Consider the following 243,472-nt stretch of genomic DNA (forward strand, 5'->3'; position numbering starts at 1 on the left):
TATATAAGATATACAAAAACCCATGCATAGTTTACTGCTTTTCCATATTTGAATTATCTTTTCAACATACATATACTATGTATTTTGAACTACAGTTTTTGAACTACAGGAATAATGTCCTTATGTGTATTAGAAATCTAGTGGCACTGATGACGTCTTTAAACAATACGTGAACACACTACATATATATTAGTATCACTCTTTGACTCTAAGAATACCTAATTTGTCTTACTTGTATTTAAAAATTAATCCTCCTTATTCATTATATAAGAAATATATCTTAAAAATTCTTTCATTTCGAAGCTTATCATTTTATATCAATAGATACAGAAATCAGCAAAATCTGCTATATTGCACGATAACCTAAGCTACAGGAATAACAGGGTTAAAGATCAATATCTACAGAATCATCGAAACGTTGCGAGACTTTCTAAGCTCCTGGATAGAAATCTCAGGGAGTAATAGCAAAATGCAGCATATCAGGGTCGTAAATATACGCGGCGTGGCGCGGTCGCGAAACGAGGATCGGCGGAGAATTATTAAGCAACGTATGAAAATATTCAACAGCTGCTGCTTACGGTGAAATGGAAATCGCATGGATTTCTCAAGGTGGAAAGCGGCTCTAGCTAGCCTCGTCGGTAATATACAAACCTGAGTCTGCGGCGAATAATGGGGCAAACCGTGGATACGAGACAGGGTGGAGTAGACGGCAAAAGGGGGAGGAAGGTAGAAGATAAATAAGCCGCGTTGAAATAAAGCCGAGACTGGCTGCAATCTGACCGAAAGGTAAAGGGCCAAAGGGAAGTGGCGGTGTAATAAGGTGCATCGTGCAAGCAGAATAAAAAGATCATCAATTATCGCGCAAACTCGTGAAAGGTGGCCGCATGTTTTAGCCCGCGTAGCCTAGCCTGCGCGGAATATTATTCAGAGCATTAGGCGTGCTCTCGACCGCGAAGAATTTCCATAAACCCGCTATCTGGCATCTAAGACAGCGTAGACTCGCCTCTTCGTCTTTCTATTAACACTCTTTCCCCTTCTGTCTACGCAACTTTCTCCTGTACGTTTCTCTATCGTCGAAAAAAAGAAAAAGCAGACTTTTCCTTTCCTCTTTAATTTATTTTTCTATAGTAATAGCATGGAAACTCATATGTTTATTAATGAATTGTTTCGAATAGCTTCTATAGATTTTTTAATTTCCTCTCTATAAGTTTCGAGTAAGTTACGTGCAAATCGCGATGGATAATAGCGAATCGATACTGTATAACGATTGGGACAGATAGAGTTGAATATTACGACTAAGACTCAAAATTTGCTGCTTGTTTTTCGTGAAAACAGAAAAACAGAAATTCCTTTCATTAACGAATTTTGAATTCTTCATTAAATATCTCGTTATTTGATAGAAGTTCATAATAAAAATACTACGAACTTTTTGAAAAACCTGTCGTACATGAAGTTACGTTCGAACAAAGTTTGGATAATAGCGGCTCATCTATAACTTCGTATATTAAAATCTGAAAGGTAGTTGATATGAATGAAGCGCGGATAAGTTTGTATCGCACTTTTATTTTTTTGCCACTTGTCATTTTTCCTCTTCTACGTCGTTAGTAAAGAGAGGAAAAGATTGAACGTGAGTTTACAGACACACAGCTTAAGATCGCCTTAAACGTACACGAGTGTCATCTACGTTGGTTTCCGGTCCGCTTCCTTTTGAATACGCACTTACACGAATGTGTTTACCAGCGATGCACTGGGAATCACGTAATATGTGTGCGCTTTTATAGGCAAGCCGTAGCCGCTTTCAGGGCTTGCGAACCATGGTCAAACGTGCTTCACAGTGACGTTATTTAAACAGGATGTTGTGGGTAACAGGTGGTACAATTACGAAACTGATGTAACGAGAAGAAATCAGAAATTGGAATAAAATATATTTTGCAGAGGAATATGAGTCTGAACTCAGCAATTACGTTTGATTGATAAAAATGAGATAGGATGTAAGAAAATCATAAATATTAATCTAGCATATTGAAGGGAGAATAAAAACAGTTAAGTAAGGCTATGGTCTAATAATTTGTAATGATTAAGCTGTGGATTTTTATGTATTTATGATAATTATAAATATTTGAAGACATTCGTGAATGAAAATATATATATAAATGCAAACTATATGTATAGAATGTCAAAAATAAAATACGTATTACAATAATTAGAAGATCAAGTACGATTTTATTCAAATTCTTCTTCTTATCGGCGTATACAGAAATATGAATTTGCATAAACAATCACAGTTTAATCGTATTAAAACTTTTTATAGTTCTTTGTGAATGCTCTTATGGATTTAACAAGAATAAAAACAAATTTTAGTAAGTCAGAAAATATTAATGAAAATAATTCAATAATGGATACTAAATATAAAAATAAAAAAGGGACGTCCATTAGAATATATAGGCTAATTGATACTTTAATAAGTAAGTGGATTAACAGTTGTGTCTTAACTTCACAATTAAGCTTCTATTTTTCCTATAGCTATAACAGGACGCGTTAATTAACCACCTCTGTGCTTTATACGCAAACTCTTGTTTCTGGCGCTTTTTCAACCCTCATAGAGGGGCAAATAAAGAGAAGGGTTCTTAAACCACCTTTTTTTTGCAAAGAAAGCATGATAAACCGACTGCGGAAGCTGCCACGTGCTCTTCAAAAATCGATGCTTCTTTCGCTGTTACAGAGTGATCTAGGATAATTTAAAAAAACTGAAATATTCTCAACTCTCAGAATATTGTCAAAGCTTCAGTAACATTCATCTCGAAATAACCACAATATCTGCACAAAATATTCTGGTCACAGTAATTAATTGAATATAATCGTGAGGCTCTGTCAGCTTCGCAGCTGTTTTCGGAAAATCTGTCGATAATCGTTCCAGCTACGTGACCCGTTTGCGCGCGGCCACGCGTCTCTCCGGTGACAATGTGTCTCCATGTTCGGCCAGAACGGTTTGCACGTTGACAGCCTGTTATCCATAAGCATGTTGGCCTAACAGGCGAAGTAATTTCGTTTCGCACGGTTCGTATCGTCCCGCGACTAGACCGCTAATACCGTCAGCCGGCTGGTTATATTTTTAAGCAATTCGAATCTAAACCTGTTAAGCCGAAACCTCGCTTAATCGCTGTCCGATTTTCAGTTGTCCACGTCGAAAGAGGATAAAGGTAACGCGACATAGACAGCTCGATCACTCCATGATACGTATAATATATAATTTGACGGTGTCATCTTCATCGTGGTCACGCTTTGAAGTGTGATTTAATATATTTTCCAATGAAGCTCTCTTTGTATCAAATTCTACATTTTATTTTTATAGTATCAAATTATTTTTGTAGCCATTGTAAATGACAGAGAAATGAAAAATGATACTTTTTTTTTAAAGGAAGGGATAAATTTTATACAGAGCAAGATGAAAGAAAATTGTAAGTGTTAAAAAAATATCCGCATAATATTTTATAATTCTTTAATCTGCTTCTATAGGTAAACAATATGTACATCGTCTATTATTTCATTTTCTCATTTAGTCTTTTTTTTTTTAACACCTGCTATGTGTTTCAATTTGTAAAAATTAGAATTTCCTTTGTTACGTCTCGAATTAGATTTTAAAATGACACAATTTAGACAGTTTTAATTTGGATTGAATAAATAATTCAATATTTCATCTTAAAGTTTGATTCATTTTTATATTTTAATAGCTGATATTGTTCCAAGGAATAAAATATCCAAATTTAGCATCTTTCTGAATGACTTAAAATTTCCCAAAGTAATAGTGAATGAATTATCTGTAAAGCCTCCTCGTTCTAAAAGCAGAAACGAATGAACGAGATTAGTCGTAAAGCTACGACGAAGAACGAAACACAAAATAATAATAACGATTTAATGGTGGTGAAACAGAAATTCAACGTTTATTTTCTCCAATCGATATATTAAACTTTCATTTTCCTTGTCGCCAACTACAAATCACAAGTTCCAAACTCGTACATAGACATCCAGGTTGGAATTTATTACACATACTCACATGCAAACACGCACGATGGAACCTGGGGTATCTAGGATGCTTCGCGAATTTCGTTTCGGCCGAGCCGCTTAAGCGGTCCTCGAAAATTCAATGGCCCTCCTTCATTGCTCTGCTCGATATTCGCTTTGGAAGAACATTACATCACCATCTTCGATGGAACAAAGAAGAAGGGAAATGCAAATTTCGGGATCGAACACCTTAACCGACTCCCATTTGGCAATATGTTGGTATGCTAGGGATAGAGACGAGACGAGGGTAGGGGTTAGACAATTTATCCCTGGGGTATCCGGAGCAAGAGTTGCGATTCCGGACGAGAGATCGAAGGTCTTCGCCTTTCTCCGTTGCCCGATATTTTCGCAAACGAGGCGAAAAGGGATGTGCCACGAGCCATCGGCTGATATACTATGCAACGTTATTCCGGCTAAGGGTCGAACGCAACATTCAAATATGTATTTTAACGCGTCGACCCTCGGCAATGGTATAATCCGTTTACTTTATGAATTCTGCACGTGAAATCCTTCGTAACGCGTATACTCATCCGCCGCTACTGAAATTGAATTGTAGATCTAAGCGCGCATAAGCGACTTTCGGACAGAGTGAGCGAATTGCAGGGCAGTAGAGTGTTTTGTGGAAAAAATTTTGGTAATGGAGAAGAGGAGTGTCTGTGACAGCGTTATTTAATGGGTTGACGTACTTGATTCGTTTAACACGTTGACTACTCGTTGCTTAGTTCAGCGTGGTATACTGTAAATTTAACTTCTCGGAAGCCATGCTCATCAGCTTTTTGTAAGCGCTAATTTCATGACCGAGATACGTACGTAATTAATATCCAGTTTCAAAGAAATAAATGACTTCTTATTCGCGTAAATTCGTCTAAATTTATCATTTAAACGAATCTTTAAATTTTCTTCAACGTTTTTTATTATTATAAGTGGTATACCGTTATAGTATATTGTTTTGAAAATAGAGGCATTTTTTAATATTATATTCCACTTTTACACTAATCGGTGCAATCTAATTTATATTGAAAATTGATTGGTTAAAAAATATTCCAGCTTCAACTCCGCGAAATTTAGAGTTTGTATGCAAATATTATTTTGCAAAATGAAACATATTCTACGTACCAAATTGAAAAAGGGGAAAGATTTTTGCTCTTTTTTTAACGATGATATGATTGAAATCAATTTGAAATGTATTCCATTTAAATTTATTTTTTCATTTCCCTGTAAAGCAGAAATATATTAAAGCAAATCTCGCATACAGTAAACGATCTTAGAAACTCTAATTGAACTCTATTTTCTATGAGAATTAATAACTATGAAGCTTTCATCAAAAAAGGAAACAATATCAACTTAAACTGGTATTGTTTTTAGTTTTCCTATTAGCCATAGGTAATATTACAACGAATACTTCGCGTGCAAACTTTTCACTTGTATTATCGATACAAAAAATTTTTCCTCTTGTGTTATAATGACACAATTACTTTATGCGTTATGACGTGATAAAAGAATTAAAAAAAATATTGAAAATTCCACTTAATATCTCAGTAAGGAAATTAATTAATAAAAAAACTAATTGCTTTACTCTATATGTTATCTTCAAAATTACACGATTTTTCATGTAGCACGTAATTTTCGAATAATTTAAAACCATCGGGCAAAAATCATCAAATAAGCTCACTGTATTTTTAAAAGCAAAATAAATATTATTACAATAATAAGTAAAAGATGTTAGCATTTTTAAAAGAAAATTCGACATAAACCGCACTTTTAATTTAGAACCACATCTAATTAAAGCCAAAATCTAATGGAATAAAATAAATCTAAAAGGCTGACTTCAATCAAATGAAGCCAAAAAAAGATTCATCCAACAAATCAAACTCAGATTGGACAGCGAAAAACACAATCGCTGCGCGCGTGTAACGAAAATTTTCCATCAATTCGAACGTTAATTGAATTTCATAGTTCTCTGTAAAAAAAGGCAAATAGAAAGGTAGAGAGTGGAAATACAGAAGTAGTACAATTGTGTTAAAGATATTACTGGGGAAAAAATAATGGAAAGTCGTACGGTGGATCTTGCCAATGTTCCTCCACTTTAATTACTACAACCTCGTCTAAATATCAATTTGCCCGCAGGCGGATCACGCAGAAGAACAGGCTCGCGAGAGAAAACTATAGAAACACGCGGCAAAGGCCGTCAGTGTAAAATTAAATTAGCGAGCCTTCGGCAAACTGTGGAAACAGTGTTCGAGGTAAGAATAACAACTCGTGAAAGGCTTTTCACTGGTGCACTTTACATCGACCCTGTGTGAACTACGTATACCTGTAGCAATATGGATCCCGCTTCCGGATCTCTCGTATATCAGCTTTGCGATAATACGATCAAAGGATAACTGGGCGAAACATGTTGGTTCAAGAGACACCCCACTCCTGATGCAAAGAGCGCGGTATTAAAATCAAGATTACCTTTCTATTATATTCTCTTTCCCTCTTTCTTTCTTCCTTCTTTCCTTTCCTTCATTTCGTTCCTTTCTCTCGCTTCGTTCAAATAACCGTTTGCTTTGAGGGCAATTGTTTTGAAGAACAAATTAACACAGAAATGAGGTATTACGGTCTTAAAGTAATTAAGTCATTTTATGTAATATTTAATACTAACAAATATTTTTTCAAGGATCATTTTCCTGATGTTAATGGAGTGCAAAAGTTTCCACACAGATTGTGTATATTATCTAAAAATGATACCAATATTAAATACAAAAACATGATATATATAATATAAGGTAAAATTTTCTATTTGAAAATTTCTACCAAATTGCCAATGGCGACCGCGTTAATTCAACAGCCAAAAATTAATCCAACTTTGTTAATATAACGTCGATACGTGTACAGGCGCCTGCATACCTATATCATCGGTAGACTCACGTGGCAAAGTCAAACAAGCCGGTAGTTGAACGTCAATAGCCATGATCCGCTTCATTTCCTTGAGGAAATAATCGGCGAGAATGAGTGAAGGGTTTAATTGAGATTCAAGGATGGTCACGTATTTGCTATCGAGCACTTTAATGTTGCAAGGATCGTTTGTTTACGAGGTCTTCTATCGGTAAAGGAGGGCAGGCTTTGTTATCACAGCTTCTTTCGTTCCATAACCGTCCAAAGGGATTCGCAGCAATGATGTACGAGCTGGCTTATGGAGAAAAGCCCTTTTTTCCCCTCGTTACTTGAAAGTGCTCCGCCAACTTCCATAATAATTCTTTCCCAAATATCGTTATTGTAGCGAGCTAACGTTGCTTCTTGGATGTCGATCTCCGTAGCTTCACGAGCTTCAGAAATGAAATGAAATATGTAAGGGAATGAAAACAGAAAAATGTTTGTATGAGAAATCTCTGTTTATCCATTTGTCTGCTTTCTGTTTCTACATCTTATTACTTTCATGGGGTTTCATTGAGCTTGATATATTTATCATTAAACTGAACGTCTATGCACATTTACGTTTCTATGAACACGAGTAAAGAAATGGAAGCTAAACATTAATCTGTTTCGTCCATTATGTTTTATTTATTATTTTACTATTACATGTATTTTTGTATATTATTGCAATTATGAGGAATGGTACATTTTGGATGTTTTATATCTTTTTGTGTCTCAGTTTCTTATAAGTGTGTATAAGTCTGTAAATTAGTGATTATCATCTTCCGAAATAGAACAGTGTGTGTAAGTGTACTAAATATGATAATAATTGAAGCATTACGATGAAAATTAATGAGTATGTGTATGCATGTAACCATGTTTCTATCCCAATTAAAGTCAAAATTTAATTTACTAAAAGCATCTATATGTTAGTAATTATGAAAGAAAAACTATCCCATTTCCTTCATTTAAACATTTCATTTATTGCAATTTATCTATCAATTCATGTAAAGTACGTAAAGTACCTACGTAGTTTGATTACCATAGTAAATTCAAGCATCGATCATCAGAACGTGCAATAGAAATGAAATCGTCTTATACTGAAATTCTTAAATCTAAAGTTAAGACTAATAATGGTGGTTGTAACAATTTTCAATTACTACGAAGTTAAATGAATACTGCAGAAAAGTTTCGCGGTTTAATTTATGTATGAGCTTCGCAGGAAGTGTTGAACTTCATTCGCGATCAATCGCTGCTTCTCGAGTGAAGCTTGCCCGTGTCTGACCTCTGCCAGGTATTGTCTGAATCTACTGAACGTAGTTCTACGGATAATTCGTATATATAAATTTGTGAACTTTTGCTGGAATTGTCGAATTTTTATTAGTACCATCGTATGGTATCCTTCCCTATAAATAACAATCAACAAATTTTTAAACAAATTTAGAAACTATTAAATTTCTTCGATCAAATTAAATAATTTCCATACGAAAGATCTTGTCATATTTTTAATAGTTGAAATGAATGAAAATAGGAGTCACACTAACTGAAGATTCCTTCCGCTCAGTTACTCTTATTCAGCTTTATCATGTTTCACGATATGTTCTATTTTGAATATAATTCCTATGTTCACCATAGTCGGTATTTCAGAATTTGCGACGCGAGGTCTCATAAGATATCAGATATAGTTCTTATCTTATCTGCGATAGTAACAGTATTGACAAAGGACAGAATAAAAGTGATGTTAAATGAAACTTAGTACCTCACGGTCTGAAATACTAAGTTCGAGACAAATCAGAGTGTTTCTTATGCTCTCTAGTATTTATAACGTCGTGTTGATTGTAATTAGTCCGTATCAATGTGTTCCGTTTATTTAAACAAAAACTTAGTTAGCTCCATTAAATAAGCATCTGGTAATTAAATTCACTTATTTGAACGTGAACTACTATTATAAGAAACGAGAAATCGTAATTAATAAGGAGAATCAGTGTGATCTTACATGAACTTATATGAATTTATATTGCGTCACGTTCAAATAAAAGAGATCCTGTCGCATATTAAATATAAATTACAGATATTAAATAATTATCAGCTATTAAATAAAATAACGTAAGTAATTAAATTAATAATTGAAATAAAACAGTACTTTAATATAATTTTATACTAGAAAGTAAATCAGAGTTACGTATGTGAAAATATATTACACTTATACAAGTAATAATTAATTGTTGAACCGTGGTATATGCTTAGACTTAACTTGCAAAAACATTTAATTTAGTTTGAATTTAATTTGTAAAAACAATAAAAAATTATAATAATGATTATTATAATAAATTGCTTATGGCGTCCATTTGTAATAAAAATTAAAAATTTCTTAAATTTGATTGTGTTATAAAGGAAAATTATTTTCCATAGCATTGGCAAAGATTGTTACGATTAGAAGATCGTAACCTCGTGAAGAGTGTCATTGGATATATAAGGAACACACAACACGCGCACAGGCTCAGTTGTGCGTGAACTCTCATACCGCGAAGATCGAAGGTAAGAGTTTACTTGCTTAATAATAGTTTATTTATTAATTTGTAACAATTAAATTATTGATCCATAACATTTGCGCTATCAATTTAGTCATTGATTCATAACAATTAAACTATTAATTCATAACATTTAAGTCATTAATTTATAACGTTTAAACTAATAATTTATAACAATTATACCATAAATTTATAACATTTAAGTCATTAATTTATAACGTTTAAACTAATAATTTATAACAATTAAATCATCAATTTATAACATCCAAACTATTAATTTATAACATTTAAGTCGTTAATTTATAACAATGAAGCGATTAATTTGTGTCAATTAAACTATTAATATATAACAATTGGGCCACTAATTTATAAGAATTAAATTATTAATTTATAATATTTAAACTCTTAATTTATGACATTTAAGCTATTGATTTATAGTAATTAAACCATTAATTTATAACAATTAGCTGTTAAACATTTAAGTTAAAACATTTAAGTTATTAGTTTAAACAGTTGAGCTATTAATTTATAGCATTCGAAAGTGATTGTGTTATAATGGAAAAATCGGCTTTTATGACATCAGCAATAACAAGAACCATTAACTTTTGTTTGATCTTGTCGAGGATATATCACCTTGCATAATATACGCAGCATCGAACTCGCGTGCGAGGTAATATAAACTAGAAATATTATACAGCTCGAAAGAAGATATACTGTTAATACAAAACATTTATGCTATTAATTTAAAGCAATTCTATTGTTAATTTATAACATACCATTAATTTAAAACAGCTGTATCATTGATTTAGAACAGTTATACCAGTAATATATAACAATCTTTTCATTAATTTAAGATTATGATATCCTTAATTAAAAACAATATACTACTAATTAAAAATTACTATGTTTTTTATTTGTAACAAATGCCATCAAAAGCAATTGTGCCATCTGTTCCTAATAATGAAATTAATGATTTATTCCTTTTTATATAATTTTGCAATAAATCTAAAATGCAATCAAATCAAAGCCAACAAGATCTCCTCTTCCAATCTTGCGTGCCTACGGTTGGTAAGTAGTATGATTTAGTTTCTTTGATGGTAAGTTCAATGTTCGAATATGATTATTTCAGTTCACATACGAGCTTCCCCCTTCAATAAATAAATACAAACTTTTAATATATATTTGACAAATATCTCTAGCCTCGTATAAATCTAACAGGCTCATTTTACAATTTTATTTTTGTCTTCCTGAATTTTAAGTTATTGTCTCAACTTATATAGCATTCTCCAGTATTGAACATTCTTATCATTAGTAAAATTATTTAAAAATCAAGTATGACACAGTTAAGTATCCTTATCCTTAGCAATTTCCAATCTACTGTACCTTATTCTCTCAAGGGAATTCCCTTGAAGGAATAGGATACAGAATACAAATTGGATAGTAGTTTATAATTAATAATAAGATATAGTATATAAACACACTATTTTTGATAATACTTTTCACTCTTTTGCACACACGGGTAGAATCATATTAAAATCAGGAATACTACAAGCCGTCTAAATACCTTCAGATTCTAATTAATTAATTAATTTCAATACTCACTTCTTCTTTATCTTCTTCTCTACTTCTTTATCATCAAATAGTTTTATATCTTCTGTTTGGGATAACATAAAGAACTGTAAAATTAAACTAAATTACAACCATGTTTAAGGATGTATCCAATTCTTTCACCATAATTATGCACTGACTTTAAACAAACAATTATATATCTGCAACTAATTATTTTCCTAGATAAATTACTAAATAGTTAGAATAACTGAATAATGCCATTTATTTTTCGTATAGTATATTTTAAGATTCGAGTCTTAAGAGAATAAAAGTTCCTCTTTAATCTCTGTATTTGTTCAAAACTTTGCGGAAGCATTTCGTGAAAGTACAGAAATCAGTATCATAATAATATTATTATTTGATACTATATTTCTATGTGACATAGAAAAGTTATCAACTTACATGCAATTACGAAAATAAATTACCACAAAATTTACCCTAAGAAAATAAGACACGTTTCCCTATTATAGTTCTCCCATTTGCAATACCAACAAACAACGAAACTAAATATTTTAATCTTTTTCCAAAGATAAAATTAAAAAATTTCGTATACCATTTATAGATTTGAAAAAGTTGCGAAAATATTCTTCAAAGTGAAAGATGATTCTTCGCCTTTATCGTACAAATAACTCAAAACTAACATAAACCGTGAAACATACATAATTCAAAGACATCGATTGTACGATTGTCTAACATTTATTGCCCAAGTACACGATAGAATACATTTTATTTACACGGGATGGAGGATGGAGAGGAAAAGTGGCAATGTGATCACAAATGCAAAAACTAACACGACATCGTCTTACAGCTTAACATATTTACATGTCCCTGAGGCTTAGTCTACACGTTATCGTACACACGCTATTATTTTACAATATACCACGTATAATCCTATGCGTTGAAAGCAACGATCCATATCGCGTACAGATCACGTTAGCTCTCACACGTTCTATTATATATTACATACAACGAGAAATCGTTGAAAGCTGGGTTAGAAAGAACGATGTGATAATGCACAGTTTCGTCGTTTCTTTCATTATCCTTGATTTATTACTTTTTTCTTTAAGGCCGAAAGATGATCGCCAAACACGCGTTCAAGAAGCAACGTCAACGTTAAGAGTATGTGTACAGGCGGATTATGGGGTCAATTCGCTCTACTTACACTGATTTACCGTCATTCGAACATCGACTCGAGGAATGGAAGGAATGCGCGATGCACTGGTCGAGGTACGTCAAAATATTACCCGGATCATCGATGTGTATTGCTTTACCGAGCAAAGATCAAGTTACTTGAATTTAAAATGTCACAGGGGAAAATAAAGAATTTTGTAAGATATTTTCTAATGTGGATTGGCTAATTGTAATTAGTAGACTTTCTATATTCATGAAAAATTGAAATCTTAACAATATATATAAAATATCTAAAATAAAGTTATATTATTTATACTCCGAGACAAATTTCTGTTTATGTTATTTTTTTCAATGTTGTTCATAAAAATATGAATTTGTTTAAAGCAATCTGTGGTCTAGCAATCACAAGTGCCACTTCTCCGATTCCAAAATCCAAGATAAATCTGGATTTTAACCTTTTTGTAACAATTCCCTCTGAACTGAGAAGATTTCTTTCCTATACAAATATATTGCGAGTAGTTTCTAATAATACGAAAAATATGCACATGAACATTTAAAAACTTCGTATAATCAATTACGATATGTAATTTTAGTATAAGTAGGAGAAATAAAAATGATACAATTTTTTTTGGAATATCTCCAGGTTGATAGAAGGGAATGAGTTAATAAAAAGCTCTGACGATTTGATGTAACAATAACATATACATATATTTATGTGTTTTTGTTTCTATTGTTTCTTAAATTAAATTTTCTTAATTTAATCTTTTTCTAGTAAATATGTTAGGAAATAATCTATTGTTAATTAAAAATTTATATTTTTATAGACAAAATTTAATTGACATAATTTTTGTCTGTTTTGAATTTTTTTTGTAATTCCTAAATCACAATTCATAACATTCTAATTTTACAATATAATAAAATAGCAACTCTGGTTATGATTGAGATTTCTGTCGTCATAAATAATTAGACCAATTAAAGGAAGAGTAATCATGTACCAGCCTTCTTTTAATTTATATGCTCGAACATATGCATTGGAAACTCAATTTTTGCTCGGGTAAGCAGTACGTGCCTATAGTACATTAATCGATATTGTATCAGTATCGTACTATTTTGGATAATCGTATCGTTAACTATTGGGTACAGTACTTGTGAACGCATTCATGGAACGATGAAGCCGTTGGAAGGGAGTGAGGTCACAGTTACTCTCATAAACTCATTTGCATTTGTACCCATTACGAAAATGTAAGTGTAGGAATGTAGAGAACAAACAGTGTTTCTGAACTAGCTGGTCGAGTTTTGGAATTGTGTTTGTGGTTTATCTTTGAAGTGGACAAACTTCGCATGTATGTAACCATAGAAAGCCTTCGCTACCTGAAACGATTAATTTTAGAGCACGATAAAACTATGTTTTTATGGTTATTGCATAATACTTATTCTTGCAAAATTATGTTAGAAGTTATTCAAAAATTGTACTAAATATTTGAAAAATCTTTAATTCTTCGCGTGAAGGAAACATGAATAATTACAGTTTCAATAGATACTTATTGTAAATATTTATAATAGCTGAAAACAATATTGATTATTACTGAATTATTAAAAGTTATACCGCAAGTTTTAAATAAAATGCGAAATATTGAATCTTATTAATGTAAGTGGAATAAACCTTCCTACGTCAGCCATCTATTTCAGAACCACTTCATCATCACCACTCTGTTGTATGAATAAAATTTGATGTTTGAACTATGTCTGTTCTGATAACTAACAACTTATACCATGACACATGATATACATTTCTTTTTGAACATTAATAACATCTTTATAAAAATTTCAACAATGTTGTGTTCAATACTTTTATGTTGTTTATGATGGAATCAGAATCAGTCAAACAGTATGCAACACTTGAAATAAGTCTCTAACATAATTTAAAGCAACATAATTAAATAATTATATTATTTATTCTTCGAGTTCTCTGTATGTACATACTAATCTAAAATGAAATTTTATAAAAGAAATCAAACTTTATAAGGAAAAAAGAAATTAAATAAATAAATTACTTAAATAATCTCAAATATTTTACATTCTTAAATATTTTGTTTTGCTTAAAAATATGGCATGAACGACGCTAATGCGATACTATAATGCGACCAGAATATGGTTTTACGAATTTAGGAATGAATTTTACACTGTTGCGTGTTACAAATAATAGGCTTCGTTTATAATATAATCGAAAAAATTATTGTCGTAAAGCAAAGGCATGTCGCTACGTCACGAAACTGATATTTACATATACATATGTAGGTTAGGTACAAGCGTTACATATTCGCGAGAAACTACTCGCTTCGTGTCGGCGTTTTTTACAATGGAAACTTACAAAACGTTCGAAATATAAATTACATAAATACTTCGATCTTAAAATTAATAAATGCTATAATAAGAGTACGAACAATTTTATAAACAATTTTACATGTAATAGGTATATAAAAATCTATCAAAAGTAAATACAGGCGAAGACTTCATAAAAGCTTTTCTCCTAAAGACTTTGTATCACATAATATTTTTAAGCATTATTATAAATTATAATAGAACGTAGGAAAATATAATATGTTGAGTCCAATCAATTTAGGTATTTCAGGACAAATAACAGTATACGTAAATTAGAAATTTTGAAGATATCCTCTCGAAGCTTTGAACCAAGAATCGAATTTGTACGAAAGATTTGTCTTCAATACTTTCTTTTATTCTAACACAATTAATTGTTAACAATGTTTCATCGATACAGGTTTATTCAACCTAAACAAAATGTATACTCAGACTGTTACTAAATTCTGATAGAACATGGAAGAAGAAACAGAGCAAGCTCCGTTGTTTTAAACAAACGCAAAGTTTTGTTGAATAATTTGTCCGCCGGTAAAGCTATTTTTAATCCTTTAGCTGTGGCTAAACTGAAGTTTAATATAAAATCGAGAACGACATACTCGTAAGTCAATAGAAGGTTTTCCGCGAATAACATATTTTCATGACATTACTATTTTAATTATTGGCGGCAAAATAGTAATGGCAAAATGTTTGGATGTAATATGATTTTTTAAATTATCCAATTATCTTTCATACTAATGATAAACATAGCAAAAAGCTTCTATTATTCTGTAGGTTAAAATGGTTTATTAACATGATGGATAATTGACTGTTTAAATACTTTTCTGAACACTGCAGAATATACAGGTGCACTACTTCTACGCATATTTTCAGATTCGTTTTAAATTTGCCAATATAATCATGACAGTCGTGTCTCATTGCCGTGAAATTTAAAAATTCAAAATGTTTATAATATCTGCATAAAAGTTTTCTACAGTAAGCGTTCAAATACTTTTCTAAATCAGCGTAGATGATGAAAAAAAGAAAATATAAAAAGTCTTACCACCTTGAAAAATACGTGTATATATCTAGTACATCCAAACTTTTCGTCGATATTATACGTCTGTAATAAATCTGCAGCCGTTTCCTTATAGCGTATACGTATTTTTCCCGCAGCTAAAGGATTAACGAAAGAATAAAATCTTCTCCAAAAAAAAAGAAAAAAAATGTGAACTGTCCCAAGCGTCCACTACGTTCTGAAAAGTCCTGATGTTAGAATACGCTTTTTCCAACACGTTCCCATTCAAATCCGTGAGAATTCACTTAGACAAAAAGTCCAAGAAACATTTAACTGGCTGGTCCTCGATGCACCTCATACGATTACAATCTCAATCTGGTTGGTAGCTAGTATATTGTAAGTGACTAGCGTGACCCTGAAGACTCATCCGGACGCGAATTAATCAGTTTCAGGTGTAATAACGATCACAGAATGGTCTACGTCGACAAACCACCGGCTAAAATGGCAGTAATCGCGGCGATGCCAAGATTCGCAAATAAATGGCAGTGAAAGTGCGACGAGGCAGTGGCCGATTGAAAATCAACCTGTTCATCATCATTCTCGACGCCTTTCGGCATTGGCTCGTCCTTCATGCCTGTCGTGTTCCTTTCGTGACTGTGATCCATCTTCCAACTCTTCTTCGAATCTCGCCTGGTGTTCGGTCTACGCATCGTCGGCGATCTATCGATCCCTGGAAAAATATGAATTTACCGTGTTAAGAGCACGTTCTTGGCTATGACTCGGAATTTACGGCGTGCTTGCAGCCGTACTCCGATCAAATGGTCGCAGCTCTCGAAGAAATATCACTCGGCTTGTTCGAATCGAGTCGAGAGATCTTGTTTCGCGATTGGGAAACGATTTGTACTCCGAACCTATGATGAAGGGTTTTGGCTGCGCTTTTACGTCGAATCGCGAATTCAAATTTGCTATGCTTTATGGTATGGTGGGTACTGATGTTGTAAGGATCTGATTTTAATGTATTATTCGTGCATTCAAGAATATATGGATTCCACTTAGAAAGACGATATTGATCGCCGTATATTTTTTGTGTCCACATCATTCATTCATAACATCGTATTATGGCGTCCTGAATACCATTCAATTTTTGAGTGAAACGTTGTCGTATATAGTAAACGATTTATAAGTTAATTGCAATAATGCTTTAACACTGTATACCTTGTATATGTGATTTAACACTATTATATTTTATTGTAATTCTTTAATGTATTTCAGTACGAGATTCCACACGGTATTGATAATGCGATTATATCGTATTTCATTATTGTGTCCATTGAGGTTGCGTGATCGAGCAAATGAATTTTAATAACTGTTTGGGATTAATTTAATAGTAAATCATTATTGACTGCTAAAAGAAAACACTGTTGCAAATCGTTTTTCTTGAAATAACTGCAGATAATTTAAATGCAAAATTTGTCTTCATAAAATCCAAACATGAAAATCGAACAATTTAAATACCTGATAATTACACGTGTAATATTTATTCATTAATGTTCATTGACAATTGAATTTAATAAGAATTATATTTGATAAAACGATATCAAATACCGAAAATTCGAATTTACATTAATTTTCAATGCGAAAGGTAGAAATCAACAACCCCATTATGGATCTCGTTGCCAATGTTGCAAATGTAGATCTATGGACTGTCATACTCCTATCAGTTTCTCATAAATTCCCCATTATGTATGATACCGTGTTACTTGATCAGTGTTATGTTAGTGCGCCATTAGTTTAACGCAGCTCTGGCGAAGGTTTATCTATGGATTCAGTTCTATACATCTAACTTCATACTTAGAGCTTATTGTTCGGAACCTTTAAGGATTACAATTTGCAGCTTTGCGCTTCAGCAACTACAAGTTTTTGCGTTTTGAAGTTTATATTGTTATGGGAGCAAGTGGATTGTAAACAGTTATATCACGTTCTTAAACTTACTATTTTAAATTCCTCGAATATACAAATGTTACTAAAATAAACAGTCAAGACAATGACCAGATCAATTGTAAATAGCAATTTTGTACATTCACTTTATTTTTGTCATATTTTTCTAATTATTTATATGTATATTTATATATTTTTCATATTTTAAGATAATTCCAATAATGAAAAAGTTAGTTGCTTTACCTATAAATATATAGAAATAGAGCTTCTATGTACAAAATATTTTTTTAAATTATTTCATAGATAAATCATTTCATAGATTCTGCAATCGGAAATAATAAGATATTATACAACTTAATCAGTAGCTTAGTTAGAATAAGATTTGCATGTATTAAATAAAAGGCAAAATGAAATTTAAATAAAATTTAATTCTGAAGAGAAATCAGCATTCGCAAAGACCTGCTTCCATGACAAATATTTGTCCGTGGAACGAAATGCAACGGAATTTCACGATCTTCGAAGTCCAATTTACCGGGTTGATGAATAAAATAAAATTTCTTTACCGAAGGACTAAAACGTAACCTACTTGCTAAAAAGTTCAAGAGCAAATTGTTCGTAGGATGAGAAGTTGTAACACATTTAATTGAATATTGATTCTGTTTCTATTGTTTTAACGGAAAACGAGAATCGCTTAATTACTGTATTAACCGTATTTATCGTATTAACAATATATTAAAAATATATTTTGCTCGTCTGAAATATTCATTATAGGTGCCTTATATTTTAGAAAATAGGCGATGTTACGGCATAGGATTATTATTAATAACTAATTGCAATATGAACTGAACAAAATATTAGAATACAGAGACTCATTGAGAAATTAAACGAATTAATTTACTAGATGATGTAAAGAAACAATTTTGAATAACTTGAAAGTAGTCAGAATCGCGAAGAAAATAGTATATAACAATAGTCAATTTTACAATTCTTTTATCTGGGTCTGTAATGAAAATTTGAAAGATATATTTTGTACATTTATGTCAGTTATATACATACTGAAAGCTTCATTGAAATCGGTTGATGCAGGAAAGAATCTTTAGATTTATTATAGCTATAGGCTCAAACTTGTGAAAAATTGCGATTTCCACCACTTTCAATCGTTTGTACCTTATAGCAACGTTAAACGATTTCGATGACATTTTCAGTATGTAGGTATGTAACTGACATAAATCCAAAAATGTATTTTTTAAATGTTCAGTACAAGCTCAACTAAAAAAATTGTAAACTTGACTTATACTATTTTCTTGTAGATTCTGACCAATTTTTTCAAAATTTTTTTTAACCATTATCTAGTAAACTAACCCACCTAACTTTTCAAGAAAACTTAAATCGTCCGATCCAATTTATGAAAGTTACTCTGCTGTAAAAGGTGTTCAAATACTTTCGTGAGTTACTGTATATCGAAATAAAAATTACTGGTTTCACAATGATATACAAAAAAAGTATAAAAAATTGTTATTTGAAATACACATAGGGATGAATTATTAAAGCCTTTGGTTTCGAATACATCGTTTTATCTACCGGGTAAAAGTACATTGTTACGATGCGACAAAGACCACTAGGAAATACTTCGAGCGCATTTCATATCATACAGGTCGGCAAAGGAAGAATGTTTCACATCAATGTAGCATCGTAATCCTATTACACCACCACAGTATATCGATAAGCGCTTTTGATTGTGCCAGTCTACGGTAATCTTCCATCATATCTACTGATTTGATAAGCTCGTTTGAAATCCGTTTCATCGGTGTGATTGTTACGTATACCGAAGTAATGGCATTAAATAGTATCTTTAGTACTCACATTATGCCAACGCACGAAACAGGATACTGAGAACTAATCTCAAATCAATATCCTTTCCCACACCTTTTACAATTTTATTTTGCTTTCTGCATCTATGAGATGTTTAGTTTAATCGCATAGCATAAATGTTTATCTTAAATGGAAACACTTAAAATAATTTTTAGAAATTCATTAATAAAATATAAAATTTGATTAAACAGTCAGATCAATGCGTCAGTGTCAACATTACATGTTAAAGAATAATTTGACATCATAATTGCATACATTATAATGACATTATAATACGTACACAACTCAACACAGAATTATCAACAAATTATCAACATAAAACCGACAACAGAAACTCATTCTACTTTTCCATTTATTTATATTTATTATCCTATTACCCTATTATAACTAAGCAAACACTTCTTGAATAAATAATAAAACACGTATGTATACGACTCAACTGAACATTACCGTTAATCACTGTTTGCTCAAATAATTCAATGAAAAGGTACATGACTCAACTGAGGATACCAATAAACGTTATACCGAAACGCAAACGATGCCCAAATCGAAACCGAAGTGCTCGCCTATAACGCCAAGATCTAGCACAGTATACATAGTACATATAGCAACAACTTAACACCATAAACCGAAAGCACGATCTAAGCGAGGTTAAATCACTGGTGTCCGAGAATCCATTCACTTAATCAATAAACCAATCTACAGCTCGATGTCCATCGAGCGGGACAGCGCATCGTGCGTGTAACGGATAGTCGCAGCGCGATGGCAACGCGCGTTATCGCCGATCTGTCCATTAATAAAGATGAACGTGCGGAATCTCATCAGCGCCACGAAGTCTGGCCCGGAGGATTTAATGGTCGTCAAATTGTGCGCCGTGGAAAGCCGCTTTACGTGAAATCGCGCGCGCGTGACCACGTGCCACCAGTGAAAGCGCCAGCAGCTTTTCACAGATATCGAGCAATAACCCGGGAAAAATAATCGACGAACTGTGCACAAGAACCACGTATTGGAACGTCGCGTGCCGTAAAAGCCGAAGTGCACTTGTCAGTTGCACGCCTCGTCGAAAACGTCCACCGTGGCCCCAGCGACGATATTAATTTTCTCCGTGCGCGGAACCTCCACAAGCATGGCCCCGCGTTATTCGAAAATACACTTCTTCCAATTATTCCTTTAAACGGAGCTGGAAAGCGATAGCCCGGCTCCACTGTCATCTCTGTGGTTAAAGCTGCCGAAAAAGTCGATGCGTTCGACTGTGAAATAACCGACCGCGGGTCAGACGACGAAATTTCTTTCATCGGACAGTTGTAGCGTGAGGTAGGTTTGACAGTTTTGAGTATATGGTGTGGTTACAGATTCGGATGCGAGAATGGAATGGAAATCAGTGGGATAGTGGCTTAATGATTGACGGTGCATTGAATCTTCTTTTTTTTTTTTATATATATATAGAGTGCTTCGTTTGGTTTAGATTAATATTGGCGGAGTATTTTCATACTTCAGTAATATCGATGTGGATTATCTTCAAATGTATGGCTTTAATCGCTTTACCGATGTCATACAAATAAGAACGAGAATTAACTTCTATCGTTGAATCGTTTTATACTGATATATTAAATAAAAATGTACCACAAATGATGCAAACACTAATTATACTAGGCACGTGATTTTTAATAATTACCAACTTTAAAAAATAAGAAACAGGGAGAGATAAGACTTTATATTTTATGAAAGAATTATTGAAATGATTGTCCTACTTACAGTATAAGTATTTGTGTCCAACTACTGTGATGTATGAATTAATGCCTCTAGTACGTTACGTTTTTCTAAAGCTCTAAATGTGTTCGTCTTTAATTTGACTAATATTTTACATTATTATCGAGATCTTTAATGTTTCTGCCATGGTCCACAGCTTTAACATGACCTATAGATAGAAATCAGAAAGTATAAAATCAGGAGATATTTCACTCGACCAACCCGTATCTTAGCTACATATGTATGTATAAGTTCATAGGAGAACTTGGTTCTTGAAAACTAAGCCTCGGATAGAAGCATTTTATTCTAAACTTTTGATTTATGTTTGCGTATAGAATCGCCTTCTTTACATTTGTATAATGCTTTCAGCCACGGCCTATATATTTGTAACTACATATTTTCTGTTACTTTGCTTTACGATATTTTTCACTCATTCCTTAATCCAAAAACTCTCGAGTCTATTTTATAATACATTTATTATAATATGTACCATGTTATAATCAGAGGTAGAAAAGGAATTGCCTTCTAATTGAGTGATTCTATTACTGTTAATGTCTTCGAGGTTCTACTTCGCGTTCATACAGGGGAGAATCAATGAATGCTTATATTCTCGAATCGATAAAAGAGTGACGCTGCTAGGAAAAGTAAATTTTTGTGAAAGTCGATTTGAAGAAAATTATTAGTTGCTCGACTATTTAATAATGTGGATATTCTTTTCTCTGTTACAATTCACAAGCTATTAATCTAAATTTCGAAATTTCTAAAAAAGAATTTAAGCATTATCGTGTAATACCATTCTTGTTAAATACTATAATTTTTATAAATGCCATATAACACTTCCATTATAGTAAATATTTCATTTTTAAAGTTAATTTTTGCAATATCTTTAAATTTACAATTTTTACTTTTAAAGATTTTAAAGATATTTTACTTTTCTATCGAATCGAAGACACGAACTGTATGTTTTTCGATCAGTCCAGATAAATAGAGCTTTACTCCATAATATAGCTGGATTGTTGTGCTTCGCCACGTCCTAGGAATTTCGTCGATAGTGCGATAAGCCCTTTGCTCTGGAGTCCTGCAACACCTTGAGGTTGTTGGGTCGGTTTACCACCTATTTTATCATAATCGATAGAATATAACAGATATTGGGAAATTTTCGAGCAGCTGTCCATCTTATCTAAAGGCATTTGTAACAAGACAATATCCCTCATGAGTAAAACAGCTGAGACTCGAAATCCATATCATCGTGCATGTCTGAAATTCTTTCACTAGGAAGAAATTACTTGATTGTCTGTAGTTTGTAGTTGCGAACTCCGACGAACAATTCAGAAATGGATAGAACAGCAACCTCATATTATAATGTGCACGGCAATATGAACATCGAAATTACTGATATTACGTATTACATATCTCATATTACTTTATTTAAAAATGTTGAGGTCGAAGCTAAATCTTTTCTTTTTTAAAGGGGTTTTTTAGTCGTTTTACTTTACACATCAGTTTCTTAACAACTTTGTGAGAACGGCTTTTCTGTAATTAATCAAAAAGTTATTTTTGCAGCGGCTTACTATGAGGATTACGTTTTAAAACTTTGAAAATGAATATTTCTATTTTGGTAAGGCTCGACTTTCTAACAATTAAATTGTGTATAGTTAATATATTAAATAACGTATCATCAAAATTTCTAAGAAATTGCAAGAAAGTCGGTCTACGCTATACATACCTTAATCGATAGAATAGAAACCAGGTGAGTTGTTGGATATCTTCCTAACAATGTCTACCTAAAACTTTGAATGTAGAAATTTACACTCATCTTTTACATTATAATCTCAAATATCTGATTATTCCTCATATCACTATTAAAAATTCAGTTACTCGTATTTGCAACAAATTCTGTTAATATTTCTTAACTCTTTCAACTCTACGATCATCTAAACACATTCGATAAAATCATTTTCATTGATTAAAATTATGCGATTTAGTAAATTTACGATACCAAAATTTAGAATCATTAATGTTTCATAGAAGTTAAGAAGGCTCTTGGAATTCTTTTTTAGAATATTCTTTAATCAAAAATTTATCGAATTAAACGCAATTACAATCTATATGTACCTGTAGCATCGATTCCGAATTTTTAGCAAAGTTAATAGGAGATTCAGTATACCTCTAGAAAAAGTTTTCAGATCATTAGTACAAATCAGTTAAATTGTAAAATTATATTAGCTTTTCCAATATGTTTTGTATGTAAATGGTATGTAGATTATATGTAAATTATCATGTATCGTAGAGTTTGCAGTACTGTATTGAAATGTACGGTTGAATATCATGGCAATATATTTATTTCTATTTTTATTCACGAACAGAACTATCCTACAACTCCATCTTGCACCGAAACCGGAGGTAGTCAACAAATAAAATTTTCTTCAGAAATGTTTGCGTAGTAGATTGTCAATTAGATTTTGCATTTTGTCGAGAAGATCCTCCGTTTTGGTGCACGAATCTTGAAGGAACTTATGATTCTTAGACAAGTAATTTATGACGTACTTCGCAGAGTCTGAGGAAATTATTTTCACCACTTCGTAAGATTGCCAAGGAAACACAAGCATAAAATATATCTTGCTTTCATGTACTTTGCTCTCTTTTGTGACATACAAGGATAAAAAGGAAACGATAACAGAGAAGTAGCGAAATCTAACGAATGAAAATTATACGAAAAAAACATTTCTACATCACTTAATGGCGTTCCGAACGCTGAATCGATTTGTAATTAGCTCGTTGTACGTTTCATAGTGATTCGAATTCCAAGTTAAATCTTAATGTGCATACGTGGCGTCTGCTGCAATCGGAGATTCGTCTAAGTAAATATTAAATCGTACGGTGTTCGATAATCAAACTTGCTCTTTGTTTATATAGGTTTGCGTTGTTGAATTTAATTTCAACGCTGTAATTGCATTTGTTTCGACGGCAATTGTGCAGTCACGTTTGTCTGTAATTATAAACCATATTGTGCATCCGAATTTGCTTGAATGCACATAAGGGCTATATAACATACACTGTAATATTATTCTTTATTGTGTAGCCAATGCAATAAACGTGAATTCTAGCGTGAGAAAACGGAAAGGGTCAAAATGTAATATTTATCGTAATATTTTACAATATGTAATGTAAAATTATATATAACGTAAACGAGCAAAGATATTAACGATATTTTATTGAAACAACAGTAAAAGGTCTTCAATATAAAAATGTTTCTGTTTCAGATGATATTAAATATAATTAAAAAATTATGTAATTTCGGCAATGAGTCCGCGAAAACCTCAAACTCTATTAGGGTAATTTTTTGAAGTTCGTTATGATCGTAAACATTGAATTTTTAAATTTTCAATTTTCAAAATTCAATTAGCTAAAGAAACATGTATCTTTATGGAAATATTTTTTTGAACTTTATAAATTGCAATTTCTTTCCTTATGGGTTATTGGTATTTTAAAAATATGAGTTAATAATTGATGATTAATTGATGACTTGAAGAATCAATTAATTTGTAGGTTTATTTTCGTTACAAGTTTATTATTTGGAAATTAATTCGATATTGACATTTGCTAACATTGTTATCGTACATACACGTAGTAGACGTAAAACAAGCCTACGAGGTTATATTATAGTGTAGTCTAATGATAACGTTGGAACTTCAATGCAATTCGATTCTAAAATTGTTTGACTGTAGTACTTCTATACCCTAGTTCCAATTAACAAAGTAGAACTAGTGGTTTGACTAAGGAGTCAGGTATTCAAAAGACTAACAGAAAACCGAAACATGACTTTTTCTTATTTCAAATCGATGTTTGTACAATTTTTAACTACTACTGGTTAGACATACAAAGCAACACAGTTATTTAATAAAATCAAAATTGTGTAATATTAGCTGTTAAGAATTTACATTAAATGTCATGCATTTTGATGATAACATTAATAAACTTTTCGTTCAGAATTACCATGACCAAATCACGATAAATTTTTATAAAAATTGCAAATGTCTTCAAGCTAAACAATTCAGCTGCAATTAATTTGTTTTTACCCGAGTACATGATTAGCATTGAATCTTTAAAAAAACAAATCACATACTTCCATAAATTCATTTGTCGCGGGGAAATAACATGAAAAATCATGAATTTGAAAGTAGATTTTTTAAAATAATGTTTGTAACATCATCACTTCTCTTTTACATTTTAATTTATAGAATAATGTGACTTTTGAGTGATTTGTCTATATATTCCCTATATATATATTTGTGATATTTTATGTACTTCAGTTCAATGGATTATCTACATAATAATTTTGGAAAACTCGACAATTATAGTGATATTTCATCAAAAGTTGCCACTAAAATCCGTAATATGCTAAGGCATACTGCCATAACTAAATATATCTCGTTGAAACACGAATTAAACTCAAACTTAACTTATAATTCATGGTTTAATCTAGGCTCACCCTGCCAATATCTTATCTGACAAGTCAGATTAAACCCAGATCTGTACAATCTATCTAATTCTAATCTAACATTCCCAACATATCTGACACACGCAGAATGCTTTATGCCCATATATGTATATGTCTACCTACCTAATCCAATAATTACGCTATTAATCATCCCTCTCGAATCTATTTCTATTTCATTCCAAAAAGATCCTTATAATCTTAAACAATATCATTTGAATATTCTTCGAGGACACATAACAAATGTTAATAACAACCATTTAACCATTGTAGTTTCATATCAAATCAAACCTGATACTCCATTGTATTCCTTCTTCTTCGAAAGACATCTACATACAACAGATGACATATATTTTCTACTTTGTAATCTAACCTGACAGTACTACGTCATTTGGATCATTTTCAACGCAATCCTGTTCTTTCATATTTATACAATTCTCTAAATTCAAGGAAAATATGAAAGAAACATTGTTGATATATGTGATATCATGGTTGAATTTTCTGCTAGAATTTTCCCCCAAGTATTAAAAACTTTCTTTTCATCGAAGCAAAAGCAAGATTGCAATATAAAAATTTGGAGATTGCATGACAGAAAATATACTCGCTCACATACGTAAATATATTTTGGAAACTAATAAACGTAAAAGATCTGCGCGAGTCATAATCCATTCAACTTTCATCAAGGGTTAATTGCTGTCAGAGCAAAACCAATCACAGCTCGAATCCATCTTGAAAACACATTCATCCCTTTAATTTCCTCTTACTTCTACCATTTTTCCATCACCCTTCTTACCATTGTCTGGTAATTCGTTCTTCTCTCGCTCGAACGAGGTTTCCATCGAAATTAATCGACTTTAATGAAGCATATAACCTAGCCTGATCCGTTCTCCCCTGCTAATTATTGCCTTAACGTTATTAAGCACGAACGACACGGGGTTTAAGAAAAGAATCGAAAGAAGGGAAGGAGCTAGAGGTGCGTTTCAATAGAGCGTGAATTATTGAATTCACATGGTAGGGCCAATTACTCGAGGAAATCCTGGCGATGGTTGCACGTTGTGTCGCCCGTTTTATTTACAATTATCGATAATTAAGAACGTGCCAGAACCGAGTCGTTGCTCTTTCTCTCTCTCCTTCTCTTTCGATTCATCGTCATGGAATGGTGGTTTTCGTTAACTCCGTCCCCATTTCTCTTTCTCCGTTTCATTCCGCGTGCTCGTTCTCCTCTCTTTCCCTTGGCTTTCTCGCCGGCCGATACTCTAATCGGGCGACCGATTAATTATCAGCCAGAACCGAGAACGAACCATGAATAGATGCCTAGCCGTTTAATCGTATGCATACCATTCGGAAATCACGTTCCACAGTTGAAATTTTGTTCAAGGAACTGGAAATGCACGTACGATGTTCTTTTTTTTCAATGAAATTCTGTAAAGGGTGGCATTAATTAGGTAGAAAATGAAGGGCTGTGCTACGCAATCTTTGGAGAAATAAATCTCTCCATGGAGTTTCCTGCACTGGATAGAAACATTTCAAGCGTTATGCAGTTTTGTGTAATGTTTGGTTTATTCGCTTGTTTATGAGAAGAATAAAGTGCTGTGTAGACTTGCGTTTACTATATTTTGGCTATAATTATGACATAAATTATTAACATATTTACTAAGAAAGACCAGTTAATTTGATCACTAAGGTTATTCAAGTTTTTGGGAATACTAACTTTTTTGTATTTTATATTTTTGAATTATTACTTATAATTATATTGCCTTCTTTTTGTATTTGTATTTGCGTTCCATCTTTGCTGAAGGTAAATTGTATCATATTTATTTTTGGCGGAACAAAAATCGATATATTTCGAATTAATTAGTCTTTATTAATTTCAATTTCAGTAGAAATTTCTGATTAAGTTATTATGTCTGATTAGTATTCTACACTTTTCAATAGCAAATAGTATAACAGCTATAGACAATGTTTTAACTGTTTCAAAAGTACTGAACATATTCCTGACTTATTTCCTTTTACATAAGTCTTTATACGAGTCTCAATAATCTTTACATATAAGAAAAAAAGATTATAATGGAACGTGATTTCCCTTGAAATCAATAACTGGAATCATTCGAGTGGTTTAGGCCGCGTGAACATGCCTAGTACAGGCACGTGACGTTTATGTAGGAAATTTTGACATGATATGATGCGACATGACGTGCTATACGACCCGTCATAATTTAAAGCTGTCTGAAATTCTCTGGCGCCGGTTTAGTCTTTCCTTTTTTCTTACTGAATTACGGTACTAACATCATTAGCTAACGAGAAAGTACCTGCAAGACGATGTTTCTCTTTGGCCTCTAACTTCTCGAGTTCTTTGAGCCGAATGCAAACGTTTGCAGTAGTTTAAAAAAGGTGTATGATGCAATCTTCTTGTAAAGGATCGTAAAGGTTCGTAAAAGGGGTTAATTCTTATTACGAATGGAAATAACTACAGAGAAATAATTGGAGTAAAATAAACGAGTCTGGAGCTGGTACGTATATGTTAACACATGACATATAAAATTTTTCTGTCCTTGTCTGTTTAACTTAACGCGAAAGATCGTAAGATTTGCAAAATTTCCTCTTTAATTATTTATTCTATTACCTTATTTACAAACTCGATACAAGTTTCGTATCAAATCAATTTGTACTTGGAGCAGTTTATTTTCATTTAAAAACAGAACAAAGATTTGCGGAATAGGTTTCTGTCAATTTATAGAAATTGATGAGATTTATTTGACCAAGTAGCGAGTTCTATCGCAAATATACATTTTCTTGTTTCTACTTTTCGATAGATAACATTTACGATTTTATTATTGCGTTCAGTTTCAATATTAAAAATTTCTTCGTGGATAATTAAACCTCGGTTGGTTCAAATGACGTTCGTTTGTTTTTGGCCATAATCAAAACGGAAACTCCCTTGTGACATCTAGTTTCAAGTATAACATTCGTATAGTATGACACGGACATAATCTCGTGAATCAACCTCAGCGTTTAATTTACTGCACACGACATATCTCGTGAGCTCTGGGTCACTGTGTTGAAATTGCGATTAAGAATCTAAGAAAGTAAAGCAATGCATAAAAGCGAATGTGTTCTTTCTTGAATTTATGAATCAATGAATTGAATTAAATAAGAAGCGAAGTATAGCTATACTCCTAATTGTTTTTAAATGCAACTATCTATTTTCATAACAGCGTGTGCCTGATATAAAATTCATACTGTCATAAGTTTAATGCCATAAATCGGAATGAGATTTGAAATTAAAACAAAGACTAAACTTGACTACGTATATTATATTTCTTGGTCCTGATAACTGTGTAATACACCATATTGTGTAAGTGTAATTTGATGTTGTAAAAGAGAGGTTTAACTTAAAGATTCATTAAATAACAGGTCAACATTGTTCTTCGGCAATTAACAAAATAAAAGAAAATATCGGAGCTCCTGAAATGAGGAAGTTGTTAGCAATGATGTATAAGCTGTTGGATAAGAGTTCCTTGAAAGCGACCATTACGATGTAGATTAATACTTCATACGTAAAGTGTTGTAGCAGTAATCTGGATATTTCTTTTATCGCCTCTCATATGTCATAACTGGACTGCGCAATTTTATGCATTTATGCGAAAATTAAAGATACAAAAATGCAAAACAAAGATATGTGATCTAAGATCATCTAAGATATGTGATATATGAAATGTCCAAAGCAAAGTAATGGTTATAATTCTTAATAAGTAAATGTAGAATCTCTATTTAAATCCTATCTCTCTGATTGCATCCATAAGACTAATAAGACTAACTTGCCTAAAAATCCACAGTCAAGTCATAGCTATATCATCCTATTAAAATTGGCATTGAGAATGTAAGAAGATGATACTACATAGAAGCAGTGTAAGATAAGGTACAAGAGAGTGGAGAAAAATTAACATTTTAAATTATTAATACTCACGATTTATCATTTTGAGAGGTTCAATGGCGAGAATAAACTGATTAGGATTCTCTGTTTCTTTGAACTTGAGGTGTTTCTAATTAGTACAGTATCATCAAATTTGCCCAAGTGAGATTACACACGGTTTAGATGCTTTCTCGAAGTAAATAAGGTTTACACAGCTCGCCTGACTGTGGACGCGTATGCTTGTATAATTAATCCGAATTTCACCGGTTAAATTACTTTCCGAACCGGGTGTAAGGAAACATCGTGATAATTAACAAGTTACAAAACTAAAGCGAAGCTGGAAGAAAGTTCAGCCATTATTTGTAACACGTTACGTATTTAGCGTAATAAATTTTTCGCGTTTCAACCAACACGTAACGAAGAAGTTTCTTCGCGTAGTGAAACGAAAATCGTTAATAACATAGTGAAAGAAAAAGGAAGAGAGAAGAGCTAAATGGTGAGCAACACGGAACTCTTGTTTTATATTTCTTCTGATCGCTAGCTACCAGTTAATGGCATTCATACTTATACTTCGTTCTAGCTTAATAAACCACAGCTATATCTGGTTTCATGAGTAATAACTTGCATTTACTGGTTACTTTTGAAGAATCACTTGTCATTAGATTTAGTTTTTATGTTGAAAGGCAAATTTATAAAAATTTCTTCTAAACTTTCCATATCTGTCAAAATAATTACTATCCTTCTATTAAAATCTTTGTTTGAATAATAAAGTTAGGATGAACAAAGTTTTATAAAGTAACCAGTAAATAATTTATTAATTGATTCTCCACCTCAATTAATTCGTAAAACTAATCCCCTAACTTTTCGGTAGAACCACTTAAGCTTAACCAAAGCACAAGTTATACGATCGTTACATTTAATCGTAGTAATAAAATTCGATCTACGAACCCCTCCTTGGGATTCCGATAAAATTAGCGTGCGCGATAGCCCCGATTTATGAAAATTTTTAAGCGGCACTGGACACAGTAATTCCATATTACACGCGCTAATTGAATATCGCGAATTCTAACGACGGCTCCCGGTCGTTCAATCATATTATACTTCTGTTATTTTGCGGCAGCATTGAACCAGATGGCTGATACGCATACGTTATTTAAACAATTTTAAGCCGACTGACGCATCAAAATGTCGATTACACACCACTTGAAACAAATGTATCGCTTTTAATTCCTTGGGAATAAATTTTTCTTTTAGCGACATATATATATAAACGCAACAATATAATAACATAGACTATAATATATATAATATATATCCTACTTATAATAGGATTAATTCTAATAAGTTTCAGTAATACTAAGGAAATTATAGTAATTGGTGGTGTGCAAAAGTTAGTAGACAAATAGATTTTTTACTTTATATTCTAAAAGCGATATCTAAGAGAATTTTAACCAGTATATGAGATGTGAGAGCATACCAAGTGAAAGAACACGGTACAAATAAATAAATCACGGTAGAAATAAATAGATACAGTTATATAATATTATTTAAAATTCTTTCAAATACCGCTCTCGAAATATAAAGTAAGGGATCTATCTAGTCGGAAATTTTTGCACACTTCTTGTTGAAGTCCATCTTTGACCTGAAACAGTGATCAAAGTGGAACTACGTTTATTAAGATGAATTAATTGACTGCGATAGAGTGGCCCGTAAAGTCCTTGCTACTCGAAGTTCATCGACAAAATTCAAGTGGGATTAGTCTCTCTTTCTCCCTCTGTCCTTTTCCCTTGATTTTCCTCATCAACTCTCGCACCCTCGATTCGATATTATCGAGTAGTTACAGAGCTATGTAATTAACGGAAGTTACGATAACGAAAGGATTTCGAGAACTGATAAGCAGAAAAGTTGCACAGTTATGAAATTACCACGCAATTACGACTGTTGAACAAATTCGTTTGACTTGACGATGTATGAAACCTCTTGTTCTATGAACTTTTTTTTTTTTCATTAAAAATAATAACATGATAACCGAAAACATTATATGTTCAGAAGTTGTATTAATTGATCCTAACTTTTAGATAATTTTTCTGTTCCGACTTTTAATTATAAGTTTTATATCACCCATTACTAGATTATTTATTGTATCGCTAGAATTCTATGTTGTGTGTCTTTTAAGCGATTTACTTTGGCCTTTGAGTTTTAAATCTGCATCCGTACAATAAGCGGTTGTGCATTATATTCCTATTGTAAATTATTTTACGATAGTATAACTAATTTTAACTCTGTGTATAATTGATTCTTCTACGGTAACACGTATTTATAAAATCACGATAAGGAAATTGTTTAATGCATTCGTTTAAAAGATTTTTGTTTTCTATTGGTTTCAAGCTTCAATGAATAACGTGGATTGCGTTATACATGTTGTAGAAATTACCAGAGAACTCTGGGCGGAAGAAGGATTTTATGAAACGCACAATTTTCCGTGTATTTTATTATTCGCTTTTAGAAGCCTGTGTAATATTTATGATCGGAGCTACCATGTGATTCCATTTTATTATAAAAGAGACGAATTTTTTAGCGACTGTAGCGCTCTTTAGTTTGCTGCTTGGTTAGCATGTTATTAATTATTGCAAGCTTGTAATGTTTTTAATGGATACCAGCATACGATTTTATTTAGTTCTACATTAAACAGAATGTTCGATAAGCTTTTCATAAAATATGTGATTTTTGACGATACCTGGTACCTATCATTTCGAGCTCACAGTATATTTCCACACAGTAATTGATAGAAGAGATATCAAGTATTCATAACAAATAATATGCTTTTCTCTGATACAGTGTATTCTGGACTATAAATAATAAAATTCAATTTACTCACTGTAAAGTTTGATTTTTCCATCCATTTCTCCCAATGAATTTTTTGCCACGCATCTGTACGACCCGAAGTCTTGGGGCTGTATGGATTTTATAGTGAGCCTCATGGTTATCTCGTACCCCTTTGGAATTGTTTCAACTTTATAATTGTCTGGAAGCAAAAACGTAGAGAATCTTTGCATGGAATCGTTTTAATAATTTCTTAAAAATAAATCAAAACATCAAATCAGATAAGAAACGAAAATTAAAACGATAATTAACATTGGATGAGTAACAAAAGCATTATGGTCCAATGTTACTCCACTAGATTTTATATCGCATCGTCTTTCTCATAAAATCTTTGAGACGAAAGCATACACAAAACCATCAGATTTCTCAAACTGTACCAGTGTCCAAGACCAGTTGGAAACCACTGGCGATAGTCTAATAACGCGGGTTCCAAGAAAAACGTATTTTCGCGAACAATCGCTCTTCGTAATTGAAAATCTCGTTCAATCTGTGGTCGGTTGTTCACGTGTCGCCGAAGAATGCAATGAAAAAGTGCTTGATAAGGCTCATCGCCCGCGAGTTACGCCATTAATCTCGTGGTCGTATAATTGCTCTCGTCGCCAGTTAAAAAGCTAATTCGTTTAATTGCTACGAAACGACGACGATGAAGGAGGTGTGACATTTACTTGGAATAACAGGAAATTTTGTTTGACAAATTAACTATTTATATCGTTTTAAACATTTTGAAACGACGTGAGCTGGATACACGACATTGTTTACGCGATCGTCATTTTCTCTAGGCGGATGACATCCACATTGTATGTTCATTGTTGTTCGTTCGACACTAAAACGTCTAACAATGGAAAAATGTGGGACATTAGCTCTGGGCTTATCAGTGTACGTCGTTTGTCTGGCGTTCTAACGTGTAATAATTTTTCTATGGCCGCGTATTTCTCTTTATATATTTGCATATATCGGGTGTCTGTTTCTCTCGTCGTCTAATATTTTTCCTAAGTAGACGGGACGTGTGCAGGTAACGCAAATGAAGTTTTATTATGCTTTTGTGGAAGTGTGCAGCGTGGTTGGAATAAATTAAAGGAATTTAGGTTAAGCTTTTGGGTAAATGATATTTTTCCTTGGTGGCAGGTCTCGTGTTTTAGTGCTAAAGGTTGAATTTAATCAGAGTTGTACATGATGAATGAAATGTACATATGCTTGGTATTCTTATGTAGAAACTAATTTGAATTGTAAGTTGCTACATAGTTTTTATTTTACATAGATAGAATATAAGGGATATTACACTTTAAGTTTACCATCGACATCGAGTATCTCCTGATAATATGTTACTGTTCACATAACAAAAATAATTTACTTCACATTGGTATTTTTTCCAAGAAAAGAAATCAATTGCTTGAAACTAAATTTTCAATCATTAAGTCTGCAATATAATGTCCTGTATTACTCACAACTGTTTTCTACCGATATGGCGATTGTGTAGCTCTAGAACAACTCCCCATTCTTAAATTATTAATTCTTATATCACCATTAAAATATTCTTCCAGTGCTTCTATACCCCACAGTTTTAGAACATCGAACATTTTTTCCGTCTAAGAATTTCATAAATATTTAAACAAACTACCAGCTTATCGAAGAGAGGATACGAAAAGGAAATTATAAATTTTGTTATTTGTAACGTTTAACAAGTTGATGGCTGATGATGCTACGTTAGCGTCGTACGCGAATGGTTTTCGAACGACACCGGAAATGTTCAAAAGAAAATACCAAAGATCAGTCACAATGGAAGATCACATTACTTCGATGTTACGGTACCCTTTGCTATAGAACGATTTATTGATCAAACTTCCTGCAATATGCGTCCAATTTTTAATAGTTCTTGTTGTAAGGATGAGGTCTATCTGTGATTCGCAAAAAACTTCCGAATAAAATCGCAGATACACAAGCAAAGGTCGACAGAATTTTTCGGTAAATCTAGTATCAAAAAAGTAACGTTTCCGCAGGATGTTTTCCGTAATGGTTCCGGCCATCGAATAATACGATTTCAGCACGTACGCGTCACCTTTTTTTGCTATATCTCGATTTCTTGCGTTTGTTTCGTTTCATTCAAACCGTGGATTTAACGAGTTCCTGTCACGCCACGAGCCAATGTTTTTCTCACGCTCAAAACCCAATCGACGTATTAATTAATCCAGAAATAAATTCTTTCGCGCTGTTAAGTAAAATTAAAAATACTCGTAACTCGTGCACAAAAGAAGGGAATTAAGATATAAATTAAGAAGGTGGGCGGGCGACGAGATACGTTATTAATTTTGTCGCGTTACAATCATCCTTAGGAGAGAGAGGGATGAAACGACACGCAGGCGCCTTATCGTTTCACGCGGGTACTCCTTTACGCTCGCCCTTCGCCAATTATCACGAAGAGTCGGGGCTACGTTTAGCGAGACAACGACGTTAGACTGAAACAATTAGGTATAACCGCATTAGCATTACTTGTACGTAAACTTTCCGTCGCGTCTTCCAACAAGAATGATGCAGTACCGAGATAAAAGGCACGGAAACTACGTCTTCGAGCTGAGAGTGGGTCATTATGTATGTACACAAATTACTTTTTCGAATAGCACCTACAATGACTACAAAAATTATTGTCATATCATAGTGTTTATTATAGCATTTACGTACTAATCAATTAGATCCAAGTATATTAAATTCCGTATCATTTAGTAATACTTTTATATGACTACAAACATTTGATACTACGAAAATGAAAAATATAGGAGCTGATAAAGAAACGCTTCATTGGAAAATAAAGATATGTAATAATACTTTTTGTGGTCATCGTATATCGAATTATATAAAATAGTAGGATTTTCTTTGGTAAAAGTTTTGGTCGAAGGATTCTAATGAATGTTGATTTTCTTTTAAACTCTTGGTTATATTCGGCATGAAACCCGCAATGATAAATTTTTTACTAGTATTACATAATTTATAATGCAAACGCTTTTAGACTTCAAATATTATCTTAGAATTTTGATCACTGTTTAGTATTCGTAAATACGCGAATTTCGTACGATTTTCAAGAATTATCAAGTAAGACAAAGATGTTCAACATAAACTAGTCATGAAATATAACAAGTTAACGTATATTCTATGGACAGACTTGAAACTTTAAAAATACGAAGGTTTACCTTTAAAATGTGACTCATTTAATTGATTCATATTAAAATAAAAATTGAGGAAACGAAATAGATGTCCTTTTATAGGAAAGAATTCAATGTTTTCGTACCATTTGTGATCGTTTCGTTGGATGGCCTAGTCCAATAAGTGATCGCTGTTGGATAAGCCTCACTGTGACATTCCAGGACGAGAGTTTGGCCCTCATAAGCGCCCACTAACTGGTTTTCAATCCACACCATTGGCTGAACTGCAAAGACAATTTCTGATAATAATTCGTATAAAATTTTTCTCGTATATTAAATATTTTGTTCAGTTACATTACATTAGGTCGATTACATTAGGGTCGAAAATGTAATAATAGTTTAGAAATTTAGGAATAGTATAGGAATATATTTAAGCAACGAGATATTGTGTTGAGATATTAGCACTGTATTTTCAAGAACTGTAGACTTCATTTCAATTGATATTAAAAGACATTTTACCATCTTTTCCTTTCATTCAATTTTTCCTTGTTACTCATACCGTACTTTTTCTCTAATACAAATCATTGTTCCGAAAGTAATTCTTCATAGGACTGAAAGTTTAACTGTATTTATTTTTTGAAATGTCATATTTTCCTTCTATAGAGATTTTACTGATATCAAGGCAAATTTATCTCTATATCAATTAATAAATTCTACAGAGAATAGAATTGCAATCTCCTATTATTCAATCACTAAGGAAAATATATCCATATTTCATAGATCTCAATGGAATTCCACATCAATTCAATTTATCAAATCTTTGCATTTTTCTAATATTCAAAATTATTAAATTTTGTTAAAAATATAATAAAAATCTTAACTCTTCGTTCTATGTGAAAGTAACGTTTTAAACTAACCGATCGTCATGGTGTTAATAAAAGCGACAGGAGAAAAAATAAATGAATAAATTTGGAATTTCAATGATTTTTTTTCAGTTCAAAGCGTGCCTTTTAAGGGCCCTCATTTTAATCAATCCGTTAAGATAGTCGACAGGTCGGTTCGTGACAGCAGAGGTTTGCCGCCGGCAGACAATATTTAAGGCGTTACTTCAGCGCCGGAAACAATGGTCCCCTGCATCTGCCATTCACGGTCTCCCAAGTGGCGTCATTATGGTACCGTTCTCCCGACAGATCCACGGCCATATAGCGAGACCTTAAATTGCATTTTCCAACACGTGTGCATAATGCACTGTTAGTGCTTCCAGTTGTTTGTCTTTGTGCCAAGCTGGAATGCCATTAGTTGCTTTACGAGTCGAAGGATTTTTTATATATACAAACGATTTAATTCTTTTTCGTTATTAATCCCATACAAATAGGATTGTTTCTTTGTCTGTATGAATTTTCAAAACATGATATATTTAGTTGGAATTTATTTGTGTAGTTCTGAATTGATATTCTGAATTTGGTTCTGAGAATCTTTTTTGTGTTATTAATCTAAGTAGGATAAAAATTCATTATGAATATTGATAATTTTATTTAGTGTTATATAAAACGTATTAAATGTATTTCTCGCATAGATAATTGAATATCATTGTCTTGATAGGGTGGAACAATGAACAATAAGAAAAATACATTTTTTAAGAAATCAGACGAAATCGGAAATTCGAATAATCAAATAACATTATCCTCGCACGAGAGATCATTTAAGTTCCATTGAATTCTCGAATAAAGTTGAAGTAACTCTTTGTAATTTCTTGCAAACTTTTTTTCACGAGATTATCTCAAAGTATTTTATATTTTATAATTACGTCTTTATTAAGCAATTGATTAAGTTTTAACCCCATAAACATGGGTGTGCATTTATAATCATAAATGCACAGTGCCAAAATAGTTTCAAATTTGACTAATATAATTATGACAGCCGTGTCTTATTACAGCGTTAATTACACTTCAAAATATTTTTAATGATACATGTGAAATACATATACACACAAATTTTTTATGGCAAATGTTAACATACTATCGTGAGCCTGTGTACATATTATATAGTTTCTTAAAATGTATTTCTATTAAAAAAAACCTACAGTAAACATTGAGCACAATCCGCTTGCTGACTGCTGGAGGTACACCATTCGACGCTATGCACAGATACGGTCCCATATGGGCACGCGTGACGCGCGTTAGCTTCAACACCGAGCCCTCGCCTACTGTAACAAAACATACAAATGTATAGAAGTGCGTGTTTCATTTGCTGGCCCCGCCATAAGCGGCTGCGGGAACGTTTAAAACCGAGATACTTCCGAAAAATCGCTATCGCGCTCGTCCAGCTCTGCGAATCTCAAATAAAAGCTGTCAAATAGTGCTACCGCGTAAAATCCCAGTGCATTAAGCAGTCGATTTCGCATAGGTTATTCACTTGAATATCTGTTATGCAGCCTTTTCTGGTTTAGTTGATTTTTCGAGTAAATGGAAGGTTTTTCGGTGAATAGAAAGTGGAATGATGGAGATTTATTCCGGCAATTGAAGTCGAGGATCATAACTCTGATATCTGGAATGTTGGAGCTGGCTGAAGCTGCTTCGTTATAAATATTATAAGAAATCGAATCGTATTTTATAACTTTTGATGGTTGAAATTAATTTGATATTAATAATCTGACATTGATGCTGATATTAATACCCTGAATATACTGTATTTTATATTTTTGGTGACTAAACCAGTTTGATAGTTAGTTGTAGGATAAATTCAATATTTTATGCTAATAGATTTTCCTCCGTCAATATATATCCTCTTTTACTTAAGCTAGATAGAATAACATGTATACACATTCGGTCACGTTCACCCAAAACCTTGGATGGCCATAAACTCTTCTTTCACACCCCAAGTAATCATTATCAGTCCTCCCTTATGTCTGTAATTCTCTAAATGCAGTCAATGGCTATAAAAATTTGTCTTTCATAAAAGAACCAATGTATTTTGTACAAAATATCTTAAATATCTTCCGACACATAAATTTATAGTTATATCATAATATTTTTAATATTTTGATTATTCTTAACTAATTTAGAAAGAAGAGAATTTCCTTTTTAATTTCTTATTTCACTATTTATAAAAATCGCAAGTGAAGGAATGAAATCTTAAAATACATTCTTGAACCTTTGCATAGATAGAGACTTTTTAAGAAGCATCCGGTGGATTTCCGTTCCTGAACTGGGAAACTATTATGCCGGAGAAAACAGATTCCTATCAAGTATGTTTATAAAATAACGAATATCAGGATGTTACTGATTTTCTTCCTTCGAGAAATAATGTTTATGAAATTTATTATTAGACTATTTTTGTTTTAAAAGCTAATGTTTGAGTCATATTCACAGTAATGATATTTAATAAATTCTGTTAGAATTAAAAGTACAAAAAGCAAAATTTAAAGTGCCTTACAAAATTAAAAGTAAATTATAAATTACAGATACATCAAAAATATGATATAAAATATAAAATGAAATGAACGATTCTTTGGTATTAAATATGATATAAGTACTTGAATTAATCAAGATATTTCCTCCATCAATTTGAAAGAACGATTTAAAATCTATATAATCCAGACAAAAATCTTTTCAAACACCAGATCTTTTACAAATATCAATTTGCAATTATCGTATATTAACCTTTAAATAAAATCAGCTTCATCGTGCTATAATAATAATAAAATCTTAACATTCGTTATTTCGAAATGAAATAATAATAAAAACAATAATAATTAGTGAATAATAAAAAAATGCTGGTCATTCGTAATTTTGAAATTGAATGTACATGATATCAAAATTAAGTCGATTCGGTACTTTCAAAGGACAGCGTAAGTGCATATTTTCGTTATGGCGAGTACACGTAGCAGGTGAATTGTTATAAAGTTTGCCAGCTGTTTACGTAATCAATGCCTATGTTTACGAGTAATAACGTTGCCGCCGGGTTGCTGCTAAGGCTGGTAAACGTTAAATATGATTATACCCGTGGAACGGCTGTAATCTGCTGGAAAATATTCGAACCACGAGAAGTCGGAGTGCGATGCACCGGATACGAGTGGGTGAACGTTGCAAGGCAAAAACGGAAAACCTACTTAAGAGATTTAATTAGATCGCTTGAAGGGGCACGTAAGTGATGTAACCGCGTTTAACGAAACCTCCTCTGTGGCCCGTGAAATTCTCCGTACCGACAATTTATTAAAGTAGCGACTGTAATGGTAGAAACCGCGAAAGGAGATGCTAATTTCCTGACTTTATGAACTTCAATGACATACGTAGTTTGAGAATCTGAAACGAGAGAATCTTCAGTATGTCGGTATTATAGATATACGAAAGAGACAAATCATCTGAAATATCGATTTTGGGTTTGAGATATTGCAATTCTGTTGAATATGATTATGATAAATCATTCTGAATTAAATTTACGAGTTTCGTGATTGGAGTATCCAGTTATTTGATTAACATTTTTCTCATCCAATTTTTACTCTAACAGCTACTTTTACAAAACAAGATTCTCACCACAACAACCCCTTCTTTAACAAAAGAGGTATAAACGCGCGACTACAATAACTTCAAAGTTTCCTTAAAAACATTTAAAGTGTAGGGAAATCTGCAAGCTAAAATAACTATTAAGCCACTAAATAAAGGCAGGTAGTAGTTTCAGAGTTTCATTGCGAAAGTTTAACGATTTGAAGGAAATTTCATACATTTAGAATCAAAATTCTTCTAAAACTCAGTCAACACCTTAAGAGAAATAATCTAGAAGTTTTTTTACGAAGGAACTTCTCCAACACGTACAACTTGCAGCTTTGCATTTTTCCATTTTACAAAATTAGGAAATTTGATAAAAATTTACGATATCATCTCAAATAGGATCATGTACTCGTTCGAATTTAATCTTTGTATAAAAAACTTTAAACGGAACCGCCACTTCAAAGTAGAATTTATGAAACCTGCTCGCTGGCCTCTTTGTTGTTCGAATCTTTTGATTTAGAGCCGCTTGCTGATCTGCGAAATTGATGGCCAATTTGAAAATTGAAATTTAATCTCATAAAAAGCGCTTTGCATGCTGTGCTATCGAAACTGGCGAGGTCCGAGACAGTCAGTAAACAATTTTTGAATTTTCAACGATGGAGATCGTGAATGTAGAGCAAACACAACAAGTTGAATTTTATTCTAACGCAGTCTCGTTTCATCGCCAATATAATTAATTACGTAAATTTTATTACGTTTCACTACTGTGAACGTGACTACATTTTCGCAGTAGTATTTATTGAATAACTATAGTCTGATATGAGGAAATTAATTTCCTCGAACGAAATTACTTCAAACAACGATACTGGGTATTATACGATACGAATAATTGTATTAAAGGTCTTCGAATTTTATCGAATAAAAATAAATTGTTGATTTGTATTACTGCAGACAAAAAATATGGGGTACTAAATAGAATTACTATTATTATTCTTTACTTTAAACTATGGTAAAGACTAAATTACGATTAAATTGTAGTTTAGTAGTTAATTACAGTATGATATATTTCAAAATAATGAATTTATTATTCGGTGAAGTTTCTGTCAAGTTAAAATTTTCAAGTGCTAGCTACTAATATATTTATAAATATTCAATAACCATTTTGCAATTGTCATCGACTAATAAATAAAATTATGACGTAATTGAGGATAATACAGAATTTGAGATTTAAAGTGGTGTGTTTTCTGTTTTATCTGCATAAAGCAATAAACACACCAACACATTTGATGACTTAATCAATCAAATTTCCAATAACCAATTGCTAATCATCAACTTTGACGAAACAATAAACGATATTTGATAATTTCGCTAATTTCCAGCAACGTGAACTCTCTATGTCCAATTAATAGCTTTTAACTATCAAATACCAATTACTAATTGCGGATCTTCAGTTTCTAATATCCGATCTCCTATTATTATAAAGCTTTCAATTTCTCGCTCCATCGTTTAATAATTAATCATCTAAGATATAAAAGACAATATACATAAGCCAAAAACTACCAAATATGAATTACCAATTTTCAGTCTCTAACTTTCAATTTCCCATTACGGAACAACTCCACCGTATGATAATTAATTTGCGAAGGAACAGGAAATGAAAATACAGGTAAGGAACATCCAAATATTTTTCATTTTCAACTCATTATAAACTTTCTAAAACTTCGAAAAGACATTTTACCAATACGGCAGAAGACTAAGTTCGTAGTTCAAAGGAGAGGAGGGTGCTGCAACCCTAATTGAGTGCATTGAAAGAGGCACAAAAAAGGCACATCCCTTTAAACACCTGTTGAGAAGATCGTTTAGCCCGTCGAAATTCATTCCACGTGTCAAGCTGTTCGTACTTGGGCAATTACGGGAGCATCGCTTCTAGCTGTTCTGAAATTACCGACAGGAAGCTTCACCGGGGAAAAGACTTTGCTTTTCATCTACCAGCGCCATCAAGTTCGGCCTTGCGTGTCTGCTGCGAAAGGACAAAACGTCGTTTCGAAAGTACGAGTGAGAGAAACAGATAGATAGGAGGGAAAAAGGCGGAAGAATAGAAATAGGTATACAGAACTGATGGAATATTTTATTTTTCTTTTACTTATCGCCTAATGGAATCGAACCGCTTCTCGTCGAGAACCGACAGCTGGACGAAGCAGAAGCGCATAAGAAGCGAATAGGAAGAATAAAAGGAAGCAACGGCGACAAATGCTTAAAACGATTCCTTAAAACCAGACTAGGACGAGAAAAAGTTCATCCGGTGAATAAATCACAGGAATTTCATTCCTACCTTCTAACAAGACCAGCGAAATTCCTTCTCATTCTAGTATAGGTCATATCCCCTCTTATATCGAAACTTCGGATCCGATACATCCTATAGATACAGCTTTCAAAGCTTTCGGTAGATACCTGAAGACATTCGATTTTTGAGGATTCTTCTTTCTACGTGATGTTTGAAGTTGGATTGGTTCAGTTAAAATTCACGTAGAATGTGAATAGGTACGATAAGCTGACGTATATTCGAACGAAGGAGATTGACACTCTCGTATGAGATGATTTAGTAATTAATAATGAAATTTTACGTCAAATAGGATAATTGTATGACTTATAATTAATAAGATTTTTTTGTAAAATTTCGTTTTCTGATGAAAAATATCACTATTATGCCACAGAACTTACAACTTATCGATAAATTGTAACTTGTATTCTGTAACACGTCACTGATGATGTTAGTTTCAATGTACAAAAAGTTCTAGATGTACTAAGATATTATTACAATCTTTCAAATATATGCTATAACCTTATATACATACAAATATATAATTACGTATCAACCTATCTATCGCGTGTTAACATTCATAAAGTATTGGTATTTGCATATGAAAACATAACTTATAAAATGTAAAGAAAATTGTGTAACGAAGCAATCCTTACTTCAATTCCTACAAGAAAGAAACTTCTAACAGCTAAAAATTCCCAAAACTCTTCCCAAACGTCACATTCTTGTTCTTGAAGAAGTGACTTGAAGCATGACCGGTGCCGACTATTCAAACGTAATCGAACGATTTGTCAAACGAGGTGAGAAGAAAAGCTCTTATTTCATCCAAGGACAGAAAAGACAGTTTCAGGTTAAGCTCCGAAAGATTTAAGAAAAGCAGAAACGGGATCCCGAGTCTTCCAGTTCATGGCCGCTTCCACAATTTCCAATTCTTATTCAGTCCCCGAAATTGTCAGTTGTTTTAAAAAGAAATCGTTCAACCCTTTTAGACTTTAACTCCTTCATCAATTAAGAGTCTAGAATTAAGGATTTTAATTAACGGGAAGAGAACCTTGGCCATTTATCTGGCTAAAGTGGCTAAAAAATTGTCGCCTGGCTCGCTCAAACGAGGAACCACAAACGCTTCGCAATTGTCACCGCTGTTCGTAGTCTTAGTGTTTAAGCTCGAGTCTGGAAAGGACGAGGAGGATTGAGAACGATCCGGCTCAGGAAAGGGTGAGGAGAAGGGCGCAGAGAAAGGGTTAGGCTAACCCTTTTGCTTACGCACCTGCAGACCGTACAATTCGAAACGTCCCCTGCACTTCCGTGTGCAATTAGTCACGGAATGGGTTGAACAGTCATGGCGCCTCAAGGGAGCTGAGGAGGGGTGGACTTGGATCAGAGAAATTGCATATCGGGTAAAGAGACAGAGTGGCACGAAGAATAGACAACTGAATAATTCGAATAAGGGGTCAGAAATGGTAATTAAGGGGCAAAAGGATAGACAAAACGACCGATGGACGCTTTGACGGCTTGAAAACTGAAACGCTCGTCACATCGATTCCACCTGGACAGAAATAGATAAGGAAACCGACCAGTATCGATTTCCGAATTGGAGGATAAATTAGTCTATACTATTGCATGTCGATTCCGAGATCCACTGTTCAACGCTGTTCGTTTATTTAATTGAAGTGCATCGTGCTTAATGAGTACGTCAAGGAGAATGACGTTTAATTGACTGGTCTGCGACAAGGAAAAGAAAAAGGAAATTGAAACTTCAAGTTTTCAGGATTGAAGTATTTGTCCTTAAAGGATTTTAAATGCAGCTTTGAAAATTCTTATGGTGCGGACATTTACAAAATGTATCTAGTCCAAAAAGTATATAAAATGTCCGTACAAAATACTCCTGACATTATACAGTGGGTGAAAAATATGAATTTGTAAAAAATCTGCAGTACAGTGATAAATTTATCGCGTGCTACGTTCTATTTATTCTGTAGTCATTTCTATTTATCTCGCAGGTACCTCGGCGATATCACTTGGTATATTGATAAGCATCATTAAGTTATCAATAATTTTTCAGTAATCGTTAGTGTCATTTCTATATGATTGACGATGGCGATCAATCCGTTCGACATATCACAAAATGATTATCATTAGTAATTTATTAATAATTCTCTTTCAACGAACGTTTTCGTGACTCGTTCCATTATAAATTAGAATTCTCCAGAATACTCTAGGTCGTCAATAATTCCTGATTGATATCAGTATGTTATAGAAATGGGAATAATTAATTGAATAATGAATGATATTCGACTGAATTGCAATTGGATGTATTGTGCTTTACGTGTAAGTTTATGCGAATAATATGTATGTCAAATATATCGTCAAAATAGGACAAGACCGTTTTTGAATGATGTTATTCTCGTTATATTTGTGTGTGTGACAGGGAAGTCGATGACCGAAAACACGTAGAATAACACAGTGCGACATCCATAAACGTATTACTGTAGAACGTCAATCAATTATAACACATGAACAGTAAAGCACACGATCAATGCTTAACTGGATTCACTTTTGGCTCTGGTACCGAAAGCAAAATATTTTTCGATTGATATTTCATTATAATTAGTATATTACAATTAATAATTGTTTGCTAAAATAATCAAATGTTCACTAATGAAAAATGTTCACTGCTCTTATAACTTGAAGTATTCGTAAAAGTCCCAGAAACATGTGATTGATGTTTGATGTAATCGACCTATCAAAGAATAAAGTTGCGTTAACGCGGGATCTCTAATTTCCAAATACTCAAACTTTCAAGGTTTTTAATTTTCAGATTTTAAGATTTATAATTTTCAAATTCGTTATAGAACAATAATGCAACATTTACGTATAATTCGTGCATCACTTCGCTGTCTGGTCTTCAATGGATTAATCCATTCGCTGCTATTGACCTATACGTTGTGCATGCAGCATATGCACTAAACAGAGCTACCATACTCTCAACAATATTTACTGACACAGTTGTTGTGTCTTTTAGTGTATGTGTTTTAGCAGAAAAATTTTGAACGACAAGGATAACAGTAAGTATCGAAGTTGGAGCAAACATTATTTAAACTAATGTTTAATTAATGCTATCTTTAACAAAGGTAGAATTTTATAGAAGTAAAGAAAGGTACGCTTCTTTTAAAGAAAAATACAGTTTCAGCAGTGGAATATGTTAATCGCAAATATTTACATGATTATCGATAAATAAAGAAATAAATATACATATCCATGTAAATACATTAGAAAATTAATTAGTAAGCGTAAGATATTATAATAGTCTCTACAAACATCAATCTTAAACTACTAACAATGAGTACTATAGATACTACTTCCATTAAAGTTGATTTAATTAAATTAATTTATTTGGTAAACTCTAAATTCATAAATACAATGTTCTACTGATGCATAGTTCAAACTTTATTCGTTTCGTCGATTGTTTTATTCTATTTCCATATGTTTTGCAGAATTATAATTGAGTCAAGTTTCATTTCTACTGACCGCGTTAAACTGTATCGAAGTAGGACTTTAATTATTATCCTCCCTTAGCAAAATTGAATTATGCTTCCTCACACACAGTAATTTGTATTAAATCGGGATCATGTGCTGAATTTTATTAAAATAAAATTGTAACATGGCAAAATAAACAAAACAAAATTGTAAACTGATAAAATAAACATCTATATTCATATATTCCATAGAAATAAAATTCTCATTCATTTTATTGCAATTCAATCTATATTCTGCTTTCATTGACTCTATCAATTTTTGTTAATCTAAATCTCCATTGTTTTGTATAAGGGACTATATGTTCAATTTATATATGAAACTAATCGAAATGGATGAGTTAGAGTAAGATAAAGTCAAGATAGAACTATATATAATCAAATTATCTTCTGATCCGTCAAATATGATTATGAAAAATTTTTGAATAATCTACGTTTCAAAACAATATACTTAGCTCACTTTTAGTTGTGTGACAAATCTTATAGCGCACATATCACTATTTTACGTTTAATTTGTAAAACATCCATTCAGACTAGAAATTAACTCCATCATTCACTTTAAGATGAGTCAAAACACATGACTCACACGAGCTAGAATTCGTCGAAAGACATCTCGCGTCCAAGCACAAACGCCGAGAACAAAAAACGAGCAGGGGTTGCGATCTCATCTAGCTGGCGTAGCTGTCAAAACCCAGGCGTTGCTACTCTATCCTCGCAATAAAGATCTCATGCAATCAGAGAGGCGAACGAGTCGTGTGTCTTTCCCAGCTTTATTCGGCAGAAGAAGGTCCAGGGAAAGTATGCTTCCCGGTGCGAGAAAAGTGGCAATATACGCGGAACGAGGCGAGGACGATTGCAGGATAACAATGCCTGCAGCGAGAAAGCAGGCATAAATGGACCCAAGGTGCGAAAGAAGGAAACATGGTCCAGTCGGTGCAGATGGGTCAAATAGGAGTAGCAGACGAGTTGAATGGCGGATAGTGTAAAAGACGATCCGGACGTTTCTTTGAGTTATATCTGAGGCTATGTAATACCAATCTCATATAATATTTCAACGTTTCGCTTTAAACAAAGTAACAAAATTACTGCATGGTTGACGTAAATATCCATGAAAAAATAACGAGGTGTTGGGTTAAGAAAAACTGAGAATTTTTAAAATCAACCAACCGTTGCATTTAATGAGAATAGGCATTTTCAAAATCAACCTTCTGTTGCATTTAATAAAAACTCCTGAACAGCAGAGTAACAAATACAGCATAAATTTATTAACAATTAACATTTTTAAGAGGTATCACTCATTATAAATTCCTAGTTTTGGTATTAAATACAGTCTCCGCAAACCCAAGAAGTAGTATATTTGTCACGTTCATTCCATTTACTCCTTAAATACGTACCTTCGTGTGAATTCGATTGTGCGATCGTGCCACCAACTTCTCGCCGCCACGTGACCTTCGGTTTGGGGGTACCAGTCGCGGCGCATCGTAATGTCACATTGCTGCCCTCTCGTACCTCCATGTCGGTGCTGGTGGAGTCGTCCAGGATATCCGGTGGTACTGAAACAATGAGCACATTGCAACGATACTATCCCGCCTCCCTCGTGTACACCTCGTATACACAGGGCACGCTCGAACGCGACGCCATTCGATTGGATAGATGGCTATCTGGCCCCGATCTACCGATGTCTCGTTGTGTATTCGCAAATATTCCGCAACGCCATCGACGAATCGACCACCGCCCTGGTGTTCCGCATACGACAATCCGATCGTAAAACCGGGAATCGCTCGGCTGATCGTGAATACGCTTGAACGGGCCTGCGTTACGTCGTGACGTGACCGGTTCACCGATCCGCCTCCCTATTGTGTGGTGACGCGTTTAAGGTGCTTTCGATCACCTGGAATCCTGTGCGAAATTCGGGTTCTGTGGATTGGTAGTTGAAATTACACACAGTACAGTGGCTCAGAAAAATACTTGAGTATATATTATAGGAACCTTTTATGTATAGTGAAAATATTTTCATACCATTGTGTTATTCACGTACTAATAAATCGGTTTCAAGATCGGTATTAAATTTCGTATGGTTTAGTAGGACTTTCGTATGACTAAATTTGAACTGAGAGAACTGTCATGATTATAAATGCACATTTTTAGATTTGTTTCAAACTCTGACAATATAATTATGGCAGCCAAATCTCGTTACAGTGCTAATAGTTTTTCAAAATATTTTATATAACACACATAATATATTTATGATAGATCTCTACAAATTTTTGGATTCTTTCGTGAGCAACTGTACATATACCCACGTAGGATATTGTTTAAGAGTTTCTCTTTCATAGAATTTAGGTTTGGTATGTTATTGGATGAAACTTTGATGGTGGATGTTTTGTTTGGGTGAATGCGAGGTATGTATTGATGTATGGAGTATTGTAAGGACATGTTGGAATGGGTTTGAATGAATTTTACTGGTGTATTTCTTTTCTTTTTTTAGAGTGCATAGAGCGCATGTAGAGATTTGCCTCGGATAGTTATATTTTTGAATATTATTTATACATATATGATCGTGATGAAATTATGAAAAATGATTTATGATCGTTTGTAAATTTTAAATTATGTGTAATTTTACTGATAGCATTTCAAGATGCCTAGAAAATATGAAACTAAGATTTCAAAAATGTACAATATTCATTGACAAAGCGAGAATTTAATCAACACAAATTTACTTTCTTTTAGCGAACACAAATTAAACTACAAGTTTGTATTTGGAGTGAACTTAAACATTTTTCTTGATAATACATTACACGTAGAAATAAAGGAATTGTTTAAAGAAACCTATTTAGGAAAATTAAGAAAACTTTGTTTCTCATGAATCAATATAATACACATTAATTTTCTTGTATTTTCTTCTTATTGATGCAACTGATATAATAACACACCATTTTTTCTTTTACAGAATTTATCAAATATTCGTACAAGAAAATATAAACCTTTTACATTAAAAGCATAGTTTCTATAACTTATTTTAATTAAATGTTTGTTATTTTTCTCCGTTCATACTATAAATGCTCAAACTTTCTGTTGGAAATTGTTTTTAAGACCCCGTATAATTTCAAATTATAATTTCTTCTTCTAATTAAAAATTTCTATAATAAGTAATTGAATTTAAGCGAAAAGATAAAATACTTTCAAACATATCATATATTCTTTTCCTTAAATCACATTATAAATTTATCTGTTATCTGTTGTAGGTAGTTAATATTGCAATGATTTAAATTGATATATATATTTTACTATGTGAGATATTTTACACATTTCAGTGAATGTAAAATTAATTCACATGTATTTTATACCCCGTTTTAAATACTTTCGAAAAATATATTGAAACGGTCACTAAATGAAACGTATTATTCATGAAATAAGCTGTCAATTAAAAAAGTTGAAAGCAATTTCATAATACGCATAATACATAATATAATGCGGAATTGTATGCGGGTAAATTGCTTGAAAATTTCTAAGGGAAAGAATTAAATGGCTATTATTGCAGCTCTGGTGGCTCGATTTCCTTTTTCCCTTGACGTAAGTGAGACGAAGGGGCCGCGACGGGCTTTTGTTTCATGCCATTGATTCGCGATAATTGGCCACGCTCCGGTACTTTAATCGTCATTTCAATCGCAGAAGGGAAAGTGTTTTGTTTCGCACGCGCTGGAAATTAAATGGCATATCGTGGTGTACGATGATAACCACGCTCTTCAATTTACTGAAGGTTATAATTTCAATTTAAACGGGAAAGGCGGGGTGGCGTTATCGATTAAAACGATACCTGCAGTTTCACTTTTTAATTCTGGCAACTAGGGCTTATACATTTATACGATACATTTACTCTTATTCTCGCTCGCTGAAACATTTAAATATGCCAACTTTATTATCTCTAAAAATGTATTTAATATTTTGTAAGAATTATTTTGTAAAAATAAATCGTAAAGAACACTAAATTTTATTTACGTACTTCAAAATCAAGTAAAAAAAACTATATAACACTGAAATTGTCGAACGAGTCACAATAGCTGCGAAACGTTTGTGTAAAATGAAACTTTAATTGAATCAATAGATTCAAGTTAAACAATCCAATAATGTAATTGTATAAAGCAATATAAAACAATCAAATGACATACTTCATCGATCAACTTTCCGTTTATAAAACAACTAGGTATTATACTTCGTGAAATATGTTTTATGCATGAAAATATAGAAAAGATTGTAAAAACCATTGGTTCATATGAGGTAACAAAAACTGTTCCAAGATGGCATCGACCAGTGGTTTCATTCGATTTTTCGATTTTTAGTTTCACGGAATTCAAAGGAACGCATTATACCTTTATAGAAAATTGATTGCTTGTAATAGCGTTTGAAACAATTAAAGGAAGTACAAATATGTTTTTCAAAATGTGCTTCACTTCTGAAATGTTGAAACGTTCGGAATCATCGGAAACCCTTATAAAATCATGCAACCTTCAGACTTAAAGAATTTTAAAATTCAAAGCTTCAAGTTCCAAATTTGAAACACAAATTTAAGATTTGAAATTCGAAAGTGAGGAATTCAAATTCAAAATTTAAAAACCTTCAGTATTTTTAGCATAGTGAAGCAGCATTTTTAAATGCTTTAAATACAGGAGGTAAAGAAGAAAATGTCATTTATGATTAAATGCGTTCTAGAAAGCAATTATTTTTAGGAATCAATGAGAATATTTGCTTAGTATAATTATATTATTCTTAATTACGTATTCGAATATTTGCACTTTCCCATATTTTTACATAATAAAGAGTAATGTAATTTGAAAAGCCACTGGTTATTATTAGAACGAAAGATGATAGAGAACGTTGTTATAGAGAAAACTAGGTTATATCACTGAAAGTTGAAAATTTCGATTTTAAAGTTTCTACTTCTCCTAGTCTCCACAAGAGGGTAGACGTGTCATATCCAAAGAGCTTTTCAAGAACAAGGTGAAAATTAGTTTTTAACGATCTTTAGAAGCCCGTATACTTGACAAACGATTCCATGAAGAAAACTTTCCCACAGACAGATGCTATTGCAGCTAGTTCTTTAGAAAAAGTGCACAAAGTCTGCAATGGAAGAAACGCTATATCTAAAGCTAATGGTCTGTTAAATAGTTGAAAATTTCCCAGAAAAAGCTAAACAGTTTTTGAACTTTATAAACAAAAATCAGAGTATCTTTTATTAAATAATATTCCCATTTATTCCAATTCCTTTGCTTGTAATATATCCTCCGATAATATTTTTATCAGATATTTACGATATTCTTTTTATTTAAGTATGTATTCAACATTTTTTATAATAATATTTCGTTGTTAAAGCGAGTTTCAAGAATATTAAGCTCATTAAGTATCAATTAAATTCATTAAGTGTTCTCAATGGTAAGGGATAATTCAAGATTATCGCAACTTTTCTTCCAAGAATATTCTATCCAGTGAGAAATATTCATGAGCTTTTGTTAACTATAATATATATATATATACATATAGGATAGGGTATACACGAAGATCGCCATCGAGGCCTAGCTTTCTCCAGGAAACTCTCAATCCTGTCTTACCTACGAGTTCAGGAAGACGTGTTCAGGAGGTAAAGTAGTTGGAAAACGAACTTTTCACAAGGAGAGGTTTTCGAACGTAACGTAAACTTTCCAAACAAGTCTCTCGCCCTTGCGTAACTTGTTACCCTGATTAGCGTGATAGGCTGTCTTATATGCAGAAGAAGATGAACAGAATTGTCAACACATTGAATATTAAGTACCCAGGAAATCAAATAAACAAGGAAAGGAATAAAAGGTGTGTTGTTGAAAAAAATTTTGAAATTGCTTATCTAGTTCTATCAATATTGAATTTTGTGATAAAACTTTTGCTATTCCTTTGAAACTAACACTTTGCTAACTCGAAAGTGATGAGTTCTGATAATACAAATTCTAATTTTACATGTGAATTTTACAAGTTACAAGCTAGCTTATATGGTGATATAAAAACAATGCAGAACAATAACTTTTCAACCAAATTATAGCTCTGTAAAATGGAGGCAACTGATTAGATAGTTTGGAGTAATAGTATCACGATTATAAAATGATAAATATTCTTTATACGACAGAAATCCATAATCTAGAACTTCTCGATTCACGATAATTCAGAAACGATGCACTAGTATTACTAATTAGTAGGTTATTGTATAATAATTTATATATATATATTTCTATAGGACAATTTATTGTAAGCGTGTCTCGGCGAATAATGTTGGTCCAACAGGAAGGTGTTGGCCCAAATCGCGATTATTCCGGGCTTAATAAATATTACCGCCACATATAACCTTTTTAGTCGACAAGTTTACATCTGTTCCAAAAATACACCACATAATTTCCATTTACCCTATCTCCTTGAAACCACATGTATCATAGAAATGCATAACCATCGTCGTATAGCTACATAAATCAATAAACTTTCTGGACACAATTCACGAGCGACTATCGTCCGGATAATGCAACACCGTATAATAAAAGTAAAACGAGTATATGGATGAGAAATTTTCGCGAAAAATCAAGTAAATGTGAGACTATCAAACAAAAAAGCAATTGGATCGGGCCATAGAGAAAAATATCAAGCTACGCGTGGCGCAATTCATTTCGCGCTCTGGCTACGTTGTGTTTCAAACGCGGCGACAAAAAACCGTCGTATCCGCAGATAGTATATTTATTGATACGGCGAAACAATCGCGTCGAATTTATTATTTCACACGTGTTTCGCCTGACACAACGTGCCCGTAGTTCTTCATTCGCATAGATTTTTCTCCCAACGTCCTTTTTCCAGCCGCACGTTGCGCGAACCATGCGTTCCATTCGTAAGAAGAACGAGTTATTTTAAAGTTGTTTATAAACTCCCCTTGTATAGCGCACCGTACGAATTTTAATCCTGCTGCTAGAAACTACAGTGGCTCGCCAAAGTATAAAAAAAAACCTGTAGACGCCTTTTATGGATATACCATATGTGTTGAATAAAGTATTTAGAAATTTTAGTAACATTGTAATGAGACACGGCTGTCAAAATTATGTTGCTAAAGTTTGAAACAAATCTGGAAATGTATTTAGAAACTACAAGGTGTTTAGCACAAACATATATTTCGTAAAGATCACAAAAATATTTAAACAGTAAATCATCCGTTATATTATATTGATGTAATTATTTAAGTATAGTTACTTCAAAATAAAATAATTCTAATCAAGATTAAACCAGCTCGGGCTATAAAAGATCAAATGAGTGATAAATAATATTTATCGTTGTCTAATCTTCTCCTGTTTAAGTTTTATTTCGATATAGAATAATCCTAATTAATATTTGCACAATTTTCAACAATATGTTATAAGTAGGCGTTATATATAAAATAAAGCAAAATATTAAAAAAGTAAACGAATAATCAACAACACTTGCCACTTTTCAACCTTCTGCTATATTAAACTCCATTATGACAGAGCAGATAGGACGAACTCAAACTATACGCCAACAACGTCAAGATCAAGCAAACACATGCCTTCAATCTCAGCCTTGTAATTTCACAATTTAATCGGGAAATTCTCGTTCAGACTAAACGTCGTACCAATCGAACACGAAAGTGAGAACAGGCAATTTCACAGTGTGCAGCGGTCAAGTAGGTAGTAACGCGGCCGCGATAAAGGAAGGAATTTAACGAGGGTTATTCGCGATAAGCTTAAGAGCTTTGCGCTCAGGGGTTCCGAGTCGCCGTGCCCTGGAAATTATAGTATACGCGAGCACGCTTAAGGGCTGCAGCTTCAGTTTGTCCGCTGACTAATGGAATTTCGGGAATTCCATTTGAAAGTTAATCGCGTGTTTGTGTCGGGGACATCGTCACGGAGTGCATTTAATTACTCGCAGAAACGGTCTGCTAACTTATTTACGCGCGTCCAGCGAACTGCTCCAGGCGACCAACAACACTCCTAGTTTCATGGAAATATAATCTTACCGCGTTTACGAATTCATCAGCATCTCTAGTACATCCACCTGTCCCGAATACTCGATCTATGCTATGGTCGCAGTGGAGGCGTATCTCGACGAACTGTCTTTCTGACAAATGAAGTGTCTGGAGATGTAAATATGTACATTCCTAAGCATGTACAAACGTTATTGTAAGATGAGCCTCTCAGAACTTTCCATTTATAGTTAATATCTTAATTTTGTTGTATGAATACACGATTAATTTTGAATTCTCAAAAGACGATTTATTTATCATTAGAAAATTCTAAGACATACAGTTGAAAAATAGCGTTTGTAACATTGTCACTTTCATACTTTTTCAATGTATAGAGTTGATCAATGTAACTTCTGAATTAAGCTGAATTACATTAGTCTAATTGCTGGAGAAAGCGATTACATTCCAGTAATTTGACTAGAAATTGATCGATGTCTACATTATTCCAGCTTTTTTTGAACCGTTAAAAGTGATAAACTGTAATGGCAATAGATTTACGCAAAATCGGATGTACACTATACTACGTTTCAGTCAGCGCTGGGTATTGAGCTGTCTCGACGCTTCCAGTAACGTTGAATATTGTGTTCTCGATGGTGGGGGTAAACACTGGATTTGAAAAGTAGATTTTCGATCCCCTCGTGTGACTGGATTACTTGCTACCATGGCGGTATTGTGTTGGAATAAAAACACTGTTTACATTATTCCAGTTACAATCCAATGATGGATTGGGGTACTACTGGACCAATGTAAAACCAACTTTCCATATCATATGTAAATAATGCTCAAATCTGTGGGAGATACTTATAGAATAGATCCTAAACATCAAAATTAAACGCAATGGTAGCTTTGATATGAGATTCATTGACAATACATCGAATTAAAAGCTTGATTTCTTATAAAAGACAGAAAATGTGATTCATCTGTGTTTTTCACCTGTGGCCTTCATGTTTGATTGTTTCGAGGTATTCATCAGAATACTGGTTCGTCAGGACACGCACCCATTGTGACCACAGCCCCGTGCAATCAAAAATACACTGTAGACCAGGATGGTCCTTCCGTTTCACCGAATAAATGACAAAAATTTCTAGTCGATCGATCATCGACGAGCCAAATGGTCGAGCAGAGAAGAAGGATACGATCAATTCCGGCTGTGACCTCCAGCTATTCTGACGCCTCGCGTAACGATGGCCGGACTCGATCGTCGAAAACGATAAAGAAGAAATTTAACGAGGGGTTAGGTGTAGGTTAAGCCATACGCTTCTGGCGCACGTTCTGCCGTGCTCAGCGACTGGTAAATGGGCTTCTTGCAGAGCGAACAGGCCGGCCAGTTATTAAGGCGAGGAGCACCAGTCGCCAGGAAGGTGTTTAATAGCCCACCAAGTGTACAATCGGCCATGAAGGTTTTGGTGCGCGGTGTGCACTTTACATACATTTGCATCCCACCGCGGCAAATTCGACATCAATCTACAAAGGCAACGCGACTCTGTGCTCTAAGGTGTCTCTATCTTCACAAACCGGATTCTTTCATCCCCTGACGTCATCCTTGATTACACTATTTTGGATTCGCGATTGCATGCTAAACGCTTCCTTTCGGTTCTTCGTCTTTCTTTGATGTTTTCGTAGAGTTTCATTTTTATGATCTCAGAGGAATATTTGCAAGGGGTGTTGGATAGTAGGAGATAGGTTAGAGGCCTCGAATGGTGGGCAAAGAGTTGTGTGTGCAGGATTTGTAATCGGGAGGATTTATAGCCGGGGGTTCATTTGCAATCTCGTTAAGATCGTGGCCAGTGTTAACTGGTCCTTGTATACGAGGCGTTGAAAGGAAAGAGTGCGAGATCTTAAGATTTTTATGATACTCAGCGAGAAATGTAATATATCTGTGCTTAAGCTATTAAACTTAAAGTCGAGCCTTTTGAAATCAAAATTAATTTTGTGTCTGTAGGTTATTTGAGTACATTTCCGTTGGCTAAAGAAATTTCCATTTGATTTAGAAGTACTTTAATTAAAGAAATGTAGGGGAACATGTATTACAACAGAAGATGAATTAGTTGAAATATTAAGATAAAAAAGTGAATATGAACTAAAATAATGTTCTTCCGGTAGTTACTAAGATACCAACTATAGAAAAACAAGATTGAATTAAATCACCATACATTTTATTCCTTATATAAGATTCAAAGTTTGGAACTCATTGTTAGTCGAAATCAAGAGACACTATTGAAACTCCCATGCGGCAAGTCTAACTGTTCCAGTAGAACACAAAATACATATGATTTCCATTTAAATCGTCCTAAGATCTCGTTACAATTGTATAATTCCGCAATACATAACGAAATTATAAAGCATCATAATTTATTTAACGAAGAGTGATTCTGAAAACTCGAATGTGATGTGTAGATTCAAATCCATAGTACCGTGTAGAAATTTGATTGATGGCAAAAATATATATATATATATATATATATACATATTTAAAGCTGTAATATAATAGAGAAGTGGAATAGTATTCGACAGTCGTTCTAGACAAGCTGAATTATTTTTCTGCTACCTTCGATCAAATGTCTAAATCAATATTGTTAGATTACGAACACTGGCCAAAGAGATTTCTTTATTCGAGTCAAAAACAAAATATAACATAATATTATGCATACAAAATTACCACTTTGGAAAATGTCATTCCTCGAATCAAAAATAGCCTTTCGAATGAAATATTCATGTCGTTTAAAAGTAGCTTCTCTCAAAATCCCTTGTGTTCAAAACGAATTCAAAACGAAAACATTTTAAGAACTACGATGTCCTCGTTACGAAACGTTTCGCGTAGAGAATTCAATCGTGCATTCTTGAACAAATCACAAATTCTACACATAGCCTGGTCTAATGTAAATATTAATTTCAATTATTTAGTAAATAATCTATGTACTTACTATAAGGATATACATATAAGCCATTCACAGACTAAAGTATCTAACTTTGTTTTTTAAATTTCTCACATTTTAATGCCAAAACACATGATTGGGGGTTATCTTATTTACATAATTGCATCAATTTCCTTTGCTTCTTCTTTTATGAAGTTAACCGATTTGGTAAATGAGTGGTTCATATGATAAATGAAATTTAAGCGTATAACACTAATATTTAAATCATTTTATTAAATACAACTTTAATTCAACCTCATTGACACCTACTTCCACTACATATTCATATATTGTTGTCCTCAATTGTAAATAACAAATTTACAAATGTGACTATCTCAATTAGCAACGAAGACACTTGTATTCTATTTTCAAGACTGCATCAAGTGATCCTACTCTATGTTACAAATCAGTTAGAGCTTCTACTATCTATCTTTCTAGTCACAAGCAGCACACGATAAAGCCAAGGAAATAATCAGGGATTAAATATCGGTGAGTCGGTGGTGGGAATCACGAAACCCTGGCGACACCACGGTGGATTCTAAGGAGACCCATAGTTGAGCGAACTTTGACAAGTTGGCGGTAACAGGAGCGCTGGAACCAAGTGCCAAGAAAGTTCGGTGGTAGGTTCGGTTGATGCATGGGCGCGGAAGAAGGATACCAACGCCAGCCAAAGGACATGTTCCGCGGGACAAGCGTAAGTTACGTAGACACGGAAAACGCTGAATCCACCAGTACTTAGCCGAGTTTCCACGAGGAGGAACCTAAGGTGCCGGAAGGCGGCGGAGTTTCGGGAATACGCGCAATACAAATTCACCGGCAATCTCAGACGCACGATTCGCTTGCAAATATTTGCTGTAATGGCACACCTATCCAGCTAGAAATATCCTTTTGCTTGGAGGAACAACAATAACAAGCGTGAATGTGTCCGACATTTGGAAACCTAACTAGGAACAGTAAATGCTGTGCATTCCTTACTCGTTATGGAATGACCGGTACTACACGCTGCGAACTTGTTAGTCCACTTCTCGGATAATTGTAACATGTGAGATTTGAAATTCTTCGCGGAGTTTTGGTAATGAAAGATTTGTTAATTTTGTAGTAATTTCAGAAGTACCTGTGCTAATAAAGGTATGTATATGAATCAATATATATGTATGTAAAGGTTGATATTAATTTTAGCGAAGTTATTGAATACTTTATAAATTGTACCAATTGGAAGATATCGTAGGGACGAGATAATAATAACCATTATTTTACATACTAAACCATATTATCCTTTCTCATTTTTCATTTCCCTAGGCAACCATTTTATTTTTAGTTCTGACAACGTCGATTGTAAATTTGTAACCTGATTACTCGTAGTTCAATGATATTTCTGAAATTGATCATCCCGACTATTCTAGTAACCATGGTAGAAGTGAGAATTTATATATGCGAATGGCGACTGTATATTCCAGACTAGAAAGGGAGACTGATTTGAAAAATATAGAGATAGACTGGGATACATGATAACACATGGAAATTCGATTGTACGTAGTAAGACTGTATGAATGTGTGAAATCTATAAAAATTCAATATGATTGAGTAGCGATAGAGTCTAGTAGGAATTGTAGATGTAGTTTCGAAGTTAGGAGAATCATATTACGTGAAAATAATTGTTAAGCTGCATTATCGTTGTTATTTTATTACTTGACATTTAGTACGTATTATTTTACTTTATATTTTTTGATAAAAATATACTCGAAATTCAACCTTCCTACAGTAGCAATGGATGTTTTTTTTTCAGTTTATAGCATGTATAGTAGTCTAAAACTGGACCACCGAAGTTTTTAATTACCATTAATTGATAAATGGCCGTACAGTATATCTGTCAGCCAAATAACCGTGTAGAACGTAAATAATGCTATGAATGACGCTCCCGAAAACTCATAAACTTTTCTAGAATGAATAGTACATTTTCCAATTTGCAAAAACAAATTTTAAATTCGTCGCATCTAGATATAAAAAGGAAAGAAAGAGAAAATAGAACATAAATGTATTAAACGATTGCTTAAACGAAACAGTATTGGAATATTTTTAAAAATTAGAAATATTAAAAAATAAGAAATGTTTAATTTCATATTGTCGAACTTCAAACGCGATTCCTTTGCAAAATTTATTGGTATTAAAAAATTGTCAACCTGTCAATACACGTTGGTGAATAAATTGTGTTTTGTTTGATGTATAGCCGCGATCTCAGAAACTGTCTGAAAGTCCTGTGATAGATTTTTACGATCCCATAGCAGATTTCAGATTGCCACTAGTAATTTCACGCGAAGGTAAAACGTAGATGTCTAAAAGTTTGGAGCTTTGAAAAAGTTAATCGCTCGATTTCCTGACATTTCACTAGGAAACTTTGTGTAGAACATTCCCGCTGCATTTTCCTCTATAACCTGCTATGCGTTCAAAGCTAATGGCAATTAAATAATTTCAGCTACTGTAGAAGTAATGAAGGACTAATATTCGCGAAATAGAGTGAATTAATTAAATTAAATGTAAATTGATAAACTTAACTTCATTATTGGTATATTGTAGAAGTCAATATAAAGTCAATATAAAGAACACATTCCAGGAGAAATTATCTTCGCAGAAACATAGATTTCAAGAATTGTGATTATTTAGTAATCAGTTATCCATTATACCAATAAGATTCAATATTTAGTAGTACATCTTTAATAACAATTGAATGTTTAACATAACTATACATATCGTATACTGGTTTCAATAAATATCTTGCAACATTCATATAGTGTATTTCCAGATTAGTTTCAGATTCTACCACTATAATCATGCATATCGTGTCTTACTATACTGCTAATAAAATTTCAGAAACATACAACACATAATATAGATATAGGTACAGGAAAATCTTCCGTGATAAATATTCAAACTTTTTTTGTGAGACAATACATATTATTATGATCTACGATTATTATTAGACAAAAAGATAATATTAATAGCCGATTACCGACTACTTCGAGGAATCCAGTGTTGCTGGACATGGGGTCGGTGTTAACTTGGCACATATACCATCCTCTGTCTGTTTCTTTGGTGTCCCGGATATGAAGACACCATCTACGATGACCGCTATGTGTGACGGCGATACGGTGATTCTTCGTGATAACGTGAGTAGCGATCGTGAGGATCGTTTGTGTGTCCACTCGCAGCCACGCAACCTATACGACAAAAGAACAAAGTATTTTCATGCGTTCGTCACAATTGTACCAAGAAATATCAGACGATATTAGTGTATTCTCTATCATAAACAGAAGCGAACTCTCTGAAAGGTAATTTAACTTGAAACGCGTTCCGCTATGAAACTTCGGCAAAACTAAACTTGTTATTCATCGACGACGTTGTAATCTAATTTTGCGCAAGTTAACTTCGAAGAATACTAGTCGATGTGACGTGATATTGTGCTAGGTGTTAAAGACAGGTGAATACATAGAAGAAAGGTATCATTATTAAATTTCATATCATTTGATGATACTTTCGTACGATCACAAACATTTTGTACGATGAAAGTGAAGTGTAGAATTCGATAAGGAAAAAAAGAAACGCTTCGTTGGAAAGTAAGAGTATTTCCCAATACCTTTTCTGGCTACATATGCGAAGCGTAAATAATCCTGGTATTACATAGGCATTTTTTCAATTTTTAGTATTGAAATAAAATCTATACATTGCTTTCGTGTTTAAATTAAATTTATAAATTAGGAAAGACACGTTTATTGTTTAAAAACGGCTACCAATACAGCGAACGAACAAACGTGCTCTATAAATATATCAACAAACGGCGCTTAATTCAAACACGCGGGGACAAATCGGGATGATGTGCTCCGTCGTTCGAAAGCAATTCAGCTAGCGATTTCGCTTTGCGCCGAGGGCTGAACGAGAAGAAAAGGAAAGAAGGAACCAGGGAGAGGGGGTAAAAATTACGCGTGCCAACGAGAAACACTCAAAGCGTTCCCAGAAAACCTGCGATTGTCGAGCAAATCAAAAGAAATAACAATTTGCCTGACCCAGATGTCGCTTGTCACAGCGCCTCCAACATGGCCTCTACTGGGAGTATACGACGTGTATACGACGTGTATGCATTACAAAAATGCGGGCTGACGTTCTCCTCTCTACTGCTGTTGTTTTATTCAATCCCCGCCACTTTCGCTTATATCCAGCTCGTGTATTACTTTAGGTACAAGTTTTCGCAAGCGGCACGCATTGTCTCGCCGCCGTGCCGTGGCCAAGACATTCCGTTAAAAGTATACCATATATCTCTATATGTACTTTTCTGTAACAGAGCGAGAAAGAGTAAAACAGAAAAAGAGAAAGAGAAATTTCACCAGAACAAACCTCGCACGGACTACATTTGCAAACGCGCCTGTTGTACAGGTCTTTTCCTTGCTCTTCTGTTCTTTTTCTTCTTTTCGTTATTCCTTCTGGAACATTTCCTTTAACCACCACCACTACCACAACCACCACCCTTCGTCTCTCATAACGTCCTCCCACAAAATCTCTTCCATCCTTTTTGCCTCGCGTTGTCGCGCAGTCTCGCAGTGACTCATTGTCCAAGTGTTGCGACAATGTGCTCGATGTTACCAACTGTGCTCGTTACATAAAAAGGAAAAACTTCTGCGCCAAACTCGTAATACACTCGACGCCGTTTTAAAGCATATACTCTTGTACCACGTCCTCTTCCACCCCCGTTGTCAAGCCCACTGTTTCCCGGTTGATTTCTTCCCCCGGACTACGCAGCACATCCACTTCATTCACTGCATCCGTTCGAGCCGTGGGCGATGTAAGTAAGTTTCGTGTGTACGTGAACGTACGAACCATGGTTGGTGAACCATGTATGTACACACACGCACACAATTTATCTGCCTTTATCTCGAAACGCGGCAGGACGCAACGTTGCAGCCTGTGCAGACGCAAGAAAGGAACGTTTGGGAAGGTTTCGCGAGGTTCTTTAATAGAACAAGGGAAAGAGGCGCGAGGCGGATCGGCACTCGTCGAGAAAGACGGTTCCAAAGACAGCGGAGGGCGACGAGGGTGAGGCTGGCAAACCCAAAGAAAAGGAAGAAAAGGACAAAGCCCAGGGAACTTGCAAATCGTCCGCGCCAGCCTTCAATGTTAGCTCAACGTAGTTTGCCGAGACTATTGTTTAGCGGATGAAAAATTATATAGCTCGCGGATACGTCCGGGTTTGTGCTACAAAACGTCGGTTTAATGATTGTTTTAACGATAATGTTACGGCCACCGTGTATTTAGAGGTAATGAGGTTCTGGAGCTTTTAGGAAAGTTGTAAAGTACAGGGAAGAAAATTCAGAGATAAAATGCATTTCGTTTCTAACTGAACTTGGTGTTTCACGAACATTTTTCTTACTTCTGCATGGGAATTGGGTCATTTTCACGAACCTTCATTTCTTATTAATATGTCATGCATGTATGTACATCCACATTCTAATAATAGTTTTTACCCTTGATGCCTTCATTTCAATCCTTCTGAACAGCAGAACAAAAATTAATATCAAAATATATACACTAACTTACATCGCTCGACTAATTATATATTAAGCTTTTATAAAAAAAAGAAGATTAACTACTCGTTGACATTTATTTCGTTCAATACATTCCAATACAATCACATCTCCTTTCGCCTTTTTCTTTCCCAGTTGCTCTTCGTCCCGGTTAGATACTGATGATGTAGTTCTTTAATTTAGCGGGATACCTCCAGCCTTCCGTTCGACTCCATCAGCGTGAAAAATGACTGGGGAAAATTCCCCATGGAAGAATAGCCCGCGGTAACCTCGCAATGATCGCTCATCCTCTCTTCTTCGATTTCTCCTACCATCTTTCCTCGCTCACGTGCGCCGTAACCAAGTTTCCCGATAATCAACGAAAGAATGAACGTTGGCCGCGAAATTCGAGGGATCCTAAATGATCGAAAACCTGTCGATGTATCGATCGGAGTGTCTCTGTCACTGTTGTGCTCGATATACATGTTTGAAAAAGGGAGAACAAGGATTAGAATTTTTATGATTTCGTTCGATTCAAATTGAAACGAATGCTATATAGACTTTTGTTCTTATTTATGGTCCAAGGATTCACCAAATTAGTTCAAAGTTAACTTGAATTTAATTTATATGAGTTAACTAACTGAAACCTAATCCGTATTGCATAGTTAGTAGAATTAAAGAATGTAAGTAGTATATGGTGTATAATAGTCAAGATAGTTGAATTAGTAGACTTCGATTGAATTAGTTGAGTGTGATGCAATTTATTTATGAAATATTCAATTGGACAACACTAGATAATATTATTAAAATCCTTAATTTATTTAAATCCTTAATTTAGATTTAACACTTTAAGGATATTGTGGTAGCACTCCTGTTAGTATTTATTTGTCCTAATTAATTTATAATATCTCTTTTAAATATATCCTACTTAAATATTTAAAAGAATTAAATTTTCCATAACCTACAATTTCAATTCATTGTTTTTTCACATTTAACATATGTAGATAAATTCATTGCTGCAACACAAAAAATGCTGCGTGTCGTAATAAAATAATATCCAAGTAACAAGTAATTCCATCAAAAAATAATAGCAATTTATTTCACATCTGTTTTCATAAAATTTAATTGAATACATATTATAATGAAACATATGAATTAAATGGTTAAATAAAACATAAGCCACGATTTTCCATTTTGTAAATATATTTTCAATGCAAAAGCAAGGAATAGGTTCATTTAATTGCCGTATGAATGCAAGAAAAATAAAGAAACAAAGCGACAGCCGCGTCCTTTGTATTTTAAATTAATTAGTTCCAACGGTTTGATCTATACAAATATTGCAAGATTACTTTTGCGAGAGGAAATTTAGAGAAGTATTTCAAATTAGTGAGAACGGGATCGCCGAAAACGTTTTCGATTTTGTGTCCTCGGTGGCGGCGATGCAATCGTTATTATTTATTTTATGCAATGATAAAGTGAAATGAGTGGTTAAAAGTATTAACGCTGCGTTATCGATGAAATATAATGTCGCGTTGTGCTTAATATGGCGCGGCCTGCATTAAATTGTGATTCTGATTACGTTAGGAATACCATTGATTGAAAGTACGATTAAATTTTAAAATGTATATTCGATGAACATATCCATGTCACGTTAAGCATTATTTTTACTGCTCTAGTGGAAAATTAAATGTTCTATAAATGCTACTCTGTATAAAATATAGCGTTATACATTTATTCGATGTATAGAAAATTGATTATCTAAAGTATTATGAAAAATTTATTGTTTGGTGAACGGAAATATTTATCAAATCAGAAAAATAAATTATCTATGTATTATTGGATATTATTTTATACAGTCATATAGGTAATAAAATTTAACGTTATTATTTACTTTACATACAATTTTCTACATTTGATCTCTAAGGTAACTTAACTATGCACAGAAGAGAGAAATTCCAAATTAGGCAGTTTGACAGAATCGAATTGCATTGAGTGACAATCATTACAAAATTCATGAAATTTATCAATTATACTTATCTTTGTATTTTTTCTATTTTATTCTCAAATATTGTTTCCATTATTCGTTCTTATATTATTCTTTCTCATATTCATAAATAAAGTCTTAAACATAAAATAACTATAAGAAACTTAATAGAATGCGAAACAAAATTTTAATATCACGCATGAACTGTATGTATTTAACAACACATTATGATATTGGTTTGCGAATGGCCGTATATGTTCTTCATTAATTCATTCTCGTATCCTTTCATTTTACGCAGATACGAACAGCACACTTTCACCATTATCACTCGTATTACAATTTACGTTGCAAAGAAATCACACATTAATTAACCAAATTACAATTACTTTAAACCCATTGATCGCCTCTCGAAAATTTCAAATAATATCTTTCATACTAAATCTCGAACTGATCGTAAAACTTCCATTTCCACAAGCAACGCCGATTGTAAAGACAAGCTGCGAAACAACTCACAATCACTTCGACAAATTAGAAATAGTGCACTAATTATCGGTTATTTGATCATTTTTATCATATAGCATACAAACAACATACATGATCAGTTTCAATAGAAATCAAACAACAAATAATTGTAAGCAACCTTTCATACGAATTTCTGACAATACATGTTTGGATCATCGGTCACATATAATTAAATTAAAGGTAATCAAAGCAGTCTGATGAATCTAAAATGTGAAAAAATAGACAAAGAATGAGAAGGAAGTATAGCTGAAGTTAATGTGTGTAAAATTATAAATAATCAAGAAAACTAGTGACGAAAGTATCAGGTTTCTCACGATCAATGTTTCACTATATTCTACGATCACTCACACTCAACAATATCCTCAAATCTACAGTATCGAAATAGCCAAAACCAATTTTGCGGCTGGTTTCTTCTCACAATTCCCTTTTCAAAAGGAAATTGGTAAACTCGACGTTCGATAGATGTTATACTTCTACGATTTCGAATAAACGGGGAGAAACAGGTCGAACATCAAAGGCTTGTCACTGTAGGTATACCGATCACGTGAAAGAATCATCGAAGCCAAGGTATAGGCAACAACGAAATAAGCGTATTGGGTTATTCAAATTTCCTTGCGGCGTGCCATGCCGCCGGAAAATATTGAATATTCTGGCGTGTAAATATTGGAAATTCTGAAACGTCGGGAAACACAGAGCTTTAGGCATAGGACGTTGTACGCCCAACTGGTATATACTTGTAATTGTGTAAACACAGTCGTTTATGAGCGACACATTTCCACGTGCTGCCATTCACGCTGTTTTTTCAACGGTTCCATTTTCGCCAGTTTAGTGAAACGATGACGAGATTGACGGCCCTGTGGCGAGATTGAACATATACGATAGAAAATTTTTAGAGATACATTATATCTTATTATATAAAACTTTTGAAAATTTCATTCGTATTGTAACGAGACACAAGTGTAATTTTTTCGGCGAAATCTAAAACGAATCTGAAAGTGTATAATAGCTCACAAAAATACTGGAACGCCTACCACAGAAAGATTTCACGAATACATTATGTCTGTTATATGGAACTTTCCGAAATTTCATTAGCACTGTAATGAGGTAGGGCTATCGTGATTTTATTGTGTAAAGTCTAAAACAAGTCTGAAAATATACTGCATACAGCGTTACTGTATGAGGCATTTCATAGACAGTGTCGATGTTGTTTCTCCTGAATGCTTCGTGAACTATAGTAATATTTCATTCTCGACGAGTCGTGTATAAAAGCACCTCATTCGTGAATGACTGATAGAAAAACGTCGACAGAGGGAGCTTTTGAACAGAGTGAATCTGGTTGGAATCTCTCGCGGTTCAGATTTAGGTTTCAGATATTGATGGAAGTAGAAAAGCTCTGTTGTAAGTAAATGTAGGATGTGTAACGTAGAATTTGTGTTGAAATTGGAGGCATTTGAAATTATGAAAGCATGGTTTAGTTAGTTTCGAATAAATGGGATGGAGAATTCAAACGTAATAAAGTAGACCGAGGTCAAAGATAATAAGGTGCGAAAGTCACAAGTTAATTGAAAGAGAAAGTACCGAGGATATTAATACAAGAATGTTATACGTTGAGAAATTACAATTTAAATATACACACTGGTATTCTAGCACCTTGAAAGATAACACGGTAAGAAAAATGGTAAAGATTATCTCAAGGGGGCTCGATAAAGTAATGAAAGCGCCAAGTTTCACAACCGCTAACCAACACATTTATAAAAGCTGAATGTTTTTTCGTCCTTTTCATTCAGAGTGCGAATTTCCGAAAAGAGGGGAGCTGCGGGTCTATGACCAGGACGATAGGTTACGGGTTAATTCGATGGGTTATCAGAGAGCACGGATATAAGCATCTGCCTGCAACGTCAAAGTTTACCAGAGACAGAGAGATGGAAACAGTAGAGAAATGGGATAGAGAAGAAGGGTTGAGACCGATACTGCAAGTACGGGAGGATAATTAGCCTCGGTGGAGCAATCCGCATAATTATCGTTCGCGGCGCATCTGTCCTTGTCGAACGGTTTTTCCCCACCCATTTCATCAAGCGATCTTCGTCCAACTGGAACCCTGGTTCGAAACGTTTTACATCGACCGACAAACATTCCTGCCACGATCGAAACACAGTATCACGTCGATGATCCGAACGACAACCAATGAACCGCTTTTACCTAAACAAGGAATACACTGTTAATTGTAATCGCTCGTGAGCCCACGGTTTGGCTAATTACAAAGGTAATCATCGTAACGAATGTCACGTACAGATAATCCTTTTCGTGGACGTATGCCAGGACGAACCAGTAAGCATCGATGCTTCTGAATTTCCTGCTAATGATCTTGTTCAGGTTGAGATAGTTTAAGGAATTATGGATTTGAAAAAATGTAGCATTTCAAATGTGAAATGTATCGTGACGCAGAACCTGTCGCTTTGCAAGACTTCGATAACTTATTTTAGTTAATTACTTGGAAATTACTAAATCTTCGAAATTAAGTAAACGAGTAATCATCTCTGGTTAATAGTTATTTAAAATGAGATTAGTTAGAGATTACTCAAAATCCTAATTTTTTGAAATTGAAAAACATGAAGTTGATATTAACTTCAGTTTACTGGATTTTGTAATGAATATTATGAAGGATCAGGTTGAGAAAATCAAACGCTACCCCTTATGAAATTTATTACTCTGTGGTAATCAATTTTCACGTTACCCGAGGAGAAAGATATAGTATGATAGAATGTCCATTGTTCGAATTAATTGGAAGTCGTGACAGTTTAGATAAGGGATGATAATTTATTTCAGCAGGGGAAGCTGAAATAAGGGATAATATAAAAAATAATAGGCTCCGAACTTATATTCTTTGTTTTTCCTTCTGTTCCCTTTAGTAATTACGGCGTTCTATTAGTACTACAAGTAAATAAATATGTTGACTAGATAACTTTCCGTAAAATACGTCCACAGGCCATAGTATTTTGCAAAATCAGTTTTATCTTCATTTTGAGATTGTTAATTATATTATGTATAACTCCTATACATTAAGTATAATTTTCTGCAATTAGTCTGTTAATTCATAATAATTTAAAATAATACATATAATAATACATATATAAATATACATATATAAATATTTTTGAGACACAATTTATCGTTATATGATCGTATAGATCTAAAAGTTAGTACCTGAAAAAATACGAACCACTCTAATACACGATGCTGTTTAATAAAATGCAGCGTAAAATATCGTACCAGGAGGACCAGAGAGAGATCAATATAAAAATATATACTACCACTGTTACAATTTTCGTATGAATTTTCAATAATCGTCGATCAAATGTGGAGCATTGAATAATAGCACAAATTCATACGGAAGTAGGCAAATTCAAATAATTTTAAATTGATGTATCAATATATGTAGTACATTTATTAGAAAATTTGAAGTAAGTTACTTAAACCTTCAAACCTTTATAATTACCTAATGTTGCTCTTCGATTCCTTTCAATATCCAAGTACAGTCATAATTTAGCACTTCATTCGACTATATATTTCCTAAGACATTAAGAATGAAATATACTATAAATTTTTCGGACAACCCAATAACAATAAACTTATACATTTGACATGTATTCCAATGCTTGTCTATCATCATCATAAAATTTCGATCGAAGACTCTGTCGAAAAGAGATCCACTCCAATCGCGATTTCCACTTGGGAATTCGCCGACACGTACGAAAAGTGAAAGATGCCAAACTAGAAAGGAAAAGGAGGAGAAAGAAAAGGTGGCAACGGGATGAATTCCGGCGGTGTACGATGCTGCTCTTCCCCTCCCCCCGAGTGACACCCAGCTAATACACAGTTGCTTATACGCGTTTTGCACGAGATCGCGGCCGTCTCAACACGACGGATAGCGGTGAGATATCTGTCAAGCAGCCATCCTCCATCCCTGTCCCGACCAGGACAACCCATAAAAAGCATTCTCCTACGATGTACCTTGACGGCGCACGGCGTTACTCATGCCGCCGTCAGACATCATTTTTCATATCTCGACCCTAGGAATATCCACCGCCACGACACGACGGCTGACATATTCCACCCCTGTCTGACGTCGACAATGTGCCACGTTGATTGAATCGTCGAACGTCAAGGTGTACATCGTGTTCTCCTCCTCGTTCTACTTTTGCTTGTGCCTACATCTTTCTCCTATCTATTTTCTCTTTCTCTAACTATACAGGGTCACGAAAGTTTTCGAACACTTGTAGACACCTTTTACGAATATACTATGTGCGTTAAATGAAACAGTTTAAAGAAGATATGTAGATCCATAATGACGAAGTTGAAAGATAAAAAATATAGATTAATTTCAGTTAGAGGTGTCCTAATTTTTACGAATATAAAATGATATGATTGATTTTTAACAAAAATGAAACGATAGGGAAACAATAGGGAGTCTTTACGTAAAGGCATGTCTAAGAGATTAACTGTTCATATTTGTATGGTAGAAAGCTTATAACATTATAATTTTATTAAAATACAATACACAGTGGCTTGTAATCGAAAAACTTTTTGCCACAGAAAATTTTATAGAAATTGCAAGATATTTATTGCAAACACACATTCAGTAAGAAATTAGTCTACAATTTAAATATCCATTTTAAATATAAGTTAAATGTTAAAGATAGCCAGACTGAATATCTCTCATATCTCAGCGAAATGTATATTTTCAGGATATTTTCAGATTGAGGACTGAGACTGAAACTCGAATTTCAAAACAATGCTAATGAAATTTCAAAATGTTTCATTAAGCACAGGCAGTATATTCACAAAAGGTTTCTGTAAGTACTTAAATGCCTTCGTGAGCAACTGTACGTCTATATGAACTGTCTTTATTGGTTTCCCCATATTACCAGACACCCTGTATATCTTTCTCTGTCTCGCTCGCTTTTCGGCCCGTTACCTACCCTTCTTTGTGAGATTCAGCCCCGAGACTTGATTCTTAACGAAATTTCGTCGTGGTAATTTCCAAAACACTCGTGTAAGATCAATCTACTCGCATAATGCTTTGATATTCCACTGTGGGGAATTGTTACGTCTTGCAATTCGCGGTGTTTAGGACATTTGAATTCAAATGTGAATTCACGAGATAAGAATGTTGTGGTAAGTTGAAATGCAGGACTGTGAGGCACTGATTAATGATTCGGCGATGCATAAACGGTGCAAAAGTGACGGACATGGATACAGATATGCCATGTAGTAGAAGTTTGAAACTGCTGCGTCGTTGAGGCAAAGAATGTTTTTCATATGTCTTATGCTACATTGTGTGCATTCTACCTTGCAGGATGTTATCCTGTTAAATAGTTTGCAAGAAGAATTTCATTAATGTATAATTTGAAGTGGAAAGAAGTATTAAAGTATTAAAGTACTAAAGTCTGTAGTAGTGAAATTTCAAAATAAAACAGATATATTGTACGAGATATTATAGATATTCGAAGACTCATAATAAAAATTTGAATAAAAAATTGTTCTTGAACAATTCCACTTATCTAAAAGACTAGAAGATGTTCAGTATGGTATCGTAAAAATAAATGATGATTTAGAGAAAATGATCAATGATCTTAAAATAATTTGTAGCAGTTGAACATTAATCTATTTTTTTAATAAGATTAGATACACATTCCTAAATTATACAAATCTTTTTCCATTGCTTTTTCTTGTCTTCAACAATATTGAAAATAATTTAGGAGACACTCTGTAGAAAAAGTATTTCCAAATTTATCTCATTTTATTCCAACACCAATTCTTCAAGTACATGGCATGAAATGTTAAATTTGACTCACGTGTCTCAAGCTTACTCTTTTGTTGAGAAAACGCAGTGAGACAAACTCCTCTGCGAGAAAACATCTAACAGAACAGATATAATTTCAAAGCCAAAGTAATCCTCTAGTTCTTCCCTCTTCACAAAAAAAAAGAGAAAAAAGAGTTGCAAAGGAAAAAGTTAGAAAGGAAGTACGTGTAGGACATTAACGAGCAATGAAAGCAGAAGTATGTAGATATGAAAATAGAATTTTATTGCTTAAACAGAATATGTCACTGGGTAGAACAAAGCGATGTTTACTATAATACTTACAGCTTTCTGCTTTGAAGATATTTGCTTGACAAGCTTGTCAGTTTAATTCGCAAGAGACGCTGCCAGCAGTTGAACACTTGGATTTGGGGATCACATGATCCTAAACATCTTCGCGTAGGCGTTAAACTCTGACACTGATACTTCTCAAAATGGGGACTAAAGATAACTTAATCCAGAGGAACTAAAACCCGAGGTGTCATGTTGTCTATAAATTCAGTCTATAAACTAATCCCTGCAATAGCAAGATTTTCAGTATCGATAAAAATTTCATCAGACAAAATAATTAAAATAGAAATAGCACATTTATAGAATTTCAAGCATGGGGAAAGTAAAGCCAGCTCTATTACTTTCGTAGGTTTGATGTTATTTATTTATCTTTGTTAATTGAAAGAAAACGAAACTTTTTAATTCTCGAAGATTTTACAATTTTTTTATGCAAGTTTATTGTATCGTGCCTTAATAGTAATATTTTACGTTTTTACCGCCACAGTAAGTAAAAATTCACAGTTTCTCATAACCTAGCATTTGTAATATGTTAATAGAAATTTATGGACCTTTTTTTGTCAGAATAAATTATTTTCAACATAGCACAGAGAAATAGACTGTACAGTCACTCATAAAAATCTTCGTACTCTTTGCGAAAAGACAATTTCTACTTAAATGAAATATATATGTCATACACTAATATATTTTAACATATGCAGGAATGATAACACATCTCTAACGATCAATGTGCTATAAAACACTAACTTTGCAGTGAAATTTTATTTTAATAAATTACTATTTTTCTTTTAATAAAGATTACCATTTTATAAAATACGTACACGAAGACTTTTGTGAGTGATAGTATGAAAGCATATTTATTGAGATCTCGATAGTAATTAATTGAACCATCGATCAGCCAATAATATATGATCAGTAGATTTTATCGTAATCGAATTTCCTGTCCACGTTGATACCCTCTGAGCAATTTCGCATTTTATGAAGAACGTTTCGCGATTCACGCACGTTCGACGTTGACGTGGATTGAGTACCTTGAAACATTAGTCACTAAATGTCCCCTCATGATGTATTTTCTGGGACTATAATCAAGCTATAGCATTGTGTGCGTTTATACTTTGTTGGTGGCTTGACGTTGACAGTAATTGTAGCTTGATACGATGACTGGCATGTTTATTGTGATAACATATCTTGCTCGCTCGCATCTGTGTCATGATGCTCTATAATTGCGAGTAATGACCCTTCGATTGTTTTTGCGAAAGACAAGTATAAAGATAAACCTTAAAACTTTACACTTTAAAACATTAAACTTTATACATTGTACTATACTATTATACTATAAAAGCTAAGTAACAGTTCTAATTAACAGTTATAAAATCGAAACGTTCCAAAGCAGTCAACTACAGTGCTAAAATTGGAATAAATAAAATTATGAGCCAATACGAAAATAATAATGAACGCTCTAATTCAGATAAATCAAGAGATGTTCGTTCAAGGTATAATTACTTCCTTTCGTTTCCTCTTTTTATTTACAGAATTTAGAAATAAGAGAAGAAACAATGCTATTTCACGACATTAGTAGTGAAAATTTCAATGTTTCATAAATTTCATCCAAGACTATTAAAAACTACTTTCTATTTTGTTCATCGAAACTACCAAACCAGTTTACGACTACGATCCTGTTCTACGAGAATACCAATAATAAAAGTTTTTAGAACTCTAGACAGTAATAAATTTTAACTCCTTTTCATTAAAGAATTCTTTATTGTTCATCGAACACATCATTTCTGAAACTAAAGACTATCTAAACCTTACAGTGGTAAACTATAATAAACAGTAAATTTCAAAACTTCGAAATTATTATCACCAATATGAATATCTCATTCACTTCAAGCCATATACTTTAACACATCGAGAACTAATTCCCAACCGCGAGAAAAGCTCGCAACCTATAAAATCGGAAACTGAACATATACATCTGCACCAAGTTACAGATGGTTAGAATGCCCAGTTTTATATCTCAACGATACGACTCACCATTTCGAATCACTTGCTGCGAATCTATGTTATTCTGAAATGTTCGCTGTCAATAATAAAAAAAGAAGTAGAAGGTTGTCTGGGATTGGTCATAAAGGTAAAGGAGAATCGTAACGTATAGTCGAAGAAAGGATACACATAAAGGCCTGTCAGTTCTTATCCAGAACTCCTTTGAACATAAACTTACGTGGCAGCGACTGCAGGCAAACAATTTGCGAAGAGGGTTTCAAAGGAAATAGTTAAAGCACAGACAAGCAGCGTTAATGGGGTTTCGTTGTAACGGGAGCTTTTTTGGATGTTATAACGTGAAATTAAATGTGACCACACGTGCACGGTGTTCTTGGTTTTAATGCTAGAAATTAATTTACGAATGGATACAGACGGCGTTTGCTTAAGAAATATTCTCCTTTTCGTAATTTTTTTTATTTCTAGTGAATGAAATTTGTTGCAATTTATGGCATCTTATCGGTTTATATTAAAATTAAAACATGTGTAACATGACGGATTTGCGTTATCTACGACGTAAATAATTTTCACAGCATGGAATGATATATAATGACGTATATTTCGACATTAATTTTATATATTTATATAAATTGTGAAAATTAGAGTGCAACGTATCGTTGCAAACCAGACTTTGTGACGTATAGATAAAATATATTCTGAGTCAAACGCGAATTACACAATGAGTTGACGATTGTTCCTCATTAGGTGGAGTTGATATAAGTAAAATTCTCTCTATAATTCTGCTATGAAAGTATCTCCAGGTTGTTGATGCGTGGATTACCGTTGCAAATACAGTACAGTACTAACTGATAAGCATCGCATATTTATTATATTCCCATGCTACCAGTTTCAACAGAGTATTTAATGTTCATCGATATTCTCATTAAATGTTGGAATAATTTATACGGTATATTGGAATCGAATAAATCCAATTGATATTAAGAAGCAATCAAGAATATACTTACACAAATTTTTAAATAGGCAGTTATCAATTTCTTTCAAAATTGCTACAATATCAAAAAATGTATATATGCAGCTTTATTTATTCATTTATGTATTTTAATATGTTATGCATTTTGTTAGTAAATATTTCACACGATATGAAGAAATAATTACTAATTGCCTATGTATAATTTTCCGTTTCAATTTTATTTTAAGCAGTTTCTTAAAACATTAAGAATCTTCCGTGTTTGTTAAAATAAAAATAAGCTTTCTTGTAAAATGCAATGATATAAAGAACGCTGTACTTCTGCTCTGGTTTTCACTTGCTTTCTACATACGCCTATTTATACTATGAATATATCACAGAATACTTCTCAAGTGAAATTTGAATTTATTAATAAAGTTTATCAATAGAATTTGATGTTGAAAGCATTTTGAGCTATAGCGAATCGTAATAATAGAACAGAAATATGCAAGAATATTAATAAGGAAAGGATTAATATTATTGAAAATTCATACATTGAACGAATTTCGTCCAAATGCTACCTAACTTTACTGAAACATGTAATTGCACAATTATATCATCAAAAGATTATTACTCGTACAAACTAGTACAAATTAGGAAACACAAACAAACATACAATTTTACACGAAACAGGATAATTAATTTGTAATTTATAAAACATACCTGTCATTTGTTTTACTGCTAAACTTGTTATTATAATTCATGGAACTTTATCAATAAGTTATGATTCGCAAAGCTTCGTCAATAATATTAGTTCTACCATCCAAGACGACCTAAAAAATAGATTGATTTCTCACCGTGTAAAAAATAACGTTCAAGTACAAGTTTGCATTCGATCGTCGATCGGCGCACTTCAACTTTCCATGTTCGCTGGCTTTAATTATGTAAGAGCTGTTAACGTTTAATGTACATTCCGTTGATTAATCAATAGCATTCTATGATGAAATTGCTGTTCATAAGCCGAAATTAAATTACAACCTCGCCGAAGTTCCTCGAAATGTACCAGTTTCACGTTAAAGGATTGTTTGAACGGAATTCCTTCTTTTCACGAAAGTCAGCGATTCGTATCACGAATATGCATATAATCCAATTTTATACTGCTTGTCCCGTTGTGTTAAATTTCGACGCTTTAAGCTCGGTTTAAACGAGATTGACAAGACAAAGCGAGTGAACGATGAATATAATTTTGAGAAGAATACAAAAATGGAGAAAATAAGAATTAAACGTGGAACGTAGATAGCCAACCAGCTACGTCGAAATCGGAAAGATCCTGGGGAAACATTAATTAAAATCGCTATAGTGATGATGAAATGCGGTTCCTTGAAACAACCCGAATGATAATTGCGTTGCTTTGTGGAAATTGCGAGCAACCATTTTTCCTGGTTTCTCTTCTCTGCTCGCCATAAATTGATAAAAATTAAATTATACGAAGAGTGGACTTCTTCTTTGCTATTCATACTTCATTAAACGAGAAGAGGCTAGGAGATATAACGAAAATGAGCTTAACAGTTTACAGTTTGCGCTCAAGTAGTTTACGAAAGATTACACACCCTTGGCTAACATCTCGTTAAACGTTTTATGATAGCACGTTATTGTTTTAAAGTAAGAAGTTCTCTTGGTTAAATTTATAGACATTTTAATAATTAAAATGACAAACTAAAAGCAGCTGTATTATAATTTAATAAATTTCGCGTAGGCAAAGCTCTTTAATATATCCATACGAGTTTAAAGTAAATAAAAGCACGGATTCTTATTTTCTTAAGAACAGGAGTATCGTTTCATTTGTGTAATTCATTTCTAGATAGCGTCCAGCTGTTACAATTAAGGAATTAAAACGACTCTTTTTGAAAAGAACAGAATATGTGTTTGTTGGTACAATTTCGATTACTGTCTCTGGGATAGAAACGAACAAAACAACATTCTCTAATTAATCTTCGTCATGTAGTTTTTATCTTGGATGACCGAATGGACATGAATGTTGCAACTATGATTAATCACGATGTAGATGAAACTGAAGCTGAGATTTTTGTACATGTAACATTTATTCGACTAATTACGTGTCTTTTACGTTTATGAAAAATTACGCACAGAAATATTCTTATATTAACAAGGAATTGTGGAATTAATTTTTAAATAAATTCGTATTAATTATAGCATCATAATCATGTTGTATTATCAATATTATAAAAATTGAACGTTATTGCAATTTTGTTCAATGGAAATAGCATTATATTGGAAATATATTTTATTCATCGAGACACGTTTCACTATTTAAATTTGCAAACGTTAATGCTAGATTTAATGCTGATGTTGGTTTAACTATTTCTAAGGCTGTAGTTCGTTAGCTTTGATCTACTTATCCGCAAACAGATCTATTAACTTTTCTCAAAAGCGAACTCCTATGAAACGCGAGCAAATAAATTCGCAGATTTTACTTAATTTACATGAAGCATAGTTAAACAAGAGTAAAAATTAGAAGAACAAACAGTTAAACGTTCAATTACATTGGTTAATCTTTGAAAGTTTGTGTTAATTAAAAGTCAAGCAGCTCGGTGAAAGTTTAATTTAAATTGAAATGTCTGTTTTTCAGACGGAACGGTATGCTTTTGTAACTACCAGAATCATTTTTATAAGACTAATATCAAAAGACAATGGAAAGTTTTAACTATTGTAATCATACTTTAAATTCATTTCTTACACGTCATAATTGAATTGCAAATATTTACCCAATTACGGGAAAAAGTGCAAAATGTGTACGATGTACATAATATGCAAAAGTATATGAAATATTTAAAGTATTATGCTCGTCATAATTATTAGACGAAACGACTTCCTACTCAACTTATGCTTTTAATTATATGCATAAAAATATGAATTTGAATAAATATCTGCTATTCAATACTAAAAATATGGTTTCAAAGGTATAGGGAAATAAGATATTCAAAGGATGAGTCAGAACATGTGGGAACACATGGCAGGAGCTGATTCAGCACATTGAAATAAGAAAGGTTCATACAAAAATATGCCCGGTATGACATTGTTCTCGAATGATAGTTTATTTTGTATTGTAATAGTTGCTTATCTACCTTCAGAGAAATTGCTCGATCAGTGATTAGGTCCAGCTTCAATAGAAGCGTGAATGCATCGCATCAGAGATTACCGATTACTTGTTCGCATAGCTTATACGGATTTGTGGGTAACTTTAGTCATCACGTTGGTGGTTACGTTAACGTAACGAAAAGTTTTAATAATCATCTGACGTTTTATAAACAAGAAATTTTAAATGTCCTCGTAACCAATAAAAATAAATTTAGGTTCAGAGGGCGAGCTAGTCAGAAAATAAGGACAGCAAACCTATCTATTTGCTAGGAAATCGGTAATGTAACAAATGTCTAGCATAACAACTTAAGCTGTAACGCGAAAACAAGGTCATATCCGGTATATGTATACGTGAACTTCTCTTCTTATTTTAGTGCGCTGAGTCAGCTTCTATCGTACTTGCCACATGTTCTGACTTACCCTACATTTTTATAGCGATAAAAATGTAAAACATAAATAAAGGATATATGAATGTTGCAACAGTTTTACTAACATTAAGAAACGAAGAAAATACCAACATTTAATATTTTAATATTTCGCCTTCATTACTGTTAATAAATAATCTTCAGAAAGCTTCTCTCCATCGATTGAAAATATTTCAGTTGAATTATGATGATAATATGAAATGAGTTATGAAACAAAGTTACGTGATGGATTCCAATTGATGTTCAGATTAAAATCAATATACACCATTTGCATTCTTGCAAGTAAAGAAAGCTGTCGATTTTGATTGTATCATTCGTACCTTAAGAATAAGTTTATGGACAGATTAGATGCTTAATATTCAAATTTTTATTTACTGCCTGGGTTGAAAAATCAATTTGATACAAATATCCGCAAGCTCCGTTTTATCTTGATATCGCGATGCACAAATATATTCTCGCAGGAGAGCAAGTCTCAACAATGACATTTTGCATTACCCAGCGGCTTGTCATCTTGCCATTTCACTCGCGAAATGTCGTTCGCGAGGCCGTCGAGCCACGCGTTGCGATCAAGCGAAGAATTCACCAAAATGTCACATCTCTCCGGCTTCCCTCTGTGACGCATCGATCGTTATCAATGTCATTTGAAAGTTTTAAGATGCAGCAGAGCGAAGCAGAAGAGAGCGAGATAAAGTGAATTTTTTAGTTTGTTTGCTTTTTCCTTGACGTTACGCGTGAACTTTAAATCGTTGAAATTTAAATAAATCTTCGAACGCGATACAGGAGAAAGAGAAAAATATAAAAGAAATATACGTGACCCCATATTTCGAAACAAACGTTGTAATTTTCAATTCATCTTTTGGTTCATTTGTTTTCATTACTCGTTCCATTTGTTAGCCGAAAGTTTCAGGGAAGTAATAAATAGAGGTAAAGGAATAATTACTTTAATGTTCAACTTTCTGTAATTAAAATTTTAATTGCTTATGAGAGAAAGAGACTATAATTAATTACATTTTATTCAACAAAAAAATATATCAATAAGAATAATATATTAATTGAACATGTAAGAAATAATAATTGATATCAGGTAGACATGCAATAATTTTCTCAAATTAATGCCGTAACAATATTCTATAATAGATTGACAAGCGTAAACAGCTTTCAACTAGAAGCACCTAGATTACACAGCAGCCCTTATTGATTATTCAAGTAAAGACTAATTTTGATAAATAACAAATATTTGACCGCAATATTATTTCAGGATATTAATAATTGATTACCTTGGAAAGTTACTTTTATATCGACATTCTAAAATTAATACAAATTAAATACACTACTTGTGAAATACTGTGGAGTTTATAACTGCAGAATCTTTTACACTGAAGAAACACGTTAACGATTATTCTCTGAAAACTAAACTCTTCATGTACATAAGTAAATGTCTTTTACAAACAGATACTATTTATTATTCATTTATTATTCATTTATTATTCATTTATTATACAGATATTATTTATTCATTCTTGGTGTCATATGTTTAACAAAATCATAAATGAAACATTCTCCAATCTGCATTATTGTGGGCTATTAAAAATTCATTGTTTCTTACAAACGGTTTTTTACATAAGCATCCTTTGCGTATGAATACGTTATTACTTGACTCTTTACGTGATATACCTAGGCAAATAAGATTCGACGTTATTTACATATTCATGGTTGAAACTACTTTAATGCCGGTAGGAAACTACAGCGTTATTTTATTCCAATTTCCATCTTAAATGGTAAACAGAACGCTTCTGTCATTTTGCTCGCGTATCGATCGATTTTCCAAAGTCGTCTCTCGTTATATGTAGAACGTAAATTATCGCGCCGCAATGGTACCGTTAATCCTCCTTAAAATGAAATTGGAGAATGCACTCCTTTGGAAGCGTCGAATAAATTACAGGGCTTTAAATCGTTTCGAAAAAGTATTAAAGAGTTATACGTATAATGTTCCTACCGACCACGATGATATATCTTGCTCAAGAGTCAACCATATCTTCAAGTATAATATGTTATTAATGTTATTACCAGAATGTTTGAGAATAATCTCGATATATAATTACTTTAATGAATTTTGATTTTCAGTTTCTATCACATCTCTTGTAATTCTCGGGATGTTGAAACATTTTTTTAGTATATGGTAATAAGAGAAGTATTAATCAAAAAATAGGAAAAGCGCGAATTTAGTAAAATGAAATTATGGCAAATAAGAGAAGAATTGATATGTGCTAGTACGTACACATAGATACAGTAGGAGAATTTGTGAAAGAGGGTAAATATATGAATAAAAGTTTGGAAATTTTGTGAAGATTTAACAAATATTTGAGAAGTTCTGCTTAAGAAAATAGAATGAATTTGTAGTCTAAAATAAGTAAATATGAGATTTTACATTCTGGTTTGATTTCTCCTAATTCTGATTCTAATTCTGTTGAAAATTCTGTATCTCTGTTATTTTTCCTTCTGACGGAAATTGAAATTTCAATAAAGGATTTTGTACTTGTTTTATAATCTGTATTAAATTGGCTCCAGATTTATTTATGAACTGAAGGATACGAATTTCATTTCGACTCTATTCAAAAAACTTTGTATGAAAATACACCAAAGCCCTTAAAATCAGAAATTTGAATCATAAAGATCACATTTGATAAAAGATTCTGATACTATAAAACCACAATACTAAAATAATTCATTCCATCAAATTCCTGTTGAATCATACAATATGTTATGCAATCTGATTTCTAAAAACCACTATAGATACCGATAATAAAACTAAAACCATTTTATGGGTCATAGAATCCATACGATGTACGATAAGTGTAAGTAAGGATATATTCTATTTATCCAAATTATGAAACGAATATTTATCAAATTAAATTCACTACATACACACTATAAAAGTATTTACTATTTAATCTGAATGTTTGCATTTTTTAAATTAAATAATACTCAGTAAAGATACTAATTTCTCTAACAAAACAATGTCATACCTACTTATAATTCTTTCAAAAAACTAACAGCGGTTATTATTTAGTTTACTTTTGTTGTTATACGTAATTAAAAAAGTATTATGAAAAAATAACTATGAAAGGTGTCTCAAATAAATCTGACTTACTTTTAAAACAAGCTGTGTAAAAATGTAAAGCTTGATATACCATTCCATTAAAACAATGGCGTTACAGTCGTGCGACGCGCGTTGAATAAATCCCAAAAATATTCAAAGAGAATACTATACCTATTCTTTCTCCTAAGTTTCATAGGAAATGGATGATGCTTTAATGCATCTCACTTCGTACATGTATCACAATAAAAATCGCTTCTAAAAGAATACTCGCATGAATTCATGCCATGAAGGCATTTTATGATCAAAGAATGGGTAATGCTCATTCACAAATAAATCGATTTATTTTAAGCAATTGTGACACCTTATTCATACATAACTTTAAATAACCAATTTTATTCTATAGATAGAAAGAAGAAGAACTTTTCTGTTCAAGATATTATCGGATATTTTATCGTTCATTCATTAATTTAAAACCGTGTTAAAACAATATAATGAATAATGTTCATTATAGATCTTGTATGGTATATACAATCGTAATATATAAAATGGTATTGTAATATTTAACAAATTATACTAAATCAACATTTCTTTTAAGTTTATGTAACAGTAATAAATCTCAGAGGAAGTTTAAAAAGATAAAGCAAATTTTTCTTGTGAATTTCTCGTGAAATGGTATTAATTCTTTTCGCTGGGGATTTCTAGATGTCCAATAAGCGCCATCTACAATAAATGATCGTATCCGAAAACGAAAGATACCGGAACACGCAAACCATTCTCGTGCTTCTCGCTCGACTAACGTCATTTTCCGTGAAAATAGCTGCGCGATCATTCCTTATACCTGTCTGTATTTCTGTTTCTCATCAATTTTCCATTTCTCGTCATTTTTACGTGCGTGAACGTGAGAAAAGCAATATCAGAAGAATTTCGCGTCGTTGATTCGCAATTGAAACAATTTTAATGGAATATTCTTCCAAGCAATTGCCTTGAATGTTTGCGACCCTTCCCTTAAAAAATATTTAATATCAAAAATAAATTATTTATAAACAACAAATTCATTACAATTCAGAAAATATCTTTCAATTGATTTCTAATTTAAATCGATCTACAAGTAAAATTTATATAAATATGAAAATTGAGAGTCTTCAAGCAAAGGGATTATGATTTTTTACGTACAATTTACAAGCTGTAAAGATGAAAATTTATTTTTCAAACACGCATGAAAGGTGAAATTGAGGTAGGATGCTGACTCTTTTTTTATTTTTCAATTTCCATATATATCTTTTGGTAATCCAGTTCAATCACGACTGAGATAATGTTACGGGAATAAGTTTCTCGGGAACTCGGTACGTTTCTTAACGACCTCTATGATGCATCAATTGCATATTGCTACAGAATACTTCGCAATAGTTAAAAATTTATTCTACGACGACATGCGTTTCACAAATGTATTTTTCTCCGATTCTCTTCCTTACATATATGTACCATGCACGCGTGTCTATTCCTTTTTATTCGCGCATTTGTGTTTTTAACCGCTGTTTTCTCCTTGTTGTTCGTATAAAATTTACAAAATGTACAACGTCGCAGGCTACGAACAACTCTCCATAAAATTTTATGAAAAATGTTCTTCTTCCAGAGAGATGATATTTTACAAAATGAAACACGAAAGATAGAATAAAATAAAAGTCTGTAGCTATTAAATGTGGAATTTCCAATATTGATCAACACGAAATTGTATGAATTTCAACTGTCATAACGGGAACAAGATATAAGGAACAAATGGTAACAAAATATTATATAAAAGGTATGATAAATGTTCCAGTTCTTTATATTATCATTTCGAAGCTCCACATAATATACAATTCAACACACCGTATCTTTGATATTCCGTAAATAAATAGATTGCAAACACATTGGAAGATAAATCCAATTATTGCACACGAACGATATTTATAGATTTATGCCTGTGTGAGTAAAATAATTATTAGTAGTCCAATGACTTTTGTCAAACAATTATTGTGGAAACATAATATTAAATTATACTGTATGTTCCTCATATTATGTACAGTCTATATTTATTTGTGCTATTGAAATCTAACTCCAACAGTATTTCCAGTTCGACGTTAAACGTAGCAAAAAGAGAAGAAAAAAAATAAGAGAAGAAAATTGCTTTGTGCAGATTAAATTATAATTAAGTCTTACACTATAAATCTGTTTTTTAGTGAATTAAGTTCTGTTTGATTGGTCAATTCCAGTACTATTAATTTTATCAATTTGGTCTGTTTCTAGTAGTTACTCTCCACTGTTGCAAAGGTGGTGTCGTGTTTTATGGATAGTGTGTCTTTTTGATGTTCTACTTGTTCTAGTGGAAAGAGGAAGAATATACCTTCTCCCATTTCTGGGTCATGTCTGGGACTTAACGGTGGAGAATAGATATAATTTAGCAAGTAACTGTAGTTGCCAACAACGTGGCGGAATGCTGTCTTAGGACCTAACGCATGGCTATATATATGATACATGTTTCTTACAAGTCTCCTTTTAATCTGATAATTTCTGATTCGAAAAATTACTTCCAAACATATTCTGTTTGAAAGTCGATTAATTTTCATATTCATCAAATTTTCGTCAACTTGCTCAATTTTCTAAACTATGTATTATTCAGCAACTAGGAAAGGTGACATATTTTTCGAGAGAAATTATGTTAATTTTTTAAATTACAAATATCAAGGTATACGTTATTTAATGAAACACTTATTTGATAACATTGCATTATTTTTCTTAAATTTCCTTGAAATTAATATTCTTAATTTTCCGCCACGATTTTTCTTTTACCAACCGGTTATTAACATTTTCTCCTGTTAATTACTTTTATGAGTTTCGAAAGATATAAACTACATCAGGATCTAAGCCACTTGTACTACAATAGGATGAAACGTATCGATTAAAAACTTTCAGTGTTTCTCTTTCACGAGTAGGTCAAACATCGTGCAAAGAAAAGAGACGAGACTCACGGCCCACAAACTTAATAATATCGACCAAGTTTTCGATATTCATTTATGACTTTCATACGGCAAACAACATCCGTAAATAGCACATTTGAACGGAATTTCATTAGAGTCCCCCTATTGGAGACCCTATTCTACACACGAAACACGCTTATGCATCGTCCGCGTCTGAGTTCGCAAGAAAACTCCGCTATGAAACATTCTACTCCGCGCACGCCATATTCTCAATATCTGCTCCATTTTCTTTTGTACGCGAGCAAGCTTGAAAATTTTCAATTTCAGGAGGCAAAGTGCTGTTGGCAACGCGATCAATGTCGATTTTCGTTATCAGCTTTCGATATGTGAGTTCATCGTTCTTTACGTGCGAAAAATTCTATCCTCTAAACGAGAAGACAGCATATGACAGAGCCAAACAGAACCAAAACAATCGTTATTGTTATTAACAGTTAGCGGATGTTTATGCATTTTTATAGTTTTCTGGACACAACTGGAGAAATGGAATCTACGTAATTTATTTCACCCATCAAGCGAGTTAACTCAGAAGCGAAGAATATCGATCAAATCGATAAATTTAAAAGCACAGACAGGCGATGTTATAAATATTACTTTATTTTAATTTAGCTTGGAATTTACAATTATTCGTGTTATCTTCTTGCACTAAATAAATTTATGTGAGTAATTAGTTTTTCATGAAGGTAGGTATTAATCTTTTATCCAGATAATGAAATTGAGAAAATCAAAAGTGGAGTTGATTAGTTTGTCTTCTGAAGATTCAAATACCATAACCAGTATTTTGAATATTTTACGTATGTACTTTTGCGAATTATGTGCATTCTGTATATTTTTTCGCCTCTGAGCTTCTTAGAAATGCATGAATACCCGCGGACTCGTTATTAGTAACACGAAAAACATTTGCTAAATGCTCGACAACAATTTTTCCAAAAGTTGGAAGATTTTTAAAGACAGTTAAAAGTAAGGAACAGGTATTTTCTTTTAGCCGAAGCGGGTTAGTTCAAAGGATAATGACATTCTTCAAAGTATTATAATAGTATAGAAAGGCGTAGTGAAAGCGTTTTATGTGACGCAATAATTTAACCTGTCATGAGTTATAGCGTGGCTAATAGGTTTTGTTGTGCATAGAAAAGCGTAATCCATTTTATGGCAAAATGTGGGAGATAAAAAAGGAAATTAGAAGAATTATCCCTCTATTTTGGAGGGATTTATTTTTTTTTTTCTTTTTGAGATGTGAAATTGATGTGAAATTTTAATACAAATACTTTTTCAATATTTTCTTGTTCCATTATTCACGACTTATCTCGCATGAAATTGTAAATGATTTATAATATTTAAAAAAATGTTAATAATATACTTTCTCTAAAACTTGTTTTACTTTTTCAAATTACAAATGTTTAATATTTTCTTGTAATTTTATAAGCTTCTGTACAATTAATTAACTACGTAATTTCTTCGAAAAATGAAACAAATCTTCTAAAGAAACTTGTGATTAACCGAAGACAAGTTTTCCGTGAACTGAAAGTAAATTCAAATTACAGTAATTTCTACGTAGCTGCGCATTCAGAATTTTCTTAGGTCAACCACAAAAAATTAAAGGATTTATTGAATCGCTCACAAATAAGATTAAATTACATAATAACCGAAAGTAGATTGCAAACTTTGAAAACGCAAAATTTCTTACAATCTTTCCCAAAATTACAATATGTTCAGAAATTTTCGATCTCCAATTAAGAAACCCATATTTAAAAAAAAAGTGGAACTTACAAAATTAAAAAAGAATCGCTTGCTCTGAACGTATCTGTCCATTAAGAAACTAATAATTTATTAGAAATATCTTTTTCACCCTTATAAGCCCGCTTCTTTTCTCGTTCTTATTAATTTTACTTTTCGTCATTCTCCTGTGAAAAAGATTATCAATAATATTTATGGATAATCTCAGATCTGCGATGTAATCAGATTTCATTCTTGCTATGGACAAAGGAATAATAGATAATTTCTCTTTGCATAAAAAATTAATCTCTCTGTCTCAGGTTAAAAGAAACTTTATAGCGGAGAACAGAATATCTTAAGTTTACCAAGTACTAAAGGAACATTATACTTTAGCAGTTTATACTACGAAATCTTCTTTAATTTAATACTGATGTAAATGGATACCCGTTACTCTGCTAGAACAAAAAGAAAGCAGTAAAATAGAGTACATAACTCAAATCCTCACAATATATAGATACACTAATCAAAGTAATTAAAAGATCATTTTTCACGTCACTTTGATTTTTGTGCCCATTCTTTATGTCCGTAGATTTTTTATGACTATCTTAACCCTTTCAGGATTGATTCCTTTTACCCTGGGAGAAAAATTGTTTTCAATTAGTTATTAATAATAGAAACACATATCTTCGGGTGATCTTTTGAATATACACGCAGTTTACCGAAAATAAATGTAGTATCGTGGACAAAAAGGCCTAAGATATCGGTGGAACCATAAACAATGTCGTGAGAGCCGAGGCGTCGTCGGATCCATCAATGTGTCGTCGGTCCTTTCAAGTGAATAGTTTCGTAGAAAAGGCCTGCGTGACCCTGGCCACGGGTGTTTGCGGAACACATGCGTGGTGGGGCGAAAAAAGACAAAGGGATGCTAGAGACAGAGTTAGTGGAGAAGTCGTACAGTGTTAGTTGGGAAGTCAGAGAGAGTGAGTGCAGAAGCCGGAGAGTGTGAATCCGGGAAGTTGAGAGCCGAGTATGATAATAAGACTTACGACGATATTGTAATCAGTTCGTTGTATTGAGTATTGTTTGTTAAATTAAAACATCATTACTTGTCCTTACTCTAAGCCCCATTCAAAATATTACATAAATTAAATTAAAATATTAAAGATTGTCTTCATTAGAGTATCATACGAATAACATAAGCAATTTTTCAAACTTATATATTTACGTCCATTCTTGATAATAATAGATTCATTCGATAATATCGATTCTTTAACAGTTTTGAATATTATGTCTCAATATATCTCCTTCAAAATTGATCAAAAAACTACTAGAATAAATTGGCGAAGTTATAAAACAACTTAGCAAAAAGCACCATTTGTCACAATCCATGTCCCACGAATATTCTATTTCATCGAGTCGATGCAGTTTCCAAGTAGATAATGAAAAAGAATAAAAATATTACGAAAAGAACAACGGACCATCGAGGATAGAAAATTCGCATACTGGGATGTTCTAGAATTTCTGATTTAACTGTATACCATATTTTAACTTTTTTCGACGAGCACCTCGACCTCGTTCATCATCGTACTTGCGAATTGGGGCGCATGGGTTTCAAATCCATGGCAAGTTGAACGCAAGACAGACAACGAAGAGTGGAAAATCAAGGCAATATTTTCGCTGTCATAGTACGGGACGATAGTATGAAAAGAGCGGTGTTTTATGGTTGGTAGGATGGCCCTCTCGTGGCCGGGAACACGGAAAATTGAGGGAAAACGTGTTGAACGCGTTGCACAAATCAACCTCTCGGGCGCGTCGATGGTTCAACCTCTCTGGCTATTCACGCGAACTGAAACTAAACAACCGTGAAGTAATTTAACCGAACTGATTCGTTTGACGTGATAAAGTCCAATTAATTCCCGACAATTGCCGCAAGCACGAGTCGCGATATCGTCGTAATACCGGATCGAAACGCGTTCGAGTGCTCGGATACTCGGATTAGAAGAGAGCGAGAGACGTAGAAAAACGAAAAGGCAAAGATGAAAGAAAGCTATTGCGGCGTTCCCATTAGTCCTGTACGTGTACTTCCGGTACAAGATGCACGCTACCTGTTGAGAACGCGACACGTACACTGGATTATGACGAACGTGATTTCTCAGTTGTGTTAAGGATTACATTTTGTTCTGTGTTACCGGAGGTTTGCAATTTGTTCATTCGGAAGAGAGGTTAAATGGGATTTGAGCGAAGATTCGTTTCTATTTTCGTTTAAGTATGATTGTTTCTTCGAATATAGAAAATTCTTAAGTAACGAGACTAATTAATTGGTTTTGTGTTATTTAAAATTGTATTATATGTTCATTGTTCTCAGAGTATTTGTGTACTGTTAATAACGTAGAATTTTATTTGATGGATTATCGTTTGGATAATAATAGAGTTAATTCGAAGCAAGGAATTATAAAATGGAGAAAGGGAGGATGCATGGATATATGAAGTTATTAGGACATAGGAAACGGAAGATGCTTGTCTGAGTTAGTTGTTGGATTGAAATAAGAATAATGATATAAAAGAGCATAAATCGATACAAGGACTGCTTAAAATGTTTTAAATTATGTAATAATCTACGATCATATCGTATTATTATTCTTATTGTACTGACGCTACTATAGGTAAGGCAAGATAGAGTTTGACTCAGTTAACTTCAAAGTTTGCAGGTAAAAATCAAACTTGCTGTATATTGTATTAGCCTTTAATATAACAGCGGAAGAATGAGAAAACTTGTGTACTTTAAATTCACGAATGAGACGGCTTGTGTACTTTAAACTCAACAGGAAGAAATATAAACGAGGAAGTTAGTTGGATGAAGTAAGAATTTCAGACTTAAATGAAAAAAAAATATTCGTAAAACGTTAGATCGTAGGCAGCAATGAAAGGAAAAAGGAAAACAATCTACGTTAAGCATCGCCTAGCAATCATTTCACGAAACATTAAGAACCATCAATATAGACCATCCATAGACATCACATCCTTGGCAAAAGCTTTTACATTGTCCGCGTTTCGGATGTCGTTTTCCCTCTTTGTGAGTGTACGTAACACATATAAGATAGGATGTATGCGTCGTGAAAACGTTGCCACTCCACTTTCCTTGACTACTTGCAGCTTCATCTTCACCTTTCGATTCTCACGGTTCTCGCCAGCTAGATTACAAGGTACCCTTTCCGTTTGTCACTGTTGCAAACGCAACGGCTGCTGCTCCACTCGTAATACACGTGAGAGAGCTCGCCAAGAGCTCGCGAAGATTCAAGCAGAAATTCTATCGTATATCCGGTATCGAGAAGAAGGAAGGACAGAGTAGAGCGATTTCTGGCAAATATTTTGCGTCCATAAGTGGAAGCGGGGCTGCATCCGATGCAACTGACGTTCGAACATTTGCCGTCTTCGGTCACCGCCCCCGAGTATCGATGATAAATCCCCGTTTTGGAATGCGACTTTCCGACCTCCGTGCTGCGAGTATTTCGTCGAGGCAAGACCGATCAAATTACTAACCCGACATCATATATCTATACGTCTCCATTCTCGTGAAAGATCACTGAAGATTTATAAGTGCGAATGGTTTTGAAGTTCCGCAGGAAAAATTTGTGCATTTTGAAAGCTTTAGATTGACGATTATTGTATCAGTTGATTTATGATGTAGTTTAATGGATTGTTAAATTAAACGAATGGCTTTGATATTCGTTTCTAAGCAATTTTTCATGTTTGTAGGTGTAAGTTATGGAGGATAGTTTAGATACGTCTTGTTTGATTTTTCAATTTTCGTTCCATCTAGTTTATGGATCCGACGTCGAAAAGTATCGTCTACGTTTTTTAACAACCACTATACGACGTTCACCACTTAAAAGTGGGCGAAACGTTTTCACGATCTAATTCCTCGGATGTTATTACTCTCATCGTTAGGGTAACTTGGTCCGGAGGGCATTCGTTCGTCGATTTCCTAATCGCGGTATAGCCGGGCGTAAATTTAATAAACGCAATGCAATTTTGAATTCCAGCCACAAAGACGAAAGAGAAGTCATAGGATAGAGATAACTATATGCAAATTCAGACGTGGTATTGCAATTGTATTCGAGGATGCAACGCACTCCGTTTTCCTTAAGAGCCTCTACCATCCTCCTTTGACTCGATCTAATAATTGTTTCATCCGCCAGTGGCCCTTGCCATCGACCTAAAGGCTCAAAAGCCTGTATCTCAAGATACTATTCCCCACCAACAGCAAATTCTATCCAGTTCGAAACAGTTAGCGTTATCATGGTATTAATATCAGCGGTCTGACTGTGTGAAGCGGGCAAATTCTACGAGACAGAGGAAACACGCAATTCAGGATTCTATTCTTGTCCGTTTCTCCTTCAATCGTTGAGATGTCCTTTAGGTATTCGCTCGATCGGTTGCATGTTTGCTACGGTCAAGATGATACAATGGTTTCTCGATACTTTGTCTGACGGATTCTCTCTTTGTACCAAGGTATTCGTCTGTGAAGAAACATTCCATCTCGGTCGAGATGGCGAAATGTAGAGGTATTAGAAGAGATTTGCGAATTTAATCGTTTCTGTTGCATCTCAAGATCTTAACCCATTGCGTGGCTCACAAGGCTTAAATAGAAATCTTGATGGCGCGCATATTTGGTTCTCGTCGTTTCGTTGTGCAGTTTATTTGTTTTCCTTCGATTAATCATATAATTTCTTCCGAATAATGAAAGGAATAAATTCAAATAAATTACTCAAATTATTCAAATTATTATAAATTATTCAAGTAAAGTAAAAAATCAAGTAAAGTATTAATCACTTACTAAAAAAGACTGGAGAAAATTGAACAGAGAAAAGGACATTATATTATTATGTTATTAATATTTTATTATTAATTTCCTTTCGTTTGTGGATATTCTGAAATAGAAGTCAATTTCACAAATTGTAAAATACTTTTTATACCACTATAACCATCGATCAATTATTCCTTCTTTAATTTCTTAGTTTCTGCAATTGTTCTACCAAATCGTATTATATTATATATTCATTCTGAGTTTCGAAGGGTTTCAGGATTTCCAGGTTTCGAATGCTCCATCCCTAATTATAACAAGTATTCTACTTTTGCGTCCAATGGTGCATTTTGGGCACCATTAAATTTCCCACACAAACACATGAAAATTCGCAGTCTAATCATAGACTTCTTTCTAAAACAACTCCATAAGGAAACTAGACGTCCCATTTCTCAGATCTAATAATTCCCTTTCATATTGTTCCTTTTTTACACCGTTCTGTATAATTTGGCTGGGTCCTCGAGCCTCGAGGATCATCTATTAGAGCGTGCTTTCTACTAAATGGTCGGGCCTATTAAGAATCCGTAATTACCTGAAGATCTCGAGGCAGCTAGACGCACGATTTCCGACGCGTGTCTGCTGTCGGTTCTAATGCGGGGTTATTCGAAGTAAGGAGGTTAACCTCGGAGAATGCGGGGCGAATCCCGCGTCTCGAAGTCAATAGCCGAAGTAGAGGAGCAAGAGAGGCGGCTCGATAAGAGCCTCAGAGAACTTGTGTGCACGAGCTGCCCTGTGATTGCCCATGCAAACAAACCGCCGTATTAATTATTCGTAATGCCGATGGTTACGACGGCCCAAGCATTCGAAGAATCCCTCTGAGACCTTGAAACTATGCGCACCCGTCGTTCCTTTGGATCACCTTTTTTAATATAAATTTGGGAGTATAGAAAATTTTCTCGCAGTTAGATGTGCAAATTATTCCCGCGATTATTTATTAATTTACAATATCAGTGAATTGATAAGCGATTTGTATAAGCTAATATAATCTAATTGTAAGTTATGGCTTTATGTTTCACAATTTTACAATTTACCAGATTGTAATATGATAAAAGATATTAACTCGAGGAAGATCATTTCTCAAAACTCGCGCGTAAAATATAAGAGAGATCGAAATAAATGGTAGAAGGAAATAATACGGGCGTTGGAACAAGTTTCAGGAATCTAGGGTAAGCACCAAATTTAAGAGGGAGAAAAACTGCAGTATTAGAGAAAAATGACCAGAATCTGACCCGGCACTCAGTGATAAAATACCATTTAGACTTATCTTCCTTTTCTTGAACCCCAATTCCGTTTAGTTCATCCCTTTATGATCTCCATTCAAAGAATTCCCTCCCCATATCTCGTGTTTATATTTTTGTATGTGAAATTATATGCAAAATCAATGCAAATAATCGACTGCGGAATAAATGATTTTCGTCCCGTTTAATGAAGCGAAGAAATTCCACCTCATTTCAAAATTCAACCACCTAATTCTACGATCTTATCCTCGATTATCTCCCTTGCCATTAACGGTCTCCTTACAATCGTCAGCAAAATCGTCGTGACATAGTACGGAAGACAAAAAGTTCACCCCATTTCGAAACTTAAGAAACAAATTCTAAAATCCTATCAACCTCTAAATTCAAACCATTTCCTTATAGTCAGCACATGAATCCAACTATCCTTCTTCCACCAATATCTCTCTTCCCGCCATTACCTTGCATTAAATAACATCCATTAAAATCTTGGCATTCCACCAACACACTAACGCATAATCAAATCCCATCCTGTTATCGTTTATTTTTCCAATTATAATTTACTCGAACTTCTATTAACATTCACGACTCAACTCTCACGTGCGTTCACTCGTTCGCATCTATCGTATTGCTCATTGAATATGTAGCTGGCACTCTTGCTTGCACGCCATGTTCCACCGTAATATTACGTACTAGCTGGAACGTCGCGGCTGAGAATCATAGAACTGGCCCCCGACGTTATTCGCTGCGATGAAACCTCGCCTTAAGCTTTTCGCGGTTCCACGACTTTTACGAGCGACTTTCTCGAACAATGCAACCATACAGCAAAGTATATACGAGTACACGCGATACTTGGCACTCGATCCGCCGGTCGATAAAGTTACGATCGTGAAAACCGTATTACGGCTCCGGTATATTCCTTTAAGCTGGAAGCGAAATGGCGGAACGGTATGCGACCATTTGGCAGACTTGGCTGGCTCTTGCGAGATCAAACCGGTAATCTGATGGGGCAGTCGCGACGGAACGTACGAACGTTTTGTGGACGAGTATGAATGTCAGTGATCGTTGGGAAACTGTCGTACGACGCGCGATTCTGCACGTCGATGCCCGGGTTCGCTACATAATTCCAGTAGAAAAACGCGATTGCGCTGTGATTTTCTGGTGTTCGGATGGACACGGCTGCTTCGTGTTCTTTCTTCTAGAGTTTTAAAATAAATTTGAGCACATTGAAGGGTTTGATTAGCTTTATTTTTCAGTAGATGAAGTTTTTATGGATATTACGTACTGCGATTGTTTTTCTTTGAAACTCATTAAATTGAATATTACGGTTTGTCATAATAAAAGATATGAGAAAATGATATAAAGTTGAGGGAACTGGTGTATAAGAGTTGAGAACGGTTTGATTAGCTTTAGTTTTCAGCGGATAAAGTTTCTATGGAACTTGCGTAATTGCGAATTGGAATTGTGTTTTCTTTGAAACTGATGGAAGTGAGTATTGAGATTTATTTTAATAGAGATAAGAAGTAGAAATGATATAGAGTCAAGGGAATTGCTATAAAAGAGTTTGAAATGGTTCACATTTACTCTTCAATAAATGAAGTTCCTACGGATATTACGCAAAAACTTCAATAATTCTGTTCTGTACTTATACTTGATACGATATAATTTATTTTTCAGGAAATGATATGACGCATTAAAAAGTAGAAGATCGTTATATACTGGAAATGAGGAATTCGACTGACGAGTATACTCATAACAGACTCAGTTTTAAAAGAAAATATAAAAATGGAATATACTGAATTTATTAAAATGAATATAAGTACAAAATATTAAATTTAATTTAAACCAGTGCTATAAATTCACATTCGGAAAAATGTGGCCTATTTTTGTTCTCGATATTTCCATTAAAAGAACAACAATTAAATAAAATGTGAAATTGAAGAATCAAGTATTTAACGATCGATCGATAATAATGAATTATTCTTATGTACTGTTGTAATATCCCTACATCTGTGTCAATTAATTTGCATTTTGCGTAAATATTGCTTTCTTTATTCAATCAATCTCTCCCGTGTCATTTAATGTTCAAAGAAAAAGCGTTCGCGATTTTTGCTTTAAAAACGTACAATACTATGAAAATGCAAACGATGCTTTGTTGAAACGAGTTGTGGCAAGAAACGAAGCTCGATCTCACTATTACGCGTCGAAATGCAGCAAACAAAAGAAGGGAATCGAAAGACTTGTCCGTGTTGAAACGGGAAAGAGTTCTTTTCTTTCTCGATGACATAAATAAAACATTTCGAACAAAAATGCCGAACGACTCGACACAAGGCTCTGTATAATTTACGATATACTAAGATAAAAACGAGATGCAATAACGTAGAAGAAAGTCATATAGAAATTAGTAGAAAACGTAGAAATTTCGAATTTGAAATATTTCAATATAAAAATTATGGTATCACATTACTAGTTAAACATAATCTATAATAAAGTTTTATTATACATATAAAATATAATAACCCTCCTGCTCGATTTTTATTAGTACCTCCAATTAAATACACTTTATCTTATTAGGGAATAATTTTTTAATCATTTCCATTTATCGTGTTTTAAATTTCGCCAAATTTGCCATTTCGCTGTAAAGTAGAACGTAATCTTCATTGGATTAAACAACGGAAATTAAATGACGATTCTATTACAGTGGAATCTATTCCGGGTTAAGTGAACCGGAACTTTCTAACGAAATAGATACACAATTTAACTCTGACTTTAAATCTACTCGTAAGCTAAATGAAACATTGGTAACAATCGCTAGTAATAGTCACTAATGATTTTCATATTTCAATACAAACTTCTAAATCTCCACTACGAAACGATTAACGTTTTTTAAGTTGAAATTATTACGATAGATAAAGCCATAAATATAAGTAACAAATATGAATAAAAGTATGAATAAAAAGAATGAATGGATTTTCTTTATTGAGGAGTAATTATATTATAGCGAAAGTAATATACAACATATACATACTGCCAATAATTGATCATTGACTTTTTTCGATATTAACCATATCCCCGAAGATATCCTCTTGTCACGTTTCATATATCTTGTATATTTCAATATTATCTTACCATCAGAAAGTTTCTCAGTAAAGAAGAAAAAAAAATGTTCGGTGATGAAATCTCGCTAAATCGCTGAGCGGTGGAAAACAAGAAACTCAAGTGGGAACGATTATTTTAACGAGACGAAAAAGAAATTCTCTCGATGCTAATCTGGCGAACTCCGACAAATTTCAAGGGTTCCAACTTCAATTAGGTTTAACAGCGTAAAAATACGCGAGTCGGCGGAGGTTAGGGCCCCCTTCCTCACTGCCGCTTCCACAGGAAGTAATTTCGACTCTTTAATGAAATTTTAAAATTTCCCGCCGACTTCGGGAAATGTGCAAACTGTATATTCGCTTTCATCTACCAACGTTGTTTAATTTTCACAAATTCCAACCGGATAGCGGAAAGAGCATGTTAATATTAACCGCTTACGTTTTCCTCGTAGCAAAATCGAAACTTTCAATTAATGTTAATTTGTTTGATCCAAATGAAAAAATATATATAATCGCCAATGAACATCTCCGTTCTCCTCTCTTGGAAAAACTTTATACTCGATTTAAAATATCGAAATGTAACAGAGGACAAATTTTAGCGTTCAAGTGTTTCATTTATAATTATTTTTGATCAGTTCGAGATTTGATCAATTGAAAAATGTTGAGATTCGATCATTTTGAAAAAGTAAAATGAAACGAGCCGTGTATAATATGCCGTTTTTAATGCCAGTATGTTCAACAGGTTATCAGATATTCTTTTTAAGAATCTTGAATGAAAAGACTCTCTTGTATTGTAGACACTTTACTTACATACTTTGTAGAATGTAATTTAAACTACATTAGACATTAAATGAGTGAAATAGAAATAAAGTTTAATCGATACAGCTCATCTTCATTTATACTCGTTGATCATACATAGTTCAAATGGATACTTGCTATAAATTGTTCCAAAGTTAATAAACTAATTGACCTTTAAGAACATTTTATCGCTAACAAGCATTATAACCAGAAAAGAAAAAGGAACGAGTGGAATGAGGAAATATAGAAACGAATGCCGCTTGATCAGTAAAAAGGGGCGCGCTTTCAATAATCGACTCCATGCTTCCGGCAATATTAACCTGTTATACACCTGTATATACGTATTCTAGAGCGTATTCAATGTTCCCATGTACCTTGATTTCCTTTGAAATTTAACAATACAATTGTATATTTGTGGTATGTCGATACGAATTCAATTAGCTGGCTGATGAAGTAATTAGCAAAGTTTAAAATCGTCGCGAAAGGAACTCTTAATGCGAGTGTATTTACTCGCTGGTAACGAATCGCACGGAACTAACGCGTTCGACGGGCGAATTTACATCGTTACCCAGCTGCGCCACCGGTGGAAGTTAATCTTCCGCTTTTAGATGATAATTGGCGTACTCGCGAGCGAGAAGCCAAGTTTACGATTACTTTATCGGCTGTTCGACGCGTTCGTGTCATCGATATTTCCTCTGGATGCGACGAATTTATGTCATCGCCTCGTCTACGGCAATTTCTAAAGTAATCAAAAGCCGACGTACCAAACCTAATATATTATTTGCAGTAGACTTGTAAGCGTCTTATCTCGAATGCATCGAAAATATAACTTTCTCAATCAGCGGTTCATTTTCATGGTAAAATTCCGTTTTAGTTAAGTAGGTATTTGTGTAATGCATTTACGTTAGGCTAGTAGAGAGATAAAAAAAAGTGAAATATGTTTCTGATCGGGAGATTCTTTCCGTAAATTTTCGGTGAATTGTTCATTAATTAACAAATTTTTGAAAACTTCGTTTATTAATACCTACTATTTTTATATAGGATATTTCGTGTTTCGAATTTTATCCACAAATCATAGATGTTAATGAATAAGTAATTTCTTTCAAGAATAGCTTCTGTAGATTCAAGTTTAACATACTCAAGGACACGTCTTTTATAATTCTTGTTCGTAGTTTATCGGACACTTTTAGCACGCTTGCAGGATAAACGTTGTAATGAAAAAAGATGAAATTATTATCCCTTTATATTAAAAAGGATCCAAATTATTCTATGATTTAAAAGTTTGTTTACAATCCTCTTGTAACATAGTATATTATATGTTTAATATTAGGACCATATATATATGTATACGTTTTACTTTAATTCAAGCATAATTTCGTGAATAAATATTCTTAAGCGTATGAAATGAATACATAGAATTCAATATCTATATGTGTATAGATATTATATTACTATATTCTTCTCTCTAATTCCAAGAACTAATTTATTCACTTTATATGATGAAATAAAAAAATGTCTAACATCGTTAATATGCTTATTAGTTCTTTGTATTCGTGTTTCTTCCTTCTTCTTTTTTTATTTCGAACACATCAACGATGTTACCTCGACGTTTCCATTTCCGGCGAGACGTCATTGACCAGCAGCGTAAAGATAATGCTTCGATTCCATACCAGCGTGTGTTTGGCCGCACGTGTAAGGCCATAAAACAATTCCTACGCATTTTTATTGGCGAAACACAGTCCCGGTCACGAGAATGCCTCTATCGGGAAAACTATAACTCGTATCCTTGCGGTTGGCGCGAGGTACAGTCGGCTAAGAGGGTTAGGCGAATCGAATGGAACGCCTCGCGAAGGGGAAAATGCCTCGGCTATCCCTCAGAGGAACGAGAGAGAGAGAGAGAGAGAGAGAGAAACGAAGGAAGGATAAAAGGAAACAGAGACAGATAAAAGTGTCGGTAGAGAATGGAGAGGAAGAGGAGCAAGAGGGACGAACCACTTAACAAACTGCTGAACTCACACCCCGCGGGATTTTATTTCTACTTAAATGGAGTTGCCGAGATACGCATTGGATACGGATTCTTACCGGATCTCTCTGGCTCCGAATTTATTTGTACCGTTTGTTAAATTCTCTCTACTTCTACGTTTCGATTCTCTCATACCTTCTACGTTCCTTCTTTGTTTTTCCTCCCTTTTCTACAAGTCTTATAAACTTTCTTTCGATCGCTGATGAAACTTACCAGTGGCGTTCAAGGTTACGATGCGCCAGGTAAAAGTATTGCACACTCGGTTCTCTTCTTTTTCTCTAGGTATTTGTTTCTAATTTCTCGTGTTTTTTTATAAACGAAATCGAAATCTCAATAAGTCGAGCCTCGTTTAGATTAGTCGACTGAAACCAAATTCGAGCGATCTGAAACCATCTTATCAATGGCAACTTGTTATTTACTTGACGCGAGGCATTTATTCAAGTTTTCACGCACATTCTCGTTAGTCGAGTCACTTAATCTGAACGAGGCTTAGTAGCCATAAAGTTCTATGAGTGTTTATGGCAGTTTAATAGCATTCCTTGTCGAATAATTTTTATAAGAAATAATCGAATGTAAAAAGAAATTAACAGTTAACAACTATTCCAATATAACGGTAAGATATATGTATTCCTATACATGGAAGAAAATTCTACAAATTAATTTTTATTTTTTCCGATATCAACGTCTGGTACCTCTACCTATTGAGAAAATTTGATAATGATTATTTAACCATACTATTTGTTATTGCTACTTTAATAAAGCCAGAATTCTAACTAGAATCTTAATTAGAAATTTACACTAAGAATTCTAAGAATAATTCTATATTATTCTTCTTTTATATTAGGTTGTCTCAAAAGTTCCTTTCGTTTTATGAGGAAATAATATATGCACAACATTTTTTGTTTTATATTATTTTATTGAATTATATATGATTTATTTTGTAATAATAGAATATACGAGAATAACATAAAATAAAACAAAAAATGTTGTGCATCTATTATTTCCTTATAAAACGAAAGGAACTTTTGAGACAACCTAATATATTCTAATTCAATATTATAATAACACATAATTCTAGAATGTTAAACTTCTTTAATAACAAGAGATCAGGAAGAAAAAAACGATCAGGAAAGTCCATCTACTTTTCTCTAACTAATGTACGTGTACATTTCACGCTACACGTACCACTGCATCACTCGAAACATCTTACTCAGTGCCCAGGAAATGTGTCGAAAAATATTTGTTTCTTTCAAAAAACATTGCCCAGAGTCAGAGTCGACACGTGTAATACGCGAGGTAATTGCAAAATCATTGCAACGGCGCGTGAAAAATAAAGATTCTCGAGAACGTGTGTCGTCTCACCTTGTACGGGCCAAGATTTTCCACAATGCAGGTGAAAACAGCTTCGCGACCCACAGAGACCGTCAGGTTGTTCAACGGTGTGCCGAACCTGGGTAAATCTGCAACACGAAAGGTCCTCGTCTTAAGTATCCCGCCACGGTGAACGCTTTACATAACCATCGTATACACACTTACTTACTTACTGCTACTTATACTTATAACCCACCTAGGAACGCGCTAAAGTTTGCGAAGTACTCAAGAAACTCGGGCCGGTGAATGGGCCGAGTTAACGTAAGCGGGTCAACCGGGGACTAAGCCAGTCTCTTTATATTTCTCGACAAAATCCTTATTCTCCTGATTTCAGCACAACCTTCGTTCGATCATCATGACTATCTATGGAGCAGTTATCGTATGTCTCATGAAAATAAAGGGGCAGAAGGAAGAAATCGAGATCGAAGGGATTTATTTTCATATTTTGATAAAATTCCAGGATAAAATTTTATGAGAAGATGGTTATGTTAATGTGTGATTTTATAGAGAGTTTAGAACAGTGTGGATTGCTTTGTGTATTGTATATTATTGTTTTATTTGTTATATTATTTTATTGTTCATGTCTTGATGGATAATTAAAGAAACGGAACAAAAGAGGCATGTTTCACTTGATAAATATTATAACAAATATTACAAATTTCATTTGGCATGTTTAATGAAAATTATATTATCTTGAAATTTCAACCTCTTTCGCTAAAATTTTTTGAATTATTAGCTCATCGATATTTTAACATTAAATAAAATAAAATCAAACTGTAAATAGCGAAGCAAAAATTGCACCGAAATGTTTCGGAGAGAAGCTTCAGTTTGAAAGCTGCTGTACGAACCGATGAAATTTTAAAAGACAAATTGAATATTCAGGAGCCTATAGCAGTTAAATAACGGAACTGGAATAAATTTTAATACGCCCCAGTCGTACATAAAGTGGCGTTGGACGATAAATATAAAAATAATAAACTAACTCAAACTGATAAAGATCTGTGATGAACTATGGTTAATAAGCATGAAAACAATGTTTACGCTTTATTACAGCTTAAGCTATAATAAAATTCTCTAAATAATAAATATTCGCTTATCACAACACATTTTCAACATACTTTTCGTATATTTTATGTATTCTATACATGGATGTATATTTTTCCATTTATTATATTTCCGTATTTCACGTATTTTATTTGCATATCATAACATATTTTAAATGCATAAGAATTAAAATAGATTTATTACAATTGGCAATTGTTATTGTTAAAACTTATTATCTATCCTTATAGAATTATTCCTAATTACCAATTACATATGTATATGAATTATTTCGAGGTATTCGTTATCATAAATTTTTTCTTTTAATATAGATAAGCACTGAATTAGTTTTCATTATTAATTGATTTTCAATGAAATGTATCCAACAGTAAAATATTCTTAAAATTGTAGGAAGGTAAATTTGTTGCGATTCTTATTTTGAAACAGTAAGTATTAAATGCTAATTTTTAATAAATAATAATAATAATAATAATAAATGTTAACTGAGTTAAATTGCTAGAGGACATATATAAAGTTATTTGATAGTCTATAAGAAATAAAGAACGAGAGTATATATTTTTTAGGAATATATGCATTAAATATACCGTACAAGCATATACCTAACAGATGTATCAGCCATCGAAATATATTTGATTCATATCGTAAGCGACCCAAGGTTTTATTATGCGGAAGGTTGTTGGAAACTGGACCCAAAAATTGCAGTTCTGGCAAGGCCATTGGCTACATTGGCCATATTGTGAATTTATGGCACGTCGATCGTCATCGGTGTTGGGGTGAAAGGTTAAGGTTCTGGAAATGCAAATGTCCAACAAAAATATGAAAATTTTGCGAGGTATAGAAAATCTTCTGTGCCATCGACTTTTCCCATATCAATACATTTTTTTCGTATAATTCACCAAATCTTTTTTTGAACATTTCCCACACCCGATTATATTTTATTTTTTATGACCAATAAATGAAATGAAAAATGTGCAAAGAATCTACTGTGTTCAATAAATATAAGAGACTAAAAAATATGATTAACAAAAAAAAAAAAAGAAAAAAAGAAATAAAATAAATATAGATAACAGACATTTTTAACGAAAAAGTAATTTTATTTCAATGCTCAAATAAAGCGAGCTTCACTATGGTAAAAATACGATGACGTATGATCATATCATAAACCTGGGGAAGTTCAAATATATGTGACTAATAGTGCCATATGAAATCCAATATAACGTAACATTTCATATTTTCGTTATCTCATACTTTTCTAGTGAACTTTATTCGCGCAAATTTTCGCACAGCTATTGCACAGTCTTAATGCATAATTACTATTATATATAACTGTGTATACGTAATCTATTATTTCAATTTAAAGATTATATTAATATTTTTTGAAAAATTCGGTTCACACTAAATTGAATAACTCTTTGAAAAAAGGACTCGTACGACAAAATGGTAAATTGAGTAAATTGTTTTGGAAATTTTAGTTAAACTAGAAAATAGCTTCTATTTAAAATATATTTTTTTTTCAAAATGTTCCACAATTGACCTTTTGGCATGGGATAAATTAATTTTCCACTAAAATTTGTTGAGACTTTGTTTTACACACAAAATAGCCTTATTATATACAGGTATAATAGACTCAAATCAATGCACAAAGACATTGGCAAATGGCTGTACGATCTCAATAATAGCTTATTAACAAACAGCTATTATTGCGGAGAGATTTTCTCAAAGCACCGCATATATATACACAGCGACATATATAGCGTCTAAATTCGTTCGATATTACTTGCTTGGGCTCTAACAAGCAACGGCATCGCCATTGAACCGATAAACGATAATTAAACGTTAATCATGTTCTAAGGAAGTATTGATCCTCGCAGGAAATAGGTAAGACACGATCTCAGAGAGACGCGAGCCAATACGCATTAATTTCTCGACTTCTCACCAGCTAGTGACGGTTTAATTCGTTTACATCCTCAAAGGTTCTCAAATCGATGTACAATGCTTCAAAGTACAGTCGAGAATTGAAATTTATCATTTCACAACTAACTGAAATAATTACGGATTCTTGTACTAATAAATTCTGACATGATAAAAAGAAAAATTAATTATCTTAGACTACATTGAACTTAATAAATTTTTTGTAATAAATAATAATTTATTAGAAATATTTAGGCAAGGATAGGAATATTTATCCGTGATCTTTGAACTTTATATGTTACAATTTTGGTTCTGTCACTACTGGGTGAGGAAAGAAATTTTTACATTTTAAAAATATCTTAGCGTACAATTGAAACATGAAATCATGCATATCAATGACGATACTTGCGTATTTTCCACAAATTTGACAATTTTTCTAACGATAGAAGAATACTATTGGAACGAAAAATAACTAAAAAAAAAAAAAAAAAAACAAGAGGATTAATCTAGGAAATATTGCAAAAATGCTGAAATTCTAAAGCGTCTACCGATTTTAAGGCTATATTGCCATTCGAATTTCTTGAATTGGAATATGGTCCCAAAGGAGTCTAGAAATTAACTAAAAAGTTTATAAACTAATACAATAAATTATTCTATATAATAAATAGTTTTAGTTTGTGGATCACTGTGCTACGTCTTCGAATTTAATGAAACATTATAAACTTCTGATGCTTAAGAGGGACTGCGAAAAGTTAAGTTCATTATTGAGTGCAAAACTCTCGTAGTCTAATTAAATCACCAGTAAATACAACACCTTGAGCTTTGTTCGCACCACTATGCTCATTACTGAAGCATGTCAGAAAATTACAGTAACAAGTGTGAAAGTTGAATAAGAATGTTCTTTATTTATCAAGTTAGAATTCGAATTAAAAGACAAAGACAACGTAAACAGGAGAATACCGCTTCACGTCTTTTCTTGTATTTTGTATATTAGATTTGACAAATTAAAGTTGGAACATCCGTCTAATAAGATATTAAAAAGTCAAAGTCTACTTATCTGACTAGGCTCCTTAAATACAATAAATTTCACTTGAAATATATTTTATTAAAATATTTTTACAATAAATAACGAGTTATTTCAGGTGGTAGTTTTTACTGACTCGCCCTCTATATAATTATAAATAATATGCCAAATTGCAGTATGTTTTAATATAACATAACATATGGTTGAACAAAGTTAAAATATCTGAACGTCTAGATATTGTTGAAAGTAATTTTGGTCGGTTCGCTATCTAATTGAATCACAATGTGTATATAAATTTCATTTCTTTAATATGAAACTTTCGATTAAATTGCTTTCATTTGACTCTCGATTAAGCGTGGGAAAAGGAAATGTAAAGAGTCCAATTTTCAAGCGCAATAATAAATTCAATTAATAAAATATTGATAAAATACAAAATATTTGATATATCATTTTTTATTTAATCAATTCGGTTATCCATCTCTTATTAACGTACATGAGTAATCTCACCGCAATTACGATTTTATCGATTTTATTACGATTTGATATTCTGCTTATTTCAATGACCTTCTAATTTTCCGCAATTAAAACTATATCTCAGCAACAGTTGAATTGTTCTGAAGTTTAGCAAAAATCTTTAATCAACGATCGTATCTTTTATTTTCTGTTGTTCAGTAATAGGTACATTTACGCGCTCGTTAGAATATGTGCTCCTTTAAGAGACAACGTATCATATGCATAATAGTTACGCAATAACTGCAGTCTCGTGTCGTCATTTAGGCTTGTACAGTACAGTCAAATGTTTCCACTTGAACTACTTATGTGTAGGTAATTAAATCAATTGACATACAAGCGTGTAATATCCTACTCCTGTTTAATGCACAGCTTTGAAAACTAACTTCTGTTAGTAAGTAAACACAGCAGAGACAAAAACAAAAGCAGGGAACACGCGAAAGCAACATGGCAGTTTATGTTTTTTCATAAAGTTCAAATTCAAGAATGGGAGTGGCCGCATTAAATTGGTGGACGCTTGATGACATATTCGACGAAAAAGGAACTAAGATTTACTGGATTCGAATCTGCCGCAGCCCATTGGTATTATATTGAGCAAAATCCTTCGGATACGTACGTTGAATGAAGGGTCCGAATGAAAGCAAGGTGAACATATTTAATGCAAAGAACTCACGGCATTTAATTGCGGAAAATTGGGTGCCGCTATTGCAACGAAAAAGGAACGTTTAAATTAGTTTTTGACCTACATTCTGTACTGCTTAGAGAAACTTCGCGATTTTAAACCCTTGTAAAGCCACGCAACTCCAAAGTTATGTGACACATTACTGCATGTATATTCTAAAAATATTATTTAATTAGCATTAGTATTTAATTTACTTTGATATTTTACTGGTTTCAGTCTATTTGTATTAATTCATTGGTTCAACATTTTTAAATTAAAATGCAAAACCTTAATCAATCAAAATTTTCTTTCTCATACACGCAACACAACAAATAAAATTTCCATTATGCATATGGAATTGATGGATGGTACTTTAACTTTTACATTCTCGAATTATATAACGATGACAAATATTTATCTGTAATCTAAATTAAAACATTTTTAATTATATATGCTTCTCTAGGAAAACTAAAAACATATTCTAGCATCTTTAATTTTTGTTTAATAGATTTTGGTATTTTTTAATAAAAAGTTTGTCATACTATGCTACTGCTGCGATTATATAGGAGATATTGAATTATATTGGATTACGTAGAAGAAGAACTGTATGCTATTAAATAATGAAGATTAAAGTTCTTTCTGTCGTAAAACGTTCGAAACAGAATATCCCATGTTATATAAACAGACACAAACAATAGTATATGTAAATATATAAATATAAATATTCTTTTTTTCCATTGCTTGTACCAGATTAAATCAATATGTGAATTTAATGACCTGATAAAATAACAGTTTTATTGGAAGCACCACAAAGATCGCTCTATTCATTTGACAATAGCTATTCTGGTGAGAAACAGCTTCAACAAAGGTTGTTTTGGTAGAACCATTGAATATTCATTCAACGATAAGTCAGGATATACACCGCTTTTTATGGTATCGCTTGCACCATGTTGTATTACTAGACATGTTTCTGGCCACTACAATACGTGTTGTTACCCATAAAACCAAAAAATTTGCGAGAGTCGTTTTTATTCTAAGCTCCTAATATATCTGTTTATTATGTACATGATAACCAATCAATTGAACAAATATTTTGACATTTGGAGAAATGCATAGGAATTCTTCACAAATTCAATAAAATTTATCTATAATTTTATAAACTTTTAATGAGAAGCACGACATTTTATTTTATAATTTTAAATACTTTTTCCAAGTAATTTCATTTCATTTCATCTCTATACTAAAGGAAAATATTGATTATTTTTTTGGATTTGTATTGCGATTGCAGAATTCCCAATTAATAGTCATAAGTAGCCAAAATTTAAAAAATCACCAAAACTGAAATTAGACAACTTCACGACGCTGAAAATAAGCTCTCGACGGATAATATTTCTATAGAGTATGTGTATTGCATAAATTATCCACATGTAAGTAGAAGCTCTGATATATTTTGTATCTTTTTTTTCTTTTCATCTTCCAACTTTCTATCATCTAACTTTCCACCGTGTTTTGCATCTCATGAACATTAATATTTTTAATTACTTTTATATTATTACGTTTAGTTGAAATATTCTCAACAAAGATAGTAATTATAAAACCACGGGAACGAGGAGATTAATGAGGTCGCTTCCTAGAAAGGGTCAAAGCGAAACTCAGCGCATAATTTCATCGTTTTATCACATATCGCGAAAATCTGATCCAGCCACGCAATTTTTCCAAGTCTGCAAGATTCCACCCCAGGAAAATCAGTCGAAAACGATCTAAAATCGACGCAGAAGAGAATGATGAAAAGTATGATGAATAGATCATTGTAACGTTTTTTCTTAGGCGAGATGGGCGACTAAGATTTCTCGAAAAATGTGTTTAATTGTAACAAGTTTCGTGATGAGATCGAAATCTGTAAGGACAGCAACCACTGACGTGCAATTTAACTGAGCAGCTATTTGTGACGAGGGCCCGCCCGGTTAATTTTCCTTTTCAAATTGCTTCCGACTCGCTGAGGCTACGAACGTAATTGATATTAATATGCTCCGAAGGAACGAATATTGTAAAATAAAACCAAGACTAATTTCTCTATCCAGCCTGAATCATTATTAATATTTTACATTTTGTGTATTTAATTATGATAGATATCGTGATATTATTTCGTTTTTCCTTAAGATAGATCTTTGTCAAGATTTATTTTTGGAGCAGATATCAAGAAATTTTGTAGAATACGTACCATAAAGTGTGGCAATAATTTCGAAATCTTTCAAATTTGAAGTAATAAATTTAAAAGTTGTGTCAATAGTTTCAAAAAAGCGTGATACTATAAAAGTAGACGAAATATTTCCTGTAACTTACAGAAAATAATATATTCATTATCCTTAACTAAACTCCACAGGATCGTGTACTTTCCTTCTACGATCGATATTAATATTTCCCAGAGGTACAAACGTTGCAAACTTAAGCTAACATCGCAACATTTGCTATGGAATACCGCATGGATAAATCGAGCCAAATTATATGCAAATATTATATCATTATTAGACGATATACCATAATTTATTTTACTATTTCGAGTAACACTGAATACACGTCACAACTGTTTTAACATCGACAGCCTCGATTCTCAATATGTGGTTCTAAATAGAACAGTATTGTATCAATGGTCTATACTCCATATCAGTGCTCACGAAACGAGCTCCATCCCCGTACAGTTTGCTAATATATCGCTGTTTCAGCTTTAAATTGTGTGTAAAATGATCGTTTTCCTCATGTTCACGTAACACCTACCGAGAAAAAATGGAAGAATACCGCATTATTAAGTCGCTACATATGAAATATCGTTCCTTCGAAGTTTGAATTTGACAGAATAATATCATGTACTAAATTAAATTAAATTGTATCCTATCATCAATTATCAACCACATTAAAAAAAGAAGAATATCAAATTCATACATCATCCGTATTTTACAAAGTTTAAATTAAATGTTTTTAAAAAATTTAGTTTCTGTCTGTAAAATCATTTCCCCTTGAACTATTCATTTATATTACGAAAGAATCGACATCGAAATTGATTTTATCAAAAATTTATTCGTCTTTATTATTAACTTCACAAAATTAGGAATTTCATATTACGAAATAATCTGCTTGACAAGTTTAAAAGAACTAGAATAGCTTCTGTAACATAATTCCTTTTTTATATATACAGTAAGTGTAGATATATAGCTTTCAACTCACATACTGTTAAGCTCAACCCTAGGAAGTTTTACTTTTGTGTTAATTTGGAAAATACATGTCACGAGGTATTCTGATGTTAACTAACGTATAACTTAACGACTATCCGATGTATATATAACTCACAATATCACCTTTTATATATTTTAGAACATTTCTATCTGATAATAAAGTGACCACTACACAAATTCGAGGTTAAAGTGCACCAAGTGTATGAATATCTTCCTGTCTCTATTCGATCGCGAAGCAGAAATATTGAATATCTCCCTGTTTCGACCAAAGTAGAAATATTCAAGTAGCAAGTTTTATTACTTGCAGATGCGTGACACACGGTGGTCACGGTTTCTGACTGGCATAGTGGCACGGGAAAACAGTCCAGCGCAAACATTTGAACGGCGAAATTCTCGCTCATGTTTTTGCAAACATGCATGTTTAAACATGGGAACACGAAGGGGTAGATTCGCTGACGCGTACGAAATTGCCTCAGCAAATGTAAACGATCTTTTTTATAAAATTCGTCAATCGTTCGGAAGCTTCCTTCAACTTCCTATAACAGTAGCACGAGACGCGTTTTAATTTTAATAGAAGAATCAAATTCATCGATCGGGTAATTACAGTTTGGTTAACAAGCTGACTTTCAATCTATAAAATGAATATCTATTAATGTCTGTAAAGTTCTTGGCAAAGGTTACGTGAAAAATTAGACGCTCGTTTCCTTCGTGCTTCTTAAAGAGTCCTTTCTAATCTGATGGCCGTATAACCGGGAAAACGGGGAAACAAAAATCAGCACGCAAAGATGAAACGAATCGATAACCAACCTCGTACTCGAAACAACGCTAATTGTTTCACCGGGAAACGAACACGAAATTCGTTCCCTAGCTTGTTCAATAGGCTACTGCTGCAATTCCTTTTCAATTAGGTTTCTTGAATATCCACTCCACGCTGTTATTCTATTTTATTGTCACGGAAATGCAAGGTATTTTGTTTCTTCACTTTATTTTCTTTGTATTAACTATGAATGTATTGAGTTCGAGAAGTTCGACAATATCATTAATTATATTTTACCTTATTGTCGATTGTCAACCATATTAATGAAGTTAATAAATAATTAATATAAAATATTGTTTTGTTTTCACATATTGGTAGATGCATATTTTTATAGTAAAAGCAGTCAATGATGACAATTTTAAACAGATACTTCTATTTTATCAAAGGACATCCGTGTTGTCTTTTAAAATTTGCAAACGTAATTTCCCTGAAAATCTTCAAAGCATAAATTTACTTTTTATACAGAATACATATATGCACGTGCTCCTATTTCTTGTACATTATAACTGACGCGGTTTCTATTTAGTTTTTGTCAGCTAAAGTAGAACACCTTTGATGTATTATTACATCCTGCCACATACATTAGGAGGTTGGCTGCTTTTCATCGGTTAAAGCTATTATCCTCTGACATATTACATCTTTTAATATAGTATATGCGTATCTTGTTTAAGCAAATTATCCTAATTAAGACAAAGGTTATTGATATATATGTTAAATCTTCTTGTGGATTCGCTAGTAAGCTTTCTAATATATATCAGACTATATTATGTGTCTCGTTTATCTTAGATTTCTTAATATCCTTACTGATATTGTAGGATTCATTTAGCTTGAATTTCTTAATATCCGTACGGATATTGTAGGTTTCATTTATCTTGGATTTAATATTCTTACTGGTGCGATATACTTTTATTAATACAAGAAGTTACGTCCGAACAAAATTGTTCGGTTCAGAAAGAAACCTTCTTCGAACGAAAGAGCAAAATTTTAAATGCACCAATCGAATATTTGATACAAGTTTCCAAAGAGACAATTTCTTTAAAAATCCCTAAAACGGTTCATCCACAAAGTGAAATACGCACTAATAGAAACAAAGAATCAATATGAGGCAGACATTGTTCGAACAATGGTCGGGATAATCGAATACATTTGCCTGGTGCGCGTAAGCCAGAAAGATCTCGTGGATGATATCTAGATTTGTAATCTGCAGCTTGACCCAGACTCTATGTAAATTCAAGCGAGTATGAGAGAAGGTAAAACGGAGCGGGCAGAGTGGCTAAAAAGAAAGGGAAAAAAGCGTAGAATATCGTAGGAAAGTAGACGATGAAACGATTTTCGAATCCTGGCACGTCCGCGTATTACCATCGATGGAGGCATCCGGCTCTCCTTTGGAAATAAACGTAACGATTCTATCTAAGATCGAGGGATCAATACGCGTCTCGATGAACCGTAAAACGACGAGTTCTCGAATCGTTTCTGGAATTATGCCCATGGACAGTGCAAGCGTTCGTGCCTTAATCCAGCTGGTCGAATTTCGGAAAATCAACTAGGGGAAGGGGGATTGAACAATAGAAAACTTGCATGAACACCACTGGTTTTGTAGGAAAGTTTGCTGCTTTTAAGGTTAGATGAAACACGTCACGGATAATATCCTATTTCGGGAGAATACGTAATCAGTTTCTTCTTCCGCGACATTCGCTCTTCCGTGGTGCAATGACGTTTGGCGAGCACGATGACCTGTTCCGGGAAATGAGACTGGCACTTTTGTGATGGTCTTGCGCATAGGTTGAAGGAAGATGTGGTGGATATTTAGTAGAGTATGAAAGTGTATGTTCATCAAGTTCATGGAAAGAGAGTTAGGAGAAAGAAAATGAGAAATGAGTTGAAATATTTAGGAGATTGCGAATTAGATAATGTTTAGGACAAAACTTATGTTGTGATTGGTATTTCGTAAAATTGAAACAATTAAAAGGAAATTTCATTGAAATCTCTTTGTTAAATCCACCATAATATATCCAAGCATAAGGAATATTCTAAGGCACTGAAGTATGAAGGCTTCTTCCCAACTTATACAGAATTAGAACATAGGTATCCATAAACTATAAACTATACTAATATCTATTCTTACTATTTAAACACAAAAGAATTCAATTGAAATTGCTGTAAAATCCCTCAAAATCCACTTCTAAATCCACCTTTCAAATATATTGATTAACCTTCTCACGCAAATACTCCATGTTGAAGAGGAAGGAACGGAACACAATGACAAGAAGATTCGATCGAACGAGCAGCAGTGGCTAGCATTTTTCTACTGAAGGTTTGCGAAACATTCGAAGAGACGTGTCATCGATTTCGCGTGTTGTCACGGCACACGAATTATCGTTGCGTGATAGAAACTCGACGAACGGTGACTATAAGCCTGCTGATATTATCTGTCAGTTCGTCGTTCTCCCGTAAAAAGGATGCCGGATTTGGTGTCCACGGGTAGAATCTAATCTGAGTGGCACGCATTAGCATCGGAATTAACGAGACCTTCCTTTTGATCCCGTTTACTTGCACGCTCTTTGTCCCGTGACAATTGCGGCTTTATCCCTGTGCTATCTCCAGGAAATCGTAATCGCGAACGCAAAGATCAAATGTTAGTTTCGAAGATGCTTCTCGTTGCAATCGGGTAAGAAACTGAGTGTCTGAGAAACTTGTTAATCAGATCGCCTTTTAACTAGGAACTTTTATAATCACGGAATTAAAAATTAAAAAAAATGAACCAATGTTAATTAGGTTGATTTTAAACCTTGCCAATGTAAATATGGTATAATTTATTCTTAAAAGAAATCTGTCTTTAGAAATAAAATAACACGTACGTAGTGTACAATATATATATTAAAATAATAGAAAAAGGTAGGGGATTCTCAAATAAAAAAAATTATATACAAAAGATTAGCAATCTAAGTGGTGAGTTAACTAGTTTCCTATGGTTAATAGGTAAACCCCTTCGAAATATATCTTCTTTTTACTAGTAAATGCAGGAATGTAATTATATAAACTGCAATGCTCCCAAATTTGAGAAAGAAATAAATTAAATATGATTCTTAAAATATGCAATCCCATTTATGATGATATTCTGTGTTTCAGCAGTTATTGTAAAAATTTAGGTTGTATTCTATGAAAATTTTATTTTTGGATTTCCCTAATTTAGAAATGTTCAGAATTTTTGTAATATTATACATACATGGAATTAATTGAGTACGAGTTTTGGAAACATTATATTCGTAAAATATACGAAGTTTAAGAACTTAGCTACTTATAATTCTCACTGAGAGGAATAAAGGATGCTTCATCAATATAGGTCATGAAATACTCGTGACGTAAAGTCTACTTTTGTATTTACGAGAATTTGATGTAACAAGCGAGTCTCTTCGCAATGCATTGGATGCAAACAAAAGAATCGGTTTGGATTTCTTTCTGCGGAATACTTAAAGACTTTATTCTATTTATCAACGACAGAAATAGACAGATAGTCGTACAATACGGGGCATGAAAGAAATACTTGAAAATGTATGTCGCTCTACGATCCGCAGATGTCAGTTTTATATTGAATGGGATAGCTAGCTTGTCAAATATCTCTTGAAAATGTGAAACTAAATTCTCAGGCTTCGTGTCGATAGAATGGATTTTAGGAGTCATGTTGAGTAAATATTTTGTGTTCCCCTTAAGAAATACTACATATAGGTAAGATTAAAATCCTGGTCCCATTTTTAGATATTTTTGATAAAAATGTAAAACTTTGAAATTAAAAAATTAAAAATTTCATAAAATTAATAAATTATTTTACTTTATAAACGATTCGTATAATATTTAGGGCTTAGTAAAATAAATATTTTAAGAAAAAGAAAATTTTTGCAATATTACTAAAAATTCTGATTATATATCACAAATTACAAAGAATGTACGTTTAATATATATTCTCTAATTAACTTCCAAACGTAATTTGTAACTTTCCACTATACAGAAATGTTTAGGCAGCAATTAATTCGTACGAAAAGCTTTTTATCTATTCTAAATGGAGTCATTTTGACATAACCAAATATGTACTCCAATAATTATCTGCTTCCAAAACCTAAACGTTAGCAGTTAGAAAGTTTGTTTCACCAGTGCTTAATTTGTGTTCACAAATTCGGCAAATTAATTTAGTTTCCAGTTATACTGTGTAGTATAAGCAGCAACTATTACTAATCTAACTCGATGTTCACGCTCATTATCTACTTTATTTTTCAATAATATGAATACGAAGATTTTTTTAAATTTAAAAATCATTCCTTTTATTGTACATTTTGTCACGTAAAATTACAATTCTACATTGTACTTTAGAGATTTGTCATGAAAGCGTGTCATGCAACCATAAATTGGAAATGAAATCTGGTTTGAAATTGTCCATATAGCTAAAAGAACATAAATGATACTAATGAATAATAGATGATGCAGTGAAAAGTGTAAAACATCCAATGTGTCACCGATGAATATAGATACAATCAATATATTGTATATCTTGACATTAGTAATAAATAATATTGTTACAAGCTGTCCAAACCATGACGGCTCCAATATGAATGTTTTGTATAGCTGTCAGCGGTTTAGCTGACGGTTATAAACAAGTCAGAGGAAGAAAATGAACAAGTATGCAATGTATGAATCAATTCCAACTAATAAAACGAAATTTCTCTTAACACATTATTGATCGAAACATAACTAAAATAATTATGTTCATGATTGCCATTTCAACGACTTTATCGTATTCATCTTAATTAAAAAACAAACATTTATACTTGCAAAAGGATCCGAAAGATTAACATTAGGGCCACCAAATTAATTAAACTAATATCTCGGATATTTTAGCTTAACAATTAGTAAAATGTGAAGAGTTGGTCACTATGTAGCAATATTTAATATTTTGTACAAAAATAATATTACTTTTAACGTTTAAGGTTCTGGTATTCAATTTCAATATTTTTTCCTCTTTTTACTATGATATCTATCGGCAAACTTGAAATGCTAACATACCTAGTTCGTTACTTTCATAAATGGTTACAAACATTTATTAAATTTCATATATTCTTTCAAAATAAAGCAGGAACTTTTTGAACGATGTCGAAAAGACGTCGATGTATTTAAATAATAGATGGTTGGTAGGTATCGAAAATTGGAAATTTGCCTAGCAGCGCATCATTTCATGTCACGTGCATTTCTCAATGCGCCATCCGATATCTCTATTATTCTCTGTTTAAATTAGTTTTCAAATTGTCGAACACAACGCGCCAGATGTTGTTGTCAATATCATCGATAACTCTTTTAATTTCGACGTTCGACGTTCGAAGTAATTGGCAATGAAATGTTCCATGTCGCTATGTTACAGAATTTTATTAAATTAAGTTTGATTATTTGAATTGCTTACAATTCAACAAGGTTAATTTAAAAATTCTAATTTATAAATATGGCGACGTAGTCGATATATAGTCACAAATTTTTAATAGAAGTTTGTAATTTGGACATCATCTGTCTATGTTTGTTATCTTTTTAAATTTAATGTTATTATTATTACCATTATCTATATAACACAACTATTTTACAAGTGATCCTTAATCGAAATGAAAATAATTTTAAGCTTTTCCTTTTAATTTTGTCTTCGGTTCTAGGCTTATTATTTGTGTAACATAACACAGACACGATGTATTTATTATACTACAAATTTCAATATTATGCTCTTTTTTGAATAATCCTTTAAACGAACAAAGCAATTCACATATTAAGGTTAAAGAAATGATATAAATATTGATTTACACTTATGAAGATTGTAATTTGTATCTTGCATTGAAGTCTTGTAGTCACTGTACTGTCATAAATACTATTTACCTATTTCTTATGCATTGCATATGTTACAAAGTAGATTTATACAAAGCGAACGCGAAATTTAAAGCACCAGCCAACAATAGCTTGGAAGAACTTAGAAATAGCTTAGATCAGTCTTTAGAGTTAGATGAGTTTTGAGCTCTAGTGACCGAACTTCATGAGCTCTTGTGACTTCGTACTTTGGAACTATTCGTGTAGTTCTGAGTGTTCGAAGTTTAGAAGTTGCAATTCCGTAAACCCTACAATTCGGTCGACTTGTTTCAATTATGTCCAAATTTTGAGACTATTACTTTGACTTATACAAAAGGCTGAAAGCAAAAGATACGTATTAATATTTTTAAATTTTCGCTATCTTTAATCATTATTTTTTTCAAGTTTTCGTATTGATTTTCCCAAAAGTCACGCCAACGTCCTCGTGACAAACCATCAAACATAATAAGTATTATTAACTATTAATTTTCTATCTTGCATCGTATTATATCTTTCTATAGTACAATACTTCAATCATTCAGCCTTATATTTTTCGTTACTCCATTACACTGTTACACAACTGATAAAACTTACTCATACCTCCCATTCATTTTTCTCTTACGTTCAAAAAATTCATGGAGCAAGGAAAATCGCGAAACTTGGTTCGATACTTCATAGAACAGAACCGTTTTCCCAGATTCCGGCGGAAGAACCCGTAAACATAACACTTGAACTATTGCCCGCGGCGCTATTGGAATTCAATAGTATCCTATGCACCCCACAGAGTATCGAGAAAGAAGTGTTTCGGTCGTCGGCAGTTATATAAATAGTGTCCGTGTAAATTGAGAAACAATCTCAATCGTCGTGATTTCTTCACTGTCGTAGAGAAACCGTGTCTGTAAACTAGTCAGGTGAGACAAAGCGACCAGTCACACGGATTACGTGCGTTGCATCGAACTGGCCTCGGTGTCCAGGGAAATATCCGAAGAACGAACGACTAACAAACAGGTCACGGCTAGAATTTTAAAGCGACGATAATTGCGTCGTTGATGAAGGAACATCATGGGTTCGCGGCTCCAAAGCGCTGTTGAAGCGCGTGCACCTGAAGCGACGCCATAATTAGCGGTCAAACCTGTCATGGCGACCAAGTTGCGTGCAAATAATTGAACTAACGTTGCGTACGGTCATCTAATATTCCGTTGACTGGACCGGAATAACACGCAGTATTTGTACCAGGGACTGCCATTAACGAAATAAACTTTCGTTTGAATAATTGTTCAAATAAAATTATTACTTTATTTGTTATTCTACTTTGTTAGTAAAAATCCTATTATAATGTGACAATCATTAGGGAAATTGTAGTTTTATTATATGTCGTCTTTGTTCGTCTTTGTTCAATTAAAAATATTTACTAGTCATAATTTCGTGACAGTTTGTGGAATATAATATTATTTTAAAGGTAAAAACACCGAATCTATAAGAACTATTTCAATATATTTTGAAAAATAAGAAATGCTAAATAGGATATTTCAATTAAAATTCGCTTCATCACATTATCTTGAATAACGCTATGTGAATAATAATGTTTCTGAAACATAAAATCTTTGTTATTCTATTTGAGGTAATTATTTGATCTTTTTACTCGTCATTTTCATTTCAAATAAAGGATGTTAAATTCTGATTTCTACATTGAGTACTGAAATAGTTCACCGTTAATCATATTGGATGAGACGATGCTGGTGTAATTTTAAGAAGATTCTTCTAGGGTGAATATGAATTATTCGATTTCTTCTGGCACCAATATTATTTTTGGAGTCGTGTCCTTAAAACATTCCATATCAATCTACTACTGATCAGAGTTTATCTTTGAAAGGGGACATTTATTAAGAACACAGTTTTCATCTGTAAATTGTGGAGCTTTTTTGATTTTATTGATTTGCAGAAGTAGGAAATATTGGGCATATTTATAAGTTCTATTTAAATTATAATCGGATTGACGGTGTTTTTGCTTACTTAGCTGTAGTAGCCTATTTATGGATGAATAGAAAGCTAAATATTTTAGGGAAGTAATATGTAGTTGTTTTCCCAAAAATGTTTGTAAACAACTGCTTCCTTTATTCTTTAAATGGATACACTTTTAATGATTAAATGGTTCACTTTAACAGAAGCAACAGGCGTTCTAAATACGTTAAATATTAATAGTACAACGGCTACAAAGTTGTAGAGAAAAAGAATAAAAAATTTTGAAATCCTGCTCGACATATTACAGTCCTTTTTAATAAAATATCCATCATATCTTTTGAAACAAAATATGACCATATCGCAACACAATTGCATTTAATCAAATCATGAAAATGTGAATCTCGTAAGAAAGGTGGGTTTTTCATTACTTAACAACAATCATTTTTTGTAATATCAATTCGAACACCTTATTTTTTAAGAGGTCAAGGAATTGAACAAAGATTGTTTCTGCTATAAATCCTTCGATTATTATACTCCAGAAATAAAAGGATTCAGTCTACATTTAATCGATGTCCAATCTCTCTATTTGTCGAGATAATCGTCGTTATCCCCTGCAAATGAAAATAAGGGAATTTTCGTTGGGAACAGGTTAGCCCTATCACATACCTCGTTAAACCGGAAACACTCTCATCCAGCCGAGTTAAGACAATTGGTCGTTTATCGTTTGGTACGATCCTCCGACGCTTCCGCAAAGCTGATCCTTCTAAATTATTTTATCGCCGGCCGGCCCCGTTGGAAATTCTGTTGTTCAATGTTCTCGTGGCTTCGCTTAATTCCTCGATAACGGAAGAAGCATTGAGTTCGTTCGCGGAATAACAATGGGCATCGCCGGTGAATCCGGGCGAGGGCACGTTTAGCGGTTCAATTACTTCGAGAGCTCGATTCCGCGACGAAAAATTGTCCCCTCGAGGAACGGGAAAACGCTGTCGAAATTCAGCTGAAACCGGTAAACGATGAGCCGGAAACTTAGCGACGATCTGATCACAGTGATTCTCATCGATCACGCGGATTTAATGTGCGATAGTGCTGCACCCTTGAAAAATGGGATACATTAATGAGCAGAGTGAAAAACGTTTTGTACCATTCCTTTTCTCCCTTTTTTATGGGTTTATTCCTCGGTTCTTTCGTTTCTTGGTTATTTTAATGCTTTTTTTTTGGTTTTTCTTTTTTTCAGATTAATACTATTAATGAATTTTGCCTTTATTTAGGTAATAGAATTTATATGTTGCAGAATATGTTTTTATCTGAAAATGTACAGTGGTATTTATTCGTTCAATTTGTTTGTTTGTCAGTTGTTTTATCCCTAATTTTTATTGAGTTTGAAATGTTGAATAAAGTAACATTTGGAGGTTTCCAATAGCTGCAACTACTAATAATTAAATACCTTGATGTTAATTTTAAATGTTTTAACACCAATATCAACCGGCTCTTTTAAAATTTCAATCTACCCAAAATCTAAACTGATACATTATGAATACCATTATGTGTACTTGTTAATTACAAATTATTTCATAGATTCATAAACAATATTTCATATGTTCGTTATTCTTTGTAACGATTTGTAATAATATCGCAATTAATAGATATTATTATCAGGAAATATATGTAAATATTTAATGCATTTATTTTGTTCAACATAGAATAATACAGGGTTTAATGTAATACTGGGAAATTAGGTATAAGACGTTAGAGTCAAAGTGAAATATATAATTAATTCCCCGTTAGCCGTGTCATATGTGTCCTGATTAGGTAGTAGAAAATCAGTTTCGGGTTAGATCATTAAGACTAGATTAGGTGCGCGATAATTACTTGATGTGCAAGTAGATTAAAGCTATGTACTATATGTAAGTAGTACATCTAATTAAATCTATCAATAGAACATTGCTTGATTCCAACAATTTCTTGCATATCCGAGAGAAATGCAGTTTTGTGGAATATTATATACAAAATTATCAACTCGCTAAAAAACTTCCAAGCCTTCTTTTCTTCCTGATCTACATATTAAATTGAAAATGGTAATACTAAGAAGTATTAAATCGAAAATACTAGATTTTGAAAAGCTTAACTTGAAGACCTTTTGTATTTTTGCCAAAAGTTGAAAAAATTCAAACACTTGAAAAAATAATACTGTAATAAAATTTCTGTCAGGATCAAACGTTATCAAATCGTGTTAAATGTAAAGTCTAGCTACTGTGTGATAAGAAATTTAGTGTGACTCTTTATAGCAAGTGACTGAGAATGTCAAGTGTTACAAATGCTACAAGGGACTGAGTACTTGAGATTACGACGAGAAAAAAGGGTGTAGGGTCATCCAAGGTTTTGGGCAGACGTGACTGAATTTGTCACGGGAATGTCTGCGTAGTTTGTCTGGATTGAGTGTAAACGACAGAGTATAAAGTAGAGGAAAGAGAGAGCTTACAATTGTAACTGCTTAGTGGAATTTGTTCAATGTAATCCAGTGCAAAAATTATTTTCTATTGCAAAGTTATTGTATTTTGCCAAATTATAGTATGTCATTATGCAAAAAAAAATTTTTTAAAGTTAAAATAATTATTTTGAAATGACAATTTTTAATCACAGTGGAAAGTATCTGAATCAACAGAGCTTTGTCACCATATAAGTTTGTTGATTTCAGTTTTGCAAAAATTTAGTTATTTTGTTTTTCTTACATAATAGTTCGGTCTTAGAAAGCAAAGTCTTTTCGCCGAAAAGAGGAAGGTAGACTTAAATTTATAACACAAAATAAATCTATTGGGTACTTTTTTTTTAAGTTTTAAACTATATTTACCGCAGAAAGCAACAAGTCAATAGTATTTCATTAAACTGTATAATTAAGAATTATTTTAATAGACTAATATCTTCTTAAAATTTCTACAATTCATTACGCACTACAACTAGTCAGCCTATAATTACAATAATCTTATCAAATCTTCAACCCTCTTATCCAAATTCCATCAAACGTAACTCACACACTCAGTTCAAACTCATCTCTCATGCGATTCACATGCTGAAATGCTTAGGGATCCATCACAACGATTCACACATACATAAATCGATTTGCTTCGGGTTGACGAAACGTAATCTCGTCGTAGGTGAACGTGGAACGGGGGAAGGTTGACGGATGAAGTGGTGATAACAGAGGAGTTGATCAACCATAAGTTTCGTGGACAGAAGGCTGGAAATGCGTGAGCGGAGCCATGTGACAGAGATTCGCGGCCTGGCAGTGTATCGTCGACGCAAATCAGATTAATTAGTGAATATACTGACTAACGGAGGTAGGCACGAAGGCCCTCTTTGATAAGGTCCCCGTGTCGAGAGGTCGAGTGTCGCTCCTTGAATGATTACGATACGAGGGTGGGAAAGGCTATACTAGACAGGCCGAACACTTCACGAATCTGATGGCATTAAACGAGCCAGCTCATGCCCTATACAAGGGCGGAGGCTTTGATCCTAATCCGGTGAAGCTTCTAAGCTGTCGTCGATCTAATCGAGTTCAGTCGGCCGAGAGATTCGTCGAGTATCGATGCCTCGAAATTCATATTGACTTGTTGTTCGATTGTCGTACAGTTCCTGACACGGTATAGTTAGATTGGTTCTGGCTAGCTCTTGTATGATAATATAGTGACTAGCAATATTGATGAATTGATAAATGGTGATGATTTGAAGTTACAAATTTCTTTTGTACAAATTATTTGTATAATTTTGTAATGTTACATCTAGTAGGACAGTCAAACTGTAATTTATGTAATTCATTTAGATTTACTGTTATTAAACTTATTATTGCTAGAGAATTTATTTGTATCAGTAGATTGTAATTTATGACCTGTAAATTTTCTCATACAAAAATTTATTTCAAATGAAACGAAGATGAAGGGGTCAAAGGAAGGATAAATCGAAAAGATATAAAACTTGTAAAAAGTTGCAATGCAATTTGTGCTTTTTCCGAAGAACTGCTTGTTCTGAGTTTATTCGCTTCTCCATTTTGCCACAGATTCTAGTAAAATGTGAGAAGTTTGATTGACCTCTGGCATTTGAGATAGTAACGAACTGTACGAATTAATGTATTCCGTTAAGCGTCTCAGACGATCATTTTCATTGAAGAAATTTTAAAATAAAGTAAAATCTTTTAAATGATCTCTGTCCCTCCGTTATAGAAAAGAAAATTGTATACTTGCATTTTAGACATTATAAAAATTGAAGTTGTGTTAAAATTATTATAACCATGTACCTTCTTGTGATAATATCGTAATAAAATTTCTCTTAATTTTATCACAGTCTAAAAAGCTGGAAGTTTAAGTACAATTTCTTTCCTTTCACTGAAAGATTAGAAAGACATGCGACGGAAATGTTTTTCTTCGAGTAAAATCATCAAAGAAACATTAAAGTCGCTTTCGTTCTTTCAAGGAATAACGATAATACCTCTTTGATGTGCGCTTGTAGATAATGTAAGAAGCGAGATTTAACGACAAAGGAGGAGTACAACGTTCTTAAGCTCGACTCTGATGATATTTTATTTAAAATTGAAACATTAGTAATCGAAAAGAAATTGACAGCTCTTGGAAATATTGTAAATATATAATTGAATATGAAATAATGTGGAAATAAATTCACAAATAAACTTTGGAACTAAAAATGAAATTGGTAATATTAATTATTTAAAATTATGTTATTCTATTTTTGAACATATATTAAAGCATTTTATTAATATTGATAACAGAGAGAAAACGTACTGTGTCTGTGATATAAGAAATCAGAACATCCTGTATTCCCAATATGATAATCTTGATTAAATTCTTATATCTTTTATATATTTCTATAAGTATCATCCTTTCTTGCAGCTGTATTTATATCTCCTTTCTTCCTCTTTTTCTCACTTTACAGAACATTTATATCTTTTTTACAATTCAATCCTGATATCTCACTTTTTTATTTTCTGCAAAAGGAACTAATAGATTAGAATATTCTAATGTCGTCCTTTATTCGTCAATTATCGAGATATAAACTCAGGGTTAGAATTATTTCGAAACAAGTCGACGAAAGTAGCATGTTTTAGAGAGAAGTTTATTTGTTAAAATCCGATTGGACGTTACGATAATAACTTTTTATAACAACACGAGCAACGGCAAAGTTTAGAAGCCTGGTAGCTGTTAAACTTAACTTCAACTTAAAACCTTGAAAAATTTGCGACGTAAACTAAATACCGCTATAGTAAAACTCTAATTTACATGTTTCTGCATATTACGTGCACTCTGTACATTTTTATACCATTAAATTTTCCATAAATACACGAACATCCGCAATTCAAACGATGATCTCGATCCTCACACTTCAATCTCTGCGCCATAAATCCCTCTTCCAAAAATATCTGCTCACATGCCAGATAGCGTCGATAAAAATCACATCAAGGTCGCCTCTGCGGCACTAAAAAAAAGTTCCACCTCGGAAAACTGAACGACTTTCTCTGAAACGAATGGTTCCCACTTTTCCTTAGGCAAGTTACACACAGGCAACGAAAATTATGTCAACGTCGTCACGTCGTTTGGGCGTTGTACCCAAGGACAGGTGATAGGTACCGCAACCATAACCTATAAGATCCTAAGAATACGGTTGAAACGGTGGGCCGAGCTAATTAACATCGGAATGGGCAGGGAAGAGCGGATGGCGGGTGCGTTTTCATTGCGCTAGCAATAAATTCAGGAAGCAGATAAGCGTTATCGTGGTCTTTCGCCAGCACCTATCTACAGGAGAACGGGTTTCCCTATCCTCGACCGGGTAGGCAACAACGAGCAACACACAGTGGTCTGGTGATAGATGACTCATCGATCAGCGTGTTCACAATGCCGACGATCGATGAGATCGAACCGGGGAAAAACGTCAATTTGCACCGAGACGTCAATGCTTATGGCTCGGCATAACTTGTAACCGATCACCGACTGTCCAGGTTATGTATTTAAAAGCTTACCAGCCGATCGATAACGGATGATTGATTCAGTGCACCTTACAATACAATGGCAGATCCCCGCGAGTGAAAATGTAAGTTGTTAATCGAAAAATAACTAACTTTTGTTTCACCATCGAGGGTTTCATTTGAAAATTAATGTAAGCTTTTGGTATTCGTTAAGTGAGATGAATGGTATTATAAAGTGGAATTGCTGGAGTGGTCATTTAAAAGATTGCTTTAATGCATATTAATGTAGCATTTAATGTTTGAACTTCTTGTGATGCAAAAAGGTTGAAGAAAGTTAGAATTATAATTAATTATTACATAGGATGATTTACATTATGTAGGTCAGTGGCTTTAAACTACCTGTATTTAATCCAAAAAAAAAAAAAAAAAAATTCAAATTGGTAACTGCAATGATTTCAGAGAGAACAGTTTGTAACACTATATGCTGTAGGTATAATAAAACTTCATATAATAAACAATAGGTTTCTAAGTATATTTTTTAAAATAAAAATTTTGTGTCAGTATATATAAGTACTATTTTAATTGACACATACCTTTTTTGTTTTCACGCTTGAGTGCAAGAAATATAATATTTCATAATTTGCATAAAATTATACTTTATTTTCCTTTATTGCGTTCAGATCTTTTAAATTTTTAATTAGACAAAAAGTATGATATAAATTAAATTGAGAAAAAATTTATGAAATTTATGTTTTTACAAGTGTATACCTGGAGGACGAGTCACGGACATAATAATTTCCTTCTTTATAAATTTGCGTTAAAAGATACTTCATTTCTTAAATAATTTATTAACAAAAATAATAATATAATAATACGTGTGTGACAAGTTTTGATAAATTTCTATTTTCCGGGTGATTCAATAATAAACAAAAAAAAATTTCACCTGCTTTAATTAAAAAGGGACTGGAACGCGCCCAGTTCTTGGAATATTCGTTTTGCAATCATTTCGTTTGTTCGACACACAACACGCTTTCGTGTCACCGATATAACTTCGTTCCTATTTACTTTATAGCTAAATTTTGATCCCGTGCGAAAGTATACCTTGCTCCTTTCATCGATTGTAGAAAAAAGTTAGTGGATCGTGAAACACGCAAAACGGTGACACTGTCGTAAATAAAATATCGATTTGGGTTTACGCGATGCCAAGTGTGAAGGGATCTGCCGTAACATAAACGCAAGAAAAAAAAAAGAGAGAACGAATGAAAAAATAAGCAAGGGGACAGGTATAAAAATTTGTAACGTAGACACGTATAATAAAATCCTATGAATTGCGGGGTTTCAAATATACATATAGAGTTGAACGTTTATTTATTGTCCACCACCCGCGTATTTTACATTCAAAGAACGTAACCTCGAATCGTTTGTTTGTGAAATATTCAGATTTAGTATATAATTCTGTTACGTTCTACAAAATGCACTACCCAATGTGTGAAATCACTTAGTGTTTCACGGAATTTAAGAATTTAAAAGAATTTCAGGTGTTCCAGAGAATCTAAAAATTAAACAAAAATCCATGTGTTCCATAGAACGGAAGAATTTATAGCAAAAAATCAACTTAGAATTCAATTATCTCTCAGAAAATTTTTCAATCAAGATTCTATTGAAACGAAGAAAATTGCTACTACTGGTATTTGCACTACAGATTTCCAATTAATGAAAAATTCGCAAGAAACCCGATAGATTCGTAAAAAATATAAAGATAAATGCCGAGCCGAAAAAATGAAACCTACATACTTCTTTCCCGTTTCATAAATATCTAAATAGACGATACGAATATAGATTTCTACAAACGAGGTAAGAGATAATGCTAATGACTATAGTAAAATAAGTATGTTGGTCGGACATTCTTTCACAAATGGAATTCGCATCGCGTGCTATCGATCCTTTGATATGTGTATCATGCGAAAAGTCGATGGTATCAATCGAGATAAACAAGCTTCATTGCCAACTTCTATGTGATAAGAGCCTTCATGTAACTTAAGGATTTGATAACTATCTATCAGATATTCCAGTCATTTATGAACGAGTCTCGGGGATCTGTTAAGTATGTAATTTCCGTCCCATCAGAGAAATGATCGTAGCTTATATATTCCAATCTTTCTTTAATGACAAACTGTTTTTTACACGCTACTATAATGCTTGTGGCATAATTAAGTTCATAATTTCATGAGTATCTTCTTTAATCCTATTATAAATCAAAGTAGAATTTAAGCACGTAATTTCAGAAATAACAGTGGCTTACAAGTATGTTTTATTCTTTCTTTATCCACCAAACTATCTTTTACACGCCACTAATTCTATTGTAATTAAGTTTTTAATTTTATCAGTACTTGGCCTACTATTAGATTAAAGTAAAATTAAGTTATCGACTGATGGTATTCGATAAAAACTTGCAAACAAAGGATTTATTGGTATTGTACTACTTATCATATTGTATACGTATCTACAAATAAATAAGGTTATCATAGATTGTTATAATGCAAATAATAAGTTAGTTATTATTGCGTTGCTTATCGCGATCTACTTACATATCCTACAAGCAAATACATTTCTTGTGTAAAATGCAAATAACAAATCATTTTGATAATAAGTACAAGAAATTTAAAGCTTTTGTGAGAGATAAAAGTTAATTTCGAATGAAAGAGGGGTCTGAATAAATTTTAGATATGCATACATGTGGAGTTTTGCATATGACACGATTGCATATGATACAGGCATTTATTTTCGAAAAATAAAAAAAATTGAGTGAACACATACAAAAGTTTCGTGTTTCACGCTTGTTAAATGTGTAAATTAAATTGACGGTTTTAAGTTTGCTCATTTCTGATGATTATTTTACATTCAAATAATTCCCTCTATTATATTAGGTTTAAAGAATTGGTATCTCTGTGTATCTGATTTCACGAAACACTATAAATAGTTAAAGATTATTTTAATTATTAAATTTACACAGCATAACTATAATTTACTATAATTATAACTATAATATAATTTAAATTTTGTTTAAATTATTCATTAAATCTTGATTTTTATAGTAAAAACAATAAACTGCATTCAGTTTAAAAATGAGTTGTAGGCTCAGTATCAATATTCTCCTGATCCAAAAATATCACTGACAAGCATCATAAGGTTTAACTACGAACTACAGAAATAATAAAAAGAAATACTTGAACGAATGAATAATTCGTACCTTCTTGAGAAATTCTCTACCAACTGCATGCAAACTCGTTGAGCCCATCAAACCTAAAGTATCAATCGATCAACAGAAACAACGTACTCTTAACCCATCAACGTGGAAAGTTGAGCCAGCCAATTCAATCTGATGCTAATCACTGACTTTCTCAATCTTATGCTTTCTGGATAAAATACTAACGACAAATAAATTACTCGCCAACAAAGGAAAGAGAGGGAAAAGGAACATCACTAACTTCATTAATAGGAATTATAATAAAAATCACAACTTCATTATCGAAATATTAATGAATTCTTAATAACTTATCTTTAATTGTTAATACTTCCAATCTCTCTCTCTCTCTCTTTCTCTCCCTCTCTCAACAATCACTTAAATATCTATTTTTTAATAACTCCGTTTCAATATTTCCCTACAAAAATTACTACAATCTATTTCACTAGAAAATTACAGTGTATTTTCCAGAGAACCTAATATCGGGCAAAATTTTTCTAAATTTCACAATCCCCATATGTAACATCTCACATACGTTTCTTTTCAATCTTTAACGTAACAAGTTAAAGTAGGTAGCTAAAGTAATTAGTTCAGACCAAATTCAATGACAGCCACTTCGATATAGATATTCGCGTTTCTATGATAGAATTCGCAAGCTGTCAGCTAGCAAACCGGATTTGCCAATGAACAACAAAGGACTTCGATATTCATTAGTAAATTGCGCGCGAGAACGGGTGGAGTCGTAAGGCCGATCTAGGCGAGGCAAGGCAAGGCAAGGCGTGCTGCCAGCGCATTGATGAGAAGTTGTATCGTTCATGCTGAAGCAACATATTTTACGCGGGCTGCAGAGGCAAGATAGGTGAACGCTGACGGCGAATAAGTTAAAGTGCATCGCATGCGAGCCGTTAATTCATTTTACGAACAATTAAGGCTGGAGTCGTGATGGGTCAATCCCGAGTCCGGCTTATCCCGATCTCATTACGTCGAAAAATAGTACGAATTTGTGGGTTGCGTTTATTTTTTCTTTTTTGTACTCTTCTACCGGTTGAGCCACGCGCCATCATTGTATCGTTAGTATTAGTAGTATTTGCACATTGTATAGGTAAAAGTGGACGTTATTACCAAATTTCTTAATTTGTGAATGTTAAGATAAAAAATAGGGAAGGGAAGTATGTGAGATGTCACATGTAGCAGTTTCTGAAATTTTGTATGACAATATATACAAAATTCTGTACATTATTATTATATTGTGCATATTTTATAATATTGTGTTTTCTTGGATAATGTATAAATTTAGAAAAATATTTAAATACAATGGGGTAAATCCAAGTAAATATCAAACAACGTAATACAACTATTTTTATATGGTAACTAAATATATCTATCCTTATTAATAAGGATAAGTTGCCCTGAATTATTAATACCAAACTAAAGGAAGAATAGAAGAAGCAGTGGAAGGAATCTTAATATACCTTTTCTCTTACTGATTCTAGAATTCCTGACACTAACAGATGAGTAATATCAATCTAACGTATGATTTTTGCATTGTACTTTACTTTTGACGAGATCTGATTAGAAATCTCATAGTTTTAGTCAAGACTTTTAATTTTATAAATGAGTTAACCCGTACTTTGTCTAAGCTTCTTAAAAATTTATCTCCGTTAAGCTATTCTAAAATTGAATAAAATATTAATTACGTCTGCTGTGGTTCGAAGTAGTGGTTCATCTGTATAGATTACAATTATTTCAGATGCATCGTAACTTCTACAGAGTTAATATCAATCGTTAGAAACACCGTAAATGTTTCGAACAAGTTAATAAAATGCTGCTATATTGCTTCGCAAAATTTTTGAGTTTAATATAACAAAGACAAATGATATCTTAACTTTCTTCCATACTCCATTCTTCCACTCTAGGAAAAGCGGATCCTTCATGTCCAGGCCCAGTGTGTGTACTGTTCCAGATTTCCAAAAATCTGGAAAGATTCTGCAATATCTATAAAAGGTCTCTGTTATCGTTCGCTAAGTCAAACATTTGAAATATTCTTCAAAAGAAATAGAAATTCAGAGAAATATCTAGGAGAATTCCAATTTCTCCTGGATCGCCAGTGACTTAGTTTGACAAGAGAAAGATAAAATGTTATTGTAGTAACATCATCAGTATAATTAGTGTAGTATAATTATTATATCATTATTGCATTATGGATATAACGAAATACAATATCATTGTAGAGTCTTTGATGCATTTATTTATTATGATCAAATAATATAAAGAATTCACTTTTTTTATAATTTTTATTTTAACTATAGTAATATCCTGAATGCCAATTCATGAATTAAACATTGATTCCAGTATTGATTTCGATAATACTTTAGATTTACATATGACTATAATTAGTAATTAATAATTCGATAGTTTTGAAGGCGTTTCAGTCCTTTTAAACTCCATATACTTTGTTAATTCACATTTGATATCTAATTATAGGTGACTTAAAGTTTCAATCATGTTTGTTTCAACTAATTTTTGAAGGGAAAACGAAAATACAAAATTCGCATTATAAATAGCTGACACTTAAAATCAAAACATAAGACAACTAAAAGAAGGTTTCAGACAGTTCAATAACAGAATGAAATGAGAAATTGCTTTCTGGTCGTAAACTTCATGTAAATTGTGCGAGGGTGGGCAACGTTTTAATCAAGTTTCCACTTTGAAAATCGGTGGATCAGCCGACGCAGTGTTTACAAAATGCTTTTCAATTAATTTAACTTCCCGCTGAATTAAACGAGGCTGCGATATACGTATATCCCTTGATTCCTATATCTATAATAAACTACCTATTATTTCAATTCAGGCTCAAAACGCTTAGAATGACATTATGTTTCATTTCGAAAATTATATTCAATTTTATATTTAATTACGAATTATTGTCTATTGATAAAATCTTAGAACCTATTTTGGATATTTTGTATATCTTTGCACATTTAAATCCTCCATAAATGTACGAACGCCTGCAGTTTACAAATAAACATATCATGGACTAGAAAGAACTTATCATGACGTAAGTAAAATATTACTACGGAGTAACCAGATTTATCACAAAGGAACCAAAGTATTTCCTGAAAGTTTAGTTTCCTATCTTTTTTGTCAAATATGGAATTGAGTAAAATCTTTTGTTAATCTATTACTCGGTGAAATCGCTGGAAAAGTGATACAAATGCACATTTACTAAAAACAAAATAAATGCAGAAAATAATATGCATGATCTATATTTATCTATACAATTTCATTATAAATTTCTAATGTTTTATGAATATATATAGTAATATATCTTAACATTGGATTATATGTAGACTTTTTTTTATTAAAATTGAGCTCTATACATTGTTGTCCCAAATAGAAGAATTTATTAATTATACTGCTTTTTATCTGAGCCTCTCATTCATTTATATAATGTCTGGCTTATTACTACATCCTCGGTCATTTTCAGAATACGCGAATACTATCAGTTAATAAAGAAAGTTCTAACATTATCATAGATTATCAGAGTGCCAAGTTCTAAATATTCACGTTCAGGCAGATTTCTCTTATTTCTTAGCTTTTGATAGGATTGCAGCTTTTGAACCTCATTCGCGTAAAAGATTCATTCACACAGAAACACACGAAGAAGAGTTCATTCACGCCAAGTACCGCCATACAGAAACTGCCTAACCAATCAAGGCGCGGTACCATAAAAATTCCCAAAAAATCAACATGCAAAATAAACACAAGAAGAACCGCTTTTCAATAACCAAAGGGATAATGCCTAGCGTGAATTATTAGATTGTGTATCAAGTTCGTTCGCATTCCTCCACTTCAAATCTCCTTCTGTAAAAAAATTCTGATATATGCACTTATATCTTTACATTTTTTAAATTACGCAACGATTATTTATTAAAAATTTTTCAAATATTTAAACGATTAGTATATTTATATGTTAATAGATAATATGACAATCATATACTTTAAATCTGGCAAGAAAAAATATTAAAAACAAGAGCATAATTCGAATGAATATTAAATTTCTTGAAATAACAAAATTTATAAATTTATATATTAACAAAATTAATAAAGTTATTTGAGTCGCATCGGTGAGAAGGTATTATATACGAATTAACAAAATAAACAAGAAACTAATTTTCAAAAATAAAGTAATATACACATAACGCACGCTAATTATGAAAATTACGACTGAGGATATATATGCATTAACATTGTTTGAACGAACTCGTAGAAAATTATGGCCATCGAGTTATCAATGTACCTACGTACAGGGTATATTTCACAGTTTATCACGCCGCTAATAACGATTTGAATAATCTATTTCCAAATCTAGGTCGCTTAAACATTGTTCATAAACGATTTACAAGAAAAAATTATACTTAACTTGGCTCAAGTATCTTTCCGTTTCAAAGGAACTATTTTTATCGTGTGTTATCCATTATAGTGCAATATAGCTAACGTATTTATGATATTCCTTAAAATATAACATAGAGAAACGAACGAACTTATTATACAACGTATATAATACAATATGTACAAAGTGGAAACATTTTCGTGGTGTTAAAACTGTCGTTTAATGTGCGAAACGGCGCCGTTCGTCCCGTAGGGATCTTTCGCGCGAGACCGCGTCGAATTAATAGAATTTTTAATTAAAATGCCTTGTAATTGTTCTGGATAAAGAAAGATACGTGGCAGGGAAACACGTGACCAACAAAATTGTCTGCGAGAGCTGTCGTGCCAGCCAGTAACAATGTCGAGAGTAGAAAGGAAGTCCAACAGAAGATCCGAGATAGGGTGAGTTCATAGATAGAGAGTTTATTACCTGAATCTGATTACCGCAGTCGTAAGGGATTTAATCTCGTAACAATTCCGGCCGCAGCGAGTGTATCACTTAAATTTGAATACGACGTTATCGTTGTTGACGTTGTCCATCGTCATTTCATCATATCACCGCTCTTATGACTGTCGTATTCAGGTATTCTTTGTCGTACAATCTTCCATATCACATATAGAGTTTTATGTAGTTGAGGTTAGTTTACTGGTTTTTCAAACGTTTAGGTTTTTTTCGTAGATTTTGAAATTATATGTGGATAGCACATTTTGTTTAATGAAACAGGAATTATTTTATTATATCTTATATCCAAACACTCATAGGAACTTCTTATTACATACCAATATACATATGTATATATGTATATAGTAGTGTATTGATATATACGAAAATATTATGTGCGTCGTACGAGACATTTTGAAATTTCATTAGCACTGTAGTAAGATATGATTGTTTCAAATACATTGATAAACTTTAAAACACATGTGGGAATGTATATGGAAACTGTGAAATATTTAATGCAAGTATATATTTTGCAGAGATCAAGGCAAGGAAGTCAATTATCTATTATGTTAATAAGATTCAACATTCAGTGGAGTTGTGCTTAAAATGGCAGTTCATGTCGTATATTAACTTTTTACTAAATATTATATTTCCAATAAATATCTTGTAACTCCTATATACATACATTAGGTTAGTTTAAAATATTACAAATACAGCAGTGACAATCGTATCTAAGTGCTAACCAAATTCCAAATGTTTTATACAAGACATATAATACATATGTAAAAGATTTCTATGAGAAATGTACAAATACTTTTGTGCCCCACTATATTTTTACATGAAACCAATTAAAAAAATCTAACTGAAACATCTGAACCAACTAATCTAAACTCAACCAAGTTATTTCAGATAGAACAGCCATTGCAACAAGATTCCAAACAAATTTATTAAAACACTGAATCTAATCTCACATTCACTGTCAGTTTCAAAAACATTAAAAAATATTTATCACCCAGAACACAAAATCACGCTGTACGAACTAATGTAGAAAAACTAAGACAAATGAAATTCTCCCGTTTGTAGAACAAAACAACACGATTTTAAAAAAGTCAATTTCAATATTGTAATTGTATCGCACGAATTTCTGTAAAAGAAAGAAACGAAGAACATATGAATAATGAAAGAACGAAAGAATAATAAATTTATTAAAAAAAACGCAAGGGGCGTTGTTGTCGCTGTACTATGACGACACTATCGCCACTAGTTCTCTGTGCTAGGCGGGAGATTACAAATCAACTAATCTGATTAAGTAAATTACATATTATATTATTATTGAGTTATTTTATGTAGTATGATAATTGTTTATTTTTCTGATAAGTGTCGTTTCACTCCAAAGAGTGATAAATGGAAAAATACTAAGATTTAAAAAAGTTTTGAAGAAATGATAATAATAAATGAACGTTTATCCGATAGTTTCGGTTTAAAATTCTGATTATTTCCAGTATAAAATACAAAATTGTTTTTAAGAATACAAGAAGGCATTAATACGATCTTTTTGAAAGATATATCGAACATATCGAATAGATAATCGAATATCACAAATTGTATGAAAACAGAACTTTTGTAAAGTGTTTATTTGGGATATGGAGGCTACAGTTATGTTTCTGAAAGAAACAGTTCGGAATACTGTGGAAAGAGAAGACTTAAGAGAATAATATTATATTCCTGAGAGAAATATAACTTTTATATGATAATAATCAATCCCCCAATTTTTATTTAATTTTATTTAAATTCATTAAAATTTTTAATTTTATAAATTTTATTTAAATAATTTATGTTTTATTTAAAAAGTAATATTACGAAACGTAATTAAAATATCTTCTTGCTTTAAAAATAATTCCACCAATTGATTCGCCAATTGTTAATTCATGTTATTGCAATATAATATAAGAAAGAACATCCTGTTATTCAGATGCTCTATTTTTTATATCCTGTTTTACATATCTTACATAAATACGAATTGTAATTGGTTCTTGAATCTGTCAGACCAGACTGTAACGACAAAATACATTTAAATGTTTCATTCTAGCATACGTGAGCGTATCTGTGTTTAAACAAGAGCACTGACATATTCTCGTGTGCATTTTCTCGATCAATGATCGTGAGAGACATTAAGAGCGTAACATGTTCGCGTCTAAATATTACAATCGTAAGCGCGAGGCCGCCGTAGCTAGGAATATGAATAGTAATTAATCGGCGCTGGTCGAGAATAACGTGGAAATTTAATGCGTTCGATTATCATAAGAACCACCGAGATTTGTCTTAGCTGAGAAATAACTCATACGAGTCTCTAGCAGAGAAATTTCATTCATCACAAACTACCTAGTCTTCCAGTTTTCTTCTTACTTCGCTTCGTATGAATTATAAATATCTAAGTTATATATAAATAAACGGCTATATATAAATAATAACATGTCGCCTTTATGATCTTTTAAAGCTGAAAACAAACAATTTTTCTTAATCAGAAATTAAACGAAATCAAATTATGAAAATTTCAAACGTTCAAAGTTTCCCTAATAGGTGAATCTCTATTGTCGTTCGTTTGAAATTCGGCAAAACGAAACAGCCGGATGAGACACTTCGCAAGGTACCGTGAGACACGAGGTAGAGAATGGCGTAAAGTTTCCGCTTAAAACAGAATTTAGTAACAGCATGTCTTTTATATCCGCCACAGACAGGGTAGGATAGTCTGTAGGAACAGATTGGACAGGATAACGGGGGTGGTTTCGAAGGAAAATCGTTCTTACCCTCTGCTTTTTCTTGAGGAGATTCACTTTCACGAAATAGTTCGCCAGTTCCTTTATACCGGCTCGTTAATATTTATATTCTGCATCATCTACCGATTCGTATTTAACCATAGCGTACAATACTTTGCAATCTCCATTATTCTGAAACTGATTGAAACTGTGATTTTAATCACGTATCGAATTCTATTGTTATAATTCGTAATTTTCCATTTAGAGATTGGTGAATCGTAAATGAATAGCAATTTTCATGTTATTAATAATGTATAATAGTGATTTGCAATTTGGCTGAATATATAAAAGATTATTGATGAAACTTAGAACAATGGTTTGATTTTAGCTCGTTCTTTAGTTTCAAAAAATTAACATTGTGGTTTATGTCCTTCAATTAGAGTGTAATTTGTATGTATCTCCTACTATTTTTATACTATTAAAATATTTATTACACTATATATTTATACCATTATATATTTTTCAAAAAAGCTCAAAAATCTCTGTACTAATTTACTGAAAATTTTAAAATATTTTCATTAGCTACAAAAAGTAATTGCACATCCTTTTACTTTTCGACGAAATATTTTATCACCTTTCATATATCATTTTAATAATATTTTGCAAACGTTTAAAACTACTACTAAATGATACAAATGTATAATACTTGGACCTAATGTGCAAATACTAATCCTAGTCATTATACATTAATTTTAGATACATTATAAACATTTAAAATATCATTTAAAATAATTTGATCTGAAATTTAGCTAATCTATGATGTTTCAAATATGTACAATTTCTTACATTACAATGGAAATGTCCATATATGTAGTTGTACCTGAAACTGTTGGCGCGTAGCGCAGTTTTTACAACATTTCGTTACACTTTACCAATTATTGGGAACGATCGACCGTGGGGAGCGACGTTTTTACGAAACAATGGCCTCGCAAAAAGCTTGATCAATATCTGATACGTATGCGTGCAATATTCAACGCCGAGCGTAGAGAAAACCGCAACTCGTGTTTCATCAGAAGTGCATACAACTTTGATTAAGAACTAGTAATCGTACTAGCACACCTCGATAAAGAAATTTATTTTTAGAGCCTCCTTTTTAATAGCAACGTACCATGTGTAAAATATTTTTCAAACTATTATCTATTAAACATCATACTATAGAATAAAAGTGTATCATTCCTTTCCAACTTGTCTAGACCAGAGTTCTCGAACGTACTATCTCGTTTTAGGCTTTGTTTTAACAATGTCTATCTGTATCGATACTCGGTGTTTATATCAGTATTTCCGATAATTTTTGTTTGAATTTTATCAAGGTAGATAAATAATTAAACATTCTTAAAAGAAAATAATTGTGGAAAATAATGTTTGTTAACTCTCAAACAGAATTAATTGTGCTGAATTTGAGCAATGAAATTACTTTTTACATTGAAACTTTTACGTGGAACAAGGAATTGAAAGAATAAAAACACGTTTCTCCACGTAACGAATGCTCTGTGTTTACTGAAATCAAAGTTTTCCATGAAACAATATTATTTTACATGTTTAACTTGCTTTATTCCAGAATGGAAGCTTTTGTAGTTTTCCACGAGTCACGGAAGCTTTTGTGTTATTTATCAAGAATTAATATTCACATATTCTATGTAATAGTATTAAAATCAATAATGTTAATCAAAAAATTTACACATTCATCAGAAATTATTACAAAATATGTCAAAAACATTACTGGAAAAGGATAGTGAGTTAAATGTGATCATTTAAATGTAGCAAATGAAATAAAATAAATGCTCTATTCATTTAAAACTTTATTGGAGTCTTTACATTGTATTACATCTGAATGTGGTCGACTATTTTAAGAAAAAACTGCCATTTTGTAAGTATTTGTTAATTCTGCAACCATTCTTAAATACGTATAACATTCAGTTATATACTGAACACTTAATGAACAGTAATATATTTAATCACACATATCGCTTAAATATTAATTATACATAATTTGTAGTTTGTTTAATTCTGTAATTAAAGCTATCACATTAATGAATACATTTTCGTTTCATCAATCGAGCTACCAATTTTCCAAATTGCATTTGAATCCCTTTATCATGTCTAGATCAGAACATACTTTTACAGTATGTACGAGTATATATAATAACGAGTTAACTGTGAAAGCCGAAAATAATAGCATGTTAAAAAATATATATTTCCAATAGTTAAAGTAAAGCGTGTACGTGTAAAACTATACAATATTACAAAAATAAATTCCATATGAGAATTATTAGCCAAACCTAATCGCCAGTAAATTTGTTACATCTACGAATACCTAAGACCCCATCAAATTAACGAGAATGATATATTCTATAAAACTTTTGCAGAAGAAATATCTTAAATCATTGAAAACCCATGATATATCTCGAAAATCAACGATGACGTATGCGAATAGACGTACGTACTATTCAAAATAGGCAGACGAAATTAACGATGAATCTCATCTCCTCGATCCGGCGAACTCGATTCTATTTGGAAAGTAAACAAGTAACCTAATGCGTGCATAGTGCGTACGAATGAGCGCGTGAATTTGATCTGGTCTCTAATGATCAGTCACTGCAAGCCTCCATAATCTCGTCGATAATTTACATTTCTCGCTTCGTGGCCGGAAGCCGGAACTTCAGGAAATTTCTATCGTAGCACGTTCGCGCGCCGCTCCGCTGTTTGAGTTACAATTACAGACCGCAGAAGCGTGCAGGGTAATATCGAGCTGGGACGATCGGTGCGCTTTCGAGCGTGGAAAATCCGAGCATCGCGTAGGAAAATCGATTTGACGAGTCGCTCGAAGGGGAAGGACTGGATACCGGTAATTTGTGACACGCGATCTCTCACCGAATGAAAACTTGATGCCGTCACGTGGATCGACTTGGCGCCGTGCAGACGTTCCGCTCATTTTATCATGATACCTTGGTCTTTTCCTACGCGTCGAAAGTTTCCCCCTTGCTCATCGCCCTCTATTTCCGTTTGCAAGCGAGATTTAGGAGCGTGTCTGTTTCATTTTTAAATGATATCGACCAGCAGTATCACGAAACGCGATTTCTTTCGTGATGATTTGTAATAATGAGACGAGGATAGAATGTCAATAGGGAGGTGTTAGGGTTAATGGTTTGTAGGAAGAAAATGGGATAAACGAGGGTATCGAGAACATGCAAACGAAATATTTGATTAATATTTGTGACAGCTCGAGTACTTTAATTATGTTCGCTACTAGCTTTACGATTGGAAAAAATACTAAATACTTGATCCTTTTGTTATTAAAAGTTATTACTAGTCTGTGGACTTTTATGCATTTATAGAATATTTGAAAATACAAAATTGCATAGAACGCACATAATATGAAACAATATCAAAACTATAATGCTTTGTGTAATATTTAATAGGCGAAACAATTTTTTCCCGACATTCTATTTTTTTTATTATATTCTCGAAAATATTAATTTGCATAAAAATGCACAGTATATCATAGTCGTTACTCAGTTTCAAAATCCTAATAATTAGCGGTTTGTAATTATGGATTTCTAGATTTGATATATTTTTCTATTTCTTTAAATTTTAACACGTACACAAGGTACGTAAATACGAGACAGTTAGAAAAGGAAAAGGAACTTCTTCATACTGCGCTCTTAAGAGTTTTCTCTGAACTTTATAAAATATTCTAGACTTTATAGCGTTGAGTTCCAAATCGAATTCTTTCCTACAAGTTAAAATTAATTTATTGCAAATAAGATATATTGGAGTCACACGTTTTTTATCTCTGAAAAATTTCGAAGGTTCATTTTATTGGCGCGTAAATGACTACTATTTTACATTTTACCATTATTTTCAATAATTCCCTACAAGATGTTAATTCCTACAATTGGAAACGATTGTCGAAACAAAGATATTTTGTAAGAAAATATTGACACTTCTGCCAATTTTAATATATTTTCATAAAAAGTAAAATATAAAATAAGTTAAGCAATATTGCAAAAGAGGATAAATTCAATTTTTATAAATTGAACAATTGAAGCAATTTTTCGTGTACTACAGTGTATCTATTAATTAATCTTCTACAGAGTTTAAAACCTCCTAAAAAAAGCCGATTGTTTTGTCCTTTCTCACTTTTTCGTCACAGACTTCGGATACATTGGAACAGTTCCAATCAACGAAATTTCACTCGAGAGCTTAAGCTTTCACGAAAAAAATCCAATTCCCTTTCACTTCAAAAACTTTTTGTTCCTCTCCTAAAAATTTCCAATGACCCCTTACCGTGTAAAGTTCGTTTAAAAAAAAATGCCTAAAAAAGGACTTTTACCAAACAATTCTTCAATTCGAATTCATGTATATATAAAATGTTTTATATGTTAAAAATATATTACGTTTCATCGTTTAACGTCATTAATTGGTATAAAAATTCCCACACAAATTATTTCTTTTTTAGGAGAAATAAATAATTACTTTGCCTGTTTTTTTTTATTAATAATATTTATTCATATAAAAGAGATTTTTATCAGATCACGCAACTGTCTTTAACATTACTTTCACGTTATTCCGGTTTTTAATACGATTTTTGCTGGAAAGCATTTCAAATATTCGCAGAAATGAAAATTGAGTGGATCAATTATTACCGAAGAGTAAAATTGATGGAAAACGTTATCAAATTGAACTTTCAATTTTAATTTGAATGATCGTTGTGAGATCATGCATTATCTTGATTGGGAAGAATATTCATTTGATTCCCAGCGTGAATTTGCTCTCACTTAGTTATTGTTTTAATCGTATCTCGGCAATTTGAGAACAGTTTCTGTTCAAATGAAATCCTATTTTTAACGTTGAAGTCACTAATCTGTCACAAAATTTCAAATTCATATTAATTGTACAAGAGAGGCTAGTTATATATATAGTATATATATAAGCTCACACGACTCGAATAAAATAACGGATTCATAATTAAATAACTATAAAATACAAAAGTGCCGGGAAGAATTAAATTTACGTTAAATATCAATAAATATTTATATCCTAATACTTACGTCCGATATTTTGTATTTAAGTGTACATTAAATATCAACATACGCATGACCCAATAATAGAAAAATTTTAATAAACGATCTCCCTCATCTCTCAAATCTATCTACATTTTACTGTAACAATTCGTAACATTTCAGGTGTCCTTCTCGGAAAACATCGGTCAATCTGCAGATAGTTTCGCGAGAGTGTGCACACGAGTGAATGAGCGCACATTGCGACCGACAGTCGTGTGTGACACCGCACAAAGGGTCCCATTAGGCAGCTACGAGCCGTACGAGCACGCAGTTCCAGTCCTTTGAGCGTACGCGAATCAGTGACAAGTCGCGTGTATGTGTCGAGTCCTAGAGGCCGGACTTCTCGAGCACATCAAGGCATCCGCGACGCCTGTTTCACGACGTTCGTCTTGCCCTCCATGAGAAACGGTAGGATGGCTCGTGACACGGGGAAATGGCTTTTCGATCGCGACCAACCGACCTAGGAAACACTGCCATCAGCCTCGAAACTACGGGCGACCCATTCCATTAATGCCTGACGAATTTAATTAACGCGCGAAATTGTCCTAGTTCCGTACTCCACCCCTTCTACTCGCTTCTCTTTTTTCGTGTTTTTTTTACCTTTGTCTGTCTCCACTGATAAAGTTTTCACGAATTTGGTGATTTGTTGGAGAAATGACTTCGTTTACTGTTATTGTTAGCGGCTTTTGTGGGATAGTGATCAAATTGAAATCGACGTACGAGTTTGATGAAGTTGTTGGACATTGCGACGCTGTTTGAGGTTGGTTAACTTGAATCATGTATGAGTGTATTATTGGGAGATCTTTGTTCTAGTAATTTGTGACGATTTCAAATCAAAGTGTTGGGAGAGAATTTGTTTGTAGAATTCTAAATATACCAATTCCGAAGAACTGAAGAAATTTATATCTGTTGAGAAGCCAATGTTACAGTCAACCATAAAAATCTTCGAACACCCTGTAAAAGTATAAAATTGTATAATAATGTATTTACATATTTCTTAAGATATAAAACAACAACAATACGGCTCTTATTGTTAGTCATTTTAGCGAAAAATCCACTATCTTTGCAATCAAATTTTGTAGCATTTTATTTCAATGAAAATAACTTTTTACATTTGTTCAACAATAATAAAATTCTACCTACAATTTCGATCAACGATGAGTACATATAAACCCGGTATAGTGGTTAATGTAAACATCAATTAAAGAATATAATATTATTACATACGTGTAAGTAAATACTACGGTTATAAAATGAATATAGTTGTAAAATAATAGACTGTCAGACCTTAATAAAATCTCACTTACTATCATCTTTCTCCCCTAAACTGTACCGTTCGATGTCCTTCGTAGTAGGCTGTAATTTTCGAATCTGGGGCAGTCTGGCTAATTACCGGAATTAATCAGGGGGAGGATATAGGTGGAGGCAAAAGTTTCGATGACGTTCTCGTTTCCAGGAGAATGTTGGCGGACTTAGACGATCCCTCCGTTTCGAATTAGAGAACGACCGGCCGCGAAATTCCGTGGTGACTCGCGAACGCGCTATACGCTCTGTAATTTATGACGGTCTAGTCAAGAACGAGGGGAGGAAATTAGACGGTCGGAGGACGATCAAGACACGGAGAGGACGACGATGTTCTCGCCAGCCGTGGAAATCTCGCCTGGAGAAAAAGCGGACCGTCTGTGACAGTGGAAAATGGGATTTCGATCGTTTGGACGGGATACCAGCGTGCTGAAGAACGAGCAGCGGCGCGACGGCCAGCTGCGCTAGATCGTAAAGTAGAAAGGACCAATCAGGATGAAAGAAGAACAAAGACCTCCTGTATTATTAAGCCAGGATATTAAACGTCCGCAACTGTGAGGCCGATTGTTAACGAAACCTTCATTACCATTCTTTTTCCTTTGCTTTGAAAGAAAACGTTGCATGTGCTTTCTTTCCTGGATTTTCGAACGATCTCTTCACGATATTCTTTAACTACTTTTACGTTTGTCTACTCAGAGTTTTCTAAATGATCTTTCTGTTAATGAAATTACCCCGGAAAGGAGAGTGATTTATTAAATTCTGGAAATACTGTAATTAAAAGCTAGAAGATCTTTAGAATGAAATAATTGTAAAACACGTGATAGTCCGTGTGTGTATCGATATAATGTAAAATAATGTAATATAAAATGTGTAATGAAGTTCATTTATGTATAAATTTGTACGTATATGTATTTTGCAAATGTGAAACTTATCGGATCTTCAGGTGATCTGCTTCTCCAAAAAAGTACTTTTCATATTTTGTTATGAAATACTTCTCAATTCTTTACATTCTACCTTCTTTCTTGTTCTGTAGAACATTCTTCACGTAATTTTTGAATAAATAATCTGTCTGTAAATTCCTAACTAAGCCCCTTTAAACGTATGCTTAATTTAAGAGGTCTTTGGTATCCCTAACTGATCCAAATTTTCACACAAACTTTTGGAGAATCGTAATTTGTTTAATTAAAAAAACAGAAATAATTGTGAATCTTAATTTCAATTAGAAATTCAAATTCAAATAATCTATTCGGTTATCAGCCATAACACAAATTTAATAAATTATACGAACAAAATTATTCCAATGAAATATGTGCTAATAAATATATACATTATTTCGCAAACAGTAAAATTCCGAAATATCGAGACAAAGAAGATGAAAGAAATCTCTTAAGTCCATAATTCCAAATACGTGAAAATATTCCATAATACGGAAATAACAGGGATAAACAATTATAATCGTCATTTACAGGTTGTATCAGCGATTTCAATTTATCGAATTAATCCAAACATAAAGAAAGTACAGCAATACGAGATATAAAGATGAGCGTACAAAGCAAACATTCAAATTATATTAACAATAACTACCCCGATTAAGAAGATTGAAAAGAGAATTTCCATTGGTGTCTAAAATAGCTTAATTGATTAAAGAATACGTTCGGTATACAGAAGACCCAGATTTGATCTGTATTCATTAGCCTGATAACCTGATTCTTCCTCTTCTTACTGCTCAATGGTATGAGAATTCAATGCAAGAGTTCATTTAAAAACTCGGAAAACTGTCTTCAAATGTTTAAACGAGTAATTTCGATTTATGATACCAGTCGATTCCTTAAATTAACGCCGTATTTCGAATAAAAAACAAAATCATAATACATTAGTAAAAATTGATTATGTGATGATTCTTAAATTCCATGTATATACTAAGAGCAATTTAACATTTCTCGATGTGAACTCTGTTTAATGCGAAACCATATGAGGGATTTTTAATGTTTATTATTATTACTTTCGAGGCATAGAAAGATTTTTTCCAACTTTGGAATGTCTCTCTGAGTTTGTTGTTAAAATACATCACGAACGTTAATAGGGTAAGATTACTGGCCGAAACGTTTCGTATAGAGATGTAGAGGGTTTTCCTGATACATATATAATATTATATTTCCATTGTAATATTTCAATTACCGTAATCTGTGACTAAATTCACGAAGGATGATCATAGAAGGATTGCGTATTAATTATTTACAACTTGAGACTACTTCCGCTATGTAGGATAATATTTGTTAGATCAAATTCTCTAAATCAAATACAAATTATAAAGTAACCATAAATATGAATAAAATAAAATCTATTTCCATTGCTATAACATAATCACACAACATTACATTACGTTTCTATTAGATATTTTAACATAATCACGAACGGATTTAGATTATGATTCCTTCTTCCTTCACGATACCGACGGCAAATTCCAAGGAAATAATTTGGTGAACACGCGCGATTACGCTCTGGGCACGAGTGTACAGTAAAGTCGCGTCACGGCGGCAACGGTTCCTATAAAAAGTAACGGCTACTCGAATGCCAGGTCCGCGTGTTCTGTGCTTATTACTTTCCGACCGGGAAAACGGTTGGAATCTCGACACATAAACTTACAGTTCCTTGCTAACGATCGCGGTCTTGAAAACGGTTTTCAGAAATGTACGCGTTTCGTTGCCGCGTGATTCTTAAACCAAGGGGAAAGGGAACGAAGGAAAGGAGAACTATACACGGTGCTGTAACATTAGGAGCTGCGCGATATTTTACAAATTATGAGCGTGTCGGGAAGCGATTCACCAGACGGGGAATTCCCTTCGTGCCGAGGGAAATGTTTAATGCACGTTTCGGATATCGTTCGGAGTAACTGTGAACTGGAATCGCTCCTTTTTGATTCTAGTAATGATAGTTTATTTTATAGGGTTCTTGTATGATTTATATAATTTTCTTTCCTTTTTTGTATCAAAATTTTGTATTGGAAATTTTGCAAACTACACATAGTTTTGCGCTATATTTAGTATAGAAACTATTAACAATACCATTATAAAAACATTCGTTATAAAATATACACATTTAATTCAATAAACCTTAAATAAGTGCACAAGTAAAAGAACAAGTATTAAAACTGCTGAAAATTTAAACAGTTCTCTTTACAAAACTAACGAAATCTCCTAAAGTCGATTGGAGTTATTGGAAGGGTTAACCTTCTCCTGAAAAGTACTTTTTGTTTCATTTCGATCCGTCGTTCCGTTGCTGAGATATCGTGGTCTGAAGAGAACCGAATTTTTCAATAATTCTCTATCGTCACCTCCCTCGCACACTCGTACCTCTTACTCGCACTGCGTCACTGGTCGATATTGACCAATCACAACTTCGTTAATAGTGCGCTGGTCAGTGGCAGACGGCGTCTGCGTTTTTTTTTTTTTTTTTTTTTTTTTTTACTATTACTACTATTAAGCGTACGCATTTCCTAGAAAAAATGTAGGTCAAACTGTCGTAGACTGCCATTCATAGCGCTATAGGCTTAGACATAGAAAGTATAATTACTTTCTAGTGCTATATCTTTGAAACCAATTGAGATATCGACTTAAATCAAAATGCATTATTAAGGATATAGTTTTGACTATCTTCTGAGTAGATAATATCTAAAAGTTTCATGGTTATTGTATGTGTATTGTTTATAAATTATTGATATATTATTTTGGTGAAACTTGTTATGATTTTTATTAGACCCTCCCTCCCAAAATAAATTTTATTTTTATGTTATAATAAAAATTGTATCACTTATATTACAGCTAAAAAAAATATTTTTAAAAAGCATTATACAATGTAATTTAGAATTTTGAATCACTTTTTTATTATATTTTATAATAAATTGTTATTTCTTTTAAATATTTCAGACAATATCTTTATTCATTAATCTAGTCGATTCTTCTTTACCTATCCATAGGCATGTCATCATTATCATATACATATCATTACGCGCAATTGTTCTAACGCGGCTAATAATTACTGCAAATTTAATATTAAACAATGCTGACAACTTTATAGATAATCATGGAATGTAGCATTGAAATTAATATACTGATGCCACATGGTGCTTATTTTAATTGATTGAGATATAATACACACAAACGGAAATTCAAATTGAAATCGGAGATTAATAAAATTATTATAATTACCTCATTTTCGGTTTTATAAACGTCAATAATTGATTAGGAAACCGTATCATTGTGAATATAATTAAACGTAATTAAATTGAGTGAACAAAAATAGCAGACATGGGAACGAAATCAATATTTCACCGAAACTTACTGCTTCATGTCTACCTATGCATATTATGTAGCTATGTATACCACGTATGACGAGATTGCCATTTAAGTTGATAATAAAACCAAGTCATGAATATAATATACTTCATTATCGATATATGCTGTGAATATTAATTATCCGCGACAGAATGCACAATATCCTTGTACATATATATACCTCTATTCTGCTAAAATGACAGCTGTTATTCTTGGTAATAACATTTCGTTAATGCTCCGTTTATTTCTTTCGTTTGCATGTTTCAAAATTTTGCTTTGGCATCAATGCAGTATTTTGGTACTTATCTGTTTATAGGAAAAATATATGTTCTCTTCACTATCCGAAAATAAAGAAGTAGGAAGGACTTAACAAAATAACGAATTTTATGTCTTTCATTAAACATTCTTCGTTGTCTCTTCTCTGTTTTTCATACATTACCTATGAATTCATCGCGTAGTCTCTATTTTTGCTAAAATATAACTGATTCACGAGGTGGTCTTAAAATTTATAGGCGCGTATTCGTCATCTGTAAAATAATAATTTTTAATCTTCGGCGGCTTTTTCAGTCGCTGAATTTGCGATTGGCCACAAAGAAGAAAACACCTATACCTAATTTTAACCATTTAACAATAAATGTATACCACTGATCAAAAGATAAGCATTATTTGCTTTACGCGCAGATTATTCTATGTACATATATTATTCTACGCGTTGTCAAATATATGAAGCAACGATTATTTAAGTACTTTCAACTTTAGATGGGTTATTATTATAAATTACTTCGATTTTCCAAATATGCAATCAATATTGAATGAATTATTTATCAAGTATCTGAGGCTTGAATAAACTGTTTCTAATAATGGAGTGACACATCTATCGATTTATATATAAAAAATCCATTTATACCTTAAAATAAAAACAAAATTCATCATTTGAAGTAAAGAATGTTCTTACGAACGTTCTTTGTAGAACTCTCATTAATGCCGCTCCGTTTTTACGGGGATTAATAGTCGACGAAAAAAGTAGTGCATGGTGACTAAGAAACTGTCACGGCGAGTTTCCAAAAAGCAACAGAGGACAGTTTAATTAGAACGACGCGAACAACCGCGCGATTTGTCGGAAGAAAAACAATCAGAACGCGGTGATCGTTAACGCCGACGATTTCATATTCAGGGGAAAGAAATTGCAACGTTATTCGTTGCAACGATTCCACAGAAAATTATTGTTCTTGACAGGCCAAACAAATTATACAAAAATATGTTAGGAATTTTGTGACCGCTGAAAGTGAAACCACTGCATTTTTAACAATAATAGAACTTTTATTAAAAGTTCCATTTATAAAAAGAACCGTATAGCTGACATTTTAAAAAGCGAGGAAGTACAAAAGTTGCATCATAAACTTATAAAATATTGTACAGATTGTAAAAGTTGCAAAATAGTAAATGTATGATTTTACGTAACGTAAAATCAGATTATATACGGAAATTATTTATTATTATATCTATTTATAACATGCTATATAGATAACGTAAGCCCGATTAGAATTGTACGGATTCCGAAAACACTAATCCCTTTGGATTACCATTAATTAATCCCCAATAAACAAGCTCCACTTATTTCAAAACTCTCTGATCTACAAAAATATCTCACGATCTCCAGTCATGTTAAACCATAATTCCCTTGTAACTCAAGATCACGGTATTTGACTCACCATCAATCACAGAAGATTAACCTGACACTCAGGTTATTCGTAGCCTGTCCAAAAATACATATATTCAGGATTCTCCGATAATTTATCAAACCTCTAACTTAGACAAGGATTATTGAACCTCATTAACGCATTAGCTACCATGTTCTCCATTTATGGGATTGTAAAAAAAAATCGTATAAATTTTATAGCTCCAATTATGATCTTTAAATAAAGACTGTTTTTAATTTAAAAAAAAAACACATATGCAATAGGAGTCCGTTTATATTGATTTGTCAGGGGATAAATAGTTTATATAATTGGAATTTATATAATAACAGGCCACTCATTCGCTCCATTACCTGTGATTTTCCGCTTATATAATAGGAGTTCATATTCAAATAAGTAGATTCAACCGGCAAGAATTTAATTAATCAGACTAAAATTACTGACTAAAAAAATTCATTAAAATAAACGGAATTCGTACAGAGGAAGCCTTAATTATTAGCATTGTTATCCATCTTACTATTCTATTTCACTACCATATGAAGCTATAGAAAACTAATTAAAATATATGGAAGTTTTTTCAAAAATATTCGTATTAAGTAATCAGAGAAAAAGTTGGAAGTCAATAAATTAAATCCTAATTCAACGATTCGAGTTTTCTATATTGCTCGATAGGTACAAAAACAACTTCGACTTCCTCTTAATAAATACAACCAAACCCTATAGTAAACCAAATCTTCGAAAACCACTTTACAACTCATTTCGTCTACTCGCAGCAGGACTTCGCTCTATACTTAACCTATATCTATACCTATATTTCTTTTCATAAAGTTTACGCGCGAGTTGAACCGCTTCGATTTCGAAACGAGCCTAAGAAGAAAATGAAAAGGATGAAAGGGCAGTTTGTAAGCAGAGTGAGTGAAAGAAGCTCGCGAGACGAAGTGGGACTTTAATTAATTGGGCTTAAGTAACCGACTATAAAATAGTTGGCGTGTCGAGGTAGCGCGCACGAGAATCTCGAACCATTCGGCTCCGTTAGCGGACTAAGAGTTTAAACCGAGGGATGTAGAGAAAGGCGAGAGGGTGGCCAAGGAGTAGAGGTACCTTTAATGAGCTTGATAATGGGCTGGTTATATAGTCCTCCGGTTCTACGGACCCGATAGCCCTCTGCGTCCGCTCCCTTACGTTCGCTCACCGTTTTCTCCACCGCTCATTGATTTCACGAGGCGAGGTTAATCGGGTTGTGAGAATTCGGTATTTCAGTGCTCGACCTCTCAGGGCTCTTACTTAAGTTTAAACACTTGCTCGAGAGAAAGGCAGTTAATTGGGCGTCCCGGGTCTTTCCTCTAACCTTCTCGCCTCTGTCCTTTCGTTTTTCGCTTACCACCGTGGAAAGCCGACCACGTTTCACACGATTTTTGAATCACGCATATTATGCGTGTGATGAATAAGGATCGAGAAATATGTCGACCAGGTAAATAGCAACTAAATAGAGAAAATATTAATCAGGAGAACACGGTATTTCGGAGTTCAACATCTCTGGGCTCTTGCTTAAGTTTGAACACTTGCTTGAGAGAAAGGCAGTTAATTAGACGTCCCGTCTCTGTCCTTTCGTTTCTGGTTCACCATGGAGAAACCACTGCTTTTGAATCACGCGGTACATATGTATTACGCTTTTCGTGAGTAAGGAGGAATATACATCATGGCCCTATGGCGTGGCGGGACAATTAAAGTCAGAGGTTTTCGACGGCTTAAAATCAGAGGAAAATCACGAAAAAATAAGGTTACGAGAGAGGCTGCATTTTCGAGAAGACCAAGTTTGAAAATTTGCATTCTGGACCAACTAGATAGGATTAGGGAATCGACAGAAGATCATTCTACATGCAAAAATAAGTTGAAAGTATACAATAAAGATTTTTTATTTAAAGCATTATTTTAGAGAAAATACTGTGTGCTCGTTTCTTCTCCAAAACGGAGCCTTAAGCAAAAAATCTTTATTCTACATTTTCGACTTCTTTTCGCACGTATAATGATCTCTCGATTGCCTACTGTCCAGTTTGGGGAATCGTGTTAGGGAAGTTCCAGATCAGGGAAATTCAAATATAATTTACAAGCTTTCAAACGTGATTTTCTCAATAATGAAACATTCAATATAATTTCCTTATCCTTGTCTTTCGTCTCATTTTAAGCAACTGAATGTACCAGGAATTTAAGATCACGCCGTATAAAGTGTTGACGCATTAATTCGCCAGAAGTATGAATTCATTTGTGCCGAGTCACCGACCTAAGTCTATTTCTGATCCCATCGAGTAAAAAGCAGCCGCGGTCGGATAATAAAACTGGGTCGAATAGTTGTGAGAAAAAAGGGGTAGTCGTGGTGCCGCGAGGGTAGTTCCGCTCGCGTTTCGATTCACCTCCGCCGTTTAATTGTGCTCTTTGACATCTTCGAGCGGCTGTGTCAGCTGAGACAATGTCGAGCCGTTTGTCGCGTCGAATATTCCCCGTAATCGGCCTGATATTGGACTATCGAGTAGCCAAGATTGACTTTCTGAATAACTGTTTTCGTAATAACTGACTCTTGACAGATTTTTTCGCAGTTGAAATTGGCTACGATTGTTCAAATATTCGGAGTAATCGGCCAGATATTGGGATATCGAATGGATAAGGATGGCTTTTTGAATAAGTTATTCTTAACTGGGTGTTTCACAGTTCGTAGCATCGAAGTTGGACACAGTCGTTTGGCTATTGGTTTATTGTATTTCGAAGAATGAATTTTGAATGGTTGGTCTTCTGAATGCATACATGCATAATTCATAAAGTTATTTACGAAGGTTTGATATTATAAAATAGAATTTTGTGTTATAACATATGAATAGCTTCAAAATTGTGCGCTGGATTCTTCCATTATTAATAATATAATGAAAATATTAATAATAAACTGAGGATTGCATAAGAATTCATATATATATAACTGTGGTATTACATATTTAATTTAAACTATGTTGGATCTAATTCATACATTTTAAAATCATTAGTAATTTATATCAGTAAGAAACGTATGTAGCAAGAAAGGTTTAATTCTTTAAATTCACGATAATACAGAATTTTATTTTAAAACTAGGACAAGGTGCATCTGTGACAAAGTTGGTACTACTACGGATTAATACATAGGAAAAATACACAATTGAATGAAATTCATGTCTCTGTTAAATGAAATCAGTACGATAAGCTTAATTTCATCCGTAGAAATAGCAGTTGAAAGGAATAAATTGAACTCAAAACGATGTCAATGAACTATGCATATTCGAGGACGAATTTGCAACTGATTCACAAAGTTAGTTGGCTACAATAATCGTTAACATTCACTACAAACAACTAAACAAGCTGCCAGGTCGATTAAGTTACAGTACAAAACGATTTTCATGCGATTATCTTTAAATACCGATTCATTGCTGTGATAAATTGATCAACCTATTGTTGTATAATTTTAATAATACATGTACTGTAAAGTATATAAATAGAGGAAGTATCTTCATCAAATTCAACTTCATTTAATTTATAATTACAATTTGATTTAGAAATATAGTCATTCTATATTTATAGTATTTTAAGGTGTAGTAAACGTATATTTATATTCCCCAGGCATTGCCCCATCTGATTACCACCTGTTCAGAGCATCACAACACTTTTTAGTAGGTAAAAAATTTGAAAATATTGACATTCTCAAAAATAGCTTAGAAAATTATTTTAAAGAAAAACAAGAGACCTTTTATCGAGACGGAATAATAATGGCCCTACCAGAAAAATGGAAAGAAGTTGTACAACGAGAGGGGGATTACATTTTTTCATGAAACTGGAAGGTATGTAAACAATCTTAATATATATAACCGCTCGAAAAACGGCACGAACTTATGGGATGACCTAATAGTAAAATTATAAGAAAGAATTAATAGAATTATTTATAGAAATTAGAATTTGTAGATTCTGAAGTAGAAATAGAATGATTAAATTAATTAATTATGGCAAAATAATAGAAATGAAACTTTTCTGGATCCTATTCGAATAATTTTTATATTTTTCACATTAAACTTTGACGTTTTCCTTTCTATTATAACAATATTTGTCACCAAATATGTTGAAGGAAAAATTTGCAGAGTCATATCTTCTACTCATTACAATTTACACTTATTTATCCCATATAGATATATAGATAGTAGGCATTATACCAGCTTCATCAATTTCGTTATAAACAGAATACGTTTTGTAACAATTACACACTTTGAATATTGACAACATGCATTGATCAGCATATAATCTCCTCATTAACGAATGGAACGATTAAAAGTTTACTCTGTGTGGATTGCAGCAAAATTGCTAATTCTGGAGCTGTTGTCCGAATTAATCGAAGTATTAATTAACTTGTCCCCAATTAACAGAACTAATAATGGAAATATGTAACATCAGTCAACTTAATAAGTACTACAGTGATGATATAATTATACTTAATGAATACATAAATTGAATTTATATGAATGAATAAATTGAATTTTACCAACGAAATTAAATATGAAGAAATATATAGTACAAGAGACATAAATAAGAATTTATTCATATACTGCATTGAAAATTATTCACACCTCCAGAAACACATTGTGAAGCATTTTTAAATGTATACAAATTCTATGAAAAATTATGAATTTAGTGGTTCTGTTATTAATTAAATTCTGCCTTGTGTTTTAAGATGTTGCATCCATAACCGAAAAAATAAAGATATCGCTATAAAATTGGATAGAATTATTCGTTCAGAAATCCAGTTATAAGATATTTGCTTCTATCTACTGCAGAAATAAAACTGTGTGAGGTTAAAGTGAATAATAATTGCAGCTCAGGGAAACATTGTTTGCTTAACCTTACACGAGGAGAGATTGTTTACTTCTCATTCATTCCGTAAAACCGAGTAAAAGTGATGAGAAAACGGACTCGTTAAACGTTCAGTCAATAGACATTCTATCGTGAAACTTGCTACTGAAGAATTTAACTGACGTCTGCAAGTCGAAGTGTTCCGAAGACAGAATCAGCCGCGATATCATTATTCAGGTCTGACTTATGGTGTACCTTCACTACTGCCTGTACATCTATCATCGTGACTCTGCCACCTTCTGTTAATATAATAGGATTTAACATTTTATTGAATTTGTAAAGCATCCTGAAAGTTTGAAACCTGAAAGAAAAATAGTCTGTTTTAATTTACTCGCAGAATTCTAAATTCCTTGTTAAAATACATTACATTTATAAATTCTCTGCAAAAATTTTGGGATTCCTGACATTTTTATTTAATTTTCACATAAAATAACCGACCATTCCGTCTTCTTTGAGAACCAGCATATAAATACCTATCAATTAAAGTCTATTTATTCGTTGATTTACCGTATAAACAATCATTCTATGACCCAAAAATTCACGTTACGATATACAAAATTACAAATTCCCTATCTAATATGAGAAATTAAAAGGTATTCAATAAATAATAAGAAATAAGACAGGATTAATCTCGATTAGAGAAAAAAGGTCTGCGTCAATTTGCGACAGATAGCGGTTCTATCCGTCGAATAGGTCGATGAGGGGCAACATATCGCGAATTACACCTGTGCTGGCACGTATTCGAAAGCGATCGCGGTCACGCATCGTCCTGAATGAGCCACGTGTGGATATTTCATAAGTTGAGCGTGATGATTTATTGCACGGCCGGTGATTTTTCATCCGAGAAGCTACTAGAGTGAAGTGATTGATTGTGCCTGCGAAGGAACACCGTCGAAGAGAGAAGAACTGAATTTTTATTTATCGCGACTACCTTCCTATGGTATGAAAATCCACCATCGTCACCAATTCGCTTCCAGAATTACATATTTACTTCGTCTGCTCGATTTAATCTAGTGACGTGTATTCTGTGGTGACGATGTTATATGTAGAATGGAGAAATGTAGAAATGTGTATGGAAGATTTAACGTACAAATGAAAGGTTACAAAGATGGAAATCAATCATTCGATGCGAGATTGAATGGTGGAGCAATCAACGCGTTTAAAGTATCATTTTTTATTTCAGATATTTCCTTTTCAAATATATAAAGCATCGGATAATGATTCAAGTGGACGATTGTGTATGGAAAGTAAAGTATAATATAACACCTCGTTGCAGGTAGAATTAAAAATGAAGTATCAAAGCAGAACATTCTTTACAATAAACGAAGATTTGGTTGATTTAATTTGAAAAAGTACTTTTAGACCGGACTGCTATTTATTCTTGACTATTATATTTCAGAGCTTCCGGAAATTTTTTGTTGTCATCGTGTTTTCATTTCTTCGGAATTTTAAGAAAAATGGAACTTTGATATAAAATTAAAATGAAGAATCTGCAAGTGAACAATAACCCACTTATATCTATGTTAGAATATAATAATACGAAATGTAAAGACATATATTAACAATAAATTAATAGCGAATTTTTTATCTTTTTCAATATTTTTAACATCAATTACCATTTCAATGAGATATCAACAATAACATTACATAAACTCTGAATGTTCTTCTTCACATCAAATAAATATAAATCAAATAATCTCACAATTTTCAAAAAGCAGCCTTGTAACAATCCCAACAAATGACTCCTTAAATTCTCTTCTCTACTAATCACGATAATATAAATTCATAATGCAATTTAAATTCACGTTACTCTACGGAACTTCCACTTTACCTCTGATAAATCCATGCAACCACAGTCACGTTCTTTTTTACAAGCCTCTACCAAATTAATAATCCTTCTACCTTTTAATCGTCCACCACATCTTCCTACCAGTCTTTCATTTCAAGAAGTATAAACACACACATACCTTACTCATCAACAAGAAACGGAACTCGAGCACTTCAAGTACAGTTTCGTTTCACCGCGAACTCCTTCATGGGCGCAGTAGCAAATCGACAACCCGCATGAAAGCACTGAAAACCATCATCCGGTGTATTTCTATCGATTTCTTTCGAGCACGCACAGAAACTGTTTACGTTCAACGATAGGGCTAATGCGTTCCAGATTTCTATTCTTGTCTACCAACATTCTTCTTCTGTACTTCTTTTTTTCCCTCCTCGTTTACAGATTCCTCTGGATAATTTGCATTGCGAGTTATAAGTCGTTAATCCAATTATGTTTAGATATTGCGATAATTTAATTTTTTTAAAAAGACACGATGGAATATGATGATTATAAAATGCTTAACTGGTACCATTGAGTCACGTAAAACCATAACAATTCGTACTGGATTTCAGTTGAATTACTTAATATTAGAATATTTAATTTCAACTCGCTGTGAGCAAATTGAATCGTTGATTTTTCAGGAGGAATTTCGTCCTTGAATTAATTCAAAAAGAATTTATTTTTGTTGGAATGTAGTGGGAATAATAATCAGTGGAATAAAAAATGTACATAACGGAATTAACTAAATAATCAATTAAATATTCATTTTTATATGTAATATAAGGCAATACGTATAATCCAATATAAGGAAACACAAAGATAATTCCAAGGAAATTAATATCTACAGCTGTGAATAAATTTCTATCAAAAGATAATGCTTCTTTCGTATCCTTCAATCGTATCATAAGCTTTGTCAACGAAGATCTCACGCAATCCTGCGTCTGTTTTGAAATGGTACAAGGAAAGATTTCAATAATCTTTTCACTCTGCATACCGCGCAATGCAACTGGCCTTCTATCTTCGTGGAATCGTGTATCCACCCTCGTGTGTCATCGAATGCGCACGCGTGTGTGTGTGTACGAGTTTCACGGTTAATTACCAATGATGAATCGTGCGGAAACGCCGACAGCGTTCACCACCGTCGGAAAAAGTAACATTTATCATCAGCGCATTTTCATCGTGCGGTATCGCGACTCTTACATTGTGTTCTATTCCTTGGGTCCCCCTTTTTCCGATATCAATTTGCTTTTTCTGCCGGCCGACTGCTTGCTTAGCATCGCAACATATTTGCACCGTTCACGTTTTATCGCGGCATAGTGTAGCCGGCCGAATGTATTGCAGAGTCGAGGAATGTAGTCCTGGTTTGATCGCTGTTAGGAAAATTTCTAAGCGTCTTGTTCTGGTGCACAGTAAAAGAAAATATCGAAGTATTGGTAATACTCTGTCGATATATCGCAGGTAATTTATTATCATTAGACTGCGGATAGTTACGCGATTACGTACTGCTTATGGACGTTGCTAAAAAAATAAGGTCTAGATAGAGAATTGTTGTATTTATTAAACATTACAACGAATTCTACACTTTGGATGTTTTACATATTTTTAAGTCTTAGATGTGTATTCTATGAACTTTTGCATCTTTAAATTTCTTATAAATACACAAAAATCAACAGCTTAATTTTCATATAACTACGTTGCATGTAAACGTTCATCTTTGCTTAATTATTGTTTATCGTTGTTGTCATCTATTTTGCATCATGTTGCAAAGTTGGATTTCGAGAAGTTTACAAGATCCGAAGAAAACATGGAACACGAATTCCGAATATCGATCACAAGATATTGGTTGTTAAGAGATAGTAATTTTTTCCTTTCTTTTTTTATTAAACAAATATAAATCTCTATGAAGAGATTCTGTTTTGGACACTCTATATTTCATATATTATCAAAGAAGTTACAATTGTACTGTGTAAGATACTGTGTAAGAAATGCCTCGTTATATAATTTAATTTAAATTATATATAATAAATATATATAATATATATATTTTTTTTTAATATCATTAAAATATGTATAATAAAAAAATATGCCCTATAATTTATCGTTAAGTATGGTATATAATATTGAACTTTTAGTTTAATTATTATCACCATTGCACATTCAATCGGATGGAATCGATGACTTTAACCGTGCACTTCAGTTTCTACTTTATCTGCGTGTAGTAGTACAACTCAATAATTGGACGAACAACGTACTCCACAGCTATTTATAACTGGATGCTTTAAGAATAATTTAAGTGAAATAACAAGGGGAGGAATAATCGGATGAAAAGTAAAAGAAGAGCAAGAACCTACATCGGAAGAAGATTTTTAAATTAAAAATACGCTTATAAATCATAAATAATAAAATTATTATGGAAAAATTTTAACTTCTAAGCATGATTCTAAGGAAGCCGGATATCGGCGTGTTCCTCTTTAAAATTATTTTTCAATTTTATTAAAAGATATCACATTACTTTTAAAAACATTGAAACGTGACAAAAATCATCGACCAAGTAGTTTATATATCACCTATCTTCGGAAATGTAATATCTCTACAAACACATCAGTGTATCTGAACGATTTTCTCCCCTAAAATTAATAACCGTACGCAATCAGAATGAGCCACTGATCGATTACTCTTCAGTGGAGTCCCCGTCATTTATATCCAGAAAGGCGATTAGAAATCGCGTGTCATGGATAACCTGCGGGCCTCAGCGCGCAATTATCGAGTCACGTAATCGAAGCGGAAAAGCGTCGCGAGCTCGTGAGGGGTGCAAATAGAATTCCGCGGAGGCTCGCGCGAAATAAAATCTAATTTGTTTCGGGGATTGCAAACAATACGGACGGCGCCGACGTGGAATAAGTGTTTAATTCAACGGTGGATCGCGATTCGATTTCGTACGGGATTCGCCCGGCGATCATCAGGCAAAATGCACGCGCGTGAATTAACCGCTCATCTTGCGTAACAATTACACAAGAATAAATATCACCTGCCACGATCGAACAATTTTCGAACAATTCTGTCTAATTTTGGCCCCGCAACATTGGGATGTAGAAGAAAGCTACGTGAAGTGTTTAAAGATAACATAGATTGCCCCGATATCACGGAATATTTTTTCAAAATTAATGTTCCAATGAAAAATCTGCGGCACCATGAAATTTTCTATGTTCAGCCGCGTAACATTGAGCTTTCTTAACGTACTGGTATAAATTGCATGGCTATTAATAAGGTATCTTCCGCAATTAACGTATTCTTCGAATTTTCTTCCACTATCGAGAAGTCATTATACCGTACCTCATTGTAGTTTTAGTTTTAGTTGTAGCCATAGCGTTTATTTTTATATGTAAATATGCATATTAACTTTATATATTCTGACGGGTTATTCTCGCAAACAATAGACAATAAAAAATGAGCGTGGACGAAAGGGAAACAACACGGCGCAGTTAGGTCTAACATTTGAGAGACGGGAAACACTACAAAGACCACGTGTGTGGCCTCGTTGTGTGAAACAACACTTGTCCATACTGGCAATATCAAAACATGCGCCATTATTTTTGTTGTTCCATCTTCTGTCATGTGACATTGAGTTACGCGAAGATCGTCCATCATCCAACGTCGTTTGACAAATTTAAGTGAATTTGATCGAATAATTGTTCGGAAGACTTTGACAATTTTTTGTAGGAATTCTTTTAACCAATTTTTTCTAGTTGTCTTAACCATTACAATACATTACAATAAAGCAACTCGGTTGAAATCATAAAACGCGTTTTGTAATTTTCGGAAAAGGTCAGTTTGTTACTATCGAATTGTTTGTATGTATTGTTTTGCGTACAAAATTTTGTTTAACGATAATTGCGATTGCAGTATTCCATTTTAGTTTCAAATCTAGGAACTAATAATTTTTATACATAACAAATTTTTGAACGATATTCGAGGGAACTCATAGTCATATAATGAATTTTCAAGCTCATTTCTTTGAAAAAACGAAATTTCAGACGGAAATGTTTTCTTTTACGTTGTTTACATGTTTTATACATGTGTAGAGTTTCGTTTATATTGCATCACTGGTTATATGACGCTTCGTGTACTGTTAGACAAATATATTTTGAAAACTGAAGTAAATTGAAATGTTATTGCAACTTACGAAAATACACAACTTTCAAATAAATGGAACAACGAATAAAGAACACAACATGATAAATGTGCGAATACGATATAGTGGAAGTAAATTATCAAGTATATTTTTCACCTTCAAAAATAACATCACTACTCAACGTTCAAGTGGAATGATAACTGTATTATTGGATTAAACCGCCAACTGCCTATCTTCTATGTAATTATAAACAGGAACATTAATTTCGCTCATTTACACAGTTAATAATTAGTGACCCAAGCATGTCGTAATTTTCTATTTACGACGAGTACTAAACTTGGAAAGTTTCGACAAGTATAATCTCCAACTAGTTATTGATTCATGACAGTTAAAATGATGAACTTTTCGTAATAAAATGTCGATAAGAATTTCTCTATTTCCATCCGAAAATAATATATTTAATCGGCATGATATGTAGCCGAAATAAGCACGAATCATTTGAAGTAATATGACGTAAGTGATACGAAAATGTATAAGAATATAAAAGAAGAAAAAAAATTTTGAACGTGAATAGAAAATAAATACAATGTATATACAGTGTATATCCACTACAGGTACATTTTAATTCTTAACAAACCAATTGTTCTCGAGCATATTGGTGCGAGAAACATGAACAGCGCGATAGCCTCGTTAACGACACGATCGAACAAACTTTAAGGGGCGAGGAATCGAGTGATACTCGCCAGTTCCCTAAACAGAGAAAGAAGAAAGGAACACGGATACCAGTTTAAAGGTCGTTAGTGGAATTCGCGTCGGGAGAGTCAAAGCATCGCCATAATTTACGTTACCGTGTGTCCCACTCAACCCCGTCGCGAGATCGTATCGTTTCGTAGGTGTCTGACTATGCTCCCATGGTCAGACATGCATGGGTTTCATATATATACACTTGCACAAGGCAACGAGCCACGGGAACGCAATTTAACAATTCCGTTTTAGCCACGTGAAAACGACTCGCCTAACAGTTCGTCGAGTTCAAGTGGAATTTCCATGGAAGTTCGCACAATGCGATGAACCTTCGACTTTTGCGTGTGTTTCCTCTCGCCTATGCTAGAAATACATTATGTCAGAATATCCAATATTTTATAGATCTTGAAATAAACCGGAATAAGTGCATAAATTTTGACTTTGCTATTTGAAAATGTCTCGCTCTGATAATCTATCATTTGGTGTAACCAAGAATACTTGTAAAATATCGTAGTTGTTTATTCAGGAAGCTCGTTTCTGCCGTTTCTGATAGTTAATCCTTTATTTCATGTTTTCGTTGTATTTTTGAGTGAAATGGAGAAAGATTATTATTTACACAGGAGGTGCTATAGTCTAGTTTAAATATTTTATAAATTTAGAAACAAATATGGTATATCTCTTAAATAAAAAGGTAATAATAGGTAAACTCTTTGTGTCTATTTTCCGTTGGTTCTTTGAACATCTGTGATGAAAGCGTATTTACAAGGCATATAAGGGTTAAGGTCTTAAATGAATTCTGTTAACAACTCGTAAGTTCGATTAAATCATTTCCATAATTCTGATCCTATGAACGAAGCAGCTCGTAATGGCTATCGAAGTAACGTACCTGATTTTCTCGTCAACACTTACATGCTCAGTTATTTGTACTGTATTCAATGCAGATCGTATAAGTATACTGCTATTGAAAATATGATCAACTCATTTTATATTCTGCGATAAACTAGAGTAATAAGATTAAATCTGTAACTGCATTAAAAGCGACATTTGTCATGCAGTTCACGAATGTAACTATTTGCATGGAAAGTAATTCTTGGAACTTATCCTCGTTACTTACTTCAAATTACATTTTGTATGAAATTTTTCACAGAATCAGATATCAGTCAGAATATTGAGAATAAAAAGATCAACATTCAGAAACGAAAAATATGTGCTTTCGTTCGATTCGTGAATAAATTGTTAAAACGAAATCTATGCAGTTGATGTGGCTGTTGTCAACGACGATAAAAAAATTACGTGTTTTATAGTGAGCTTTTTGTTGGTGCGCTACGTTTTCGCAAGATAACGGGTCAGATCGCCTCAAGAGATTTAATCTCCGAAGCGTGCTATTTCTGAGAACGGGGTGAACGCAATATTTAAAGGCTTAATCATCCGTCTCGCAAAGCTAATATGTATCCTTGCTTTTATTATCCACCATAAAATGTCATAGGGTAACGATTGCATGTCAGATACTTCCACCTGTGTTCGGCGGTAGGGTATTATGCAGGATATAAACGTTTGACAGTGACAGACAGGAATAAATCCAGGAAGTTTTAGTGATAGCCAAAAATTATTAAAATAAACGAACAAGATTTATAATGTCAGATAATATATGATATCATTAATCTGTTATTATCATACGATGTATAATGAATTATACGTTATAATCTTGCGTACACGTACATATATGTAAAATATCAAAGGATGTTCAGAGAGTTTCAAAATTTTCAAATTCTACACAAATGCAGTGAAAATAGTTCGTGCATCATACAAAACTTTATATCACAGCATCAGAAAATACTAACGTTTTAAACTGTTTAAAATGAATATTCATAACTATGTAACAAAGGGTTTACAGCAAAACTTCATACAAAATCTTTCCCTTATTCTTAATAGATTATATGCTACACTTCATTCGACAAAATTTGGAACAGTATTATTTATTTCAGTTATTTTGTATATATTTGTTACTTTGTTATATCGAGAAATTCACATTGACTAGAAAAATAGGAATTGATCATGTTATCTACTTATAACTATCAAAAACAGAATTTTAGAAAACGAAGACAAATAATTGAAAAAAGGCAAAAGACCCGTAACAGAACGTCCAGATCCTTAAAAAAGAGCGTCTAATAAATATCTCATTTTCAATCAAATTCTCTAAAAAAAAGATACCTTCTTCAATTGAATCTAACAAACCTGAATAAATTCTTTCACTCTAACCAAATTAACCAGGATTGATGCCTCTCGTTCATTCAGCTCAGCTAGGATAAAAGCTTTTAACTCGATCAAATCGATTAAAATGAAAGCCTTCATTTGGACTAAATCGGGCGAAAGATCGAACTTAAGTTGAGGGCAAAGAGCATTCGGCATATTCTGTGAAGAGTTAGATGTCCCGTGCAGGACATCGATCGATTTTCTGGCAACCACTGAGGCCACTAGTCTTCCTGCGAGCTTCGACGTTGCTCGATCACAGTGTCGTGGGTCGAACTGAGATTGATAAGCTTGGAAACAAAACAAAACAACAGGGGCAAGGTAAAAAGGATAAGCGAGAGGTAGATTTTTATCGAGCTGGATGTGTGTTTGACTCATTAGCTGTTGAAAGTTTAGAACTTTCGCTGTTACTAACGTTGCGTAGCATTAATTATTCTACAATAATATAGTCAGTATTTCACACTGGAGAGTTACTCGTGCCGATAAGTCTGAAAGTTACATTAATCAGACTATGAAAAGTTAAGCCATGTATCAAATGCTTTCGTGGCAAGAAGTAAATCTCATTATACATTAATTAAAAAGAGGAAACAAATGATGACATTGACGCAATTGTTGCGTTTTCGTCTTTGTATGTACAAATAGAACAGCTTAGAGAGATAGAAGTGTTGGAATAAATGTTATTAACTAAAGGTTGAGAAAGTGCGTTGAATCGAGCGGAAATTACTTTGACTGAATATATGTTGTTGTAATATTAACTCGAGAGATATCTCGTTTACGATATGGGTCACAGGAAAAAAAGAATCAATTCCCAAGGTATCTCGTCGATAATTAATGCGAAAAGGTTAAGTATAGATTGCAGCGTGGCCTGCGCTAATTGTTAATCACGCTTCGAGGCCTCCACGCTTTCCGATGTCTCGCGATAAGCGCTCGCGTATCTATATCGAGTTCCCTTGAGTCGTTTCCAACTTCGCCTCGAGGTTTATCTGATTTTTCCGGCAGAGAAGTTTGGAAGTTAAATGAAGGACTACGATTCGGTAACACGACATCCAACCGTGCGCTTTCTATTAAGTCCCGCGAAATGAAAGCGCGAAACCGTTTCATCCGGCGGGTTTTAATTATTCGGACGTAGCACGGCTCTCAGAAGGAGCCGTTGGTGGTGAAAGTAATTGAAATTTTTGCCGCGTTTCTATGGGATTTCGTACGGTATCGCTGAAGAGGAAAACAGTAATCGTTTCCGAAAGAAGTTTGCATGTCTATCCCCGTGTCCACTTTCAAAAAGAGAATTCGATTCAAGAGGATAAAAACGTTTCTGTAAAGCGGAGAATATTTCAAAGGAATAATCCGGAATTTAAGTGCAATCTTTACTAATGAAGGTTTTTAAAGCTCAACGGAAAGGAAAGTTTGTAAAAATGAACAAAGGGATGATTTATAAAACTGAAATGTTTTTTTATAGCATAATGACTAACTGATGTGTCTGCATTTCTTTGTAGCCTTTGTATTCAGCACGTGCCATATTGGATCCCGTAAGCCATTTATTCCACGTGCTCGACTAACACACAAACCTTTTCTTTCACAGCCCTCTTTTTTCAAAATTTTATAACGTGATAAAACTGCGAAATTATTTTCAAAATGTTTCAAAATCAAAAAAGCAAATATCTCAATGAATTTTTAATTAAGTTAATTGTCTACAGTCAGTATATAAATATTGTTGTATAACTTCTTCACGAAAAATTGTTGTATACAATTTTAAATCTTAATAATCGGAGAACATTTTTTGTTGAAAATCAAATTTAATATGTAGAAGATGAATTCGCTTTCATCATAAAATATTTTGGCAAGCCTGCTTTATAAAAAGAATAATTGCCAGTTGTAAAGATCGTATCTTTTTCATTTGAAATCGCTGCAGCGGATTATTTGTGAAACCTTTGGGTTTTCTATGTTTCTCTTCATCGCGTTGAAAATTACGCACACTTTCTTCCACCGGTTCTGCTCTGGTGTACTTGACATAGAACGAATTTCATTTACCCGTAAAAGTACATTATTGTCCCGTAGCTTTTCTGCACGGTGAACATTGTTCACTGTAATAAAAGTATGAAAAAATCCAATTTTCCTGTTTCCCTAGGTTGCTTTTCAAATACCTTGAACAAGTCGCGAAATTATAATACTTTGCTATTGTAATTCATTCGACTTTACTTCATCCAACCAAACTACCCCTAAGAGAAATATTATTTATTCAACAATATTCGAACATACTTAACTTATTCGATTTTCGATCCAATTCTTTGAATTACATTAATTTTGGTTTAGGCGTATTAAATTTGTACAAAATACGATAGCTGAAAGAGGTAGTTTTTTATTGTTTAAAGAGGAAATCTTCGTGATTTAAATTCTTTTTCCTTTATGTTTCGTGTGAAATATTTCCCTCCTTTTTCGTGTACTTCAAAATTTCACAAGCGTTAACACGTTTGAAACTAATTTTTTATACAACGTAAAATTAAATGTTAAAATTTTATAGTGTGCAATTCTTTCAGATATTCGTTTAGTCGCGAGACGTTTCATTATTCGAAAATGAAGTTACTTCAACCGAAACATCAAAGTTTCAGCCGAACTTTCCTGAGTTGTAAAATGTTACTCGTTAAACAATTTGAAACTAATTTCTTGTGTAAGATTCATTAAAAATTAAAATCTTTAAGCACGATTCTCTCAGATCTTGTTTTAATTGTTTGAAATTGTTTGAAAAATCGTATTTATGCATTGAGACTCTATTGGCACAAATGTATGGAAACTAGTCAATCTTATTTTGATATATTGATTAATATATAAAATAGATAAAATACACATATAAATAATATTGATTAATTAAAATCAATTAAAATATATTAATTTATGATTAATAAACATTTCTTTCTTAAATGATATGAGATCATATCACTAACAAAATTTAACATTTCCAATTCACCAATCTAATCATTTTATATAATAATCTCATTTTTTATATTATGTAATTAATATTATGATATAATTTTAGGAATTATACCTTTATATATAAATCGTAGACGACCCAATCTTATTATCAAAATTAAACATAATAATTGTTTACATGTATATATTCTACAGTTGTTTCAGGAAATAGAACAATTTTTAGTCTTAGTTATACGGAACAGCAAGATTTATTACAAGGTCGAGTAGTAAACTTCAATAGGTATAGGACAATATGTACAGAAATGTACACGTCCATCGAGTACGGTTAACAGCGAAATTGTACCTATTCCTGTACCTACCTGGGATTCGCAGTTGAATCCTAGAAATAACTCACAAGAGAAGAAAGTACATTTCCACTGCTTCCACCAACATGCGCCAAAAGACATACCTATACAAGCACAACCAACCACAAAACTGCATCATTTTCACGACAACACGAACTCTCACACCAATGTCGATATAAAACACGATGCCCTTAGAAACGAGAACTTAATCAACTTCCTTTGGAGTCACGTGATTCTTTATTACAACTGAGGAGCTAAATGATACAGAAGTAATAAGAAGATACAAAACAACTATTTAAATAGGAAAAGTGAAAATATTATTGAATAACTTATTAATTAAAATCAGAATTAATTACTTTTTTTCTTATTATTTATAGTAATTACAATTACGATTGAATTACAATTAGAAAGTTCGATATAAATAACGAGAAACGATCTTTTTAATGGAAAAGGATATAAATCGAACGTGGAATATAGTGAAAAACGTTAAAAATTCACGCATTATGGCGTTTAACGAGCGAAACAAATTTTTGTTTAAGTTTCATTCCTTCGATTCTGTTTATAAAAATAAAAATTTGCATGAACATTCGTAATCTATCATTTACGGACAAGACAGGAATTTTCACGTGTAAATTTCCATTCGCCGTTCTCAAATAGCACGAACAATTCGCACGAACGAAACGCAACCCCGTAAATTTCCTTTCGTACTGTCTCAACAACTTTCCGACGAGATCTTTTCGCTTCGCACACGTCTCGCTTCGCTTATGACAGTAATTAGCCGTGGCACATCTATGATTGGCAAATAGCAGGATATTTGCTGGGACGATTTTGCGTTTGATTGCACCTAATTCGCAAACAGGGAGCCACTGTCAGTCGACGCATCACTGTTTGCACGAGAGCAGTTGGTATTAAACCGACAATTCGCCACTTCGCACTCCGAAATCTCCGCGCAAGAGATGGGTCGTGTGTGGACAAACACGCGGCTGCTCGTGAACACAGACCTTTGGTCCGTTGAGAGAATCGAGGATCGTTTTCAATCATGTTAGGCGGCGCCTTTTGTGCATTCGTTCGATTATTATGAGTGATAAATTCTTTTAATTGAGGAATTGAAGTGATAGATAATTTAAGTAGAAGAAATAAAAATTTTCTTTTACGGAGTAAAAGAAAGTATCTTTTCCAGTGGCTCATGAAAGTATTCAAATATTTAACCATGGAAAATTCTTCTGGATCATGTGCATTACATGAAACTTTTGAAATCTTATTAGCATTGTCTCGAAACATGACTATATCATGATTGTCCAAAAATGTACACTGAGTATAACTGTAACCAGAGTTTGTATCTATAACACAAATTGGAGCACAATTTTAATTGTAAATTTAATTATTTGTATTTTTGTAATCATCAAGAATATATATATAATATTTTATATGTATGTGATATCACAGACACATTAAGAAAGATGCTGATTAATTGGTAGTTGAAGCTAAATGGTGAACATTTTTCCTAGTAATTTGTTAAAACAGAATAATTTCAATGAATAATCTGAATTTAAGTAAATTAGGTAACAATATCAGGCTAGCAAATCCTACGCTTATATGTAGAATAAAGACTGAAAAAAAAAGATATTTTATTATTCTGACATACATATGTAATGTACATATTATGTATGCTAGATAGTTTAGATAGCTTTATGATAGTTTTGCAAATAATAATGTTCTATGTTATTTCGTTCATAAACAAACAAGAATAAACTATGGAAATCAGTTACAGTTCTAAAGTCAGGCAAACTATAAGAGCACATAACACGTTTCCAGTTACGAACTCTGCATCAAACGAGCCCCAGTTTTGTTAGATTACGTTAAATTATATATGAGCATCATGATAGCTCATTAGGGTAAACGTACGAAACATTTAATGAACAGAATGTATTTCTACAATAAAATGAAATTCTTGTTTTCTAACAAACTATACATTTTTCTTATTATTAAAGAGTAATTATATTATATAATTATATAATTATAACAAAATTTCATTTTACTATGTGAAATATTTTAATACCATACAAAAAGTTTTTTCACAGAAAGTGCGGTTTGAATCCGAATTTTTCGTAAAGTTACTGTGTCATTATGTACTTAATTTGTCGAAACGCATATATAGAAATTATAATAAACAAAAATCACAGTAAGAGCTAAACCGAGATTTTGAATAAATAAACGATAATGTTTCGAATGGCGTTACAATATAATTGTATATTTGGAAGGAAAATGGATTGGATAAAAGTTCATGACCATCGAAATTCAAGATTATCTGATAGTTTACTAAACTTATTGGAATATTTCACTGGACTGAATTTAATGCAACAATAAGATTTATACTCTAAAGTCGCTTTAAGACATCTGTGATTTTAGAATCAAGATAAAGATCATTAACACTCAAATCTTTATCTAATTACTTATTTCTATAAAATTTCATAAACGAATTAAAAATTTTACGATTATGGAAACTATTTATATATCTCTGAAAATTGTCTTATCTGAACAATTCGATCATCATGCTAACATTAACAAAGCTTGTACTTTACTTCCTTCTGATGCGTCATTTCATAGAATAAAGTATACATCGTGCTCATAATGTAATCGAAAAAATGAAACACGAATGGAACAAAAAGGAAGGGACGGTAGATAACGCAAAAACGGCACGCGTCTCGTCCTAATGAAATATGCACCCCCGTTTCGATCGCGATCGACCACTGTCTAATAACTCGAAATACACGGTAAATCAAACACACCAGTCACCGGTGTGTAATCAACGAATCAAATCGGTGGCCCTCCGTTCGCCGAAATCGATGGTGCAATTAATTTAAACGCTTCATCCTTGCCTTTCAGTCGCGTCATTTTGAGGATTGAAAAACCATGACGTGTAATGCGTACATACGTCAATGTCTATCATTCGATGACGTGTTACGTAATGCGTGAAACTGAATTATCTAAATGTCGACATACAACGATTATTCTATTGTATTATACTATATTCGAAAATCTTAGGACAGTTATATTATATTTGTTTTAAAATCGGACAAATATTACTGATAGTAGAGTGATATTCTTCCATAGAAAATGAGAATAATAAGAAAAAGTCAGTTTAGAATACTGCTATCTCAGCTAATCAAATTTTATTGTTTTAAATTCATAATTCATAAAGACATAATGGAATGATTTAAGGCTAGAAAGAACTGGCGGGATATAAATTTTTAAATTAAGATATTAAATTTTATAATGTCTATTGAAGAATAAATAAAACAAATTGTGTAAGAAACTCGTTTAAAATACTAAGATTAATATTTTGAAACTAGTAGTGTGGTACCCTTAATTGACACATATGATAAAATCTAAATTCTCAAAATCTTTACTTATACCACCACGACTTTCAACCAGCCATTTATTGCTAACAATAATATTTATCACGTCGTTTTCAGATTCGGTTAAACCACACTTTTATTTAGTTTAGAGGGAATCCTACTGCACTTTCATTTATCCAGTGTCACGGGAGATGTAAACCGGAACCCAAGCAGTAAGCAGCTCGAACGATGTAATTCAACTGTTTGCACGTCAAGATTAAAGGGACCTCGGTGAGACGATCCTAATATTACTCTGTAAAAACGCGTTATAACGTCTTGACTCGAGCTAAAGCTCGCCGTTGTCTTCGATGTCAAACGAAACGAAGGAAAACACCGTGCAGCAGTGGAAGATGAAGATTTAAATTTTATAAAGACTCGCAAGACAGATGCGATGGCGTAAATTATAGACACCGATGGGAATATCTGCCGGCTGAATAACGCATGATCTCACGTTCGTCCAGATTATCCGTCACATTTGTCTAATAAAAATATTCACATAGCGCCGACCACTTTTCTCATTCTTTTTACCTACACCGTCCTGTTAATTTATTTTTGTGGAGAATCACGGAAGTAGCGGAGGATTATCGGTCTCATCTATCGCCGTTCTTCCAACGTGTCATGGAGGAAACGTTCATTGATTTGCCGAGTTATAGGTGGTTGTTTGTATTCGATTTATAGCGTTCGATATGGATTGTTTTTTATATTACGCATCAACGTCGACCAAGTAGATAAAGCGATAAGCCACGTTCTTGAATTGAATGGATCTTTCATTCGCGAACGTAATTTAATTAATAAAAGAAGCCGTTTAAATAACCTAAACGATTACGTATCCATGGTACCTAACGAATATCCTTAGAGTTTCATGGAAGATTCGATTTGTGTTCAACTATATCCAACCATCTCAACAAGATTGCCTAAAGTCTATCGAGAGACCTTTGAAATTGTCATCCAACAACATCCAACAAGTTTAAGACAAACTTTCTTCCGTGGATACTAGTACACATTGTCAGTAAGTCGGAGCACAACAAACTGAATGAGTGGTGCCGATGCATGGCGTCGATAAATCCGCCCTTAACCGTAAGTGTTCGTTTCGATTTATCGTGTAATCGCCATCTGCCGGTTCATTACGTGGCCGTAGGTTCGCGGCTAAGGACGAGCTTAGAGTCACGCGTACTCATACACATTCAAATGGAAACGTGCAAAGTCGGCATTGTGCCACCTGCGCTCTTTCTTTTCCTTAGTCCTCCTCCACCAACGCTCTAACCGTCTGAACCACCTCCTACTACACCTCTAACCGCGCGTACCATGGCAAGTATAAATTATCACGGCGGAAGTTAGTCCAACGAACTCTCCTTATCCTTTCGCGTGATAATAATTACTCTCTCTTTCTCGGCCGGTCGGCTGGAAATAGGTTCTTTAGTCGTCTGACGGGACACTTCGTAGATCGTGCTGGAGATCCCTCGTCTATTCGCGCCGGAACGATTATTCCTTACGTCCATCAGCCGCAGGGGGGAAGATACTGGCTCCGAATCGTCATTTAAATAGGAAATTCGAAGGTGACGATTGGTTTGGCGCTCGTTGAAGCGGGTAAGTTCTACTTCGAACTTGTTTACGTCTGTGGTACGTAGCTTGTGAATCTTTCCTAAATGTTAGATTTCGCGGAAGGAAGTAGGAGTTCCTGGTTTATAATGTATTCTTTATGATGTATTATTTTTTTGTCCATATTACGACATTTGGTGCAAATAAGATATAGTATAATTAATATATCTGTACCCAAAATTGAAACAGATTGTGCATAAACGATGCTGTAATTGTTTAATATTTGATACTTTACGAAATAATATACTACTAACATTATTTACTAAAACATGCATGCATTATAGTTTAAAATTCATAGCTTATACCAAATATCCAAGTTTTATTATTTTATTAAAAATAGATATCCTAAGACTTCTGAGCTGAATTTAAAAATAATAATTACCATTTAAATGCTGATTACGTAACGGTACATCTTTACTCTATCGATATTGAATATTTTTCCAATTATAGCAATTTTGCATCAAAATACACAAAATGTTATACATGGAAAATACGTACTTTTATACGCTCGGTGCGAAATGCGTGAGAAATTCATTACAAATTTCACGCCTGTTCTACGACACAGACAAAGAAAATGAAATGTCACTGGTCATTTAAATTATTCTAAGATTCGATATAAGTTCAATAACAGCTACTAAGCTACGAGTTCGGTGAATATCAGAATTAAGATAAAATAGAGTACGTCGTAAGCTGGCATCGAGTTGTGCGAAAAGTTTGTAATTCCGGTTTAAAGCGGTGCCAACGGAAGCGTAGACATAAAATTGAAAGGATAATCGGAACAACGGCGAACGGAGGTTGATGCTCGCGAATTAGGAGCCACGGAGATACGGTGGCGCGCTATTATGCGCACCTTGCGGTGTAATCGGCCAGGCTAATGACTTAGCACCGAATTATCGCACGTCGCTCGACGTCCCCGTAAATCTACCGTTCTTGCTTCTCTCTAATTGCACGAACCTTATTACCTGGAATTAGTTACGAATTTCCTTCCAATTGCCGCGAAGAAGAAGGAGAAAAGGCCGGGTCAATTTAACATCAATGTATGACACTGTGCTACGTAATAGCCAAAAATATTAAGAATGTTTTGCTGAGCGAATATAACACTGGTTAATCGAACCATATTTGTTATAACAAGTTCTGGAGTAACTATTGTTCTGTAGAATATTTTTGTGACATATGACTTAGCTACTCTACACTGGTTGCATTCAGTCGTTTAAAAAATGCGACTGATGAAAAGTTCCTGCACTTTTGTTACCTAGAGGCTATATAGAACACCAAATATTTTATATATTTTTATGTTTACTTAAAATACAGAGCACAGAGTTAAATTATACTTGTCTCCGAATATGTTTGTGACCATCTGTATATTTACGGGTGATGTCATACGAAGTGCCATTGTGAAATTATAGATCATTATAATCTACTAAATGAATTTTATATTATACACCCTCTCGCAGCTATAAAAGTTAAAGCTATGTTTTGTAGGTTGCCCAATGGACTGATTAAAATATGACAGCGCAATTTATCGCGCTGGCAACTACTCTCGTATTTACGAGCTGGAAAGCAGATGTTCTAGCATTTGAAGTATAAGCGAAAGTCCGTATACTCGTGAGAGCTACGGCATGTTGGATGACCGCTCAACAACAGCGACTAACTAATAAACGCGATAGAGTCGATGCGTCCAAAGAAGTCACTTAAACTTATTTCCTAGTTCAGCTCTAAAAGTACAAAATCCTGGAAGAAATTTAATAAAACACTCATAATGTATGTATAAAAGTTTTAGTTTGTTTAAATATTTTCAATAGAGTTAGCTCTTTTTAACGATTCTTATTTATCATGAATCTTTTACGATTAATTACTTATAAGAATTTGAATGATTTGCGATTGAATATTTTTAGATTAGAAACATTTAATGTATAATACAAATATACTTTAAAGTATGGTAAAAATAATAATGATTAAGGAATATTTATTTTTGTCTAAAAACAACATATGGATGTTAAATACGACGATATTCGTTTCTATTCACAAGGCTACATTTATAGACCGTTAAATTCCCGTTTTCGTGGAACTGGATATTGTACCATTAGTGCACAAATAAAATTGGAACATGCTCCCTCTTTACAATATAGGATCCATTACCATAGACTGTTATTTAGATATATATCACCAAACATCATTCAATGTCGTTAACTTCATCTTCCTCGGTGTAATTTGTGCATACTTTTATTACATGCAGTACATCCTCTGTGTTATTGAAATATTCAATTCTAATTTTGCAAACTCTACTTTATAGTTATACAAACGTAATATATGAAAACCTAGATTATTCAGCAATTAATTCGGTACTCTATACAAATCAACTAAATTTTCGAAAACGAGATTAACATTTTACTAAATACGATCACATTTATCCAATAAAATTCTCCCTGAAGCTATATCTATATGAATATACGAATCAATGAACATTTCACCTCCTATATATATATATATTACCAAGCAAATGAAAATTTCACCAAACGTGATCACGTTAATTGAAAACTTCCCATAAAACAGTCTGCGTAAATACACGTATCAATGAATTTTCTAAGTACCACACAAACATTTTACTAAACACGGCCACATCAATACGAATAAAGCACTTCACAAACTTATCTTCACCTACGTATCGAACAACACGATCGATCATGGGTCGATATTTGTCTCGTATTCATTCAAAACAATTCCAAAGCAGAATTGTTTCCAGTTAGATATCAACGTGATTGTTTATCGAGCATTCGGCTCTCCTTAGATTGCCTGGCCGTTAAATGAAATACGAGCGACAAAACTGGAAAACGAGAGATAATTTAGCGAGCGCGGCACAATCGTTTCACGATCGATGAGGAAACTAAATTTACAACGCGATCCTGCGGCGTCGACGTGGTGCGCGAGTCAAGACTGACGCGCATTTTATGCAACTATATACGAAGCAGTAAAACGGGGGTGGCGATTAAAGAGATCCAGCGTCGCGATAAGATTTCGATCACCTCTCTCGCGCTCTCTCCAGTTCTATCGAGCGTGTCACGGCTCCGAGCCGTTCGTTTTTCTTTTTTTTCCCCCCAGAAACGCTTACGTATTTCAGGAGGGTGACGTTCGAGAATGGATTGGCTCTGTTCGAAGCCGATCATCCTTCATCGGTTTTCTTTGGGATGAACAATGCCACGCGAGAAAATAGAGACAAGCAATTTTTTATGGGATAGGGTAGAGCATATCTTGAGGTTAATGCAAATTAAAAATTAAAGGATGAAAATATATAATTAACTTATATGTATATGTTTGTTATCTTTCATCAGTTTCTAGGGGGATGCGACATAAAAAAATAAAGTCGAGAAATTTTCCCTGTTTTAGTAAGTGTTTCAATATTAACGAGAATGAGGAATTAGAGAAATGAAAAAAGCGACATGAAAAATGTAAAGGTAAGAAATTCTTTGTGAGTTAGAGATCGTGAGACTGAAGATCGAAATTTCTCTATGAAAATTGTATTAATCTATTTTTTACCCAAAGCGATTTCAAAGCGAGGATCAAAATAGGATGAGAGTATGAAATGTCTTCGCGTATTCTAATTGATACGCTGTTCTTTGGGCATCTATGGATCGTAAATAACAGTTTATACTTCATTTCATTCATAAAACCTATGGAAAAATGGAGTAGAACTATATTAATAAGTAGAAAAAATACAAAAAACAGATTAATGAAAAGAAATGAAAAATTTAATATCGATTAGTGTAATTGTAAATATTATTGCTGTGCCCAGAAACGATTAACGTAATCAAATAATACGTGGCATCCTACAATTGGTGAGAATATCGATATAATCGAGAAACCAGTGGTTCTATATAAAAAGGGGGCAAGGATGGAAAATAGAATAAAATTTTTGTATCGAAGACGTTGTTTTCCATTAAATGAAGTTCAAATATTTACTTGATGTATATATATAAGCATGGTATTTAATAAATCTCCCTAAAGGTATTATAGCTGTGTGCTTATGTTTGTGTTTATTATATTGGCTAATGCATAACGCGCAATGAAACAAGATATTCACGCACGATAAATTTTATTGCTTTAGAAATTATTGAAAATGTTTCCCCATTCTGTCGAGTACACAATTCTGCATTTCGTATTAAATTTCTAGGAACACTTTATAGCATGTTCTGCAGGATTATTTCAGCAAATGCTAAAACAATCTTTCCTCTTAATTGCTCCACTTTTATAATTATTCTAGGAAATGTAATTGAATTAATTGCAGATGACTCCATAAATAAAAATAGGGACACGGATTAGACAAATAATTGAAAGCAATTTTCTTGAAAACAATGCCTGGTATAAAAAGATTTTATTTTATATTTTGCAGTAATGTTAGTTTCTGTTTATGCAAATTTTGTTGTTAGTTAATTTGATATCATCCTCTTTTTGGTTACACCACCAATTATAAAGCACCCCGTATAGATCTCATAATATAATAAACTGAAAATGTAAAATAAAAGCATGATGTATAAGGCAAATTATCGATTTCGAACACGTGAGTGATGTACACATTTGAATAAAATTCACGAGAACGTGCTACTAGATAGTAATACAAAGATAATAATCTATGATTGAACGTAAGTGAACAAGTGAACGAAGTAGTTTACATTTATGAATAATTAAGCATGTTTAAACGCTGCTTCCACAATTGAATTTTTTTAACCAACGCTAGAATAATTGTATTTTAAGCTTCCTATGAATTGTATTCTGTCATATTTTAAAATATCTTGCAGAAATAAAATCAGCGTCAATAATAATCAGATTAAATAAATAATAATCAGATTTTGTCAGAAAATAGATCGACTTGTATTAAAAATAAAAAATGAAAGACCTTAGAATTTGAATATCCGGAACCAAGTTAGATACTAAACAAGTTAACATGAAATCTGACAACTGACACTAAGATGTCGTCTTCCATGTGAATGAAAGATTCAGAGACGTAACGAACTGCATGCGAACGATGAAGGAACTAGGATTAAACCCCCTGTTTAATCATCTGCGGAAGTGGGATCGAGAGATGTTATGCTTGCAAATGCTACAGGAAATCCAGGAAATAGTACAGAATAAGAAAACAGGAAATCTTGCAAGATAATTGCATTCTATAACTACGTGATTAATCTTTTATACCCGAAGCACTTTGTATAATTCCTAACTCGAATATTAACAAAATAATTATATATGTTAGAGCGATTGCAATGCTTAGAAAATTTCTATGTATTTTTTCTTCTAGTTTCTTCCTATTATAATTGTTTCAATTTTTTTTAATCTAATTTGTCTAATGTTATAGATATTTATAGATTTGAAATTTTATTCAATTAAAATCCCAAAATTTTTCGTCGTTTCGGAAAATACGAAGACAGCGTTACATACATATTTTATTAATTATTACTTTCGTGTTCACTAAAAATCATAGCCATTCAGAAATATATTAAAATCCTACTCAACAGAGAATTGAAAAAATCCTACATTTTTAAATATTTTTTTATTAATTTCACCGAATATTATAACTACATTTAAAAACCTTTTAAAACATCTGAAGACATTTAGAAGTTTACACAGAGTTCTTCATTACTTCAAACGATCTTGTAAGAATTTTATCATAGTCCTTTACTTCCTTTTTATCATCCATTACCTTCTTCATTTCAATTTCTCTACTAATAAATTAGATCCACTAAATATCGTAATTATTTACAAATATTTTGGAATCTCGTTCAATCAAGATTCCAAACATAAGTATGTAAATACTTATTAGCTCGAAAAATTCTATGTTAAAAAACTTGCTACATAATTTCTTTATTTTCTTTTCACTAGCCATTTATATTTCATTTAAATTTCTTTGCGAATAAATTAACTCCATCGAACATTCTATCACAAAAGTTTCAGAACCTTCTTTAACCAACATACCGCGAGTCATTTTTCACTACTACAAAAAATTCTACATATCCACCAGTAATTTATTGAACACAGACCATAACGAAATAACACTCTTTGTTGTCGGTGATTAACTTCATAAAATATGTATACTGTGTCTAACGTGACACGTAGATTATACAAGCAGCAGTATCCAACCACTCACTCCATCGTCTTCCTATGCTCCTTCGTTTAGACGTACCGTAACAAACCATTACAAACCAGCTACAAACGGTCAGTTTACGATCGTCGCATTGAGATTGTTCATAAGACACTCTCTATCGTGACCAAATGGACGATGGAGACGATTTGACACACAACGATACGTATCTCCTGTACACGTAAAATTTAGCACACGCTCGCTGGAAGTTGGCATTCAGAACTTAACACTGTTATATCGGACGTAAACATTAAAATATCCTAACTGCGTTATGACTTGTGGAAACGTTCGTAGTGTCCCTTTACGATTGGTCTTTTGATGAAATTTCAACAGAAACGCTATAATATTGCAATATACGAAATACTCTGTGTAGATAGTTGTCAATGATAGATTTGTTTTTTTAAATTGAAAGTACTTTGATACGTGGTTCTATAGCGCACAATTGTAAAAGAATTGTATGACAGGTTTCTAAAGACTGAAAGCTTTGATACGTAGCCCTATATCATAAAACTGTGAAAAAATTCAATGACACTTTTCCAAGAATTGAAAGCTCTGACACATTGTCCTATAGGTACCATAAAATTGTGAAAAAATTCAATAGACAACTTTTCAAAAATTGGAGGCTTTACACGTGGGCCTATATCACAGAACACACATTGATTCTGTTGAAATTCTTTTGATACAAATAGTCTCATTCTGTGGTGATTTTTTGGATACAAGTATACTTTTTTGAAAGATTCAATAATAATTTTCTAAAAATTGCTAACTTTTCACGTGGTCCTAAACAAGCGAGACTTTTAAATGTAAACTGTGTGTTTTTTTTAAAGAGGTATGAGACGTTAAGAAGCCTTACACTTTTGAACAATTTTTAGCTGTACCTTAATTTTAATAGAATCTAATTTAGCGTCTAATTTTACAAATGATGGTCAATTTGGCTTCTGCGTGGTACATATTCTAACAATTCGTTAGCATTGCATTTAGAGCCCTAACACTGTTAATTAAATCGCGGATGTTTATGCAAATTCGTGTTAAAGCTAACTAAATTTGAGTAACAGTATATTTTATCTTCCAAATGTTATAATACACACATAAATTTTACTCTTGATGTTTTGTGTATTTTTGAATCTACACCTCTGCTTGTCCGTTTTTACCTACTTGTCGTAAATGCATAGGTACACATACGAAGTACTATACTGGTAATCAACCATGTGTGAATCGAGTGAAATATATTACCAACGCGCCATTAAACTTCTAAGAATGTTAACTGCAACAGTAACCAAGCATCTGAACGTATCTTTCAAAAATCCACATCTCACATCCAACAACTTCGGTACTGATAATAATATTCCAAGAAACTGTCATACCAAACGTCTACAACCGAGTCTCTATCAAAAGCACAAAATGCGCATAAACATTCGAAGATGTTTTTCAAACATTCTCGCCAAGCGTCTGTTGATCATCGCCATCAGACAAATGTCAGCGAAGAAGGATCTCTTCACCTTTATCTCCCTTCAATCCACCAACAAAAGGCAATAGATTCTTCCTCTCGTATAAACGTGCTTTTACTTCGAATTTCGTTCTTCGAATGTATAGGAACACTCCTCGAGAACACTCGCAGACATTAACGAGCGTTTCCGCTCGTATACATTGCACGTCTCCGTTAACTATTCAAGTAGCTTGCAAACATTCGTGAACACTTGCGCGCTCTTAAAACTGGCATGTAAACGTACTTAACCATATTACAACGCGTTATCAAAATATTTTCTTAAATACTTTTTTTAAAAGAAATTCAAAGAGAAAAATATGACGAAGAAATGGTTCAATTTCACTGATAATGATAAAAGAACTTAATGCAAAAATGTATCGGCTGGTCAGGTGATGTGGTCGATTTACCTGAGAGCGGATCGTTCAGCGCGGATGCCCATGTCGCGATGCAGAGAACCGTGATCGCGAAAACTGGGAGCATATTGTTACGTGGACGACGCGGCTACGTCAACTGGCTGGTGTACGACGAGCGTCCCGACGCTTTGCCGCCAACAGTATGACGCATGCGCGTCGCACCTGTGCGAGACTCTACCAAGAAAATATCGTAAAAATATCTGTTTACAATCGTCCCGGCGACCAGGCACGCCGACACGAGTACCTCTTCAGGTCTGCTAGAAGCGAACAGAGAAACTCTCTCTTTGTCTTCCTGTGAACCGCGCCAGTAACTTTTCATGCTAATTACATCAACCGGTAATTGCTTTAAGATTTTCCTCTCTATATCTTCAGCCCTTCCACGTTCTAAATCAGCTGAAGTCTTAAAAGCCGGTTAATTGCGTCGGAAGGCCGTGTCACGGATTTTTCTGTTGTAACATGGAAATACGAGAATAAAATATTTTAATCGAGTACCAGCTGGGCTAACTATGATCATGATGTGTAAACGGGATGTTTTGAGAAGGGAAAGGATATGTGGCGAGCCTCTTGTGCGTGAATTTGGTTTAGAGAATGAGATTTGGTGCGGTTCTAAGTTGGGTTTACGCGTAACATGTGCTCTTAAATAATTTGTTGGATTTTTAGAGATTTCTTTTTTTTTTAATGGAATCGGAGGATTGAATTTTGATGAAGGAATTTGAAGGAATTTTTATATGTTTGAGAAATTATATTCACAGCAAAAGTACATTGTGTCATAAAATAATGGCTTCATAGAAACCGAAATTGCCTTAAAAGCAATTAAGACGAGTTTAAAATATAATGACATAAAGATGTGAACATCGCCGAGTCATTTTTTATTCTATTACTACCATGATAAAATAAACCCTAATCTCAAGTTTGTTGCTTCTTCTCAATTCTTCTCCTTGTTACCGTTTATCCATTTATGTAACAGCCATTTAAGAAGGATTTAAAAGCATAAAGTTGTACAATTCCCTGTTTTCCTTATCCCTCCATGTATACGTAACGAAATTTCTCTTCAATTTCTGCGGGATCACCCGTTGTTTCGTATCGCGGTAATTAATTATCAAGTTGAAAACTGCAACAGCACGAATCCAACTTTTCTCTATCTTCCATCACTTTTACCGACGAAAGTTATTATAACAAGCTTTAAGAATTACTTATGCATTGATGAATATAAATTACACCGTACATTGAGAAGTTTAATCGAAGTTTACGAGAAGCTTTTCGCGCCACTATTATCGGCCGATCTCGAAGAATTCGAGACACCAAATAGACGAATAGTTTCGTCCAGCCAAGTTTCCTAGCTTAATTTGTCAACTGGGTCATTTCGTAATCGAAATTATTCTGTCGACTCATCGCTTCGCGAGTTATCTCGTTTCGTCTATTGGTCATGGTGATAGAATCGATTTTTGATGAATATCGAGTTTATATTATATAACGTTATTATTAATGTTAGTGTAGAAATGTTGAACTGCAGAATTTAATAATGAAAATTTCAACTCAAACTCACTGCACGTCAGAACTCATTTAATAATATAATTTAATAATGATATTTAACTCATAAAACGTTAATAATACGCACATATATTCAATGCTAAATTTAGTATCAATTTTAAATAAATCAGTAACATTTCATAATATGTCCAACAATAATTGTAATTTAATAATACTAATAATATCTAGTAATAACTTGATTAAAATGCAACTTTTATTCCGCTGGATAACACGGTTGCAAAACTCTTACTGAAAAATTCCAACTGTAATCCTAAACTCCATTCTCAACTCTGGTCTCGATTGAACTTTGAACTTACGCATGCATTTTCCCAACCATTTCTCCTTGCATATGCATATCCTTTCTTTCTCTACTTCTCAATCTTCTTCACTCGACGTAGTAATTCCTAGAATGTCTACAATTCAGGAGTGTTCACCCAAAATCTTGCGCACTCGTACGCCCTTTGTTCACATAATAATCTCGAGCACTTGGTCCAAACACTCTCCTTTCATACTTTTAACACTCCAGACTGAAAGTCGGATTTTCTATGCATCTTATGACGTATGATTATAATGCTTTTTATGACACACGAATCGTTGCTTCATTCCTTTGTGTAACATTAAACGATGTATGGTACAGATTATTAAAATTATTTAAACATCTATTGTTCTATTAGGAACCGACAAGTATGAAATTCCATTTTAAGACGATAAAAGTGACGTAGAAATCTCTAAAAACCGTCTAATAGTAAAACAAAAGTCGAGAGTATTTTGAAAAAAAGATTTATAGAACTATCTATTTAGGTTAAGAATCATTTTTTTTCTTCACCTCGTAAATATAAAACAAACGAAGTTTATAAGCTATTACATTTACCAATCCAAATGTAGCTATGAAAACACTAGAGCTAAAACTTCTAAAATGATGTACTGAAATCACCATTTTGTTGTATGTGCTTCTTTTCACGAAATCTCTTGAATTATTAATGAAACGTTACAGCTCTCTCGGTCGTATAATTTTTATGAACAAAATCCTCTTGAAATTTTCGTTAAAAATACAATTTTTCTAAAAAAAAAAAGGTAACCAAGACAATCGAAATAATCAAAAATATTGCCTTACCAAATGTTATAATAATTATTTCTTATAAATTACCATGAGTGCTATTTATCGTGATTAAACAGTAAAGAATCGTTTCTACCATTTTTAAATATATTTCTCTTCATTCTCTTTTCCTTGTCTACAGCTGGAAAAAGTTTCCATACGTCCACAATGCTTTTATGACGTTGTTTATACAGAATATGCTGCGTCGTTTTGCCGCTTCATCTCGCTGTAATCGAGGCATTAGGCGCTGCAGTATCGTATAAAGCAGCATATGTTTGATTATGTTCGTGTATATCGCGTCAGAAATCGTAATGACTGCAGAGGAAAATGAAACATTCCAGCCGTGCAACGGTGCCTGTGGAAAAGAGGATCAGAGGGAATCGAACACGATCATTTATAATCTCCGTAAGGACGATGCTCGATACGAATATACCAGGTGAGTCGTAAATAAATCAAAAAAATAATTTCTTTTCTTTCAGGGATATTCTTTTCATACTTGACATACGTATTCTTGAGATTTTATTTCATTTCGTTACTCGTGTTTGTTGACTTTTCTTCGTGTTCATTAATAAATTAGGACCATCGATGTGTACGTATCTTGTTTTGAAAATCGATTCTATACATATTAAAATAAAATGTGCGTGACACGGATTAAGCGAATGTCTATTAATTTTACGTATAATAAAATGAACTGACATAAATTAACGTTCGAGCTCTATATTCTGTCCATAAATAACTTTTAAGATATCGAACGCGTGAATAAAATAATGACATAGTAACATAGTTTAAAATATATAGCGTGAAAGTTCGTATAACGTGTTATTAATTATCATGTACCATACAACTATCATGTTTGAAATAATGTGTTAGAACATTATATTACTTCATTTTTCACCGGGTTTAATGAACTTCGCACGACAATTTACGCTGTCGTCACAATACTAATAGTCATTAAAATTCTACGAAATTTTAAACATTATATTCACTAAGACAAGTTTTCGAAAAAGAAATAAATTATAGTAAATGAAAAAAATTGATTTTTGAAGCAACATCAGTTCCTAAGTACAGTTTTTAATATTTAATAACACTTTATATACTACGCAAGGGGAAGATCCTTTATGCAATTTTTGAATGAAGAACATGAAAGCATACGAGTCACGTCGTTCCCTTATTTGTTCACACGTTGCATCTATACAGTTGCTCGAGGATTTCAATGAAACTCAACGTGCAAAATTCTCTCTTTAAGAAAGATGAAAAAAGAATTGTATTGCTCTCTAGAAAATGTAATTTCTAAAAATCGATTTTTGTTTCCTTTTATACATCTTACCACACACGTTCAAATATTGAGTTCAAACTATTAGAAATCAATGTCTCAAATAAAATAAGATACGAGTAATTCATCTGAGAAATGTCTTTTACCGAAACTAGGATCGCACTCTTTGCAAAACTGTACTGTTCTAGACGATAGATTCTCTATCTCGCTAAGAATTTGACCTATTTATTCGAACCTTTCGCAGAATATTCCGAAAAATTGTTCAAAGCTACCAACACGATCTGCCTGTTACTTTATAGCTAGAATTTCGAACAGAAAATCAAATATGCACTTAAAAATCAATATTTGCTATTCTTATCAAAAATTCGGGATTTACGCGTTATCGCTCATTTAATTCCACGCGTTCGGTGTTTTAAGCTTCGCAAATTCGGAATATCTGCTTACGTTTAATGATTCGACACGTTCGATTCATTTAACAGCAGCACAACAGAAAAATAATTTCTACGAATACACTGTACATATTGTCAAATGTATCGCAACATTTTCTACGATATCTTCTTTTTTTTCATGAAAACTGTGCTCGAAAATCCTTTAATTTACTTTCATACAAAATCAAATTGGAACAATAAAATATAACGTGTTACCAGGGTAGAAAAAATACAGTACCTAAATTTTACTTTTTTCTTTGACTATCGGGGCGTTCGTGATCTCGAAAATCGACCACAACCGAAGCGTGTCGTCGAAATAAAATTTCGTTTGGTTATATTTTCGATCGGTGACGCAATCAATTCACGTGACCCACATTGAATGGAATATGACTAGAAGACGCGAATCAATTGTTGATCGGCCTTTGAAAATCTCGTCGTGGCCATAAATCCATTTGTTGCCGATAAATCCGAATTGCCGGGGTAAACACGCAGGCAGCAACAATAAAATACGAAGCAGCTTGCTGTGCGCATTGTTACGGAAAACGATTATTTGTTTTCGCTATTCCACATAACTTTCCCGCGCTTCGATGTGTCACAGAATTTTCGACCTCTTTTTTCCTTTCTCCGTCTCTCTCTCTCCCTCTCTCTATTTTCTGTTTTTTTGTTCTGATTTCCTTTTTCGTTGTTCTACCTATTATACTCAGTGACACGCACGCCGCCATTCTATTTTGTCTCGTTGAAGCCAGTCGTGCGTATGATTTGAGGATCGTGCACGACCGATAGTAATCCTTTCGGTGACAATAAGTTGCGCGTGAATTTCAGTCTGCCAAAAAATAGACAGTTTTCCGGCAAGGTCAACACAATTGCTGGTGCGTTTCGGTTTATAACTAACACTATGCTCGATGATCAATTCACTCGGTCTGGTTAGTGTTTTTAATACACAACTATATTCAAATACATTAACAAAATTTATTTGAAATTTTTTTATAATGTAGATAAAATAATACATGTAATATAATATATAACGCAACATGTCTTGGTAAAAATAAGCTAACGCGAGGAAACAATTTTTCGATATAAACGCGTTTAAAATTATGCGATTTGTGACGGGCATGTTTATTTCGTTTTCAGCTACATTACGTAGATTCAAGATTGATCAGAGTATGTGTAGACGTTACCATTAACGTAATAACAGTCTACTTTCATTAGTAACACAATTTTAATTGCGAATTGTGAAAGCAACAACTATTCTAGGAAACTGGGATTGGTCTTATTGCAAAGAGCATACGTTTGCCTGTAAAAAAATATGAAACAGTCGAAATCGATTTTTTTTCACACCTTAAGCACATTTTACGAGAACAGGTCACACATTACATAAGAGTTCTCTATAGCAACTGTTTAAGTACTTTCGTGAGCCACTATATGTACTGTAGGATTACATTGAATTCGCGACTCCATTACGTACCATTAGTGTGATTAAAGCAACGAATGTGCACCAGTCCGGCCTTAGTAAATAATCCTAATAATTTCTCGTATTATGTCATCAACCCGCTTCAATCTGTAGCTATACGCGGCAGTGTTGATTTTTAAATGTTCCCCATAATAGTACAGCCTCGCGTGATAATTCAGCCTCGCCACGGATACTATACAAGGTCCGCGTGCTGCTAGATGGAATCGCACCTCCGGCCAGATGTTATTACGCGCAATTGCTTTCACTTATTACAGGCACACAGTTCCGGTGGCGTACTTTTCCCGTAAAAGGGAAAACGCCCCAAATATGAGTTTTCTTCGGCTACAGTCTACCTTCAGTGTTGCGACCAATGCTTAGTTTGATTGCCTGGATATTCAATTTTGAGGTGAATATTTTTATATTCGTTCTATTCGACTATTTTTATTCACTGTTTTAAATGTGTATTTTTGAAATAAAGAATAATTTTTTCTGTTTTTTTTTTTCAGTTCATTGTTTACAGGTTGAATGAATTCTATAACTTTTAGGACACATTGGTCCGCTCTATATATTTTGTCAGTTGTTTGATTAAAATTTTCTAAATTATCTTAAAATCTAAATTGTTCTTAATTGCACGATTGATTTAAAAGAGTTGCCTTTCGCTGTTAATATAAAAATATTGTTAATATGATATAAACACTTCTTGTTTAAGTAGTATTCGATATGTAACAAGCATAGATTATAGTAGTTAGTTGTATAGTCAAGCATTCTATGTATACAGGTAGATAGATCGACATTAATGAAAATCGAATGGGACGCAGAACAATTTAACTACGTGAAATGCAGAAACTTTTAATCAAAATTGTTTTAAACCTATTTCAACCGGTATTATGTTCGACACCTCAATAAATGATAGTCATTTAATTTCTCCATAATTACTGCGATACATACTTGCCTTTTATCTAACTGATGTTTATTTAAACCTTATTTAAGTTTCATATAAAAATTTGTATATGAAAAATGTATATGAATTTTTGTAACTGGTTACGTAATAATATATGTCCTATACAAACATTTACAGATTGTTCACGATTTATATCCAACGTTTTGCTCAACCAACACGATTAAATAAACATATTTATATTTAAGCGCATTTCCTATAGTTTCCGCGATCAGTAAGAACTACAAAATGCTCTTATGACATAATAACGTGAGCTTTAAACATTTCGCGTGTCGGTCATGCCGATGTAAAGGCATTACATTCGCGATCTAGGCACAGCGTTCCACGAGTTACTAAACACGCCATACTATCGTTAATGCTGTTATGCATGCGGTATTATTTTATTTGCATGATCTTACGTACACTGACTCATCATTTCGGCACAGACAACTTAGTAAGTCGTGAATTTATTCTTTCCCATGTCCATTGATTTGCAAGCAGCATTACTAGAATGTCTATTACTCGTCGAAGATCTAATGCATTTCTTATTCTAAAACAATAATGTTCCTTTATATTGGAAAGGAAAAAATTTTAACTTGGAAATACGGTGATGCTACGTGCTTCCTTGGGAAGTAAGAAAATGGCCGGAGAAATTTAGAAGTAACTTGAAAACAACGAGTTAGCTAGTTAAAAAGAACTTAGAAACTGAGCGTAGAAAGCATGAAGTTGGAGATAAAATTAAGTGAACGTAGACGGTTGCAATACAAGTTTAATTAAAAAGCAACAATGTTTATACTGACTTTAGTTTTATTTAAGTATACTTCTTGCTTTCGAGATACAGATGATTTAATCTAAAGCTGGAAGCTATATTATTATTAGAAATAAATCACGTTTAATTAATCAGACAACCAATTCGAAGAAAAAAATATTCGGACACTTTTTATTACTGATTTGAAACGCAATGAAATATTTAAATTTACTTAGAATAGAGAATTTAGAGAAAATACACCTGTATAATAGCAAATATATTTTTAATCTGTTTAATAATATATTTCATTTTATTCTGATAGGTAGAGAAGATCACTAGTTCATTTTTATTTTTAAGAATGATTATTTGGAAATAGTACCGCACAGTCGACAACTAGAAAAATTTCAATATGAAGCAGATAAAATCAAAGTCGAAGGATGTCAATTTAAGATGTCATCTTTGAAAGACACGTCTGGCTATTGTTAAAAATAATTTCATATTTAAAATAGAAATGATAAATATGGAAAAGAACCAACAAAGTACCGAAGAAACGATTTATTAATTCATCTGTAAACTTTGATGAAGGGTTGTAAAGGGAGTTACCTGAAGGGGCTCGAGCCTAAGTACCTATAAACCAAATAACGAATTTAGCATAAAGTATATTAATGTTCGAAATGAAATTAACGCCAAGGTGTATTAATGAAATAAGTGAAAATTTGGAAGGAACGATATTCATAATGGATTTTAAGGAAGAATTTCTCTTATAACGAAGCAACGAACCAGAGTATACGTTATTCTGGACTGTACGTAAAGTGGTATAGCAATTTAATAAAATATAAGTAATCTCATTTACCCTAACCACTGTACAGAAAGTTCTATCCTATCCCATTAAAAATAATTCCAAGCATTCTGTGTACAGTGTATTTTAATAATAACCTGACTATTCCTGTGGTTTTGTACTTTATACCATTAACAATTTCTCTAGCTCTATTTTTTTGTCATTGTCAATAAATTACTCTTCATTCTGGATACCTGATAAAATTAGAAAGTTATCTATCTACCGATGAACAAAAATACCTATTTTCCGAAAGCAGTCCTTTTTTTCCTGTCTATATTTCTATTTTCACTGACATTTTCAATTACAGAAACGAACAAACGAAAGCTGAAAAGGTAAACTGTACGTAAAACACATTCCAACTTTACAAGACGAAACGTTTCACTGTGCGTTAACTTGCAAGCCTTGCATGGCTAATTAGCTTAATAAAAAACCTACGCCTCGTCTTGACGTACTCTGCAAAATTTATTCATAAGAAAAAGCATCGGGCCGCTTAACCGCCAAGTAACTTAGTCGAAGTTGAGTAGAGAGGATTTGTGCGAAAATCTTGGAGCGACCCTCGTGCTACCTTCTCGAACGTGTAACGATCCTCTTTCCGAAAACAACGAGCTTGCGTTCCCCCGAGTTTAACAAGATTGTCGCGTGCACATTGGTGCAAGGCACGTGGTTCGGTACGAGTGTGTTCTCGCGGTCGGATCCTCGAGACGCGGCGGGTTCGGGCATCGACGCCAAAAGCTGCAAGGATCGATTTCAATTTAGCGGCCGTTTAAGCGTGCACGCTCGTGGCTAACGAGCTTTCGAAAGTCGTAGATAGCCGACAAGTTGGCCTACACGGACGGCCGCGGCTCGGAACCACCCTTCGGAACTTACCGCAGTCGGCCGGCAAGCATCGCGAGCACACGTGTAACACGACACCGATAACTCCCTCTACATACCTATAGAATGTAGTAGGTAAGTGCACTAATATACAGGGTGTGATAATTATTTAGTATAGTATACAGTTAATCGATTTATATGACTCACAAGTATAGTGGCTGCAAAAAGAATTGCCATCACGTTGTATTTATTATAGCATTTATGCGTCGATTAATTAAGTCTAAGCATATTATATGCTTCGTACTATTTTTAGTGATACTTTCGTACGACCATAAATGTTTAGTACCATGGCAATGAGATGTAGAGCCTGATAAAAGAAAAACTCTGTATTGAGAAGGTAGGTTATTATAATAATTACTAATGAGAATTAATAATTCTTCCGAGTGTACGTTAGATCAGGTGAAATAATTCGTAGTTCTGCGGGAGGAAATTCCAATGACATATAAACAGTATTTTGCTACTGCTTTGACTTTTTATCTCTGAGCACGGGAGTAAAGATAATATTCATAGGTAGGTTCATAGCGGTCGTTGAATGTACGCGGAGACACAAATGAGTTCATAGCGCTTATTGAATGTACGCGGGCACAGAAATGGCTTCATGGCGCTCAAAGGGTTAATCAATTAACGAACATACGCCTGATATAGGAGACATCTTGCTTCAGTTGCTTGATAGGACTTGAGAATTTTTATTTTACCGAGCTGTTGAACATCGCATAGTTTGTGATCTCTGTGGATTTGAAGAACCATCAAAGAGCTGTGTTAATTCAAATATGGAATCTGATTGATATGTTAACATTTGGCTTGTTTTAATCATTGATCTTTATGAATTCAGGCTTATATATCTTATGACGTTTCATCTACTAAAACATGTATGTGTAATATGTACTTTATGGAAGATGTCATTGATAGAATAGAAGAAGATTGTTGCGTTAAAAGCTCGAATTTAGGTCTGAAGATAAGCTACATTTAAAAATATCGATTTTTATATTTTGTTGATTCTTACAATCATAGAATTTGTTTTATGAAAATGAAGCATTTTACGCTTTAGTACTATAGATATTATTCTCAAAAAGATATAAAAAAGACTGATAAAGCAATGCTTGATTTACAATCAAATGCATTCGAGTTATTTAATTATAAATTTCAAACGAGAAGTTTATTTGATTATGACAGAAGGGAGTGTATAGTAACAATATAGAAAAGTATTACCATATTACTAGTAATGTAACTTCTAAGCTATAAAACATTGCACAGAACGAAAGTAGAGCATTATACGCTTCATGCTATTTAGGTATCATATGCTTGGCAGATTACTGCTCGAGATATACTACTTACGCTGTCGCGAAAGGCGATGCTCACACTTATCCCAAATAAAGGAATATTAAATTTAACCGCTGAAGTCCTCTTGCAAGAAGGAAAAAGCCAGCACAATATCTCAATCACAAAAATTTAATCGTCACATTTATTTGTTCCATTAAAATTGTCAACTTGTTCTTATGAAATTATTATATAATTCCATAAACTCCAGTTATGGATCGCAGTAGATACAGTCAAAGTATCGGTACGTCTATTAATATGCAAAATTAATAAATAAAAAGGAACAAATCACAAATATGTTCTCCAATTTATAAAGTACATGTTTCACTAAATACTTAATTGGCGGTCAATAAATTTTTATCGAAGTTTCGTATGTTTCCTAAAACAATAAGACCAAAAAATTATTTTTAGGATCTTCATTAGAGAAGTCACGAAACTTATACTACAAAGTTCCTTTTTGCGGTTTCCGATTCATAATGAATGGCCAATGAATTAATTCTAAACCTATTCAACTATTCCGACGCCACTCTAAAAACTCTACTCTTCTAAAGGATCGTGTTGTTACTTTGTAAATCGAGCAATTTGCGAAGAAAAATTCCGTGTCTCGGTCAATTTCATAGACCGCCCATGTGTGCTTATTAAAATAGAACACCCTGTACATATGTACGTAGTTTAGTACATAGATACACCGCACGATCTTGTGGTAGCGGGCATTGTTAACGTCTAGAAAGGATAAGAGCACCGTGGAAGGTGGCCAGGGACTGTTTTACTGCTTTTCCAGCAGCGATGGCGACGGCGAGTCAATGGTATGGCGTGCAGTTCTCCCCGCAAAGATTAGAAAGAACCGTGTATGCAGCTGAGGAACAGATTTACGTTCGGCAGGTAGATTGCACATTATGGTCGACATTTTCTACGGGCACGGTTTCCGTATGGCTGGAAGCTCCTCTTTCTCTCTCCCTTTCTTTTTCTTCTTCGACACTCCTCTCGAAAGCGATTTGTTCTTTAGTACCACCGAATGAGATATTATGGCGATTGCCACTGCTCTGTATTCTCCTAAATTTTCGTAGATTCCCTCACATTCTCCTACGTTTCCAATGATATTCACATTTTTAAGTTTGATTCATACGTTAGTTTTTTGGTAGACAAATTGATCAGTTCCACTTTTTGTCAATTTCTTAATTCTGTTGTCTGAATATACGGATTTATATGCAAATTTATATTTTTCAGAATATAATTAGAAAAGTGGAACCTTGGTAGAAAGTTGCTTTACCTGTCAGATATTATAAAAAGCGCTATACCTTGAATATTTTATATAATTTTGTGTATCATGTACATTGTATACAATTTTACATCTACTGTAATTAAAATTTCGACAAACATATATATCATAGTTCAATTGTTACACAAGGCGATTTTAACACGTGGCGAGTAGTTTCCAAGCAAACAAAGCATATTATTTCTCCAGCAGTGGATTCTCGTGATCCTTTGTGAATTCTTCGTTGTTGACTCTCGTAAATGAATTCATTACGTCTATCGATTACGATATACAAATTCAGTATCCATATAGATATTCCAGTGTGCAGAGAATTTAATTATATGTATATAATCTGTGCTCTACGCTGGACAAATTTTATACTCACGAGATACTGAATTGTTCGGAAAGTTCGCGGTGTTTCTGACAGCCGATACATTCAATTACGTACGTGATACGATTGAAAAAGGATTATTCATTATGAACTTCTGTCAAATAATAAAATGTTGAATTTGGTTAAACGTTGAATAAATAATTATTAAAAAACAAGATCGATCAAGAAAAATGTGATTTTTAACGAGACGATCAGTATGGAATGTTGCACAATTTAAGAATAGTGATGCGTTTAACAATTTAACCATTGGTTAATCTTTGTAATTTTCATAGAGCTCCTTAATTTCAGCAAAAGATCAAATCTTCATTTTACTAGAAATGTTTTTTCTTATATTATCCTCATATTTCTAAATGTTAATAACTAATCTTGAGTATTTATATAAGCAACACTAAAGAGGAATTGCACGACACACAATAAGCATTCACCATAATTAAGAATGTTTCGTCAAAGATTTTTCAAAGCTAGGATAATCACAGTCACATAAAGCAAGATTCAGCGCATTATAATATTTCATTTGTGTGTTTTTAATTTGAGAAGTTAATGCCGCGAAATCTTCTTTCGAGATTACGATTTCCCTTTGAAGTCTGCGCCGATCTGCTATACTGATGAAAAGAAAATTAGTACGATACGCGAACACACAAAAGAGAGGAGAAAGAATTGATAATATGGGAAATATAAAACCAGCCTTTTATTCGCATAAAATCTTTCCATCATGCTACAGAACATTTAAAAAATATCATTGTACAGGCACGCGTTTCGAAAATCTTTTTCACAACTCGAATTCGAGGGCGCATTTACTTATAATTATCTGAATATAAAATACTCGGTTTATTAACATTCGTCAGAGTGTCTCTCGATAACAGTCCACCGCGAAAGGAACTAACGGACGTCTAAACTTTCGAGAAACCGAAGAACATAGTAACGTATGTTACATGTGTATGAATGTATTTTGATTATCATTGATCTGGCTAACAGCGAAGATTTGGCGATTCAAAGTTTTCAAGCCTTCTCCTCCTGACTGTACTTTCAAACGAACAGAACGGAGATTACTTTCAGTTGAACGATTACGAAAAGTATTTGCACATATTTATATTCTACTATCGATCAACCATTTCACAACTTTTGCCTCTAAATCTCTCACTTAAGTCTGTTCGATTTTTAAGTTAAAACTGTTACATTATTACATTACGATAGCTTATTTGACAAATATTGTATCATCAAGTAGCATAACCATTCTTGTCTTCAGGAGGAAGAGAGGGAAGTAATCAAATTTTCTGGCAATTACAAAACTAAGACCCACCGTTAAATAATTTAACCCAAACTGTTACAATTCGTATACGACTCGATAATTACGGTTAGAAATTGCTGTATAAAAAATGAGAAATATGAAAATAACGAACAATGAGAAATTCAGAAGTAACAAACTATTCAAAAACAAATTGTTTCTCTGTCTTCAAGATTTCTGGTATTTCTAGTATCAGATACAGCAAATTTATATTCTTAGCTTCTTCTAAGAAATAAATATTAATAGTTACGTTACGTGTGATGCTTAAAGTGTGAGATTCACCCTGTTATATTCGACAACCACGCTATAGTAGAATTAATAGTTCCGTTTGTTTCTTCATTTTAACCGCGTATTTAAATAACTATTTAAATATTAAAACAATAATGGTGTGCAAACACTTTCTCCATCTAATATGACTTAAAAACAATCACAAGGCTCCATTCCATAAAATTATGCTTTTCATTGGGTAACAAAATGTCGACAGTGCTCTGCACCGCGCGTCAAGCAAATCTTTTACAAAACGTCGCCTGGATGATATTGGGATGAAAGGAATTGGACGCGAGGCAAGGCAGCGTAGCGTCGGCAACTTTTTCGGACAACCGCGTGGGTCGAATGGAAAATTCGAGCAGCTTCGAATAAGGTTCGATGCCGAAGGAAGCAGCCTTCGAGGCATCGTGTACGTGTATGATGCGAGTATATGTGCGGGACAGATCTTTTTCTTCCATTCTTCTCGTTCTCGCCTTCGTTGCTCGACTGGCTACCTTGAACGAACGGTTCGTGTTGCCTGACCGATGGACAACCAGTCACACGATGTTACTGTTAGCGTGCACCCGAGTAACGGCCGACCAGAAACACGTAACATTCGTCACAAACGCGAACAGGTTTCGTCGAACTCGGCAGGGCTGTGGTGTTGTCGCTACAGGCATGACAAAAGATTTTGCCGCAGTTTCGACAATGGTGCTGCAACAGACGCAAATTAATTCGAATTAGATGAGAGAATAGCAAAGAAAGAAGGTTGTCGTCCAAACTTTTGAGTGATAAAATCGATGAAGATGTAGAATGACAGTTTGCAAGCTTTCAGATGCTTGGTGTGTATAGAGATAATTTATTTATGGGGATAGTTACGAATTATTATCTTGTTACGTTAATAATAATCATTATTAAGTAAAATTGGTATTTCTTGATAACATGTGTTACAAAGAAATTTTTTTTTTGCTATTTTGATTTTACACAATTGAATTAATATTAGGTATTAATTATTAATATTAGTAAGTAATATAAATTAAAAATCACGAAATTGAAAAGAAAGACTTTCATAATAATTTATATGAAACACGTAATATGTATGTGAAGTTTTAGTTTTATGTAATGTAAAAATGGAAATTATTTATTTACACATATGGCGCATTAAAATACCTAAGTTGCTCATGATCTATGATTAATCGATTATTATTAAACATTATATATTTCAAAGCAAGATGATCGAACTTTGCAAGAATAAACAATTCGCTCCACAGCCAGTTTGGTCTATTTCAAACTTACTCTTTCCCGATAAAATGAAACTTTCTTATTAGTTTTTGAATCAGTTCAATTTGTTCCCTTTACTAGGATATCGTGATCAGGCAGAAATTTTGCTAAAATAAAAGTAAGAATGAGGTTCGAGTCCTGAAACTGACTTGAGACAAAATTGACCTAGATCTTATTTGGTATTCTGCACGGTTACTAGTTTCAAAATACATCATTGCCACCTAAGGTCTGTCCTCTGTTTAATCGTATTCGACGATATTTATGCTTCAGCTTATTTCATTAAATTAAATGCCTGAATCTCGTTTCGGCGGCCTCAGTAGTCGATATCAACGATATCCACTTAAATTTGAAAATACTTTATTTTCTCTTGGTCTTGATTTTTTACTTTAACAAATATTAATTTAATTTTAATAAATGTCATTTAATGTTTAATTTTCGTTGGATCTACTTCAATTCCCGTGATCATAAATACGTACTACTTCCTGACTTTTGATGGATACGAAGCGCTGCGTTAAAAATGAAATAAATAAATTATCCTGTTCAGCTCCAATTACATTTAGTTAAAAGATTTAAGACCGTGAAAACGATCATTATCAGGCTGATCTCCTCTTATTTCCAATAAACAAATTTAGGAGTTCAGAAGGAAAATAGAACGAATGAAAAGACCCTTAATTTATGAAAACCGTGGATAAAGCTTCGATAGAAAAATCTAGCTCAAATTTCTCTCTCCGATTACCATCTAACAGAAAATAATTAGATCTACTTATATTATAATTAAAGAAGAGTTCATTAAAAATTTCAAGTACTAGAACACTTTTCTATATACACTCACATTATGGCTTGGAAGATTATAAGAATATTTAGTCTTATGGTAAATATCGATTTTGTGTATCATTCCCTAGACTCACACTTCTGCCTAGAAGCCTTAAAACAGTAATTATATTTGCAGCAAGATTGAAAGGAATCATGAATGAACTATGTTACAATATATAGTTTATATTTATATTTATACTATAATTGTAACTTATATAATATACGTATAATAATAATTATACGTATATTAATAATTTTATGAAAAAATGTATAAAATATAAAATTCATAGTCTGCGCTAAACGTTAATTCATTTTTATTAAAAATAGGAGATACGCAACAGTTGTGAGCAAAAATGTATGCCATTGTTTGGAAAAATGTTTCGTAGATTTATACTGTTCTTCGTGCTATGTTCTCAACAACCACTTTTGGTTTATGGTCTTTGAATATCATTTGATATTCCTGTTCATTAGACATTCAGTACAACCATTCGTTATAATTTCGATGTTCATTGGATCAAGTTGCCCAATATTACAATATGTAATTTGATCAGCAACCAGTCGTGTGAAAATCACATAACATTGTGGTAAACTGAGAACTTATACCTCCAATTGTATGACTGTGAAAATAAAAAAGAAATCCGTGTAATTTTTTATCGCGAAGCGTAACATTTCATTTGACATTTAAATGAAATCTTTTTCAGTAAAAATATTAATTAACTAAAACGTACGAAGTTGCACGTCGGAGGAATATGAATATTCTGTCAATCAGAGTATATATTCAGGAACGTCGGAGAGGTATAAAAATAAAAACGGAGAAATCCAGCGTCCAGGAAATTCTTGCAACCGATAGTAATTCTCTAATTGTACGTAATTACTAAAGTAGAACATCTGGCACGCAAAGGTAGTTGAGAATCAGAACTGTGCATTAATTGCTTAATATGAAACAGACAACAGTGTTTCAAATTATGAATAATTCGTTTGGTCCAATTAATACACGGTACGTTCTCCCCGTGTTCCTCGTTTACTATCCAATTCCTCGTTGCGATAAATTTGTTTGCTCGCTCGCGAAGGAATAAAAATCTCGAGCAGCAGTTCTTTTATAATTCGCTATTGGTAAATCAGATTGCCTGTTTTATCGTTCCCACGAGTTGTTTCGAAAATCAAACAAATTTGCTAATAAATAATGATTTCGAATTTATAATTCACACAAAAGACAAGATAGCTTTATTTAGTCCGTTTCTCCTATTCATCAATTTTTCTCTTTTAATTGTTCTGTTTTCTTCAGTTAAAATGTCCTATCTAGCGTTTCCTTCATTTTCAAGGTATGTATGCTGAAATATTTGAAGTTCCCCGTGTTTTTTACCTTGCAAATAAAGTTATATTATAGAGGCTGTTATATTAAGATTTTGAATTGAAGGAAGAAGAACAAAGATGGCACAAAAGAAAATAAAGAAATGGTAGATAGAATGTTTTAACTATTGAAATATTCTTCTATATTTCCATGGAAATATACATGGTACACGAATTTAGTCGAATATAATTTTATACACATTTTCACTGTTGTTAATAAGATTTTGTAAAATATTAAGAAGCTTTTAGTCATTAATTTGCAGAATTTACATCGTATCAGTATTATCAACCATTGATGATTTAAGGATCAAAAACATTACATTTCATCCACTCTCGTATATATCGCAAGAAAAAATCAATTTTTAATTCCATTATCTCTAACGTATAAATAATAAATATATTGGTGCTTTCATAAAGCAATAACGAAAATTAATGGCGACGCAAGAACCCAGTTGAATCGAAAATTTCGAAACTCGACGAAAATAAAATTACACGATTTAATCACATTTTTGCTACTCATCACGGTGCGATGCTACGATCAAACATTTTCACATACATATATTATACAAATGAACGGCATGGGTCAAGCGAACGTATGATAATCTACATCGAGATCCATCAAGCCAAATGAGTTCAATCTCGAATCGTGTCCCAAAATTCGGTCGATGAAGCTTAAAAAAAATGGATCGTTTTGGATTTTTAACAACGATGCAACCACGACCAAAATTAGGCATTAAAGGAACGATCATTATTACAAGGATCCACAATCTACCTATATTTCCTTCGGATGGCAACAAAGCAGGTTGTTGAAAAAATTTTCAACGTAGTCTGCATGGTCGAAGCCAAAGAGCCATGCAACACGGTTCGCAGTTGCGGATTACGTTCCGTGAAAGTCGAAAAAAGTTCACGGGCTTGCACCTGAAGCTGGCACACGAACAACAGAATTTTTTTCGCCCGATGTACTAGGAACCCTATTGTCCCTGTGTCAATTTCAGGGAAAAGTACGTTTAATCTTGTAAAATATCATTTTCTCCTATTTTTTCCCTGCTAGTCTGTACATGTTGCGTTCACAATAATGTTGAATGGGATAGGAAGAAAAATCTCATTATGTTATATTATATTATAGTATATCCGCTACGTATTTTTAAATGAAGAAGCGATTGAGATAAAATAGTGCATTGAATAGGGGTGGAAATTTTCCTGTTTTTATTTGAGATATTTGTATAACGTCCTTGCCTTTTTCTGTAAAATTTTTGTATAGTCGTACATGATTTTAGATAATCCAAATTTATGGAAACGATGTTGTATTACATTTCCTTTAAAAGTTATAACTTTCTGTAGATAAATTTAATTGATAACAAAATTTATATAAAATGAAATATATTTCATATTAGATTATGATTTCGAACAATTTGAAATTTGCCAATGTAACTAATTAATTTACTTCTAACGTTAATTATATTAATTTAAAATTCTTCATTATGTCCAATTTTCTTATTTAGAATTTGTTTGTCGTATTAAATTTGTTTGGAAAAGAAATGTTCATGCATTTCTTTGTAAACTTGGCAAAAAATCTATTTCATTTGTTATTTGTAAAGAATTTGTAAATACTGATATTTTCTGGCATCAGACACTTCCAACTAATTACAGCTATGTATATTGATACATCATTATAATGTTAGTGGCAAACAGAAAATTACAAATCAAAGTATCGAAATTCATTTGTTTCTGTCTCGTGTAATGATATGCAGAATAGCGAATAATATCCATATAATAATTGTTAATATTACATATTGGCGGTAATGATGATCAATTACTAAACCTTCTGTCATTATTATTACTGAATTATTATTCACAAACTTCTGAGAATAATTACGGGAATCAAATGTATTTAAAGCTTCTTCTATACCTGAATACTGATCAGGTGTAATCTGCAAACTCTGACTAGAAAGTAATATTTAAAACGTACGAAACAATGGGACAAAATTTATTTAAAGAGTTGGAGTAAAAGTCAAGAAATAATATATGAAATATTAAATCAGTATCGGACTAAATATTAAAATATTAAGTGACATTAAAATATAAATGTTCTTAGTTTGAAATACCAAGTTAACCAATAAGTAAAATAAATAATAGTATTTATTTTATATTATCATACGTATATCGCTAATCTTACAAAACCAATACAATTTTAATGGCATTTTTACTTGAAACAATTACACTTCATTAAAATACGTGTGTCTATGTTTATGCGTTTTAAATATGGGAAAAGCATATGACTTTTATGTATATAGGTATATTTACACATAAAAAGATGTATACTCTTCAACAATATAAAAAATACTTAAAAATATTTTTGAGATTATTCTATTACATCAATGTCTACATCCAGTCATTTAAATTCTACTTCTCTGATTGCGGTCTGTAAAAAGAAATATATATACGTACATAAATTATTAAATGTCAATTTTATCCAATAATTATTTCCTCCGCAGCACAGTTTCCACTCCAACCAGTATCCACAAATTTAAAGCCTCATAACTCGAAACGAGGAATTTCCCGATACGAGGTAAGCGACGAGTACGAAATCGAGGGAAGTAACAAACGTAACTTTCTCGCTCGTAAATTTCATTTCTTAGCGGAGCATGAAAACGAACGTCATCAAGTACGCATCGAGGGGTAAGAATAAGAAACAGTGGAAGATTTGCAAATGGTAAGGATAAAAAGGGATCGAAGGAGAAACGAGGAAAGGAAGTTTATGACGTCTATGTACGTTCAGGTCTAGGTGATGCTTCTCCTCTTGCTATCCGGCTTCTCCATTACCTCGGTGGTCTTTATTTTCAAGCCATTACCAACGGTCTATTATAATAATGCGGAATTCGTCGTCTGAAAAGGAAAAAGAGAGCCGAGGCGGCGGGATCTGGCGCGACCACCACTCTAAATTTTACATCTAAATTGAATCCCTTAAGTAAGATGACGGTGGTCCGGTATTCGTTCGTTCAACGTTGGTTGCCAGTTATTACCGAGGAACTAAGAGGCCGAATAATATCACCCCGATAACCGATTTCCACACCAAGTTAATTATTGAACCGTCCCATCAATATGACTTACGAGAGAAACCTACGAACCTAGATTGGTCAGAGCACGACTTTCGTCGACTATGGACCTGCCTCCAGTTCATCTGATCTCCTTCGCGATAGATACCTACTTATAGATACTTTCCAGCAGGAATAAATCAGCTTGCAGATCGAATGTGAAAGATATCGTGAAATGATCTATCACGGAGCTTTCTCTACCTTTTGGTTTTGATAATTTGAAATTAGTGATATTAAATGAGCATTAACTTTTTGATCCGTTATTGTGGTGCCTATTTAGACATTGTAAGGAAGTAATTGTAATTTATGTAATTTGTATAAATTAGTTTATCGTAGTTCGATATCAAACTAATAGACATTAAGCGAAGAATGTGTTTCATCGAGAGAACAATCAACATTCCCTGAAATAATTCAGAATTGCAATAAGATTATTCTACATACATGCTCATATGTATATCCATGGGTGTAATTCTAAGATAAGATCATGTAGTAAGAAATACATATAACTCACTTTTCCGACGTACGGATTAAGATATAAGATTGGCGTTTCAAAATCGAAATAAAATGTTGGTGACAAATAAAATGCATATGTAAGAATATATTTAGTAACAGAGATAAAAGAGATCAAATACAAGTATAATATTTTCATAATTGTTTACGATCAAGAAATATAATGGAAAACATGTTAAATGATATTTTCCATCTTTTATGGATAAGCGATTTTAAAATTCGTATAATATTAGTTATATTCACGTTCTTGAGATGTTATGTGATTTTACTTAGTTTAGATGTTTTATTTCATTTTTTGTTATTAATATTTCTACAGATATTAATTTTAAACTATATTTTTGCTCGCAATTGTAAGAATAGACCCGAAAATGTTGTCTGAAGATTAAAAAACACTTTTTGATTTTAGCTATTACATTCCAGCTATAAATTTCATCAATAAATTAATTTAACAAATCGTTAAAACTAAAATTTCTCTCCACGGTCATACACTGATTCTGTGTAATGTTACGTAAAATAGAAAGGAAAAGAGATAAGGAAGGAAAACAGGGAGAAAGATACAATTTGGACTGTACTAGTGGCATCATCAGGTCTGTGGTTCAGACACAGGGAGGTCAGGTCAAAGATCGTATTTGCACGAGCGGGATGATTAGACGAGGACTCGTGAGAATACTCTGTTGGTGTGAATCCCAGCGGTGGCAAATATAGAAGAATCGCCACAATTTCGATACAAAGTTGACTTGCCTGATCATAAGCACTTTGAGTAGTTTCTTCTAATATTTAGGACATGATAACATTACTTACAATTCTATCATTTATCCTTGAACGAAAGATATTTTTATTATAGAATGTTTATTTCTAAACTTTTATTTGCAATACTAATAGTAAGTTATAACTTGTGACTTGTAAAATATCGTTAATAATATCAGCTTAATTCTACAAGATTTGATCACGTTGATGTATGATACGTTGCTCAGAAAAATTAGAGGATCAGTAGATTTAGCTGTATAATATCAGACAGTAGATTACCATTGAGATATTATCAATTATTAATGAAATTTAATTTTTAATGATTAATTGAAATTCTGTCGATTCAATTCATTTATACAAATGCGAGTTCTTATATAACGGGAACGAAAGATAATATTGTAGATAGTGGACAAAATTGGCGAACTCCTATTACTTGAATTTCAGTCTAAATTAGAATATCCAGGAGGAAATAATTTAATATTTAATTTAATAATAAATAATTTAATAATAAACAGAAGGCAACATTTAATAAATGAGGCAGATGCCTATTTTGATTATACGTTATATTGCCTTATTTTGCTTTAATTACGTTGATATGAATGTGAAACCGCATAAACAACATTACTAAATCTACTAAAATAACATTAATCCAACTGTACAAGATGGGATTATCAGGAACGTCACCTTTCTGTATATTCAACATCTCGACCATATCTTAATGGGATCAATTTGTCATATTTGTAGCTTAGCACTCGGATCAAACATGAGGCTGTCACTCGATATGGTTAATCACCTTTGTGTTATTGAAACAACAGATTCCGGGGAGGCGAACAGGTAGAAGGGGAAGCTGCAATGCGAACTGATAAACGATGAAAACAACCCACCACCATCTGGTTGTTTCGACTTCGCACCACGAAACCTATCTCGGTCATTTTCCATGCGATCGCGTGAACGAACCAACGATTTTTTCCTGCGGAGGATCGTTAACCTAATTGGACGTATCTTATTGCTTCCAACTGTTTTCCAGTACGGAAACAGAGATATTCGTGCATCGAGAAACAGGAAACGAGCGTTCGTTACGAAGTTTATGTTAAATCTTAATAATCATCACCGGCGCCGCTATAATTTCTCGGTGGATTATCTGAATTCCAAATTTAAAAGAGAAGATTTATGTTGCTCAATTACGATTAATATCTGTACAGTTATGTATTTGCGATTCGGGGAAATGATACGCAATTCGTGTTCTAGAAAATTTGTTTTATTCCGGAATTCATTTTAGTTTGTTATACTTGTATATATTCTGAAATTATTTTATTTGTTTAAATGTGTCCCGAAATAAGGATTACTAACCAACTCTTTGACGTTGCAATAATGTTTATTAAGAGATTATCAAGTATGCAAGCGGTAGATATGTTTGATTTTTGATAAATCTGATCTTAGATGTTATGTCTTCTTTATAAGAGATGTGTGTTTATTATTGATATTATACTATATAAAAAAAGTTTTCTACGAGCTTAAAAGGAAATTCATTTCTCTATTACAAATAATTTTCTTATTTCTTTATTATCTTTCGTGTTTTTCTTCATTGAATGGAAAGAGAACAATTAATTATGCAGAATAGAAAATGAGCACTTCTAGTACGTGTACTCAATTTGACGAGAATTATTTGTGAATGGAAAAAAATTAATACCTTATTCCATTTATAATAACAAAAGGGTAATCGTTCAAGAAATATTTATTGCACATCAAATGGTCATACCACGTATTTCATTTAATTTTAAAACAAATAAAATGATTATCTCTGAAATGATTTTTCAGGAAGCACTTTGTAATAATCTGTTTGATTCAGAAATATATCCCGCAACTATTTCCATAAACAAAATGATATTTACTCTAGATAAAAGATTTGTAATCTTTCTTCACGAAACTTCAATTTAATTAATTTAATTATAATCAAATTAAATTATAAGTCCAAAAACATTTCTTATGAAACTAGTACAATTGAATAAAGATTCGGTATATTCAAATTAGAAACATTATAACTTTTTGCATATTTAATTAATATTACGATGCCAATATTCCCAAAATTCTGGTATTTTAAATATTCTATCAGAAAATGATATATCCGTTGTACTAAACATACAGGAATAGAACGACCTGCTTTCAAGATAAGACAAGATTAAGGATAGGTAATTTAATACGTCTATTTCTAGAAATATTCATATAAATAAAAATTGTTATTACTTCAATTATGTTACGAAATCTATATAAGAAGTTCGAGGTGTTTCAATTATTAACATCTGTGCTCGAATCGATATCATCGATGATGCAAAGATATGTCGCCATTTTGGCGTTGCAAACGATGCTATCCCCTTATTCCATTTTGCAATTTATGCATTCTAACATCTGCTTGCTGCAACGCATGTGCATCGACGATAGTTACACGATCGATTATATTAGACTGAACGATTAAACGTAAAAATATTCCATTCAGGAATATCAAACGTATAGAGAAATTTGTTGTAAACCACTATTTAATAAAATATATGTAAAAGAAATTAATAAAGCTTGTTTGAATCTACATGTAAACGTTTTTTTTTTTTCTTTTTTTTTTATTAACGAGAGAAAAAGAATATTGAATGCAATTCACAAACAATAACTTGACAAACCAGGATAATACAACAGCTTCACAGAAGAGCAACAATTCTGCTAACCCATTAAGCATTGAATAGAAAAATAATCCATAAAAGCTGCGTAATCGTACTATTGTTCCTAAAAAAATCATAGTGCTATAAATATTTCAATCTCTTCAAACTTCATAAATATTAACCAAATCCTCTTCATGGCTACAATATTAAAAAAAAAAAAAAAAAAGAAAACAGAATTCAGTAATTCAAATGGACTGCAAAGAAATGGCAAATGAAATGTTGCGTCTGCGTTCTTTACGTCCTTCGTTGCACGAGTTTGCATATACGAAATACATAAGCCTTCTTTCGCTTCGGTTTTCCCAGGAAGCCGTCTTTCGAAAGCCATGCGGAAGGTTCAAATCATCGGTGGCCAACCGACAGCTCTTGTCCACCTGCGCGGCAACACGGTCGGCTGGCCTATTCTATATTAAACAGTATGGTAATACTTGGTCGGCGCGAAAAATGAGTAACAAGGATATACCGAGTCTGGCTTGTTATTATGCAATAACTTACCAACCGGTTCCCGTGAGCTATCCCCTTCGTAATGTCCCGTGTCTTCTACGGAGCTGCGCCAGACAACGAACGAGGGAGCGAAAAGAAGAAAAAAGAAAGGAGGCGGAGGAAAGCATGGTCTAAACGTGCTTCACGGACCAAGCAACGTCTCTATCGGGACGCCAAAGCGCTGAATATGCATGCCGAACGTACATGCATTGAACATGCTAGATTGTATTCTCGCGTGTGTATGTGTGTGTACGTAGAGACACGAGTGATAGCGCAGTAATGTGATTGCACTGTAAGCGGAGGTGAACGTAGATTTTTTGGTGAATCGTAATGTGACATTGCTTATGATTATCTATGGAATAAAAACTTTTGATTTTGCTAAAGCTGTATGATGGATTCTTAAATTTGGAGCGATTCGTTGTATTATTTGTACAATAGATACGGTGTTCTTTCGACTGAGGAAGCATAAATACATCTTTGATGAAAATGTGTTGAAAATTTCTGATTTTAGATTTAGCCCTCATTTTAGCTTACTACTGATTTATTGTTAAAATGTTAAAGAAATGTTTCTAACGATATTTAATTGCAATATTTAATGTATATTATTGTAACGACAAAATCAAGGAATCATGAAACGCCAGAAAGCTCAAATCCAATGCCCGCTTTTGATGAGATTTTCTGCGTGAATTTTATGTATACAGAAAGAATCGCTTGATTTTAATATATACTCATTACCTAACTTTATTGTTCCAGATAAAACTACATTTGTTCACGATGTAAATTTAGCTCATCATCATCATAAGTATTTAACATTTCCCTCTGAATATTTTCTCTATCTGGAGTTAGATTGTGTTTGCAGCCAAGTCTTTAGAATCATCCTGTATACAAGACTCATCCAGCTTATCTCCAAGATGTAAAGAAGCATCTTTCTTAGCAGGAATTCCGTTTTTTCTCTACCGTTCTTAAGTTTGTGTACCTTTTATTTAAAAATAAAAAAGCTTCAGATACATACTATAAGCTGCTATGTAAAGATTACCGAGCAAAGTAGTTCGAAATAAGATAAGGTTTATATAAAATTTATTGCATTTGAAAATTACATGCATAATGTAATATTTATTAAAACATGCAAAATCAGAAAACAATCGAAACGTGTAAAAGTAAAATCGTACTACGTTGTTTGGAAGATATAAGATACACTATGAACATACGCGTGAACATAAAGATTACAACAAAGTGACGATATACTACATACAAGGTAACAGCGAAGTAATGTTGAAAATTTGTTCACCAATACTAAAGAAAGAATATTTTATTACGTTATTCAAAAGTCATGAACGATGATAATACGCTATTGGATCATAGACAAAGTAATTATGTACGTTGAAAGAGGCTTTCTGTGGTTGCTCACTTCACACGCAGTATTAACAACGAGTGAATATTTAATTGTTCTTATCGCATACTGAATCCGCTCGGAAGTTAATAACAATAAATAGTTTGATATATATTTGACAGAAGTAAGATTTAACAATTTTGTAAGGGTTTTGTTTGCAACTGAATGACTCGATCCTTGCTGAATGATGGTTGATCCGCATGTGACCTTAGTCTCGCTCCCTCCCTTCCATGCGCCCCTGATACGCCTTTTTCTGGTATGGGTGGAAAGCTGCCTGAACTTACGAGAGATATTCGGCTTTTCGTATCAATTTACATCGTCGGCAACTTGTATCAACTTACATCTGTTTTCAAATTACCTTAAATTTATCTCTTCAGGAAATCCTCAATTTATAACACATCTCAAGCTATTTGAGTGTGAAATAAACTAGAATTCTAAAAAATGTACTGTTTATTGCTCCTTCTCCTTAAAAAGATTAAGAATCCTACCCAAAAATAGCCTCTTTTACGATCGTGCTATAAGCGTTACCAACGAACATCCGACGTAATTCTTTTAAGTATTCCAAACGGAACAAGGTAATAAATATTTGTTGTGATCATTTAACTCGCACAGTTTCGCGTATTCTTTAACATATTACTGGCGATAAAATTAATATTAATATGATGTTTCTCTCAATCGGTAATAGGATGCGCTGCATCAATATTAATACAGAAATGCTCATTTGTAATAATTGCGATTGTGCAAGATAATTTTTATTAAAGGTTAATTAATAAATAAGCAGGTGACGCGATAAATTACTAAAGAATATATTATCACGAAATCAATGCAAACAGTTATGTAGGAGAAAGGAGCATAGTACATCATTTAATTTTAATCTGGCAAATGAGACATTTACAGAAAACAGTTACAAAGAACTTACTTTATAGAAACTATTTTTAACATTTTTAAATAAAAAGCTGTTTTCTGCTTACAAAGCAACTTCCTTAGAATTGGACGAGACTAGAGGAATTTGTAGTCCTTTAACGACTCAAACTCTTCTTCGCTTGCGTTTATGAGGGTGAAGGGTAACAACGCCATTAACGTGACGTCTGGTGCACGTTCACGAAATTTCGATAAGGCCCGACCGTGCATAAATTCTAGCCATAGAAATATATTTCGTATGACGAATGCACGAATACCGATCTCTCTCAGCCAGTTTTCCTTATCTATGCACGCAACTGAGCAGCTCAACAATCTGAAACAATCTGGTCGCGGGCGGAATACTTTAAATATGTCGTGCTTCTACGTGATTCGACTGCGAAAAAATAAGGACAAAATAAAGGCAAAAATCTAGTTATTTTTCTTCGCGCCGCGTCGACACTGTACTCTCGATTGATCGTTCTTTGCTTGAGTAAGGTCCTGTTACTGAATATTTACTTTTCGAGGAAGTGTGCATATAGGGTGTCGTAAGAAAAAGAACGTACTACTACGCCAAGCGTAATTTTTCCACCCAAAAAAACTTAAAAAAGAGAAAACAGAAATATATATTCTATTGTAAAAGGAATCTTTTTAAAACTGTAGCTTAATTTTGCAACAGTTAGAAGATTACTAACGATACTATAAGAGAATATACTATGTGGAAAATATTAACAAAATATTATGTTATACTGATTTATCGAGTAATTTGGTTTTCTTGCTAAATTATATATAAAATTGCAGATATAACGCTAATTTTACCAAAAATTAACACTTACATGTCAAATCAACGCGTAGTTAATAGATAATAATTAGCAATTGATTTTCTTTTTTAAAATATGAAAGTTTGTTTGAAAGAACTAATTCTTTCCTTTTAGAAAAAAATCTTCATTTTCAATTGAAAATTCCTAATATAAGATTTCCCCAAGATAAAGCAAGAATAGTTTTCTAATGGTGGAAATATTTTTTCTATGCACAACTAAACACTAAACACAATGGGATAAATTGAACATCTTATTGCTTATGAATGATTAAATCGATAGTTTAATCGAATATTTAAAGAAAACGATCCTTTTTCTATTTGAAATTCCAAGATACATTTGCATTAAAATTCACAAATGTTTTGAAAATTTAAATGGCGATATTGTATTTTGTATTGAAACTGATACAATAACATGTAGTAAATTCAATTAAATATAAATTACACGATAAAACGCTTTTCCGGTTTCCGTTAAAATATCCGAATAAGAGAGAATTCTGAACAACTTTGGCATCTTTAATACGCCCCTCGTGCCGCACAACATTGGATTCATTTCCTGCTTTAAAATCCACTTAATAAAAAATTATCTGTGAATAGAAAATATCAACAGTCGTATAACTGAATTTTCTCATTATAAAGGCAAGCATTGCTAATGGAATTTGTAAGCAACCCGAAAATATGATAGGAAATTGAAACAGATTTAAAGAGAATAGATATCTTTGTGGAAGAAACCAAGACATTATTATTATAATAAGACTAGACAAAAGCATATTTCATATTGTAAGTGTAAAAAATATCTCATTAACTATTTAAAGACAATCTTTAAAATTTGAATCGGCTTATACAAGAAAACTTCCATTTCATTTAAAAAAAAGAGTTGAGCATTGCAAATGTATCAATGCATAAAAGAGGAATACAATACAAATAAAAGATACAATAGAATGAAAAACCTTCATTTTAAAAATATTGATTCCAATCACGTAAAATGCACTGTGTTGTAGTAACGAAATCTAGTTTCCCAAAATTTTCGATCAACTAATATTTAACATTCAAACTATCGATGGCTAAGGTACAATACTTGTATCAAAGAAGCTATGATAAAAGAAAAAATCTTTATCCGCATATCTTACAAACAATTATTTAAAACCTAAAAAATACATTGTTGTCGATGTATAAAATTTCCATGAAAAATTACCGGAATTGGTATCTCTTGCGCTAAAAGACACTACAAACACCCAGGAAGTATATAAATATACAAACTCCTTGAGCCTTGAATTATCTATATACCACTCTCTGGATGCAGATAGAATCTAATCAAAAATCCACTCCGAAATCTCTTCAATTACCCGTAGGTCGTGGAAGGCAGGAAGGAAGGAAGGACTGGGCACGGACTACCAACAAACGAGGATCGGGGCCGCTTGTAATTGCAAGCCGTAACACAGCCCGATACACCGTGTTATCTCTAATAACAGAACTGTCATGCATCAAAGTTCTCCTTGGCTAGTGCACGCGATTCGGATCTTCGAGCCGTCTAGACGAGCAAAGGTCGAGAGGAGAGGCGTAACTTCGTCAGGAATAAAACCTGTCGACAGTGTCAGCTTGGTTCGAAAACATGTTCGCGCGCATAGTGATTCGAACAGGCTGTGCAGATAAAGCCCGTGGAGAAATCTGGACCGTGGAACCGGTAATTTTCAGGGTGGCAAGGATAATTGAACGATTAAGCGAACTCGGGCTCGGCCTTTCAGTAGAGCAATCCCTGCGCGACGACGTCAATGGACGACGACAAGGACGATAACGACGACGACTGAGTAGATAGAAACGAAAGAGATGGCCGAATCGAGGCAGAAGGCGTAGGGGCAATTAAAAAGTTTGATTACCTTGCGACGAGTGATGTTGAACTCTCGGTTGCAGCTCTTGCATTGGGTGACCAGTCGATCGTTCGCCCAGGTCGCTGCACCCTCTTGCTGCTGCTGGTTCTGCTGCTGGTGAGCGTTGTCAGCGGCCTCGCGTAATTCCACGGCCGCCAATTTCGCCGTGCTCAATTGTCCCCCAAGTTCCTCCAGAGTCCGTTCCTGTTCGGTGCAGATCTCCTTCAACGCGTAATGTTCCTCCTGCAGCGCCAGGTATTTCTGCAACACATGGCCTGGAATTACGCCTCGACACCTTGAAACTTTGTCCCAGACGTTCCATTCGTTTCCCTATCCCCGTGTTATCGGTTGTTACGGGGCCGATTGCGGAGTCGAGTTGCGTCGACTATTAGTGAGAAGATTCGATTGCGCGAGAGCCGAAGAAGTTTCGGAAGATTGATGAAGGGAGGGAGAAAGGGAGATAGAGGAGAGAGAAGGAAGCGGTTGCTTGAAAAATCGATCGGCGAAGGCAAAGTGTTTTGAGGTTGAAGGAAGGCGTGCGAGGTATTGTGGGAGGGAACGAATAGGTGATTGAAACTGTGGGGTTTGGGTTAGGAGATTGTGGAAGTATTTTGTTCTGGAAAGGATATCGAGATGGGTAACCAAACTGTGAGAATTGTAGATATTTTCTTTTTTAAGATATTTTCCTTTTATTTCATACGAGACATTGAGATGATAAACAAATTCTTTTGTGGTCAATAAGAAAATTAGTTGCAATCAGATCTTCTTCTAGCGAATTATGTTTGCTGTTGATGTTCTATATTGTAAAAAATAAAGAAGTGTATTAAATACAGTACTAAATAAAGTACTAAATTCAGAACTACCAAAATTTCTATTTACTATAATTAATATTTTGAAGCAGAAAATTACATAACGCGAATTGATTTTTTACCAAAATGGTATAAAATAAGGCCACATTTTCCACATTAATTTTAAATTAGAAATAGAGCAATATAAAGTAATTCGTTATAAAATACTATATCTTATTATACGTTCGTATAGCTTCTCTTAAATAGTAGGTGTACTCTATTACCAGTCTATTAAAAGAGAGAGAGAGAAAAGAAACAGATAAGAAAGTCGTTTTGCTACACTTGGGAATTTAACAGCGTTATTGCATTTACTCCGTAAAAGCTTTCAGTAAACCATTAAACATTAAAAAAAATGTTATTTTTAACAATATCAAACCAATTATTACAATATCCTTTCGTACGATATCGCAATGATATTTCACAATGAAACAAAAGAAAAATTAACAATGCCATCACATGGTCGATAATGGCTAGAACTATATTGCAGAAAATTATTTGCATTTTCAAACATAACCAAGATAGCATCTCAAGTTTGATCATCCAGTTTGGAAGCTGGTGGTATGCGCGAATATGGCGAAGTTGAGGCCGATATGCAACGTACCTCGGACACCCGCCTCAACTGATCGATCTCCTGATGTAATTGAGAGATCTTCTCCGCGCTAGAGATCGATGCTTCCTGTAAGGAGGTTCTCCATTCGCGTTCGAGTCGCAATTCCCTCTCGACCCCGTTCGCCTTCGCTTCTCTCTCGGCAGCTTCAGCTCCCAAAATCCTCACCCTCTCTACTGCATCTGATTTCACGTCGTCCATTTCCTTGCACCTGATTAAGTCAAATCACTGGTACTCAAAGAATCGAACACAATACTATACGACAAACGCGGAAATTTTCTACGTACGACGGCTGAAGTTGTAATGGGAATAATCGTATGCAAAATTTCGAAAATTTTTGTAGTATTTAGAATCGTGGAGATAATTGGCATTTAAGCGTGAAATGATGTTGAATTTGATTCAGTTGAAATTAGTAAAGATAGTTAAGATTAAGATAAGATTCTTTTTCTTTTAAGTCTAATACTAGAATGTAATTAGGCCATTTCATAAATAACGGAATTTGTCATAATAGGAAGAAATATAATTTATAAAAAGAGAAATTAGATAGAAAAAACTTGAGAATTATCGTAGAAAATGAGAAAAAATACATCACTATATAATTTTTTTATTTTTATTTAATTTATGAAAAGAACTCGCTATTTACGAAATGATCTAATACATTATATGGAAATAATGAATCAACCATGATATTATAATTAAAATTGAAATGTGAATGAGATAACAAATTTTCTTGATTCTTCAGAAGTTATTACGCTCGTAATTTCAGTCTTACGATTTATCTGAAAGTACACGTATTTAAGACACTGCCTTGCGATCATTTAATAAAGATACAATGTAAGTAACCTAATTAGATTGTAGCGAAGTAACATTCGAACAAAATAACGACGAAACTTCGTCAGAATTTTCCGTTGTTATTTCAAGAGATTATTTTGAGAGACGAATAAATTATTATAATAACCGATATAGCCGTCCATTTAAACAAAATTCGTTCGAGAAACCGACGTACGCAGTTTCGTTGGCCGAGTTTACAGAAATACTAAGCTCCTCGACGAAAGGAAGTTACAAAAGCAAGGATCTGTAACTTAGTTGGAGTTCTCATTGAAACTTTCGCCATGATTATTCATGACCGAATACCGTTATCCGGCCGAAGAAACAGGCAGGTTGTTTTTTTAAAGACTTTATATTATAATCCCCGAGTGAATTCAGCAAAACGTCGGATCTCCGTACTCATTTATTTTTTCTCGAGTTCGTAATCCAATCTTTAACGGTGCAAAAGCTCAACTTACCTTCCGCTTCAATATAAATTCATCATTTCCACGCAAAATTATAATTAATCACGACGTAGAGAAATTACAAGAAATTTAAATAACGGAACGAAAAAGAACTCGAAAGCTATGCATAACTTTCCTTCTTTTATTATTATTATGAAGCTATACTACAGAAATTATTCGAACGAAAAGTCTCATCTTACGTCTAAACGATGATGATCTGAGGGTAATTAAATGCAAACTATCTTCTGTCATGAATTTATTTCCGCTGCATTGATATACAAGCACACAAGTGTCTGGGTGCATTATAAAGACCATTGCTCGATTGCTTATACATAATTATATTCATATAAAGATATTATATATATGTATGGCACGTTTGTTTCGTAAGTCTTTTGATAAACGTGAACGACACAAACGGTGTGTATATGCGTGTCTGTGAGTGTAGGTGTGTATATATATATATATATAACGACGAAGAATATATACGATCGTAAGAAACAATTTGATCGATATAAAGGCAAACAGAAAAAGTAAGTGGAATAAAGAAAAAAAAACGACTATAAAAATGATCGCAAGTCAGTTCCTGAAATACTGAGGTATCATTTATAATTCATAATTCTAATTGACCAGATACCATCAATCTAATATAATAATTGACGAGCAATTAACAAGAAAAAAGAGTGTACTTCTCACGCACGAGCAAGGCAATCGATTTAAAAGGGCAACACATTTACATGTTATTGCCCTGATTAGCAATCGATATTAATTCAGCGATTCGTTTACTCAACTCGAAGTATAAATCTACCAATTAGTACGGGAAACATGAATTTGTCGCTATAACATTAATATTTATATTATATTATATATATATAGACTTAATAATCTTAGATCGAGTAGCCGTTAAATGAAGGTTTGCCAATATCTCCATTAACGATAAATCGAATCTGTATCTATAATGTTTGCCTCGGCTAATCTACCCTAAGTCAGATCGCGTACGCGACGCCTAAGTAAAAAATAAATCACCTCTAACTACAGCCGTCGAGGGTATATCATTTCTCGATATCGTCATACGATAATCGTCAAGAGCCACGAGCTATAGAAAAATCTCTTATCACAACGACTAGGTTTGTAAATGCTAGAATGTTTAACGATAGTAAAGATAATATTAGTAATATTTTGCCGTTCCTGTATATAGCGCCCTTTTACGAGGATACGCGAGGAACGCGTGACTGAGTGAAATCGAAGTGTCAAGATTTTGTAAAATTAAAAGCGTCGATGATTGAAAAAAGAATTTGGTATTCGAAATTCTTCATCTTGTCATCAAAGTTTGTACTACGATAGAGAATCTTACTTTAAATTTAAATTAGAATTAAAATTTAATCGACAGACAATGCTTTACATTCGCTTATAAATTATAATTGAACAACTTTCATGATATTAAAATTTGATTTTGTAAACCTTCAAAGTAATTTTAAATAAAATAATTTTAAATAAAAATTGTCTTATACTTAGATCACATCGAATTCTTGAAATATTATATAACTGTACTAAATATTAGATTATATTTAATTGAAAATTAATAAAGTTCTATTAAAATCAGAATTTTTGTAATGCCAAAGTCTTTTTATATTAATCGCGCGATGATTCGAAGCCCCGCGGACGTTGACAACAAAATCTTACAGTAATGGCTTCAAGCTGCGAGTTCACGAGTACCTATGTTCGGAAAGCTAGATAAAGTATATATATGATAGAATGTTAGTATTAACTTCGATAAAATATTGATCGCGTCGAAATGTAATCTAAAACCCGATGAATCAGTCGCGCTTACAAAGTAATTAACACTAATGAAAGACAAATAAACATACTTTTCATCCATTTTCTGGATGGTTTCAGTCATCGATAGCGTCTTAGCCTCCAATTTAGTGATCAGTTCTGTTTTATGCTTAAGCGAGCCTTCGCACTCCTGAAATAAACCCTATTTCAGTGAAAGGCGGAAAAAACCGTTTCATTTGTTTCTCGATTAAAGGAAGAGCCCTGAAATAGCACGTAATCCTTAAAAGTAAAATGTACATTGTGTAATTTATAGCTGCAAGCTCATCCTGTACCAATGTAGATGATGTAATATGTATATGATAAATGTAAAACAGTTTTTTAAAATATTCAGACGTCGTAATCGTTAACGTATGGTGAAATTAATGGAAAATCGTGCAACATGAGTTTTCAATCCCATTAAACATAAATTGAATAAAAGATGTTTTTTCGTCGAGTTTCGAATGGAATATTAATTATTTGTCAATTGATATTACCTTCCATTGCATTTATCGGGAATCCGTGAAAATGTTCGATAAATATAAATGAATCTACTTTCTCTGTTAACAAAATCTAATGATAAATTATTTGATAGAGAAAAATTGCTATCAATTTGACAGGATAATTAATATTCGTTAAAATACAATGTTTTCACGATGGATTGAAATTAAATATCCGAGACACTCTACAAAAGGAGGGTAATAATTATAATCAAAATCTGATGAACAATAAAACGCATTCCGATTGAATGTGATGAAGATATGAAAAACATGCGTACAATAATGTTATTGTCGTCGATAGTTCTGTGGACAAAATAGCAATTTTATTGAAATAGCGTAACTATGCCGTAATAAAGCACAGTTACATTCATAAAGTGTCTCGATTGAAACACACCACGACAGGTGTTGCATTTAAAAGCTTATCGATGCATGGATTGCTGGATAATTAAATATCAAATATTTCATTCTCGTTCATATTCTACGCATTTTAGATATATAAAGTCCTGCCCCGTGAAAGATCTAAGTGACATAGCTTGTTTAGCGTTAAATGTATAATAATAGTGCTTCTGAATAATCCAACAACATTTTTCACGATTAAATTCTATTCATTAACAACCATTATATCCACAAATGTATCATAACAGTTATGCTTTTAGGCTCCGATTACAGTTACACGATATACAGTCAATGTCTACTAACTTAAATGATGCATAAGCTCCTCTGTTTCAACTTATTTCAGAATAATACAGATTTTCTACATAGGAGATTTATTAATAATATTAACTAGGGCATGCTTCAGTTAGAAACCTTCATAATTAAAAAATGACAAATTAATAAAGACAAAACAGTTTCAGCTATATCGAGTTTAATCCTTGTAAAAATAATAATGATGTAATTTATTTGTAACAGAAGCGATAAGAAAGAAAGAAGAACAGATGGTCTCTAAATAAATAAATTATTATGTTCAGAAGATTAGCAACCAGTTAATGAGCTAAAGAATTTATTGAAACTAAAAATTGAAACAGAGAGATGATTTAAGTATCTAAGAAAATCTATTATGAAATACAAAGAATGAAATAAAAATCACATTGCATAAATTATGTACAGAATTGTCAATTAACAAATGTTGAAATACACTAGTACTTCTATATACATCGACATTCTTTAAAATGTCATTGGACATTTCAGGAACACGTTCGTATAAAGGATTTGCCGTCATTTATACGCCCTTGATTACTCGAAATATTAAACGGAGTATGAAGATGCATAGTATAAAAACCATTCTCTAGAAACAGTGTTCTTTTATGCAGTCGATTGTTCCTCCGCCTCCATAGAAACCTCACCATTCGATTTACTCTGTTCTGGGGTATCAGGCTTTTCCATTTCCTTTACGTTAGCGCCATTTTGTTGCTCTTTACCCATTGTTTGTCCGTTATTATTAGGAGAACATGGTTGCTTAGTGAGGGATTGCTGCTGAGCATTAGTGGATTGTTGGTGATTGTTAGTTTGCTGGTTATTAGTCGGTTTTTGATGATTGTTAGCTGATTGTTGCTGATTATTAGGAGGGTGCTGATAATCAACCGCGGATACATTGTCTGCAGACGTGTAACATCGTGGTGAAGTGGGACTGGTCTTATTAAGAATTGATTTCGAGATACTGCTCGGCGTGGTTGGGCTACGAATATTTTCGCCGTCCTTTTTCATGTGGTTGCACTTCTCAAGATTATTCAGGATCTTGCCGATTTGATTCGTCTTCGCATGAAGCCGGCTCACCATTTCTCCTTTCTGCGTTAGTTCGTGCTCACATTCCTATAATGGAAATAGTCCCAGAAACAAGAAATTTCGAAAGCTACCCAACATCCCCAGCATGGCAAAAGGGAATTAGAAACTGTCTGAGTGGAATCAATGTTCGCTAAAAATCTGAAAAGCTGTTGGGATTAAAGCAGAAACGAAAAGGAACAGAAATGCGATGAAAAAACACATAGATTAGAAAACATGTAGGAAGAAATCATAATCGCGACGAGGATCTGCCTCGTGCTTAAACGTCGAAAAAATTTGTCATAATTGTAAATTTACTGATTAAACGTTTCGCTACAAAAGGCATTGTAATATTAAAACGAATAGTTCGAGAGAGTAAAATGGTTTTGATTTTACTCATAAGAAGCATCCTGCGTCGCGATTAGCGCGTAACAAGAAATACAATTGATCACCTGTAGCTTTTTATACATTTCCAAGTTAATTAACTTAATCTCGTCGAGCTGTCGTCGCAACGATATGATCGTATCTTGTTTCTCATGAATATCTTTCTCCAACAGCTTCATAGCCACTTCCATTTCTGACTTCATACTAATCTGTTCACAAAAAATTATTCGGTCATTTTCCTAATTTCAATTTCCACGATATTCATTTTTCAATATTTAACATGTTTAAACTATTAAAATTCAACTGGAAGAAAGAATATAAATAAGAAGAATCCACCTGTAATTCTAATTCCTTTTCTACATCCTGCCGCAATTTCTTTTCAGTATCTAGCCTACTTCTCAACTCCTCGATCTCTGTCGTAGTTTCAGTAATTTTGATCGGTGGTTTCCCATTCTGAAACCAGAGAAACTTCTCTTTGACGAAGGATGAACCGATAAAAAGACAGTTAAACATCAAAATCTCCGTACCTCGTTCGTGTCTTTAATTTCGATTCCCAACTCTTTTTTCAATTGTCTATTCTCCTCGTGAAGCGACAGAATGTTATTTTTAGCGATAGACAGGTCCTCCTTCATAAGAGCGTTTGTCGTTGTTAAGGATTCCACTTTGGCTTGAAGGTTTGTCACAGTTGCGCTGAAATCGATGTACAGTACAACGTCTAAACGTGTAACTCGCTCAAATTGAAATAAATCATCGCGGTATGTGACTGTAGAAAGTACAATTACTTTAAATGTCGGTTTAGTTCCTCGATGTAATTTTTCTGGTCGAGTACAGTTGTCATGTTATCATTTTCAAGCTCGTCGTCTGGAGATTCACCAGGTATATGATTGCTGTTTCGCAGGTATAGCGAGAAATCGATCACACCTTGTTGACAATCGAGGTCTTCTTCCTGTCGTAACAGTTTCCCCATTCAGTTTTAACCCCGTTAGACGATCTCCTGATCAGCGTGGAAAAAACACACGCAACTGACCTTTACACAGAAATTGCAGTCGATTACGTTCAAGCCCACCAACAAGCCCATTATAACGATTGCCTCTTCGCTCATCATCAGAGCGTCAGGCTCGAAATACTCGGACAATATATCTTCCTTGTGGTCGATTAAAACTTTCAAGTAGTCCGCTAGCTTTTTCTGCATTAACGCCATACGCAACCATGCTCGCGCTCTACCCATTGCAGTCCTGAAAAGGTCAGCCCGGTCAACAGACCGTATATCAAATAGAAATCGCTGGAGATGTGATTTGATAAAGCTGATCTAATTTCTTTTGCAATATGTTATTTAATATCGTACATAAAGTATCAGATGAATTGAATATTACATTATAAAATCTATTTTTACAAAGAAAATTAAAAAATTTATTTTAAGAGGAGAAATGTCAGAGATCTCTTAGCTTCGGTCAATTTTGACAGAAATATAGCTTAAGAAGCAGAGAATCAATTTTATATATTTTATCGACGTTAGAAGTATTATTATAAAAAATATTGTGTAATTTTCTTTGAAATAGATCAAGGTACTAAATTTAGTCTGATTCTGTTCTTCGATTAGCGCTAAGAAAATAATAGCTTACTTTGAGGAATATTTCTACTCAAATATAGATAAATATTGAGAATCGTAAAATGTTTATACAAAATAATATTAAAACTATTTTCAGTTAAATACATAAATCGTAGATACTTATAGCGAACATTGAAAATTTCTATATTGGAAAATGAATAATAAAGTTTCTATAAATTTTCTTATTTTACTAATATCATCAATCGTAAGTTTCAACGTATATACCTATACATGAGAAAATAGAGAGAAGACAGAAACAGAATTATACCTAACAGTAGGTAGATCACGAATACTGGACGTAATGTCCTGTGCTTCGGAACAATATTTCTCAACTAGCTGAAGTATATCCCAAAGCTCCTTCTTGGGTCCAAGTAGACCCTGAAATCGAAGGCAATTAGTGCCATTTCCTTTTCCTTTTAATTATAAATCAGTGTTTAGATATTTCGAAGGTGTTGTTTACCTTCTTTGGTCGTAAACCATGCCTAAGCACGTGTTCAAGAACGATGAAAAAATGTTGCAATGGCATATGATCAGAATCGAGCATCCGACCATACTTCAAAGACGTTTCGATCAGCTCCTTCACGATTAATTTCGAAATATTCACAAGATTACTCCTCTCGATGATGACGGGATCGCGTGCTGTAAAAACAACAGTTTCTTGTTCCAGTTGGGATCAGGAAAAAATAAATCATCCTGTTGGTGATAATTACTGGTTTCGTTCATATTCTTGATGTTGAATAATTACAAAATATAACAAATCATTCTCCCCGAAAGCATGAAGATGATAGTATGAATGGAAATATCAGCGAAGCGCAACACAAAATTATTAACAAACAAAAAGTTGCGATTAAAGTTATTTTCGATTTTAAAATAAAGAAGATTTAGTATACGTGATTTCAAAAATCGTGAAAGAATAAAAAAATAGAAAATATGTAAATAAAAAGAAGTCCCAAGGAAACTAATTCCAGCAATTTCTAAATTCGAAAATCTCATAACAGCATTTAAAAGGAACGATGCATTCTAACGAGAAATAATCCAAGATAGAGTTAAACGATAAATATCGTATATTAATTATAGCTTCCACCGGATAATTTCACAAGTAATGTTATCTTTCGTTTCTTATTTTAAACTTCTAGAGTAATTGACAAAATTACATTATTAATTTGATTTGACAAAAATTATAGACAGTGAATCTGTTTAACTTTAAGGTATTTAATTTTAATTTTCTCACTCGTACATCACAAAGACGACATCAAGTACAATAGAAAAGCACAATTAGAAATTATCCTTTTGAATTTAGTACGAGTAAATTTTTAATTAACAATTACCTTATACAGCAGAATAGTCCATAACAAATAATCTACAGTACTTTCAATAACTTTATCCCGTGCAGTTTCTGTAATAACTGTATTTATCTGTATATGTACACACAGAATTACTCATTCTATGCATAACGTAATATATAAACTTCATACTACGAATAATACAGTTAAATTCGCCGAACCTAGTTTCTTTACTATTGCATTATATAAATAATATATAAATATTCCAAATCAATTCTCTTCATAAATCGATCTTCCTCTAGGATGTGATATTCTTTATTTTTTCCTTGCCTTTCACTTATGAAATGATCTCATACTTTTTAATCTATTTTAACTAACACCAACCAGCATCCAAATCCCTAAGCGAAGTCAAATAATAAACGAGCCGGAATAAATTTCCCCAGGGATCGATCTCCCACGGAACAACGTCAACTAACATTAAACTTAGCAAAAAAAAAAAAAAAAGATAGAGAAAGAGAACAACCAAAGCTTGAAAACTTGAACTCGTCCAACTGAGATCTAAGAAACAATAAACCTCAATTAAGTCAACATTGACTGGTGCAAAAATTCTCAACCCGATTTCCAAATATATATAAACCAATAAAGATAGAATGGAGCGAATAGTGCAAGAACATCAAGTACAGACACAAGCTGGAAACGTGCTGCAATGGCGGTGGGCTTGGCGGCATTATATCGCGAAGCTCTCGCTGATCGGGAAGCTGTTGCTGACGATGATGATCAATATGATGATGATGATGATGATGGTTAATACCACTGAGAGCGAGCGGTGGCGATGGTGAACGTTGCATCGACTCCTGCAACGAGAACTCGACATCCTGAAGCTCTTTCAGGCACAGCCACTCGCCGTCGACAGAAACACGGAAGTTGCACAGGTATATCGTATCCTGAGCGCCAGCCATGTCTTCTTCAAGCATGACCCCACTGTGATGCACACCGTGGTCACCCGGTGGCCTGATCTTCAGACCGTTTTTGGATTCTTGCCGCATAGAAGATCGTTCGTAACAATGGATTGTTTTAGGTCACTCCAACTACGGAGTTCTTACCTTAACCGAACCTTTTTCTTCTTTATCGATCCTCTCAGTGACTATTCTTTAAAGTAATGTAATGTTTCAAAAGATTAGTCTCCTCTGTTTTGTTAACTTCAGTTTCCCTGAGAAAAGATATCTGAAGAATTTTGGTTTAACTCTTCTGATATTAATTAATTAGACTTGTCTCTTGGAACAAAGCTCTTCTTCATCTCCAATGATGTCACTAGAGTTCTTCCAGTCGACGTTGCTCTTGACAATTTCAATCAGCTGATTCGTTTCACTGATGTAACTTAGTTGGTTCGTATTGGTCGAATTGATAATTTGATTTTACTTATTTCGATTACTTTATGTTTACACATACAGCAATAATAATTCTTTTGCTGTTTTAATAGATCCGGTCCGTGATGTTTGTACGATATTGATATTGTTAAATTGCTTGAACAGTTAGTTCGTGATATGGAGAAAATGAAATATAGACACTGCGGTAAAAGCGATGAAAAGAAACTTTGGCTAAAGCAGAAAGACGGCCGTTCGCACTCGGTTTTAGTGCTACATCGTAGCTGAACGTTGCGGCAGTTGGTTTCTTAAGAGCTCAACATCGCAGAGACTGATTCACTGTCGAGGAAAACTACGTATGACGTGTGTTCCGTTGCTCACGAAAAATTTTACGACGAAAATGGCGAGTCGCCGGCGAAAAGTAATATTGATTCTCCCGCCGACTTTACCTCCACCTACGATAATCAATATACATGCTGGAGCAGCCAGTCCGGAACGTACTGCCATCTAGCACGGTTCGACTACGTCGATAAAACAGAATATAATACAAAACTAACATAATAAAAATAAAATCTAAATTGTACGTGTATATATATTGGTGAAAATTTTGCCGCAATGCAATTAAAATAAAATAATTTTATAGAATTATACTTCATATATTTGTTATAACTTAGATCGTGTAATTTTAGTTTTATTTAACTTAAACAGATGGAACATTTCGTTTGTCTGTAGAAATATTTCTATGATAATGTTATTCTTATGCATTATATTATTTTTTAAGATCGTAAAATATTACTTTTATTCTGTAAACTTTTAAATTATTGTGCATTACATTCTCAATAGCTTCTTAACTTTATTTTTAGCTTTTTAACTTTATTTATTTCCATGTACGATATTAAAAATTCTTAAAATGACACAGATCTAAAATTAAAGAATCCTTCGAAAATTGAAAGATTGATCAAAGATAATAAAATTATTAAGGTTCTTTCACTAAGCAAACAATTATTCAATTAATTAACTAACTATAAATATGTTCAATGCTACACGCATTTTATATCTTACTAGAGTCTTACTTAAAGTGTCGAAATATTATCTTGTTTCGAGCATGAAACATTATAATACATATCGCTTTATCGGAATCCCTTATCAAAAATTTAAATAACAGTTATTTAACTACGCAATAGTAGCAACTTAAGTAGTTTAAAGTAGTACTGTTACATTTTATTAAAATTCTGACGAATACTACTCTTGATCTAAATATTTTATTTTATAATTATAATATTTAAGAACATGAATTCATCTTGACATCACTAATCAGCGGTAACTCCTGAGATGTCACTAACAAATCTACTATCGGTCATAAGGACCACATACTGATTCACTAAGAATTATATATATGCCGTGGTTCTTTTTATAATCCTCTTTTTTAAAATCTTGTTTTACAGTTGATCTAAACCATAGTATATAATCACACAATAATTCATCCTAACAAAGGTAAACGACCTATAATCTGGTCAGCTGTCGGACATGTAACACGTGTAATATTGCCATTGATGATCACGTGACAATGTGTCAACTCGCGAAGTAGGCGTTTCGCGATAAAGAACGGAGATGTAGGATGTGCGCGCTGATTCGTGTACGCATCGTCGGATGACGTTGAATCGCGCGCACTTTGCACCGACGGAAACGTTGACTTTGAAATGCGCGCCGAAAACGGATCGAAAACATGCACCTATCGTGTTATGTACTTACGTCTCGGTAACCACCAAGCGTCTAGTTTTCTGGGCCTCGAGACAACCAGATCCGGCCACTTGTCCTCCCTTATCGAGTAAGTCGACGGTGATCGTGATACACTTTTCTCATTCTCTTCGGACACTAAGCTACCGGTTAACGATTTCTCGGACGGAGATATTGGCAAACCTTCGCTACTCTCCGCGGCCATGTTTACGTTTTCACTGTACGCTCGCGCGCGCGCTTGCCAACGACTGCCCATGTCATGCGTTCTCGCGCGCGCCCACTGTCAGCGATGGGAACGACACTCATTCAAATCGTCGTACATTTGAATAACATTGTGTAAACTCAGGAACGACCCTAGTATAAATCGTATATGATTACTATTGATTGTTGATTGATTGTTAATTGACATTTGTAAGTATATCAAAATATTTGAAGCGTATTGTAACCTGTTTGTAAGAATGATGTTTGATGAATGGTGTTTATCTATAGAAACATGTATCGATATATGTATGTATACATATCGATCTTAGATTCTTCCAACCTATAGATCGTAAGAAGAATACGTAAGAAGAACGTGTTTTTTGGAGGTTAGCTTTATTTATTTTTGTAGAATAATCTGTAGCGAATTAAATATAAAGTTACAATTGTATTTTGGAGAAGATACTTTCCGTATGCCTTTTCTATGGTATTAAACGTGCATTTTTATCTGGGTTAAATGTGATTTGAGATAATGAATTCGATAATATTTACAAAACATTAGTATAAATTATGAAGATTTAGATGAATGCTGCATATATCAAATTTATTACATAGATATAGGATGATGTATTGTAGCTATTACTATATGTTGCAGTAGTCAGTAAACGTACATGATGTTATCTCCTACATTCAATAAATTAAAATATTTCAATATCAAATGAATTGAACCCATCACTCCTAACATGGTACGTTCGTGTTGCCATAGAATTAGTTTCAATGACAAGAAACATTATATACTTGTTGATTCCTAACTTACTGATTAAAGTCTATTAGATGAATCATCGAAATTCAAGAATGGGAGATACAAAATGTGGCGTGTCGAATGAAAAATGAAAATAAAAACAATTAAAGTTAATTGTTAATGTAACTAATTACAATTTATTATTGTGAAAGATTTAATATAGACACTATTATAACGATATACTATAATGTATTATAAATTTACGTATGAATGACAGTATTATCGTACATTTCAAATTTATAAGATAATGAGATTGTGATTTGTAATTGCTCATATATTGTATACATTATAACTACATAATTAGTATTGCTATAAATAATATTGCCAATAGTATTAATTACTTAATTGATATAGTTAGCAGTACAATTCAAATTAATAAAATAAAGAAGGTATGATCTATTTGCCAGTATAAAAGTACGTAACATATGATTTGTACACATATGTTAAGATACCAATGGTGAAAAGTAAATAAATTGAATTTTTACAATTATTTTATAGTTATTTGTAAGTTACAATTTAATTTAAAAAGAACTTTATCGGTTTTCGTTTCCGTGGTACAAAGCAATCTCGTAGTACAACTATTGTACTATAACATGTATTTCTTCGTATAAGCTGTAATTTCCTGTAGCAGGAATAAAAGAAATTGCCATCTTCGCACGTTCAATTCCCACTTTCGAAAACGAGTTGTAATGCCGTGTATGTCGCTACTACGCACAATAAAATGTTGGCACGTGTATAGCAAAGATAACAGTACATCTTCTACATGCCGAGTTGTACATCTTGTTTTTGTGACATACATTATCATACGCACGATTTCGTTCTCTCGTGTGTATGCATTCGAATACACATCACAAAGATAAGTGTATATTTAAAAAATTGGTTCATTAAATACTACTTATAGAACATAGATAAATTTCATACAATAAGCCATTTAACGCAAGTAGTTTAGACAGATTAAATATATCAAATTTTAGTTAAACGTACTTAATCTGAATCTGTATATTAGGGATATTAGATCTTAGATTTATGTTAAGAATTTAGTCTGTAAAAATGTATACAAAGCATTAAATGTATTCTGAATAATGAAAATATATTAAACGTTAGATAGCTTGATTTTATATTAAATATTAGCTCGAATAAGGTTAAATAGATCTGTATGTATTACGTAGCCTGTGTCTTCATCGTGCATGAACTACTTTATATTGGATAGTACATGGTAAACTAAATAATTTATCGAATCTCAGACGTCAAGCTCACCTTAGGCAGCAATTTCGATTAAATTTTAATCTGAATTGATAATGAGATTGCGTTTACGCGAAGCATACGTTGAGTTCTATTTACTAAAACAGAGGGACTAAACCCCAAAGTCATAATACGAATCGTCTCAAGAGAGGGCAAAGGACAGAATGGTTTGGCTTAATGAATAAGCCACTCAATTTAGCCAAACAAACCAACTTCTCTCCATTCTTACCAACATTAAACTTAATTTCTCGGTCAAAATATTACACATCCAATTGCTCAACTTGAAAGTTTCAAAATTCAAAAACTATATTCTAACTGAAATCTTTCCTCCCCACGAAATATCTTGACACGAAAAGTCAGATTAGCGTATATTTGTTATTCACTAGATAGATTAGAGAAGATTAGAGAAGAAATATTAGATACATATATAGATATACGTAAGTAAGTAGATCTTTTATCACACTTCTTAGAAGTTTCTTCAGAAAGATAGTCCAATTAAGTGAACTTTCCTCTATTCTTACTAACCTTAAACTTCATTAATCGATGCATTACACATACCTACGTCACTATTTGCTTTATAGTTTAAATCTTCAATATTTACAAACTACGTCTCAGCTGCTATACATATTGCCGTTTACTCCTCATAAAAATATCCCTAGACAAAAAATATTAAATCAGTCGCATTTCTTAAAAGTTTTCTTTGTTAGACAAATTATTCAAACAAATCAACTTCTCTCCATTTTCATTAATTTAAAGGCTGGTTCAAACACAGCCAGCAGTTTCGTCAAATAGCATGCAAAGGTAAACATACACTGTTTACTTTGAAGAATCATTACGGATAAAATGAAGATGCAATCGATGTTTTTCGATGAATCAACAGTGTCAATTCGGCTTTATTTATTAATTAAGTAAACTACTAGCCCTGTTCCTATCTTTCAACCTTTAAAGTTGCATCAAAACATCACTTTCATCTGTTCTTCACAAAATAGAATTCCAGTCACGATTTTATCTTTCATACCCTACATATCAGCTTCGCAGAAAACAAACATTTAGTCAACTTACGTGTAAATTACATTCAACGCATTTCCTAGGACCTTCCTTATTATCAAGCATACTACACAACCGAATTTTCCGAATTTCCACCAATTTCAAATTGAATCAATCCTAAAACTCACTTTTACCTGCTGAACTTAAAAACTTCAATCTCCAAAAATCGCTAGTCAGTATCTTACATACTTTACAAAATAGAGAAGATCGGATCAGCCTATATATAAATTGCATCCATTATATTTCTCAAGGCTTTTCTCATTGTCAGAAAAGCTATTCAACAGAATCAACCACATACTTAATTTAGGAAATCACTTTCATCCGTTAAATGTAAAAGCATCGAGCTTCAACAACTACATTTCCAGCTATCATCTCTGACATTTCACGTACTACCTTGACAGGAATGAGATCAGACTAACGTATATTACATACATATAACTTACTGTCATCGCATACGTCAGAATTTCTGACAAGTAAGGGAAACAATTCCCAGGTGTACGTACGCGATCGGAAGATGAACAGGTGTCCAAAGGTGCCAGGAAGCAAGCAGAGGAACCAGCATGCTGCGCACGCAGTCGGCGTGAATCCTAACCACCCTTCCCGAGTCTGAACCCCCGTCGGCACAATGTTGAAACTCAAAGTTAGGCGCGCCGTCGAGCCGGACCAGTCTCTCTGTGTTCACTCTCTCGTAAAGAGAGATAATAAAAGCGCAATCTGATATGGCAACTGGCATGGTAATGGCGCGAAACACTTGACTGGAAGACGGCGGTGCGACGCGTTCGCCGCGACGATGCGACCGACGTTCCGCGCTCAGAAACACCGTCGTGATCGCGAAAGATCGCATTTTCCCAATTCCGGGCACGAGCTGTTTCCTTATGAATGCGTACGTCACTTGGTGAAGTAATACCGCGGAAACAGCCGGAACAATGTACGGTATGCTGTTGGAGAGTGTGCAGCACTTCGTGCAGGTCGGTAAACGTATGTACAAAGAAAGAGAAAAAGATAGACGACTCTGTGTGTGAGTGCTACGCTTTTCGCTAAACCAGTATCCGAAGATCCTGTTTATTCTCGTTCCTCGTCCGTGTTCGAATGGTACCTCCTCTGTTATCCTGAATCAACGTGTGCTAGCGTTCGATTACGTTTAGGTATTCGATTGTGTCAGACAGTTAAAACGGTGTGCGTGGGTTGAAAGTTGAAAGAGAATTGATACGATCAGCGGTACAGTTCCTTGATCCAAAATAATGTAGTTATTTGATGGTGAGATAAGAAGGAAATGACAATGCAGGAAGCACCGCTGTACAGGATTAATATGGTAACTGGGCCCGCGTTTTAACCCTGCTGTGTTCTTTCAGTTATTTTTAAAGTTAATTGCTTTCCTATTATTAAGAAATTATCGTTAAGATTCAGAAAGAAATTGAATAATAATTATTGATACGCGTGGTTTTTAATTTTTATTTTTTGTTCAGAATTATTTGAAATGTTAGAAGTCTTTCTGTTTGTTAAAACGTAACTCAGAGATAGAAACTTGAGGACCGTGAGAGTTAAGCAAAATTAGGGACAGAATACTGCTAGAAGGAGACTTCTGAATTGTTATTATTCCTTTAATACGATACGTAACAGTAAGATGAATAAATGTGCTCTTTACAAATTGCGGATATATACGTACAAAAATTCCTATTTTTGTGAACATATCTAAAAAAGATGGAACTTAAATAGTGATTCATATTATGTATTAAATATTATAACGACTATTCTGCTTTGGATGTTTTATATATTTCTGCGTATTATGTGCATTTTTGCGTCTAAATTTTTCATAACTTATGATTGTATCTTTCTTTTTTTTAATAAAATCCACAGAATTCTTTGTCAGTAAGGAATACCTTGTTTTATGTTTTATATATTTCGCGAGTTATTTATGTCCGTATTTAAATATTTCCTGTTGCAGACATGAATGTAAATATTTGGTAACATATGCAGTATACATATAGGTTCATTTGTGTTTCCTAGTTCGATGAATAACTTAAAATCTAGAAGCATAATTAAACATAATTGCATTAAATGTAAGTGCCGCATTTCTATAAAACAAAGATATGAAACATTCAACACAATTCTAGCAAGTAACAATAGGATGACTTATAAAAATAATATCTAACTCCTGATAATCAAAATCTTTTATGGTATTTCGTTTTTATATTTAAAAAAACGTGACTCATCTTGATTTTTAGCATCACTCTGTATACTTGATGCTGATCACTTCGATTCTTACCAGTTAAACTGATAATGAAAGTTTCTCTAAAGTCTCTCAATAGTTTTTTTCCTTATTAGATGTCATTACTTTTTTATTCCTATACATGCGCGTACCACTTTGTTATGAAATGTCAAACTTTGTTATCTTAGTAGGTATATGTACATCAATTTGTAAGAAAAACATAGGGGTATTTGAAAGTATGTGCAATGAATCTGTATACCAGGTCGAGAACAGATCTTTCACCTATTGTTGTAGTCTTATAGTTATGAAATAACGTGTAAAATGCAAAGCGAAATCATATCGATTATTTATTATACAAAATAAAATCTTTAGTTCTTACTTTACAGTTAATGGTACACATAAATTTTCTTTTATCAATTTCTTTTAAAGATCTACTACCTTCTTCAACGACTGTATATCATTCTATAGAATTATTATTACTGCTAGAAATACCGCATTGCGTTATAAAGTTTTTAGTATTCGAAATAAACCTCTACATTCTTTTCTACTTCGCTAAATGTTATTTCTTACTAAGAGGTAATCAAAGAGTTTCCTAAATTAATTTAGCAGATGAATAGTTATGCATTCTAGTAATTAATAATTACAAATTTTTTCTATTGCACATATTCATCATTTATGGCAAATAGATTATAAAATAATTTCATTTTTTTTAATTAATTTAACTAAACCTTTAAGTTCTTAATGGATACGTAAGTGGCACTCAAAGTTATATATCTGTACAATTTTCTTGAATCCTCTAAATATAATTTATAACCGAAAGATCATAAAATAATTTTATTATCACAGATTATTTAACAATTAAATTCTTACAAAATACAGCATAATTCGTGACTCAGTACTCGCAAACAATAGTGTGTACAATTAATGCCTACATTTATCCAACAAATATAATTGGAAACTAATTAATACAGACTAAAAGTCGCTCGATAGAACACCTTGAGAGAATATGAATTAAATTAATCGAAAAGAATTTCTCTGGGAATAGAAATCATAAAAGAACATGATCCGATCTGCAACGCGATAGCTTTCTCCAATATCCTCCTTTTCTCAGTCTCGGCGATTTACGTCCGTTCTTAATCATCTTGATAAAGTATTCCAATTTGTTTAAGTATCGATGACTGAAATAAATATTCTGATTCCTGCACGAATTTTTAATCCTCCTCGTTTCCGGAGCAAAACGATCGAATGCTTCCATAGGATTGGGCTTTCGGAAAAATTGCCTTTCTTTGTTCAGCAATTGTTGCCTTTGCAAATCTCAACCCTTTTCGGTCGTACAAACAAAATGAAACTACCTTACACTACAGTTCATAAATATTTGAATACTTTACTCGACTTACAGTAACCATGTTTAAATTTAAAGAAAATTTTATAAATGAATGACTAGAGTATGGATTTTCGCGACTAAAGATGAAGATCAGAAAATGAACGAAAAGATACTTATCTTATGTTTTCCTCCTGCGATCTTTCATTCAGAAATGAAAGAACCTAAGGCACAAGCTTGTTAAAAAATAAAATAGTTTAAAGTGTGACGATCATAAACAACAGTTTTATTATTAATTATTATATTAACTTTTTGATTTGGGCAATTTAATAGCTCAATTACACGTAAGCATGGTGGCCAAAAAGAACAAAATCAGTACAGTTCGATCTATCTATAATTTTATAATGAAAGTATATTGTGTCAAAAATAAACAAGTGTCTGGATACTTTTGAACGATCGTGTATATCGATGTGTTTATCAAGCGGCGTGCAAGTTGCTGATTTATTGTATCGTCCGAAAATAATCAGTCGTTGCGAAAAGAGTCACGTAGTGGCCGAAGGAAATGGTTTGAAGGTACGCAACAAACGAGCTACCTGAATATGGATGGATTCAGACTTCCTTTCGGTAAGACGCCTTAATTGTACGAAGATCTAAAAATAGCATCGTTCTTCCGTCACTTAAGGACGCTAATTTGTTTTTCTAAATAACTTTTGTATCAATGACGGCCGCTTAGTCAACAATTTATTATTTATTGTTCACTGTCCTTCGGTAAATATCTACGAAAGCGAATATCTCGTTTGAAGTTTCTGCAACTACGAGGCAACTAAGGAATAAATTTTATGTAAGAGGAAAATTAGCTACACTATCTCTGTTAGCATGCATGGGTCGCGTCGTCTTGATTAATTCCTTTGAAGAGATTTTACAAGGTAATTGCGATCTTTAGGGGTATTAAATCGATCGATTGAAAGTTAGGAAACCATTTAATTAAAAAATTAAAAGTCCCTTGGACGTAGTATTAGAGAATCGTTTGATTAAAAAGGTAGACAACCATCCGATCGCAAACATTTGAAAATCATCCCATTAGAACTTGGAAAATCGTTTGTACATAATTTATGAGACAAAGTAATTATTGTAACAAGGGCTGATAGAATTAAAATATACGATAAAAGTTGTACTTGTGCATAACTCAGCGCTTAATCGATATTTGATAATTAAAAATTGACGATTCGTCCTATTTGAAAAATTTGCGTGTCCATTTGACATGTTAAATCTCACGAGGTCTCATTAATGTGAAGACGATATTAATTTTCGTGACTAAAGTCATTATGTCGGAAACAGCATTGATTATTCCACGGGGAACTAGAAATTGGCTTGATTGCGCGAATCAATTTCTTGTGAATATGTAGAATGAACAACATTTTATAAATTTAATGATATACACATGTGTATTAAGTGATCGTTCTGTGAAATGTAGCAATGAATTTTTAATATCAAGCGTACTAATTGTAGTTCATTTTATAAGTACTTTGTGCATATCAAATTAATCTCTTGTAGAAGAGAACAGACACGAATTAAACTAATGAGTTCATATTTCACATAATGAGATCTAACAAATAAAATTGTATATTTTATTTGATTTTGTAACTTACCAATGTGTGGAAAGAATAGAATTATAGATATGATCAGTATTAAATACTAGGTGCAGAAAATGTTCTGTGTGTACTTTTAATTTTACAGTCAAACAGAGGTACCTCAGAGTAAGATTCTTTAAAACTTTTTAGCATATCTGTGTACGCCTGACGTTAATTTTGTAAAATATAAGTCAAGAAAAGATTGCGAAAACAATGACAGTAAATGTGCTTGTTCAAATTTATTTTATTAATAAAAATTGCCTTGAAATTGTTGAAATATTATTTCCTTTTATCTTTAATGTAAATAGTCAGTTAAAAGTTTGTTCTTGTCCTTATTGTAACTATAATCTTTTAATATTTTCTCATATTTATTTGTCATCCGATATCAGTAAAGATATGGTCGATAAAGTACAATACACATAAAAAGTAATAGTCTGTGAAAATGATATCAGAGGAAGGAAAGGAAATTTAAAAATGAACCACGTGTCAATACTTTTAAAAGTCCGACGTGAAAGAGCAACAATAAAGAATTAATCAATACGAATGAAAAAAGTTAGCAACGTAAATGAAAAATACTTGAATGATTGAAATTTTAAAAGTCTTAAAAGTGAAGATACATTGTATTCATAAAAGTATAGAATTCTTTCTTACACCTAATAAATTCAATATCTCTATGTTTATAAATGAGTTTCATTTGAATAATGTCCAACAGCATTTTTCAAAGAAACTAATGAAGAAAATTTTATTAATTTTAGGATAAGAAATATACGTGTCCTGCAACTTGATTCATGGTAAATTAAATACAGCGAATATAAAGTCGTTACTTAGAAATGACGTAACGAGTTCCATACTACAGAGTTCGCTCTTTGTTTTTCGTGACAAGGAAACAATAGGAACTATGAAGGGTGAAATATTCCCCGGAGCATAATAAAAACAGCTAAACGTTCTATCCTTTTATATTGTCTTTTCTCGCCGTTCTTGAGCCATTTTTATCGGAAATCAATCATCTGGTGGCACAAAAATCTGCGTGAAAAAAATAATAAAGCTGCAAACTGAAAATTTTTTCCATGTTGTTCATCGACACGTTGAACCGTGAAAGATCATTTGTCTGAGAAACTAATATATCACTTTGACATTTTTATTTTATAACATATTACATTTTCATAAAAAGTTTTCTATATTTTTTAGAACATTAAAATTTTCTATGATATTACATTTTGAAATTCCAAATTTAAATGAAATTTACAATAACGCTGTCATTGACTCTCTTCACATTACGTGGTTTTCGTTATAACGTTATATTACGTAATACAATATTTCTAAAATAAAATTTCTAAGGGTAGTGTAAAATGATTCTCTAAGAAAAAGAAAAATGTGAAAGAAAGTAATATGGAAAGTAATATAACCAGAATGGAAAAAGTTTGTTCAGGAAGAATGCTAATAATGACAGAGCCATCAAATTCTCGTTACAGTTAGAATACGGCGAGGATGTGTGGCTTCAGCTCCTGGAAAGAGCTGATTGCAAACATATGGTTTTCAACACGCGACAAACGTATCCCGACGAGCTTATGACCAATTTAGCTGCTGCATTAGCCGAATGCAATGGTGAATCCGTGGAGGATGTAATGCAATTCTTTGGGAAGTGTTTCGTAAGATTTTTTAGCAACTTAGGGTAAGTGAATTTTCTGATGTTTTATGAGTCATGTACAACCTAAAGATACCAAATGTGGGATAAAAAGTTCCTTTAGAGTAAAGAAATATATTGCTTGTTTAATTCGTATGAAACGATTCTACATTGCTCTAATGATAAATGTAAAAATATCATTGCATGTGTGATTGATAATTGAAACCTAGAAAAACGTAAAATGTAAATAAAATATGTGAAAATGCTTGTTTTATTGTTTGTCTAGTTCGTACTAAACAATTTTATGTTACTCCAAAGAAAACTTAAAGAAAGAAAAATAATATGTAGGTTAAAAATGAAGGAAATATAATATGTGGATAGAAAAGGAAATTCTTAGAAACACATTTGGTTTGTTGCAAAACTGGAGGTATGGAGTACTGGAGGTATGGTAACTGTGACGTTTAAATATCAACAAAGTCGAAGTCATTTACGGTCGCACAAGTTGAAACACGCCTGATTGAATAGAGCTCGTGCCACGATATTGAATTTAGGTTCTGGCTAATTAAACGAACCAATTACCATTATACATCGAGAACTACGTGATGTAGAATTAATTATTACCTGTGGGAACGAGCATAAGTTCAATTAAAAGCTTCGATTAATATTTTATTGCATTTGAATCGATACTCCAGTTGGCATCATTAGCAAACCACTCTTCAAGCAATCAAAAGGCGTATTTACCACTACCTGCATCAAATGTTTCATCTTATTTTACTGTGCTTTTGGTTCTTACTCGATGAAAATAAGGAGAACCATGTGTTGTAACGGAGTTGAAAACTATTTGCTAGATTGTCTCTATTATATACTTGTTCTTGTTATAGTTTATGCAACCAGAATCATATGATGTACTGTTTTATCAATTTTCAATGTCTCATGAGGGAGAACTACTTGAATATGGGACATAGAACGTGATTTATGTCGATTGTAAATTTGAAATGAACTAAACGAATTTTATTTTGATGTGAATTTCTGATAATGCAAGTGCTGATAGAACATTTCTTTCGAATTGTATAAAAATCCTTGTTTCGTGTCACTGCCGTTTCCATTCTTCCAAATATTCAAAAAGTAAAATTGGAATTTTTCTAGATTGATATTCAATAGTAATTATTATCTTTGTGACAGATATGCCTGCATGATAAAGGCCACTGGACGTTATTTTTGTGACTTTCTACAAAACGTCGACAATATTCACATGCAAATGAGATTCACGTATCCACGTATGAAAAGTCCTTCGATGTACACTACGCACGTCGACCCACAGGGTGTAGTATTAGTTTATCGAAGCACTAGGAAGGGATTTACGCACTATCTTATGGGTAAGATAACACAACTTTTTAAGATGAGTCTTTTACTCCTTACGAGTGCTTCTACTTTAACTTTCGCTTATAATATATTATATATATAAAAATATATTCTTCTTATATATATAGTATATATATGTACATAATGCATGAAAAAGAAAAAACACTTTTACGAAAGCAAAAATTTTCGAAATTAATTATGGAATGAGATAAAATCTAAAAGATACAAGGAATTATTTTTCACAAGATAAAATCGATATAAATTTAGTTACAAAATATACAACAAAGGTTCACTTTCATATTTTTCCTTAGGTCAGTTATTTCAAATAGCGAAAGAGCTTTACGAAACAGATTTAGTCATACGAGTATTAGGAAGTTCAAACAATATCCCTGGATCCAGAAGCGTAATGGTTAAATTTAGAATTGATTTCGACAATCGTGAATACGTGAGTAATTACATAGAAATATTTCAATCCATGGTATACGAGTAGGTATACGTATAAATTATAGTTTAATAATTAACCCCTCGTCGACAATATGGTGTTTCACTAAGGCGATCGGCATTATGGGTCTTTCAATCCCTGACCTAATTTCTTGCTGTTTTCAACTTTAAAAATATCTGAAAAAATTCTCAGATACTTATCATAGTCTTTAATTTACCATACAAGTGATACTTCAGCCAAATGTTTAAATCTTTTTCCAATAAAAATCCAATAAAAAAATGCGGAATTATTTGTTATTGAAAAATAACACGAGACACGCGTTGAGAAAGAAAGACTGTGTATCTTATACTTATTAACGTATAAGGAACATAAAAGCCAGACGAGACACTGATCGCTAAGAGGTTAGTGTATTGTATATGGAAATGAAAAAAAATTACGCGAGATTAAAATGACGTGGGCAGCAATATGAGTAGTTGAAGGTATGGTGCTCATATCACCCTTGTAGTATTTAGAACTAAATCGAAGCTACCGAAGCAAACAGTATTTACTCAGTCAGAGTCATGTAGATGTAAGTTTTTTTATCTGACACCTTCGTTTGGGAGAAATTAAGCAATAAAAATTTCGTCTGAACCTTAACGACCTTATATTGCTGGTGGAGAGTTAAAATGAAAATTTTGTATCGTTTACTAACTGTCCGTTCTAATAAAAAGGAATTATTTTTAAACAATATAAAACCTCTATATAAAATGTAAATGTGAAAAACTATTAAGATTTTAGTTTAGAACATTGGAATAAATCATTCTAGCTCTTACAATGTTCATCGCCATACTCGATATAAAATTTCCATGCTTTTTCATAAAATAAAATTATTTTTTATTTTCTTTGTATTTGCATATATATCTGCACTTACACTTTAAGATTATCCATGTTCACGTTCTTAGATCGCAAAGAACAACAGTATGAAAACTCCACTTGGCCGTGAATTAGCACCGGTGTCAATATCGTTCCTTTTACGTCTTTTCCCATTTGGAGTGGTAATCAACAAGGACATGAGGATATTGGGGGCCGGTGATAAACTCCTGCAAGCATGGGGTGGCAGTTCGTCCATTTTGAATAAACACGTCACGGATGTTTTTAAATTCCGTAGGCCTAAAGGAATATCTTTCACGTGGGGAAATGTAAGGGAGCTTTTTATGACAAATAAAGCAAAAAGTGTCTAATTTTCTTGAAGTTCAGGGACAAGGATATTGCATTATATAACTATATCTCATATCCATGTAAAATGTCTTTTCGTATAAGAGTCTTTCACATTGAGTTGATATAACTTTTCATTTCGAAAAGTTACATGTTTGGAAAATAATTTTCAACGCTTCTAAATTTATATTTATTTTAATTACTATTATACTACATTGTTTTACAAATTAATGATTTTGTCAAACGAAATGGTTGCTCTATTTAACGGGACATTAAATTAAATTACATTTTTACATACTTTATAAAGTATAGTTCTTCCAAGTAACACTAAAAACACGTAGGAGTAATATTTAATGGGTGAAGGAAATTTCTGCTTATGTTTCACTATAAATTTACCTAAACATTCATAAAATGTTCATTAATATTGTAAACTTCTACTTTAAATTCTCAATATCATCGCCATTACTCCGCGTACTAACTAATAAATTAATCAACAAGAAACCTTGATTACGTATTTTATCAGTTTTATAAAAGTCTACCTACTTCCCAAGAAAATAATATTTCATTACTATCTTCTTAAGAAAAGCTCGTCCTAGTTACTCTTTCGCAACATGACCATCGTAATTAATTCCTTCTTAATAAGTTCATTAACGATTTATTCCTTAATTGACATCCATACTTATCAAAGTCTTCGACAAAGTGATAACTTACCTGCATGTGGACAGGTGATGTACTTGCATTCTGTGATGTTCGAATTGGAGCTGGTCAGATTAAACGATAACGATGCTTCATCTAACTCAGACAATACCCCAAGCACCAGTTCGGGATTGGATAGGCGCGGCAGTCAAGGAGCCAGGAGCATACTATTGAAAGGTCAAATGAGATATATCGAGGATCTTAAAGCAATTATTTTCTTATGTAGTCCCCTGTAAGTTGACGAAACATATATATACATGAGCCTCTCAGAAGCTAAATTGGTCAACTTGATGTAATCTATCTCGATTTTATTGATTTTATTGGTTATGACTATGTGATTGATATTCAACTTTTACAAAGATAGTGACCTACGCTATCGCTCAGAAGTTTAAAATGGATTATTTATGATGAGAAGGAAATTGGATTTTTTAATGGAAAAGTATGGATGAATATTGGTTAGTACGTAACTATATAAAGAGTGAAAAGATTGTATTAAAATTACTAGCTCATATTTTTCTTTGTATTTTTTGACAATTTAATTTTTTATATTTGGTCCTATATCTAATAATAAAAAGTTCTAAATGAATTTAAAATAAGATAATTCGAAAACTAATTTTAGATAATAATGACATATTATTTTTCTATTATATAAGTTTCTAATATTCCATGTAGTTGATCAATACGGCTTCTGAGTTGCTCATCTCAAAATACCAAAGAATGAAACCGGTAAGAATATAAGACAATCAAAATATGTTCGACAGAATTAACAGTTTAGACGAATTGCTTAACATGGGCCTGTACCTGAACGACCTAAATACTCACGGCTTGAGTCGTGAGTTAGTACTCGCCGGATGGCAACATTGCGGAAGGTACAATATTATTTTTTAACTACGGGTAAGATTGACTGAACTATAATTCCACTCGTTTCAATTAGATACATTGTCATCGACAAAATACATATATGTTTCGATGCGTTATGTCAGATTAGAGATGATGTTTGAGAGGGCTGAGCAGAGATCAACCGAATTGGAAAACAGCTACGCGTTGCTGGATCGCTGGAAGAATAAGAGCGACGAGCTTTTGTATTCCATGATCCCACAGACGGTTGCTGATCGATTGCGTGCTGGAGCTTGTCCTTTAAGCACTTGCGAGGTATTTGAAGATCTTGTAACGTAATATTTTGAGTGCTTAGCGTTTTCAAGATCTCGTAAAATATTATTGTAATGTGTCTTTGAAATATTATTGTAATATATTTTATCATTCTTTGTAGCAAAATGTATAAATATGCATATATTGGATTTTGTCACGATTGTCGCTCGCATAACGGACACTGTATAAATATTGGACGTTATCTCTGCGAAATATTACCGTATCGTAATCCGTTTTATTCGAAATATTGTGGTAATTGATCATGTTAAACTTTAACCTTTACGCTGCCATATTTTACTGTAGTTGTCAGTCCATAATTCATGAAGGGATATGATTTTGATCCTCGAGCTGTTAGAATTTATTTTCTTCCGTTGTGACTATGCTAACGATGGTACAGATGCTGACAACGTGAAAGATATAAAAAAGAGCGAAGATTACAGGACCTTTTTATTCTAAAATTGAGATTTTTCGAATTGGAGCAATTAATTATGCAGTTAAGCTTTGAGAGTAGAAATTTCGAATAGATGAAATGACAGAATAGAATTTGTTTAAAATAGAAAGTTATTAAATACACATATTTAATTATTTTAAATATAAAAGACTTGTAATGCAGGAAAAATTAATTTTTACAAAGCAAGAAGTCAAATATAGTATTGATGTCCAATAGATCAGTGTTTCAATATTCTTTTCCTTTTATAGTCATTCGAGTCTATCTCCGTGTTATTCTGCGAGCTTTGCGACTTCGATTATTCGACGATCGAAGGTGCAATGGACATTGTCTCATCGATGAACGCTGTTTTTTCTTGTTTCGACTCGCTGATGGATGAATTTAACGTATACAAAGTGAGTTTCAAATGTAATTTAAGCACTCCACTGCATTATTGTCAGAATAAAAATAAAATAAAAATACACGCGAGAACAGGATACATCGATAGTTTTATAGACGTTTCAACACAAGATATTTTACCTTTACGACTTTCAACAGGTAGAAACAGTCGGCCGGGTCTATATGGCAGCCAGTGGTGCGCCGGATAGAACGGAAAATCACGCGCAAAATATCGCAGACGTTTCGCTGCAGCTGCTGAAACACGTCCGATCCCTTAAGTTACCCTCTGGTGTCGATATTCAAATTCGTATAGGTAACTTAACACAAGATTTGTTTCCAATATATTTCATTTTTTATAATTCGTTTTTTTTTTTATTTTTCTCTTTTTCTTTTTTCTTTTTTACTAGATATTAAAAGTCATATAGACAATTTAGCCCGAGATTCATTTGAAATAAATCGTTTCTGTTTCGTTTTCTTTTTACTGTCTTATCCTCTTTTCTTTTCTTTTCCTGTTTTTTTTTTCCATCAAAGTAGACTTAGTTTTTATAACAGATAGTCTTGTTTTCTTTCATATTTTCAAACGATTGAGCGAGAAGGAACATGATATAATACAAGTGTGTTCTACTTTCCTAGGGATCCATTCCGGACCAGCTGTAGCAGGTGTAGTTGGCATCAAAGTACCTAGATATTGCTTTTTCGGTGACACTGTGAATACTGCTTCTAGGATGCAAACGACTAGTCTGGTAAGTTCATTTATTTATGGTCAATTCCACCGCGAAAGGATTGAATGAGTAGAACGAGGCAGAATAAATTTAAATAGACGAGTGAATCTTTTTTATACGAAGGGACTAAACGCGGTAGAAACATTGAATTTACGTGCTACTATTACTGGAATTGAATTACTTGAATTAATATAATTTTGTACATTTTAAAATATTTTATGTTTTACCTCGCTAGTAAATACGACCGTAGAAACTCCATAATATTATTTCTAACAATTTACAAACAAGTTAATCAAAATTCAATTTCGAGACATATATAGCCATTTCGAACTTACAACTTATTCAGATTTAGTACTCTCACTTAATAATTCAACACATAATATTTTAGATCCTATTCTACATCGCGTTTTGTTCTGTCATAATTTAAAAGAAATAAAAACTCTTACCCTTTCATTGCCTACGTTTACGATACAATCGATTTTCATGTTCGACCAATTCAAATTTATCAGTGTACACAGTGGTTTAAACATTTTCACGATTCAGCCTGGAAAGGTGCAGATCTCATCAGATGTGAAAGCGTTATTACCACCGGATCGGTATTACGTTGAATCACGCGGATTGGTTTGGGTCAAGGTTCGTATCGCAGAAAGTTTAATTTAGGGATTCCCGCACACCATGTTGTATAATTCGTTGGTTTACTGTTCCGTGTAGGGTAAAGGTAACATGGAAACTTATTGGTTATCCGACAAAGTAGACACGGACGGTAAATCGACCGAGCAACAAGCTACTAAACCGGAAGGACTTCTAGTCACTGATATTTAAAACGTGGTCAAATGGAGAATTAGATAATTCTAATTATTTACTAATTATACTTCTTTTTATGGTTCAATAATTGGATCCCTCTTAGTTAAAGTATCCATCCTATCATAAAATATAGTTTTAGTATTTTCTTTGTGCCATAAATATCTTTTCCTTTTTCATTCATTCTAAAATATTCAATTCAAAAATTTTATTTTATAACACCGTCTGTAGTGTAATTTTACTTGAAAGATAAGGAAACACAAGATATTTATTTCAAATATATTAAATATATGAAATATTTTGAAAAAATACTGCATAGGATATTCTGACTAAAGGGGGCCGTGTTAGAAACAATCAGAATCACTTTATTAGTGTGCAATCACGCGTGCAATCGACATACTGATTAGATTGTTTTAGTTTTATGTTGATGTATAGAGATATGATAGTTCGTGAATAATCGTGACATATGCGTTTACGCAAATATCTTTTAGGTGTTACTCGTTCATAGATTTCAATGTTATTTAATGTAAATGTTTTATACAATGATTCGTCGAATGATGAAAAAGATACGGAATTTAGTTACAAAAACAGTAAAGTAAACGAACTTTCCTCCCATTTTAGTTATTTCCTCCCTTTTTCCCTTTCTTATTTTCCTCGCTACCTCCGGTATATTATAGGCTTAAGAGACTGTTTGCTGAGCTAAGCTTTCCCAATTGCTCTTTATATCCTTCCTCCCGCAACATTTTCTTTTCTTTTTATTTTCTTCGTTTCCACATCAATTCTTTCACTCCTATATCTGTTGTACCTTGTTCTTACTATTATTACCTTTTAACTTCAATATCTTAAAATTTGATAACATTTTTAGTACATATTTAAAACAGTGTTTGTTATACAGAAAAGATATACACATGAGTGTTAGACCTTAAATGCATGGTTTGTGTTAAATATAATAAAACATTTGAAGATTATTAACTTATGTCTCAGAATATCACAGAAAAATAATTTTAAAGAATTATCTGAGGAGAAAGAAACTATTTGTTGCTGTACAGGATAATATTTCATTAAGCAATTGCAAACAATCGGGATTAAAATTTCAATAATTTTATTTAATATTAACAATATAAAAAGTTGATTTATAACAAATATAAATAAACAACGATAAAATTACAATCAATTTAAAAGTTGAGTATTATCGAACATTTTACGTATAGATTGCTATAAATATTTAAATTATCTAAAATGTGAAAAATATTACGAATTTAATTTCATAAAATCGATCGATCAATCATTTAAGTGATCGAATTTGTATTAAATGAAGAACAATCGACGTTTCACTGTATAACGAGTAACGCAAACGACACGATAGGCGTTTGATTTCTTCGTGACACGACAAATCATGCTGCGCTCGGGTAGCAGGTACGTGAGTTTTCACCGAAATTCCACGTTGAAAAAAAAACAGAGAAAGTCCAAGTGACTTTCTTTCTCGTGCGTTCGATGTTATGTACGAGTCGGACGCTCGATACGTGCCTTAATTTTCAATTGTCTCGCCTGCATCGACGTAGAATAACGGATCGCGAAGCTAGCTATTATTTTTAACTTCTCGTGAACTCCATGAAACTAATTTCATCCCTCTATAATCTTCTATCTTTTTTTACAGTTGAAAATAAAATTAATAATTACGTATGATTACATACTTTCTTTTCTTTTCGTACCACAGTCACTAATAATTAATTCATTTGGCTTTGGCTTAACTATGAAATATATTGAAATTTCGTTATTTACTAATTTTGATCATTTTCTTATATTCCATAATGTAAAGTTTCGACGTAACTTTAGTTCTAAGATATAAAATTTTGAATTCCTTTATCAAAGTAAGAAATTAACAATAGCTATTGATAGATTACTTAATAATGAAAGGATACAATAAATATGAAAAACAATATTTTGACATTATAGAGGGTTAATCTATAGATGTATAGTTGATAAATAAATTTAGTGTTGAATGAAAGACCACCAAGATTAAATATGCTGAGCCTGTGGTCATATTGTTTCATGGTCGACTATAAAAATTCGTTAAAATCCTAAATTCCTGGAAGAAATATTCTACGAGGACGAATTCTAGTCTTTTGAAAAATACACTTGTAGGATCGTGCGAGTATTAAGTTTTCAGTCAGCCAGGACGATGAATATAAAAATAATCGAAACATGAGTCAAGATTCCTGTACGCGTATCGTGACCTTTCGATTATTATTCATTGTTTAAATTAACAGTAACACCCGTCCTCGGTGTTATTCGCTATCCATGAGAGGTAACGATTCACCCTGCTGTAAACGCCGGGATAGCCAGGCTTTGCGCATCCTTCGCCCCAGGATACCACTCCTGCGAATTTAGATATGTAAATTCGTTTAGCTATAAAACAGACAATGGACGAGATACAAAGCGAATCCTAATTTAATATGAATTCCGGAAATATATCGAGGAGTAAGAATTCATTTTCCATTACGATTATATGGTTGTAAATCAATACATTTCTCACTGATAACTTTATTGTGATTTTACTTTTGTGATTGAGATTTTATTAAGAAAGATGCAATCTTCTGCAATTGACATTGGGACAAGAATTTGGAAAGTTGGTTCTTATTACTTAAATATTATTAATTGAAATAAATATATGTAAAAGATTTCCTTTCTCCAGAGTCACTTGCAATTAATCCGTTTGTATATAATACTCAGTTGTAGGAATGTGTGAAAATATTTTTATTTACTAATATTAATCGTTTTCTTATTTTCCAATTTACTGTCACTATAGCTGTTATTGTGATTATAGTTTGAAATCTCTCTGTTTTTCTAGAAACATATTGATCTTTCATTGACATGTAATACGCAACTTTATGACTCGCTCTGTATCTCTTCCACCAAATTTCTATTCTTTATCAAACGATAGAACACGAATCTTACCAACTACTTGATAGCTGTTGTCATTAAAAACATGTAAGGGGCCACCACTGTCTCCCTAATAAAAAAAGAAGGAATCAAAAATTATAATTTTAAACAACATATTTTTCTCTTTAGTATTAAGTGACAAACGTGTACACAAAAGTTTGATGTATGTATATGTGTCAATGTATATGTGTAAATGCAAATGTATAAAGACGTAATAATTTTATTCGTACGTGTTGTAAATCGAAAAGATGTTAGAAACAACAACGAAAGGAATTTTTCTTTTATTACCTGACACGAATCCTTGCTTCCCTCTTGATAACCAGCGCACAGCATATTGTCTGTGATCCTCCGCGCCGGATATTTAGTTGCGCGACACTCGGCGTTCGTGAGAATCGGAACCGTAACTTCCTGCAGAGTTTGCGATATCGAGCCAGCCTCTTCTAATGCGCCCCAACCAGTTACTGTCCCATTTAATCCAGCAAAAGTTTTAGCTGAAAATGGAGTTTATATGTGCTTTTTTTCAACACAATAGAACTTTCTATTTTCGTTTCTTTTTTTAATATTCGTAGGTGCATTAAGGGCAGGCACAATACTTTTTTTTAACAATAATACGGAAGTTAGTATTGCACTCTCTATTAGTTTCATTTTTTACATTTAATCTCTAATAATCTAACCTTTTACTTCTATTTCGATTACAAAAGATATATATATGACAATTTGATAACAAGTAGAATGCACCTCAAATATCGTACATCAAAATAATTTAAATCTATCCAACAAAGATAAGAAAAATATGAATATACATTACATATGAATATATTGCGAGTAATTCATCTCAAATTCTACTAGAGTAATATTAATTGAAATTCAAATATATATTTTTGAATTTTATTTGAAATTTTTTCCAATAAAAACGATGCTCGCAAAGGAGCGGACAGAGCAGGAGAGGATGAGTACTTCTCATCCTTATAGGGTCTACGTCGAAGGAGGGTTTTGCGTCGCTCTAGATGGTCATAGGGGTTGTCATGCCGAGAAGGTTCTGGGTCCTCCTCGGACTTGCACGGCGGCCCAGGAGATGGTGTTAAGAAGTGTGGTCCCTTTCAACGCCCAAATTAGATCTAAGGAATGGCTCCCTCAGAATGGGAGAAGACGCAGGAGTGCTCCGGCAGTAATTTGTAAGAGGTCCGGGGCACTCTTGTTTAGCGTTAGGTAGGCCACCGTAGGGTTTTAGTCGACAAATCCGAAACTACCCCACCACTTCGCAGAAGAGCGGCGGGGTGTCTATGAGCATTTCCCCACGTATAAAAAGAAAAGATATTTTTGCATTTGTATCGGAATGAGTCATAGCAAACAAAGCAACTAGAATTTCAATTATAGTAAACGTCTTATCGTTAAATCTGCATTTTAAAGAATTATTACGTCGAATGGAAATTTATTTATGATTTACTATGAGCTACTATACCATTGACTATCGCAATATTTAGAACGTTACCTCGTTCTGGAAGACAAACAGGCCTCATCTTTCCCTCGAATCGAATGGCGTCCTTCAGTTTGACGAGCGCGATGTCATTGTTATAGTTGTACGTCGAATAACCGCTATGCTTGATCACTTTCTCGACTTTGAATTCTTGAATCTCTGTCTCTGTGGTAGAATTGCGATCGTGCTCTAATATCCGAATTAACATGAGTTTCGGATCGAACCTGTTTCAATTATTTATGGATTGAATTCATGTTACAATAGATCAAGATATCAATGGAATAATTGATCCATTAAATAGTGTCACATGTATGCTGTCATTGGTATATATATTACACCATATGTAATGAAAAATTGCTACTCTTTATTTTGTTATTTTTAAAAAAATCATTTAAAATTAATAGAAGCGAAAATGTTACAAATTTCTATATCAAATTGGAAAATAATCTCAAAATAACGTAGCATAACAATCCCATTGTAACTATTATCGTATACGATACAGCGAAATGATTCGAATTGTTCTAATGTCACTAATGATATTTCCGATGTTGCTACATTATTACGGTATATAATTATGTACTATATAATACTGTATACATTATTATTGTGTATAATAAATTACTATATGGATACTATAATATTACGAAATTACCTGTCGACACAATGAGCAGCGGTTAATACATAACGAGAACTTATAACCGATCCACCGCAATAGAATCGTCCTCTAAACATCATTAATGCCATCCATGGATATTGATTAACTTGGGTCTCAACACCACCTACGATCCGTTTCTGCGTGTTCGTTAAACCACATTCTAGAAAATAACATATTATTACATAAGTTTAATTAATTTCATTAAGTAATGTACTTTAAATGCAAAATAAAGACATAAGTAAAAACAAAATAATAGCAATTTTTATTCATTGGTTTATTTGAATCTAATTTATCTGAGTCTTTATTGTTGTTTTACTGAATTTATTTAACATTACTTTTAGTCCCAATTAACAATATTAATATCAATGTATCACAAAATTGTAAATGAAAAACTTATATAAACTGGTCTCTATTAAATAAGTCATAAGGAGTATTTATTGTATATCTTCAAATTTTTAATATTGAACAAATAATCTTATTTCGAGTTTAAACTCACTGCAAGGTAAACACGATTCAGTCGCTGGTCTCGGAAGTTCAGTTGTTGTCACGGGTACTGTTATGGATCCACCAGCGGATATTAAACTGGCCAGCCATTCCCAGAAATTTTTATCATCCGTAGCTGCTATATTATACTGCGTTGCATTTAAGTCAACTTCTTCAACGGGGATTGGCGAACGTAACTATAAATTTTTATATTTATGTCACTTTTTGTTGTTTTAACTGCAGGAACAATGTATTGGAAACAAGCATTTGTACTTTCCGTAAATCTTAAGCAAAAAATTTATATTAATTTTAACAAGATCCCCGATATTTATTGCAAAATGGCTTTATTATTTCCTATGATTAACCAATTGCATAATATAGATATAGATATTGATATGAATGTGTTATGATTAATGCCTTCACACATTATGCTTTGGTATATTATTAATTGACTAAACGCGATAAATGTATTTATTTTCTATAAAACTGATCGTTTAAATTTTAGTGTATTATGTCTTTTTCACAAAACTATTCGAAAAATGTGTTTCTACCTTTAATAACTATGAAAAGATCAATTTTTCATATGCTAAAAAGAGATGCGATCCTCAGGAGAACAAAGATTATTTTATCGAGCAACATTTATATTTTGAATATTTATGTTTAAAAATTGAAGTCGATAAATATTCAACACACAAGCGCGTACTTCAATCTTTGATTTCAAATTCGAACGTACGATTGTAAAAACACAGAGCATTGATCTGAACATCTTTCATCGCCGTTATGTGTCCTCAATATAAATTCTCATTACATATGCAAAGAGGTAAGAGATTATACCTAATAAATATTATAACAAATTCTATTTTTCGAGAAAAAGAAGCCATTAAGTTACCTCTAGCGCCTCACATAAAAACAAAACTCTAATAAATCGTAAAATAAAGCTTACATTTGATTCCCCAAGAGGAAAGAATGACCCTATAAGAATTTCATACTATCATTCTTCACTCGTGATTCAATTCAGCCATTCAATTTCATTACCCCTATTTTATCAAACATCGACCTTAACTTCTCCAAGGACGAGTTTATTTCAGGATGGTAAAATGTTTCTTCAGATAAGGGGAAGGCTATTCTTTATTTTTCATTTCTATGTGTTCAAAGAATATAGATATGTAATGTAGGAAAATATCTTTAAATTATGAAATGTTTCATGATATATGGTACAATCATGCACCTGTATGTAGTTAATGTATTTTTCCACCTTCGTGTATTAATAAAACATAAATTAAAGGAATACATGTAGTAACGTACGAAAGCTTCAATTGGTGTTTCATATATTCTACTCTTGCACGTATTAAATTAGCGATATTTTAAATAAATACGATAGAAATAGATTTTAAATTTAGGAAATATTGGAAGAAATACTTTTTATGTATCTGTAATCCATATTTATGTAAAATAATCCATAACAACAGAGTGTAATGATCTGTAGACTCTACGAATAACTTACAACTCGTGATTCGCAAAATTTCACCAATAAATTAGTTTTCAATTATATATGTTTTTAATTAATTGTAAGAAGTTAATTCACTCAATTAATCCAATTATTCGTGCACGGTTTGGGAAAGTGTCGAGGTCTTTTGTAAACGATGTACCACGATTAATCGGTTACTTACTTTCTCGCAATTAACGGCACACGTTGCTGCGAACACAATGATCACGCAGAATATCGTACGGATCCACATGTTCGCGTCGATCGCGGAACGAATACTATCTTGTCACGGAACGAATACTATGAATTCTGTACCGCTTGGCCACTGAATAAAAGGGAGCAACCAATTGAATCGGACTCGGAATCTACACTTCCTACCAGGTCGACGTACACTTTCACACAACACTTCGACGATGCTCGTCACTTCTTTATTTATACGGAATAGTGGACTGGCGAGTAGCTGAGGTGAAAATTTAGGCTGACCGTATGTAAATTTACAGACGCAGGCAAACAACATTGCGTATGGAAACGACGCAAGTATAGGTGGAATCCTGCAACGTCGATTGTACGGTTTGCCAATCTTGTTTGTTCATTCGATATTAAACGATGGTATACAGCTTATATAAACAAAATATATAGAAATTTTGTAATTTACTAAGACCTATTAACTATCTTCTTATTTTCCTATTTATTGTCAACATAATCATCATTTACTGTTATCTTAGTATGAGATCTCCTTATTTTTTTTAGAAAGATGTGGATTACCTAAATTTATTGAAACCTATTACTCAAATTTATGAAACACTCGCTTTATATCTCTTTCACCGAAAATTCCATTTTTTATGAGCATAAATCTTATCAGCTACTCGATAAACGTCGTCATTACTGACATGTGGAGGATCACCATGATAATAAAGGTGAAAGAAATAAAAATGATAAATTTAAATAGCACATTTTTCTGATAAATATTCAATGACACACGTATAAATACATAAAAGTTTGATGCACGGTCGTGTGTAAAGGTAAATGTA

At 33.0% G+C, this 243,472-nt stretch overlaps 4 protein-coding genes and 3 long non-coding RNA genes across 16 annotated transcripts; 4 read left to right on the top strand and 3 right to left on the bottom strand.

Annotated features, from left to right (window-relative positions):
- The first annotated feature begins 9,378 nt into the window (after positions 1–9,378).
- LOC105666050 lies at positions 9,379–16,667 on the top strand. Its single transcript, XR_001098971.2, has 3 exons — positions 9,379–9,498; positions 12,167–12,326; positions 16,050–16,667. It is a non-coding gene; the product is annotated as an uncharacterized LOC105666050 (long non-coding RNA).
- Positions 13,288–175,422, bottom strand: LOC100648443 (lachesin). Of its 4 annotated transcripts, none has more exons than XM_048408314.1 (8): positions 175,333–175,422; positions 98,825–98,922; positions 59,894–60,101; positions 47,328–47,486; positions 37,674–37,793; positions 35,737–35,874; positions 32,452–32,598; positions 13,288–16,333 (listed from the first exon to the last, which is right to left on the bottom strand). In XM_048408314.1, exons 1-8 carry the CDS (start codon positions 175,403–175,405, stop codon positions 16,080–16,082), a joined length of 1,197 nt encoding a protein of 398 aa, XP_048264271.1. In that variant the 5' UTR covers positions 175,406–175,422; the 3' UTR covers positions 13,288–16,079. The 4 variants fall into 4 exon arrangements, with proteins under 4 accessions (XP_048264271.1, XP_012167183.1, XP_048264273.1 ...); XM_012311793.3 differs by having other exon boundaries at positions 37,674–37,796; XM_048408315.1 differs by lacking the exon at positions 13,288–16,333 and adding an exon at positions 17,534–22,249 and having other exon boundaries at positions 37,674–37,796.
- LOC125385590 lies at positions 33,855–36,113 on the top strand. Its single transcript, XR_007225044.1, has 2 exons — positions 33,855–35,042; positions 35,714–36,113. It is a non-coding gene; the product is annotated as an uncharacterized LOC125385590 (long non-coding RNA).
- Positions 175,423–178,219: 2,797 nt separating the features above from the next.
- On the top strand, positions 178,220–182,170 carry LOC110119534. Its single transcript, XR_002308004.2, has 3 exons — positions 178,220–178,400; positions 181,391–181,521; positions 181,622–182,170. It is a non-coding gene; the product is annotated as an uncharacterized LOC110119534 (long non-coding RNA).
- Positions 182,171–188,147: 5,977 nt separating this feature from the next.
- Positions 188,148–218,427, bottom strand: LOC100648326 (protein RUFY3). Of its 6 annotated transcripts, XM_048408608.1 has the most exons (13): positions 216,134–216,838; positions 215,716–216,066; positions 214,208–214,386; positions 214,016–214,125; positions 213,166–213,373; positions 212,921–213,084; positions 212,666–212,828; positions 212,475–212,591; positions 212,207–212,347; positions 209,553–209,650; positions 206,411–206,627; positions 204,971–205,222; positions 188,148–189,719 (listed from the first exon to the last, which is right to left on the bottom strand). In XM_048408608.1, exons 2-13 carry the CDS (start codon positions 216,002–216,004, stop codon positions 189,579–189,581), a joined length of 2,079 nt encoding a protein of 692 aa, XP_048264565.1. In that variant the 5' UTR covers positions 216,005–216,066; positions 216,134–216,838; the 3' UTR covers positions 188,148–189,578. The 6 variants fall into 6 exon arrangements, with proteins under 6 accessions (XP_048264565.1, XP_012167179.1, XP_012167180.1 ...); XM_012311789.3 differs by lacking the exons at positions 215,716–216,066; positions 216,134–216,838 and adding an exon at positions 218,147–218,427; XM_012311790.3 differs by having other exon boundaries at positions 215,842–216,838.
- A 3,513-nt stretch (positions 218,428–221,940) lies between these two features.
- On the top strand, positions 221,941–238,604 carry LOC100644766 (soluble guanylate cyclase 89Da). 2 transcript variants are annotated; one of them, XM_003397569.4, is made up of 13 exons: positions 221,941–222,388; positions 228,054–228,253; positions 229,388–229,581; positions 229,879–230,012; positions 230,951–231,187; positions 231,929–232,131; positions 232,661–232,768; positions 232,883–233,051; positions 233,748–233,891; positions 234,034–234,187; positions 234,508–234,617; positions 235,140–235,229; positions 235,308–238,604. In XM_003397569.4, the coding sequence occupies exons 1-13, from the start codon at positions 222,347–222,349 to the stop codon at positions 235,416–235,418; spliced, it is 1,896 nt and encodes a 631-aa protein (XP_003397617.1). In that variant the 5' UTR covers positions 221,941–222,346; the 3' UTR covers positions 235,419–238,604. The 2 variants fall into 2 exon arrangements, with proteins under 2 accessions (XP_003397617.1, XP_048264568.1); XM_048408611.1 differs by lacking the exon at positions 221,941–222,388 and adding an exon at positions 222,414–222,732.
- LOC100644644 (trypsin-1) lies at positions 236,945–242,866 on the bottom strand. The gene is made up of 7 exons (XM_003397568.4): positions 242,626–242,866; positions 240,969–241,152; positions 240,470–240,632; positions 239,833–240,041; positions 238,629–238,831; positions 238,356–238,410; positions 236,945–237,776 (listed from the first exon to the last, which is right to left on the bottom strand). Exons 1-7 carry the CDS (start codon positions 242,692–242,694, stop codon positions 237,661–237,663), a joined length of 999 nt encoding a protein of 332 aa, XP_003397616.1. The 5' UTR covers positions 242,695–242,866; the 3' UTR covers positions 236,945–237,660.
- Between the last annotated feature and the right edge of the window lie 606 nt (positions 242,867–243,472).

This window comes from Bombus terrestris, chromosome 9 (assembly GCF_910591885.1).
Source record: "Bombus terrestris chromosome 9, iyBomTerr1.2, whole genome shotgun sequence".
NCBI classification, from domain to species: domain Eukaryota; kingdom Metazoa; phylum Arthropoda; class Insecta; order Hymenoptera; family Apidae; genus Bombus; species Bombus terrestris.

What these genes read in the sequence shown, in the direction of transcription:
- LOC100648326 (XM_048408607.1), bottom strand. Translation starts at nt 216,076, where the DNA reads ATGCGGCAAGAATCCAAAAACGGTCTGAAGATCAGGCCACCGGGTGAC. An exon ending in ACTGCAATTTCTGTGTAAAG is followed by an intron (nt 213,085 to 213,165) that starts GTCAGTTGCGTG and finishes CTGTTACGACAG; the next exon opens with GAAGAAGACCTCGATTGTCA. An exon ending in TCAACATCACTCGTCGCAAG is followed by an intron (nt 189,720 to 204,970) that starts GTAATCAAACTT and finishes CGTCTGTTGCAG; the next exon opens with CACCATTGTCGAAACTGCGG.
- LOC100644766 (XM_003397569.4), top strand. Translation starts at nt 222,347, where the DNA reads ATGTACGGTATGCTGTTGGAGAGTGTGCAGCACTTCGTGCAG. An exon ending in GGATGCAAACGACTAGTCTG is followed by an intron (nt 234,618 to 235,139) that starts GTAAGTTCATTT and finishes TTCACGATTCAG; the next exon opens with CCTGGAAAGGTGCAGATCTC. An exon ending in GCGGATTGGTTTGGGTCAAG is followed by an intron (nt 235,230 to 235,307) that starts GTTCGTATCGCA and finishes TGTTCCGTGTAG; the next exon opens with GGTAAAGGTAACATGGAAAC.
- LOC100648443 (XM_012311793.3), bottom strand. Translation starts at nt 175,405, where the DNA reads ATGCTCCCAGTTTTCGCGATCACGGTTCTCTGCATCGCGACATGGGCA. An exon ending in GATTGTGCTCAATGTTTACT is followed by an intron (nt 35,875 to 37,673) that starts GTAGGTTTTTTT and finishes TTGTCTTTGCAG; the next exon opens with TTCAGCCAATGGTGTGGATT. An exon ending in TGGAAAAATCAAACTTTACA is followed by an intron (nt 16,334 to 32,451) that starts GTGAGTAAATTG and finishes ATATTTTTCCAG; the next exon opens with GGATCGATAGATCGCCGACG.
- LOC100644644 (XM_003397568.4), bottom strand. Translation starts at nt 242,694, where the DNA reads ATGTGGATCCGTACGATATTCTGCGTGATCATTGTGTTCGCAGCAACG. An exon ending in GCTGCTCATTGTGTCGACAG is followed by an intron (nt 240,042 to 240,469) that starts GTAATTTCGTAA and finishes TAATTGAAACAG; the next exon opens with GTTCGATCCGAAACTCATGT. An exon ending in CAACAGCTATCAAGTAGTTG is followed by an intron (nt 237,777 to 238,355) that starts GTAAGATTCGTG and finishes CTAAATTCGCAG; the next exon opens with GAGTGGTATCCTGGGGCGAA.